Source organism: Brachycentrus maculatus, unplaced genomic scaffold (assembly GCF_059751285.1).
Source record: "Brachycentrus maculatus isolate JH-2025_06_01 unplaced genomic scaffold, ASM5975128v1 h1tg000325l, whole genome shotgun sequence".
NCBI lineage: Eukaryota > Metazoa > Arthropoda > Insecta > Trichoptera > Brachycentridae > Brachycentrus > Brachycentrus maculatus.
Window position 1 is genome coordinate 46,496 of NW_028281074.1, and position 288,358 is coordinate 334,853.

The window sequence follows — 288,358 nt, forward strand, 5'->3', positions numbered from 1 at the left end:
CACCTAAGCCACGAATTCTCCTCAGTTCAAAAAGTTAAATTTTCTATTGTTAAATGAATGCTGTGTGAGAATGAAAGTGGTGTATTCCATACAATCTCTTCATGTAAACTTGTGCAAAATATCAAAATGAAAAAAAATACACAGATTTGAGGTGGAAAAGATTTTAAATTTTCTGGTTACATATAGTGACCTCATGATCAACATGAATTAACACAAAATCATTTTGCAATCTGCTCTGATTCAAATTTATAGTTAATTTAGTGACATGGGTGTCGCTTAACAAGGGCAATGCCCTTACAAAGTGAAATAGCTGTCACAATAATTAAATTTAGTAGAATCATAAAGTACGTCTTAATTTATATTAATCATGATTTTAATTATTGTTATTAAATTAAATTGAGGTTTTGAAAGCTCGTGAGAATCTGAAGACAGAAAACTAATAATAAATTCAAACAGAAATCTACCACCCTGCCAACTGAAAATTTTGGGATCCTAAAAATAATTACTTTTTGGAGCTGACAACTATTTTATAAGGATCTTAGAATGAAAATGAACCATTTTTAATGCAAGTTTCACTTTGTAAATATGTACCACGATTTAAATATCTATTGTGACACGTGTCTCGATGAATTCCGCATTACAATAGATTTTAAGAAATATTCTAATTAGGTATTTACCAAGTAAAACTTCAATTAAAAATGGATAGATATTACCACAAAGTAACTGCCAAATCAAGAAATGAAAATGAACCGATGGGATAACAGGAAAACATGGCACCCTAGGTAAAAAGCACAAATAATACAAATTACTTTGGAAAAGTTTATTAAAATATATGAAAGCAAAAAATGTATAGCATAAGTAAAGCATTAATGCCAACTAAAATTAAAATAAATATAAGTGATTTTTTCACTGTAATATTTATTCAATATTACCATGGACTGGTACCTGAAGCGGAGGGCTGATCACCTTTCCTTCATGTGTAAAAACGATCAAGTTAACACTGCGTTTATATGACACAGTGCCCTATGCACCATTCGGGTGCGGATAAGGGTTTTATTATTATTATTATTAAAAGTAAAACTAAATAAGACTAGCAGCAGTAAATATGTACATAATTACTACTGTATGCAGTCTTAACAAATCAATACGTTTGAGATAATATGTATAGAACTAATCAGAACACTAACCAACTTATCATATATGCATCATTATTACAATATCAAGTTGACATCACATCAAGTAAAACTCTTATACATAAAACTGTGTGCAATCTCTTCTCTCATGTAGGACAATAAATAGACAACACTATTGTTTCCTAGGAAAATGTTTGCGTCAGATAACATTAACGCCACTCGCATAGAAACACAACCAAGATTTACCTGCTGCTTCATGGTTAGTATGGAAACAAAAAGAGAATGAGAATCAAATATTTCAAATGTGATATATAAGTTACTCGGATAGTATGGTTTGACATATTTTTAGAAACAGTTTTAATAAACTGGCCTAGGCTGTTTTCAACTCGGTGAAAAATGAATTGCTGTGATATAAGGTGTCAATGTTATAGATTAATACATACTAAACTAATTATTTTATTCGATTTTTGCAAAGATGAAAAATGACAATAAAGTAAGATCTTTTTCATTTTTATGCAACATTTATTCATCATTTTCAATATAATATGTGTACCTTACAATTACATAAAAGTAATAATGGCACAAAGGTAAAAGCATTTGGTTATTTCAATGTTCATAATCGAAAAAAGATATTGTGAACAACACTTTTCTCCTAATTTTGTTCTGCAACAACAACAAAAAATACTTTTTGAACTCAGTTGAAAAATCGAAATACATTTGTATATGATATAGCATATGAAATAATGTTTCTATTTTATTTTAAAACACATCAATTTCTATAATTAATAATGGTTTGTTGAATATGATCAAATAAACCAAGGTAATTACCACATTTTTTGCCATTTAAGCACAAAATAAATATTTTTATTACATTTCTAAACCACATTTTGTTGGTTTCAAACAATATAAAGTAAAATTACATATATGTATGTTTATTACCTTCCAAATAAAACAAATATTTAAAACACATTTATGTATTAAATTGTAACATATTTTTGAGATAATCAAATACAAAAATTATGGTGTGTAAACTAAACTGATACTGTGCATTATTTAAAAACATAAGTTAGGTTCAAATCCAGGCTAAGCAAACTAACAATATGCACTACATATTTTTCAACAAAAAAAAACTTAAAACGCAGTTTTTAAACGTCTATAGATCAAAGTATAATTTAAACAATAAAAAGGTCAGGAAAATTGTCTGTTAAATTATTAAATAAGCATCATATTAGGCAAATTACATCACAGAATAATGGTAACATCTTTTTTGTTTAGTTTATACAAAATGACAAAAATAGTAAACTTGCTACGTACACACCGTTATAGTTCAAATGAATGTCGGGTTGTGGTCCCGTGGTTAGTGTCGCGGACTCTCAAGTCAGAGTTTCTCGGTTCGAACCCACTCTACCACAATTTGATACTTATTTCTATAATAATGAGCCGCTTAGGCTCACAGAAATAGTATGAAATTGAAATATTTGTGTGTATAATAAAAACACAAATATTTCTTTTCTTTAAAAAAAAATATTTCAATATGTACTGTTATAATAAAGAAGCGCAATATGAATACTGAGCGTTGTGTTAATTTTATTAATGTTAATGTTCTTACATTAATTTTACCATTAAAAATTAGAAACAGTATAGAAACTATAGTGATGGTTATTGATCCCTTTTGTCTTTTATATTTGACATATCTCTCGTTATTAGCCAATCTTTTATAAACCTTGAGAATAAACCCGCAAAAAATATGTTTATGCTAAAATTTAATAATTTTTTTTTGCTATAACATTTCTGTATGTACTTTTATTACAAGATATTTGGGCTATCTCTTTTTTTTCCATTTAACCAGACAAAGCCACAGCAACGCGTAGCCGGGTGCAGCTAGTACAAAATAAAAAGGTATTTAATTGCATCATAACAAGTGATTAAATAAAAAGTACACATCAATTGCAAATGTTTTTTTGTGAATTTTGTGAGAATTTTTAATGAGATGAATTTATCTTTTTAACAAAAATAACATATAAGATTAATAATATCAAATACATACTATATTTCCATAAAAAAATAGGTGAGACATTATATTTCTTTTCCAATTGTTTTTCTTTACAGCCAACATTTAATACTTTCTAACCTTTTCAAATGCACAGCCGTCATATCCACTTTATTTATCAATCACTTTGAATCATCGGAAAATAAAACTTGAACATATCGCTCACTCCTTTCAACAACATCATATATAAAAAATCGTCAATTTTGAGTTATGCATGTTTTCGGAATGTCCAGAAATGTACTATATCCCAGCAAAAGTGGCATATTTTTAACTTAATATTTACCCGCTACAGGGCGGAAATTGTTGTTTTTGCATTTTGAATGAAAGGTATTGTTTAATTATTTTTTTAATGTACTAAATAATTTTTAAATGGAGAAAAAACGTTTAGGTTTTACCTAAAAAGATCTGTTGCACAGTAAAAAGTTCAATAAGTGGCTTGATATTTATTTTTAATACAATTCATTACATTCTTAAACTTTAAAAATGATCTGTGAAAAATCAAATTCTTTGATATATGACGTTGTTGAAAGGGGTGATTGATATGTATATGAAACAGAAACTGAGCATTTAAATGCATTTTGTTCCAATGAACCGTTCATATCACTGAGCATAATATGTATTATATAATGTGAGGATGAAATGTCAAGTGTTATGTATATTGACAGGCTAGGCTCTATCTTTAATATTTCGATAGACCCGCAAATTCAATATTTAATATACCACCAAAATCAACATAGAACAATGTTTAAATGTCAGTCCAAATACGTTATCTATCACCGAGATTCAATATCTATCTTCAAACATTATGTAAACAGTACATGCATGGCCAAATCTTCAATGATCTTATGGAAAATAATTTAAATCAGTCAAAACAAAATTAAAATAAGTCACCATTATTTTTTTTTAACTTCAGATTTTTCTGTAAGCCTTTAATTTTACCAGCATTTAAATAGAATTTGAGAAACCAATCCATAAAACTTGCAGGGTGTTAAGAGATATTTTTCAAACAGAAAAAAGTTGTATTCCTATGATATTGGGATATTTTAAATATTATTAATCGGTATATCTCCCAGCTGAGAATTAAATAATGCAACATATTGACATTGCTGTGACTATTACTAATGACCACATTCAGCCAAAGTACATAGGCAAATATTTGAAAACCAAAAAATATAAATCAGTATATCACATCCATCAGCACCACATCATAAATATTTCCCTCCTGAATTGACCACCATACCTTAATTTAATTAATTATGAAATAAAACCACTTCAATCTGATGCAGTGCCCTATGCACCATTGTGTGTTGATAGGAGTCAGATGAAACACATTTTGTAAATCGTAATACACAATAAATTTGAAGACATAACTCAAATAAAACACATCCTCTACCATCAGATCAAGAGTATACCAATATTTTATATAAAGTATGTTTTATAATTTTATGAAATAAATGTTAATCTAACAGTTTGCAAAATTTGATATTAATACTGCGTACTGTCAATAGAAACTAGTTTGAATGTCAGTCCAAGTGCAATGCTATAAATTTGGATTGCCCTATACATATTATTTTTATACTGAAGCCTGCTTATCATGTATGAGAATGTTTAATTTTTTTTCACCGGATACGTTTGGAGTTCAGACGTTATCCGGACAAAACTCATAAGGTGGAGACTGACCGGAGCATTTCGTCATAATGTAACGCATTACGATGCGAGAATTCGGACAGTCAGTACACCGAGCCGAGCGCTCCATCCATAGTTTCGGATGCTCGCTGATGCTCGCTGCGAGCGATGTTACGACGTTATGTTACGGCAAAATGCTCCGGTCAGTCTCCACCTTTAGATGAGATACCAAATTAAAATACGTTCTAGTAGAACTAGGAAGATTCACGTGAGGGTCTTGTCGCCATCATTTACAGGAGGCAGTGCATTTTTGTTTTCATTGGCCGCCATGAACTTCTCCAGCCTCGTGAGCCAAGCGGCCCAGTGCTGCCTCATCTGGTCCATGGTCAGGTGGAAGGAGTCGGCGGGGGATCCGTCGGTGTACGCGATGACCAGCAAGGCGTCCCGGACGTTGAGCCCCTTGTAATTAGGGTCGTGGCTGATGGCGCCGAAGTACGCAGCCAGTTGGATCGGGTTGTCGTAAGTCGCGGCAAGAGTCTGCTTCGGTTTATCAGATTTCTTCCACTCTATGAGCATTGGTTTATCTCTGTAATTCAAAATAACAGTAATAATAACATATAATATTATCATCTTAAAGATAAAACTCATGCACACAACAGTGGCCTTGATCTTGGTAATTTTTTTTTTTTTAAATATTGTTTTAATATTATTTACTATTTCAGACACAGGTTTATTTTCCCTATGGGCGCTTGTCCACTACCCGGAATTTTACCGTCCGACAGTCTGGTTTTGAAAAATGAAAGCAACTACGACAGTTAAGAGTGATCAAATTTACGTGCAACATGTTCACCCACTGATCAAGAGCTACGATCCGAAGAAAGATGGACAAAAGCACAAGCCAATCTAAGCCAATAGTCATTTTAAAACGCTAACTGACATGCCGGACGGTTAAATTCCGTATAGTGGACAAACGCCCTATGGATGAGATGTCAATTTATAGGTGTCTCAACTTGATATGTAATATCTATCATTCCTCTTATACGAAAGAAGATGGAAGTCTGGTTGCAAGCCCTGGGATGCTCAGATATCCATCTTCATTCATATACAGAGGAACGATAGATGTCTCACGTCAAGTTGAGACACCTACAAAAAACTGATAACTGATTTCCCATTTGTGATTTTGTTTGCTCTCGTTTCAGATTGTAAACATATATTCCATAATTTTTATTTTATTTTTAGTTTTTTTTTTATCTAAAGCGCACACAGAGAATGTGCGCTTTAGATAAAATTCAACCAAAGGAAATAATAATTGGGTAGAAATACATGGTTTGGAATGTGTTGAAACATTTTTTTTATGATAAAATATATTGTGCTCTTATGAAATACATTAATATTTTAATTCAGTAGTATTTTGAAGTCAACCTTAACAGCTAATATTCGAAAACAGGAATCAAATTATAGTAGGGTGAAAGTGGAAGCCTCTGGACAATAACTAAGGGATCAGGACAGGACTAAATTTGATTTACAAAGAGATTTATTCAATAAACTCAAATAACAGTCATTAATATAATGTTTCCAGATTGTAACATGAATACCGAGTAAATGTGGAGGGTTTCAATGTTCAAATTACTAATAAGCCTATAAATTATCAATTATGTTAATGCCAAAAAAAGACACTTTTGAAAGAATGCAATTATTTCAAGAAAACCATTCAAGATATATTAAGCTAATAAATAATATGTGTAATTGGTTATCAAGTAAAATTCTGGTTTAAACCACATTAAGAACATACATTATAAATATAAACAGAGGTAATGATAAGAGTTCATTTTTTTCCAACAACATTCCTTTGTTTATTTATAGAGAACAATAATATCAACAATGAATTTGTGATTGAAGAATTATTGACGCCAGAATAAATGTATGTCCGTAGTTAACAAAAATATAACTATATCAAATACGTCATAGCCAATAATATACGGTAAATGAGTGAACAAATGAATAAACAAATAAGCAATATATCTTTTTAAATTATTATATTTGAAGGGATATGTACTGTATTGAAACACATGGGATCTTCTAAGGCAATAATTGTCAAGGAATTAGAAAACAGTGGCTGGTTGACTGACTTAGGATGAACTCCGCCGATAGGGAATCACTATTCGTCATCCAAATTTAACTACAAAAAAAGATGAACAGCACCTTCTACCTACATATGGATTATCTAAAGGTACATCCAGGATTATCTTTTTGGATAAAAAAACAGCAAAATCCAGGTTCATTCAAGATCCAGGTTTATCCAAAAAGTAAACTTGTGGCATAAATAACAACTTCCGAAATTTAAAGTGGTGAATGTTACACACCGTAAAAAGTGAACACTTAATCCAGCCAAGGACAGGTTGTGAGCCCTGTAATTGCTCAGGCTTCCCATATTCTTTTTTATCTATGTCGAAATATCAATAAAAAAATCTTGTCATCCAAAATACAACCAACATTGAGGAGTCTATCCACAGAGTGTCAAATCCTATTTTTTTTGTATCTGACTAGGTTATTATTTTTACTATTTGATTCAATGAACACACTTAGGACGGGAAAGGTATTTCTACCTGTTCAGTCGATTAATGCTTAAAGACGGGAAGGGTATTTTTACCTTCTGCGCCGGCCTCAGTCCAAAGGCAGAAAAGAAGGAATTATTTAATGTTATATGATAATTATGTACCATCTCTTTAAGGTCTAAACTATATGATGTGATTTTAGTGCGATTAGGACTCGCAGGGTCCGCATTTAACAGTATGAAAGCTCTGTCTGGAGATCGGATTTATTGCTGCATTGCTCCTGTTCTCTTATACGGCTGTGAAACATGGCACCTTACAAGGGCCAGAGTACCCGTGTACTAAGCTTTGAGAATAGGTGTTTGCGGAGAATTTTAGGCGTGCAGTGGTTTGACTTTGTGAGGAATGAAGAGATAAGGCGTAGGACGCAGCAAATCTTGGTCGAAACTGTCGTCAAGAAAAGGTGATTCAGTTGGCTTGGCCATATACTCCGCATGCCTCCCGAGAGCCTTAATCAAGCTTGCCTCTTTTACAAGACATCAGGTTCGCGCCACCTAGGACGAAGACTGCTGACAATTCGTCGGCAGTTCTCGTTAGGACTTCGAGACGCAAATCTGACTTGGGAGAATGCAAAGGAGCTGGCAGCCGACAGAAAAGCCTGGGGACAGTTTGTGGACTCCACTTAAGGAGCGGATATGGTTTAATAATAATAAACTATATGTACACAATTATCAAATCCCGTTGCCAGCGGTCCGCAGGCGTAGAAAACGCCCTTCTGAAATGTGTGAAGGACATGTTAATCACTAATACTCACTGGTGTACAGCAATGCAATCTATTATTCCCTTGTACTTCAGAACAGGATGAACGACGTGAGATTCAACAGCTTTCGGAGACTTTAAATTCTTCAGAACGTGACCAACGGAAGACCACACTCCCTGGATTTGTTTGTCGACAGACATCGATTCATGGGGAGACAGCAAATGTCTGCTGATGTGTTCGTGAAACTTGGAGCCAGTATCGAGTTGGGCTGAAAGATTATCAAATAATTAAAAAAAAAATACATAATACAGCTAATACACAGAAAATCAGAAAGAGAGAAGGTAATAAATATAATATGGCATAATTATTATTGGATTTTTTAAAAGTAGTTTAAAGTGTCATGTATATCTGGTTTTAAAAGTAAATTCAACTTAAGTTTATTAGCGGGTATTTCACTTAGGCTAAAAGCTTTAAATAAGAGGAATTATTCAAACAGGGATTTTAGAGCTATTTTTTTTTGTCCAGTATACTCACGATATAATGTGATTCAGTTATCCACTTGAATGATGATAATATAAAAGATAAGTATTTTGCATTGCGGCTTGAACTCTACAAAATATTTGCAGAGCAGCTGCTAAACAGGCATTTTGTGAAATATTAAACAATTTAGAGTAGATGTTTGAACAATGTTAATATTGATTGTATTCATTCAGTGATGGTATTGAACAGTGATGGAAAATGTACACAGAATGAGGCAAAGAAAAGAAAAATTATTACCTTTATAAAATTTCTCAAATTCCGCAAGGCCAAGTTCAGCGATTTTTTCCTTCTTCCATTTCTCCAAAGCCTCTTTAGATTCCGGAGACAAGGTTTGCTCGAGGATCTTGGTGATGGAAGGAAAATTCCGGTGTTCCTCTTTGGAAGACTTCACTTGAATTATTTTATCTTCGGGAGATTCATCCGAACTTTTGTCGGCAACGTAGGCCTTCTGGTTGCTCATCATAGGAAAGAGTCTCAAATTTCTTGTAATAATCGAAGGCACAGAGAAATTGGAGGCTGACAAAATTCCATTCTTGATGTTCGGAGAAATTATTTCAATTTGATGCATTTTATCGGTCACTTTATTGGTAGAAATATTAAAATTGTTCATATTTAAGGATAAGTTATTATTTGTACTATCTATTAGGACATTCTTTTCAAAAGGAAACATCAATTCTTCATTTGTGAAAACAGTATCTAGCTTTTCCGTTTTCTTTTGCGCTTTCTTTGATTTCTGTGGTGATGCAATAATGACAGTTGATTCATTATTGATAACTACTGAATTTTTAACGCCTGAAAATAAAGTAATACAAATTAGTTACATCAAAAATATAATGCAGTCACGAGATTGATGGTAAACAAGAAAAATTCTTGGGTGGTGTCCAAGTAATTAAATAAGTGGGAACAAAAAACAATTACATACATTATTTTGGTCAGCATACAGAGAAATAATAACCAATAAGTGTTACAAAAACCACACATAATTGAAGGAATTATATGAGTTATAGTATTTCCATAAAAAGATTTAACATATCGCTCACACTTTTCAACAATGTCATATATCAGAAATCATAAATTTTCAGTTGTGCATGTTTTCGGAATGCCCAGAAAATGTACTATATCCCAGCAAAAGCGGCATATTTTTAACTTAATATTTACTCGCTACAGGGCAGAAAGTGTTGTTTTTGCATTTTTAAGAAAAGGTGTTGTTTAATTATTTTTTCAAATATACTAAATATTTTTCAAATGGAGAAAAAACCTTCAGGTTTTACCTAAAAAGATCTGTTGCACAGTAAAAAGTTCATTAAGCGGCTTGATATTTATTTTTAATTCATTGTATTATATTTTTAAACTCTAAAGATGATCTCCTGATAAATCAAGTTTTTTGATTTATGACGTTGTTGAAAGGAGTGAGCGATATGTCTGGTTTGAGAAACAAAATGCATATAAAATAATAATATTATGGCAATTGGCTGATGACTAACTTTTACTTTTTGGGTTGCCCAATTGGGATGGAATTCATTACTTTTTGAAGATTTATAATTCTTTTCAGATTAATATTTATTTTTAATGTCGAATACACATTTCTTCCAACGCTTGTCTGTACAAAACTATGCTAAGGGCACTGCATCGTATAAAAACGGTGTTATCTTGATCATTAAAAACAGGAAGGAAAGGTAATCAGCCTTGCACTTCAGATACAGTCCAGGGTAATATAAAATAAATATTGGAGTGAAATATCACATTTTAAACGTCTTGGGAATCGAATCTGGCACCTCCAACACAGTAGCCTAATGCTAAATATATTAGGAGATACAAATATACAATACACAACCAAATTTGTGTACTGATAAGTACTAAAAAATAAGTTATTTTTAATGGTAAACCACATAAAAGACTATATAATGTAACCAAACCATAACAGTAATATTGACAATTACTGTTAAAAATTGAATAAACAAGCAATAAAAAAAGATTATGTACTTTATTAAAAGGATAATGTTTTTTTTTTTAAACAAATAAATATGAATAATTTAGTTCGAAATATGTCAATGATATTACAGATTCTTACAAATTTCATCATGCATGCAAACCCATGTAAGAAAATCTACATGGTGGTTTATATATCGCTAACTCCTTTCAAGAACGTCATAATTCAAAAAACTTGATTTTTCAGGAAAACGTTTTTAAAGTTTAAAAATATGACACAATGAATTAAAAATAAATATCAAGCCACTTATTGAACTTTTTACTGTGCAACAGATCTTTTTAGGTAAAACCTGAAGGTTTTTTCTCCATTTGAAAAACATTTAATATATTTAAAAAAATAATTAAACAATACCTTTTCTTCAAAATGCAAAAACAACATTTTCTGCCCTGTAGCGGGTAAATATTTAGTTAAAAATATGCCGCTTTTGCTGGGATATAGTACATTTTCTGGGCATTCCAAACACATGCACAACTGAAAATTGACGATTTTTGATTTATGACGTTCTTGAAAGGAGTGAGCGATATGTTCTGTTGACCTCTTGGTTAAATATTTAGATTTAAAAGTATAAGGAAACGCTTAGAATTTTAATGCATTTAAATCAACCGGGCTATGTTACAACAGCATCCTAAAAAAAGTGAAAATAAAAATGATTTTTGAGAAGAAAAATCTACAAAAATTATTCAGTTTTCAATCAGCAGTTCAAACTGCTTCCGTATTGTATTTAAATAGCTCTGTTCTTCGTAAGTGTTACATACAAATTAATATAAAACCATCGATTCCCTGGGAATTTTAACACTATAAAAGAAGTAGGTAGGTTGATATTCATCGAAATAATCATACTGTTGGGTTTAAAATCGTAAATCTTCCAGTAAAGGCAAGTGTAAGTGGTAATATAACAACATATTGTATCATACAATAAGCCGAACCCACATATTATTGTCCTTGATAATTAAAAACCCACATAATTAAAAAAAAAGATCCTTATGGAAATAAAACCATGAGTCATAATGTATTTATAGATTTGGCGTTCAATTTATAACACTGTTTTAATTTATTTATTTAATATTAAAATCAAACACTGAATTTCAGAGTCTACAAATTTGTATGTGTGTATTTAACAAAAAAATTGTGATAATTGTTTCGCCTTGTTATGGCATTTTCAAACTTGTGACAGTAGTTAGAAAATGCTATAACAAGGTGAAACAAATATCACATATTTTTATTTTTATATGAGTAGTCCACTTGCAAACCACATTATGTTAAAAATTAAGTTTTTTAGCCAATGGCGGCAATCGGTAGAAGATCAAATCTTCTACCGATTTGAGCTTTTTTGAGAGATTTTAGAAAGTTAACTTTTGATCAGCAAAGCGAGTTTTGCAAGAGTATTGATTTATTTATTCCATTTTATTCCTAACTTAACGAGTTTTGGCGATTGGCACCATTGGCTAAAAACTAAATTTTTTAACAGAACGTGGTTTGCAAATGGACAACTCATGTGTTTTTAAAAATAATAAAATACAATTTAGTACCTACTCTTAAAATCACGGTTTGATTTTATTATTTAATACATAAATCATAACTTGACTGTTATTTTATTTTACTATTTTACTATAATATGATTATTTGAGTTGTTATACTAACACAAATCCAAAAATACATTGGGTTATTAGACCTTGTTTTCTGAACGCAAGCTTAAATTACGGTGACAGTCTGCAGTTGTATCGGACGCAGTTATTGGTATCGCATACATAATTGTAAGCAATATTTATAAGACTAACTGAATATCCATTCCGCAGAAAGCTTACTAATGAGGCGCAAATGCCTTATCACAACACAACTCAATAAGCATCCTCAGAATCCACAAAGTTATAAAATAACTACTTTGATGGTTTATTGGTAATCTAAACTGGCTATGCTCTTCGGCAAGGACTTCTCTAATTATAGTAAACTTCTCCATGATGATGCTGTTGATCGTGATTTCAACTGATCAAGAAGTAAAATAAATAAGGAAATAAAAGTCATATAGATAATATACTGCTCCTAGCAGCTATAGAATACTCCAATTCCAAGTACACTATGTAGTAGAATACTGTGAGTAATGTTTGTAACATTTAAAACTGGAATATTTGGAAGAATATCGTGAAATAAGACACTACGCATTGCCCCAGTCTATTAATAAAAATAATGGCCTAATAATTTTCAAAATATATATAAAGGAATGAAAAATACGGGTAATTCAACAAATATATAACATTTGGCTGACTGGTAAATAAAAAATAATTATCAGAAAATATACCATTAACAAAATTTTAAAACGTCAAAACTAACAGAAATACCTCGGCATCTTATGACTGAGCTATTATGATTTCGACTGGCGCCATCAAAATTATAACAAAAAAAAGCATATAAAAATAGATTGAATTCAAGGTCCATACGTAGTTGTCATATGAACTTTTGCACGAGGAAGTAAACATAGACGCAATTATTTTAACTCGTGACAGCTAAATATAAACATTAATCCTTGCTTTCCCGACCCATGAAGGCTTCGGTGCAGTGAAACCTTATACTTTACGAATCCAACCTTGATTTACACAAGAAAGGTCGACATACCGGAATCTTGAAATTTACTAAAGTAAATGAACGCATTCAATGCCGCAGGACTCGAATGACAACGATTATGAAATTAATACCTTTTTTACGTTTATCCTTCTGTGATGCCTTTTTCTCCTTGATGAGAGATCCAAAGAGCTGCTTGTTTTCGGCGTGCCATAATTTCATGCGTTCTGCCTTATCCAAAAAAGACTCGGTAAATATTATTTTGGATCGCAGCGGGTTGACTGAAACAATTTTGACTGCATTCCTGCCCAACAGTCTCAACGGACGAAACATTTTCGGAGATTATGTATCACGAATTTTGGAAGATATTTATGGAAAACAATTGAATCTTTTCAATTTTCGAACTACACCATTTTAGCAGCTAACCGACTTGACGCAACAATATGAAAATAAACGAAATCGGTCGGAGAGATCGAGTTTAACAATACTAAAAACACACTGAACACAGAAAACTAATAATCTTTAATAAACGAAAATGTACGATAAGCGAATACAAACACCCGCGAGAGATTACGGTTATAAAATGAATAGGAAATAGGAACTAGGAACAGGAAAATAGACACATTGATTATGCATCAGCGGTAGTTGTTCGCGAACTAGCCAGCTCACGAGTCGAAGAGGACAAACGAATCGGATCGTTCGTTTTGTTTGAACCAGTTCGCAGGAAATAAAATCTGGTACAAAAACCGAACGTCACAATTTTTTTTTACAGAAGATAGTACCATTGTAAAATATTAAAAAAGAGAACAATATTTTCACACCCGATTTAGAGGAGATACAATTTTATACTCCTTTTTTACTTTTAATTGTGTATGGTTGAAAACAGGGAATATAAAAAAGAAATAGAAAAATAATGGTAGTTTGTTGTTTTCCACCCAAAGTCCACATTTAAAATGTATTTTTAACACCTAAAAGACTAATAAGTTCAGTTATAATTATGTGGGTTGCACAGCATATAAACAGCATAGTTATTAAAATCTGTTCAAAGATGCAATCAAGAAAACATTGGTATACAATATAGTTAAAAATGCTGAAAAAAGAGACACGTTTGTAAAATAATTTTGATTTGTTGGTGTTGAAATAACAAGTGGGAAGAAAATAAACATGAAAAAACCACGTTATAATAATTTTAAAAAAAACACCCTCCAAATAACTAATGGTACCGATATAAACACCAAACTTCATGTACCCTCATCTCATAATTTTGTATATTTTTCCCATATGCTGTTAATGTATAAATACACATGGTGGTAGATTCTTGCGCTACCATAAGCAAAAAGTTTATTTCAATAGAGTAACATGCGAGGTACCTACAAGTTAATGAATTGTAATAAATGAGTTGCCTTTAATTGTTAAGTAGTCAAAACACATGAGTTTTGGCCATTGTTTTTTTCTTTCTGGTATCCGAAAGCATGAATCCCGTACAATAAACTCATTTCGGAATATTTTCTCGAGAAATAAAGCGAGAAGTCAGTTGAAACGAGTGGAAATGAAATTGTTATCTTAGATTTAGATTTAATTTCTAAAAAATAAACATTTTTTTCTAGAATCCGGATCCGTTGACTGAACGCATTGATTTGAGTCATCAAAAATCCGGATCACTGAAGGAAGGTGAACGAGATTTTCAAATTAAAATGAGTAAATAAACAGCTGATTTTAATATTCCCTTTGAGTCAATAGGGGAACTAATATCTCACTTTTCTAACTAAGTTTAATTCGACTTCAGCAACAAAGGCACAAGAAGGATTTATCTGATTAGTTTTTCAATATCGTCAATAGATGTCCAAGTATTATCCTGCAAATTAGTTGCCATTGTGTACAATAGATGCTACTAGCTTCCATCAAATTAGTTTTCCAATGTTGACAATAGATGTCAGTATACAGCTTTGTTTGAAACCCGCGCATGCGCAGTAAGAACCTATTTTGAGCGCGGATATTTGTTTTGGTTTTGAACCGATTTCAGTATCCCCTAACATTCGTAGTAGGAAGTATGGAGAGATTTTGGGTCAATTTTGATGCAAACAATACGATTATTCCTTATTAATAAGAAAAATAAAGCGTTGTGAAGTTTGCTGTGGTTGAGAATTAGCATATTAACGTTATTTTTAATAACATTTTTTTTCGTGAAATAAAAGTGAGTAAAAAGTGAAAAACATTTCCCTACACCGGAAACTTTGAGCACGTGACATTTACTTCTTTGTAAGGTAAAAAACATGTTTATAATTATATATATTTTTTTAATATATGAAAGTACCCAAACTATCTTGTCATGTTTTTAGTTCAAATGTGAAATATATTATTTACATAATTGATTAATTTAATACATTAAAAATATATACTTTAAAAAAATATGTGTTGAGTGTTATAACAGAAGTATTTTTTTTATGTGATTACTCATATTTAATTCATTATTTTCCTTAATAACCTAACTACGCACCACAAATATTACATAAAACGTTTAAAAAACAGCAATGGGAAATTAATATATATATATATATATATATATATATATATATATATATATATATATATATATATATATATATATATATATATATATATATATATATATATATATATATATATATATATATATATATATATATATATATATATATATATATATATATATATATATATATATATATATATATATATATATATATATATATATATATATATATATATATATATATATATATATATATATATATATATATATATATATATATATATATATATATATATATATAAATATATAGATTTACATATATATATATATATATATATATATATATATATATATATATATATATATATATATATATATATATATATATATATATATATATATAAATATATATAAATATATAGATTTACATATATATAGTTGATGTAATATATTGATGTAATATATTCTTCTGTAAAGTACGAAGTTCAATAAATAAAATTTGGAAATGATATTTGAATTTATACGAGGTATATCTTCTTATCCAAGAATCTTTTGATCCAAAAATATTTTTATTTTATTTGTCGAATTATAATAATATAACCGATAATCAGGTAAATAGGCAGATGAGGATTTAGTATGTCTCTAATTTGAGTTCATAATCAGTATATTTTTAGTAATAGTACCTACTCAATATTCATTGAACAATATATTTACATAGCGTTTTAATTCAATACGCAATGTACGTAAATCAATTTAAAAATAATAATAAAAAATTTAAAAAAAAGTAGCGTAATTGAGAAGAAGATTTATCAATTCAATTTTTATTTTAATATTTTTCTTTGACTAATATTCGTCTAATTTTCGTTAGTTTATCTAATATTCGTAATTTTTTATTATTTTTAAATACGATAAAAAAGATAATCCTTTCCATTCCAATTTACCCAAACTCCTTTGCGTTATTGATATCGAAGTGCCGGAAAAATAAGAAGGATGTGAAGTAATTAGTAACTGCTGTAATTAGAAAAACAGAAAAACACTTATTTGCTTTCTTGGTTTGTATGTAAGGCATAACCAAAAATGTTTAAAAACCTGATATGTTCATGAATATTATATGTATGTTTCGTAGGCATATGGTTGGTAAAATGCTTTTAATACATAAAAAAAGAATCCACTATCAGCAGGAAGTGAGATTTTTAAAAAAATAAGGCTATTTTAAATAAACAAATCAATAGGAATTTTTTGTATTTTAAATTATAATATTTAAAAAAAAACTTAAATTTTAGGCGATTTTTAAAAATTATTTTATCTAATGTACAATATAATAATATCTACTTACTCATATTTCTTTTAGAGGGGTAGAGTATAAAACTTTTTTGTTTATTTTACCTTTTTTCGACAAATGATTTTTAGCAATAATTTATATAGGTACTGTTGTATTCTTGTTTATATTTGAGTGGGCCACCCAAAAATAACAGGAACTCGAAGATTACAATACTTCTCGAGTACTGACTATAATACACAGGTAATCCAGACCTTAGTTAACCATTTCCTTGGCTTTTAGCAAAGAAATTATACAAAGCCATTTAACCTTCCCGGAATTAAAGGTGAACCACTCTTGGAGAAACAATGTAGAAAGATACGAAGTAGGTACTAAGGTTTTCGTGTAAACGTCTCCAAAGCAATAGGCTTTACCTTCGAATGGGGCTGATCCCAATCTGCCTGAAACCTTTTTGCCCTAAGTGTACTTAAATAATAAACTAGCCTTCCGGTTACAAGTGTACTTTTTTCGGCGCAAGCGTAGTTTTTATTATGTTTATAAACAGGTATGCATTAGTCATCCTTTCGCTCGGAAATTTGCAGCCGAATTTCAGAGCTTTGCGTAAAAGCCTTTGAGAGCTCCGCAATACACCGTGTTTAAATATACATCAAGCGTTTGTGCATGTGAAAATATCCACACATATGATTTCAGTTATTTACACATTTATGGCCGCTTCTGTCGGACTCGACATCTGAATATCACTATTACTAATGCGATATGCATTTTACGCGTATGTTTTATTTTTTTATTATGAGGTCAAGGGATCTTGCATCCCTTATGTCACTGCTATCATATTAGGTATATTATGACCTCCCTCTGTATCATAGCTCACTCTCAAGACTAACGCGAGTCATGTAGCTCACGACCTGTCTTCGTGGTAAGAGCTTCACCTTCTCGGAGTCTAATTGTGGTCCTCCAAGGATGTTAATTCGTTTGCGAGCGAGTGCGTGACAGTTATAGAGAATTTGGATTGATGTTTCGCTATCCTCCATACAAAATCTGCAGACTGGGGAGTGTTCTATGTTAGAAAAGCATATAAGAACAAACCAAAAAGTAAAATCTAGGATCTCCAGCACGATAGCCGAGCGTGCTGACCATTACACTACGAAGGCGGATAAAAATATTAATAGTATGAAAATAATTATTACACATTATTTTCATTTAAAAGAAATGATTGATACATTTGGGACACCATAGTTTTAAAAATTATCTTCATATACTGGGATGATGTAAAAACGTCCAATTAGCTTCGGTATTTTTGTTTAAAAAAATATTTATCCCAACATACGCGTATATGATTGACGCTGTATATTTTGTAGCCGAAATAAATTGAGTTACCTATCCATCTGTCGACATAGCCAAATGCAAGGCAATTTATCGGCCTATTAGTGTGTTGACATGTGCGGTCACTCTGCGGCCGCCACGTTTCTGTGGACTGGACTGAAATTATTCATTTAGCCCAGAGGTCGGCAAACTTATTGCCCAAACAGCCAAATATGCACATGACATCGATTAAAACATTGATTTTCAATTTAAGTTTTAATTGGCAAATACCACTATTTCTTCAAATCTATTGTGACGCCCCTATTGTCTATGTTTCCACTGATAATAAATATAAATAAAAATAAGAAACAGCTCCTGCCCCCTCTTCAACCTTCAAAGTCCTAAGGACTCAATTCTAAAATTTAGAATAAGCTTCTCATACGGTGTTTGAAAACGATGCGGAATGCATCGAAACACGTGTGATAGTAGATTTTAAGAAATAGTGACATTTACTAAGTAAAACATAAATTAAAAATAGATAGATTTTACCACAAAGTGACTGCCGAATCAATTAATGAAACGATTAAAACATTTCTTGAGAGCCAAATTTGCAATCCTAGTAAAATTTATTATAATTTTAGATCTTTGTTGAATTACGGGTACACCCAATAAAACTTGATTTTAAACGGTTTTTATTAATTAATAAAAAAATCTTTTGAAATAAAGTGTCCGTAAGAACACTACTTACTACTAATGTCTTTGCATCTCCTTTGAAAGATTGATCAAGTCAGGTTTGTATGTCGTTATTTTTAGTACGTTTCTAGGTTATCTTTAAGAAGACGATTTCTCAGTTTTCTTTTAATAAGGTTCATGTTTGATTGTTCGCATAAATACGAAGAGTTGAAGAGCCTTCCCGCGGATATTTGTGCCGGAGCCGCACTTAAAAGCCGCTTGTGCACTACACGGATTTTAACCGTCCGCCAGTGAAAAATGAAAGCGACTACGACAGTTTAGCGTGATCGAATTTACGCGCAACGCGTTCACGCACCGATCAAGAGCACCGATCTGAAGAAAGATGGATAAAAGCACATGCCAATCATCCGTTTTAAATGCTAACTGACGTGCCGGACGGTAAAATTCCGTGCAATTTCGTGTAGTGCACAAACGCCCAAAAGGTCAAAGAGCCGCATGCGGCTGCAGAGCTATACTTTGCCGACCCCTGATTTAGGCCCATCCGACCGACCTTCACTGCTGTCCATTTAATTGTTGATGCAATGGTGATTCCTGGCTGATTATAAATAATTGGGCCTTGGTGCAATGAACTGACGCGACGATGCGCCACCTCGACGTTTGTCTATTGGCTCTAATATATTATATTAAGTAAACAACAAATTTTTGATATAACGAAAGATTTATTTATTTACGGTTCACAAGCAATGAAGAACACATACATTATTTATTTTTGTGTATTTTTATGGTGTGTGGTGGTGGTGCTATGGTGGTGAAGGGTGGTATTGTTTGCATGCTGTAGTAGTGATTGTCCTGACGAAGAGACGGGTACGTCTCGAAACCGGTAGACATAAAAATCTCGGTGAGTGGTTATATACTAATATCATCAACATTTTTGTAAAAAAAAGTAAAAATGACTAATCACAAAGTAAATGCTTTATATATTAATAATATTGAGAATAATACATATATTATTAATTTTTAGTTATTTTTATTTTTAAAATTTTTAGTAATATTACATAGTATATAACTACTCACCGAGATTTTTATGTCTACCGGTTTCGAGACGTACTCGTCTCTTCGCTACACGCTTCATGGTATATCATGATCACCATTTTTTTTGCAACTTTTTGTAAATTTACTAACTAACCGTCACGCCGCTTTCCCCATAGGAGTAGGCAGAAAGAATAGAACGCTATATCACTATATCTCTACAAACTTTCTTCGCCTCTTTCAGATTCATGCATCTTCTCATACATTCCCGTATATATTGTATTTTATATAATGCATTTTCCTTATATTTCCTTATAAAGGTAAATAATGAAATAAATAGAATAATTGGAAGAAATAAAAATCATTCAAAATTTCTACTTTCTGTCGTTGGAAATGTCGTAAAACACAACGAAACAGGCTTCGTTTACTTTTTTTTAATGCACATGGCACAGAGAACGACTGAAAAATGTGAAAATTTAAACGTAGTGAGGAAAGGATGCTTATATGTTAATTATGTATTAAATTAACGTATTATCCATTGTGATATTAAGTTTGGGAATTTTGATGCAATCATTTTTAATTTATAATTTTTTAACGAACCGTTACATTTTAATGAAAATCGTTTGAATTAAGATATTAAACAATCGTCTAGAAGTAATCCAAATCGTTTTACTGAAAACTTTTCGAAACCCGAAAATAATTCAGGACTAAAAGTTATCAGAGGTTAAACAAACTTTGTGAGGATTTACAGCTTAAAGCTTTACATAGGCTTTAGCTGAAATTCGGTGCCGTACATTATCGTCGGTCACTCCGGCCATGAAATACCAGAATGGCTATGGGGTCATTTTCAGTATTTCAATTTTTAAGTGTGTTTTGAACATTTACGAGCATTCCGTACCGAACAATACACGCCGCGTACTAATTCACTCCAAACCAGCTTCTATTGGTACAAAATTGATAAAATGTATGAACGTACACTCCTACATAGTATAGAATGTCGATTTACTGGGTTCAACTTACCTGAAACTGTTGAAAATACGAGAAAGGAAATGTTTATTTATGTAACTTCTAATACATTAACACGAAAGAATTTCTTGGCCAACTAAAATCACAATACGGGAGGATAACAAAGTTTTTCAGGAATTGGCACACGTCTTTGTAATCAAGAAGTTAATAAAAATGAAGTTGGTAAAATAAAATATAAGCCTGATTTGTAACGATTATATTTAATAAATAATATTGAATTTTAAGCGTGTCGAAAATTTTAGAAACGTTGTTGTCAATTATGTATAGAATGGTGTATTCACTATTTCTACCATTCATAACTGTGCAACATTTTATACATTGCATACAGTGGTCACTTTAACAAGCTAATGACAGGTTGTAAGCCCAGTAATAAACTAGTCTTCCATATTTCTATCTCGATAGATTTCTTTATAATATTATCTTAAAATATCAAGTTAGTTTAAGCCACTGAAGAAGTCTTTATTATTTTTTTCATTTTCTTCCTGCATACAGACGCCAATCAGATTAGAGAGAGTTCCTTCTGGTAGCTTGTTTATGAAATATCTTTGTTTTTATGTGGACTAAGGAGACACAAGTTTTCAGGATAAGTGTATGCTTTATAGAGGGCGAAAGCTCTAAAATCAACCTTAAACATCACCCGTATTAAAATAACATAATAATGATTTATTAGATATTGATATTTATGATACCTTTATTACCAGTGTTGATGTTTTAAATTAGAATTTCAATAAAAAAATACTTTATTTAAAGTACTGAAGAAACATTGAAGAAAACTACGTCTAGAAGGAATTATTGAACAAAACTGAAATTATTTATTTTTTATTTCTCAGTTAAAAGTAATGTTTTTCCTGGAATAATATTAAAGTATTCATCAAGCGAAATTGCAAATTACAGTTCCACATTTAAATACGTTTTTTGATGTCTCCCTCCTGAAATTTATAACTAAAATTTCATAATGCTTGATGCGAAACGATTTTGGCGATGGTAGATAAAAACTAATTCATCAATATCACGCGAGCTGTAATAATTATTCTAGAACAGAGCCAACGTTCTAATAAACATCTTCGCTTTAGATCACGCACAACTTTTACAAAAGTAAACTTTGCGAATCGTAACCTCCATTATTCTGTTATCTTTACTCCAGTTTCCGTTTCCTTCGCCTGAAAAAAGACGCCATCTCGACCCGCGCGGGAACCTCTTCTCAGACTGAAAATTTAGTTTCAGAAGTCGTAAACGATATGATTTATATGGTTTAGTAAACTTCTTACTAGGAGGCCCGTGCTACCAGGGAACGGTTATTTAATACTTGTCACCGGGGAGGCTTACCTGGAATGGAAAAAAATACTTTAAATTAATGTATGAATTACCGATATATCGCTCACTCCTTTCAAGAACGTCATAAATCAAAATTTGTCAATTTTCAGTTGTGCATGTTTTTGGAATGCCCAGAAAATGTACTATATCCTAGCAAAAGCTTCATATTTTTAACTTAATATTTACTCGCTATAGGGCAGAAAGTGTTGTTTTTGCATTTTGAAGAAATGGTATTGTTTAATCATTTTTTAAATTATACTCAATATGTTTCAAATGGAGAAAAACCTTCAGGTTTTACCTAAAAAGATCTGTTGCACATTAAAAAGTCCAATAAGTGACTTGATATTTATTTTTAATACATTGTATTAGATTTTATATAGGGCAGAAAGTGTTGTTTTTGCATTTTGAAGAAATGGTATTGTTTAATCATTTTTTAAATTATACTTAATATGTTTCAAATGGAGAAAAACCTTCAGGTTTTACCTAAAAGGATCTGTTGCACATTAAAAAGTTCAATAAGTGACTTGATATTTATTTTTAATACATTGTATTAGATTTTAAAACTTAAAAAACGTTCTCCTAAAAAAATTAGTTTTTGATTTATGACGTTATTGAAAGGAGTGAGTGATATGTAAAATGATCCAACATTTTGAGTGTCCAAATACTTCACAAATCTGGATTATCTCCAATTATTGGAGTTATTTCATATTACTTATTGACATCTCAACATAGATTAAGAAGAATATAAGAGTCTGGGCATTAGGGGGCTTGCGACCGTCATAGGCTGATTTAAGTGATCACTTTACACACATGATTATAATTTATTATATTTATATTACATTTGATTATAATCCAGGATTCGGACCTCACATACAAATATAAAAGTTTCAGCTCAGTAAGAAATTGTCCATGCACTATATTCCGAGTTAATTCTCTACTCAGTGGCAAAATAATAAGGGTGCATTATACCTTGGATCGGAAACTGAAGCGGAATACCGATTTCCTTGCGATTTAATTAACGATTAAGTACATGAAACAATCCATTACGATGACCTGTGCATATCTGATTTCAGATAAGGTAAAAAAAGGTTTTCTGTACTTTTTAAAAAAAATCCATGAATTTACTATTGTAGTTCGTATAAAAACAGAAAATGATTGAGGAGTAGGTACCTTATAACTTGTTCATATATTTTTCTAACATTTTACAGTAAGTGCTTAGTTTGTGCTGCTTTTTTGCGTGTATAATTCTTATTTTCGACGAAATAATCGTAATGACATTGCATTTTCTAATACGAACATTAAAGGTTGTGTCGGGTTTATCAATATTATTCAGAATTTTGATAAGGGTACATGTATATTTTATGGTCTTTATTATTTGATCGAATATTTGAAATTGTTATTCAATCTTCAGTGATGTATTATAGTTAACTAACTTACAAACTATCATGCCACTTCCCTACCAGGTTAGGCAGAGAAAACAGAGCGCCACACCACTCTGTTTTTGCAAAATTTCTTCGCCTCTTCAGATTAATGCATCTTCTCATATAAACCCTTCTATTGTTTCAACTCTTTCACCACTTTTCAGTATTTAAAATACTTGATCATGCCACGTTTTCATCAGTCTTCTTCTGCTTTTAATCCAACTACTTTTGCCTCACGTGTTTGTTTTATCGTTATTTTCTCAGTTATTCGTTCCACATGTTCAAACCATCTCAACACACCTTTTTAATTTTATCGATATTGCATATTAGCTGAACGAGACAATACGTCGGTTGTCAGGGTAAAATAACCTTTATCATGTTATAATACTAAGATCTATTTTTATATTTAACCTCTTGATGTTATGTATATTTGGAATAAAAATACCCTGCAATTATTTGTTTACATACTTCTTACTCGTTCGTTTAAATCACTCATAAATGGGTGGAGGCTTATTAAAAATAAAAATAAAAATAAAAACTCGTTCATTTTATCAAGTCGTATTTTTGTACGTTTCTTAATTCATTGTGATCGTGCAAAAATTCTAAGCTCTGTTTTAATCTAAACTATGAAGTAAGTACGTATGTAGATTGTTTCTTTGAGATAGTCAGAAGTTGCATGTAGAAACGATCCTTGTCGCTTTTTAACATCTTTAAATGGTTCTTGCTTCCATTGTAAGCTTCATTATTTCAACAACAAAAAAGGAAAGTCAACAACAATTTATTAAGTCCACGTATTATGTCTGAACACCGCTAAGCCTGATTTGAAAAGGGAAATTTAAACAATAAAATAACAACTTTGTAATTTTTTCCACATATTTTTTTTGACCAGCAACCGGGTTTCGTCTTAACCGACATCATCAGACAGGTGTGAAGTTAGACAGAATTCTATGTTATGTAAACAACAGAGCAGGAGTTGAAAACTGTGTTGATTGAAATTTAAAGATTAAAAAATTATTTCTTGCATGTTTTTCGCAGATACTTTGTGGCACATTAATAAACTTTATAAAATTATAAAAACTTTGTTTTAACCACTTTCAAAAAATGGTTAAAACTAAGTTGTTTAATTTTATAAAGTTTATAACAAATTTACAACACTTTTTCATTATGTTAATACGCAATTCTAAATTTGAGACTTAGCTTCACATAAAGTGTTTGAAAATGATGCGAAATGCATCGAATTACAGTCACAATAGAATTTAAGAAAAATCGGTATTTACCGACTGAAATTTTAATTAAAATAAAAAGGTATTATCACAAAGTGACTACCAAATCAATAAATGAAATAAAAAATATATTTTAATAAATAATACACTAAATATGAGCTCATCTTAGTGAGGGAAAGCATGTTTCTAACTAAAGTACGTATACTCGTATATCTATCATAAAGTAATATGATAGTCTGTTTTCAGAAGTGATAAAATGAAAAACAATGATTAAGGAAACACTTTTTTTATACCACTTGAGTTTTATCAAAGACTGCTTGTTTCGGAAGGTAAACTTCCATCGTCAGGTCTGAGTTATAACTGATTAACTGTTATTATTTATTTGCTCTTGTCTTTAATAAAACTCAAGTGGTATGAAAACAAGTGTTTCCTTAATCATTGTAACATGTTTTAGCACAAAGTTAATGCCAAAACAATAAATAAAATAAAATACAGTTGAAAAACGAGTCAACGAACTTGTTTCGCTACCTATGGTAGTTGGGAGTTAGTTAGGTAATTGGCCGTAGATAGTTGGGTATATTTCGATTCCTGGTTCTATTGCGTAAGTTGTAAGAAGCATAGGCGCCGACGTCACGAAGGCACCGTCGGCGTCTGTGCCATTTGGTAACCCGACGCCTAAGATGGCTTTATCCTTTCCAAACTTTGTGACGCAAAGTCCTTAACAATGTTTGACATGCGTGAATCACCCAGGATTACCCACTTACCTTAAAACGAGTCGAGGGTAATATATTTTCCGGTGGATTTTAGCTAACCTTAATCTGCTGCTATTATATTTCCACACTTGGCAGATAGGATAGTAGGAACTATAATCACTTCCAGACAGTCTAAAATATATTATATCTGCTTCCATTAAACAATAACAAGGAATTTATATATTAAATGTTAATATCAAACACTGATTTTTTGAGTCTACTAAATTGTATTTTTATGTTGGAAAACACATAAAAATAAATTTCGGGACAGTTGTACGCCTTGTCATGGAATTTTCAAAGGATCATTCAAATCAATTGGTTTTTAAGGTAGTCCATTTATAAAATAACATTCATTTTCTAAAAAAATAAAAAATTGACTCTTTGGTATTAGTTTACTAAAAATGATCAAAATATTATATCCTGTAATTAGTAGAGATCGTTCTGATTTATTAACGATAACCTCAATTTTCCTTTAAAGACATTTTCAATAAAGTAATATTAAAAAAATATATATCAGGACCTTACACGATTAACATATTTTCTTCTTTCACAACGATCTGGATGAACGTTTTAGTCCCTTAACTTTGGGCATACACACAAAAACACACACACTCACACATATATATATATATACAATATATATATATATATATATATATATATATATATATATATATATATATATATATATATATATATATATATATATATATATATATATATATATATATATATAAATAAACATAAATATATGATAATCAACAAACTGATGACTTTGTCTTCGTATGATGAAGGATCAAGTTAATATTGCACGTATTGGATTTAATACCCTATGAACCATTTGATGTGGATAATGATAAGAAGATAATTTTTTATATAATATTTCTATAATATACCCTTGACTGGTATTAGAGGTGCAGGAGATGTGACTGCGACTTCATTAAGTCATCCATCATACTGACACCGCATTGATCAAAATCAGTGATTTTTAAAAATCATTTTGTACTATTATTTTATTAGGTGTGGATTAGGATCAGTAGAAGATGGGTACCTAAACATGTATTGTCTTTATATCAACGGCCTGTTATGGATCCTTTAATGCAAATGAAAGCAATATTATTAATCACTTAAGTAACCCAATTTATTTGAGTGTTCCCTAAAGCCATTAATGCCCATTTATGGGGTATCTTGCTCGTGGGATTTTTGTGATGATATTATGTGCTTAACAAAACTCTTCAGCAAGCCGTATTTGATAACCAAGTAGCATGATTTTAACGACCGACCTTAATGTAGTATTACATTGATGACATAAAAACGTCCTTAAATTTCATTTCATGTATGAGGCCCGAAATCGATGGGCCGAAATCACGAGATAAATTTGGACGTGGATCTTTTATTCTTACGCGGCCCGTACTTGAATTATATTATAGAAGAGAAGGAATAAAGCAGTTTTCTTAGGGAAGTTTATTTAACCGTTGGATAGGGTACCATTTGATTTATTTTCTTACAACGATTTGATATTTTGGTGAAAGTCCTATCGAAAATGATTTTAAAAATTGTCAGCGGGAGAATTTCTACTGAATTTTGGATTTACTTATATTTTGTGTTCCTATTCAGACTTTCATTATTATTCAGAGATTCAGTTTAAATTACATTTTCGGGATTATCGTTAGAAAACTTTAATTTTTAAAACCAATTAGATTTTAAACAATAAAATAACAAATCTATAGTCTTTTCCACATTATATTTTATTTTTCCAGTGTCCAGTGTTCGTCGTTACCGATGTCATCAGACTAGTGGGGGGCTAAATAAACTCTTTGTTAAATGCACAAAAAGGAAGGGGTTGAAAACCATGATTTTATATAATTTCTCCTGACGAAATGAATTTAAGTATAAAGGATTAAAAATTAATTGAAGCAAAAAAGTATTAATATAAAATCTTGGTTTTTAACCCCTGCCTGGTTGTGCATATAATAATTTCGTCTAGCCTCCCACCAGTCGGACAATCGGTATTAATGGAACCCGGTCACTGGTAAAATTAAATGAAAAATGTATGAAAAATACTAAATATTACAGTTGTTATTTTATTACATTAAATGCAGTTTCACCAAGAAATATCAGTATAAAACTTAATAATTAGATTTTTAATGAAGGTGACAACACATATTCTCTAATTCCTTAAAACTTTCGTCCAGGGTGGCTTAGTGTTACTTATCTCAAAAAATAATAGAATCACATGGACCCGTGATAAAAGTTACACGTTTTTAACTATAGAATGTAAATATTACATCATTATTGTTTCACAAGGTTACGTACCTTTTTATAAAACTCCCACAAAAATATTCTAACAAATTCGAAAAGATTTTTATCGTAAAATAATCTAAAATTTCAAAATGTAATTATATCCATGGTAACCTTCGTCATCTTTATCAAATTCAGAAGGCATTTTCCGTTTCGGGAATACCATAATAATATTACGTCTAACACGAATGCTTAACCGACAAAAAACTTGGAATATTACTCGATTATTTCAATCTCTGTCTCTCGTTCAACACGAGCCCTAATTTGTGCTGAAAGGAGATGGAGATATTTTATTTATAGCCGTTTTCCCCAACGATTTTGTTACGTGCTTTACTTTTTTACGTTAAATTTAATGGTATTGATGAGAGATCGATCACAAAACCATTTTTGTACCAAAATTTAGCTTTTTGTGAATTTTGGGACAAAACAAAATATTATCAAGAAAAATACAAAGTTTATTATTGATGTTTAAAACTAATATTTTTTAGAAGGTGTACCAGGTTTAACTTTGCTGTGCCTCAGTTTATAGAATGGAAAGTAAAGAAAAGAGAAAAAATACATTTTAATATGTCTAATTTCACATTGTTTGTGAGTACAATATTTCATACGTTGTCAAAAAACGCGCTCTTCACGTTGAGCTATGTTTAGTATTTAATGTGTTGCTTTAAGGTTTAACAGATGGCGCCGCCATTGTATAAAATCTGTTTTAAAAAGCATGTTTTGTCCTGTCCCAGTTATATTAAAAACGCGCGTATTTGAATGCAAAGTTGTAATTCTCAAATAAATCGGTAAATAACATAAACAGATTGATGATTTTGAACAAACGATCATTTACTTTTTTCCCTTCATTTAGATTTTAGATAGATAAAAAATATGCGTACATTTGAACGAAATATTTTGTTGAATTTTTAAAGCAATCGGTGAATAACTTTAGGTACATGTACATCCCCGAAGATGACAAGGTCCTTTTCGAAACCGGTTGGAAAAAAATATCAAAAATAAATGTTGTTAAAAACAAAGTTCTAGTTTTATTTTATTTAACTTCCGGACGTTAAAGATTTAAAACAATCAAACATTTATACATATAAATAATTTTATTTCTAATTCTGATCACGGCTATTCATCGCCCATTTATTATCAAACTCAGTTTACGTTGCGTAGGGGTAGATTAATTGGTCGCATTAAATTTGATTCAACGCTTATATCCAGTGCGTAAAAAACGGCAGTTCAACGACTTTTTGTCACCCTACAAAAGCGAGAAATAGTTCAGTAACTGTATGACAAATGGACTTTAGAGTCTCTAGCGATTACACCAGCGCTAACTTGGAAACGATTCCAACTCAGAGATTGAGTTTTTTACACTTACAGTTAGGTCCAATCGTATGAGTGGTAAGTGCTTCAGAATGTGGTAATCGTTAGTACTGTTAACCCTCTACCGCATAGACATACTTGGCTTTGCAGTAACGATTGTCATTACAGCTGATAGTTTGTTATTTTTAATTTAAGTTTTACTCTATATAATAAAATAACAACCATGTAGATATAAGTTCTTTCCACATACATTTTATTTGACCAACGACCGGGTTTCGTCGTAACCGACATCATCAGACTGGTGTAAGCTAGCCAAAATTCTGTTATATTCTCAACAAGTGATAAATGATTTAAAGTAATAAATAATTCTAGCTTGCAAAATTGTTACGTTTTGGAGCGATTTAACGACTTCATGTTGGTTTAACACAGGATTGGTCACGTTTTGTCACAACTTTAAATAAGATTTCGATAGAATACAGTAAACAGAAAAGATTTGCATTAAAAGGATTTTTTCTGCAATATGTATTGGAAAAGTAACTTTTTGGTGAGGACCTCCACAAAATTTGTTAAGCTATTTGTCGTTTAAAACATACCTTATAGAGTTTGTCAGTTGTACTGAACTTACACTTTTTATAAGGTTTAAGTTTTGTACTGACATTTTTTTAGTGGAACTGCATTTTATACAATGAAATAACAACTTCATAGTTTTTTCCACATAAATTTTATTTGACCAGATACCGGGTTTCATCGTAACCGACTTCATCGAACTAGTGTGAGGCTAGACAAACTAGTTTTACTTGGTAAATACCACTTTTCTTAAAATCTATTGTGACACGTCTTGCGATGCATTCCGCATCATTTTCAAATCGTATGAACGGATCTAGTTGAGCCAGATAGTTATCAATATTTAGTCATCCTGTATTTTTTGATACACCTTGCACTGATTGTCTTTATATAACACATATAAATACTTATATTAGACATCGAAAGTGAATAATTTATTATTAAAATGTATCTGTTTTTTCTTTGCGCTACGTTCATATGCAAGTATGTATTTACAAGGTTCATATTAGCAGCAAAGCGTCACACAGTAAATAACAACTGGTCCAGACTTGTACCAAAAACGTTGCAAAGAATTGTTTGATTCATCAAGCTGAATAGAACTGTGTCAGTTATCAAGCAAGGGGTCTACGGAAAAAATGACAAGTAGTCCACGGAGCAAAAAAGTTTTGGAAACTGTGATATAAACATATAAATCTCACAAGAGATTTTAGACAAAAAATTCATGTTGTATTAAATTTCGTTTCTGACATAATTCGTCTGATAGAGATATTTCACCCTCTGTTTTAACAATATGCTATTTTTACATTTAACGAGCGGTTTTCGGTTAACTTTTAACGGGATAAACAGAGGTAGTTTTGTTCCCAGAGGATCATAATCGGCTATCTGCCATCTACTGGGCTATGTTAGGGATGATTTAAGGAATTCTAACCCTCTAAACCTTGAAATATCCTCGGAATCATAAATAATCCTATCAGGGGAGCATAATAGTAAGCGAGTGGGACGAGAGGGTCTCGCCACTAGTTTTTAATTTAGCCTAAGTCCATTTATGTCATCAAGGAGCACAATGGATCGTGCCACTATGGGGTAATTTATTATTTATCTTAGACTACTGGGCTTTATATTCAAAAGGTTTGGTCCTTTTTCATTGTCCCGGTTGATAGAAAAAGCCGAAGGACTTTTGTATTGTGAAAACTGCTACACAATGATCTATACAAAAAACGGTTGGGTCCAAAATATTTGCGAGAACTTTATGAAACGTTATTAAAAACCTCAAAACTATGTAATTAGAGTTTTTAGAGATAAAAAAGTAAAAGTCATGAATTTTATAATTTATTTATTTTTTCGGCATAAACTTTATGGTAAGACATGTTACAATGATTAAGGAAACACTTGTTTTTATACTCAAGTGGTATAAAAACATGTGTTTCCTTAATTTTATAATTCACTATGAAAATCTGAAAATCGTGACAACTTTTAAATTTATTATTTGTTTTATCAGACACACCTTTCGGATGATACATCGGTGCATAGATATCGTTTTTTATACGAAAAAAATTGAGTTTCCGGAATGAATTCACCCATATCCTATTATAGACAGATATGTACTAAACAAATAAAATTCTCAACTTTTTTAGTTATACTTGGTAAATATCACTATTTACTAAAATCTATAGTGAAACGCTTGTCATAATAAATTATAAGTGAAAGTGGTATTTATAAAATAAAAATTGATTTTAAAATCCATAGATATCACCGAAAAATGACTGCCGAATCAATTTATGAAATTTTCAACTGATAGCAGCACCATCAGACAAAAAACCATATCCAAATTAAAACCAGCATACGAAAGGAATTCTACAACAGTGCATTTATCATTCTTCTTTTCATTTTTATCCACACTCAGTGGTACATAGAGCTCTACATCGTATTGACGCAGTGTTATCTTGATCGTTGCTCAACACGAAATACAGTTGATTTATCCTGAGCTTCAGGAACTGTGACAGGGATACATTAAATAAGTATTAGAGAGAGAAATTACAAATATTTATTTGACTCCTCTTGGGAATTGAGCCCGACAAATAGCTAAATGCGCTAACCATTACACTACGGAGGCGGACATCTTTCATTCATCAATTCAGACATTAATCCAATAAGGATGTCCAATAACGGGGAGAATGGTAAACGTTACACATTAGTATAAAGTGATGACTTAAGCCAGCTACATGCCAGGTCGTAAGCTTTGGAAAGCTTAGACTTCCATCTTCTTTCGTATTTAAAACGACATATTGCTCACTCCTTTCAACAACGTCATGTATAAAAAAAAACTTGATTTTTCAGGAGTTCGTTTTTAAAGTTTAAGAATATAATAAAATGTTTTAAAAATAAATTTCAAGCCACTTATTGAACTTTTTACTGTAAAACAGATCTTTTAAGGTAAAACGTGAATATTTTTTCTCAATTTATTTAGTATTAAAAAAAAAATAATACATTTTCTTCAAAATGCAAAAACACCACTTTCTGGCCTGTAGCGGGTAAATATTATGTTAAAAATATGCCGCTTGTACTGGGATATAGTAAATTTTCTGGGCATTCCGAAAACATGCGAAACTGAAAATTTACGATTTTCGATTTATGACGTTGTTGAAAGGAGTGAGCGATATGAGACACCTTTTACAGATATCGTTATAATTTAAGGATATAATTGAATCGTAAAATTAAAATTTAACAATGTAACAGTAATATCTAGTAAGTATTAAGTAAGTTGTTTTACAAGGGGTTGAATAATGTTTAATAAATATGAATAGTAAATTATGTAAATGACGTTAGTACATTTGATTTTGGTTTGTATAAATCTGTGACGTAGGTACAGATCAGGAGAGAAAGAAAAGAGTCTCATCGAAAATGAAATAAGCAATCCACTCAAATAAATTGGGACATGAATTATTTATATTATTTTTTTAATAGAAAAAGATAACGACGTAGAATTTTAAGTGGCAGTTCTTTTTCTTACTGAGATTTCTCGTAAAACAAAGTATTGTTTTAGTACCTTTAACACTTTATTTTAGGGTAATAGGATTTATTTTGTATTTTTGAGGAAGCGTGTTAAACAATAGGAGACCTTTTAAGAATTATCAGTTAAAATATCCATCGAAACGTTACCTGTTTTAAGCAAGAAATAGATTGCAAAAAAGAATATGTTTAATATTTATAATACATTTGATATCACTTTTTAGTTTGATAATGTAAACACGGCTAATTTCGAGATCATATGTAGTTTTCAAAACTAGTTATATTAATGTAAGATTATTTATCTTAAAAAAAAGTCAAAAACAAGTGTTTTATTTTTATGTATAACAGTAAAAACAGTGAAGGTTTTTATATTTAAAAAATAATCAACCGGATTTTGATCATATAAAAACAATTTATTTAAAATGTATGTCATTATTTGTCATTTTGTAGCTGCGGTTTCGCAAATACAATAAACCCCCTATAACGTCAACATAAGGACCGCGTGATTATAGCGAATGTTATCGGGGGTAAATGTTTGTAAATTGTAATTTAATTTCATAAAGACCCATTTGAGTCATTTCCGCTGAATAAAATGAAAAATGTGTAATACATTACCACGCTATAGCTTTCCCTCTGATAACGCGGTACGTATCTCAATGTTATCATATATTAATAACATTGATATTGATATTATCTATATATTATATCTGAAGTTGTGTTTTTTAGTAACATCAACTAATTCATTCTTTAAATATTTTTTAAATATTTTTAAACATGTAGTTTTCTTGAATTTTGTAATGTTATAGTAAAATTGTCCTGCCAGAACCTAATTGTGTTGTGTGTTCCCACGTACAAGTTTATTTCTTCCCATGGGATTAATCACACTGCTGACATAAATTTACTAACTTCTATAAACTTGATTTCAATCCCCGTGGAATAGTCGCTTTACAAACACTTAACGATTCAGGTGTCAAATTGTGCGCTTCCGAACGTATTCGGAAGTTGTAATATAATAGATAGTTATCTCTAACACTTGTTTAGCTCATAAATCAGGTATCATCAAGAAATATCTTAAATAATATTGCTTTTTTTAGTCAATTCCTAAGCACTTATGATATTCTAATTTTGTGTTAATTTCATCATTTATTTTCATTAATTGATTCGGCAGTCACTTTGTGGTAAAATCTATCCATTTTTAATTAATGTTTTACTTAGTAAATACTACTATTTCTTAAAATCTACTGTGACACGTGTTTCGATGCATTCCACATCATACGGTGTTTGAAAATGATGCGGAATGCATCGAAACACGTGTCACAGTAGATTTTAAGAAATAGTGGTATTTACTAAGTAAAATATTAATTAAAAATTCATCATTTATGACTACTGTCACTATAATATGCATTTTAAAAACTATTATATATGTATTTTATATTATTTATTTATTTTCCGCCTCCATAGTGTAGAAATTAAACGCTTGGCTACTCTTTATTAGTGGTCATAGCATTATAATAAAAATAAACTAGAGAAGATTGTAATTTTTTAGAATTTATTTCTAATGATTCCTTTAAAAAAAGCCTCTGCTCGTTTATGGGTGGTTTTGGTTCTCACAAACAAAATACGTTGTAATAATAATAATTTATTCATTCGAACCCTTATCCGCACCCCAATGGTGCATAGGGAACTGCATCATATAAACGCAGTGTTATCTTGATCGTTTAAACACGAAGGAAAGGTGATCAGCCCTCCGCTTCAGGCACCAGTCCAGGGTAATATTGGAGTGAAAAAATCACTTATGTTTATTAGACCCCCCCTCTGGGAATCGAACCCGGCACCTCCAGAATGGTAACCGAGCGTGCTGACCATTATTACACTACGGAGGCGGACAAAATCACTAATAATAATAAAGGATATAACAGAATATTGCTTCTAGCAACTTTAAGTTGTTGTTTTAAAATTGTTTGAAACAGTTAATTATTGATTGACGTTTCAATTAAGCACTTCCCTACAGTTATTTTGATGTTTCTATCTTATTTAGTACTAAAATAGAAGCTTATGTAATCAATTTTATAAAACAATATTTACGTACATAAAATATCACAGGATATTGAATTTTTTATAGGATGTATCCAAAAACGTTCAAATATATTTAAATTATAACCTTTTCCATGATGTATAACTATAAAGGAATATAAACTACACATGGGCCTTGTATAAAACAATTTTATATAACATGGAATATAAAACAATTTTATATAACATGGAATAACATGGAATTTCAGAAAAATAAATGAATTAAATAATATCTTTGATTTGTGGATTAAACATTTTATTTTATTCGATCATCATCACTCGAATATTCGAGGATATTCGAGGATGAAGAATTAATCGATATTTTGAATGAACCTACCACAATTAATGTCCCAAAAAGTAATTGCAGCGTGGTAGCTACATATTTCACAAAACTAAATCTCGAAAAAGAGTAAAACGTACAGAATTATTCTAAGTGATGGCGATGATGAATTATTGCCACATATTTACTAATTGATATATGGCTTTTTAATCGATAAACTAAAAGAAAAAAGAGTAGACTATACGAAAAAAAGAAAAATAAAGCAGACTATACAAATATCCATACATAAAATACATTATTACGATTAAGAGAAATTATACATATTAAACGTATGTATTATTAAAGTTTTTCTTAAATAAATATGTAAATATATATTTTTATTAAAAAAATAAAGTACATATTGATATAAAATATCTTAGATTTTTTTTAAACGCAAACCCTCATTTAGTTGGTTGGATGATATTGCTTTTTAGCAATAAGCCCGCCAATGTACTTATTTATTTTCTATACATGAAGTTTAAATAAATAAATGAAATAAATAATAAATAATTTTGTATGATCTTTTTACTTACTTATAACCCTTATCCGCACCTAATGGTGCATAGGGCACTGCATCAAATTGACGCAGTGTTATCTTGATCATTACTTACATAAAGGCAAGGCGATCACTCTTGCGCTTCAGGAACCAGTCCAGGGTAATATTAAATAAATATTACAGTGTCAAATCACTAATGTTTATTTTCACGCCCCCCTGGCAATCGAACCCGGGACCTCCAGCACGGTAGCTAAACACGCTGACCATTACACCACGGAGGCATATATATGATACGTATGATCTTCAAACCTCGTATAACACGGGTTTTTGTCGAACCATATAACCGTGTTATACGAGGCCCGAGTGTATGTATATTTATGTATTTATTTGAAAATTTCCTATACCGAGAAATAATCTGGGGTATGACAGAGTGGTTTATTTCTTATTTCATATCTATATCGAATCATGTATCTCCATAGATCGTAGATACAGCATCGTGACTAAGTCGCATAAATATCTCAATATATATCTACCTATAATTCTACGAACCATTGTTAACGCAATGAAGTCATTGACACAATATTATTGTTATTGATTTCAATTGATTGTAATTTTAATAGTGTGAGGACGAAGTTGTGAGAGTTATTTCCTAGTTCTATAAATAGAGGATTACGAGGACAGAAAAGACAATGCGATCCCTCAGATGAACTCGAGAAATACCAGAAATGCAATCCTTCAGACGGATGTGTAACAAAACGATGTATGATAGATGTTCGAATGATGAAATAAGGAAATAATGCAAGGCTGAGAGAAGCATTATTGATAAAATTAAGAAAGGTGTGTTGAGATGCTTTGGGATATGTGGAACGTATGAGTGAGGAAAGAACGGTTAAACAAATTTATGAGGCAAATGTAGTTGGAAAAAGAAGCAGAGGAAGACCAAGGAAAACTTGGGACTATCAGGTATGTCAAATACTTGAAAGCGGCCGGGTCAGAAGTCGAAATAATCGACGGGTATGTATGAGGAGATTCATGAATGTGGAAGAGGCGAAGAATGATTGTAAAGACAGGGTGGTATGGCGTTCTATTCTTTCTGCCTGCCCCTTTGGAACCCCTACATATATTCATATATACCAATTAAATTCGTGTGACCAGTATATAAGTACTAGACTAGGGGAGGCAAACCTGGGGTTTTAAGATCGTATGCGACCTTTTGGCTACTCAGATACGGCCTTTGACAGGCCAGATTTTGATACGGCCAGTGCCAATTAAAAAAAAACAATATCTTTGTATATACAAAAATTACTTCTTTATGTTTGTTTTCATAAAACTAGAAAAAGAGTTGATGGATTGATTTTTTTACGAACGCGGCGTTATGATGAATAAGATACAATGATTAAATAAAACACTTGTTCTTATACCACTTGAGTTTTATTAAAGACTACTAGTTTCAGAAGCTAAACTTCCATCATTCAGGTCTGAATAAAAACTGTTTTTATTAAGACCTGAATGATGGAAGTTTAGCTTATGAAACTAGTAGTCTTTAATAAAACTCAAGGGGTATAAAAATAAGTGTTTTATTTAATCATTATTACATGTCTTACCACAAAGTTAATGCCGAAACAATTAATAAAATAATAATAAGATAAATGAATGTGGCCTTTAGAAATGAAAAGGTTCCCTACCCCTGTATTGGACTAATATTTCTTATGGCTCGGATTTAAAAAATCTTCTTTATTTCGATTGGATTGAATAATGGTTACCTCACCCTTCTTTGTCTGAGCACTTTCTTCAAATAAGTAGTATAATATAAAGGTACAGTCTATCTATCATACCTTCGCATTTCAGGAATAGTAATACTATTGTTTGCCTAGAATTCTCTATGGGTATTAAGGGATTAAAGCTATAAGTACGAAAATGATTCGTTCAAAGGAAATACATGTTAAAAAAAAACCATTGTGTATTTGGAATAATATTGTATGTATTGTAAATAATAAAATATTACTGTACATGATCAATTATTTTTAATCATTGGAAGTGGTCAGGTCAGGAGTCGGAATAATCGGAGGGTATGTATGTGGAAGAAGCGAAGATTGTTTGCAAAGACAAAGGTATACTGTTATCTCTGCCTACTCCTGTGGTGAATTGGCTTGATGGGTTAGGTTAGGTTAGGTAGGTTATTGAGTTAATTATAAAATAAATGCAAATTTTTTATCTTACTTATCAACTCCATGCTCAAATAAATGTAAATGGTATAAAAATATATCAGTGCCTAGTGGATAGTTTGTATTTTAGATGAAATTAAACAGTCATAACCGCTAACACCAAAAATGTTTAAACGTAAAAGTTGTGTAAACGCAGATATGACATTTGCCGAAAGATCGAAATGCAATTTTTCGTTTTAAAAATATATTGGTAATCGCATTTTATCCACAGTTAATTTTTCTAATTAAATAATTCACCCAAATCGTAAATACATATAAGACATTGGTTTCTAAGGTATAGACTAGTCTAAAGAAATACCACTTTTTCTTAAAATCTATTGTGACACGTTTTTCGATGCATTCCGCATCACTTTCAAACACCGTATATAATATAATACACATATAATAAACTTTTTTTGCTGAGACCCACCAAGCCACCTTATGTGACTTGTTCATTTTACATAAGTTTTTTTTAATTAAAAATATTTTTTTATATTTAAACGTACATAATAAAGAAAAAAAAAAGAAAAACTTTTTTTTATGAATGAAACTAAAGAATATATGCATCTTTGTAAACTATTAACATTTAATATTTATTGATTCGGAATTAACTATGTGGAATGACATGTTGATTATTTCAAAAAATTAAACACTTGAATATACCTCTTAATGAGATTTAATTAATATATATGACTGGTTTTGAAAACTTACAGATGTTTTCATGTTCTGGTAAAAAAATTAAAGTAATTAATTTTAATTAATTAGTTTTAATTTTTACCAGAAGATGAAAACATCTGTTAGTTTTCGAAACTATTCGTATATATAAATAAAACTCATTAAGTGGTATATTCAATTGTTTAATAAAAAAAAACTATTAACATACCTAAAAATCACTAAGTAGTATTTAAATAAATATATTATTATAGAATACAGCACACAGTTTTTGGTTTTAGTTAGGTATACTCGAGCAATGATGCATGTTTCTGGGTACTTAGAGCAGTTTAAAAATATCTCGTTCCTCTACAATATGAGTGTCTTCCATACAGGAGGCTATGCATTGCTCAGTTCCTTAAATTTTATAACCCTTCCATTATGAGTTTCGAATGTAGCCCAATCAGCGATTTTCCCGCCATTACAGCCAACCAATCGAAGTGATTTAGGTCAGAGGAATTTATGGCCGGTTATAAATTTGTATTACATTTTGAAACTCTGTTGAAATTTACCGTCCTTCTGGCAACTAAGTGCCCGGTGACATTTTATTTAATTATTTTTCTTGTTAGCCCATTTATTATCCGTCTCTCTTTCAACCGAAATTGGATTAAATCGCTATTAATCTCAAAACCCTGGCTGAAGAAGATGACTTTAAATTGTTGTTAACTGAATATTAACTCAATTTAAATTTAAATAAAGATGAAGTACGAAAAACATTCTTTTTTCGTCGTTAATATTTTTACTCATTTTACATCATATAAACCAAGGGTGGCCTTCCCGCGGCCCGCGGGCCGCATGTGGCCCGTTGGGTGTCTAATTGCGACCCGCGGAGCAAATCATACATTTTTTCCTTTAGTGTACACAAAACCACCAAAAGAGCATTCCATCGTGCGTAGTTCGTATCATATCCCATATATGGGAGTATTTCACTATCCTGACAGATTCAAGACCCATAATGGCGTCAAGTAGTAAAAACGAGAACAGAAGAACTGTAAAGTTTTTAAGACAGGTGGACTTTAAACTATTATTTCGTGGAATTTAAAACAAAGCCAACATGCTTGATGTGCAATGAATCAATCTCTATCTTGAAAAAGTATAGCATTAATCTTGCATTCTTGTACTAATCTTGTACTAATAATATAATAAATTTTGTTTTACGGCCCGGTATAAAACCTCATTTCTTAAATCTGGCCCGGCTACTGAAAATGTTGGCCACCCATGATATAAACTAAAGAAAGTAGCAAGTTTTGAAAATAGGTACCTAAGGCGAATACTCAGTACAAAGTGGTATGACTTTGTCAGGAATGGCGATGTGAGGAGAAGAACTCAACAGCCTCTCATACTGGAAGTCCTGAAGAGGAGAAGGTGGAAATGGTTGGGACATATCCTTAGAATGCCACCTGAGAGCATCAACCTCTCATGTCTCTTCTTCTAAACCCGAGGATTCCGGCACCCCGGAAGGCCGCTGATGACCATTCACCGACTATACTCAGAGGAACTTCGAGACGCCGGACTGACCTGGGAGGAAGCCAAGGAGATGGCGCGTGACAGAGTGACTTGGAGACGTCTCGTGTTGGCCATATGCTCCACCTAGGGAGCGAACATGGAAAGAAGAAGAAGAAAAATATCATGTAGTTTCGGAATATTTCCAACTTAATATTTAATATGGTACATGGAACCTTTTTTTCTCGATTATGGTATTTTAAGACAATGTTATATTGTTTATGTGGCCTGCTTAGGCCTACAAAAAAAAGTGAAATTGAAATATTTGTGCACATTATAAGATCACAAATATTTTTATTATTTTTTATTAAAAAAAAAACAAAAAGAAAGCTCGTTTATGGTAAAATTCATTCGATATCAATCAATGTTATCAGTGCTAATCACTGTATATGTGACTTCATATTGTAATATTGAATTTTAAATAATCATTTATATCACAAAATGTGGCCAACTTCTGAATTACATTTAAAAAATATCAAATAATGTAAATACGCATTCGTATTAACACATTTTATCAAAACCTTTCATTGAATACATGATATATATATTGGGAAACCAATTCTATGTAAATAAAAACATACACAAATTAAAATTTCTGCTTAAAAAATACAAGTGAGGAAAGAAAAGTGAAACATATTTACACACATTCACAGCAGGCGAATGTAGTTTGAAATAAGGGCAGAGGAAGACCGAGGAAAACTTGGCATGATAAAGATTTTCATACATTTGAATTAGGTCATTCAGGAGTCTGAATAATCGGTGGGTATGTATGAGGAGATGCATGAACGTGAAAGAGGCAAGATTTTTTGTAAGGATTAAGGGTTGTGACGTTCTATTCTCTCTGCGTACCCCTGCAGTGAAGCGGCGTTAGTTAAAAAAGAAAGAAACTAAATGCAAATCTCGATAATTTATTCCCATTCAAATGGATTTGTGTTTAAGTCGAGTAAAAAAGGAAAATAAATAATAACGATTAAACGTACTTATCATAACCACAATAATATTATTCATTGATTCGGCATTCACTTTATGGAACATTTTGTAAAACACTTGTATAATCCCACATATTGAGTTTTATTTCATTATACACGACAAGTTTCGAAAACTACAGTTGTTTTCATCGACAGGTTAGTTATACTATTCACTTGTCGATGAAAATAACCGTGGTTTTCGAAACAAAATGGTGTGAAATAAAAAACAAGGTTTTTTTTTATATAACCATTTTATCATTATTATTCCGCGTCAGATAATAATAGGCTGTATTCATTAGGTATAAATAGGGATAAGAATTATTTCCGATCAAGATAATTTCGTGGTTAAAATATTTGCTCATTGAGTTCGTACCTGAAACTTTTTGAATTAAGGCGACCGATTTAAAGTTCCGTAATACTAAAATATCAGATTGTAGCAAAATGAGCAATCTCGGGCATAAAGAACGCTTCATAAGCGGAAAAGCATGCCTGGCAGTCAATTACTGGGGGAATAAACGAAACCGGAGCAGAGGTACGTGATAGGAAATGGAAGATTACAAAGGAGACAGGGGATTGGCTAAAATAATGATTATCTTCTATAAGAACTGCTGAAGAAACTGATATACCGATTAGTTAGCTCTCTGTAACTTTTAAAGGAACAACGCAGATCCATCGGGTAAAACGAAATCATTACTCTGAACAGCGTCTCGGGAAATACTAGTTTTTGTATCCCATAAATTTGGCTAGAACCGACGATAATTCTGGAAGTCTTTCTTAAACTGTTCCAAATCGACATTTTATCAGAGACCAATAGTATGTTTTTTTTTATGCTTTAAATCTTAAATCAAACCATGATTTTTAGAATCTAGTAAATTGTATTTAATTGTTTGAAAAAACACATAAAAAATCACATTCGTTTGAAAATGCCATAACTAGGCGAAGCAATTGTCACAAAATTAATTTTTATGTTTTATTTTTTAACAATAAAGTACAACTTGTAAGACTCGAAAAATTATTGTTTTAGTGTTTAAATTATCATTTAATACATAAATTATGTAAAAATGAAGTTCTACAAACTAAACGCTAAACGCTAAATCTATAAGTGAAACCAATATAGTATGTATTTATTTTATTACATACCGTTCAAAGTAACATAAAAACAGTATTTATTTGTTTAATCTTCTTCTTCTTCTTCTTCTTCTTCTAATTGGGGATTATCCTTTTGCGATATTGAATCCATATGAATCCATCTCTTTGGTGGTCTGTCCGGGAGTCGTCTACCTTGGGGTTGGCCGTACAGTGCAATGTTGGGGAGACTGGATGGTTCCATTCTCCTAACATGCTCAAACCATTGTCCTCTTCGTTGTATTTCCCACCTAATGATGTCTTGGATCTTCTTTAACATGTAGTTACCTAGCCATAAGTAATTAATTACTTTACAGGTGTGTCAACTTGATATGAGACATGTATCATTTTTCCCTTTTTTATGAAAGAAGATAAAAGTCAGAGCATCTCATCCGGAGGGTAAATTATCCAGTATCCAATATAATAAACAAAATTAATATTGTTAATTACTTTACAGTAAAAAAAAATCTTCTTTGTGGGTTACCATCTGTTTGATGATTGCTTTGTTTCTTTCATGGTCAGTCTCCATCTTCTCAGTCTCAGTCTCCATCGTCATCAATCTTTGTCGGAAATAATTTGGTCCATTTATGTTTAGCTGGTCGTCTTCTGTAGTCAGTGCCTTCACACATGCCTTCCACAACCGTTAGAAACTGTCCTGTGTGTGTGTGTTTTTTTTTAAATATTACAGCCTATCCAGACTTTCATACTTCAGCCCTGCATAATACCTCGTTGTTCTCCACATGTTCCAGCCAATGAATCTTCAATATGCACTTGTAACACCACATCCCAAACGCTTCTAGCTGCCCCTTCTGCCTGCCCGATAGTCTATTATATATAGTAAATATTATGAAAATTCACCGATTCCGACAAAATCTCAATTCGCAAAAAATCTGTTTTGGACAGAAATCGCTAAATTATTGTACATTGTATTTTCCCTTCAAAATATCTAAAAAGCCAGTTAAGTAAATCTTTTTGGCTTAATAAATCTGCACAAAAAATATCGTACACTTCGGAGCAATCCTTAGAGTGTTTTTAAATTGCTCCAAAGTGTCTTTCCAGATCGATCTTTATCTGACTGGCCTTTATGATGTTATGTCGGAAAATGGTCGATATAAACGAAACACAGATTTGATTTGAGATTTATATTTTTGGATAGCAACGGAAAACTGGCAACGGCGTAAAAAGTGACAGGTCAGTGGTACACCACGTATCCATTATTTCCATAACTTTTATATTTCATTCTTTATTCTTAGGTAGATTTCGGAATCAACCAAATTTGCTTGGTGATCGACCGGTCAGGCGCCGTTGACCAGTAGGGCATTCTCGATTTTAGCTATGATGATGACAACGATTTCGAAAAACTAATTCACCTATAGAAATAATTGCTACCTATTGATTAAGCATAATAAGTAATACAAACTTAAATCATCGAACTCATTAATAAATGTAAACATCGTTTAAACGCTTATTAAAAATTAAATTTTAAAAACGTAAATTATAAAATACCATTTATAAATGGCATATAAATCGTAAGGTAAAATTCTAGACAAGCAGATGTTTCACACTCTTAAAATTTCTTATTTCACTCGATGTAACTTACTTTGTCTATTTTATTTTATAAATTTATGATATAAAAATATATACATTTACATATATATATATATATATATATATATATATATATATATATATATATATATATATATATATATATATATATATATATATATATATATATATATATATATATATATATATATAGATAGTTATATGCATATATTCCGTGATCGTCAGGTGTAGCGAAATATACAAAATGTTGATGAACTTTACTTCTAAACAACCCGTGGAGTATAATGAAAAGCCTATTAATAGCTTTCGAAAGGAATAAGACGATTTAATTTTAACTTTTGCCAACAACTTAAGTTACATTTATAACATTATTTTACGTTTTCTAGACAAACAAAAAACTCTATAAAACCACTTTTGAATGTGCCCGTTAGTCAAACTCAAAAGCGAGTCATTTATTTCAACATTTTTTGTAGAATGTTGAAAAAGTTTATTCTCATATTTGGTATCAATAGTATTTTTTATTATAAATTAATGGGAAAAGACAAAATAATTTAAATGAAAACTAATAAAACCTAATATAAATTTGTGAACCGTGGGCGTGGGAGTAAATTTTATTGAAATCTAACAGAAAATATATTATGAATATAATTTTAATACTTTGAAAACTATAGCTACATACATTGTTTTCACAAAAAGTATATACTATCTTTTAAATGTATATTATTCGAATATTATGATTTAAAAAAAACCATATATGCATGAGGCGTTTATATTAGATTACAAAATTATAAAATTGTAAAATTGGCACTCTATAAAATATTCACAAATATTATTTTCTTAAGACAAGTAAAAGGTAAAAAAACTTGCATATACTATGTATGAAAATAATAACTTACTGAAGTGTATTTTTCATAAGATATTCTGATGGAGTTGGTAAAAGAATGTTACAAATATTGTAATGCGAGTTTAAGAACATCCCACTCTTTTGTATACCATCACAATATGTTTTTTTATTGATTTTTTTTTTACATAAAACATATTTAAATAATACAAAATAATTTCAAATATAACGTTTCTACATCTCTAATAAAGTAGATACTTGTGTTTAGAGAGGGAGTTCGTTTTACAATTTTTTTAAACAAATTAAATTTAAAAAATAAAATTAGGTATAAAATTAGGTATAAAAAAATAAAATTAGGTACGATATTTTAAGTTTTCCGGAAGTTTATTAAAAAAAATTACTTACGTACGTATACTAGTTTAACGCTGCTGTTGTTCTACATCTGAGCAATACTTGACCCTTCTACTAAATTGGTTGTTTTTTCCTACGACTTTGGTGATCATCTGAATTAAAATGTTTGCTAGAGATTGCGAGACAATTTGGTTAAAGATTTTTAAAATTTGGCCTTAATGCGTTCGATACTTCTTTTGTCCTAGCTGTGCCATTGCTAGTATATCACAGATATTTTGGTAAAATTATATGCGTTGATTTTTTACATACTTGCTCGAGGATCAGTCAACTAGAACATGATCCAATTCAAATTTAACGTATTCGTACATTGTCCAATTTGAGATAAAACAGTTTTTTTTGTCCGATTCTCAGATATATGATTCATATCATGAGTTCAATTCCCATGCCAATCTTAACACGACTTATTCTTCATACCCTTATATTCGAGCAGCTGCGATATTTGGACCGTCAAAATAAAAATGAAGCATATTATAATATTTTTTGGCAGGGGGGTTGTAATCATGCAAAACCATCGCACCGAAAAACAACTTTCTCATTGGTTCACAAGTTTAGTGTTTTATTCTGAAGGGGGCCATAAAAGCGGGTGGAATTACCATACACAAATTTTGACACATTTTCATTTTTGATGTCGCTTACTCCAATCAGTTTTATTTTCCCTTTGTTTTACTATCGAATACGGCGAACTTTTATTTATCACGCACTAAAGTCACGAATTCTATCTCTTGAAACGCAATTTCACTCCGAGTATTTTATGGACGTAATTCCACGTTCTTGTTGTTCGATCTTGACATTGAATCTGAAAGTTGCAAAGAAAATATAAATCTCTGAGCGATATTTATCGATCGGTTTCTTATGATTATTTACGTGACTATAGAAATGAGGAAAATGGATTTTTCGAGTGCTCAGAAGAGGCACGGTTCTGAAAATTGATTTTGTTTAAAATTTGTACTCATATTTCATACTTGAGGATCTCCATTTCAAGTTGAAACCTTACGAAATATTTATAGATTTGGTATTGAATGTAATTATTTAACTTCATTTTAATTTATATATTAAATGCTAAATCAAACACTGATTTTTTAGTCTACTTTTGAGTTATATTTTAATGTTAACAAAATAAATTTTGTGACAATTGTTGTGCCTAATTATGGTAATTTCAATCGATGTTCAATTTAAAAAAATATATTTTTTTAGTAGTAGATTAAAAATCAGTGTTTGATTTAATATTTAACATATAAATGCCATTCATTTTCATATTGTAGATATTGCGAAGTGGTGACATCATTATTGGTATTATTTTTTGCTCCTTTTTTTAGTTTTTCTTATTGAGTGCAACTGAGGATTAAAATAATTGTTATTCTTACATCAATTGTTTCAGCAGACACTGTATAGTAAAATTTATTCATTTTTAATTTAAAGTTTACTTTAAATATTGGTATTAACTTTTTTTTTTCATTCTAAAATTTATTTAATATTACCTTGGACTAGTAGCTGAAGCAGAGGGCTGATAACATTTTCTTCATGTGTTAACGATCAAGATAACGCTGCGTTTGTATGATGCAGTGCCCTATCGGGTTTGGATGAAGGTTCGAAGAAGAAGATTTACTAAGCACAACTTAAATTAATGTTTTTATTTCATTAATTGATTCGGCAGTCACTTTGTGGTAAAATGTATCCATTTTTAATCAAAGTTTTACTTAGGAAATACCAGTATTTCTTGAAATCTACTGTGACACGTGTTTTGATGCATTCCGCATCATACGATGTTTGAAAATGATGCGGAATGGATCGGAACACGTGTCACTGTAGATGTTCAGAAATAGTGGTATTTACTAAGTAAAATATTTATATTTTTTTTATTCTTTAAAAAATCAGACAAAAAACTGTTTAAATATTGCTCCCGTTTGTTTCAGTTACCTACTTTTAGGTCTGCAAAGTATTTGTGTTTAACCTTTTAGATGCTGATTCTGATATCGCAGCAATTAAGATTAAGATTATGATATTCGATTTACTTGTAGGATTAAATGCCATAAAATATATACATTAGCTCGAGGAAAAAACTCTAAGTACGTACTTGGTTTTGTAATTAATTAATCTTGGAATGGGTAGTATAAGCGATTACGTTTATTAACAAAGAGAGTTATTCATGAAATTAATTTTTGATATTGATAGCGTCTTTCTGGGCGGTTGTGTCTCAATAGTGTATTTTTAGATCAGATTACACTTTTTATGAGTTTATTACATTTTATGAATAAAATGTAAATGTAAGTTTGTTAATAATATTAAATATCCTAAATAAATTCACGAATTTTCATGAAATTTCGATGTGTTTTTTTATACTTGTATATATGCATATATATATTTTTTATTATAACGTATTTTTTTATATCCTGTGACTGTGATTTTTTTACCGCGTTTGCAGCGCCATCTGTTGAATGTAACAATAATACACTCAACACTTAACATTGCTAATGGCTGATAGCGTGCTTCTTGACAGGTAGCTGTCACTTATCATTTTCAATGTTTTTTTGCATTGGTGTTTTGTACATTTCACAATATTTTAAATTGTGTATATCAAAAGCATTGTAAACATTGCGGTATGGTAATATAACACTCTCCTTATCATTCATAGTTCGCTTGGAAGGATACCACCTAAAAAGACTCCTTCGTGACTACTTGACCTATTTATATATTTTCATCACACTTCAAACTGATATTTCAACAACCTTCCAATACATATTAAAAAATTAAGACATTAAAATGCTAAAAAATAAATTAAATAAATTATATAATATTTTTCCCAAAAAAAATTAAAATAAAAAATTAAAATAATAATCGCCCACAGACATAAACAATTAATAAGAAGTGAAGGTCCCTCTCCAAGCACAAGAGCTTAGTCTCTTGATTGGAGAGAACTGCGTTATAATTTCAAGATTGTAAAGAAAATTGTCTGGAAAATTAATTTAATTATGAAAAAAACTCTTTTTACTATATCAAATAAATAAAAATAATGCATACATATGGGTACATAAATACATATTCTTGTTTATTAATTAATTATGTGAAATTAATTTTTAATTAATGTTTTACTTAGAAAATACCACTAATTCTTAAAATCTACTCTGACACGTATTTCGATGCATTCCGTATCATTTTCAAATACCGTATGATGCGGAATGTATCAAAACACGTGTCACAGTAGATTTTAAGGAATAGTAATATTTAATAAGTAAAACTTTAATCAAAATTGCATAGATTTTACCACAAAGTGACTGCCGAATCAATTCATGCTAATTCCATCATCAAATCCCGTGAAATATTATTTATCTTAAATATTAAATTTCTGACTTGCTTATTGGCTTCGTTCGGTTTTAATGAACTGTTAAGTGCCATCATTCCACGAGCGAATCAGTTCTCCGTCCCGCTCTCGCGCGGCCGGAGTGAGAGGGAAGAAGATTGATGGACGCTGCCATAAACAATGACTCTAGCAGTCAATTTATTGCTCGCCCTGGCCTCAAAGACCAAAAACAAAATCTTTCACATCACGACTGTACACACTGCGGAGTGTAGAGCAACACGGCTGGCCGCCTCATCCCCCCATCAACGATTGATCCGGGTCGTTACTGGTGATGCTAGACGGTCAAGTTCCACTTATTGGGAAGATTTGCATTGACATGTTTGTTCATATATCGCTCACCTCTTTCAAGAACGTCATAAATCAAAAATCGTCAATTTTCAGTTGTTAATGTTTTCGGAATGCCCAGAATATCCCAGCAAAAGAGGAATATTTTAAACTTAATATTTACCCACTACAGGGCAGAAAGTGTTATTTTTGCATTTTGAAGAAAATGTTCAATTATTTTTTTTTTAAAATACTAAATATTTTTCAAATGCAGAAAAAACCTTTTCAAAAAGGTTTTACCTAAAAAGATCTGTTGCACACTAAAAAGTTCAGTAAGTGGCTTGATATTTATTTTTAATAAATTGTTTTATATTTTTAAACTTAAAAAACGTTCTCCTGAAACAAAAAGTTTTTTGATTTATGACGTTCTTGAAAGAAGTGACCGATATGTAGATTGAACCAAGATGAAATCACTTTTTTTTTCCTGACATCTCATCAAGGATGAAGAAGAATATGGAAGTCTGGGCATTTACGGGGCTGTCTTACGATTTGCTGCTGCTGATTTACGACCGTCATAGGGTAGCAGCTGTTTTTTTTTAATTTTTTTTATTATTTAAATTTAAAATCAAATGGATAGTTATTACCACAAAGTGACTGCCGAATCAATTGATGTAAGAATATTATTTATTTAATATATTTCGCGTCCAATTTTTTTTATCACAAATTCTCAATTTGCTTAATATACTTACATGTTAAGATATATATTTTCTATATTACTTTGGATTTTGCCTTGATACGATCACATTTTGTATGAATAATATCCCGTTTATTTAAAATAAGTAATATACCGTAATATGTAAATGTTTAAGTGAAATATCACGAATCATTTATCTAAACATTTATCCTAATATTGTTGTTAGTACGAAGCGTGATTCGTTCCATAACACACCTATTTATTAACAAAGAAAAATATTTCTTATATGGATAACGTTCTACCAGGGAGGGGCAGTTCTGATGGATTCAATTTCTCGAGAGTGGATATCATTGTGAAACAAAAGTATAATAAATATTTAGTCATTTATTATTGATGTGTACCATTAGAGATAACTCGGTTGTATTATATTTACTCTAAGAGCATCACTGGAATAACAAGGGAAGAGAAGTAACACAAAGAAGAGAGAGAGCTTCCGCTTTATTTATATGAAAATAGTTTAAAGGAGTTCCAGCAAAAAATCCTTCCTTTAGCTTCTCTTTGTAATCTATAGTATAATTTAGAAAGTTTGTTGGTCTGTCCGGCTGTAAAATCCACAAAACTTAATCGTCGAACTAAAACTTGGCATGGTATCTTAAAGGATCAAAGAAAGTGCGTAGTTGAAGTTTTGGGTACTTGACCAATCCTTATAATATAGATGTAGGCATATAAAAGCTTCCTTTTATATATTTTTAGACGGAACTCTATACTTAAGCCAACCACTCAAATTTAATAAAAAATGTAGCTATCAAATTGAACGTAAATATTATTTGAAGCATTAACTTTGGATTTTCCATTTCATATCTTTCTTACAAAATCACTTTATGATATTATAACTTAATAAGAACGTCGACTAGTTTTGAAGTAAATGGTTTTAAGAAAAATCAATTTCGAGAAGCAAAGATTTCTCTTCAAGGCTGCTAAGGTAGAAATTTGTTTGCTTCGAAACCAGTCGATATTAAATTGATTTTATAATAAGATTTACGACACAGAGTAATTTTAGAATCTACTTAGATTTAGATATTTAGTGCTTTTATAACAAACAAAGTATTTAATTTAAATTCAAGATTTATTTATATATCAGAAAGTAAATTAAATTATATGCTTAAACCGATTTGTAATAAACATATATTTATATTATATTTTCAGATAAGAAAAACAACATTCAAGCTGAGAAAGAAAGAAGAAACAAAAGGTGAGTTATTTTTAATAATAGCTTTTTGTCAGTTAAACCAATAACTAAGAGATGTATTCAAGAGAAAGATAAAATAGTAATAAGTATTCATTTTTATTTGAAGTTTTACTAGGTAAATAACATATTTTTTAAAATCTATTGTGACACGTGTTTCAACGCATTCCGCATCATTTTCAAATACCGAAATTGATGCGGAATGCATCAATCATGCCATGTTTTCCTCGGTCTTTCTTTACTCCTGTATCCTACTGCATTCACCTCATAAATTTGTTCTTCACTTATTTGTTTTAAATTGTATATATTGCTTAAACCATCTCAACACACATATTGTTTTTCACAAGAACCATTTAAAAAAAATAAGGATCCCTTTTTCATTTTACTTAGCAAATTTCTTCCTTAGAACAACGGTCACAAAAATATTATTTGCAATTTACCTACACCTTAGAATCGCATATTTTTTTGCAATAAATTTCAAATGCTATTCTTCTCTCTCTATATATATTCTATTTTTCGAGATAAAGTTTTGGCAGTAACGCGAAAACCCCTAAAATATTAACATAAACTGACACGGCGTTTTTGTAAGGCATTGATTACGTGAAATCATAACAATAACACTCCAAGGAATATAAATGATTCGAGATGGTTCCAAGATATTCGTGATCAATGGGATCAGTCCCATAAAAGAAGGCGTCAATTAATCATCCTCGAATCGAGGCTGCCTTATAGGGAAAACAAGCCTTTTGAATTAAAATGTATCTTATGATCTCGTTATTGTCTGATCAACCGACAGAATTGCTCGTAAGAGAGGTGGTGTCGTGATGTCTGTGGCGTTTTACACATTATGGATATAATTGTTTTGTTTGTCACAGATTCCTTGTCACCGGTTATTTTTATTGATATGGGAAAAACACTCGTATACATAATATAATATAAATAAAATTAAATCTTGTTCATACATTTCCCATTCTTTTTGTGTTTTAGTGTTGTATTGACAGAATAAATTCGAATAGAAAGATATATCTCATTTTTAATGCAAAGTAAATTGCATAAACACGATAAAAACATTATTTTTTGTTATCTCATCAAAGAGAATAAGAATATGGAAGGTTAGTATGGAAGGTCATTGGCTGGTTTGAGTAATCACTTTACACACGTGTAACATTCGCCAATTCTACCCATTATTGACAACCACACTACTCAAATTCTTGGAAGTTCTATATATATTAACTAATTTTGAAACATTGTTCTTGAATCACTAGAACTTCACTAGACACATCTATTGGTGAGATGAAAATAAGCTTTTTAATTAGCAGAAACTCTTTTTAAAAACATTGTTTTATTTGTTTTTGAAACTAAGATGTTCAAGATCTTATAACTTAAAAATATATAAACGTGAGACACTAACACGTTAGAGGTGAAATTTTTAAATGTTCTAGAAACATTTGATTACAAATATTGCTCTCATTTGTTGACAATTTTAGAAAATGTTTATGTGTAATTTAATTGAGGAAAATCTCTCTTAATCAAAGGAAATTATTCCTTCTCTCCCAATAGTCCATTAATTCGTACTCCAATGAAGAAATAATTAGTTTATGGTGGTTGAAGTATAATAGAAATAATAAACATTCAAGTTTAACATGAAATTTTCATCCGAAATTTCGTCTGTCTTGAAGTTGATGTTGAAATCACTACTCATAATTATTGGCATGCTGTCCAGTTCCGCACCTTAAATAAGGACAATTTCTAACTAATAAATATGAATATATGTCCAGTATAATATGCGAGCTTCTACTAGTTTTCTATGCTACGTATTGATACAGTACACGCGGTGCATGCGCTTAGACTGTCTATGACGTATGCGACGGAGAGAGTAGAATTCTCCCTCTGTTTTCTTTGAACTGCCGGTTGAATTTGGAGAAGGGGAGGCGTTTTAATTTTGCGTCTGATCCAGGTTAATTTTTCTTTTCAAAAAAAGATTCATTTAAAAAATAAGGTTTTTTGAATGATACAAAACAAAGGCACTCATAGGGTTCAACTCCTTCGTTTTGTACTGTTAATCTTATATGTGCGGAATGCCACAGCTAAATTGCGCCTCAAAGCTCGCAGAGAATTTTCTGTGCGTTTGTACAAAAGATTTAATCTGATGCTTCATCTATCTCATCTTTGTATTTTGGTAAATTTTCCCTAAACCGTCTCGCTGGTTTTCATTTTAATTAAGCCGGGAAGATAGTATCTTCGTTAAACCACGGTTGGTCTATGCTCCGAGCTCCAGATTATGCTTAAAACTCCATCGATCTGTGAATACGCGGATTATGCAGATAGGACCATTAGCACACTTAGCCGCTTGCGAAGTTACCATTATCTGTACGTACCTGCCTTCGACTAACCAGGCTTAGGTACATTTTGCTCAGTACCTACGTGCCAATATTAGAATAACGTGAAAGTACACGTTTCAATATCCGAAAACAATTCATATTAAACGACTGCCTTAGATATGAAACTATTTTGTAGTTATAGGAACAATACTTCATATAACCAAGTTCCGGAAATTCGTTATCTAGTTTTAGATAGGTACCTACATGAGTTGGGTATGTAATGTGGTGTTATTATAATATTTTAAGTCAAATACTACAGGACCGTGAAATCATATTATTTGAAAACTAAAACAAATAATTGAGACATTTAGATAACGTGTATATAAAAAAAATCCGCCTCCGTAGCGTAATGGTTAATACGCTTGGCTACCGTTCTGTAGGTCCCGGGTTCGATTCTCAGGGGGGGTTAAAAAAATATGAGCGATTTTTTTACCCGGGACTGATACCGGATGAGGAGGGCTGATCACCTTTCCTTCATGTTTTAACGATCAAGATAATGTCGCTAGCAGAATAGCAGCGGACAGCAGCATAAGAGGTAGCAGACCCCCAGGAAGACCACCTAAACGATGGAGAGATAGCTGGTCTTCCATCTCCCTGGAGCGGACTGGAGAGTGACAGGACATACTCCAAATAAAGAGCAGGAAGAAGAATAAGGTAGCAGACAATAAATTAACATATTCATAAGTACATAGATCTCGCGGCATTGACTGACTGTGCTTTTTGTCAAAAACAATATTTTGAAACGTTTAACGATTTGAGATTATAAAGATTAAAAAGGAAAAAAAAATACTTGATATTATTTTTAAGATAACAACAAATATGGAGTAAGTAGCTTTTAAAATAATACAGTTTTAAAATTAAAATTCATATACCTCCGGGGATCTCAATCCCCCTGTTAGATCCAGTTAGGTTAATATGCAATGATGTTTTTCATGTCTTTACATATGTATATGCTTGGTTGAATTAGACAAGCTAAATAATAAAATAAAAAAGTGCACAGTTATTCAAAACGTTTGTTGATTGTTTTGTATTCATAATTATACAAAACGTATGCTGATTGTTTTGTTACTATCCAATTTGGTGAGATTAGGTTAGGTTAGACAAGCAAATAAATCAATTAAAAAAAGTGCACAGTTATTCAAAACGTATGTTGATTGTTTTGTATTCATAATTATACAAAACGAATGCTGATTGTTTTGTTACCATCCAATTTGCTGAGATTAGGTTAGGTTAGACAAGCAAATAAATAAAATAAAAAAGTCCACAGTTATTCAAAACGTATGTTGATTGTTTTGTTACCATCCAATTTGGTTAGGTTAGGTTAGGACGTGAATTGTAATGACCTGACACCGCATTCGCGCGCAATTTCGTGGGATTGCACAGAATGCGGAATCCATGGGTAAGAGCTGACATCTGCATCCACCATTCGCACTAACGTAACACTTCAGATGTAATGGGATTCCAGTTTAGTATATTATTATGCTGAACGGCATTCGGATCGGGCGGCCAAACTCGGCGCTGGTATGTGTACAGCCAGGAAAATAAATCAATTTCCAGATACGAGTGAATTGGTGATACTGACTCTGATAAACAAGTACGCTCTTACAAATGATTCTGTGAACCTCCTCTACTGCACAAAGCATCGTAATTTAGGTATGCACGCTGCACACTGAACATTTTGAGTTCATTTATCAATCAAAACATAAATAACCAAAAAATAACAAAAAATTTAAATCAAATTATCTTTGGAATTTTTAATTTAAGTTTTACTTGGTAAACACCATTTGAATGTTTTAAATATTTTTAATGGATAAGCAACTTATATGTATATTTAGTAAAAAACTTAAACAAATTAACCTAACCTTACCTAACCTAACTTATTTTGTAGATTAAAACCATTGTTAATTTTGTGGTATGGTAATATAACACTCTCCTTTTAAAGTGGTATTACACAAGGTATCGTAAAAAATAGTTAATAAAATCAAATATACAATATTTTATATTAAAAGCAATATCTTGTATTTTTGACCTCTCAAAAAAGATGAGGAATAATATGGAAATGGTATTTACTGAGCCTGTCATAGGCTGGTTAAGTGATCACTTTATACCCTTTAACATTCACTATTCTACCCATGATTGAGTTAATTTAGAAAGTTTTTATTTAGCGGACACCCATTTATTTGTTTGCAAGATCCGAACTCAGATCATTTTACATACTAAGAAATATTACACTATCTTGTGATTTTTAATTTTATTATTTTTTTAAAATATATTTTTAATTGTATATCTAATCAGAAATGAAAAAAAATGCATATTGATTTGACTATTTCAAAAAATGTGCGCAAAGGATTTTTGATTATAAAAAGGCACTGTACGATTTCATCCCAGGTAGACTTGAACTCCCAAAGGCGATTAACTGAAACGTTTTCTCATCTTCCATATAAAAAAAAAACATTTTTTTGCCAGTGAAAAATTCGCCATGCATCTCTGTCCGGGATATTATCAACAATCTCTCTGAAGGTGTCTGCATTCACCGTACTTATTACTCGTGGAAAATACTTTCGTCTAGAGTCTAGACCATCCCTTCTCTCTGCCCACCTTATGAATTTCACACCCCCCTTTCTCTGTTTCGCTTCCATATAGTGACGTTCTCCAGTTGTGAGACATATTTATATTTTGAAGTAGGCTTTTTCTTTTGAAGTATGTGTATGTATGTATGTATATATGTATGTAGTTGAATTATCTTCCAATTTCTTGAGTTGTGATCGGATAAATAAATAGGTTTTATCAATTTCGCATTGTCTTCCAACCAACCAAAAGCAGACTATTGATACTGGTAGAACCTTGGAGATTATGCAGCTGGTTGAAATTGGGACAAATCCTGTTTGTATATAATAATAATAACAAAAATAAAACGATGAAAGCGATTAAATAATTACAAAATTGTGTAACTATAAAAGTTTAAACTTATGAAAGCCAAGAAATCAAGAGAGAAAGGCAGAAAGAAATGAATCAGGTAAGAATTGTAGGGGAAGAGATAGAGAAGCCACGAATATGATAATAAGATGGACAGTTAAGGTTCCAAAGAAATATAGTAATGTTTTAAATAGTATAAGAGATATTCGGTAAATTTAATAAAATTTTGTTTATATTATCTTATTTATGTATATCCAGGAAGAAAAAAATCAAATCTTTTGGGTCAACGGAATTTCTTGAGATATTCAGTCAAATTATTTGACCTTTCTATTCGTTATAATTAATAAAGAGACTTGCAGTCGTGATTGACCTTTTACTATTATTCATATAATTGAATTGCATTGTTTTACTGTACCTACTCAAATATCGTGAAAGTTTTTCAGTAAACAAATACTTAACACATTGAAAACCATTAGTAAATTTATTGATCTTATCAAATACAAAAATTTCATCAAGTTATTTGGGGGACCTTTCACATAATGATTTAAAAAATATGTATAATTAATAATTATTGTTTAATTAATAATTTGTTTTAAAATCACTATAAATATTTTATTTTAACTTAATTTTATTGTTTACCAGTTTCGAAGCTAACCGCTTCTTAAATTAAAAAAATATATATAAGTAAAATAATAAAAAATATATGAAAAATAATTCAGTGCAAAATAGTCAACAATTTTTTTTTTCGTTGTAAGTGGTTATACATAAAAAAGTGGTAATTCGATGGAGAATTATTATTTTTCAAAAAAAAAAAATATTTGTGTTCTTATAACATACAAATTTATTTTATTTTCATCCAATTTCGTAAGGTCATATTTAATTTTTTATTTAACTTGGTAAATACCACTTTTTCTTAAAATCTATTGTAATACGTGTTTCAATGAATTCCGCATCATTTTCCGAACTCGTACGATGCGCAATTTATCGAAACGCGTTTCAGATTAGATTTTTTGAAAGACTGGTATTTATCAAATTAAAAACGGCTAGATATTATAACAATGTGACTGACGAATCAATTAATGACAAAACACACTTAAATTGAGTTACTGTGCAGATGGTACTCTACAAAGCTTTAATTTGAGGTTTGTAATTTTCTGCGGATTATGGCGTTCGGATTTAAGTATTTCTCGAAATTCGCACATCTGCTTAATATTCGCTTCTCCGCGTTTCGCGCATAAAGTCTGCGTCCTCAATTAAAGTCGATTCTTATTAACAAATTAAGACCACATGTCTCTCTTTAACGCGAAGGAAGTCATGAATAAAGGACACGCGTAAAATAATAAAGATTTCAAGATAACTTAAGAGGCAAGTTCACAAGTTTTTGTTTCATAATTATTTAATTCCTCCATCCCCTATATTACAATTTCGGTGCACAGAACACTAGCTTACTATTGAATTATTGTAATGTTTTTAATTGATCGTTTATCCGAAGCACACAGTTGATGTTTCATGATCACGAATATCGATCCCGATTGAAATATTTAAAAAAAGGTTGCATTGCTGAGACAAAAATTAATTTCGCCATGTCAGTCAAATGTATTTATCACTTATATTATACAAGCAAATTCTTTAAATCAAAGTGGTAAGTTAGTAAAAAATCTCAAATCTCCTAAAGTTATTCATCGATTGCTATGACATTTTGACCCAACATTCGAATACGCGAAGTCAGAGAAACGCGTGGCCGGATATAAATAGTTGATAAGATATCAAAAAATAATATCGTTTATTTTTGGTACTTGTTATTCTATTCTAGATTTATTAAAACTGAATACACATTTAATATAATTTAAAGCATTAAAATATTGCTTCAAAAGCTTTGATGTAAAATGTATGAGCCAAAAAATTATAAAAGTATAAAAGGAATAATTTATTTATATTATAAAATATTTAATCTTTAAACGAGTATTAGAAATGAGATTGAGAACTGCTCTCTTAAAACCATATCCCTTTGTAAATAAAGCACTATGAACTTTACAACGTCAAGATCAAGCTCCAAGTATTTTCAAAGGCCAAAAGGTTAGTTACGTGACGTCATGGTTAAGATTAAAGTTTAATTATCAAACAACGAAATTAATTAGATTTTATAGTTATTTCTTTCTTTTGTGGTATCAAGTAATCTGATCTTAAATAATTAAGATTATTTAACCTAGTAATAGGTGTAACCTTAAAAATATCGAGCAGTTGAGCGCGAATGGTTGAAAGTTTATTCTTGATTATTGAAAACTTTTTTCTATTAACTAACCGCTTCCCCAAAGAGGTGAGCACTTATTATATTAACTAACTAACTAAATAAGCATTACGCCACGGGGAAAGCAGAGAGATAGTAGAACGCCACACCAATATGTCTTTACAAACAAAAACATTTCGCCTATTACACATTTATACATTTCCTCATACATACCGAAATCTCGAATCATCGAAAGAGTGAAGAAAGTGAAAAAAAAATGAGGTGAATGTAATTGGTAAAAGGAGCAGAGGAAGACCGAGGAAAACTTAGCATAATCAAGTATTACAAAGTGGTCAGGTCAAGAGACGGAATAATCGGCGGGTATGTATTAGGTAATGTATGAATGTGGAAAAAGCGAAGATGGTTTGCAAAGGCAGATTGGTGTGGCATTCTACTCTATCTGCCTACCCCCGCGGAGAAGAGACGTGATGCTTATTTAGTTAGTTAACAAAAAAAATATTTAAAAAAATCAGAAACCTGAAAAACCCTGTAATATAACGTAATACAAGCTAATGTAATACAATTTTCTTTCGTCGGATTTATGTGTGTTGAGACTTAAATTTTCGTAAGTCAAAGAATTTTAGTTACTTCTGAACGGTATAATCAACTCAACGATTTGTCAAACTTGTACATAACTCTTTCCCAACTTTTGTTTTCTTTACATTGTTTCAAAGCAGTCGAGATCTTAAAGAATAATATTATATTTCCGATATACTGGGCATGCGAGGCTACGGATTGACTGACGCGAATTAAGATTTATGGGAAAACTTGGCTGTGATCTGCGGAAGTTGTGTTATTTGTACGCAAGATTCCCGTTATAAACACCACTCAATTTATTCCTTAACTCGTAGGGGAAGTTGGTTTGTCTGATGGATGTATTGTGCGCGAAGGGGGGGAAACAACTTCATACTTCATACGAGGGTAATTAATTGATGTCGGCTCGAGATTTCCCCGGAGCAAATGAGCGATTTACTCATATGCGAGAAAGCGTACCACATTTGAGGATTTTCCAAGGTTTCAATCAAACCATAAGAGCAAAAATTATCATAGGGTTTTTAATTGCCTTTTTTGTGTTACTGTATTTAAAACGAACCAACTATCATGACATTTCTCCAATTCCAATGAAACAAATGTCACACTACTGTCTTTGGAACTAATCTTCACATCACATTCATGCATCTCCTTATTCATACCCCACCAATTATTCCGACCACTTTCAAGTATCTGACCACTGACCACTTTCAAGTATCTGACCACTGACCACTTTCAAGTATCTGACCACTGACCACTTTCAAGTATCTGACTACTGACCACTTTCAAGTATCTGACCACTGACCACTTTCAAGTATTTGACCACTGACCACATTCAAGTATTTGAAATACTTGATCATATCAAGTTTTCTTCGGTCTTTCTCTGGTCCTTTTTTCAAATTCATTAGCCTAGTAAATTTGTTTTTCTATTCCTTCCTCACTTATTTCTTCCCGTGTCCAAACCATCTCAAAACATCTTTCTTTATTTTATCGATAATACTTAGCTCAGTGTTTCATTATTTCCTTATATCACCATTTATCACACAGTTTTTACCGCTCATTCGTCTGCGAAATCGCATTTTGACTGGATTCAGTCTTTCATCATTTTTCGCAAAAGTATGAAACTCAAACTTTGAAAAAAAGTATTGAGTCATAAAAGTTAAATTAATAATACTATTACATCAAGTTATTATACAGACCTGAATGATGGAAGTTTAACTTCTGAAACATGTAGTCGATAATAAAACTCAAGTGGTAAAAAACAAGTGTTTTCTTTAATCATTGTAACATGTCTTACCACAAAGTTAATGCCGAAACAATAAATAAAATACATCAAGGACATTTTATATAAAACTATTTTAGCGTTTAATCACTATCTTATCCACACACATCACAGGAAACACCTTCCCGTCAAGCGAAATACAAATCCATAATCTATAAAGTCATTAAATGACTAAATTATTTATACAAGAGCTATCGATAAATAAATTATTGAGGTAGGTCGAATCGAAATGGATCGAGTCATTCACGCTAACCACGTCATCCATAGTTGTATGACTCGTGACAGACAATAAAGTTATCAATAGTTAATAAAAAACAAGTATTGTAAAATGAGACGGAAAATTCAAGTGAGGAAATTATTTTTAATGTATTCATATTTTTACTTGAATATTTTTCGCAGATAATTTGTGGCATATTTTAGAAACTTTATAAAATAAAACAAATTTCTTTTAACCTCTTTTTATTGGTACACTTTTTCCAACCGGTTTCAACAAGAACCTTGTCATCATCAAGGTTTATGTACTAATTCTAAAACATTGAAATACTCATAGTTTGATTATAGATAATAACCCTTCCCTAATTAAGGAATGATAATTACTTATGGAATTAAATAATAAATAAATAATTAAATAATAAACGAAAACTAATAAATGAATTATTTTTCTAGGAAGTGAATAATGATGGTATCGAGTTTAAAATAAGTGTTTTATCCGTTAAAAAAAAACGGCTAAAACGAAAGCTAAAGAATTTCATGATTTTCTCGATAAAATCTTCGACTCGAATTGTAAATATCAAATATCTTTACTGGCTACAATCTTAATTCTGTTTGCCTTTGAATATCTTTAAAAGTACTGTTTTAACTGGTAAAATATTTCTGAAATATAAGCCGATCCAGCGTTTATATTTCGGGTAAGAAAAACTCCAAAGTATCTTTGACCCGACCGGAGATTGTAAGGATGAAAGATTCGGGTAAATATAGAGCAATGAATTTCTAAGGAGTCCCGGTGGTATTTGTGCGAGGAGACTGAAAAAATAAAGAAAGAAGTAAACTTTGATTCCCATGGGGGTGTTTTTCTGCCGGGAGAATTGGAGGTATCTTGCGTAGCACATATTATGTTTAATTCTCAACGAGTTTTGGATACTCGTTGAGAATTAATAAGTTATTATCCATGCGTTATTTTTCTTCAAAGTATTTTTGTTTGTTTCGAAGAAACCGCACTCCTATAAATAAAACATTTATTCCTTAATAATTAATTTCTGCATTATTTTTGATATCTCAACACAGATGAAGAAGAATATGGAAGTCTCGGCATTTACAGGGCTTACAACCGTGATTGGATGGTTTGTGTGATCACTTTACACACATGTAACCTTAAACAATTCTACCCACGATTAACAATTAAATTAATTATATATATTTTTTTACTTCTTGACATATTGATCAAACTTTTTTTCACCATATTTGAGATAGAAAAAATAATGTGAAAAATAACAACGTATTGGATATAATTCAGGTAGGTTTGTAAACAAGTGTTTGGATACATTCAAAATGTTATTTTTGATTGATTAAAATAAATTATATTATTATATATACTAAAAACAATACATATTTAATATCAACCATCTCGCTCTGAAGTAGTGTCACGGGTTTGATTTCATCGCCAGTTTCTAAATAAATACAATAAATACTTAGTTTGAACTAGCAGTACCCAGCTACGCGTCGATGTCTTATTAATTGAAATAGAAAGTGAGCACACTTTTTAAATATATTTTATTTCACTATGCGTGTGTACATAATATTTATACACAATATCTAAGCAGCTATCAAAAATAACGTTGTCCGACATGAGCAATGTTTATAATTTTTGTATTTCTGTTGTGTTCAATAGATGGAGCTGCTATTGCGTTAAATATGTGTTTAAAAAAATGTTCTGGTAGTTTGTAATGCTTTTTCACATTTACCTTCCCTATCCTACTTGAAGACAAACCTCCTAAATAGAGGCTTTGCAAGTTATATCTTTAAAAAAATATTTATGTATTTTTAATGGTAAGGGTTGGTATGTTTTAATATCTGGAATGTATAAAAAAAATAAAACTTCTTATAAACTATACACTCATGCCTATTGTTTTCTTCCACATTTTAGCATTATGTTCAACTTATGGTGCATGGGCGCTGTTTTGTATAAATGCATTCTCAACTGGATCATTAATTACATGAATGTAAGGCGAAAGTACTGCGCTTGAGTCGATTGAAAAGTTATGAGATACAAAATAAGTGGTTTGAATAAAGATATATTTTTTTTATTTAAAAACAAGTATTTTAAGTTTATATATTGTGTTAGTTACTTCATAAATTATATTACTTTTTTGAATTGAAAAAAAGTTTTGCCATGGAAAAATTGGAGTCTTATTTTACATTAAAATACGATATGATGTCCATTAACGGAATAATGGAAATATGATGAAGTAAAAAGTATTATTAAGACCGTTATCCTAAATTTAATAACACTCTCTGTCACTCAACGCCACCTTTAAAAAGCCTTATTTTTATATTTAAATTGTAGCAGAACGTAGGCGCCTTTTTAACGTAAACCGAGACGTCCGTGTCATAACTGAAAATGAGGATAGTGGATAAAAGCTTATTACACTTAGTGATGCACCAAACCAGCGAAGAAACGACACAGAGCTTAAATTTCGTAGCTAATAAAACTTGATTTTTTCTGAAATTAAAAAAAATATTTCGTGTCACTGTCACTTAAAAAGTAAATGAAAGGAAATATGTAATAAGCAGTAAAAAATATACAGATTGAAGAAATTTTGTGATGTTTTTACCTTTTTTAATAAAGTTTTTTTTTTTTAAATTGAAGAACAATTTTGATTACTACAATATTGATTATTTAAATTATTATTTTTAAACTGTATGGGTAATGTTTTTAATTACATGTTTATGTACAATACTGCGTATAAAAAAGGACACAAATATAAAATGTGTTAACGGGACTTCCGATTTACTAATAATTTTTATTGACATTTTTGATTTGCAAATGTTAAACTTTGTTAGATGAAAAATTTATATTACCATGTTTCGTCGGAACTATAATTCGTGTTTTAAAACAACAACGATTTATCTTGTATTTTTTTCGACCAGTGACCGAGTTTTAGCGTTATCAAACATGATTGGTCTGATGATGTCGGTGATGATGACGTCAGGTCATTGGTCAAATATAACAATGTGATACACAGTCTGTTCACGGTTATTTTACCTCTAGTTTTTAGTTTATTATTTATTTGCCAGTAAAAATAATAATAAAAAAACAAGAGGTAAAATTTTAATTAAATTAAACACTTGAATAATCCACTGAATTGAGTTTTCATTTTATTTTCTGTTATAAATAAAGGTCAAGTCATGAATAATTAAGAAAATTTAGAAATACATAAGAATTTAAATTCAGATAAAACAATAATTAATAATATACTGTTTCAAAATACTTCACCATTATTATCAATGTTTCCTTTTACAAAAAATGTTGTTCCTTAACCTCCCTACGTATATTTATTAACCTATATATACACCTAAATATCTTTTTATTCGTTAGTTTTAATTTGTACCAGAAGATGAAAACAATTGTCGTTTTTGAAACTAGTCGTAGATAAAAATAAAATTCAATTCAGTGGACTATTCAAGTGTCTAATTTAATTAAAATAATCATGTCATTCCACAAAGTTAATGCCGAATCAATAAATAATATAAGAGGTAAAATAACTGTGAACAGACTTTAAATGCTTAATTTATGGTTGCTGTTTTACTAGATAAAGATTATGTTATTTAGAAAAAGACATAATTATACAATTCATAGTTATGCCATTCTTTTAACATAATGGTGTAAACGGCAATACAAAGTATTTGAACAATGTTATCTTGATTGTTAAAAATGTGAAGAAAACCTGTTCAGCCCTGAGCTTAAGATACCAGTCCAGGTTAATATTAATTAAATATAGCATCGAAAAACCACTTATATTAAAACACGAGACCTCTTGCATGATACCCAAACGTGCCGACCATTACACTATGAATGCAGATATATGTAATATAAACATATAGTTATTATTCCTTAAATGACAAGAATCTATGGTATTAATTGTAACATTTTGGTTACAAGTAATGTGAATTAATATAACGAGTACCCATTGAATAGTTTTTCTACTGTAGCAGTTCCGTTATACTAATACTGGGCAAACTTTCAAAAGCTTTCACCAAAGCTTGCTTACAGGAAACGAAACCGCTTCTTTTGACAAATAAAGGGTTGTTGTTTCCCGTTTTCCGGCGCCTTTCCAGATAAAATACCTTTCTTCGTACAAAACCTTCACCTTTGTGCCTAACGGTCCTTGTCTAAAATAATAATACGATAGGTACATAACCCAAGATATTAAAATGCGGAAACCCTTATCAACATTTGAACAAAGAAATTATTTCGTCAAGGCTGTAAAAAATGGTGAAATCTCCATTTCATACCGATATATTATTTTATTTACGCAAAAATTATTATATATTTTTTTCTATTTCCTGGTTAGTTACCGTCCGAAAAAGCTAATCTCGGAAATTCATTAAACGTTTTATACCTTTTATTTGGCTTAATTAATTCAAATGTATTTTTACTATGCATAAATTCATTTCCATATAAGAAACGATTATATTCGAGGAAAACCTGGCATAATCAAGTTCTTATTTTAAATACGCAAAAAATAGTCAAATTAGGAGTCGGAATAATCGGTGGGGATGAATGAGGAGATGCATGAATGTGGAAGAGGCGAAGATTGTTTGAAAAAACAAAGTGTGACGTCCTACTCCTTTTATCTATTCTCCTCTGCGGGAAGCAGAGTGATGGTTAGTTAGTTAGTATATTTTCACTAAATGATGACCAAAATATTTTAGATAGAAGGTTTTTTTTTAAGTAACGTATTTATGTATGTTTTACTTTAATATATATTAATGATCGATGTTTGAAGTGTTTTTGAAATTCGATATAATAACAAATTACAAAATTGCTATTATACATGCAAGAGTTGATCAAAAATTATTTTGTTATATCTTGAAAAGACTTTTGTTTTTCCCCTTTACTTTGGTAGGTAATATCATCATTTAGTGAACATAAATTCTTTTTTGTGTTTTTAATTTTTTTTTGAAATTCAAACATTAAAATAATTTAATGAGAACTCTCAACGAATATTTTTTTTGTAACTAACGGAGAATATAATGTATGTTTTCTGAAGAAGACTTTAAAGTGTATTAGTATGTTATTTGTTGTTGTTTTCGCAATTGAAGAAAACATCGTTTTGCCAAACCACTTTTCTAAGTGATGTGTACTGTATAACAACATTAGATGTTTACAAAATAGAAAAACTCCTACGTGTACGTATCAAAACCGCGTGAGAAACGTATATTTTTATAAAAAAATATTTTATCTTTAGATGAAATATAGTGCGACCGTTTGTTTGTTCTGAAAATATTATTTTTCTTATCCTTTTGGAGGCGAGTTATGAACCGAAAGGTTTTACTTTTCTTACTATAGTTACATTATTATTGCGTTCAACCGCCATATTCGAAACACATAAATAACGCTAAAAACACCTTTGTACATTTGTAAACACATACACAGTATGAGGTTAGTTTGAAAGTTGGATACATTTACGGCTCATGTTTTAAGCTATCAAAGAAAATTTATGAATGTTATGCTTTTAAGCAAAAAAAGAAATGTCTCGAGAGGAAGAAAAATTTAAAGTGTTTATGTCCAAATGAATTATCTTTGTCATAACAAATAATTACATCTTTAAAACACCTATATACTCGTATAAAACATTTGAAAATAAATGTGAAGTAAAATATTTGTTTGCAAGTTGTATATACATATTAACTTCTTACATTTAAAGCTACCAAAGAATGCATGTTATAATGATTAATGAAAACACTTGTTTTATACCACTTGAGTTTAAACTAAAAAATTAAACTCAAGTGGTATAAAACAAGTGTTTTCTTTAATCATTGTAACATGTCTTACCACAAAGTTAATGCCGAAACAATAAATAAAATGTATGTTATGATTCAGATACTGGGGCAGAAAAGGCTAGAATGGAAGAAAAATTTCCAGAATTATATATTTTACAGAAAATATAGAAAGACTTTTTTAATAATCTTCAAAAGTTGTTTTAATAAGACCAAAACCATTTTCCCTAAAACAAATAATAATAGTGACATGTTATTTGTTTTATTTGTGTCATTTATGTATAACATTTCAACATAAGTATGTCTGATTAAAGAGTCTTTTTCAAGACTGATGAATACTTTTAAAAAAGCGGTCAGCTTTGAAACCGGTAGACATTACAATTAAGATATAATAAAATATTTGTAGTGATTTTATATAAAAGTTATATTTTAATTAAAATGTGTATAAGTCTGGTAAATACACCAATTTAAAAAAAATGCCTATTTTTGTATGTATATTATTTATTATTGTGTACAATATTAATTTAATCTCAGTTATGGTATACAAAACTACAGTATGATTTTGACCAGTTCACAACCTAAGTGGAAAAGATTACAAGTAAATAGGGGCACATTTATTCCTACTCCTAACTGAAAAGCTTTCTCTCTCTCTTCCATCTACATCTCTATCAATCTTTCTTCAGAGGTTAGGAGACGAGCCCCTGACCGGCGTTGAATTATTATGACAAGACCGGGGGTTGGGGGATGTTTTTCGCAGCAGGCAGGTAAATACGTAGGTGCTTGAGGACAGCGGTGTTCAAGATTCTGACATACCTTTCCGGAACATTTTTTCAGTGATTAATCGTCCAGCGCTGTTCCCTAAGTGATGTTTATAGTACACTTCCGTTATGCTATATTTATTCGGATACAAAAAGTTTCACGATTAAGGGATGAAATGGGCAAAAGTTTGGTTTGGGGTTGTCCTCATGTAATGTGTATCAAGTAATTATATTTTAACCGGGGTAATATATTTGCAAGATGATTAATGGTATAATTAATCAAAATTTGTTCGTTGTTTGGAGATAAAATATTGTCATTATAAAAGGAAGCAATCGGAATTAATGGCTTCAAATTTTGTTTGTTAAGTCACCGATCGGATTAACTATACGAGCTTAATTATTATATTGAATACTCCAGAGTTGGAAATATATATATATTTATATATATATATATATATATATATATATATATATATATATATATATATATATATATATATATATATATATATATATATATATATATATATATGATATTACATCTTAAAACTAAAAATCTACTATTTTTTATATATATGTAATAAGGAAGATGAAAGTCATTCTAGGGCTCATATCCCGGTATTTGTCTAGCCACTTCATACACTTGTGTAACGTTCATCATTCTACATAAATATTATAGAACATCCCTATTTAATTAATTATAAAAGTTATAAATATGTTATTGATTGTTTCGGCATTAATTTTGTGGTAAGACATGTTACAATGATTAAAGAAAACACTTCGTTTTTTACCACTTGAGTTTTATTATAGACTACATGTTTCAGAAGTTAAACTTCCATCATTCAGGTCTGTATAATAACTGTTATTATACAGACCTGAATGATGGAAGTTTAACTTCTGAAACATGTAGTCTATAATAAAACTCAAGTGGTAAAAAACGAAGTGTTTTCTTTAATCATTGCTATAAATATGCACTGTAGTACGATTTAATTTGTTGATTAAATAAATTAAAGATACGTAAAAATTTATTTTTAACATATGGTAATCCTATCAGTTGAGAATTTGTAAATTTAACAAAAAATAAAAATATCGTTTATTTATTTACTTTTTCGAAGAAACCTTGTTTAAGGAGTCGAAATAATCAGTTGGTGTGTATGTAGAGATGCATGAGTTTGGAAGAGGCGAAGAATGTTTGCAAAGAAAAAGTAGTGTGGTGTTCTATTCTCTCTGCCTACCCTTGGTTAGATTAGGTTAGTTAATTAACTTTGTGAAAAAATAATGATGATTTGAATATTGAAAAAAAAAACAAGTACTGGTTAGACCACTTTTTAGTTTATCAATATAAAAACGATTAGTTTCGTGGTGTTCTTATCAGTTTTTGAAATAACATGTATACCTACGATATAAATAATTCCGACATAATTTTATAAAAAGATATCACAGCCCCTGTTAACTAGCCCTTAATTTTTCATTTCCTGAATGTTTTCAGGCTCTATTCACGAAGTTTACATGGCCATCTCTGGGAGTCCTCTAATTTGTGACAGATCCACCCTTCCTTGAGTGCCCCTCACCTGTGTCTGAGTACCTCACCTTAGTATTCCCTGAGTAATGAGAAATGCCGCAGATGTCCTTTGTACGGCCTAAGCCCGGGGCGGTATCGTCCACTATTTTTTCGCCACCCCCTCACGCTAGGACCATTTGAGACGTAAAAAATGAGAACTGCTGCCCGGAAATATGTGTGCAAGCTGTGAACTGAGACAATATTTATGAACATGGGAAGGTTTTTATACCCGCTACTGTGTTAAATACTTTTTTTACGGTTTATTATAATGAGTGAATTACTACCAAAGAAGCATTTTTGTTGTTGTTAGTTTTACTCAAATGAAAAAAAATGTTGCATTTAAAAAAAAAGTAGTCAATCTATAAAATAAACATTTACATAATCCAGATTTTTATTTATTTGTTTTTGTGTAAAATGATTTATGGCGAAAAACATAAATATTTTTATGGTTTAGGTAACATGTTAATTTTTTTTAATTTCTTCACACATGTGTTCTAAAAAAAATGTATACATTATAAATGCATAATTGAAAATTTCGTAAGATAAATTTTTATTCTCTAGATTCTAAACCAATTAACATATATACACACACATATTTGCCAGTTACAAAATGAATTCAAAATTTTTTTTTTTACAAATGGTCTGGGTGTTTGTGATGTATTTTTCACATTTACATTCCCTATTCTTACTATCCTATTTAAAGACAAGCCTCAAGTTATTCCTTTAACTTTCTTTTATTAACGTTCATAAATATATATAAAATTCGTGTGTATTCATATTGTGTCAAAATTTCAAAGCAATCGGTGAATTGCTTGTGGAAATTTAAGATTTTGACCTTAGACTAACATCGATAAATAAAAAGTACGAAGCACTGATAGTATTTCTATATGGTAATTAAGAACTTTCAAAATTTAATAATGTTCAACAAATACTATAACTTCCAGTTAAGTTCGTTATTATCAGAACTGTTGTGTTATCGATTAATTACTAAAATTGGGCCGTGTGATTTGCTGCCGAGTAAACGAACAAAGCGATAAATTTAAATCAATTTATTTGTAAATTACTAGATTCGCCGATAGAACCGTTCAAAGATACGAAATTGATCACTTAGGTCTCTTGCCCGTGTGCGCCTGTTATCGTGAGAATTATATTGAAAATCAATCTACTTAATTCATCCCGCCACACAATTCGAGTCGAGACGTGTAATGAGATAGATCCTCATCGTATAGCTGAAACTCGTCCGTACGGCTATGTATAATATTCATGAGCAAATTTGAATAAATACAATCTTCATTTAGACAACCTGCAACGGGCTCAAAAATGTTTATGTAAATACACTGTTTACTCAAATAAAAAGAAAAAAAAACGAAGGTATTTTGGTCTAGATTCTCAAAATTAAATTTTGTTGATTTAGGGAATTTTCATCTAGACGAATTCGTGTACTTAGTTCTTCGAACCACAGATTCTCAAACTTTTTTTTGTTCAGCACCCCCTGATAAATTATTTCGTCGATTCAGGAGTCCCGACGTCCCGTTATATAGAGGAGGGAGGAATATAAATATATTGCCCACTTCCCAGCCCTCCTTTATTGTCTCCTAGGGCTCTAGTATCCTGCATAATAAATATGTTTCCAGCACCCACTGTGGGTGCTGGAAACAATATATATATATATATATATATATATATATATATATATATATATATATATATATATATATATATATATATATATATATATATATATATATATAGATATATATATATATATATATATATATATATATATATATATGTATATATATATATATATATATATATATATATATATATATATATATATATATATATATATATATATATATATATATATATATATATATATATATATATATATATATATATATATATATATATATTGTTTAAACAATAATTTTATCAATCAAAATACTTTTAAGCGTGTATGTTTTCTAACATATGTATATACTGTTATTATTGATATCTCAATATAGACTAAGCAGCCTATTTGAGGTGGAAATATGGAAGTCGTGGCATTTACATGGTTGACAACGTGTCATTTGCTGGTTTAAGTGATAACTTTATTTACTAATCATTTAATAAAAATAACTGATCAAATTGTAGGCTGAATTAAAATTGAAATCAAGTTTTCAGGCGTTTCCCAGTATGTAAAAATTACCTGGGGTATCTTGCATTTAACAAAAAAAGAGTGCTAAATAAAAGTTTTCTCAATACAATAAAGATGGCTGTTATGAACTCATATGTACTCAGATATGAGATTCATTATATATCTAGGAGTTTAAAAATTAAAGAAATGTGGTTGTCAATCATGGGTAGAATGGTGAATTTTGCAGATGTGTATTAATTATCTTACTTAAACAGCCTATTAAAGGGCATTAACCCTGTACATACCCAGTACTAGCATATTCTTCTTCATCTATATTAAGATGTTAAAAAAATATCGAAACATTCTGTTTTCAGTTAATGTAACGTATATGGTATTCGTAACAATATTAATATTCCAAAAAGGATTATTTTTCAGTACTTCATAACTGTGTTACGTCACAAATGAATAACTGCAGTTGGCGTATTACGCGCTATCAATTATAACGATCGCGCTGTGTAGTGAAATGTAAAATATAAAATAAACGCCATTTCCCGGCACCGCTGGAACAAGGAGGCACTCCGTTTATTCTCAATTATCTCCCGAAAAAGTGTCACTTTGACCAGAGTGATTTATGGACAATTTCAAACGGAAAAATGTGGCGAAGGTTCAAGCTAACTCAGATTTTTCAATTTAGCAAATTGCGGATCGATAACACTTGTCGCGGAGTGAGAAAAATGTGCATAAAATAAAAGTAAAAATAACCTTCATAAAACATTACTGTACCAAACATGCTTAAAAGTGAAATTTCCCTAAAAATATTATAACATCTGTATGATATAATGACAGATTTTGAGTTTGTATAGTCAGTTTATCTTTCCTTATTTTTTTTTATTCAAAATAAATACGTATGATTCTCAAATCAAATTAAAGTATTGAAGTATTGAATCGAATCAAAGTATCTTTTTCCTGATTGAATGTGAGTTCAAATTGCATTGTTTATTTGTTAGCTACCAGTTTTTAAAAAGTGTATGCAATTCAAACAAATGTAAACATTTATAAGCTTATTTCACAATTCTAAAACGATTAAATATTGAAAATTATTCAGTTTATTTAACAGAATTGGTTATTATTAAAATAAATAAAAAATTGAAAACGAACACAATATTCTGATTTGGAGACACTCAAAATATTGAGAATAAACAACTGGTCAAAATACAAGTCTCCTAAAATGTAAAATAATTGGGAAAAATCTTATATAAGTTTAATAAAGGCCTCTGCTAATATTGAGAAAAAAAATACTGATCAATAGATAGTGTCGAAGAAGTGACATTTGCTAGCAGGTGTCAATTGAAGCATAAATATAATTTCCGAAATATCAGTAGTGTGGTCATATTCTATTATAGATAGTATAGTATAATCGAGACGTGTATAAGGTAATCGTTCACACCAGCTTATGACATGTGAATATATTAAAAGCTGTCCCACCGCATGCCCAGATCTGATACAGAAGCATCTAGGCTGATATGTGAATACCCAGACTTTCATATTTTTTGTCATCTTTACCTTCTAGAAGAAAATGGGATACATTTTTTATAAGTACCTACATAAGGCTATGCGCCGAGAAACTGTGTAGCGAGGAGTCCCTGTTTTCTTTGAAGTGCATTTTAATTTCAATCACAATAAGAGAATGTTCAATATGGCATCATTTCTCGGAAGCTTTTATGAGGCTGCTTCACATAATAGACAAAGCAGTTCCTTCGCAAGGTTGGCAACAACAGAGCTGGTGGCATCCTGCAGCGCAGCCAACGTAATTTACTATTTGGTCCTATTCCAAAAAGTCTTGTTACTTTATGAGGCAAAGAGCTTATTTGCATCATTCGGGGTGAAAATAAGTGTCGGCTATTTTCAAAATGCTTTTAATAATTGGCGAGGTGCTTTGAAAGAAATATTCGACGAGATTTTATCAACATATATCGTTTTCGATTTGAGAAAAAAATACTCTTATGATTCGTAAAAATACAGTTTAAAATATCTTGAATTATTGATTCTCGTGGATAAGAACTTTATTGTTTTTTATATACTTGAATATGTTTTTATTCTGGCAACATCTAAATACATATAAAAGGTACCATCAATATTAAAAGTATTTTATTAATGGTTTTACAAAAAGATTAATGTCTGCTATTACTGTAAAGATTAAAATAAAATAAAAATATTCATAAGTTTTTTTTTCGTAAAACTAATTATAGAACTACGCATATAGGAAAATATGTAATAAAAGGTTAAATTTTGTCAAATTCAAAAAGTCATTTCGATTATATGGATATGTTTCTAGAATATATATATATATATATATATATATATATATATATATATATATATATATATATATATATATATATATATATATATATATATATATATATATATATATATATATATATTATATATATATATATATATATTATATATATATATATATATACATATATATATATATATATATATATATATATATATATATATATATATATATATATATATATATATATATATATATATATATATATATATATATATATATATAAATATAAATGAGCTTTCTTTTGGATTTATGCATCACTTCATTTTCGATAAGAATTTCCATCCTAACAAAGGCGATAAATAAGGGGAAAGGGTCGAGTCATGTGAAAATAATACTGATAAATTTTCGTAAAAAGCCTGTTTATTTTTTGAAATTATCGTAAATTTCGTCAAATAAAGATGTTGGTGGAATATTAATAATATGTTGTTGTAAGTTAGGGTTGCTATCGCTGATCCGCTCCGATAGCGAAATAAAAAAATTCATACAAAATAAAAAGTTTGAATATCGTACATTCAAAAAAGGATTTTTTAATAATTTTGTCAAGTATTTTAAATATATTTAAACAATTTGAAATATCACATCAATTAATTTATGAATAATCAAATATTAAATATTAATATTGATAAAAGCGTATTTTTTTAGCGAAAGTTTTTTAAGTAAAGGCATTTAAAATAAAACAGTAATAATGTATTCTTTTTATCCCTTATATACACTTTATAGAAAACTGTATCATATCGTTTAGTTGTTACTTCAGTCATTAATTACTAATGGGAAGGTGATCATTCTACACTTCAGATAAAAGGGTGATATTAATAAATATATTGTGTATTAGATCACAATATCGCGACCTGCGAATCATACCTTGGACATTCATCACGGTACTTAAATATATAAAATAAAATAATAAAACCCTTATCCGCACCCCAATGATGCATAGCGCACTGTGTCATATAAACGCAGTGTTATCTTGATCGTTTACGCATGAAGAAAAGGTGATCAGGCCTCCGCTTCAGGTACCAGTCCATGGTAGTATTGAATAAATATTACAGTGAATAAATCACTAATATTTATTTTACCCCCTTTGGGAATCGAACCCGGGACCTCCAGAACGGTAGCCGAGTGTGCTGACCATTACACTACGGAGGCGGACACGTGTGCTTCACTTAAATATGTTAACTATTATTTCATATTATTGAGATGGACAAAGCAATGGGATTTTACCACTCTTAAGTGAATTCGCAAAAAATGATTTCATTGTACTATAAATATTTTAGATATTTATTTTTTTACTTTGAAGCAAGTGATTGTAAACTTTGTTTAGTATACAAACATTTTTAAGATACATCTATATCGTACTGCAGCAGCGAAGTGTCGGGTGTTGGGTACAGCGTGGGCCAAATATTGTATTTTCAGGAGGCTTTATTTACTCTCGAGCAAACCATAAATAGCTTCGGAGTCATCGGTAAATCTTACCATTATTTACACACCGTGGTTTGCTTAGGCCTGGCAATTTGTCTTTACAAATATGTACCCCTCTTGATACTACTCCGCATAATTTGTTTATGAATATCGATATCCGATGGATTCATTTTCTCAACGAAATTGACTGTTGACTGTTGAATAACTTTATATTTACTTTCATATTTCAACAGTCTTTTTGGTAAAAATCTAACTGAGCATATCGAGAAATCCTTTTTTTTTAATCTAAATATATTTTTTTAAATATCCTAAAGAACATCACTCTTTCATAGTTTCTAACTGCTATTGGTAGAGCATTTCATGCCGTAAGGACTGAAACAAAAATGGTAAGCTCGCCAAATTTTACCAAACATAGAAATGAAAATAGGTTAAATCGCGATTCACATCAATGAGAAATTTCTCAAGTGTCTCATTGAGAAATCTAATTAAAAAAATATATTTTTAATGTACTCAAAGTTGATTATTCTAAGTACAAATATATTTTATTCAAAGTATTAAAATACCATCACAAAATGGGTCTTCAAATATTTTTTTCTTAGATACGACAAGTCGTAATGCAAAAAGCAAGTAAAAAACAAATCATGTCAAGCAAAAAACAAATCATTTCATTCAAATCTATATTTAGATTGTCTACCTATAGAAAATGAAATCTCTTATATAACGTAAAGTCCCATAAAAAAGCTTTATGCTTCACATCAATATACTTAGGCAAAAACAAGGCTGTTAAATTTGATAGAAATATTAATGCTCGGCGATCATAAATGTATGAAATTTTTCCTCCATACCTGAATACTCGAGGACGTCGTATACATTTTTATGATTTAATATTATCTGGAGGGTACTTCATTTTTTATAACACATATAAATCAAGAATTATAATAAAATTCTCGTTTAATACTGTCACGGATTAAATTATTTTAATGGTGAATAGTCGGAAAATGGGAATAGATTGTTAACTTGGGATTTAAAAAACGCCATTTTTAATTCTTTATTCCGTTGATTTAGGTGAGGATGCTAATAAATTATATTTAAGCTGAAATCAATTTTCATTATATCTGCCTTTTGTTAAGTATTTTGTATCTACAAAATTATTTAAAATAACAACAATTTTAGATAAAAAATATAGCGCAATTTTTATAAAATAATACTACTTCAAGTGGTACATTGTTTACTATTGGACAAAACAATAATAAAAATGTCGAAGATTTACTTTCCTTTGGATACAGCGTAAGATTGCCTTGTCAAATTAGCCGTATATGGAACATCTGGCTTGGGTTGGTAAGGTCGTATAGCCATTCAACGCGCTTTATAAAATATATTATAGTTATGAAGATAGTTCTTATTTTAAGTAATTCTTTAAATATTATTTTAAATTAAGGCATTTACTTTGTGGTAAGCCACTTTTACTTGTGTTTTTAGAAAATAAAATATTGTAATGCTCGTACATAACAACTTTATGAAATTTTTGTCCACCGATTTCGAAACGTACCCATCTCTTAGTCAGGACAATCCCTCCAACAGTATGCATGAAACGGGTACATCTCGAAACCAGCAGTAAAAAAAATGTGTTTTGATTAATAACTAAAAAAAATGTGCAAAATAAAAAGTAAGTATTTTAAAATACACGGCTTAACTGAAAAAATAGATTTTAATTTTTTTTTAGTGAGGCTTAACCTTTTTCAAGAATTTCTTGTTTATTTTTTGCAAAGTGTATAACGCCAACATCTGTAGGTGTTTTTCTTTTATTTTTTAAATTTTATACGTACCTATGTTTTTACTGAATAAGTACTCGAAATCAACACAGGTTAATATATAAACAAATACATAAACTAGTTAAAGAAAAACACTTCTTTTTTACCACTTGCATCTATTTTATTATAGCGACTAGTTTCGGAAGCTATGCTTCCATCTTCAGGTCTAAATAAAAAGTAATAAAGTTTATATTTGTACTTGAAGATGGAAGCATAACTTCCTAAACTAGTCGTTTTAATATTAATAAACTCAAGTGGTGAAAACCCAGTATTTTTCTATAAAAAAATCATAATGTATTACCACATGGTGAATGCCGAAACAATAAATATATCATTAAAGCACTGTTATCTTATTGTGAGCACAAATATTTTAAACATTATTGCAAAATTCAGTCTTTCAGAACTCAATGGGACAGAACGTTTGATAAAAAGCTGCCTTATTACAGTCGTTCGATACATTTCAGCTGCCTTTGTCTGAGATAAATGCCCGGGTCCGTTCTAGCTGTCGCCCGAACCAGATCAACAGAAGTTTCTGGGAAAAAGATGGTTCCAGAATTCATTAGTTGGAAGTACGTCCTCTGTGCACTTTGTTCCAAACTTTTTGTATTCAACGATCGGTTTGGACAACGGAAATTCGGAACGGTTTTCAATAAAACCTACAACGAAAGCTTCGCCTCTAATGACCTAATATCAACCGAGAAACTATTTGCATTGAAAAAAAAAGTTTTATAAGATCACCGTAGATTTTATTTTACGTAACTAATAAGATACTACGTTTTTGACACCTCAATATAGAAGAAGAAAAATATATAAGACATAGTGCGAGTTGTCTTCTACAAGTAATACAAGTGTAAGGTAGATGCGACTATACTGCCGCTTAAATTAATTTTATTTTTTTATTTTTTACAAAACTGTATACGATTATTTAAAATAAATAAATAAACATTTAAAATATTTTTTCACAGAGAACCACTAAGCCACCTTGTGTCTTGTCGGTAGAGTTCTTTTTAAATACGTTTTGTTTGTAGTCTACATCAATTTTAACCTAATATATACAAATAAAAAACGAAAAACATTAAAAATAAAGCTATTATATGATTTTCACAGAATTAACTACATCATGATCATTGCTACAGTAAAATTAATATGAAATCCTGCTTAAAACCCTTTAAACATTTTACATGTAATTATAACATTGAATTAGATTTGAATTCAATCGGTTTGAATTTATCTTAGAAAAAATATATGAAATCAATATTTTCAACCGCTGCCTTACTGCACATATAACAATATATAACGATGTATTGTCTAGCCACCCATTAGTCTGATGATGTCGGTAGCGATGAAAACCAGTAATTAATAAAAATAAAAATTTTGGTTGTTGTTTTATAATATTATACAAAAATTAACGAAGTAAACATTGACTACATTTTTTAAACATGTATTCAATAAACAATTAATTCAAACTGCCGACATAATGTTGCAGAATGTTTCAATTTATTTCGAAGCTGAAATCTCCGTTTCGCTGTTTACCTTTGCCCCCGCGGGACCCTTAACCACATGAATTGTTTATTTCAAGAGCTTTCGCACAAATATCAAGAACAGTAATTACCTAGAGTACCTAATACTCCTATCATTACTATATTAATATAAAGGACGGTGAAAAATATCTTTGACATCGGGTTATTTTGGAAAAAATTTAACACACAATATAAAAGCATCGAAAATAAGAGATGGGCGATTCTATTCGCGGGGTTTGTGTGAGTTAAAGAGTGATCGTTTATTTTTTTGATAATATCGTAAATTTGATAAAAATGTTGGTGGTGGCTCGCTCTAGATTAAGTTAACACCATGTTGATTTAAAGAAGAACAAAAAAATTCGTCATAGTAAGTTAGTAAAAGTTTCATTCATTCAAACCCTTATCCGCACCCGATGGTGCATAGGGCACTGCATCATATAAACGCAGTGTTTATATTGATCGTTAACACATAAAGGAAAGGTGATCAGCCCTCCGCTTGAGGTACCAGTCCAGGATAATATTGAATAAATATTAGAGTGAAAAAATCACTTGTATTTATTTGACCCCCCTGGGAATCGAACCCGGACCCCCAGTGTGGTAGCCGAGCGTGCTGACCATTACACTACGGAGGCGGACAAAAAAGTAGTATGTTTATTTACTCATAACTGTGTGTTTAGTTTGATTATATTATTAATATTATAAAATTCGGTTTAAATCATTATTTAATAGATTAGAACTAATATAAAAAGTTATCAAATCAAACTGATTGAAGAGTAAGTAAAAACAATTGTGGTAAAGTTTTAGAAAAAGCATTAGGTTAAAATAAGCTTTTAATAGCTGTTTCCGGACACGATTTCAGCTTAAGCCAAAATTTGTTTACGAGTTCATTTGCGGGAGCGGATATCCGGAGAATAGCCACGGTGCTTGTACTCGTAGACGGTACACCACTTCCGATACTGGTATTACCATGTCCTCGATAGCCGGCGTCTTCGAATCCCGACTATTTGCATTCCGCGCGGATGCGAATGAGCTAAGCATTAGAATAAATTGCTTATCTCCTCTTCTCTTCTGAAGCCCTGAGCTTTTGAACAAAGCTCCTACCTGTGCTTTGGTACAAAGAAAATTTTAGAATTGAATACATTTTGGACTTAATGATGCAAAAGCGTTTATCAGTATCTGTAACTTCCTGAATTGAGGCTAACCCATTTATTCCTCCTTGAAAAATGTACTCTGGAAAACTTGATGGTTATTTCATTATCGCGCTGTAAATTTATTTTAGGTACACATAAAATAATTGTAAAACAAACTCCCTCTCTAAACACAAGTATCTACTTTATTAGAGAGGTAAAAACGTTATATTTTTAATATTTTGTATATTTATCAACTATTTTGTATATTTAAATATGTATTTTGTAAAAAAATAAAATCAGTAAAAAAAACATGTTTTCAGATAAGTGAGACTTAAACATAGATAGCTCTAGATTCAACTATAAATAAAGCAAAAAAAACGGGATTTATTTTTTTTAAGAAAGTCTAATTCAATTGATTTGTAATAAAATCAATGGCAAACGTTGTTTTTTAAACATTCAACACTTTTTGTTTTTGTAAATAATAATTGGTTCGAATATTTAAAAAAAGGTTTTCCAATCTTATGACAATATCCAAGGGTATAACTGCCGAAATAGCTACTATTTTTATTTTGGTACACAATAAATGTCCTAGTACAATTGTTTTATATGTATAAATATAATAAGACACACACGATTTTTCAACCGAATATATTTTTTTGTGTGGCCATTAATAAACATGTAATAATAATAATAATAATAAACATTAATAAACATAAACATTACTTACATGTATATGTGAATTCATATATAAAAATTGGGTGAATAGTTAAGTTAAAAATCACTTTAATATTTAACGTTAGAATTATCAACCTCACAAATGTGACAATAATACAAAATGAATTGCATTATTATGAAATACGTCACCGAAAAGCTTTGTGGAATGACATGTTGATACTTTAAAAAAATAATTAACTTGTATTTTACCACTTGTTGAATTTTATTTCATTTCACACGACAAGTTAAAACTACACGTATTATTTTGTGTTTTTTTGTAATCGTCTTTATATGAAAACGTCTGTAGTTTTTTAAACTAGTTAGGTGAAATGAAATAAAACTGAAGGGGGTTAAAGAACAAGATTATAATTTTTAATTTTTTAAATAATGTCCCAGTATATGTGACGTTTCGCATTAAAAACTATATAATTTAAGCTTTGCGTTTTGTTGGTTGCATATGCATATTAATTTAAATCCAACAATTAAGTGTTTTTAAATAGTTTTTCATCGTTTTAAATTATGTTTAACACTGAAAAAAGTTTTCAAAATGCAAATGTGGGAAATAAAATAAATCTTAATATTTACTGCGCTCAAGAAAGCGTAGTGGATTTCGATAAGGAAAGTATAGAACTCCAAGAGACGTTTATTTTCCCTGAAACGGACCATTAAGTCCACAATAAATTCAAGTAACAACCATCACACGAGGATGTTATGTTTATTATGCAAGTTACTTGATATTGAGAGCCATGGTACTAAAACTTTTACAATGCATTGATGTGGAAGGTTTTCTTGCAAATTGTGGAATAATCGTCTTTAAAGACTCATATGACATAATGTACATTCATTTTTCATCGAAATAATTGTATTATGTTTACTCGAAAACTTGGTGAATTTTCGAATTCAATATTTTGTGTTAAAATCCAAAAACAACCCTTTTGCTGAAAATGCCAATAACAGAAAATTTAAAAAAAAAGTTTCTTGCTTAAGACGGAAAATGAAAAGTATCTTACTTTACTGTACTATTTGAATATTTTTTTTAAAAAACTAGTCGCATACGGCCACGCGTTGCTGTAGCTTAATCTGGTGAGGAGGAAAATAAAACAAATAAAAAAACACAATTTTTTATGTTCACTTTTAAAATACTTGTGAAGCAATAAAAATATTTAAAATCTATAAAACAAAACATTGAAAACGTTATGTGACAGCAGCTGCTAGAAGCATTTTGTCCACTATGATTTTTTTTAGTACGGCGTGTGTTGCTATTACGTCCAACAGATGACGCTGCCATTGAAGTAAAAAAAAAATGTGTTTAAAGAATCACCCGTCACAGGCCACATATAAAAACACGCGCGTATTTGGTCAATACTTCAAAGTTATCCTTGAATTACGTTAGGAGATTTGAGATTTTTAACAAACGAACATATGGAGACGAAATAAAGGAATGGGTAAATGATCAAGAGTTTATTCTATGACAATTAGAAAAAAGTTCATATTCTTAATTTTCTCTCTCGTTTTTGTGTGTTTATTCGGTTAAAATTGATCAAAACAGTAAAAACGTATGTAAAATGAACTCCACCGACAAGATACGAGGTAGGTTGTTGGGTCTCTGCAAAAGAAAATATTTTTGATATGCTTAAAATTGTTTTTGAAATAAATATAAACTATTAATGTTAATATTTTTATTTTATTTGTAAAGATGTCCGTAGATCCGAGGATATTTTTTTACAGAAATAGTATATTCTTTATGAAATAATACAGTTAAAGCACAATTTTTATTAAAAAATAAGTATATACAATAATAATTAAAACCCTTTGGTAGTAAATCTTGTAATTTTTATATTTTAAATATCAAAACACACGATGCTCTTATTTTAAAGGATACCTACTAAATAACGTAGAATTGTTTTCCTATAGATATGATTCACCATCAAAACCAAGCGGTTGGATTCATTCAAAATAAAATTTCCTCCATGAAATCACAATGTAAGTAAAGTTGTACGTTTCGCATCCATTTTGGAGCGAGGATTTCAGGAATTCTTGTACGCTGGACATATCACGTCCCATATTGCCGAAGCTGGGAACTTTATGGTCTCTCCAGAAACGGGCTAAGTGTGGCCGAACCTTTATACTTCTACTGCGGCCGAACCGTACTACGTATATGTGTACCACTTACGTACTGGCCATATGTGTAGAGGAAAATTTACCCCAGGGTTGTCACAATTGCTCAAATCCAGCTCAATTAAAAATATTTTTTTTTTCATTTAAATAAGAAAATAAAAGATAAGCAAATTTTGAGTGTGTCCAAATACTTGTTTACAAAATCTGGATTATCTCCAATTACAGGAGTTATTTTCATATTATTTTTTGACATCTCATCAAAGATGAAGAAGAATATGGAAGTCTGGGCATTTACGGGGCTGACGACCGTCATAGGCTGGTTTAAGTGATCACTTAACACATGTGTAACATTTACCAATTCTACCCAGTATTGACAACCACACTACTCAAATTTTTGGAAGTTTTATGTACGTGAACCAATTTTGAAACATTATTCTTGAATCACTAGAACTTCACGAGAGACATCTATTGGTGAGATGTAAAGAAGCTTTTTACTGAGCAGAAACTCTTTTATTAGTGTGTGAGGTCCGAATCCTGAAAAAAAATATGATAAGAAAAGATTTTAAATTAAATTAAATGATGAATTAAAAAAAATAGTTTTACGTAATAAGTTCAACTATTTCTTAAACTCTATTGTGACACGTGTTTCGATGCATTTTCGCATCATTTTCAAATACCGTATCGTGTCACAATAGATTTAAGGAAATAATGGTATTCACTCAGTACAACTTAAATTAAACATTGATAGATTTTTCTACAAAGTGACTGCCAAATCAATTAATGAAAAAAAATTGAAAGATGTATTGAGATTATTTGGACATGTGGAACGAATTAGTGAAGATAGAACGGTAAAAAGAAATATGAAGCGAATGTAGAAAGAAGAGCGGAGAAAGACTTAGGAAAACCTGGCATAATCAGGTATCTCAAAAATGTGAAAGCGATCGGATCAGGAGTCGAAATATTTGGCGGGTATGTAAAAGGAGATGCTTGAATGTAGAAGAAAAGAATAAGGTTTTTGAAGACAGAGTGATATGGGATTCTTTTCTCTCTGCCTACCCCTGCGGAGAAGCGGCGTGATGGTTAGTTCATAAGTTAGTTAGAAATGAACTGCCTTCAATTTCAGTTACTGGCCGACTAAACGACTTATTCACTCGCGACAGTATTTTTTTTAAATTTCCTTTTAGGATTGCTCAAAACCAAGATCTGGTTATTACATTGGCCATGTTTTGACTAAATACCAGAACAATTTTTGGAATCGTCCCAAATTGTCGGAATGAATGACAACCCTGGTGCTGTGAGAACAATGCACAACCATTGTTCCTTGAAATGTATTGCGCTGCATTCTTCTCTTATCACGTAATAATACGCTCGTAAAATTTTCAACTTAAAATTGTACAAACAAATTATTGCTCTTGTTTTTGAAACGTTTTACGACTGAAAAAATATCTTTGCGGAGAGTTATATTACAAACGTGCTACTTACTACAGGGTGGCGCAAAATTAATGACCCTATCGGAAGATGTCATTGGTTAACTAGATAACTGCAGTATACAAACAGATTAATAAAACGGAAACAAATATGTATCAACGCTGGTGGCAGCCACTTGACTTAACAGAAATATCATCTTTTCTACTTTACAAAAGAAATAAAAGGTTCAAATAAAGATATCCATTAGGTACTAATTTTTGAAAAAAATTAAATAAAAGCGTTATTTTAAAACAACATCAAATGATTTATTTTTCGCCATCTCAAATTTGTTTTTATAATACAGTTGTCTTATTCATATATATGTTAAATATGATTGAGGTTCGACGCCAATTGCAAAAATTAGAACATTTTCCAAAATGGTGAAAATTTTTGCGCCACCCTTTACTTTTAGTGTTTACTCCAATACCACACCGTAGTATCATGTAACGTTCTTATTTTTGGTCTTAATTGCGTGCGTCCATACACACTATTTCACACAAAAGACTACCAATAATTTTGAAGTATTGTTATTACTTGGAATGCGCTTATTACTAGTTCAGCCGGTTTAGATGACTGTCGATCAATTGCCGAACATTAAAAAAGTCATTTTCACTGAAATATTTATAATGCGAAAAAAGCACACATATTTCAACTAACACACTTTGTGGAAATGTACATAGAACTAAAAGATTCAAAACATAAAAATATATCAAAATAAATTCACACAAATCTTTTTTCGTCACAAGAGCTTTAATAATTATGCAATTAATTAATTAAAAACGAAAACAAAATTTATCAAGTAATATTTAAATTAAATATGAATTAAAAAATACGCCATTTAATGATTATATAGAAAATAAAATCAGAAAAAAACTGTTTCAGGAATTTTTTTTCTCTTCATATAATTTTTTTTTATAATTGAAAAGAGATAATTTTTTGAGTATTTATATAATTATGTAAACAAAAATAAAATCCGTTGCAAAATTTGGCATTTTTTGCACAGTTAAGCTTTATTAAATGCCTTTTATTTTTTTCATCCACATATAAGCCAAATTAAGTAATTACTAGAATATATCACAATATTGACTGTTTGATATGTCAATAATTTAAATACAAAAACAAGAACAATTTTTTTTTAACATCCTGTGAAAAATATAATATAATGAAAAAACGGCATTCTTTTACACAAACATCTTCAGTGTTTATAAATTGATGTATAAAATATTTAAAGGATCTTTTAATCTATTTACTTACCCTACCTATAAAAGTCATTACCATTTATCTTGTTTAGTGATTTAAATTACAATTAGGCACTATTTAAAGGGTAGAAAAATATTTCCTTTTAGTTCGAGAATCATTAAATGCTACGAGCGTAGCACGTGTTCTCCCTAGTTTTATGAGAAGTCGTTACCATTTGTATAATAGGATTTCAATAAATTGGGTTTTATACAGTAGCTGTGAATATAAATTTCAAGGAAATGCGGTTCTTTATCACATATCCAGGAACTGCTCAGTACCTATAAATAAAAATACTATAAAATAAAACATTAAATGATTGCAAAAGTTGAATAATATGTACAGTAATATTTTAAGGGTTAAACCAAAGATAAATTGCTCTCCTTATCATTCATCGTTCACTTTGTGTAATACCTTTTCAATAAACACTAATTCGTGACTACCGGTTTAGGAATAATCATTCTATCATCACGTCATTAAAATAAAATAATTACGGTCTGATATTCATACAAATATATTTTTTTGTCTTCTTCCTCTTACACAAAGTGAACAATAGTATTATATCACCAAACCACAGTAAACAATGCTTTTAATAAACAAAATATAAATATTTGAAAAGGAGAAATATTTTTGATTTTTATTTATTGTTTCGGCATTAACTTTGTGGTAAGACAAGTTACAATGAATAAAGAAAACACTTGTTTTATACCACTTGTTTTTTCAAGTGGTATAAAACAGGTGTCTTCTTTAATCTTTGTGTTTTTTATTATTAAAAAAAATGTTTTTTTACTTAATCTAACATTTTAAACTGATAATTGATGCTTTTCATCTAACAAGTCAAATTCTGTGTGTGTTTATTTCCACAATAATTAATGCATTTTTATCTTTGCATTATTTTTATTATTCATTACAGTACGCAAACATATAATCCACTATAAAAGTTACGGTATTACATCTTATATATTTTCAAGGTGACAACTAATCTTAATTGTTTCATTGGAGCTTCGTGAAATTTTTATGCACATACTTGTTCATATCATTAAAATAATCTTTTAAATTACAACCTTGGAAATGGACCTACATGCACACTTGTAAGTTCTATACAATGGTATTAAAAAAAAACAAAACTTCGGATTACTGTTTTACATTAATTAACATTTCAAAAACTTCTTCTTTTAATAAAATAATTTAACTCTTATCTTACCCATGTGGTGCATAGGTACTGCAAATTATATTATAGAAGTAGTATTATCTTGATCGTCAAATACATGAAAGAAAGTGGATAAAAGCTTAAGGTACCAGTCCAGGGTAATATAAATAAGTTATATTCATTTGAGTACCAAATCACTAGCATTTTTATTTATAAATAAAGAGAATTTCATACTATTTCTGCGAGCCTAAGTGGCTTATAATTAGAAATTTGTATCAAATTGTGGTAGAGTGTGTTCGAGCCGAGAAACTCTGACTTAAGAGTCTGTGATACTAACCACGGGGCCACAACCCGACAATTATTTATTTATTCGAGGATCTTTGAGAATCGAACGTAGAACCTCCAGTAAGATAGACCAACGCGTTAACCACTACACTATAAAGGAGTAAAAAAAACAACGGTAACTGAAAGTCACCTACCTATAGATATTTCATATTTTACATATAACAATCCATTATTATCAGTATTACCAATTGAAGTTCTAGTCAATGACACTGTAAATAAATCAATTAAGAAATTAAGAGCGAATCCAGAATCGCGGATATCATGGATCACGTTACATGACTAAAGCGGTAATGGGCAGGACAGGTTGCAAGACAAGACCCCACAAGATGGACGAATTTTTTTTAAAATAACACCTTGGTATTATAAAAGAGGCGTCGGAAAACCTCAAAAAAGATGGTCCGATGACATAGTCTCTGTGGGGGCAAAAACTGGCTCCAAGCAGCAACAGACCGAAGAAAATGGAAGGATACGGAAGAGGCCTATATCCAGCAGTGAAGTTCAGAGGGCCCAAGAAGAAGAAGAATATAAAATTTATATTTGAAACATTAACTGGGGTTTATTATGTGTCGGGTTGTGGTCCCGTGGTTAGTGCCGCGGACTCTTAAGCCAGAGTTTCTCGGTTCGAACCCACTCTATTGCAATTTGATACCTATTTCTAACAATGAGCCGCTTGGGCTCACAGAAATAGTATGAAATTGAAATATTTGTTTAAATAATGAAAACACAAATATTTCTCTTTTTTTAATAGTGAAAACAACTTTGTGATTTCCCATAATATAATTAAAATGTAACTTTGTTTTTACTTGTAGTGATTTTTAAAACAAAGTAACGTTTTAATTATAAAAAAAGAATATATTAAAAACAATTCTTTTATAATTTTCTTTTTTGATTAATTTAGAATAAATACAAACGTGTGAAATTTATTTTATTTCGAAATAGATGTAAGGATAGTATGAGTAGGATGGGTCATACAAAGACTAAACAAATGATTTTCACGGCTTTCGGCATATACGGTACGACTATTGTAGTCCACAAATATCATTGACACATAGGCCTGAATGATTTAGCGATGTTTGGTTGTCACCGGGCGCAGAGTGGAGATCGTGGACTGATAGTGTTTGACAGTTGTTGACAGGTGAAAGTATCAGACGGTTGACAGTTCGACGGTCATACATTTCCTTAGTCCCCGGAAATCGTCAAGTGTGCTCGTGACAGTCGAAATCAGAGTCCAAAAGGGGAAATTGTGTTCGTACTTTGTAAACATAGGGTAGGCAAACCGTTTTCAGCTGTGTAACTATTGATCACTGGAAACTGTATTTGTTTATTTATTGGAAAATTTATAAAGCGCTGTTTTTGTGAAAAAAAAAACAACTAAAGAACGCTTTACAATATGTGCGGTGATTTTAACATTTAAAAACGATTTATTTTAAAAAATAATTAATAAACTTATTACATGTTTATACATAAACTCATTACTCATTTATTTGTTTATTTTTCTTTCGTATATATTATAATTTTGTTCAATTAATACATAAAAACTTATAAAGTATAGTTTAAATTTCATTACATTTACATACATTAATATATATATATACACATATATATTCATACATGCCTAGTAAATATAAAATTTCTGGAGGAATTTTAGATTCATTTCATAAAATTCTCTGCTAGATAAGAAAACCTACTCAACTTACACATAAATGGAGTAAAAAAACTTCCATATGAAAGAAGGTGGTAATCGAAGGATATAAACATCTTCTAAAATTTGACTATTGTGGTAGTCAAGCATGGGTAGAATGGTGAATGTTATTCGTGTATAAAGTGATCCTTTAATCCAGCTTATGATAGATCGTAAGCCCTTTAAAAACCAAGACTTCCATATTCTTTTTCACCTGTGTTAAGTCACTATTAATAACTCCACAGTGGACAAACCCAGATTTGTGGACTTTGAACTCAGTCAAAATATTTTGAGTGAAAAGTGAAAGGAAATGTAATGTAAAACACTCTTCTTATAATCAATTGTTCACTTTGTGTAACACCACTTTTATTAAAGTGATATTACACAGTGTGAAAGTGAAGTCATGGATGATAAGGAGAGTGTTTTATTACCATTCCACGAAGTTATCAATGCTTTTAATATACGAAATGTAATATGTTCACATACGTTGTTCTCGAAACGCATTGTGTGTATATTAATAAACTCAAAATAGTATTTTAGAAGTGTTTTATATTTTTATTAAAATCACGTTATTCCACAACGCTAATGCCAAATCAGTTGATAATGAAGTTTGTTTTTTTTCTATATTACTCTAAAATTTGGAATTTACAAAATTATATCAATGTTTAACTATTGTACACTTACCCAATTCTAAGTTCCTCTGAGTGACAAAAAAAATGTAGCCATTTCAGCCCGTACATATTTAACTATTGATTCTAAAGACGTAGGGTATTTTTACATTCCCCGAAGTTTGAAACTTTTTATTTAGTTTCCTCAGGGCGGTGAATACTCTTTGGAAGACGTTTGTAGTTGGACGGAGCCAAAAGTTGTGAAAACATTAAAAATTTCGTGTAAACATCAAAGTTTACTGGTTCGACGACATGATTTACGAGGGTTTGGATGGTACATTGATTTATTCAGTAAATAATGCTGCTTTATAAATCTTTATCTCAGGAAAGGCAGAAGAAAGCGGTTGTTTTTCTGTTTAATATTTTACATGAATACGCACTTAGGTATTGATGTAATGGTTTATGGGTGATACCATGTATCAAGTTATCTTTCTTGATGATGTCTGATTTGACCTAACGTACAAATTTACAAAATAAAGTACATTTGGGAATAAATTGTAGTAACAGATAATAAAAAAATTACAAAATAAAAATCTCTACCATTCGATATTGTATATTAACGGAAAAGCTTATTTAATTTATTTAAAAAAATCAAAACTTCATATTTTTTCCACATTTATTTTATATGAAAAGTGACCAGGTTTTGTCGTTATCGACACCATCAGACTAGACTCCAAAACTTTAAGTAAGTTTTCATTACGATTAATTATTTTTTACCTATATTTTATGTTCATGGTTAAAACTTTGTACTAAAAAAATAGTATGACATTATTTTTATGTTTTTAATGTTAAAACTGAATTTAAATTGAATTTAATTTAGTTTTTAAAAAAAATAATTACAGTATTGTAAAAAAATATATGATAAAATATAAATAAAAAAAAACATTGAGATATTTTGAGCATTTGGTTATAAAAAATAATTTGACTAGACGTGGCATCACTGACTCGTTTTAATCCGGAGAAATTCATAAACCCAGAAAGCAAATGTAAAAATTGATTAAGTCCTTCTGTGTGTGCTCAATAGTCCTGTTGCCTTCCCGCCAGGGCCTTAAAAGCTCTGGGAGAACGAAGCTCTTGATCTCTAGTAATTCTGCAGATTACCCCTTGTTTTACATCGCAGTGCTTAAGATACGGCGGTTGTTTCCAAAATCTCTTTACGTCTCGCATGAGATTTTGGGATGGTACATTTAAAACTGCTTTTCATTTATCGTGAGTAGAGATTATATTATACAAACTAAAGCTATATTTAAAAAAAGGAGTAAGCGGCAAAGCATCCATTTTAGATGTTTTTTGGCATAGTTTATTATTTGATAGGTCACAATATTTTGAGTGTGTTCAAATGCTTGCTCACAAATCTAGATTTTCTCTAATAGGGAGTTATTTTTAAAAAAAAGGAGCTATTTTTACGTTTTTGTTAAAATCACCCCTACCATAAGCGTAGAAACCTCAGATTTGTGAATAAGTGTTTGGACACACTCTAAATGTTGTGAGTAACTTATTTACGTGATCAATTTGAAAACGTGAAATATAATTCAATTCGATAAATAACTGGTGACGTTTATATATTTAAGGTAAATTATAAAGTATTTTTCCTCGGTAAATACCTGATTCTTAACTTTTTTTGGATTCATCGTAAATTTATTCGTAAACCTTTTAACAGGAGAAAATATTATGCGTATCGGTGTGTGGATTGTAGGCACACAAAAGGGTGTCAAAATATTTCTTTGACAATATAAATTTCTGCGTGAATTGTACAACACAGATAGGATATTTTCCTTTCTCAAGCAGTTTGTACAAACTACCCTTATCCTAATTTTATCACTATATTTCACTCTCCACTCAACCCTTGTATAAAATCTTTTTTCACACTGTACGATACAGAAATCCCTTATACGTATATGCGAATTTCAAAGGGAAGAATTCGTAATGTTGGATAACTTAAAAAAAAACATTAAATGAATTGGCAGTCATTTTGTGTTAATATTTATGAATTTTAATTTTTAATTTTACGTGGTAAATACCAATATAAAAAAATAAACATTTTAGCATCGTTAAACATGTTTGAGTGTTAACATATAGTAAAATGGTGATGAAGTTATCAATCACATGTCTTAATACATCTTTAGAAATTATTATGGTCCATATTTATTTTCATAATTTTTTTGGAGAAATAAAAAAAAAATATCAAAAGGATTTGAAAACTGTTATCTATTATAGAATTTCAACGGAATCATCATTAAAATATTGTAAAGAAAAGCCATTTTATGGAAATGAAATTGAAGATTCCTGGAGATAAGGTATTCGATAATACCATTTCAAAGGGAAATTTAATAATACGAAAATAATAATTAGATTGATTGTTCAGATATTGATGCGAAGCCTTCAATATCTAATATTGAACAATGCTTTGATATTCATAAAAATAAAATATCATTCGTTTTAATGTACCTACCTATTGATTGACTGTCAATTTTATTTTCTTGTATTAGATTATTCGAGAAATAGTAAATATACAAATGTCATTTTTATTTATTCTATCTTTTAAGGGTTAAACCAAAGATATATTTTTACACTTTGTAACATTTGATAAAAGAAAATATGAATTAATTCGAAATATAATTCCGTAATTTATTTTACATAAAATATAAAAAATCCTATACTGTTATTCATTAAAAAATAATTTTCGATTATCCCGTTACTTCTTCCTTAACAAATGTTTTATACATTACAATGGTGTACAAATGTAAAATTTCACCAGTCATAGGTAGTGTAATGGTAAAAACGTTAAGCTATCTTGCTAGAGGCACCAGGTTTGCTTCCTGGGGGGAGTGAAAAAAAATTATTAGTAATTTTTCTCTATTATATTTATTTGATACTACCTGGGCTGGTACCCGAAGCTCCGTAGTAAGTAATTATTAAAATAACACTGTATCATTACGATGCAGTGCCCTATGCACCATTGGGTGCAGATAAAGATTAAAAGAAGAAGAAAAAAATCATTCATTGAGTCGATCCAAACTTTTTTTAATGCTTTTATACGCCAAAATTATTTAAAATGGTATAATGGACTTACCTCTAAAACGCACGACTTATCACCTCATCTTTCATCAAAATCACCGATTAGGATTGTAATTCATCAATCAATTAAGAATTGTGGATACTGAATATGTTTAAATGACAAAGATATTAAATTGGAAAATAAAAAAATAAAAAATTTAAAAAACAAAAAAATGTAACAGTGAAAGCTTTTCGCTTTAACGAGGTCGATTGAGAATTTTTATTGAAATTGGAAGACTTTGTTCTTGACATTTATTTTAATTTCTAATATAAACCAATTTATCTCCAAATTATAAGAACCATAAAATTTTCTAAATGTCTCTCTTATTTCTCGCCTTTCTTCTCTCGGGTTTTCTCCTCTATGTCTTCCCCTCTCATCTTATCACCTCGAATGGCCGGCGTTATTACTAGCGGTGTCAGAACCAGTGGGGTTTATGGTGATCAAATAGTTTTTACCTCCCGTTGCTATCACTCAAGCCATGTCAAGGGACTTTCCCAACTAAGTGGATTGATTCAGATTTGGGGACAACATTTTGATGAAGGTAAAAAGTTTTCTGTGAACGAGAAAATTTGTTGGGAAAAACATGTGTATAACAGTGCCTATGTATGTTTGTTCACTTACATACTTCATTTCACTTTTACTTTTTGTCGGTTGAGATGAATTTTGTTTTGTATGGCTCCGTAATATATTAGTAAAGAAACTTAATTGAGGCGGTCACGACTTACACTTATGATTGATTCACGAAATTAGTACGAAAGTGGAGTAAGTAAAAAAGTAATAACAATTAGTAAAAATAATTATTTTACAAATAATTATACCCGTCCACGGGTTGTTTTTGTTGTGTTGAATTTACCAACATTGCTTCACAAATGAAAATATTACAAATGTTTGAAACAACAGTGCAATCGAAAACATTGAAATTGCTAAAAATCGGCAGCTGTTAAGAAGCACGTTGTCTGCCATGAGCTATGTATATTTCAGAATGTGCTTGTGTTATATTCAACAGATGGCAATGGTATCGTGGCCAAAATTAGTTTTTTGGTAAAACATGTTTTTATACATTTACAAAAACTTTTTGAAATTTCGAGGCAATTAAAGATTATTAAATTATATTTTGTGTATTTTTAATTTAAGAACTGCAATGAATGCAAATTAACCATATATGAATAGATTTTTATTTCTGTCATTACATTTTGATTTTTTAAAAAAAATTTTGAAAAAAAAACATCATTGCCTTAAAAAAATATTCAATTTGATATATGGTAGAAACATATCTCTTAAGACACTTGAATGATTATTATTTTTACCAATATTTTTTTTTGACGTCTATAGGTTTTGCTTTGTCAGGGCGTTGTAGAAGAAAATATATATTTGTGGTAACTGAAGGAGGTTCAATTAAAACTTATTTAATCATATTTTAAACCAATTAATATATGTAAGGACCTTCAGTCATCATGGTTTCTCACGATTATCGTTTCGATAATATTCTTACAAGGCAAAACAAAAAATTAAACAATGTTAAATAAAATGCCAATAGTTTTAAAAACCCGCATTTGATTTTTATGATTCACGTTTTAAGCAAAAAACTTAAAGAAATTGTTAACTTTAATTTTAATATCGTGTGACTAATTTACTGATGTAAATGACAACGTGTCAGATAAAAAAATGAAATAGGAAGTCCTTTTAGTGACAGTGATTTGACATAATATTCAAACGCAAATTTTACATTAGAGCTCTGAGGACAGGTGTCCAGTAATACGAACGTACTCGCTGTAATTTCCCACGCGAGATGTTATCGAAGACAAAATAATCATAACATTAGCCCTAGTAGCACATTAATGTAATTATGTTGAACGCGGTAATACTTGTCACAAAAGTGCGACCTCTCGAAAAAAAGTGAGAATATCTTTATTTTTCAGTTTAGAGCTTTCGCGAGGAAGGAAATGGAAGCATTCCATTTCGCTTGAAATACGGAAATGCTTTCTCACGAGTATTACAGACATAAAAGTAGAATTATTATTTTTTACTGTTTCATTATTTTTGCATGACTGTGATATGAAAATTTTAATAGCTCCTCTTTCAATTTTCTTACAATATTACAAAAAACTCTCTGGAATTCATTCCTATGATTCCTGGATGACAAGCGGGACACACACAGTCAAATTAGAGCTGCTGTAATGTTCGCAGATTTATTGTTATTCTATAATTATTTTCCAGTAAACAGGATGATATTAACATGTTTTTATTATTTCAAAAGCAGGTAAAGAAAGGTAAATATTTTTTTAATGATATATTTCATCAAACATTAGAATCTTCACTTTACGGATGATTATATAAAATTTTAAAGATGGCTATCTTAACTTGAGATAAAACATCTACCGTTTAAATGCGAAACGTGAACGTTACAAAAGTGCTTTAAGTGATCACTTAAGTCAGCCAAATGCCAGAACGTTAGCCTTGGATGCTTTAGTTTCTATAATAGATTAATGGGATAAAATAACAGAAGGTGAGCTTTTAATCGTTTACATTATTTTTAAAGCTGCTAGGGAAAGGGATCATGTAATTTTATTTACCAATTTTGAAAGCCTTATGGACGTAATACGATCTATTTCACGAAACTAAATTAATTACTTACGGAAAGTAAAACCAATGGGTATTTGGTTTAGACCAACAAAAGGTTCTTTTATCGGTTGAGGAGTATTGATCGAGTCATTAATATCAAGTCCCGAGAGCGAATTCAGTTAACACAGTTACCCAAAATAATCAACAGGAATCGTCAACGCCGACAAATTTTAATTAATGAAGGAGTTGAAATCGAATCCCGTTCTTAATGAATTTAGTACAAAATCCGAGGTGCTTCTCCTCGATGAGTTTGCTGTCAATGTTTTATTTATGTACTGGGTAAATTATTTCCATTGTCTCTTAAAACAAGAACAAGCAGACAAAAACAACAAGACTGAAGTGAAATGTAATAACAAAGTAAATAAGATTTCTTATATAAATTCGATTAAAACAAATTAAATGACAGTCGACATTTAACCAAACTTCCCTAATGGAAGCAGTTAATTCCACAGACTCGAACAAATATTTGGTTTACTTGTGATTCGTTGAATAAGTATTATAATGTCATCATGATAATACATTCACCGAAAGGGTTGTGATGTAATAAATCATTGAGTTTTCGATTATATTCTTCTTGCTTTATTCCCGGAGCCGACCGTCGCGTCGTTAACTCGTAGGCTTAGCTTAACATTTAAATTTAAAATTAATGCAAATGACCATCGCCGAAAACGGAATACTTATTTTAAAAAAGTTTTACGAAAGTTCTTAAGAAAACAAAGTAAGTTTTAAGTTACGGAAGTTTTCATTCGGTAAACAATATTTATAAGGAATAATCGCAAAATAAAACTTTTAACAAAGCTCCAAACGTAAAAATTATGTGGATAATTAACAGTCACTTACTTATAATACGTAAAATAATATGATTTTATATCCTAAACAAAATTATTCGTTTAAATTAAGGAAGTTGTTTCATTTATTGACTTAATAGGTAGTTACAGTTACATGTGGTTATATCTATCCGTTTTCAATTTAAATTTAACTTGAGATATATATGTATAACTTTTTCTAAGAATCTCCTGTGAAATGTGTTTCAATGTAAAGTTGTTTGATAGTGATGTTAAATGCGCATTAATACGTGTCATGATTGATTATGGAAATAGTTGTATTAACAATGTAAAATTTAATATTACGATAATCAAGTAATTCTAAATAAAATCATAAAATTTTAACCTAATATTCGACCCTTGAATAGTAATTTGCTGTGAATTTTATTTTGCTTTTCCTATTTCAAAAAATACTTTATTACATTTAAAATAAATTCAGCAAGGGTGAGGGATTTTGGGCAACTATACAATAAAAATTAGGGGGTGGAAAAAGCTTTCAGGAGCTTAAAGCTAGCACGTTCGTTGTATATTCGTGTATACATACATATACATATGTTATATATGTATGCATGTCCATCCATTTGACCGTTATCTACATAAACATACTCTCTAGATCTGTTCATTGGGCATTAAATCAACCAACCCCAAAACAGCGAGCCGCTGGACTAGAAAAATTCTCATTGACAACATAGAACAAAGGATTTTTGACGTATAAAGTGAAGCTCGGATTGGAAAACAAGGCTTTATTCACACTGAAGGCACTTCCACAAGAGAAACTATGTTGGAACTGAATTATCCTTTGTATGCGAGGTGTGTCTAAAAGACGGGTGAAGTAATGTCATATCGATTTTATATGCCTGCTAAGAATACGTGCGAAACACAATTTTATTTCATTTGCCTGACGCTGCTTTTTGACGTTTTGGCGTAGGAAGTAAAAAGCTTAAGCCCATGTAAATTCCTAAATGTATTTTCCTTAAACACTACCTTTCAATGCTTAACATATCATTAGCTTTTACGTAAGCCTTTGATATTTTAATGAATTTATTATATATGTTGTATGTAGATAGAATTAAACTTTTTTCGTTCTTACGTATCGTTTTTGTATTAATCCTCAATTATTAATTATTTTCTTTTATTTTTATACAAAAAACTGAAGTTTTTTACTTAAACCTCAATTTTCAGCTTACACCATTTTATTTAATTGATGATAATAAATAGCATGAGATGATGTTAAAATTTCAGAACTTTAGTTGTCATGAGATCGTGCTAAAATTGCATTAAGTTATTTTTAATCAAAACATTGCTTTTAATAGAGACGAAATCGAAATTAAGCTTTTCCCATGAATTCATTAAATACATTTTGTTTAATTCATAAACTTATGAATACTTTTTTATTCTTTCAGATTGGAGCTTAAGAAATAACGATCTATTTGAGAGGTAAGTACCTTATATTTTTCAATAATTTCGTATAAACAAATATACCGAATTTTAGTATCAAGATTGAAGTAGAATAAATGTGGTGTGAATAATAGGAAAATTAATCGGCCAAATTCATATCTCTCTTGTTTTGATAATAAATTATCGTTAACGATTCGAAGATCATTACGTTTTTCCAAACCGTATACCAAACAGGTCACGCAATATAATACCTTATTAAGTAGAACGTAAATTATATAAATATTTGTATAAATCTTTTTCGTATAAATTTATTGCACCCTTAAAAAATACAAGCACTTAATACAGAAAAATAATCTTTTGCCTAAAACTATATGTGTTTATTGGAATAATAAAATATAATAAAACAAAGGGTAAACCAAATATGGACGGTGGTATGAAATTAATTTATTAAAACAGTTTATAAAATGCGAAGTTTATATTGGTTTTCTACATCAACTTTTTCTTCAATTGGTGTATTGTACTAACACCTCTAGGTGGAATTGCATTTTATCACAAGTCGATAACGACGAAACCTGGTTACTGGTCAAATATTATAAAAGTCTCAAATACCTAATAGGTATTATTTTATTTTATATACTTAATTATAAAATGCTTTTTTTCATTCTTTTGATTTGTTAATTTATTGAAAAAAAAGTTTTTGGGCTTTATAAACAAAAAAGAAAAGTATCATTTTTAAAACATTTTGATAAAAGCTCTCCTTAATGGTGGTTTTATTTTTGAAGCTTTTTATCGATCAAAATCGTTCGACAATTTAAGATATACATACTATAAAAATAGAAAACTGAGTTATACAAATATCATGATTTTTTCTCGGATGGACAAAAATCTAATTAAAATGAAAATCACTAGACTGATGCCTTCAGACCAATGAGGTAAAACTAAAAAAAAAGTAAGGGTTGTTCGCCACTCTCTTAAGGGTGGCCGTTTAAAAGTTCCGGAAATCGGGTTTGAGGTTACACAAGCTGAATAACCCAGGTCATTATTAAATGTGCTGAAAATTCAGGGAGAATTAATGACGAAAACTCAAAAATTCAATTCTCCGTTATGGAAATGCTCATACAGTCAGCTTAATATTGAAGAAAATCATTGGGCACCACTGGAAGACTCACTCTACAGCTCAGACTCATCCTATTGTGATTATCACATGTTTGAATCGATGAAAGCGGCACTTGGGGGTAAACGATTCAACGACGTCGCTGCTTTTAACGAGTGCTTTGCTTTATATAAAGATACTCCCCTCGTACTTTTTCACATTGGTGGCGTTAAAAAAATGTATTTTTTTGAAAAAACTCTAAAGTATATATTTTTTAAATTATATTTTATTATATGTATACCTTTCAATTAGAATCTTGCTTTGAAAATATATTAATTTGCCATCGCCCTAATTAAACTCTATTAGTTTTGATTGCTTATGTTTCCACCTCCGTAATATAATGATTAACGCATCTGGCTACCGTGCTGGAGGCCTCAGGTTCAATTTCCAGGGGGGTCGAAATAAATATGGGTGGTTTTCACTTTCATTTTTATTGAATGTCACCCTGGACTGGTACTTGAATTGCAAGGCTGGTCACTTTGTATTCTTTCAATTAACGATGACGACAACACTGCGTTGATATGATGTAGTGTCTTATGCACCATTAGGTACATATAAGGGGTTAGAAGAACAACAATAATGTGATTATAGCCATGTTATGAAAATTTCTTGATTTTTATTATGCAATAAAAAAATTCACTTTGGTGATTCAATCTGTTTAAAAAAATACATGCAAACTATACATATTTTTAAAATGAATATCTACGTTAAAATATAGAATCTAATTGGTTGATTTAGGCGCGTTGCGGATTTGTTCGGATTAATAAGAGTTATTTTGGCTTATAATTCATTAAAAACAATCCTGATCGAAATAGTGGTAGCCATTTATCAAAAAAGTGGTGACATTTATAATCATAAGGTAAAGGGAGTTATTATTGTACGAAAACTCGACTCAAATACCTTGAAACTGACTGAAAACTACCATTAATTTTAAGCTTCCTTGATTTCGGCTGGCTATGAATAGGAGTGGTCAAATAATAATTTCACCGAAACGGAAAAGGAATTACCTTAAACTACACCAATTATCTTTGTAAAATGATAACGAATATCATTGTAGACAGTCTTAGCACCATTTATATAAAGTTTTATTTTAGTATTTACTAATATCATTTGACGGTTAAAAAACAGTTGAGTAGGTAATATAAACGGGATAAGATTTCATATAAAGATGAAGAATTTTTTTTTTTGCTAAAGTAAAATGTATTTTTAGCGTATTTGGTAATGTGTACATATTTTTATATTTTTTAACGTTATTTAAAAAAAGTCTTTTTAAAAATAAATATACACACATACACATAAACATAATTTAAAATATTATGTCTCCTTGAGTAATTCACCCATTGCTTTGAAGTATCTAAGCAAGGTTGCAAACTTAGAATGTGATAGCACAACATTTTTTTTTTAATGACACCTTGTTTGACCGTAATGTTCAATATTACAGCAACACAATCAATACTACACATCGCTCAAGCGGAGAGTGTTCTTTTTGATAACTTTTCATTTAGTTTTTTTAATGTTTTCCATCGCATTGATATTTCAAAGATATTTAATATTTTATGATCCTGAGCATTGTGATCTTATTCATATTAAAATGTGTGTCTACTATTTTCATTTTCATTTAACCAAACTGAACCACAGTAACGCATGAATAAATATAATAATTCATAAAATTATTTCCTAATACAGATTTAAAAATAGGAGAGAAGAGATCATCTTGAAATTAAGAAAATAAAATGGATTTTTCTATTTGATTATCTACAATCAAAGGACATAATTGAAAAAAAAATAAATGTAAATAAACAATGCAAGAAAAAGCTTTTTATGAAGCTTTCAAATGTGCATATACGTGAAATGGTATAAAATATTATTACTATTACTTCAGAATATTTGTCACAAAATATAGCATCCCACAATTCTTGATAATTGAGTTACCTTTGAAGTATTATCGAATATAATATAACAGTATAATATCGAATTGAATTCACAGTCAAACAGAAGACGATGACTTCATCAAAAGGATCATTTCGTTGAAATAGAAATGACCAGGCCGTATTGGAAGGATATTTGACTGCAGTTGGACAAAACACGTTCCCGTATTGAAAAGACACACGAGGTCCCGAGGACAATATTAACAAGATATGATAGATATGTGAATATCGAAGGTTTGCAAAAGGGCAGCGAGTGAAAATGGAATGAATGAAAATGAATGGAACGAAGGGAAGAATTTGTCGTATAGAAGGGCACTTAGGAATGAAATGGTTGGAACCAAATTGTTATGTCAATATTACATTAGGTTATATGTTACAGGGTACTAGAAATGTGCGTTCTAATAAAAAACAACTCAATAACGACTTCTTTAAAATAAATCGTTCCACAATAAGGTTTTCAAATTCGATAATTTAAAGCTAATCATGTCAATTAGTGCACAAATTGTTGCATATTGATTTCTAGCTACTTACATATTGGACAATTTTACATCAAGGATGGATACAAATATAAACTGATAAAAGGTAACGAATATTATCCCAGTCGTGTAACCGAAAAAAATAACATATACCCATAAGATATACTTCTTATAGGGAATGTAATACTATAGAATTAAAAAAAAATCCCCAATGATGAGAAAATTAATATTTTTTTTATTTCCGAAACATAAATAAAACCTTATTTATTATAATATTTTTACACATTTATTACTACGAATTAATGGTATCAACCATTATACATAATGTAAAACATAGATTTGTCTTAAGAAGGATGAAAATACACTGAATGCAGTTGAAATGCGACCACTCAGACAGTACCATGAGTTTTTAATCATAAGATTTGTTAGATGTTGGCACTGTAAATTCTACTTTTTTACAAGTATTTATTGAATTTGAGCAATACGATATTAACTTTCACAAATAACTTAAAATGCACAAAAAATCGGATTTTATTCACCCGTTTTGAGAAGTTACCTTTTTCCAGTATATTTAATTTCTTCTCAGCAGAGAAAAATATAGAATGGATTGATCAGAATAAACATAAGTTATGTTAATCAACTTTTCTAAATATTTAGATGGATATTGATGTGGTATTTTAAGGGTTGTAATGTAAAATATCGCCATGCTGATATATTATTTTTAGTCAACATCATAAAGGACAAAATTTTCTATTTATAAATACACTACTCTTACTAGACACGAGGAGAAAATTACTTTCGAAATTGACGGTAAAGCTGACCGTCAAAGCAACCCAAAAAAAAACAGCTTTTTTGAGCGGAGGTTATTCAAAGGTTTTCTGTTGGCTGTAAATAACATGGAAGGTAAAAGCGTAATAAAGACAAAATATTAATTTAATTGAAAAACGTGAACTAAGCGTTTTTAATTAAAATTTCAATATAATGTACTTCTTATACCTTTTAATCATTGAAAATATAATGGAAATTAAATTAAATACTATTATTCGTGCTCGATAAATTTAATTGAAATATATAATAAAAGGTTTTCAAAACAAAACCTAGATATTTTTGATAAAACAGAGTAGAAAATGTGGACATGTGGAGCAAATTAGTGAAGAAAAAAAGGTGAAACAAATTTATGGGGCAAAGTTGAAAAAAGAAGTAAAGGAATAACGAGGAAATATTGGTATCTCATCAAAGATGAAGAAGAATATGGAAGTCTGGGCATTTACGGGGCTTACGACCGTCATAGGCTGTTTTAAGTGATCACTTTACACACGTGTAACATTCACCAATTCTACCCATTATTGACAACCACACTACTCAAATTCTTGAAAGTTCTATATATATGAACCAATTTAGAAACCTTGTTCATGAATCACTAGAACTTCACTAGAGACATCTATTGGTGAGATGTAAAGAAGCTTTTTTTAGACTTCCATATTCTTCTTCATCTTTGATGAGATATCAAAAAATAATATGAAAATAACTCCTGTAATTGGAGATAATCCAGATTTTGTGAACAAGTATTTGGACACACTCGAAATGTTGTAAAGGAAATATTGGCATTATCAGGTATGTCAAATACTTGAAAGCTGCCGAGTCAATAGTCGGAATAAGAGGCAGGTATGAATTAGGAGATGCATGAATGTAAAAGAGGCGAATAATATTTGCAAAGACAGAGTGGTATGGCGTTCTATTCTCTCTGCCTACCTCTGCAAGGAAGTGGCGTGATGGTTGGTTGGTTAGAAATATAAAAAAATATGTTTTAAATTTTTATTTTGTTTTTTTAAATTTCGCACAGTAGAAAACCAATAAAGTTTATTTTTATAAATATACCTGTAACAGAAATTACGGATGATCAATCATATTAAAAAAGGATAGATTTGAATTTAACTTTAACGTTTATCATTTACTAAAATTTGAATTGAAATTTATGGGATTAAAATAACTTCGAATAAAAGCCTCAAATTCACTTAAACTGTACGTTTTATAAACGGTTATTCTACCTGTGAACATATTAAAAAGGAAATCAAATTCCAAGGTGCAATGTTCGCAAAAATGCTCCTGAATATATTGCCAGACTGCAATATTCACAACTCTGTGACCCACATACTCCCAATGTTCCGCAGAAAGGAACAATATTGAACATCCCTCTTACCACTCTACGTACTAGGACATTCGTATTTTTACAGTCCCACCATTTTAATTAATCTGGGCTTGAATTGCAGCGATTTTTGCAAAGCAACCAAAAACTTGGCTGAAAAACTGTGGCTACGTATATTTTACTTTTTACAAGTCGATTTTCTCTAGCCGAAGCAATTAAAAGTGTTAAATAAAGTTTTGTGTTAAACCTATAGCACTTCCATATTGTTTCATAATTCTTACATATTTTACGTAGGAATTCATAAACGAGCATTTAATAATTTAATTAGTATCGTAAGAAAAAATCACCACTAACCCTTTGGTGGGCAAATTTTACTCCCCATAATTACTTCAAATAACTTACGGGTAATAATTAACAAGCCATTTTATAATATAAATGTAAAAAAAATATTTAAAAAATACTCGTGGTAAAAAGATAATCGTGGTGGGAAGCATATATCCCACGGGAAAATCATCATATTTTTTTTACGTATTAATTATGCGTAATATAGAAAATACACAATTATAGTAGGTTAACATTAAATAAACAAAAAGGACAGAATATTTTAATATTTCCATGGAAATTTTTGAAACATGGGTTCACGCAAAGCGGCACCTTGCACCCGCTGCAAATATACGAGTATTTGGTACGTTTTTCGATTGCTTTGGTACTGCAGCCCTGCACCGTCTATAAGTGCCACATTTTTCCATTCCATTTTTTAGCCATCTAAATATAATAATGAACGTAAACAGTACAAAAAAAAACATAGCTTAAAAAAATATACACTAATAATTTTGGTCACATATAGTTCCATGGGATATGAATTTCCCACCAATTTGACAATTGATTATAAATGAACGACGTGCGTGTTTTCAGATATTTATTAATCGCTGTAAACGTGAATACATACCGTGATTGAAATATAATAGTATATGGCTTAGAAAGCACTTAACGCTGAGTAAAACGATTTTTTGGGAAAAAACTCCGAATTTTCGTCAATCTGACACAAAAAATCTCGACTGTGTCCACTCCGAAAGATGTACTGTCGAAAACTGATCGTTAGTTGTAAAATATTTGATTGGAAAAGATTCCAGAATATGTCAGCAGTTGACATTAGTATAATCCAAGTGAAAACACCGCTTCCAAATGACTTTTTTGTGCCATTTTCTAAGGTGGGAATACATCTTCCCACCGCCCACGAAAGGGTTAAATAAATCAAAAAATAAATTCTCAATATTTTGATTGTGTCCCATTCTTTGTTTAGAAATCTAGGTTAATCCGCTTAGGAGTCATTGACATATTAACATAAATGAAGAATATTGTTATATTATTTTTTGATATCTTATCAAAGGTGAAGAAGAATATGGAAATCTGGGCATTTACGGGGCTGACGACCGTAATAGGCTGGTTTGAGTGATCACTTAAACCAATACCTCACATACTAATATAAGAGTTTCTGCTTAATAAAAAAGCTTCTTTACATCTCACCAATAGATGTCTCTAGTGAAGTTCTAGTGATTCAAGAACAAGGTTTCTAAATTGGTTCATATATATGGAACTTCCAAGTATTTGAGTAGTGTGGTTGTCAATAATGGGTAGAATTGGTGAATGTTACAAGAGTGTAAAGGGATCACTTAAACCAGCCTATGACGGTCGTCAGCCCCGTAAATGCCCAGACTTCCATATTCTTCTTCATCTTTGATGAGATGTCAAAAACTAATATGAAAATAACTAATGTAATTGGAGATAATCAGATTTTGTGAACAAGTATTTAGACACACTCAAAATGTTGTAAGAATATTGTTCATATATCTGAGTTTTCCACTTAGGCGTAATTGACATCTCAACATAGATGAAGAATAATATGTAAGTTAGGGTATTTACAGGGTTTATATACTGTCATAGGGTGTTTTAAGTGATCACTTTATACACGTGTAACATTCATTAACCTACACACATACGAGAATATTGTTAACGCAAATATAAAACACTTACTGTAATAACTAACTAACTGACAATCACGTTGCTTTTCATAGGCAGAGATAATGGAACGCCACCAATCTGTATTTGCAAGCAATATTCGCCTCTTCCATATTTATGCATCTCCTCATATATATCAGCCAATTATTCCGACTTCTTGCCTGACCGCTTTCAAGTATTCGAAATACTTGATCATGCTAAATTATCCCGAATTCATATGCAGTTACAGTTACAATTTAGTATGTTATTTTATGAACACGTGAAAATAATAGCTTTTATACAAATGCAACGAGATTATAGTAAACAAATGTTATTTTCTAAAGAAAATGCAAATAAAAGTGTGTTAACACATGAGTGGAAGTTGTTTTCAAACAAATTCAATGGATACATCCAAGAACAAAGTTTTCCCAATATTTATGGGGTGGAAATATCTCCTTTTCATGCGTTATTTCTATTTATATAATACATATATACGTCTGAACATCCATACGTTTTTGCTTTGTATTCATACATGCACGCGTGACTGACACAACTAGTCTCTCGAGAAAAGGCATACTTTTTTCCTTCACAAATGTCGCATATCTATATATTTCCGCAACAAATATAAAAATATGTAGTGCACGTATTTTTACCTAAAATTCGAAATAAACTAGTGTTCATTTTTTATTTATTTATTTCAACGAGCGTGGGCCGAAGGAATATCAACCCTTAACGGTTTTATTTCTACCCTTAAAGGTGTTGACAAATTAAATTTCACTAATAACTTGAAAAATAAATAACGAAGGAAAAGTGAAGAATCAAATAATATAAAACGGAGGTTCTATAAACGGAGGTATATTCACAGTAAAAAAATTGCAAAATTTATTCTATAACCATGACTTCAAAAAAATGTTAATGTTTTTCTTATTGCAAAATATGTTAATTTTTTTTCAAATAATAAAGTAAGTTTTATGAAATAAAATAAAATCTTTGTTTTCAACCACTTTTATTTTCGGCGCTTCTCTCCAACCGGTTTCGGCAAGAACCTTGTCGTATTCAGAGATGGATATGTACCAGAAAAAAAGTGAATATAAACAATGTTTTAGTTTTTTGTTTTTTTTTTTTAAATGTGCCATGAAATTTCTGCAAAAAACATTCAAGAAAAAATAAAGTGATTATTAATTTAAAGAAGGAAGAGAGCTTTTATTTAATTCTCAAGGATTTAGATTTCATGAGGTTACAGATTACTTTGCGACCATTTATTATGACGGGCTGATTAAACGTAATAATTTTCTCAAAACCCAGGTTAAATTTGTCGCAATTGATTTTTTTAATACTTAAAACACCGTTTATGTTTTGAAAAAATAAGCGTTTCTTTGACATACTCGTAATTATATGGTTTTAAAAAGAAAAGAGTAATTGAGGAGTAAAGAGTTAAAAAAAAAGTTTTTTTAATGTATATTCTTTTTAAAAAAATGTTTTCGGAGATACGTCTGGCTCCTCGCGTAGCCGATCGCTTACTGAATTAAATGTTTGCTAGTACCCCCTTAAGTATGAATGGTAAATATAAATTTTTAGCACGTTTTTCGTTTTATTTGATTTAAAACGAGATGAATTCAAACGCCTTGAGGGTATAAACAAACTAAGATGTCGTATATATCGTAATAAAATCCATTTTGTCTCCGTTATTAGCAGAATGTCAGCAAATAAAAATGTAAATTCCCTACCATCTGACAAGACGACAGACAGAGATTTCATCAGATGGAACATTCTCGTAATTCGGAAAGATTGTTAACAATTTGCTCAAGGGGAAAGTGTTGAATATCTTAATTGCTCCTTGTTTTATATTTTGTTTTATCCGGGGTAAGTATCTCGGTTAAACTTTTACGAAACTTCGCATGTTTTTTCACAGGGCTTCCCTTTTGTACGTACGAGACACAAATACATAGGGGTATATATACAAATATTGCAAATATATAAATATATGTATATATATATACAAAGAAAGAAACAATGATAAAACCAACTGCAACAAAAATAAACACATTAAAAATAAATAATAAAATGGAAATACTATTATTTTATTTATAAGTGCATTTATCAGACTTACTCTCATTGTAAACAATTAACAATGAGTGTAAGTCTGTTTCCAAGCACAAGAGCTCTTTATTTGAGAGGAACAACGTAATTAGTATTAAGATATGTTAAAAGTATAAATGGCTGGAAAATGAATTAAATAATAACATTTTTTGTAACTATATAAATTTTAAAAAACTCTTTTGAATCTATTTAAAAAATATCTATTATATAAATTTATATATAAGTACCATTACAGTTATTTTTTTTAAACTTGTGATGGGTAAAAGCTTGTTGTTTTAAATATTTTTTTATCATAATGGCAGTGCTTTCTATTTTCCATAACAGCAAAACACCCAATACTAAATGTTTCTCATAGCATGAAGCTACTTTTACTTACTATACTATTTTAAATATTTTCGATTGCATTGTTATTTTACAGATTTTGTATTAAATATTTCAATTGCTTCAGAATCATTGGTAAATTACGTGTAAAAAAATTGTGAGCTTTCCATGTAAAAAATATCAAAATCTGTAAATATATTACAAATTTATTTCCCTTGTATTCCAAAAATAATAAAAAATATGTAAAAACTTATAAAGGTAGAGATTAAAAATAAAACATGTAGATGTTTTTATTAAAAGAAATCGGGTTAGTATATTTCCGAAAAAAATAAATAAAAATAAAATTCTTATTCTGTGTATTATTTTCAGACGAAACCCATATTCCAAGTCATTTTATGAGCTTCATACATTCCAATAAAGTCTTTTATTTTCGGAGAAAGGTAAAGCGAAATATTTTCTCATCCGTCTTAATAAAATATGCAGAATATTTCCGAAGCTTCTTATTAAAGATGAATGTAAGACAATGTAAGAATTTGAACAAGATAAATTAAGGCATTTTATTCAATAAGTTGATGCGGTAACAAAAGTTAACGTTAACAGCAGAATGTAAATTTCTGTTCCCGGCATTGTTTGATTACTCAATGTTTAAAAATACTCATTTATATGTACGGAAGTTCAAATTTTTGTTGCATTTACAATACATACCAAAGTATGGTATTAACATTTACGCGTATATAGCCAAAAAACTTACATTTTCATGTTGTTTTACTTATATTGATTTTTATAATATGTATGAAGTCTGGGTATTAACAGGGCTTACGGCTTATCAAAGGCTGGTTTGAGTAATCACTTTATACACATGTAACATTCCCAACTCAATAAACTTCAACCATTTTACAATACTTTGAGTGTCCAGATACTTGTTCACAAATTTGGCTTATCTCCGTTTGACATTCTTGACATCTCAACAAAGATGATAATCCACATTTGTGAACAATTTGGACACACTCATCGTAGTTAATAAAAAAAACTGGTCAAATTAAAGCTACAAAAAAAATCAAATAATTTTTCTATTATAGCTCAAGTATGTAAATTTAAGTTTCAGGGGCTCAAGTATGTAAATTTAATCCAAGATACAGACCTTGGATACAAATAAAAAGAGTTTTTGCTTAATACAAGCTTTCTCGTTTCCAACAAAGATGGCTGCTATGAACTCACATGTAGTAGGTCATGATTTTTATCAATATATCTCGAAGTTCCAAAAACTGAGAAGTGTGGTCGTCAATCATAGGTTAAATTGGTAAATGTCACACGTGTATAAAGTGGTCACTTATCCAAGTCTATCTTGACGGTCGTAAGCCTTGTAAAAGTCCAGATTTCTTCTTATTCAATATTCTTCTTCATCTATGTTCAGATGACAAAAACACACTATGTTGAAATGTCAGGTGCTTTAAACATAAATTATATTTGATATTTCATTTTATTTGCCATACAAATGTTTCGTTTAAGACAAAATACACTTAAATATACTTAAATAATGTTTATAAACTTAAGAAAATATTTAAACATTTCTAAGATAACATTTTGAGTGTGCATACAATATAAATACTTGTTCTTACATTATGGTTTCTCAATTGCTGAGTTATGTTTCCATTTTAACCTTTAAATAGACTGAAAAAAATTGACAAAATTATTTGTTGTTTCCAGATAATCTTGAATAGGTACGTATTTCGACTAAAATTTGCGCCAGCAGAGATAAGTATCAGAAATCAGAATATAACAGTCGTAATGAATTACACAAAATTGTATATCTTGAAAGCATCTTAAGATGGTAAGAATACCGTAAATTGTACATACGTATAACAATAATGGGAACAAAAGGCTTCCTTCTGGAACAAGATTTGGAGCTAAATTGTTTAGTTAATCCTTTAAGGGGGGAGACGGGGTGTCACAACAACACCCCTTCTCTCCAGCCTTAACTAATGAGGCTAATGAAAAAGCCCATAAGGAATATATTAGTTTTGTCGGTAAAAGTAATATTGTATATATAATTTCATTAATTGATTCGGCAGTCACTTTCTGGTAAGATCTATGCATTTTTAATTTAAGTAGTACTTAGTAAATACCATTATCTCATAAAATCTATTGTAACAAGTGTTTTGACGCATCCCGCACCGTGTTTGAAACGGTGTTTGAAATGATGAAACACGTGTCACATCACTAGAGACATCTATGACGGTCGTCAGCCCCTTGAATGCCCAGACTTCCATATTCTTCTTCATCTTTGATGAGATGTCAAAAAAATTATATGTTAATAGTACTATAAAAGTTCTTGAGTAGGTGCATTTAAGCTTACTTATACAAAAAATACATCTGCATAATTCTCTGATTTAAGACTCGTGTAAAATTACCCTAATAACAGCATAAAACTCTACATCGTAGGGTGTAATTCATGAAAAATGCATTATATGGGTGCTTGAAGTCCAAATTCAATTTATAACTACGCGATGTTATCTCAGTTTATGTATAATGCAAGTTTACTCGCTTTAGCTTTTAGGACAATAACAATTTATACCGTAAAATGTCTTTTGAAAAAAATCTATTTCTATTATAAATGGATTGTAATTGTATATGTTAAATAAATGATATACACTTGTATTTAATTCAAGCGACTCATACAACATTTAAGCGATACAAGCTACAATGCATCTAAGCGATACAAGCTAGTTCAAGTACGGGTATGCAACTCCGAACGCTCTGGCTATTTATGTTTTTCTCCTTTTACTGCATTCTATTTCTCCGCCATATAGTTTTTAAACATTTATTTTCACCCTTAATTCCTTCATTTATATCTTAAGTATCCTTCAAATGTATTCCAGTTAGTAATCTGGAACGCATGACCGATCACCTTATCTAATGATTGAATTTATACCGAATTTATCGGATGCAATGCCTTTTATATATCGTTTAGGTACAGAGAGCAATCAGGTAACAAAAAAAATATTTTTTACTAAAAATACTTTTTTGTAGAATATCAAGCTTTTTCCTTTTATTAATGGCTGTAGCCAATTTGTACATAATATATTACATGTGTACTTTATGATAAAGTAATATATTTTATCTTTTTACATAAGTATATTATTGGTTCGAAAAGTACTTATCTAAACAAAGATGAACATATAAAAAACAAGGAATTATGCATTAGTCTGAAATATTATAATACTTTTTGCTTTATAGTTACGAAGTGACATATTCCAGATATCGATATGGTCCACGAAATCATTGGCGAGGTTTTGCATTCGGTGTATAGGAGTATTGAATGCAGACACTGTATGGCTGTTATTACAATATAATATATGACAGTTTCTCGTGTTTCTGGTTGGGGCGTATATATTTATAATTTGCTATAACAAGCTATAGTCTAAAATATAAATTTAGGAATTTTAATATACGAGTATTTTAATATGCAGAATAGTAGAATGATTGAATTTGAGTGTTTGACTGCAAATAATTTAATGATTAAAATGGCAATACATGTAAAGATTAGGAATCAGCATTTAAAGAAGAAAAAAAAGGTTTCTAAAGGTAGAATACCAAAGACCTTTTTATTTTACTTTAAATGTACAGTAAGAGTTTCTAAACAAACATTAACTGGCTTTAGACAGCTAGGATTATTGCTTTTAAGAACTTATAAGTAATTCAAACGGAAAATAGGTAATAAAATAAAGAGGATCTTACTTAATCGCTTATCGATTATGCAGGTCCTAAAAGGTAACACCTTTTTCATGGCTGAAAGTGTCCCCGAGAATCCCCTTTAGGTTTGTTTGTGAATATTGTACGACAACCCTAAACATGTCACTCCTATTCTCGGAATGTCAACCCCGGGTTCTAACCCCGAATCCTCCAATAATTGAAATGGGTTTACGCGATCGTGTGTGTTTGGCTTATTGTGACAACAATACCGGCAATATTTTTCCAAGTGGGAGTTTTAGATTACAATCGACTGTTTGCTACAATTTCGTGTGAAATCATACTGTGTTAAACTATTCACTTAGAAACTTGGTAATTTATTTTTTAAGGAATTATAATAAAACCATTTACCATGTAAGAGTATATGTATTTTGATGTGTGTGTTATGAAATAAAACTTGTTATAAAATATTTTAAATACATGTTTTCATCGGTATATAACATGTGTTTATAGGATGAAACCAGCATAAATTAATTTATATTTATACATAATAAATCGCTCACTCCTTTCAAGAACGTCATAAATAAAAAAACTTGATTTTCCAGGAGAACGTTTTTAAAGTTTAAAAATATAATACAATGTATTAAAAATAAATATCAAGCTTCTTATTGAACTTTTTAGTATGCAACAGATCTTTTTAGGTAAAACCTGAATGTTTTTTCTCTATTTGAAAAATATTTCGTATATTTAGAAAAATAAATAAACAATACATTTTCTTCAAAATGCAAAAACAACACTTTCTGCCCTGTAGCGGGTAAATATTAGGATAAAAATATGCCTCTTTTTCTGGGATATAGTGCATTTTCTGGGCATTCCGAAAACATGCACAACTGAAAATTGACGATTTTTGATTTATGACGTTCTTGAAAGGAGTAAGCGAAATGTATAATAGCGTTTTTAATGTTTAGAAGCAATATCATCCAAATGACCAAACCATTGATGTTCGGTGAGAATGATATTTCACTTCATTTTACTTTATGTTATCTCTTATTTATTTTAATAATTTATGGAATGTTTTATTTTTTATTTTATTGTTCGTATTTGTTAAATTTATATTAAACCATTTGCTATGTGAACTCAAGAGGTGTGTGCACTTAACCTCAAGATTTGAAATAAAGATAAATAAATAATTAAATACTATCGAATTTTAAACCCTCTGAATAATAACATATGTAGATAAATCCCATATCATTGACTTAAATGATAAAGTTACTCATCAACAAAAAAAGAACACCGAATTTGGTGCTCAATAATGGTGCAAAATGCATCAAAACATGTGTCATAAAAGATTATAATAAAAAGTATTATTTGCTAAGTAAAATTTAAATTAAATGGATTGAATTTAAAATAACCATTATGTTTTGAATATTGAAAGCATTAACTTTGTGGATCATATTGATATATTATTTCGAGAAATAAAAATACTTTGTGTTCTGATCCACTCACATTTTTATTAACCAACTAGTTTCGGCAACAACCTGTTGCCCTCTTAAGGGTTTATTTTATTACCTTTTAGTAATAAAATAAACCATGAAGAGGGCCTCAGGTTGTTGCCGAAACCAGTTGGTTAGTAAAAATGTGAGTGGATCAGAACACAAAGTATTTTTATTTTTCGAAATAATATATAAATTTAGTGTCAATTTGATTAAGGAAACACTTGTTTTTATACCACTATACTCAAGTGGTATAAAAACAAGTGTTTCCTTAATCATTTTAACATGTCTTACCACAAAGTAAATGCTGAAACAATAAATAAAATAGTGTTAATTAAATATTTTATTCATGCCTAATATAAAAACGTGAATAACATCAAAAGGTAGTAAACTAAACTGTTCTTGTTGAAGATACAAATACAAGTAGCATTTTCCAAAACAAAACTCGATAAATTGTACTGGAATAAGTTCTACAAACTCAAGTCCAGAAAAACACATGTCTTTGATATCAGTAGTTTATCCTCTTAACGTTTTCAAAGCTCTCTCTTTTTATTAAGCTTTTTTGTCGCAAGAAATAAGGGGACGGGACAAGCAAATAATGCACTGCCGAGCAGTGGAATAGACATCTTGGAAGCTTTTCTCCTTCAAACTGTAAACAGAACAGCTCTCTAATCTGTCAATTCTCTCGGCGTATATAACAGTCGCACACGTTATTTCCTTTGTAGTCCGAATGGTACTGTCAGCAGCGCAGGTGGAATTAGACGCTGTTCCCTATAACGTTATAAAGTTATATATTTCCACCATATTCCAAGCCAGAGACGGCCAACTCACGAAAACGTCGGATTTATGCCACAAAGTAGATTACATAAAGTCGAATACGTATAAAATGAAATTTTAAAAATGTGGCAACATTTCAATATTAATGTACATTTTTTATTGTTTATTTTAAATTCTTTTGCATTACACAATATAATTTACATAAAAAGATTTTTTTATAAATAATATAAATACAAAAAAGATCCCACAAAGGCATGGCCTGTGTGTGAGCAAGAACACAATAGATATTATAAGAAGTAACACTAGAATATTTTTTTTAATATAAAAAAAACACAACTAACAGAAAAAAAATAATTTAATAAAAAACTTAAAAAAATAGATTAGATTAATAATATTGAGTACATGTTTTCTATTTACCCTTATCATCACCCGATGGTGCATAGGACACTACATTGTATAGAAACAGTGTTCTACGAGTATATATACACTAAGGAAATGTGATTAACCCTGCGCTTTTCGTACCAGTCCCAGGTAATATGAAATAAATATGAGCGGAAAATCAACACCTAGTCACTAATTCCACTAGTCGATAATGCCCGCCTCCGTGGTGTAATGGTTAGCGTGTTTAGCTACTGTGCTGGAGGTCCCAGGTTCGATTACCAGGGGGGTGATAGTAAATAATATTGGTTTTAAACTCCAATATTTATTTAATATTACCCTGGACTGGTCGCTGAAGCGCAACCTTGCGTTGCGTTTCAGCGCTGCGTCAATATAATGTAGTGCCCTATGCACCATTGGTTCAGATAAGGATATGAAGTCACTAATTATTTAGGCTGAGTTTAACTGTGGTTATTTAAGTCAAAAATTGAACTGTAAACCTACTGGTTCATATATTCGGTGATTTACTGTTTCATTAATCTATTTTCGGTTGTCGGGTGCTTGGTTGTCGTTAAGATATAATAAAAAAATTCTCTCCTGTTACGGGCGTGATTTTTCAAAAGAAACATCCATTATCCAAGTATTCCGGTCTTAGTGAACTGATTACATAAGTAACAGTTCCATTGAGTTGGGTCTTCAGATTCTTAACGGATCTTACCAACTTAAGTGTATTTGCTGGGGACTCAAAGAAATTTATTTAAAGCAATGCGTTCTCCAACACACATTTCGTATATCATTCCATTGATTTACATGAAATATGTTCCTCCTTGTTGAAGAGTAATTGACACGGATAATTGGAATCAAAGGTTTGCAGTTTGCTGTATGATGCCAACGCAACTCAAAATTAATGTATCACGAGCCTATATTGTCGACTTATTTCAACAGTAAGCGAAAAGTACGCTTAATGTAAGTACGAAAATGGCGTATTAACGTTTACCGTACTTTGCGTTTACTGAGGGGGACTCGAAGACAGTATTTCCTGACGTTTTTCAAACTTTTCCAAATACGTAGGGGGTAGTGTGAAGGGTAAGACGTTTCCACATCAACAAACAAAATATGACCACGATGACAACTCATCTAATATCTAAGTATTATGCGTTGACACACATGAACCAAATGTTCTCAATCCCTATTTAGGGTGCTGTCTGGGCTGTCAGTAAAGCGCATATATGATATGTAACAAAAATGGAGTGACAAATAATAATATAGATATTATAAAATCTGAGTGACAATGGGTAAGAAACCTTTATTTGTAAATGGAAATACTACTTACAACATTTTCAGTGTGTCCAAATACTTGTTCACAAAATCTGGATTATCTCCAATTACAGGAGTTATTTTCATATTGATATGAAAATAACTCCCGTAATTGGAGATAATCTAAATTTTGTGAACAAGTATTTGGACACACTCAAAATGTTGTAAATAAATTATCTGGTCAAATTATTAGCTTAAATAATAAAAATGTTAAAGATATTTTCTGGCGTTTCTCATGTGTGTGATTATAATCCAGGATTCGGACTTCACATACTAAAAAAAGATTTTCTGCTTAGTAAAAAGCTTATTTTCATCTCACCAATAGATGTTTCCAGTGAAGTTCTGGTGATTCAAGAACAATGTTTCAAAATTGATTCATATTATAGAACTTCCAAGAATTTGAGAAGTGTGGTTGTCAATAATGGGTAGAATTTGTGAACGTTACACGTGTGTAAAGTGATCACTTAAACCAGCCTATGACGGTCGTCAGCCCTGTAAATGCCCAGACTTCCATATTCTTCTTCATCTTTGATGAGATGTCAAAAAATAATTTGGATATACTACAATATAACAAAGAAAATTTTTATGTTTGAAATTACAATTAAGTATGTACATTTTATTTATTGTTTCGGCATTCAAATTGTGGTAAGACATGGTGAAATTGTAAATGAAAGCATTTGTTTTTTTACCAATCGAGTTATATTTATTTCAACGACTAGTTTCGAAAGCTAAAAATGCTTCCATCTTCGGGTCTGAATATAAGCTCAAGATTCTTAATTAGACTTGAAACACGGCTGTCCAAACTCAAAACACAGAAGGGGACATTTTTTTAAAGTACTTTTTTTGCATTTTTGGACTAAGTAGATTCTACTTAGTTCAAAACTGCAAAAAAAAACGTACCTAAAAAAAATGTCCCTTACTGTGTTTTAAGTTTGGACAGCCGAGCATCTGTAGCTTCCGAAACTAGAATTCCACCTTCTTTTAGATAAAGAGAAACAATTGATGTTTCATATCAAGTTGAAACAGCTTTAAATTGATTCTTCTATGCGCGTCATGTCAGGTCCCCTTGATGTCGACTATCACTTGAAAATAATTGTCATTGTCTTGGGCAACTCTAAATAGCACCTTAACCGTCCTGATCTTCGTCTTATCTCGTCCGTTCCGGAGCAGGAGAGGTGTCTTCTGCCCACACCTCGCCGACCCTCTATTTTGAGTTTTATAATTAGGTGCAATAGACTTGACATCTTCCGGACCTTGATATCAGTCGGCAACTGTCTCCCTGCTCTTGCTTTTTGGAGTACATATGAGTTGCTGGAGAGGTGTCTTCTGCTCATACCTCGTCAATCCTCTATTTTGCCTTTTATGATTAGGTGCAATAGACTAGATTGGACAAGACACCTTTCGGACCTTGATATCAGTCGGCAATTGTATCCCTTCTCTTGCTCTTTGGAGTACATGCGAGTTGCTGGAGAGGTGTTTTCTGCTCACACCTCGTCGATCCTCTATTTTGCCTTTATGATTAGGTGCAATAGACTAGATAGGACACCTTCCGGACCTTGATATCAGTCGGCAACTGTATCCCTTCTCTTACTCTTTGGAGTATATATGAGTTGCTGGAGAGGTGTCTTCTGCTCACACCTCGTCGACCCTTTATTTCGCGTTTTATAATAAGGTGCAATAGACTAGATAGGACAAGACACCTTCCAGACCTTGATATCAGTCGGCAACTGTATCCCTTCCCTTGCTCTTTGCCTCTAATCCTTTCATAGTGATGATATTGAGGGTCTACAATTCAACTCTGAATAGAAGTAGGTACGTACCAAACATAACACCTATAATCTCAAATAATATTTATTTAAAAAAAGAAATTATTGTAAGATAATTATATACACTGTTAAAAAACTAAATAATTTCCCGTCGTTACTTTAAAGTGGCATTCTAATTTCATTGTGTTACACAATTAGAAGGTAAATTTACTCGGAAAACACTGGCCTTGCCTTTGTAGGGAAAACATATAAATCCTAATGATTCATTTGGAAAATTCGGACTTTCGTTATTAACTGAGATAACGTTTTATTTGAAAGAACAATTTGTCTACTTTATTTGATCGCACAAAGCTTTCGGATACAATTTATGTTTCCCTTTTATAATAATATCAAGCGGTAATAAAGTAGCTCAATGTACTTAACGTATATTGAAGTCTCAATTTTTATTATTTACACCTTTGTATTTTTGTATCGTATTTTCGCTGGTTGTGATAATAAATAAAAATTATTACTATATTTATAATCTTATTTATAGTTTCGGCATTAACTTTACGGTAAGACATGATTAAATTTTAAATAAAACACTTGTTTTTACCACTTCAGTATTGTATTGTTACGACTTTTTTCAGAAGCTATAGATGCTTCCATCTACGTGTTTAAATATAAAACAGATTTATTAAATATTACTTTACTTGTTAAAATGTTCAAGGCAATACAATAAGTCTTGTTCTTTTGATAGTAGTGTAATGAAGGCATCATATCGCAAAGTAAAAAAAATGTTTATTGGTTCAGTCGAAAATCAATCTCGGTGAATTTCCCACGGATTTTATAAAGGAATGTTGAATTTTTTTCGCAAAAAGGGTTGAAAGCGAATATTCTATCCGATATTTCTACAAGATGAAGGATTCTCGATGAGTGATTGTTCTACATTTCCGCACGATCGAGAGACGCACGTGCCTCGGTTTTGCATAAAGTCTACATCCCATAAAAACGTTTTCCGTGTTTCCGCAAATTGAATGTTATTCCATCAGCAAACAGGAACACATAACGTACACCGAATTTCGCAATGCTACATAACTAGCGCAAGACTAACCTGTCAAATTATCACTCTAAACGGAAAATTTCGCGTACTTTATTTAAAATTTCCCTCCTACGGCATCCTTTTGACTTTGAAATATTACTTATCATCTCACCCAGCCTGTATTAGCGCTCCCTTGCTTGTCAATCCGGAATTCTAGCAATACCGATTCCCTTTGTATTTCCTTTGAAATATTTCCTTACAATTGACGCAGGTACGAGGATCTCCCCTTATCCACCATTTATGGAAGGATTTACAGTATCACCATATGAATTTCGTGACACGGAAAAAGCTTAAGGTTTCCGCAAAGTATGGAAGCTATAGAATAAACGAAACATTCGGTAGGTACTCGCACATGGTTATCTCTGCAGTTGTTTCAATACCGTATCGCCTCGGAAGCTTTACAAAAATATGAAATATAAAACACTTATTCGAGCTGTTCATATTCTTCATTCGCGGGAAATCATTGTTCCGTATGGGCTTCCCATTTTTTCCAATATCCTAATTCACAATTTCTAGAGAAGAATTTAAAAAAAAATCAAGGAAAGATATTAATTTAGATATGTGAAGTCATACATTCAACGTACACAGAAGATATTAATATCAAATTTAGAATACATTATATGTATTCTCAAACACATTGTATGTACTCATACATAGAGGCAGGTTTTGATTCATATTTCAACGGGATCTCTAATCGGGATCTTGAAAAATAAAAATATTGAAAATAATAATAAAATTTATCCTCTTATCCAAGCCTTAAAAAACTTGAAAATGTGGAAATATGCTCATGAATAACATAATGTGAAATACTTGCGAAATATTTTATAGAATAATCCAAATCAATATGTTTGTAAGCTCTTTACCAAATTCTCTCATAAATCTTCATTGTAAGAATATGTTGGTACTTAATAATTGATTTTGAAAGTGTTTTTTTTGTACTCCTCCATGATTATGAGTATAACCTTAAACACCCCATACATTTTTCTCAAAATCGTTACGAGAAAGTAATGTCTGTGTTGGAAAAATGTAATTAATCTCATTCAATAAAAACATAAATAAAAAACATGAAACATATAAGATGAATAAATGTCTTGTTATATTTCGTAGTTTTCCTTGTAAAATGTTTACATGTTTAATAAAAAAAGACAAAACACATCTCATGCATTACGTCTTTTATCTTCAAAAGTTTTACTGTGTAAATAAATATCCATTTATACATATATTATTTTTATTTTCTTTTATTTTGGTAGCATTGTCTCTCGTCGATATATTTCATATAAATTTGAATACAAATATTGTGACAAATAATATGACAAATATTGTGCTCAGTCCGTCACCATTTATCATTCTTTCATCAATATTCATTTCTTTCTGTGAAGTTTTGACATAATTCTATATACTTATTAAGTATTCATCCTATCTATATTATTGTACTCGTATGTACAGTCGCTGAAACACACCCAGTATCCAAATTAATCTAAATCGCCAATATTACTGAGTAAAATATTGTACATTTTACATTCTTATGTTATTTTGTAGCAATAAACTACACACAATAACATATATCTACTTTATTGTCTTTAATAAGTAATTAAATATAGTATTAGGCATTTTTTTTACCCAAATGCTTTCAAATTCATTTTTAAAATATACAAAACAAAAAGAAAACAAATTACGCATTTTAAAAACCTTATTATTCTTAAGTATAAGTATAAAATTATGCTTTTAAGGAATATTTTGTACGGTTTTTATAATTTTAATAAATAATTATAAAAAAAAATATCCAAATTGCTGACAGAAAGCAATTGTATCCTACATTTTTTATTTTATATCGGTAAAGGACATACTGAAATAGAATTTGAATGTCTAAAAAGTACAAAGAAATTGAGAATTTATTAGGATATGAATATAAATAAAGTTTTTTTTAACTAAAATTTTGAACAGTTTTTATAACTTAAGCATATGTGAACTGGAAAAGTTAACTTTTCATATTTTTTAAATATATACAACACACTAACATATAATTTAAAATTCATAAAAAATGCGAATTAGAGTTGAAGAACAAGTATAATTTATATTCATATATTAACATTAAAGTACGTGTAATTTTAAAAAGTCTTTTGCGGAAAATTAAACTATGTACTTGTTATTAAATGGTTAGTAGTAACATTCTATGTAGGATATCTATGAAATTTTTTCTAACAAATAAGTGAATTCAATAAAATTGTCTTCGTTCTAAGAAGCTCCATATTTTTTTTATTATTCCATCATTTAATTCGACATTCAATTCAATAATTTTTTTTAAATTCTACATGCTTGCTAAATAACAAACCACTTAAATATTAATAATATTGTAACGCGTGTTTCACGTACAAACTTTTTTGATAATTATTTTCAGTGCATTGAAACATACCACAGCAAATAAAAAAAAATAGTTGAGTTTACAAAATAAATTTTACATTTACGTCAAAACCAAAAGAAATAACTCACCGTATTGTTTTAATAGTTTCTAAAGCAAACATGATTTGTCTAAGGTTGAGAACAATTATAACGATTGAAACTATATCAAGAATTTTAGCCTGAATCATGAAATATAGGTAGAGATGAAGAAAAAGAAATGATTTTATTACATATTTAGAATTCCAAAAGTAATCTCTAATATTTTTTCAAAAATCAAAAATTCTCGTCAAATTTTATTCCAATTAATATTGAAAATTATCTACGAGTATATACATGTATATATTTATGCTAAATATAAATATCAAGTATTCGGATTTGTGTACGTTATATTTCGTTTTCAGATTTTGCGAGGCTGAAATAATACGCGAGGGTGGAAATATGAATATATCTACGGATTCTCAATTCTGTCCCGTGTATATTTAATAAAGTTTTGTTTTTCTAAAACTTATGGATGGCATCGTTTTTATAATTTTACGATAAAAGGTTTGAGAATTATTTTGTCGTCGACAAATCCAGAATATCAAAACACCATGTTTCAATATAACAATACACCTCTTATAAACATTTCCTGTATACTGTTCGGGGCGTGTGGGTAGGATTTGATATTTAATATACTGTTTCCGTAATAAATTACTGACGTTCCTAGAAATTTGTTCTCTTTCAATAAAGGTAACATGATTACAATGTTTCGAAATATGATATTTATACGTTACTACCTGCATAATATTGTTGTGATAATTGAACAATACACATCCTACAATATATAATATTTCTGAGATGTTTTTATCGATGCTTTTTTGGTGAAACTTCATAATAAGATGCTAGATAATCGATGTACGAGTACCTCATATTGAATCATTGTTTTTTTTTAATGAAAAGTCGATCGCTACAAAATATTCAGTGTATACTTAATCTGTTAAAACATATTTTGACTTATATTTTATCTTGTACAGTTTTTTTTCTTATTTAAGATTTATTGTTTTATTTGAGCCAGAGTTTATTTGAGAAATTAGTGACTAAAAACTTTTGACATTACTTTCCGAAAACAATTAAATTAGATTTTCTTACATTTGTCCATAACATGTATAATATTGAGCTAATCTTAAATGTTTTCAAAGGCAGTTCATCTAAATATTGAATACAGATTTTTTTTTTGCAAAACATGTATAAAAAACTTAAATATTACTTTTAAACACTTCAGATTGCTGTCGAAAATCATTTGACTTATATTTCTCAATTTAATTATGTAACACATTCTTATTTACAAAATATGTACATATAATATTTAGTTCATTATATGAGTATACAAAGGCGACTTATCTGTACATGTTTTTAGTATGTATATTTTTTTAATCAAGATTAAAACTTAATTATTACTATAATACACCTAAAAATACAGTAGAAAAATAGTGGGTTTACATTATTTAACTCACTTACTTACTATCCCACAGGAATAAGCACATAATCTGTATTTGAAAATATACTTCGCCTCTTTCACATTCATGCACATCCTCATATATACCCGCTGATTATTACGACTCCTGTCCTCACCACTTTCCGGTATTTGAAGTAGGTACTTGATAATGCCCAGTTTTCCTCGGTCTTATACTCGTATCCAATAATAATAAGAATGGTAGTTGAACCGTTTTTTTAAATGATCTAAAGCCAAAAGATGGTTTGATTAATATCAAGGTTTGTTTAATTACGTAGTCAGTAACTATTTAGATACTAAAATTAGTTATTTTACGAGCGTAGCTGGAGTAACTAAAGAGACTCATTTAAAAAAAACTTTAGAGATATTAAATTTTATGTTGACAGTATAATCTATTTTTGAATTTAATCATCACCCTCTATCTGACCACCCCATCGCTTAGTATATGAAAACTAGGCTTAATAATAATCAAACTAATTGATTAACATGCAGATCTGGCTCAGAAGACTTATTTACGACAAACTAGTAAAATAATAAAATACCCCTCATTTTTATGACGCGTACATTAAGGGTATAATATTCTGATTACCAAATAACACAGATGTTAAGGTGTGGAATTAATAAATGGTAAATGACGCTTTTATTTATTGTGTGGCTCGTGTTGCAATGCCATGAATTTTTTTACTTTTTACCGGTGATAATGATAAAATGGTGGGTCTATATTTCACGGTCGGGGCATATGTAGACACGGACCCTTAATATTAAAAATACGGTAATTAAAATGCTTTTATATCCCGACGCTAGGCGATAAGGTTCTTGGGCAAACCAAATAGCGCATGGTACATGGTGGGTGACTAAACACATTTTGATTTTAACTGCTTTTAATCATGGCAACAGTTTCATTATTTCAGTTTTTGGTCTCTAAACACCCGACAAATTAGTCAACGTGTACATTAGTCTCGACTTTGTGCAAAAGCTTTACCTAAAAGTCGATAATTTGTATATAAAAAAATCACGTATATAAAAAAAAATTATAAATAACTAACTAACTAGTTTATCATCAAATTATTTATTGATTTTGCATTAACTTCGTGGAAGATTATTTAAAGAAAATAACATTTGTATCATACCATTTATTCAGATTTATTCGATGAAAACAACTGCAGTTTTTGAAACTAGTCGTCTATTATACAAATAAACTCAAGAAGTGGTATTATTAATTCAAGTGTTTTTTTTAATCTTACTCATTCATTACATCTCCTCATTCATACCCGCCGATAATTCCGACTCGTGTCCTTGCCAATTTCATATTTTTTTGCATATTAAAAAAAAAGTTTAAACAAAAATGTTTTTTTCATATTAGCTGTACCTAGCCAGTGTTACTTTGGCTCAGTCTGATTAAATGGGAAAGTAAGAAAATAGCAACAACAAAAAAAATACGCGTGTTCGATTGCAAACGTCGTGACAACATTTTAAACAATTTTTGAATAGCTTTTAGAACAAACAAACGCTTACATTTTATTTATACATTGTGAAAACATTTCAAAACTACCGGTGAATAACTTGACAGGATTGAAGATTTTGAACGAACTGACATTATTTAATTTTCATATTATTTTTTGAAATCTCATAAAAGATGAAGAAGAATATGGAAGTCTGGGCATTTACGGGGCTACCACACTACTCAAATTCTTGGAAGTTCTATATATATGAACCAATTCAGAAACCTTGTTCTTGAATCACTAGAACTTCACTAGAGACATCTATTGGTGAGATGTAAAGAAGCTTTCTATTAAGCAGAAACTATAATATATTCATATCCTGACTTCCATATTCTTCTTCATCTTTGATGAGATGTCAGAAAATAATATGAAAATAACTCCTGTAATTGGAGATTATCCAGATTTTGTGAACAAGTATTTGGACACACCCAAAATGTAATTTAATTTTTATTCATAAAGTATAGATATCTGAAGAACATTATTCTCATTTCAGAAGCCATCCTTAAGCTCAGTGATAAAAGTAGCAAGTCAATCATCTGAAAGCGGTGTGTTCTGCCACTCACAATTTTTACGATCCTCCGTACATTAGACTTAGCTCATTTGACTAAAACACCCTTCCGTAAGGGTAAGTGATTCGGTAAATTATTTTATACTACCGTCGAGTAATAGAGGACATTTAAACTTTCATTAGTTATGGCGAGTGTCGTCTGGCGCTAGTGTCGTGACAGGTGTGCATTAGGCGGCCATTTTAACATGTATTGGGAATCCCACGAGTTTTATAACGCTCATATTTTACGCGGCCTTTTTCACGCGAATAAAAAAATACCAAGTGTGTTTTTAACTGAAATACTCGTTTCGCGTTTCAGTTCGCGATTTCCATTCACTTGTTTCAACTACAGCGGACTTTTGCGTTCGACAGCGAAACACTATGTATTTTACCAGTAAAATATTTGTTTGATGAATGTTGACTTTGTGTTTTGAGATAGTAATACTGAAATTTAATAAATGCTAACGAGTCTCTTTCAACTGTTACTAGATAAACGATCTTTGTACTTGCTTTTCAGGTATCTACACTAAATTTTAACTTTAATTTTAAATTCAAATAGAATTAGTTTGTATAGACTCAAATGCTTATGATAATTTCTTAATTCACTAGCAATCAACATAGTTTAAATATATTTCTTTAAATTACATTATCCCATACAAATAGTAAATTATTTATATTTACATACCTACTTTAATATATAGAGATTTGGCGTTTAATTTGTACAGCTGTATTTAAATTTTTATATTAAATGTAAAAATCAAATACTGACTTTTTGAGTCTACTAAATTGTTATATTATTGTCGGTACAGATATTACTTTGCGAAGAGCAATAATTCAAATTTCTGTGAAGAATTCATACGCCCAAATATAATTTTCTAAATAAGTATAAAGGATTTTTATTTTGTATTAACGAATTTGAGATACTTACTTATTTGTACTTTTTAAGAATATAGATATGATGGTTCTTTTATACATCCTTGAAAATATATAACTACAAAGTAAATAATGACTCTCTATTCCTGTCACTTCTTTAGTTCATATTTAAAAAAAAATCTGTGTGTGTATATCTCTGCCTACTCTTGTGGTGAAGTGGCGTGATGGTTAGTTAGTTGGTTTATTTATTACTTTGGATATTTATAAATATAAAATTACTTTTAAAATTGATATTTCTTAACTGTTGAAAGCACAAAAATAATGAAGCTTCAAATTTAAATACAATATTACTTATATTATTTTTTGACATCTCATCAAAGATGAAGAAAAATATGGAAGTCTGGGCATTTACGGGGCTGGTGACCGTCATAGGCTGGTTTAAATGACACTTAAACCAGTCTGTAACGGTCGTCAGCCCCGTAAATGATCAGACTTCTATATTCTTCGTCATCTTTGATGAGATGTCAATGCATAATATGTAAAATAACTCCTTTAATTAGAGATAATCCAGATTTGTGAACTAGTTTTCGGACATACTCAAAGTGTTGTAAATAAAACTAATGTTTTTCCAAAAATAAATTTATATTTGGAAAAATTGAGATAAGATTCGAAAGCTTTAAAGTTTGAAAAGGAGCAGTAACTGCTGAATTTACGTTTAACATGTTCCCAGGCGGAGAGCAGTTAACTTTTTACTGGAACTTCGATCGAAAAAGCAAATTTAACACAACTAGTGGAATAGTATCGGCTGTAAGCAATTTGGCCCCACTCCCGTTTTATCGGCAATTTTCACACCCATTGACGCAAATGAGATTTCGAAACGAACCTACATAAAATTACCGAAATTGTGTTGTATCAAGGAAGTATCAAAACCATTATCGTGCAGAACTGTCTCAATAAAAAGCGAATTATTTATTTATTCCAAATAACAATCGATTTTTAGGAAACAAGATTTGAAATATAATTGATATTTTTTAAAAATATTTTATAGGCCCTAATATTTATTTTAAAATGAGATCGGTGTATTAAAATTCTGTTTGAAAGCTAGAAAATAAATAAACGCTTGTGTAACTTTACGAAATTAATATTTCTAAAATTTATATTTGAAGCACTAACTTCGTGATTTTCCATTTTATAATTGAAATGAAACATTGTTTTAAAATTACTATAAATATTTTATTATCACTTAATTATAATGTCTACCGGTTTCGAATGTAATTAATTATAATAAAATATTTATAGTATATTCGAAACCGGCAGACATTATAATTAAGTTATAATGATTTTAAAACAAAATTACATTTTAATTATTAATAATTCTGATAAAATTTTATTATGCTAACGAGTACGAGTATAAATATATAGTATATAATTTTTTGGATAAATTACATTGATTATATAATTTATACTCTAAGACCCGCTTAACGCAAGGTTTTCAATGTATTTTTAAAAATATAATAGAATATTTCTGCAAGTATTAAGTCAAATATTTTTTATTTACAAACAAAATAACAGTAAAAAAAAAAAAAAGATATTCAAGACATATGTTTTAGCGTTAAACGAGGCTATTATAACATGTAACTATTTAAATCTTAACACGTGCTCATACTAATGTACACGTACTAATGATATCTCAAACACGCCTTGAGATTGCATGACAGTGTCAAAGCAACCAATCGTGCGAGATGTCGGGGAATACAAATACCACGTGAATCCCGATTTTCAATATTACTGTGTAATAGTGAAACAGTGTTAAACGATGTCATCTTAAAATATGTACAAGTGTTAGTCTCAGCGTATTACCTAAAATACAGATGTTATAACACATCCCTTAAAAATATTAAGGTTTAAAACTAATTGAATTCATTTCATATTTTACATTTCATTTCATACTACAGTAAAACCTTAATTAGCACAGCATGTATCAAGGCAATCTTCTTCTTCCTGTCTCCATCCTAACTTATCGTCATTGTAGACTGTTGGGGTCAGCTCTCCTTGTCTATAGATTGTAGGTCCTTCTATCATATACAAGGTCACCGAGGCCATGCTTTCAAATCAAGTTTTCTTTCTGTAGCATCCATGAATTTTTTGGTCTTCCTTTAGGTGTTTTTCAAGGAAGATCCATGGCGATCGCCTGTTTAAAAATTCATGTTCTAGAGTTTTTTGTGCCTTTACCATCTTATTTTTGAAGTCAAATGATATGTAAGTTAAATAATGCTATTTTTTGTCAAATTATTAATTGACAATGTTTAAAAAAATCTTTCATTTAAAATGTGTTTCCATAAAAAAAAATTGAAAAAAAAATATTCGGAAAGTCAAAAAATAAAAATTACAAACATTTTCTCGCTGTGTTTTTACGATATTAAAAGTTTCCAGTCTCAATATCTTCTTTAATGCACTTCCCTACTTCGATATTACGGTTCCATAACGCTTAAATGCATGTAGTAGTCTATGGTATTATGCACAGGGCAACTAAAAAATCATTAGCCACCGTTGACGAATATAATCACTTGATGCACCTGCTGCATACAGAAATTGAATGCAATTGTCATTATCCCATTATTGCAGTGTTATTATGAAGCAGTAACGCGTGTTAGCTTCATACGTTAGCAAACGACCGGCAGCTTTTATCTAACCAGTATAACTTGTTATATGGAAGCTTTATCCGTGTGCTTTTACCACATAAGAGCGAAACAAAGGTGTTCAACTAAACCATGTACATATGAAAATAATTATTGAACATAATATTTATTTTATTCCAAAAGGTTTCATTATTTCTAAGAAAAAACCTTACATACAAATAATAAAAACAAATATTTATTATTATTTGTTCTGATTTGATAATGTAAAGGAGTTTGATTATGTTGTTGAATGCATCAAAACACATGTTATAAGAGAAAATAGTACATATTTACCTTGTGTAATTTAAATAATAAATATTATATTTTCTATGAAATCAATAAATAAAACAATTACTTCAATTATTGTTTTTAGACGACCTTTTTCGAAAATAAGAATTCAGTTGCACGAGCTTTTTAAAAACATTATCATTAAACGCCTCCATTTGCTTACCAAGCGTGATTTTGGAGGGTCTTGTAAACAATAAAAATATAATGGAATTCTGAAATAGAGACTAATTGTATTATTTACTGATTTAAAACATTATAGAATAATATGATAATTTAAATATTAAGGAAATACTAATACAATACCACTTTTTTTGAGTTTATTGATGTAAAGAAGCCTAGTTTCGAGAAGTCCGATTGTTCTAAAAACTAGTCGCATTTACATTAATAAACTCAAAAGAGTGCTCTTATAGAGACTAATAATTTCTTGTTATCCAATTATTTTATATTACACCTATTTCAATTATAACAATAATGTTGCTCAGTAAAAATATGTAAACTTTTATTATTTTAATTTAAGAGAAACTACAAAAAATGTTTGATATCGTATTATGCTTTAAAACAACACACAAAAAAAACTGTAGACTTAATTTATTCGTCTGAAAAATCTTCGATTTGAATACCTCCCGTAAACAGAATTGTTTTCAACATAATTAGAAACTATAAAGAATGTAAAACATTGTATTTTATTTGAAAATAACTCATCGTTTTAGAATTGGTATATGTAAAAATATAACAAAATCTAGACTTATTTAATTCGTCTGAAAAATCTTCTATTCTTAAATCTCACTTTCAAAGAATTGTATCCAACACAATAAGATAATAAAAATAACTTTTAATATCCAAGTACATAAAAAGTGATTATTTCACAAACCTTTTAGATAACATAAAATTTTGATTTTTTTACTTTCTTTTTTTTTTCAATTATCGTTTCAATTGCCGTTTAACATTGAAATTCAATCGTGGAAATGGTCGCAAAGAATCATGTGATTTTTTCATCCCTATAGCCAACCCTGAACTATTTTGTGGTCAGCCATAATGTTATAATGATGTAATTTGATGTAATTACTTCCGAAAGCAATTTCAGTAAGAACATACGGCGTATAATGATGTATGGTTATATCTTGATTATAAACAATGAAATTATCCCCTATTAAGCGCGTTGAACTCAATCTGAATAAAATCGTATTTTATTTAAGAATTACGCAGTTTTTATAAAGATTATAATACGGATTTGACACATAAAATTACACATGTATCATACAAATTACAAAACGTAATTAAACTACCCATCAAGTTGCTTCCCGCAGGGGTAGGCAATGATACTAAAACTCTTCACCACTCCGTTTTTGCGAGAATTCTTCGCCTCCGTATCTCATCCATACTAGCGGATAAAACGTTCCTCTATCTTCCTCGGATTCTATTTACAACTACTTTTGCTTCAAATATTTTTTCCTTACTTATTCGATCCACGATTACATTTTTTTTACCACACCTTTTATTTTTTTAACGATAATACTTTTCTCACTTGCATTATTTCACTATTTCTCCATTCGAGCATCTATCACACATCGTTTTCCCGCAAATTTATCTGAGAGATCGCATTTTGACTGTCTTCAGTCTACTTTCACACTTCTTTTGGCAACTTCATGCTCTCGAACATATATTATTTTTAGAACCAGAACTCCGTTGTGTACAACATGTTTATCTTCCGCTGATAGACTTTTATTTGCTTCAACTGATTTCAATGTACCATTCACTCTCGTGTTATCAATGTTTCTACGACTAGAAAATAATTTAAATATACCTTATAATCTAATTGTCCGCCTCCGTAGTGTAATGGTCAGCACGCTCGGCTACCGTTCTGGAGGACCCGGGTTCGATTCCCAGGGGGGGTAAGAATAAATATGAGTGATTTTTTCACTGTAATATTTATTCAATATTACCCTGGACTGGTACTTGAAGCGGAGGGCTGATCACCTTTCCTTTATGTGTAAACGATCAAGATAACACTGCGTTTATATGACGCAGTGCCCTTTGCACCATTGGGGTGCGGATAAGGGTTTTATTATTTATTATTATATAATCTACATTTTCCAAAATTTTCCCGTTTATTGCTATTTTACCCGCAGATCTTTATTGATTTTATAAAAAAAACCATATTCTTTCATATTCATACACATTGTCACCTGGTTTTATACAAAATAAAAAAAAAGTTAATTGAAATTCGAGGAAGACTAAACGAAACGAACTTCAACAAAACGAAATAAAATATGTCACAAATTAAATCTATGCTAACTTCATTAATTTATTTTTATTTTCACCAATTCTTCTATTTTTTAAGTGCTTTTACTCACAAATCATAAATAAATTAACGTAGAGTGATTTTTATCATCTGTATGTATAATAAAAATCACTTGATTTTTCTTGTTTATTGATTAGGCGTTTAATTTGTAGAACTCCATTTTAATTAATGTATTAATTTTAAATCAAACGCAGATAGCGCCTAACAAGGCGAAACAATTGTCACAATATTATTTTTTATGTGTTTTTGATAATGATATTTGATAATGATATATGATATATGATATTAATGAAGTTGTTTTTTTTTCAGAACCAACAAACAAGTTTCTGAAGGAGGATTCAAGTTTTTAGGTAAGACAAGTAAAATTTGTTTTCATTTATAATAATTGAATGATTTTCCAAGCTTTTTGCAAAAAACGTAAATCTTATTTTATTGTATTTCTTGATCTTGACAAAAAAAAATAAGTAAGAATTGAATTAAGTTAGTTTATTTTAACCTTTTGTTTCCATAATGTCTTGAAACTAGTTTACTTATTTTTCGTTTGATTTATTTATTTATTTTAATAGTAAGCCTTGAGGTAAAGCAAGGCTCTAAGGTTTTAAATGGCAAATATGAACCTTAGAGCCTATATGGCAAAAAAATTGTGTAAAATATAAAGAAAAATGTATTTAAATAAGGAAGTAACACACATGATTAAAATAAACAATAAATAACAGTAAGTATACAATGTAAAAATAAAATGTAGTAAAATTAAAGATTATATAAATACACACATATTTTCATATACACATCCACATAAATATACAAAAAAGGGATTAAAAAAAAAACAGTAAAAGACAGCAAGTCATGGGTATTTTAATGATCTCGTCCTCTGGGTCGTCGGAAACTGCATCCATTCTGATTTGGTTCTAACGTCTGGTTTTTTTTTTAATTTCGGATGCACTGCCGAAGGCTCTATTATTGATGGTGTTCTAATTTATATACAACCTGTTAATAACTATAACAGTTAATTTAAAAAAACAATCAAGCTTTCTTTTTGATTTTTGATGCTAAAAATCAAATCCTTGAGTAAAGCGCCCATTTAAGTGAAAATATTTCTTAAGTTCTGAAAACTTAAGCATTTCTGAAAATGCAAAGAAAATTATTTCTCCCAGTTCGTAATGCTTGGATTATTCCAGATATTGCATGAATTCAATTTGAGATCGTGCGATCTAATTATTGAGATTTGAGATTAATAGAGTTTATGGGTGGTATTATACAAAGTGAATCATAAATTATAAGGAGAGTGTTAAGATATTTTTATATTATACTAACCATTCCCGACCACGCGTTGCTGTGGCTCAGTCTGGTGAAATGGAGAGGAAATAAAATAGAATTGAGTGTCTTTATTAATTGCTTTACTTATTTCATATTTTTCAAAATTATCTAAACGAAGACAAGTTTTATTTAGAAGTAAAATTTCTAATATTGATTTATTAAAAGTTTGGTCTTCAAATACAAGATGATTGGCGAATTCCTAAAAAAATATTATTATTTGGTCACCTTATGTGGTATTACTCAATGTTGACGATGAATGATAAGTAGAGTATTATACTACCATACCACCAAGTTAGCATTGCTTTTAATAAAAAAATATGGATATTTTAGATTTGGAACTAATGAACAATAACGATTTTTTAGTGAAGATTTTTAAATATTTTCACAAACGTTTGTAATCTGAAAACTATTTTTTATTATTAAGGAGAAACAATAAAAACGTCATTTGTGATGAAATGTATGGGACTGTATATTAAATTTAAAAAAATCATTTTGACATTGTCACAAATTATTTGTAGATCACGCTACACAGTTATTTATTCGCCGATTTGTATAACCGAAAGCAGTAGGGTAGACTGGGTACGGTTGAAACAATTTTGCTTATATTGTCCATAGAATTGTTCTTAACAAGTCAAGCGATGATGAAGATGCATTAAATACAAGAGTGTGTTTCTGTCTACTAATGGGAAGTATTATTTCAGTACCCGGTGTGTTATTTTTAGTGGCAGATCAAATTTAAAAAATATATCCGATTTGTTTCAACCGTCCCCATACCAGGGGCAGTTGAAACAGTGATTGGGGTCAGTTGAAACACACGCAAATAAATCAATATTTAACATTGTAAGACGTTTTATTCATTATTTATGTTTGTTTTATAAATAATTATGGCACCGCATGACAATATTAATCAGTCTACAGATATGTAATGAACAAAAACAACTAAAAACAATGGCATTTAAAAAAAAAAACAAATCGAACGAAAATAATCAGTGAATAAACTAAAAGGAAACACTTCTTTCATTTTGATTAGTCATAAATCAAGCGAAAATCTAGCTTTGGGATCATTCCGAGTCGCAATTGTGGCAAACATAGCTAAGACCACCTTTTGTGCAGTCTTCTTGAGTCCACAGTTTACAAGTGGTGCACTGTATCCACTTTTCACTGGATTTGCTCTCTGAATACAGTGACAGACAAACAAGACAATAGCACTCGTCCTCTTCTGATAATGATTCCTGTTGCGTATTATGATTATATTTCCTTTAACGATCCTTCTACTTTTTCCTCCATCCAATCTTTTCTTGACTTACTTAGTTTTCATCCGTTTCAACCTTTTTTCATGTTCCTTTCTTATCTCTTCTTTCTCTGTTTTTTTTAGTAGCAAGTATTTTGCAAGCTCCTGCTCCTGCTCTTTATTAAAAACTTCGTTGTGGGGTTCATATCCCATTTTCTTCTTCACCAGATGCATCTCGCTTTCGTATATATATAATGAGCGAACAGTGGTTTAATCCATGCTTCTCCGCCGCTTTTCGCAGTGAATCTCCTGCTTTAACCTCCTCATAAGCGAATGTATACCTCGACAAGTCGACCTCCCCTCTCGAAGTCTTTCTTGCGCGTACTCTCGGCATCTAGAAAACAGGAAAACTGAAAAAATATGTTGTTTCAACCGTACCCACAAAAAATGTTTCAACCGTCCCCAACCCCTCCTTTAGGTGGAAAACAGAAAATAGTAATGTTAACAATAATGGCACATTAAAACTAATCACTATATCGTGTTCTACAAGCTTCATTTCAAACACGAAATCATGCTCAATAATATCGTTTCAATAGAAACCGTAATAAAAGGAAAATTTTCAGAACAAAAATACTTACTTTTGGTTATCAAAATACAATAAGACCTCCTACAAGCAACTGCACCGTGCGGCGAGCGATGCAACACTGATATTCGTGTTTAAACTTGTTTTCCGCTTTGTTCGTCCCTTGGACCCTTCACCCTACCGCATACGGTTTGCAAGATATTTGCTCTGTTTCAACCGTCCTTTGTTTCAACCGTACCCAGTCTACCCTACACAATCTTCTGGGTAATAAAAATGGTTAGATATTTGGTATATTTCTGTCGTATAACTACAATAAATGGCGTAATAAACATGTTGGCAAATGATCGGGTGAGCACACAACCCAATAGCATAGCCTCCGTTACGGTCGGATCGAGCATCAAACTCGAATAACAATTTTGATTATGTTATTTTTGAACAAACGGATCAATGAGTTCAGCTGCATAACAGCAAAAGTTTTGGAAAAGGTAAAATAAAATAATCATACCTCATAGTTTCTTTCAGTAAAATTGTATAATTAATTTGAACCGTAGAGATGCGGATTAAAAATATCAAACAAATTGATATTGATATCACAAATTCTTAAAATGTATTGTGTGTTTAAAATCATTTTCAAACATTGTGTGAAAAAAATAATGCGAAATGCATCGACAACGAAACACAATTGCTTTAAAAAAAGTGGCATTTACCAAGCAAAACTTAAATTAAAAATGAGTTTATATTACCTCAAAGTGACTCCCGAATGAAGTAATGAAAATTGAAATAATGCTTTCAGTGTGTATCTCAAAAGTGGCCTTTCTTTCTAATGTTTGATCGAATAACTACGCATATGATATTTTGAATAGCAGTGTGTAATTCTCTACAAAAAAACATGGATCACATGCTTCGCTCATATTTTAATTGATGGCGCCACAATAAGTAGCACTTCTAAAATCTATAAAATAAGACATTTCAACTGGTTTTGATTGATAGATGCCCACTAATTAATAATGTAATCAGAAAATAGGAAACGAATCGTGATCGAAAAAACTTACCGAGGATTAGTAAAGATAATGAGAGACATTATATTAACGCATAACGATTTATTCTATTCAGGATTCTCTGATAAAAACAAATATAAAAAAAAAATATATTGTGATACTCTTTTGTGGGAATAATGGGATAATTATGGACATTTGGTGTAACAACTTTTACCATATTCTAGCTTAAACCATTTAATTTATTGTATATATATATATATATATATATATATATATATATATATATATATATATATATATATATATATATATACACACGAGTATACACGTTAAATTATTAATTATACTTTTCATTTTTGGTAACTGTCTTGAAACGCTTTTTTGTGGTGTCCTTCAACTAGACAGTTGGGATAAGTGAGTGCGTTGGGAGGTGAATACTTTGAATAAGACCAAGACACCTAACTTTTAAATGAAGTACAAACATTTTATTTTATGTTGTCATTCTACGTACCTTTTAACTGAATAACCCACGTGTATTAACTTTTTTTTTACAAATTTTATAACGACATGTTTAAAATAAAAGGATAATATGATTGTGTATATTTGTTTTATGTGCGGACAGCAATAGTCAAACACTCACTGAACTTTTTTTGTATTGTGTAGTTTGTGGGAACGACTACAGTTTAATGTGTCGTCTCGTTTTATGACTCGGGCAATAATGAGACAGCGACAAAGCGGCGCTTCGCACGAATTGAATTCAAACCAAAATGCAAATAAGTAAATTAAGCCCCCAAAGATTGGTAGGTATAGCGCTAACTTAGTTTTAATAACGCCTCAATATTATTTGAAGTATGGTGAATGTTACACATCATTGTATAAAGTGATCACTTTTACGGTGTCAGTCTGCGGTCCCGCAATCACTCTACCATACTTTGATTCTGTTTAGGCTCACAAAAAATATGGAATGGAAATATTTGAAATAAAAACAAAAACAAAACAACTAAAATTAGCCAATGATAGAACTTAAGACTGATAAATGTTTAGACTCTCATTTTCCCATCTAAATAGACTTTTGTATCTACATATGTTGAGAATCGTTTTTTTTTTTCAATTTATTAATATTGACCAGAATTCATCGATTTACAAATATTCAATTTTATTAGGTAATATTTCACACTTATCCACCATATATTTATGTCACTTAACTTTGTACATTGTATGTTTCAAAGTCTCAGTCGGCAAAAACTACTAAGTGTCTCACTAACGATAGTTTGTCAGAAAATGTATAAGTCACAATGAGATGATTTGAATTCCATGCTTGAAAAATGTTAACAAACATTACGATATTTTACCCAGAAAGAGTCGGAATATTATAAAGCTTCGTGTTTATTTAAAGTGGTGAAAAGAACGGGGTATAACTGTTCTCGTTGAAAGTTCTTCACAAAGCCCCGCTGATGCCATTTTTGTGTGTGTACACATTTTTCTTAATCTAGATTAAGTGAAATAACTGAAATTTTCTTTTTGTACGGCGCAAATGTCAGTTTTACACGCCACCGCGTGTCGTGGAACCGACTATTACAGGCGTCGGCAACCTATTGGACCAAAAGAGCCGAACGTTAGTAGCAAAAAGGTTTGGAAATTTTTGGGGAGCCAATTTTTAATGTAATCAATAAGACATTGAATGTTTAAAGGAACCTACAAATATTTTTATGTAACAGTTTTTTAATCATATGTCCTTTTTTTCGCTGATTTATACATCTATAATATATGTATAAATCAGTTCAAAAAAGATTTCAATAACTCCTTTTTGTATTAAAATAAACATTTTTTTTGGTAGGTATCTCTATTACTCAAAAAATATTTAAAGGTACCTTTTAACATTCAACGATTCAGGATTGTATTTCACTATGCATTTTCAATTTACTAAGTAAAAAAGACAGAATTTAACTTAAGTACAAATTTAAAAGTCGTAATTTTTTTATGCACAGAATAACAAAAACAATATCTAATTCGTTTTTTCGAAAAGTGTCATTTTGAATTTGACAAAGAAAGAGCCACACAATTTGTTTAAAGAGCCACACGTGGCTCGCGAGCCACTCGTTACCGACCCCTGGACTATTACACACCTACGTACCAAATGATCGTCGAAAAAAAGACTCGAATATAAATTTTCACATTCAAACGAAGGGCTTTTCATTTTTTTCACACACCAGATTGCTGTAGCAAATTTCAAATATGGAAATGATTTTTATATCCCGTCACTTAAGCTCGCTACATGCTTTTTGACTTAAAAAGCTCCGGTTATTATTTCAAATTGTTTTCGCTTTGTCACGTTAGTTAGCGCTTAGTTATCATTTACGTTGACCGAAAATATACCTCTTAACTAACTAATGTTTTTGAGCTTTCAAATTCTCTTGTAACTATTTTACTTTTTTAAAAGCGATTTACATTATGATGCCGAATCATTATTTTGTAGCCGATTAATTAAAGAGAGTAGATTTTTGAAAGCGCAAAACGCCGGCTGTATTCCTTACAAAATTTTGATTAATAGAAATTTTCTTCAAAGCCGGATGCCTTTTAACAATCAATGCCAAATTAAGCTACATTTCACAAAGCTGACGTTAAAATGCTAAATATTTCATCATATTTTACTGTACATCGCTTTACACATTTATTCAAATACTAACTATACCTACCCATGCGTTGCTGTAATTAATCTGGTGATATGAAAAAAATGTAAAGCACTTTTTTCTAATACATTTCATTAAACAATGTTTTTAACTAATGAAAATATCAAAAATCTATGAAACAACAATAAAATTGAAAACATTAACGGACCATGAGATAGTTGTTGTCAAGAAGCACGCTATCTGCCATGAGAAATATTTAGTTTTGCGTGTGTTGCGGTTGTTTTGCGGTCAAAAAACTTATTTTTAATAAACATTGAATGATAATTCTTATACTCGAATGTATATTTAATTTTAAAATGGTTACACGATATATATGAGTACACGATATTTAGCGCTGTCAAGAAGCACGTCCTTGCTATAAGTTTAAGTATGCCTGTTCAATTCAACAGATGGCGCTGCCATCGCGATAAAAAAGTTTTAAAAGTATTTTTTTACCTGTAACTGATTTTTATAAAAATTCAACGTCAAACACCCATGTAAAGCAAAGTCGAAATTTTAGTATTATGTCCTAATGATGTTGAAGGATGAAGAGGGGGTAGGAGCTTTTTCATATAATTATTTATTTATTTTTATCAATGGAAACACAGAAAATAGGAAAGAGCTTTAGTCATTATCATATTGTTTTTATGGGTTTATTTTTTTGTATTTTTTAATTTCTATGTGGGGACGAATGTGCGGCAAAACGATGTTTGATAGATATCCGAATAGTGAAATAAGGAAATAATGCATAGTTGAGATAATGAGAAAAAAATGCTTAGTTCGGTAAAATTAAAAAAGGTGTGTTGAGAGGGTTTGGACATATGGAACGAATGAGAGAAGAAGGAACGGGGAAACAAATCTATGAGGCGAATGTAGGAAAAAGAAGCAGAGGAAAATCGAGGAAAGCTTGGCATAGTCAAGTATGTCAATTACTAGTTTGGTTGGAAGGTTTGGAGTCGAAATTGTTTGTGGGTATGTATGAAGAGATGCTGAAATGTAAAAAAGGCAGACAGAGTAGTATGGCGTTCTGTCATTTCTGCCTACCCATGCAGAGAAGCGGCGTGATGAATAGTTAGTTTGAACTTTGAAAATGTTGAAATACATGTATGTTACATTTTTATATAAACAGATGATATTGTTGCCGTCATAGTGTAAGGACGAACAACAAAGCCGCTTTGATTTTTTTATCGACGTAATGAAAATGTTTGAGGGAAATAAGAGCACAGAGTTGAGACGCCGACATGGTAATGCCATTAAGCCTACAGCCCTGCGTGTAGCAGCGCTACCGGAATATGGCGTGACCAGCTCGAATAAAAATGTCGGCCATTTTTCCCCCCGGCCCGTGATGTTACAAGTCTCTTAATAATGAAAGCGCATGTAATTATACCGAATAGAGTGCCACTGTTAGTGTGTTCCTGCGGAACGGATGTGTTTAATTTAATTTGAACAATCCCTTTCTCACTTTATAACAACCAACCACTAAACTCGGCTTATTGTATTGAACGCTGAAAGAATTATTGTCTCTCAAGTTTTATGTGGGTTTGACTGTTCATTTTATGCGTAATGATTCTTTAAATTGATTACAGTGAATATAATACAATGAAGTGAGAGCATGTTTAATTGAAGAAAAGAGTAGAAAATTTCCGTTTTCGTAAAAAAAATCAATGACTTGTTCACTTTTCTCATATTTCTCATATGTACATATTATATAAATTAGGTTGCACGAATTCTTTTTTCAAAACCTTAAATCTTTTTAAGGCTAGCTAAAATTTGAAATTTGGAAACCGCTAAAAAATATTTATCCTTCTTATGAACTAACCCGAAATTTCAATAAATTTACAATTGAAAAAACATGTTTCAAAAATAAATACATACTAACAATTTTTTTCAAAATCAAAATGTACAACAATTTATCATACATGGTTTTGAAGAAGATCAAATAAAAGAAGACATCTTTTGCATCTTTATAAATAAAATTTTGAATGTTCGTTTATTCAAAAACTGAAATTTTCTTAAGTTATGCACCGATCGCTTTAAAATGTTCTCAAACCATTAAAATACGCGTGTGTTTTTATAAACATCGGTAGCGAGAAAAATATGTTTTTACTAAACATATTTTTAAAAGGAATGGCAGCGCCATCTATTGAACAGAAATACACGCAATACTGATCATTGCTCAGAGCGGAGAGCGTGCTTCTTGTCCAAGTTTTTCACTGGTTGCTTTGCTATTTTGACACAACGCTGGGTTCAAATGCCCGCGTGTTTTAGAATATATATTCATAATTTTAAATCTCCACATGTTATTCACATAATAAACAGCCTTACAAAAGAGTTAGAAATAACGATTCAGATTTCTCTGACTAGAAACCATTTATTATACCTACATAAACAATAGACTAATGCGTGCTTTTATTGATTATTTCATAAATTATTTACTAGAATTTCAATGAAACCACCATTATCATTAAGTAAGCACTATCGATAAAATTAGAATGGGTGTGTTACGACAGTTGGGATATGTGCAACGAATGAGTGAGGAAATAACCTTACAATAAATAAAATTAAATGCCGAGGAAGACTGAGAAACACTTGGTCTGATCTCACAAACATGAAAGTGAAAAAATCAAGAACATGAATAATTGGCAGGTATTTATCAAGATAATAATGAATGTGGAAGACGGGAAAAATGGGTTAAAAAATTACTGGTGTGGCATTCTATCATCTCTGCTTACTCCGCAGATACGCGATGTGATGATAAGTATGTTGGTAACAATATATTTTTAAGTACGTACTTAAATTAAAGTAAAATCTTATAAAAAATAGTTGAGGCATAAATAATATAACCTATCATCAAAGAAAAAAAAATTTATACATTTTAATATTTAAATTATTATTTTTTGATATATTTTTATTAACCTTTTCATGGCCGCAAATAAATTACGCCGCAGTGCTCAACAGGCCAAGTATTTTTTTGAAAAAAAAAAGTTGTCTAAAGATTTTTTTTTTTGTTGTTTTTATTGAATTATAATTTACTTACCAAATATTATATTCCGCATCGATTGTTAGAGTTTTATTCTTGAAGTTAAACCAGTTTCAAATTTTCAGGGTTGTCACACTAAGTCGCACACGCAAGTTTTTATTAAATTTAATATTAACACACAACTATTATTTATCAATGGAATATTTTAAAATAATAAGAAAAACACAAAAAAACTGAGCAAAATAAAAACCCCTGGCGTTCAAAACAATCGATTAAAATAATCAATATTTCAAGTGGTTTGAGTGGTAGCCCTAATGACATCTGTCAACTGTCAGCTGAAAGTGTACCGATAAATCACTTAAAAGTATTTAAAAACTTTATAAAATATTTTGTGACAACTTCAACTGATGGCAATGTATGTTCCGTTTTTGACAGATTGTCAATATGAGTTAAAACTGCGGAGTAATACGTCATCAAAAGTACTGACGAGATATCTCGTCTCTGGCCATACGGGCACTCCGCCATTTGCCGAGATATCTCGTCTCTGGCAACCATCGGGTTAAGACTCTTTTGGAGTTTTATATATTCAGGCAATAATATTTCTCACGTTTGTGAAGGTTGCTGGTACTAAAAACGTACTAATTTTAACCAAAATTGTCGTCGAATATGTACCATCCGCGATCTTCTAAAGTGAAGTTATCAAACACGATTATAGTGATTAATATTATACAGCGTATAAAGTGATTACTTAAACCAGTCAGTGATAATTCGTTAGACCCGTAAATGCCCAGACTTCTGTATATGTACTTCTTCATCTGCGTTGAGATATCTCGACATAAAATGAATATTAAACAAAATTATTTAAAATACGTCATTTGAAACCTTTAAAGCTTTAAATATAAAATGTTAATTTCATAATTACTTACACAAAAAAATATCAATTTAAGTATCAATAATTATTATTAATAAACTTTAAGTTGCGACCATTAAATAAATATTATGTTTTGTAATTGAATAAATGATAAGTAATACTCGTACTTTATTACTCAACAAAAAATATTAAATTACCGAGTTCAAGTAGTGTTACATTCGTCGTTATGTTTCGTTAAAAGCACAGAGAACGTTAAATTTAAAGGCTTTCCTTTTACAAGACATTACAGTTTTTACGGTCGGATTTTTAAGTGTAAAATTATATGGCGAGTTGCCGTTCATTTTCGATATGCCTCTAGCTTTAATTTTTTTTGTGCATTTATTTTACTATCTGTATTATTTTAAGGAACAAACCAATCATATTTATGAGTTGTCTTAATTATTTCACGTTTTTTAAATTATTATTTATCCAAAAGTAGTAGTTTTTTTACAAAACTAGAAAATAAAACAATAATTTCAATTGCAGGCGAAGCCGAGTTATTTGCTAATAAAAGAATTCAACATGGTCCAAAAACTCTCCCATAGTTAAAAATTATTTTTAAATTATTTGATATTTCTATTGATTTTTAAATTGAAATAAACCCACGACTAACAATATGACAACGGCTAAAGTTTCCCCCTATTTTCTATGTTTACACTTATGAAAAAAAATCATAATAAAAAAGCTCTTTCCTCTTCTTCATCCTTGTCCCAAGACACGACTTTTAAATTTAGACTTAGCTTTATACTCGGTGTTTGAAAATGATGCGGAATGCATCGAAACGCGTGTCGCAATAGATTTTACTAAATAGGGATATTAACGAAGAAAAATTTAAATTTGAAATATATTATACTACCACAAAATAACTGCCGAATCAAATAAATTAAATAATATTCATAGATTACTCGTTTATTTATATATTTTTTAAATACATAAATAAAACAAATATTGATTAAAACAGAAGAAGTCTTTTGCCTTCAAAACTTCTAACGCTCAATGTTTCAGCTACGAGCAAGAATAGAAACCGTTTAAATTAAATTTGAGTGACAGCAAAACTTTTTAGAGCAAATGTTGCTTAAACTTCTAAGGAATTTTGTCGCTTGAAAACGACCAGAAAATGTAAATCTATCTAATAAAGCTTCCCAAAATGTGAATGAATTTTACAATTTTAATCCTTATATATAAATAAAATGTCCAGCAAATATATTAAAAATACGTATTTGCTACGCATGTTTATACTATAAATTTTAAATAATTATTAGTACGTTATGTATATTCATTTCATAGTTAACAATTCTCTTTTAAATTTCTTCGTATAAATTCTAAAAATTTAGTAAATTTAAGAATATTTTATAAGCTTTCAAAGCATCCATATTAATGTTTGAATAAGAAACTTTCAAAATATTAAAGATTATGTAATTATAAGAACATTTATAAAATAATTAAACATAAGAAATATTGTGTAAGTCAGCAATATTATAAATGAATGAAGGTTGTAAAGAAAGAATGTGTCTTATAAATAACCATATAGCAATCTTGAGGTTGTCCAAGCTTAGAAAGCTTTTCTTGGTATAGAGATATTTTATGAAAAGAATATAAAATTTTGGGAGAAAAGAGTGCAGAGCGGTAAAATACGTATTTAAGGAATTTGAATATATAAAAAAGCACTCCCAGAAAGATTTTTTGTATTTTTTAAGAACTTATAAAATAAACATAATATCTAGAATATTTAATACGTTTCACAACATTTTTAGTAGGATTACCGTATTTTTGACGAGGATATTGTAAGGGTTCATTCTTCACTGAGAAAGATTCCAAAGTAGTTAGTTAAGCTATTTATTTTAGTTTTTAATAACGTAACTTGAAAGAACGATTTCTGAACACACAAGGAATCCTCACTGAAAAAACTATGATCGTTCAAATTAATATTTTATGGAAAAATAATTATTGTGGACATAATCCCATAAAACTACACGGAATTTTCAGTGCAAAACCTGTAATGAAAAATAAACTTTCTTCGTATATTTCACTAAAAACTATACAACTACACTCTAGTATGTTAATGATAGTTTGCATTTTATATATTTTCCACGGTGTATGAAAACATGATAATGGTGAGAGAAACTTAACAACGAAAGTTATTTATTACTCAGCTGCAACGATTTGTTTAAAAACACGGTATAATATACCTAAAAACTGTACCAGGGCTTTAAATATTTTCTCCGCTAAGGCAAATTACTGGACTTTGAACAAAGCTATCGCATGTAAAGTGTTTCTGAGAAAACGGTGTTAAAAATCTTATTTATGTTCCTAAATATGATGTTCATTCTGCGAGGTAATAACAGTTTTATTAAACGTTTATAAATGTTGAAAATAATAATCTCTCTCAACATTTTCACAATGTTATATCATTACCTTGTTCTATTATTAAAACGTAATTTTCTAGGAAAATAATTTGGATGTCGAGTCTTCCTAAAAAAAGGATTGTTTCCGTAAAAAAATAACATCGTTATTTTTTTACGGAATTTTTACGAGTGATTAAGAAAGTAATTTATAAAACTTAAAATACACGTACACGCATAAATGCACTGTATTATATCGATGCATTGCTATATCATAAAAAAAATAGCACATATCTTTGATATAAATTCTATGTAACAATTTTGCTCCTATTATAAAAAAAAACTAAAACACTTGCATAACATGTCACTCGATATAGTTAATGCCGAATCAATAAGTAATATAATTTTGCTCTCAATGAATTTCTATACATCTTTTACTTTTTAATTGAATATTATGAAGTCATAAAAAATAATTTTTTATGACATTCGTCCTTACAAAACTTAAAAAAAAAAGTATATATAACGTTGACCAGTTTGAAATAGGGTAAAGGCATGTTTCATAATTGTTTGCATGCTGTGGTAGTGATTACCCTAATAAAGAGACGGGTACATCTCGAAACTGTTAGACATAGAAATCTCGGTGAGTGGTTATTTAATAATATTATTAACATTTTTTTAAAAACAATGAGTAGGGTGAAAGCGTTCGTTGGTCAAAAATTTAAATTTCTCGATATGCATGGATTTTTTTATTGTACACTAATAAATATCAATGCTATCAATGTCTTTTAAGACTCACTCCTACCTCTCCTCAATACGAAAGAATATTTTTAATTTTTTTTGTTTGTTTATAATTTTAAATTTAATTTACTTTGTTAAAAAAACAATTGTAAAACGAACTCCCTCTCTAAACACAAGTATCTACTTTATTAGAGAGGTAGAAACGTTATATTTGAAATGTATTGTATATTAACCAACTATTTAGTATTATTTAAATATATATTTTGAAAACAAATACATATATTTCAATAAAAAAAAGAAATTCTAATAATAATTTAAATTAATCTTTGATAAATATTTTTTGTGGAAAAACTAATGAAATAATATCTAAGTTCTTAATACCTATCGATAAAGCTGTTTTTGCGCCTTAGGATTAATCTGTGTGTTTTCAATTGTAATAGGATTCCCTGTAATGTAGCTAAGGGAAGGGCTTCGTATTATTGGGTGAGTAAACATTAGCACTGGAGTGTAAAGGTCAAGAAAACGTTTGGGTAAACAGTAAGACAGGGAAATGATTTAGGAGTTCAGTGGCTTTAGCCGGAGCTGAAATTAATAAGAGGCAAAGGAAAACAGGGAAAACAAATAAAGCTTTGAGCAAAAAATCAGTTTTAATGAATGAATTCCTTTTGGTTTTAAATCTGACTATCAATTTAATTTTACAATAATTTTCTATCATTTTTTTTTATCTTTTTCACTTCAACTTAATAAAATGATATTAAATAAATATTACTATTATATTATAGATTTTTCGTAAGCGACACATCTGTACACAAAATACTTTTGCTAATCATCTTTCTCATCACATGTTTTATAACTCTTTTTCACAAATACCACTTAACAGGGAGTCAGAAGTGAAAATATTGCACACACTTTCTCACAATTCAAGGAAAAAAATAAGAAAATGAAAAGGTAATAAAGATGTATGATAGATGTGCGAATAGGGAAATAAGTAAGGAATGCAAAACTGAGATAAGCACTATCGATAAAATTAAGAAAGGTGTGTTGACACAGTTTGGACATGTTGAACGAATGAGTGAGGAAAGAAGGGTAAAACTAATTTATGAGGCGACTGTAAGTGGAAAAAGGAGCAGAGAAAGACCAAGAAAAATATGGCACGATCAGGTATGCCAAATACTTGAAAGTGGTCAGGTTAGGAGTCGTAACGATCGGCGGGTATGTATGAGGAGATGCATAAACGTGGAAGAGACGAAGAATGTTTGCAAGGACAGAGTGGTGTGGCATTCTATTCTCTCTGCCCACCCCTGCGGGAAAGCGGCGTAAGGTTATAAAAAACATGTTTTTACGTAGGTTGATAAAAATCCGTATATAAAATACAATTTAAAATAAATTTTAAAAAATCCTCTATTTTAGAATACTACATATGTTGCTGCAATTTTTTCTCTGTAGTGTAATGAAGCGTGTTAGTTTGTAAGCGGGTTAGTTTGCCATATTTGTGGTCCCGGGTTTGATTCCTAGGAAGATCAAAATAAATATCTGTTATTTTTTACAATTCTACTTATTTAATATTACCCTAGACTAGTATCTGAAACGCAGGGCTGATCACAATTCTTTGTTTGTATTTAACGAACAAGATAACACTGCTTCTGTATAATGCAGTGCCTTATGCACCATTTGGTTCAGATATGGTTTAGAAGAAGAAATTGAAAAAACAGATTTGTTTTGGTAACAGTTACTTATATTTATTACAGTTTTTGAGGAAAACTCGATGTTTGCATGGTATCCATATTGAAGAAATGGAAGGAATCAATAACAATATAACGATTGATTGTTAGTCACTGCAGTGCGCATGCATCTCTGACGTTGCAACTCCAAATTGCATTTTTAACTTAACGCTCATGATTGATGATAAAAGTGATGTAGCGCCACGTTACTGAACGAATTTCTACCAAACCATGTCTCGCTTTTTTTTGATAAATTGCTTTGGTATTCAACTAGAATTTATTGTAAATTTCATCACTGGAATTTTCCAATACTGTAGTTTATATAACGACCGTTGATAAATGATTCCAATGAGTTCTGTGTTCCTTCGCATTTTGGCGTTATGTAGATCGATTAAACAAAATATAACCAAGATTTTTTATTATTTTCGTTAGTGATTTTGGCTAATATTTAAGCAACGGGTATTTAAATTCAGATTGAATCTAATGAAAAAGCGGTTAAAAAAAATACAAATACATAAATTTAGATAAAATAAATAGTAAAAATGATTTTAAAAAAGTGCGAACGTAGTAAGTTAATACTTTTAAATATTAGTGTAATGTTAATAAGTTAGCGTGCTGAAGAACCAGGTTTGATTCCCAAGAGTTTCAAAATAATTATAATTAATTCCAAAATAATAAAAAAATAAATCTTTTAAAAATATATTTTATATGGACGTTCAATAAAGTAGCCAAATGCCAGGGTATTATGTAGATCTGAAATGCTCAAACTTAAAACGACCTTTAATATAGATTTTAACATTCTTATACGGCAGTCGTGTTTTTCACCATTAAATCCTTTATATAAATCATTTGTACCACACCTGTTATAATACCTAAATATAACTTCTTTTTAAAACGAATTGTATAAATCTTACCTTCAATGACAATGTAATGGAATCAATCACCGTTAGATTAATCTTCTTTTTAATACGAATTGTATAAATCTTACCTTCAATGGCAATGTAATGGAATCCATCACCGTTAGATTAATCAATACGAATTGTATAAATCTTACCTTCAATGACTATGTAATGGAATCAATCACCGTTAGATTCATTTTCTTTTTGCTAGTCATATTAGACGGGAAAAAGGAAAAATTAATACGAAGCGCATAAAGATGCCACGAAAAATTCCAGTAATAAAAATAAATTAGATGTTTTTATTCGGAGCCGAATTCAATCGTGAATCCGACCGCCGCTGGACCATGGACCATGGCGAACGGTAAACAGGGGTCGTAAATTATTATCGGGGTCACGTTATTACCGGGCTGTGACGTCACACCCGATCGGGACGGGGCGCGGTGGACCGAAGTCGCCAGAATTATATTAATGTTTAATGAACAGCCGCTCTGGGAGTTCGATAAATTGTCGGTAAAGAGTCGATAAATAAAGCAATTTCCGAGACAAAACGAAATCCAGAAATACGCAATATTCGAATGCTTAAAATAACATATACCCCGTAATTTCCCTCCCAGACAATATTCAGGATATACTCATACATGACATTTGTTTTTTAACTGTGCATATTTTAAGGGTGTCCGAATCATTGTTCACAAATCTAGGTTTTTCTACTTAAAAGATATGTTAATTATTGTTTCCGCTTTCACTGATAAGACATGATTAATTTATAAATGATACACTTGTGTTTTATCTCAAAATATGTTTACAACTTAACTGTGAAGGTTTACAGATTCTATTTTGATGATTAAATGATTATACTAATGAAGATAACAAATTAAAAATTCAAATTATTTTTTTTAAATAAAAAAAGTTCTTCTTTGTGAAAACAGTCTATTACGCTTTTTACGGAATTCGTAGCGGTCGTGGAAACAGCCTTTTGTTTTCGTTGTCAGAAAATACCTCGAATTAACAATCCCGGATCAGAAGTTATCCGAGCGATATTTTCAAATCCTGAGTTACTGAGCTTAAAGCTTTTCAATTCAGTAGGCAAGAAATATATTACGAACATACACGTCAATTCATTACAGTACGGGGATTTTACGTATTCCAAATATTTTTTTATGTTTTTTTTTTATCTATTTCGATATTTGCAATTTACCCCAAAGATGTTCCTTGAATACGCATGAACATTTAAATTAAAACAACTATTTATACAAATTTACTTTATTTTAAAGATTTTTGAGGTAGAGTAAATACTTAAAAATTGTACATTTTATACTCAGTACATGTTTAACACTGATGATGACACGATTCTTTTCGAAACCGTTTAGAAAAAATGTACCAGTAAAAAAGTGATTAAAAACAAAAAAAAAATTATAAAGTTTATAAAATGTGCCACAGTGTGTATGAAAAACATTCAAGAAAAAGTTTAAAACTACTTTAAAAACGTTTTAAAGGAGTTAATCTTACTAATTAATTAAATAAAATTAATGACTTGAATGTTTTTTAAATAAACAACATACTTCAGTATTTTCTTTATAACTTTCATTAAAAAATATACAATTTAAAAATGAATTCAAAAAGTATTTAAAGTTACCACCGAATTTGTTCAGTTGCATTGTTCTTACATACATAGTTTAAAAATTGTAACGTTTACTGCCACCATTTCATTGACAGAACGCAGAAACCGCAGATAAAAGCGTTTTCTGGAAACTTTTAAAAAGGTAGAATGAGCAGTAACTCTTACTACCATTGATACTATGAAGGAATTTGAAAGTTGGAATGAAAACGTATGGAATACGTATGTTACGTCCCAGATACGTGATGTGAATCCATATATTGGATCTACTATTGTTACACCACGCTCCGAGCTACGGAGCAGATAAATTAGATTACTTATAGAGCTATTCTTTTTTACCTTGCTTTTTATTCGTAAGGAAATCTCGCTTCAAAGTGTATGTAGTTTTACCTGATATGACATCCTTACTTCTAAGTCTTCTTGTTTAATGCTGAGCGTTGCGGTCAGATGTTAGGGATTTGGTGCACGATTCATCTCCAATCCTCTCGGTCCTCATAAAATTTGAGGACAGCGTTAAGTGAAGACCTGTTAACTTGAAATCCTTATTAAAAAAATGAAGGCGGGTTTACGTTGAGTCAGTAACTGACGCAATCAGAATCTAAACGATATACTATTTGAATCACATTCTTTTTACAGCTGTTTTTATCTATTACAAGTAAAACCATACAGTTTATTTATTTATTTATTTATTTTATTTATTTATTTATTTATTTTCATAATACATAGATACATTCAATATACATATTCATTTCATATACACATTTATTATACGTATTACGGCTCTTTAGGCATGGCCTGTGTTGAGCCGAATACTAACATGGTAATACAAAGTTTATATATATATTTTTTAATTTTTAATATACTTATACATATATTTTTTTTAATGATTAGATTTTAAACATAACATACAGGAGATACAAAAATAATTTATGTTTTAAGGTTTTTCAATGTGATCATTACACCTGGACTTTAATTAATTCACTTTCCACCTTGTCCCTTCCAATGTTAAGTAACCATCGACGGACACTGTTCTTAAAGACCTGATCACTCCTGGAAATCTTAATGGTTTCGGGCAGCAAATTAAATATTTTTGGAGCGAGGAATTAGTTAAAAATTTAATTAAAGAAAAAAGGGGGTTAAGGAGTCTAATCGGCGGATATGTATAAATAGATACATGCGTGCGAAACAGGCATTTTTTTTTCAAAACAGATTGGCGTGGCATTCTTCTCTCTCTGCCTACCCCTGAGAAGAAGCGGTGTGATATTTAATTATTTAAAAAAATAGTTTTACCTTCTTTACCGCAATGGCAGTGCCATCTGTTGAATAATACAGAAACACAAGCAATACTAAATAGCTTATGGTGAATACTGTTTCTTGACAAATGCTTTATTACTGTTGGCCGAAATACATCGTATAGTAAAAATTAATATAAATGTGTCCAACATTTTGAGTGTGGCCAAATAATTGCTCACAAATCTGGATTATCTCCATTAAAGGAGTTATTTTTCATATTATTTTTTGACTACTCAACATGAAAACCAAACCAGCCTGTGACGGTCGTAAGCCCCGTAAACGCCCAGACTTTCATATTCTTCTTCAATTATATTGAGATGTCAAAAAATAATATAAATGTGTTCTATCTATTTTCTTAATATTTATGTCTGATCAACAAAAACGCTTGTTGGGTACAGCTAGAATTTCATAAATAAAGATAATTCGTTTATGGTTTTAATTAATAATTATTAAATAGGGCTTTATTCATAATGAATCGCAGAATAAATTCAATTCCTAATCCATGAATAAAGTGAATATTAAAAATACAGTATTTCGGGGAAATTAAAATTAGCTTAATTTTTAGATGAAAATTCCTTTATAAAATGTTTGCTTTGGTGCGTAAAAGTGCTGATTGAATTTTTTCCACGTTTCACAAAATTCATTGAGATAAATATTTGTTGATTGGATCAGGTTGGAAGCACCTTACTAATTGAAAAAAGCCTTTTTTAGTTTCCCATTTAAAAAAAGTTTATTGAATATATTCACTCGGTTAACTTTTTTTTATTAATTTAATTTATCGGAAGGTTTTCAATCGGATAGAACATAACCGTTTTCATTTATAGATTGAATAATTGGGACATTATAATGTTTATTCTTATTGTCAATCTAAAATGAAAATGAAAATATTATTTTAAATATAATTAAAATGTAACTGTTTTAGAATCACTACAAATATTTAATAATAACTTAATTATAATGTCTACCGGTTAGCTTCGAAAGCGGTAGACATTATAATTAAGTCACAAAAAATATTTATAGTGATTCTAAAACAAAGTAACATTTTAATTATAAAATTGAAAATCACAAAGTAAGTGCTTCAAATATCGATTATATTGAAAATAATTTTTCTTTAAATGAAAAGGATAAATAATAGAAGCACAACATTTTAGGTCTGTCCAAATCCTTGTTCCCAAATCTAAATATTTTTTAAAAACTTTTCGACATCTTTATATTAATGAAAAAGAATATATTTACAAGTCTTAGTATACAAATACCCAGACGAGAATATTCTTCTCCATCTACGTACAGATGTCAAAATATAAAAACAACTGTTATGTGGAAAAACCTAATTTTTATGAACTATTGTAATGCACTCCAAATGCTGCAATCAAAATAACTGACTAAATTAAAAGCTGCATAAAAATTTATAATCATTTTTTAAGACTTTTCCCAGAATGTAAAATAATCCGGTTAGGATTTTATATATTTTAAAAAAAAATGGGCCTCTGCTAAATATGAGGCCTGCTCAAATCCACCAATGACGGCTTCAGGGAATTCGCATGCATATACAGCATCATGTGATTTATGATATATATAGGAGTAGTGTGGAAGTCATTCATGGGTAGAATGGTGAATATAATTGCTTGCGTGTAATATGATTACTTAACCACCCGATGACAAGCCATAAGCTCTGTAAATACCCAGACTTCCATATTTTTCTCCATTTTTGGATATTGAGATATCAAGATGTAAAAATAATAAATGTTTTTTAGCCAACAATGTTCTGTGTAAGTAGCCAGTAAATGTTCAAAGAAGCCTACGTACAAGGCGAGGGTGGATAAACTAAACTTTTAGGCACCGCGGGCGATTTTTGAACAAGTCGGGGAAGACGGTTTACTCAGGCTTAATGCTGCGAAGAGAATTTGGGAATTTATAGGCCTCAGTCCACAGGATAGTCCATTAATATTTTGTTTGTTTTTTTTCTCCCGTAAAGGATACTTATATAGTATTCACCAAATAAAAGGATATGATAAAAAATAAAAATACTTTATAAAAATGTTTTTAGGTTTCTTTTGAAGATACCCACTCGACGCTTGTTCTATTATGTGTATGTATGTATCCATAAACGTTATATATGCAAACATATATTTTACACATTATTCACTTTAAATGAAAGTGTTATGTGATTTGCAGTTTTAATTTTATTTCTCTTTCTAACAACTAGTTATATATGAAAATGTTTATGTGTGTATGTATATACAAGTTAATAAAATGTGCCACAAAGTATCTGCCAAAAACATTCAAGAAATTTCATAATTTGGTTTGTGATTTTTTATACATATAAGAAAAAACAATTTGTAACTATGTACATTCTTTTTGTTATTGAAAGACTTTTATTGAATATTATACTAACCCGATGACAAACTGTTTGAAAGGCATTTTATTAGGATTTCACAATTTCGTTTTTGATTTTTATGATATAAAAATAATAATAAAAAACAATGTGCAACTACGTACATCCTTTGTTCAGGTCTATGATCCTGTTAAAGATGATCCCATTCCAATCGAAGCTGGGTACGCAGGAATAAAAGCATGGCAGTTAACCGATATAATGTCAAGGCGGGAAAATGCAGCCAGGATAGACAAAGGCATCTCAGAGAATGCATGTTGCGAGCTCGTCGAAGGGAATATAATTTGACAGCTTAACGATATCGAGAGCAAAGTGCCTAGCAACTTTGAAATTCTCGAATGATATCTTTATACTAGTGATCAACTTACGAAACAATAACATTAAGAAGAGTGATATACTCGTTTAAAACGATTAATAAAGCTTGCATTTTTTTGGTCATAAAACCAATATTATACCTAACGTAATAAGTATGAGTCTATAGAAATATATCGTGTTTTGATTGAACGTTTTACTTAGTAAATACCGCAATTTCTTATAATCTACTGTGTATTCCGCATCATTTTCAAACACCGTATTAAATTTTAAGAAATAGTGGTATTTACTAAGTAAATTATTAATAAAAAATATACATATATATATAAATTTTACCACAAAGTGACTGCCGAATCAATTAATGAAAATAAAACGTGGTTAGAATATTCTCTTTCCGATGTATTTTTTAAAAAATCTTTAAATAACACACAAAGCTTCTATTTTTAGAAATACAGAAATGCGTTGGTTTTTTCTGTCGTTATTATTTTAAATCAACCGTTTTTCGATAAGTATGGCAAAGTGATCAGTCTTCGCGAATATTAGTGTCAAAGTCTGCAAAATGCATACATTTTCTTCTTCTTCTCATGCCACTTCTATCAGAGGTTGGCGACCATCTCCTAAACTCCACACGTTCCTGGGCCGGCCTGATGAGGGTTGCTGTCGAATATTTATATATATGTATATAAATATATTATATATATACATATATATATATATATATATATATATATATATATATATATATATATATATATATATATATATATATATATATATATATATATATATATATATATATATATATATAAATATATATAAGTGTGTATGTGTGTGTGTATACATACACACATAAACATTTTCATATACAACTGGTTGTAAGAAAGATAAATAAAATTAAAACCTAATATAACACTTTTATTTAAAGTGAATAATATGTTACGAACTAACTGAGAGAGAGTTACGTACGCATTACGTTTGCTTTATTTCAATTCCACAACATATTAGTTGATGGACCGTAAAACATAATTTCCACAAACTGCACTCATGTCGCAACAGATGTGGACAGCGCGCCATATTTTAGGTGTAAAGCACTAGCTATAAACATTTCAGCTCGCTATACAATGGGGTAGTATGGGATCGTGTACGATTTCCAGTGTGGCTGCGATCGGATTGGGGAAGTTTTACTCCGCCCTCTGGCAATACACGTAGAACTGAGTATCCGGGTCCAGCGCTGTTCGGCGCTGTGAACAATGTTCTTCTTTCATTATTGACATTAACTAAACGATAAAATAACTCTTATAATTGGAGATAATTCAGATTTGTTAACAAGTATTTTTACATTAAAAATGTTGATGTGATGAAGAAGAATATGGTAATCTGGGCATTTCCGTAAATGCCCAGAATTCCAAATTCTTCTTCATCTTTGATGAGATGTCAAAAAAATAATATGATAATGACTCCTATAATTGAAGGTAATCCAGATTTTGTTAACAAGTATTTGTACATTAAAAATGTTGTAAATAAATTAAGTGGTCAAATTTTAAGCTAAAATAAAAAAATGAAAATGATATTTTTTGGCGTTTCTCATGTATGTGATTATAATCCAAGATTTGGACCTCACATACTAATAAAAGAGTTTCTGCTCAAAAGCTTCTTTTCATCTCACAGATAGATGTCCCTAGTGAAATTCTAGTGATTCAAGAACAGTGTCTTGAAATGGGTTAATGTAAATAAAACCAAGAATTTGAGTAGCGTGGTTGTCAATAATGGCTAGAATTGGTGAATGTTACACGTGTATAAAGTGATCATTTAAACCAGCCTATGACGGTCGTTTGCCCCGTAAATGCCTAGACTTCCATATTCTTCTTCATCTTTGATGAGATGTCAAAAAATAATATGAAACAAAACGATTATTTAAAGCGGTAACGAAATTCGGTTTTTTAATTCGATAACTATACGATCACTATTTTATACAATTGTTTGGGTACCATGAGTTCTTTTTCTTCCTGGCTACATCCCAACTTATCGTCTTTGTAGACTACTGGGGTCAACTCTCCTCGTCCTTAGGTTGTAGGTCATTTTGCCCTTGACAACGTGACCTAGGCTATGCCTTCGAATCGTGTTACATTTCTTTTTCCTCTTGGGTGCCATGAGTTGTTAAACATTTAGTATTGCCTGTATAGGATCATTATTTGTATGCTATTGATCTATTCAGGGATTTTTGAAACAACAAAGAATTAAAATTAATTGTATTTAAAAAAAGTATTCAGGTTGTTCGCATTCTAATTGCAGATTCATTATATCACGTTCCAATTAAATTAAGATAAGTCTCAGGAGTAGTAAGGTATTAAGGCGGGATAATCAATAACCCGCAACTTAATTTTCTTTAATCTCAGGTAACATTTAACGCCTCCGTAGTGTACTGTAGGTCCCGGGTTCGATTCCCAGAGAGGGTCAAATAAATATAAGTGATTTTTTCACCCTAATATTCATTCAATATTACCCTGGACTGGTACCTGAAGCAGAGGGCTGATCACCTTTCCTTCATGTATTAATGATCAAGATAACACTGCGTTTATATGATGCAGTGCCCTATGCACCATTAGGGTGCGGATAAGGGTTTGAATGAATGAAAAACTTTTAACGCAATTGCATTTTTTGCTTGAATTACCGTATAATTAAAAAAAAAATTCTTCGAGACAATTATATGGTTTTCAAAAGAGTTCAAAAGAGTTATTGAAAGGTAAAAAGTTTTAAAAAAATATGTGAAAAATATGAAATACTATAAATTCCAACATAAAATATTATCTGAACTAAAAATAACCGCAGGCAACAGATGGAATAAAAAGAATTAAAATCTGGAATAAAGTTTCAGTTTTTGTATTTTTAAGGTACATTTTTTTACATCATATCCTAATGTAAGTTAAATTTTTATACCTTAGTTTAACATTTTTTTTAAATAATTGTTTTTTTAACGTAAATCTTATTTTGTAAGTAGAGAACCAGCGCTGGGTGAAAAACGCTTTTGCTGTGTATATCACTTTAAAAGCTAACTGTTTTCGAATTTTGTGCGAGAGATGTTGGAACTATTGTAAACTTGTTTGTTTAACTCTAATGGGCGATTTTTCTTTTTTAATGGATTCTCAGAATCGAGCACGCACCTCGTATATTCAAATTATTTTTGATAAATGTCGCACACAGATGCACTATGATAATTTTTCCATTTCTAGTTACAAACACCTACTTTTGATCCATATTCCCACCTGATGGTGCATAGAGCACTGCATCGTATCGCATTACCGTTACCTTTATCATTATTAACGTGAAGGTGGTGAAAGGCCCGCGAATATTTATTAATTATGTAATTACCTTTTTTATTGCATTTTTTTATATTTCTCGTTTAATTTCACATGGTATATGATTAATAGTATGTGTATTTATGTACCATACATAAACATATTGATTAACTAATTAACTAACCATCACGCCGCTTCCCCGCAGGGGTAGGCAGAGAGAATCGAACGCCACACCACTCTGTCTTTGCAAACATTCTTCATGCATCATGCATCTCCTCATACATACCCGACGATTATAACGACTCCTGACCCGGCCGTTTTCAAGTATTTGACATACCTGATTGTGTATTGTGTATTGTTTATATCTGTATCGATGTATATATGAAAATTTAGAGCATGATGTATATATTTGATTTTGTTGTTTATACTTCGATTGAACTATTAATTTGGTATCTTAATGACAAACTGCTTCATTAGCATTGAAAAGGTTTTTATCTTTATTGATATAATAAAGAAAAAGAAACGTGTTACGAACTACTGGTGCAAAAATGTTTATTTTTTTATATATTAACAGTTGTTTTTTTTTTAATTCCAGGTTCCAACATACAATAAGCTCCAATTCGAAAATGGTGGTGAGATGGCCAAAAGCTGTCTTTCTGTTAATATGCATTCAATTGATCATATTAGATACGGCAGTCCAATGTAGACACACAGAGAGAAGGCGCAAAGAAAAATCAGCGGGAGCATCAGTTCACACACACAGGCCAAACATCTGTGACATCACTGACAGGGAATCCAAAATTCACTGCTACTGCGAAGAAAATCAAGCGGCACAAAATGCGAGCAAAGCGGAATGTTGGGTGTTTAACGGCGGGATCCCAAATGAAGATCCCATTTGGGCCGCCTTTGGTTCTCAGACTAATCTCGTTGAACTCAATTTCAACGTCAGGGCGGATGGCGGGCTGGGCTTCGTACCCACGAGAGCACTAAGACCTTTGAGGTACCTGAGAATGCTGACCATACAATACGCTAATATCGACGAGGTATCCCCGTATGCCTTCGCCAACCTGACGTCTTTGAAGGAAATATCGATGAAACGCAACAAAATAGTCAGTCTTCAGGAAAACGCCTTTGCCAGCTTGTACAATTTGACAACCATTAATTTGGACGAGAACAGGATTACTGAGATCAAACGAGATTCTTTCTTCGACCTTCCGCAACTGCAAAAGCTCTATATTACTAATAACAACATAAGCGTTCTCCACGACGGAGCGTTTAAACATCTGACGCAAATGTCTGATTTGGAATTGGACAAGAATAGCATATCAATTCTGACTAGAGAATCTTTTGACGGCCTTGCAAATTTAAAACGTCTCGACTTGAAGAACAACAGAATGAGCATGATCGGAGATTTGACTTTCGCTGAACTCTGGAACTTGCAAGAGCTTTTATTGGATAGAAACGTGCTGCAATTCATATCGGAACGAGCCTTCGACGGACTATCTCAGTTGAAGAGACTGTCTTTAAGTGAAAATCGGCTGTCTTCTCTTACTGGAGGGCTCTTCGAAGGAGTTAGAGGACTCGTGTTCTTGGATCTACGCAGCAACAGCCTCGAAACTCTTACTTTTGAGAACATTCGTCCAATAATCGACAATCTGAAAAACATATCCAGCTACATTTACTTAGATGGTGAGTTTATTTTAATTATTATTTATTTATGTTTCCGTATACATCATTATAATTTTATATTATTTTTTGACATCTCATCAAAGATGAAGAAGAATATGGAAGTCTGGGCATTTACGGGGCTGACGACCGTCATAGGCTGGTTTAAGTGATCACTTTACACACGTGTAACATTCACCAATTCTACCCATTATTGACGACCACACTACTCAAATTCTTGGAAAATGTTGTAAATTATAATTTTAATTTTATATTTATATGTCCTCACTGAATTTCCCCAAACATTTAACAATATACTTATTATGTATGTTTACTACTGCTGAACCTTATCTACATCCAATGGTGTATAAGGCACTCTGCCAAATTGATAAAATTTTAATCGATCGTTTTTTTTTATATATTAAAAGTAGGCAATATCATAAGTCCTGCGCTTCAGGTACCAGGCAAGGGTAATTCTTAAAAAATAAATTGAAGTAAAAAAACATATTTTTAACCCCTTTGTAATAGAACCCAGAATTTTTAGCAATGTAGCCAAATGTGCTAACCCCTACACTAAAGAGGCGGACAAATGTCTGTCCAATGACCGTTTACTGAATATTTATTAGCCATGAGTCATCATGGATAATATGACCAAATGACACGATCTCTTTCATATATACCCATCTTTATTATCAAATTTAAAAAAAAACTCTTTTTAAATAATTCAGTTATTTAATTAATTGATGAATAATAGTAATAAGTTATGGAGGTTTTTTTTTAATGGGAATTACTTTATCTTTGACCTCTCATGGTAGATGTATGTTCAATTTTTTTTTTAATGTATCTACGTTTAAAGTCTTGTGGCTCTTTGCATTTGATATAAATGATAATGTTTTATTTATGGAGCCAGTAATCGTATGACGATGTCGATCGTATTTATTTTCGTTTACAATCCAGGTTGATCCCAGTACACAAGTATGTATGAGATAACAATGGTTGAAACCGCTTTGTTTGCAAAGGGCATAATAAAATTTAGTTGTTTACGGTCGGATAAGTAGATAGTTACGCTAGAAAAATCTATTGTGACCGTAAAACGACTTAATCTCCCCGCGATGGCAATTCTTTTGATCACCCTTAAATTGAAGGAATGCCAAATGGCACCCTTTGAAAAAAATGTAATCTGATGCGCAAGTAACTTTTATGAAAAGCACTTACCTTTTTGAATCAGATGTTTGATAAAATACATTTTCATTACAATTTTTTTTATAAATAATCTTAAATTTTGACACAAATGATAAGTAAAGAGCATTTAAATATTTTTTGTCAACTTTTCCTGTTTTTATTTATTACTTTTATCATAGTTTAAAAGAATAACACAACAGAGCTGTTTTATGTAAATATAAAAAAAAACTATACTGTAAAACTACAAGATTTTAATAACTTCTTCTTCTTTACCTTATCAGCACATAATAGTGCATAGGATACAAAAGTGTACTAGAAGTGTTGAGAGTTATGAAAATTTAATATACGAGAATTAAAATTAACGACAGAAAATATATTTAAATTAAAATCAACTATTTATCACATATAGAATATTTTTTTTATATTTGGTAAGAAATGCTTAAATATTTTTTTTAATAATTGTTAAAAACAAACGTAATTCCTGATAATTCACAATTAATATAAAAAATTAATAAGTATGAAAATGTTTGATAAAAATATGTTAATATATAATAAGTAACTTTTTTATGTATTCTTTTCATAAAATGGAGCTTTATTGTGTTAGTATTTTTTATGTTGACTATGTTAGTCGTATCAGCTCCCTTCAAATAATGTAATTCTTTATAATGTATTATTGTAAATACCCTAACGTACGTTTGTGAATATGACACCATTATTCCTACCCCATGAATGCGAAAGCAAACATAAATAAAACACGTATTTATTCTTCATTACTCTATAACATTGGCGTATCAAGTTTCTTTGTGACTTTTCTTAAGCTTTTATTTAATGTAAACATTGCGTATGTATTTTATTTCTCTCCGAAATAGTACACGGCATAAATAAGGGTAGCTTTAATAAGCATTTTATTTAATGAATACGATTTCAATAATAAAAAAATCTCATATTTTTAGTTCTCTTTTTGCACAATGACATGTTTCTCAAGGTTAGTATGATAAATTCCCTGCTGAAATATGTTATAAAGTTACTAACAGGAAAATTATGCATAATTTATTGGTGAAGTATTCTTCTTATTTACGTGTTGTATTGGGTCCCCTCCGACATGACTATCACTTGTGAGAATGTGTCCCTATTATGGACAGTCCGAAATATTTCCTGGACGCTTCGTACTCTTGTCCACTAGTTTATATAAAAGAGCTGGAGATCTGCCTTCTTTTGACACCTCTTCGACCCTCGACCTTGCCTTCGATGATCAGTTGCGGTAGCTTGTACTTTTCTCCTCCGAAATATGTCCCAAATATGATACATTCCGTGTTTTGATATTTGAAATTAGTTCTCTATTCACTCTGGCTCCTTGTAGAACATTTGGATTACTGATCATGTCCGTCCAGGGTTTTCTAATCATTCTTCGATGCATCCAAATCTTAAATTAAGTATAACTTCGTGGAATAACAGGATGATATAAATATTAAAATTAAATACTCTTTTTAGACCACTTTTAAGTGTTTTAATATAAACAACCTTAGTTTCTAAAACATTTCGTTTTTATGCCTTTTAAATTAACGAAGTTTGTTATTTGATAACGTGATATAGTTCAAACAACGTCCGCGGAAAAAAAACACTTGTTAACATCTTCAAACAATGTAAGAAGCATCTTAACAAAATGATAAACATCTTTGTTCCTTTGTATTAAAAACTCTTCAAGGTATTCCGCTCGATTGAACAATGTGCACCCTTAGAATTTATTTAATATTTTTTGGGAGATAAAAGCTACGATTGTTGAATCAAGTGATATTTCTAGGGGATGGGGTGGGTTGAAATTGTAAATTGTGCGTATCATGTTCAGAGGCATCCTTTTATATCCGGTTTCGTACAAAATTAATATAACTTTTTACTTTATCTTCATGTTTTATTGTATTTGAAATACAGAAATCGGAGCTTCAAGCATCCCCTCAGCAAATCTAAATTCACTAAACACGTATTCGTGATTCAATATGTTTTGCAAAATCCTCGGAATGAAATAACGTACTTAACAATATAAACATACATAAATGCTAACATATTTCTCTCTGTAAGACTACGAAGGATTAACGTATAAACCCACGTAGGTAGAAAAAATAAATGTATTACTGTTCTTATATTCCTTAGGAAAAAGTAGATTCATAAAATCGATATAAATAAAAATCTAATTGTTCGTTTACCGAATACTTTATAATTTTGAAACCGGGGTAGTGGTTCCGTGGTTAGTCACGCTGACTCTTAATTCAGAGAATTTGGTTTCAATCCCACTCTTGATTTTTATTTTTGATAACTAACCGCTTAAACATATAAAAATAGTTGAAAAAATGTCAATAAATTAAACACAATGTTTTTACATTAAAAAAAAAAAACAGAAAACTATCACTAATTTTGAAAACCACTTTTAAGGCGGAAAAAATCACTTCAATATATATTTATTACATCTTTAAGCAGTATACACTTGAACGCATTGTAAAATTGAACTCTTAGCAATTAATCAAATAAACATGTATCGTTAAAATTAAGAAAGTAGTGTTAAGATAGTTCGGGTACGTGGCACGAATGAGTAAATAAAGAATACATTTATATGGAGAATGTAGTTGTAAATAAGAGCAGAAGAAGACTGAAGATAACTTGGCATGATCAAGTAATTCAAATACTTTAGATTAGTCAGACCAAGGAGTTGGAATAATCGGCGGGTTTGTATGATGAGATGCATGAATGTGGAAGAGCTAAAGATTGTTTCCAAAGACCGATCGGTGTGGCATTCCATGCTCTCTGAATGGTGATGGTTATTTAGTTAGTTTTAACAAACAATTAACATACAAAAAAAATCTTTTTTTTCTAATATTACTGAACATATACTGCAAATAAATATTGAGTCAATAAACAATTATTGTTATTAAGCGAACATATTGTCAAAGCGTCTGATCTATTTCATTGAATACAGAGGATGCTGGGAAACCAAACATGAAATAGTAATTTAAAGCGTCTCCTTTGGTGATTTCTCATCTTCCTGGTATCAATCAGTCGACGGAATACGGAACATTATTCTACGGGAAATATCCAACAGACGAATTTGCCAATTTTCCAATATAAGGTATCGGATCCAATTACCGCTTTGCCCGGCTATTCCATGTTCCATTACATATAATTTTTCTTTACAGGTATACTATTTCTGAAATATACAGAACTTTTATTTAGAAAAACATATGTTGTAAAATTAATGTGATGTTTATAGATATGTTTCTAAGAATACTATTTTATTTGGCGGGAGTAATAACAATTTATTATCTCAAAATATTTTCATTGTGTTCCAATTTGTATTTTAATATATTTGGTTTGCTCTATTTTGGAGTTATTTGTTGTATCAATAGTTTTATAACGAAAAAGCGCCCAATAAAATTATGATTTAAAATTAAAATATAACTTTGCTTTTAAATCACCTTAAATATTTTATGGTAACTTAATTATAATGTATACCGGTTTCAAAGCTAACTGCTTCTTTTTCAAGACTGACTAATACTAGTAGTATTAATTTTTATTTTTTAATATTCTTACGGTAACTTTATGGTAACTTAATTATATTGTATACCGGTTTCAAAGCTAACTGCTTCTTTTTCAAGACTGACTAATACTAGTAGTATTAATTTTTATTTTTTAATATTCTTACTAATGACTTCAAATGTATTATTTTAAAAGAGAACCGGATAGCTCTGAAACCGGTATACATTATTATAAAATATTTATAGTGATTTTAAAACAAAGTTTAATTTTAAGTTTAAAATAAAAAAACATACAGTTATTACTTCATATACAAATTATAAAATATTGATTATTGTAGTAAAACTTCTAGGTCAAGTAAGAAGTCGAAATAATTGGCGAGTATGCACGATAAAATTCATGCATGAAAAGGCCAAGAATGTTTCGGACAGAGCGTTATGGTGTTCTATTCTCTCTGGCTATTCCTGCAGGGAAGTGGCATGAGGGTTTGTTAGTAAGTTAGTTAAAACTTTTGTCGTGGTGATTCGAAAATCGATAATTGGACTAGAATCGAGAGTGAAATCTCAAAGACGCATCACGTTTATTAGGCACATTTCATTACATGAAAGAGAAAAGAGAAAGAGAAAGATAGCTATAAATCCTAAAGCCACGGAAGTAGAGCAAAGAGAGCGATTTATCCCTAACAATACAAAGCGATAGATTAAGACGGTGTTACTCATGCGTGCGTTATAGATGTGCACGTTAGACGCCATAGATTATAGATGAACAAAGATACCAAGTGTTGTGTTAAAAATATTAATGTTTGTATTTTGTCATTATTTAAGTTTTTTCTCGTCATCTCGAAAATATCGGATCGCAAACTTTAAGTTCACAAACTATTGATATAAGTATAACGATATTATTTTTTGACATCTCATCAAAGATGAAGAAGAATATGGAAGTCTGGGCATTTACGGGGCTGACGACCGTCATAGGCTGGTTTAAGTGATCACTTTACACACGTGTAACATTCACCAATTCTATCCATTATTGACAACCACACTACTCAAATTCTTGGAAGTTCTATATATATGAACCAATTTAGAAACCTTGTTCATGAATCACTAGAACTTCACTAGAGACATCTATTGGTGAGATGTAAAGAAGCTTTTTATTTTTTTTTTCTTTACATCTCACCAATAGATGATAAATAATTATTTTAATTAAATAAAATATTTTAAACACTCTCCTTTTCATTCATCGTTAATTTTGTGTAATAGCACTTTTTTAATGATAAAGAGAGTGTTATATTACCATACCATAAAGTTATCAATGCTTTTAATTTACAAAAAATGAAATATTTTTAGTTCATTTTTCGATTGTCGTAATTCTTTTGATATGCTTCATCTCTCAAAATCTATTAATCTCTATTATTCTTTATTTTTCGCTTCTATAACGTGTACTATGCTGCAATTTTGATTAGAATTACGGTTATGGGGAAAAACGTGAGAAAAAAGCAAGTACCCACACTTTGGTAATTGATTTTAGCATTTCGCACTTGATTGAAGCTGTCAGGGTGAAGTATTGGAAAGCTCACCTCGTCCGGGCGACGCGGGCGCGCATGTTGAAAATTCAGAAAAACTTATTCTTCCTCCTCATTCCGAAGGGGAGGCGCATTATTTCGGGACACCAATTAGAGTGAAGATGATTTATTGTCTTCGACGAATCTTAATTCAATCACGAAACTCTGGAAAAATGTCGCCAGAGAATATTTTATGACGCAATCCCCATAAATCCCGACCAAAAATGCGTCGAAGTTTGGATTTGTAACGCCTGTTAAATCGTCACGGAGGAATGAACTACGTAATGGGCGATAATTGTAACGTTTTGAACTCTTTTTGATTGCCTGAACTGTTGATGTGCGACTGTGTGCTGTACGTTTATTTATGTAGTGTTGATTACAGAACGGACTTCGTACCCAAGGTCCATCGTTTAACCGAATCATTTTGTACTAACTGTAGGAGATGACGACAAGTATCACAAATTTTGGTTTCCGGCTTTGTGATATAAATTTTTGTTTTTTATTTGGTAGTGCTGTGGTTATTATTTCTCATTGTTTAAAACATTGCATACACATTCAGTATAAAAATAATAATATAGAGGTTGTAGGGAAAACAGTTAATTTATTGGTCACTTAAAGAAGTTCATATCGTACATTTTAAGTGTTTCAATTTGAGACAAACCATCTATTGATATTTTAAAATGGAAGATGTAAGACGGATACGTTTCAAAACTGGTAGACGAAAATGAGAATGGTTAAATACTAACATTTTAAAAATATGTATGTGTAAAAAAAATGTAAAAACGTAAAAAAATATTTTTTTTTTTATTAAACGTGGTAATAAAAATAAACTATAAACTAACTTACTAACTAACCATCACGCCGCTTCACACGTAGACAGAGAGAATAGAACGTCACACCACTCTGACTTTGCAAACATTCCTCGCCTCTTCCACGTTCATGCATCTCCTTATACACACCCGCCGATTGTTTCGACTCCTAACCAGACCGCTTTATATTTTGGCAAACCTGATCGTGCCAAGTTTTTCTCAGTCTTCCTCTGCTCTTTTTTTCAATTACATTCGCTTCATAAATTTGTTTATAAATTAAACTAGTATTTTAATAAATGCGGTAGAATAAATAAAAAATTTAATAATAATAAATACTAAATTAAAGTTCAGAGATAATCTGCTGAAGAATATTTACATGTGAATAAAAAAAAACATACCTGAAGTATATTCTTCAATAGATAATAATTTAGAATGCTAAGTTTTATGTTTAACATAAAGTTTACAAGTAAAAAGCTCGAATCAGCGTCTCCCGGGAGCCGGCATAAGTTTTTGAGTAAGCCATATTTTCAGCACAATATATGACCCACAATCGATCTATGGCTTAATGTAGCGGAATTTATAAAACTTTTTTCTCATAAATCTTCCGATACAAAAAGGGTTATTAGGACCTGTGTATGTAGAAATCCGTTTAATGTTTCCCGATTCAAACGTTACCCACCGCTTGAGATAGGTGAAATTGCTAAGGGGTGAAATAAATCTTTACATTTGTCTAAAGTTTTCTATACCTACATAATGGAGATAAAAATTCGTATATGCGCTCAGGGTCTGCAATATTTTTTTTGTCAAAGACACGATAAAAGGAAAACCTTTTTTGCAATAAAATACGCATATATTTGTCACCCTTTAAAGATTAAATAAATAAATGTTCCCGATTCTTTTTTGTTAAATTTTACCCAACGATATTAAATAAATATAATTGTATTTATTTAATATTAAAACATATAAGGTTAGACAAAGTTATGCAAGGAACATTAAAAAATTAAATAAAATTTTAACAACTATTGTTCAAAAACTAAATTCTATGTGCTCGTAAACTGTCAATCGCTGTATTTGACATCTCAATTCTCAAAACAAATGGAGAAGAATATTGTTGGAATAAAGTTTAGTATAAATTATTCAATTGACACCTTCATTCATATTTAAGATTTCAGCAGCATTTAAGATTGCTTTGAGTAAGCTTTTTATTAAGTAGATACTCTTATTTTGTAATGCACGCGAGATTCTTTCTGAATTATTTCATATACTTGGAGACACCTGAAAACATGATTTTCAATTTATATGAAGCTTATGATGTGACGATTAAATTAATATGAAGCTCATAATGTAACAATTTAATTATTTGAAGTTAATAATTTGACCATTTTATTTTAATGAAGCTTAGAATATGACCATTAAATTTTGATGAAACTTGTAATGCGACCGTTAAATTTTTATGGAGATTGTAATGTGATCATTCAATATTTAATATTTAATATAATTTTTTATGAAGCACATAATAGGCCAATTCGATAATTTCTATTTATTGATTCCAAAGTATATTTATTTGTACGAAATAAAAAATAATAGTAAAATGTAGGTTGACTACGGGTATCCTCCTTTCCCTTCATAATGTAACAATTTAATTATATGAAGCTACAAATTTGAACATTTAATTTTTATGAAGCTTACAATTTGACCATTTAATTTTTATAAAGCTTAGAATTTGACCATTCAATTTTGATGAAACTTGTAATGTGACCATTGAATTTTTATAGAGCTTATAATGTGCCCATTCAATATTCACAGAACTTATAATTTGATCATATTTTTTTATGAAGCTCATAAGTGGCCAATTTGATAATGACTATTTATTGATTCCTGAGTATATGTATTTGTACGAAATAAAAAAAAAATAGCAAAATGTAGGTTGACTAGGGGCAACCTCCTTTCCCCTACATAGAATATGTATCATGTCGATGTTTAGTTCTCGAGATAGCAACACAACAAATGTACGTGAGGCTGAGAACTTGGCGTATGCATGCAAATGAGTGGAGTTACGTAAACATCGGAGAGGTAATCTGCTCGAAGTTTGGCTCTTGGCGCCCTAATAAGCTAGAGCGCCAGGCTAGAACATATGGCGAAGGGGATGACTAGGCCGTTACTGAACTGGAAAAGCTTTTCGCTTAGATGATATTAGAAGCGCTCTTTGAACATTACTTCCGCGATACCGTTAGCAGAACGGCAACAGCTCCCGTACCCAGCTGATCCCGCCCATAAATGAACTGAAATGATACAAAAAATCAGCCGATTACCTCAATATGCGTGTAAGAGACGATTTGTTTTTATTAAATTAGATAGTTACGGTTTTTTATCATTAGCCATCTGGATTTCATTGTTGAAATAGCTTAATTCTGTATTCCGTTTTATTATCAAGAGATGTAATAATAAATATATATATATATATATATATATATATATATATATATATATATATATATATATATATATATATATATATATATATATATATATATATATATATATATATATATATATATATATATATATATATATATATATATATATATATATATATATATATATATATATATATATATATATATATATATATATATATATATATATATATATATATGTATATATATATATATATATATATATATATATATATATATATATATATATATATAGTATAAATAATATCATTATTTTAAATTGACAAAATAAGCGATTGGAAAAAAAATATTCCTGGAATGTATATTGAATTCACAATATTTTGTGTGAATCAAAATCATTGTTCGCAAATCTGAGTTTTTCTTCTTCTTCCATCATCAAACCCTTATCCCCACCCTAATGGTGCATATGGCACTGCATCATATAAACACAGTGTTATCTTGATCGTTAACACATGAAGGAAAGGTGATCAGCCCTCCGCTTCAGGTACCAGTCCAGGGTAATATTGAATAAATATTGGAGTGAAAAAATCACTAATATTTATTTGACCCTCCCTGGGAATCGAACCCGGGACCTCCAGTACGGTAGCCGAGAATGCTTACCATTTCACTACGGAGGCGGACTACTTAGGAGTTATTTTAAGTCGCTAATAATCTTCTTCTTCGTGAGTTACAATCTGTGCGCTGGTTTGCTTCTTCCGTGGTCAGTCTCCACCCGTCTCTATCCTCCGATCGTCCTTTTAACTGAGCGTATCTGCTACAACGCATGTTAGAGAAAATTTCGATCATTTATTTCAAGCGGGGTCATCCATTGTAGTTGGTGCCTTCGCACATGCCTTCCGTAATCCTAAGGAGCATGCCTGGGTAAAAAATACTCGTTTCAACCATTGGTAATGCCGAGAACTCGTACGCGAATGAAGGTGTTAATTTAAGGATAAATACAACTTTCGAAATTTGAGTAGTGTGGTTCTCAATCATGGGTAGATTGGTGAATGTTGAAAGTAATCACTTTAACCAGCCATGGCAGATCTTGAGCCCTGTAAATATCCAGACTTTGAGTTAAGTATCAAAATGTATTGAAATTTATAAAAATGTGGAATTAATTTTAACAGTCGTTTAGGATTTAACGGTGTCATTTAGAGCTAAGATAGTATTAAAACATTCGAGAACGTTTTGAGAAAAAAAACTCTCTTTGCCAAGATTAAAGTAGTTATATGGAGTGTTTTATTTACCAATATGTATACATCTGTAACTTTAAGATACAAAAAAACACAATAAACGACAGAAATAAGAAAAAATCTATAATATCCTGAATTAAGTAATATACAATCAATAAATATTGACTGTAAATCTCTCTCCAAGCACAAGAACTTAGTTTTTTTTTGCGTTACTTCAAAAATATATTTTGCAAGTATAAATATCTAGATAATAAATAAAAATGTTTTATTTTTTTCCAAAATGAAATAAATTTTAAAAAATCAAGTTTTACAACAAAAATATGGTAACGTACGTTAATATTAAAGACTAGAAAATAAACCCTTTTATATTGATCCTTAAAAAAACATTTAAATAAACAAAAAATACAGAACAAGTTTTAGAAATATCATTTATTAGACTATTTTATCAACATGTGAATTTATTACGTGTGTCAGTCAAAAAATAGTAAACGAACAGGTTTGGGAATGAAATACCGCTGATGTAGAAAAATATATTTAAATAAGAGCACCCGTAAAAGTCACACATGTTTGTCATATGTTATGATTATTTCTATACGGGAGCCGCCCCAGTCATAAGTTTCTACCCTTCAAAGGGTCCGAGGAGTTCTAATGGCCCCAAACCCCTCAGAGAGGGAGATAAAAGATCGCCCGTTTGATACTTTTGTTAACAATTACGGGAGATATATCTTAATAAGACGGCTCTAAGGTAAATTTATCGGGCAATTCGTAAAAAGACAAAATGCTTTTTAATGGCGTTTTTTTTTACACTGACCCAAAATAAAATAGCTGTTTTTTTGTGTTGCGAAAATGCTTGGAATTCCCTCATTGGCGTTTTATCTATATTTTAATGTTGGTTTTATTGCTTTTTATCCAAATAGAGATTTCAAAATTATACGATTAAATTTTTGGGATAAATGTTTCCATTTAATCAGAACTATTACTTTCACTATCGCAGTGAAGTTTTTTTTATTAATTTTAATGAATAAATAATAAAACTTTCGGTGATCATATAAGTTACGAATTTGACAGTATAGAGTGGATAATGAATTTTTAACAAATTAAAAAAAAATATATGCATATGTTTTTTAAAATATTTTTTTCTTTCTTTTAAACACTTTTTTTTCCTTGCAAATATGTATTAAAGGTTTGCCAAGTACCTAAGTGCAATTATAGAAAACTATAAAAACGCTTTCTCAACTGATGTCGGTACCATCTGTAAAAAATTCACATCTATTTTAATTACAACCAACATTCGATAGGAATCCTATAAGAGTGCGGATATACATATGTACCACATCAATAAAAGTAAAACGCAAAATGGATGTTAAATAATGGGCAGAATGGTGAACGTCGTTTAAGCCAGCCATTTGCTAAGTCGTACGCCCTGAAATGGTCAGACTTCAACCTTGCTACGTATATAAAAATGGTAGATGCTTTGTGTCAGTTGGAACACCAATAATATAAATTAACAACATATTGTATGATGTGTTACAAAGAATTAAAATCACACAAGATAATTAATGCTGTCTTCAAACCAAATTAAAACAATCAAGACAGTTATGACGCAAGTGATGGTTGACATTAAAGTGTTGATTTTTTTTATCAACTCATCCAAGAAAAGACTTTTCTATTTGCAATTATATTAAACATTCATAGTATTTTTTGAAATCTCAACAAAGATGAAGAAAAAAATGGAAGTTTGGGCATTTACGGGGCTTAAGACCGTCAAAGGCTAGTTTAAATGATCACTTTCACTAATTCTACCAATGATTTACAACCACACTACTGAAATTCTTGGAAGTTCTATATATATAATCCAATTTCGAAACATTGTGCTTGAGTCACTGAAATTTCACTAGGGATGCGATAAAAGGAGCTTTTTATTGAGCAACAACTATTTAATGTCAAAATATAATATGAATAATAACTCCTATAATTAGATTTAATCCAGATTTGTGAACAAGTATTTGGATACACACAAAATATTGTGTGCTTTCATTCTGGTAGTTTCATGTTCATTACTACAAGGTCTAAGTGTTCGCGCTTGAAGAATTAAAAAAAACTTTGTGTATATGCCAAAAATAAATCAGTTAGCTGTTTTCTTTTTATAAAGTCCCCCATAACGCTACCCTTTGACTCTAATACAACTTTGCACCCTTGCATCCTTTGAGCGGAGGTGCATAAATTTCAAATCAGATAAAGGTATACGTAGGGCTAAATTAATGTAGGTTGTACGTTCTGCCCTACTGACTTGGTATTTTTAATTGGCGCCCTGCTCTGCGTTTAAAATCCAAAATTTTAATCACCCATGGTTAAAAAATTAAGGGCTGTATTTGTGGAATGTTCTACTGAATATTTCAATGCCTTTGATAAAAATCGACATTAAACTCACCCTGCTGTTACTGCTCGTTAAACATGAGTACACTCATTATTTTGTCACCATTATCATTTTATAGGACACAAAGGTACCCAATGTAACATGTAAATTGAATTAAAAATATTTTTAATGAAAAAAAAAATACTGTCTGTTTCTGTTTTTTTTTGTATATTTATTATTATTAATATTGAGGTGTATCTCGTTTTAACCTAATTAAATTGGCTGAATGATTCTACTTATTGTTAATTCCCTATCGCTTGTATTATCGGGAGCATTTTTCACATTTGTGTGATATTTTTTTCTAATTTATTTTTGTCCGCCTCCGTGGTGTAATGGTCAGCGTGTTAAGCTACCGTGCTGGAGGTCCCGGGTTCAATTCCCAGAGGGGGTGAAAATAAATATTAGTGATTTTACACTGTAATGTTTATTTAATATTATCCTGGACTGGTTCCTGAAGCGCAAGAGTGATCACCTTGCCTTCATGTAAGTAATGATCAAGAAAACACTGCGTCAATTTGATGCAGTGCCCTATGCACCATTGGGTGCGGATAAGGGTTATAAGTAAGTAAGTAGTTTATTCTGATATCATCAAATACTCCAATTGATAATTAACAAATAAAAATACTTTATTACAGGTGTCTAAACTTGATATGAAATATCTATCGTTGTTTTTCAATGAAAGAAGATGAATTAACAAATAAAAATACTTTATTACAGGTGTCTAAACTTGATATGAAATATCTATCGTTGTTTTTCAATGAAAGAAGATGAATGTCTGAGTAAACTAGGGCTTACGACCTAGGATCTGGTTGGCTTAGCGCTGTTTTGTTAACCCTACGAGTAAAGATTATAAATGTTTATAATTATAAATTTAAGGTTTTTCATGTACCTGAGTCCAATTTGAGAAAGCTATAAAAACAATGTCAAAACCATCTGCAAAAAAATGCAATCTATCTTAATCACTACTAACATTCAAAAGGAATCCTATAACAGTGCGTATATGCAAAAATGAAAAAAATAATAAGGCAAAATCAATGTTTAAAAATGGACAGAATAGTGTCAATTTCATAAATTTCTCAACGGATGGCGCCACAATCAGCCTTACTTATAAATCTATTAAAAATGCTACCTGCATGCAAAAGGTACCGGTGACTACTGCATATATGCAGATTTAAAAAATGAATACAAAATGGATGTTCAATAATAAGCAGAATGGTGAATGTTGCACAAGTGTATAAAATGATCGCTTAAGCCAGCCAAAGCTAGGTTGTAAGACCAAGGATACTCAGAATTCCATCTTCTTTTATATGGAAAAAAAGATGTTTCATATGACGTTCAGACACCTATAATATAGACATGTCATCCAAAGGTTTAATATAATCCAGTGTTTGATACAATAAATTAAAATAGTAATAAAAATAATAAAAGTTTAAGTATTGAAAAAAGCTTTGATATACTCATTAAAATAATTTTTCACTCTTCTTCAATTTTCTTTCATTGTATGTCTTTATTTTCATAAATTAAAAGAAAAACGCGAAAAACTTCGCAAAAGTATTATTTTCGTTGAACAATTCAGTGCATAAAACTGTATGCTTAAAAACGCGCGCACATTTTGCGTTTTCATTGATATTTCCAAATGGAGAAAATCCTCATCAAGCAGTAAAATCCAGTCTGGTATTATTGAATATCAAAGGCTTGCATTGATCAGACAGGAAAATATTTGAGCTGCATCAAGCACTGAATCATAAAGGATTTACATTTACAAATTCAACAACGAAATCTGAAATTCCGTTTATTTGTTCAACAATTTTTTAGCTGAAAATTAACCAAAGCTAAAAACATTTAAATAAATATTCTACATATTTGACTTTCTAGTAAAATGTTTTATCGATTTTATTTACGTTTTATATATATATACATATATATACACATATATATATATATATATATATATATATATATATATATATATATATATATATATATATATATATATATATATATATATATATATATATATATATATATATATACATATATATATATATATATATATAAATATATATATATATATATATATATATATATATATATATATATATATATATATATATATATATATATATATATATATATATATATATATATATATATATATATATATATATATATATATATATATATATATATATATATATATATATATATATATATATATATATATATATATATATATATATATATATATATATATATATATATATATATATATTTATATATATATATAAATATAAATCTATTTATATATATATATATATATATATATATATATATATATATATATATATATATATATATATATATATATATATATATATATATATATATATATATATATATATATATATACATATATATAAATATTAGAATTTTTTTTTATTATAAATATAAATGTATAATATATGAGTTATAATTATGTTTATTTCAAAATAATACGAGCGAAAAAAGTTAATTTGAAAACCTAGGGTGTTTAATTACAAAGTTGTTATTATAAGGGAAAGCACTGTAATTTACAGAAAATACTTTATTTAAAAGGAGCTTCCCTTAAAGTTTCACAATCGTATCTTGAAAGCAGTACCATTTTATTATCATATCCACATTATCTCTCTATATACTATTTGCTCGAAACAAAGCGACCAAAAACAATGCCATGCTACATATATATAAATTGAATTAAGCTCTCAACGTATTATCTGATAAGGCTCTTATTTATTAAACCAAACATGAAAGCTTTCCATCTGATGTGTATCTTAGAGTACTGCGCTTAAATATTCATCAAAATCTTATTATTTTGAAACTCAAATATAAATGTCAACTTGTAATAATTAACGATCTTGCTTTAATTAATACTACCACGGAACTTTGTATTTAACTTTATTCGTTAGATAATAAAATTTATTTTATGTTTTTGTGTAACATATCGCGTGAAAATATTAAACCTACAATGCGTGCTTAAACGAATTCGGACAATATATTCCATGTTTTGTTTATAATGTTCCTCTTTGTTATTTTTAATTAAAAATAAATACTCATACTTCTCTTCAGAATGAAAATAAACATAATTAACCAAAGAAATCCTTTTTTGAATTTTGCTCTCGGAGTAAAAGTATCTAACGTTTTACGTATTTGTTTATATTTTGAAGGATTTTTAAAGTATTTAAATTTAAAAATTTATTATTCGGTTTATTAATTGAAGATTTCTACATTTTTTAAAATTTTAAATCCGTTGTTTTTGAGTTACTAGTCTGAAATCTTTATTGTTTTTCTTATAACCTTTATTTACACCCAATAATGCATAGGACACTGCGTCATACTGATGCAGTATTATCTTGATAGTTTCTTACATAAAGGTAAGGTTATCATTCTCGCTCTTCAGGTACCTACCTGTCTAGGATATATTTTAAATATGACAATATTTTATTTATTTTCAAATAAAAAAAAATCATAATTTATTCTTTACAGAAAAGTAAAGCATTTTTGTTGTTTAAATAGCTGCTTTGATGATGCGAAAATCTTTTTGTTGTTATTTTTATGATATCAAAATATATATGAAGAAAGCATGGTTCGAAACAAACCCGTCTCGCATATTGCAAACATTAAAGAAAATTTATATACAAAATGTCAAATCAAACACTGTTTTTTTTAGTCTACTTAAGTTGTATTTTTTTCTTAATAAAACAAATAACATAAGTAGGCAATACAATTGTCACGAAATTGATTTTTAAGTATTATTTTAACAATAATATACGACTTGTATAATGTAGACTCGAAAATTTAATATAAAAATATATTAAATGTAGTTCTACAAATTAAACGCCAAATATATAAATAAGTAAAAGAAAATCACGATTCTTTCGGTCGATGAATCTTAACGACTACTTCATGATTGATATCCTGATTTTTAGCAACAAATCCTACCTTGCGTAAATTAATCAACAGGTTTTAATTTATAAAAAAAGCCTCTTTAAAAATGTTAATTTTCGTCCCGAGAATGATAGTAGCATTATGTAAATTCATGAGCTTTTTCCGTTCACTGGTTTTACTTTCAGACATTGTTTTGTTTCGTTTAGAAGCCGTCGGATGTGTAAGACTTGTACAAATTGACTTACGCGTCTAAACTGTTTATGTTGGTCGGCCGTCAACCCAGTTATTTAAAAATAACAGCTTAGCCTCCGTAATGCCAGCCAATTACACGCTTGTGTGACGGCGACTAGATCGACATAAAATAAAAAGGAGCGCGGATAATCCTAAATTAAACATTTTGGATCTTACAAGGATCGGACTTAAGTACTAAAATAAATTACGTAAATAGTGATGGGAGTAGCAATATATTTTTTTATGAGCGAATTTCATCACCCGTAAAAGTTTATTTATTTTTTTGCCAGGAGGGTATTTTTTTCCGCCTATAAGAAATGTTGATTTAATACATCAATAAAATAGAGTGGAAAACTTTTGTACGAACAAGTTATTTGGTAAAAATCTGATATCAATAAACATTACCTTTGAATGTTAAAAATGATGACAAAGATGTAAAAATTTTTTTTTTTACATATGTATGTATAAACATTTGTGACATACTCGTAAGAGTAGATTAACCTTTTTGAGTGTGCATCAATTCTTAATATGAGAGCAATTCAATTATACAACAGTTAAACCAAAACACCGAAACCAGAGTACAAATAAAAATACGTTTCACCACATTTTACAATAAGTTTGATACATTTCACCACATAAAAACAGTGAAATAATAGTGAATTGAAAAAGTAAAGTTGTACTTCATTATGCCAAATAAATATTTCAATATATTTATATATCTTATAAGTAAAATATTTTTAAAAAAGCAAAAATATTTTTCGAATGTATATTTTTTACGTTGTCTTACGCGATAGCTTGACAATTATTTTTATTTATTTATTAATTATTTATAACATTACTTGTCTTTTGATGAATTCCTCACTAAGCGGAGCCTGTGACGAGACGTTCATTTAGATGGTTAAAATATACTAAAAATATAATAAATGACTTCTCTGGCCGAATACAGTTGACATTTTCAAAATAACCTCACAAAGTTTTTATTTTTGAAAATGGCTTGTATTTTTCTGTAAATCAGTATATTCACAAAATTTATGAATGTGCTCGAGAAGTACAGGAGAATTACGAGAAGTAATGAGTTGTCTTAACGTGACATTCGTAGAATTAAATATGGCCACGTAAGTGCTTATGCTTTTGATAATTGTGTACATATAGTTAGGACCATAACATTATATTCATATAAAAACATAATAGTATTATTTCTTATTTTTTGCTTTTGAAATGAGGCCGGCGCAGAAGGTAAAAATACCCTTCCCGTCCTTACGCATCAATCGACCGAACGGGTAGAAATACCTTTCCCGTCCGAAGTGTGTTAAAACGATGTTAATCACAAATTAAAATAAAAAATAACAACATAACAAAATAAATCAAAATAACAATAATAAATTGATATGAAATTGAAAATATACAATTTAAATAAGAAAAAACCTTAATATTTTGTAAAACTTTATTCCAATCTAAAATGTATAAATAAGACTTCAAGTTCGTAAATGTTTTTTCGTTCTGGCAATAACTCAACAAGCGAAATACTGTATACATATTTTTTTCTGACATTGTGATGGATCTGTTATTGTTGCTATTAAACATTCTAAGGACGTCGTGATGTTTCAATCGAGGCGCCAAAACCCATCCATAATGACCATCGACTACCAACTGTCAAATGGTTGAAATAACTCACAATTTACTGCCGTGCCTACAATACATCTTTTCAATCCCGACTCATTTATGTTTACTTAACAATAACTTTACCTGAATCCACCCTTGGGATTCCTTTGAAATTGTTGCATTCCACCCATTCGAGACTGGGATTATAATAAACCTAGGGCTCTTACACAAATGGCCGCATTCTCTGAGGATTCGGGATAGGATGAAGAATGCTGCGAGAGACTTACACAATTGCTCCATTTAACGAGTGTGATTGCACAGCAAATGGGACTAAGCCAGGGGTCGGAAACGTGTGGCTTGCGAGCCACACGTGTCTCTTTACTTGTGTAGCTCTTGCTTTGTCAAATTGAAAATGTCATTTTTTTACAGAATTTTTTTATTAAAAAAAAATATTCTGTGCATGAAAGAAACTATAACATTTAATTATGTGCTTCAGTTTTTAGTTATTCTATCTTCTTTATATTATAAATTGAAGATGCATAATAATATACATAAATCGTTGAATGTTAAAAGGTAACTTTAAATATTTTTTGAGTAACAGAGATACTTAAAAAAATGTTTATTTTAATAGAAAAATGTGTTATCATAATATTTTATGCGCTGATTTGTACATTTATGACAAATATACAAATCTGCGCCAAAAAGTATCTCTGATAAAAATCTGTCACTTTAAAATTAAACCAGTCAATAAATTAAATTAAATGAATGTATTATTTTTTAACATCTCATCAAAGATGAAGAAGAATATGGAAGTCTGGGCATTTACGGGGCTGACGACCGTCATAGGCTGGTTAAGTGATCACTTTACACACGTGTTACACTCACCTTTTATTGGAGATGATCCAGATTTGTGAACAAATGTTTGGACACACTCGAAATGTTGTAAATAAATTAACGTAAATTTAAAAAAAGGTTGCCGTACAATTTCCAAACTGTTTTGCTTCTCACGTTTGGTTCTTTTGGTCCAAGAGGTTGCCGACCCCTACACTAAGCGCATAAGCGTGTTTTGTCAATGGACCAGAAGTCGCGCAGTTTGTCACAACTTAATATGTACCGTGTTTTACATTGAGTCTGGTCTGACGTAATTGGTTTAGTTATAAATAGACGCAGTTTAGGGCATGCACCCACTAACTTGTTTCGAGTAATGTTCAGACCTTTGGGGAGTATGAAGAATGAAATATTACTACCGTATTAATTACAATTAAAACCTCCTCAGGTGTTATAATATAAATTTATTGGTTTATTACAGGGATTGTCCTTATAGTTCTCCTAAGTTTGAGTAAAATTATTGAACATCGCAGAGGCATATATGTATGTACATATCACATACCTACAATGTAATGTTACCTGAAACTAGACTAGCACCTGAAAACAATATTGATTTCTTCACTATCGCAAATTGTGTGATAAGTTTGCATGTGTTTTGCTTAAAATTAGGAAGGGACTTATACTTAGTATTTATGGTTTATGTTTCTGGGTGAAATAATTAATTTTTGTATTTTTGTTTATTTATGGTGTTTAATTTAAAAATATGTATATATATATATATATATGTTCTTCGATTAAAATGTAGGTACATATAATATTTATTTTATTAATTTTTTACCATTTTAATATTTTCCATATTTTAATATCTGTAAGAAGGTTATTGAAGTATTTGGTTCCCAAATATTTTAAGTTTTGTAGGAATTGTTTGTTATTGTATTCGTTATTGGTAAATAAAATAATAGTATTAATGACTTTGGACATAAATAGTTAACCCACTCACAAGTAGGAATAGGCTTTGAAACTTACATATAAGATTGGAGTCTAATTAAGGCCAAGACATGCGGTGTTGCGAAAACTGTACATATATTTCAGTCACTTGGACATAAGGTTAAACAAAAATTCATAATTTTTCGGTATTATTGGATAAGTGTTATTTTAACTACACGGTGTTAAAAAGAAAAGTAAAACAACCCCTAATTGTTACGTCATATGATTTGTAATTAATTCGCGTCTTGTGGAATATGTGAGATGCAAAATGGCTCCAAAGGGCTCAAATTGACTAGGCCAAGTTCACTGCACGACTGGCGCGGTGAGTTTAATCAGCGTACGCGAGGGCTGTCATTACTCAAACTTAGAGTCGAGTATTTGAGAGATCTGACGCGACATGTAAGTAACTATTAAGGGATCTGGTATTTCTTATCAACAAAAGTGCCTCTACACAATGGTCCAAGAAGAAAGAAAGACAATATGATCGATCTACATATTATACACGAGAATCCTTCATGGTAAATCCTCCCAGGATCAGTATGAAAACACACCTTTCACTATAAATTCGATTTCGGCTTAGAATTGCGGCTCTAAGCTACGACTTGAATTTTTTTCCTTTAACAATATTCAATTTTCTCTTGGGGGAATCTTTTCTTTCGCTTTATTATGCCCGCCATCTCTGTCATCTTTTTTGCCATCTCACTCGCCCATTCGTTCCTACAGCTCTAGGCTATAATCAATCATTATCAAACTGTCAAAAGTACATCACATATGCCGTACCATAGATACATTTCGCGAGATAAAAAAACTTCAGCCTCGACGAACGTTTTATTGAACCGAGCTTTGAATTTGCGTCTGACGAGTTTGCAGATTTCGCAGACGATAATTCAAATTGACATTTCAACGCATTTTGAGTTTTATTCATGAACAAAACAAATAGAAACCCTAAATTAGCCAGTGAACGCGAGATTCTCCAATTTTGTGTTCTTCGTATTTGTTAGTACGAAATTCAAAGCCGCTTGGTTTTCTTTAAATATAATAGATGAAGGAGGGTAAGTAAGGCGGTGAAAAATAGTAAAAAAGAAATACATATTTAACTTTTCAAGAAAAAAATTGATGAGCGTATCAGACGACTGAAAAATATTGATATTTCAACATAGATGAATTTATTATTTACATTGAGAAATAATCATAGATAAATACGAGATGTCATCATAGATGAATACATATACGAAAGTCTGGTATTTAAAGAGTTAATGATCTGTCATAAGCTGGTTAAAATGATCACTTTGTACGCGTGTAACATTCACCATTCTACTAATGATTGACAACCACACTACTAAAATTTCAGAAGTTATATATTTTCTTTAATTGCCACGTTCTTTCACATGTGAGTTCTCGGCACCGTAAATGGACTTTTTTGTTCTTCACCCATGTTCAGATATCAAAATGCGCATGTGTTTATATGCTCTTTTATTTCATTTCCATTTAATCAAGCTGAACCGCAGCAGCGCGTGGCCGGGAATAGCTAGTATGATATTTTATATTTTAGTTATTATACAGACCTGAATGATGGAAGTTTAACTTCTGAAACATGTAGTCAATAATAAAACTCAAGTGGTAAAAAACAAGTGTTTTCTTTAATCATTGTTTGATATTTAAGCATATCAAAAAACATATCCATTTAAAATTTATTTCATTTGTTAAAACAGCAGATAATAATGTTCGTTTCTGAATATATTCTACTACTTCTCACTTCTCTCTTAGTTGGGAATACTTCTTACTTTCACCATAATACAATACATCATTCTCCTTATGTAATACGTTTTCTCTTCAAGCTGCTCGACTTCGGAGTGAAAGATGCACCCTCTTTAATAACTTCCAAGAAACATCAGAAACATTACCATGTTTCTATTGGATTCTAGCTGTCTATTTACATTCTTCTTTCTTTGATCTCACGTTATTTCCCACAACTTCACACCAGACATTTTCCTTGGCTTCTGCTATTTTCTCCAAATATCCAAAACTCTTTCGAATATGGACTTATTCCATCAAAAACGTTTTAAAAAATTGACCCAAATTTTAACCAAGTTTCTAATAAGATATTGTAGTTGTTTTCTACTCGGAATTATTTATTTCGTGTTTGAGATGGTTTGGACGTGTGGAACAAAAAAGTAAGAGTTAAACAGTTAATTAACTGGTCAAATTATAAGTCAAAATAACAAAAATGAAAATATGTTTTCTGGTGTTTCTCATGTATGTGATTATAATCCAGAATTCGGATCTCGCATATAATATAAATAAAAGAGTTTCTGCTCAATAAAAAAGCTTCTTTTCATCTTATCAACAGATGTCATTAGTGAAATTCTAGTGATCCAAGAACAATGTTTCGGAATCGGATCATATATATAGTACTTCCAAGAATTTGAGTAGTGTGGTTGTCATAATGGGAAGAATTGGTTAATGTAATTGTAACTTTAATCAAAATTGGTTTTACAATAGTTTGTAAAAACATTTGTTCTGACAAAAATATGATTTTTTAAATGAATTTTTATTTTTATTTAGCATTGTGAAATAAAATAAACTGCAAAATGTAGGTACAGGTGAGAATATGTGCTTTTTATTTTTTATACAACCTGACTAAGCTTTAGCAATGCTTATCAATGTACAGTTAGTATAACGGTACACTTTCAATGATTTTATTAGGTTTTATCAACGTTTTTCACAACTTACATACATTTTCTATGTATTTTTCCATCCCAACATCCCTGAAGTTCAAGGCACAGTGAATCTCATTGGAAATTAATTATTATTGAAACGTTGTAAGCTCAAAGGTTTTATGTAATATTCACGACTGTATCTGAAACTTGTTAGGGAGTCGGTATGTGCCTACAACTTGGTTTGTAATTCTATCTCCGTTATTTTATGCTGCTTGTTCTCTTCCGAATAGCCCTCAGCGTTGGTCTCTAACTTTACCCTTAAACTTATCTAATGAATCACCACGTTTAAGGAAGGTCGCCTAAGATTCGCAACTGTATTTATTGTGAAATGTTACCAAAGGTTTTGCGTTAATTGTTGTTCATTGTGACCCGCATCGGGAAGCTATGGTGAATCGGTAAATGAAATATGAGAATTGATTGTCACGCGCTTAAAACCATATTTATATTATATATAATTTAACACTCTCCTTATCATTCATCATTCACTTTTATAAGCACTTACTCGTTACTTTTTGCACAAATTTCAAGGCGTAATAATTTTATTTTAAAAACCTGATGATGGAATGATTATTCTAAAACCGGTAGTCACGAATAAGAGTTTATGAAAAGTTGATAAAGTTAATAAAGTTAAATAACACAAAGTGAACGATGAATTGTAAGGAGGATGTTATATTACTCTACAAAATAGATATAATTTTTTTAGTGATATATCTTGGTGGAACTGCATTTTTTATAATTAAATAACAACCAGTGTTGTCCGAAATTCAGAAAAAATATAAATATTTTTATTTTTACTGTGTACAAAAATACTTCGATTTCATACTATTTCTGTGAGCAAATGTGGCTAATTATTTAAAATAGGTATGAAATTGTAGTAGAGTTAATTCGAACCCAGAAATTCTGTCTCGAGAGTCCGCGACAATAACCACGGGACCACAACCCGACACTAAATATATGGTATTTTATTTGACCAGTGACCGAGTTTCGTCTTTACTAAAATCACCAAACTGGTGGAAGGTTAAACAAAATTCTGTGTTATATGCACAACAAGGCAGGTTATGATTATATATTAATTTTAATTCGTCTCTTGGCAAAAAAAAACAAATTTCTACTCTGCTTTGCGTGATAAGCTTGAAATGATCGAAGTGTTAAAAATATTTATATTTTACGATTTTTTAAGAAGTAATCATTTATTTGTCCGCCTCCGTAGTGTAATGGTCAGCACGCTCGGCTACCGTTCTGGAGGTCCCGGGTTCGATTCCCAACGGGGGTAAAATAAATATAAGTGATTTTTTCACTGTCATATTTATTCAATATTACCCTGGACTGGTACCTGAAGCGGAGGGCTGATCACCTTTCCTTAATGTGTAAACGATCAAGATAACACTGCGTTTATATGACGCAGTGCCCTGTGCACCATTGGGGTGCGGATAAGGGTTTTATTATTATTATTATTATTAATCACTTATTTTAATTTCTCGATGTCTCATTAATAGATGCCATGAAAAATAAAATAATATTTTTTGTTGGTTTTTATCTAAAAATATATAGGTTTACGAGGATATGTTATGCCAAAAGAAACTGGAATGAAGAGAAATCATAAGAACATGGAGCTATTCGTAACGTGTAAAATAATGTTGCGGTAAATTCCTTCAAATCTACGAAATTTTTCATTTTTATTCAAGAAAATACGTCCTCAGGAGTCTCGTCCTAAAGCTCTTTTGTGAATCGAAATCCAATTTCCAAAATCCTCTTTTCATTGGAATATTTTAGATATCGAGGCGCTTCGCCTTACAAAACCTACTTATTTTATCAAAGTTGATAAAAAAAAAATTTTCAAAGCATATCGAAATCAAAATTAACCATACATAATTCAATGTGATTCAATTTTAAATACTATTAACTACGACGAAGCAATTTTTATGATCCGTCGCTAGCAGAAAATGTTTAAACTGATCGTTGAATGTATGAAGAATGAAAAGAGTTGAATGAATTTAAAAATAAATTGTATGTATATTGTAAGAAGATGCAAATACACATGATATTAAATTAAGTGTAAATATTAGTTTATATACTAAACATAGTGTGAGCAAACCTAAGAATAAATAATTAAATAAATAATACGAGTATGTAGTGGCATTAGATATTTGTATTATAAAAATGTTAAATTAATTACTACTAATAGTCAAAGGACAAATAAAAATTAAATCGTAAATATTGTAAATAAATTTTTATCAAGAGTGATTGGTGCTATTCTAGTTGACGTTAATGTTTTGATTCACAGGCATAAAATAAAAATAAAAAAATTACTAAATATTTATTTAAAATAACTCTACATTTTTACATCTCAATAACCATGAAAGAGAATATGGAAGTCGGTGTATTTAGAGGGCTAACGACCTATAATAGGCTATTTTAAACGATCACTTTATACACGTGTAACATATCGCTCACTCCTTTCAAGAACGTCATAAATCAAAAATCGTCAATTTTCAGTTAAGCATGTTTTCGGAATGTCCAGGGAACGTACTATATCCCAGCAAAAGAGGCATATTTTTAACTTAAAATTTACCCTCTACAGGGCAGAAAGTATTGTTTTTGCATTTTGAGAAAAAGGTATTGTTTAATTATTTTTTTAAATATTCTAAATATTTTTAAAATGCAGAAAAAATCTTCAGGTTTTACCTTAAATGATTTGTTGCACAGCAAAAAGTTCAATAAGTGGCTTGATATATATTTTTAATAAATATTATATTTTTAAACTTTAAAAACGTTCTCCTGAAAAATCAAGTTTTTTGATTTATGACGTTCTTGAAAGGAGTGAGCGATATATCATATAAATATTAAGTCGTTTCATGTATGAATGAGTTCAAGACAGTATCTATGGTTGATTTGAGAAAGCTTTTATTAAGCAAAAACCATTATTTTTAATGTATGCAAGATCATAACTGAATTATTTTACAAGCTGGAAAACTCCTGAAACTTTGATAAAAAAAAAATACGCAGGCTATAATTTGAACGATTATTTTATTTACAACATTATGTACAAATAATTCTTAAGTGTAGGAAACAAACAAGCATTTTAACACTCCCAAAATATCGTGAAAAATTTTTTTTTCATACTAAAATCCCGTGTTTTTAAATAATTACTAAAATTTGTACAAATTTTTTACGTATCTATGTATATATTTTTTAAATGATGGCTATACGACCAAACGGACAAATTTGACCAGGAAGTCTGAAGCTTTACTCTGTCTAAAGTAGTTTTTATTACCAAATGTAATTATTCTAATAAATCGAACATATCACACGTACTTACAGGAAATACGTAGTTACATAAAGCTGATTAAAAGCTCGTTTGCTGAAGACAAAAGTTTTAAGGGAGCTTTGATAAAAATTACAACGTTTTTCCGTTCTTTCTGACAAAACCTACCACCGTAACAAATCTATGCATTGTTCTACTAACTACGGAAACATTAAAATTTAATTGGATGATTTAAGCCCTATAATTAATTTTACGAGGATGCCTTCCTCAAGTGATAAATTGCGAGAAAAATGGTGTCGAAAATATTTTTGAATGAATCACAAATTTAACGGATTTTCGGTCCGCAGAGTTATAAAGAATAACTACGTAATTATTGATAGCTTTCACATTTCCGGAAAAAGCTTTCTAAATTCAAATATGTAAATAACTTTATTGTGTTATTGTAATAACATATATACTTTAGTTCTCTTAAAACATGAATTATATTTAATCCAAGATGTTGTATTAGTGAATGATAAATTGATATACGTACCTGTTGATAATTTCGTTATCATTTCTCGATATCTTTCCAAAAATACTTCAGCGCGTTTTCACTTACTTCAGTTTTTAAAATTATGCTCAGGGTTTTGAAGGAGATAAGGAGATTTTAAAAATGAAATAGTTTTTAAAATTATACATATAAAATGATATACTAATAATTATATTTTGATTCACGATATGAATATGCACAGAAAACGTTTTTTTTTTAAAATTAAAAAGTGATTAAACTAATTTACCATCACAAATAAATCACCTATACTTTCAACCTTCCTCTACTGTGCAGGGGTAGGCAAAAATAATAGAAAGCCACACCAATATATCTTTGCAAACAATCTCGATAAGATTACAAAAAGTATGAAAAATATTTCTTGAATAATTACAAGTAAACGAATGAAATGTGGTTAAGGGGGATTTAGAATTTCTTTCTAATGCCCTTCTTCATCTTCTTCTTCTTCTTGTCGTAGGCCTTGTGGCCTGTTTTTAAGAGGGATTAGCCTACTGCTATTTCGATTCTCAGCTATCGAACCATCTCTTTAGTAGTCTGCCCGGGAGTCGTCTACAATGGGGTTGGCCGTACAGTGCGATGTGAGGGAGTTTGGATGGTTCCGTTCTCCTCACATGCGCATACCATTGTCTCCCTCGTTGCCTACCCCACCTAACGACATCTTCGATCTCGCATATTTCCCGGATCCTGGCGTTTCTTATTCTATCTCGAAGACTCTTGCCCGATATACTTCTTAGAGTCTTCATTTCTGACATTCTAAGCGCATTTTCTTAGGTCCAGATAGGTTTCATTAAAATTATTAAATATGCGACTGTACAACTTTTTTCTTAACAGTATTTGAATCTACATATTTATAGCTGCAAATGCTGAGACCAATAAAGCATTATGAAAATATCACGTTTAATTTAGTTTAAACTCTGGTAAAGATGAAATTTTTGCTGACGGTTGATATCAGAGGTTAAGAGCTGAAAATGTTCAAACAAAGTTCCATTAATATTTAATATTAATAACCTTTTAGAAAGTTATAGAATGAAATTATTAAATAAAATTATTAAAATTATTATATTCGATTATACAAATTTTTTTCTTAGTAGTATTTGAATCTACATATGTATGTATTTATAACTGCAAATGCCGAGACCAATAAAGTATTAAGAAAATATCACATTTAATTTAGTGTAAACACTGGTAAAGATGAAATTTTGTTGACGATTAATATCAGAGGTTAAGAGCTGAAAATCTTCAAACAAGGTTCCATTAACATTAAATATGAATAACCTTTTAGAAAGTTGAAAGTATAAATTATTTACGTCTGAGATTTGCGTTCTCATGATTAATGTCAACCCGCATAGTTAAGGCCCACACCGACTCCGGTGACGAGCGCGAGGAGCGGGTGGGGGCATTAGATGGCGTCTCCAGAACCGATGGTGTATCGTTGACATATTTTATTACGTCTATCAATTTTGTACAGAATCTGTTGATGGATTATTTTTTGGGAGAGGCAGACAATGCCAGCATTAGGCCCATTAGAGTAATGTAAATAGAAATATGTTTGTGTACTTAAGATTGAAATGATAATTTTAAATTGCGCTTTACAACGAATTACTTTTAAGCCCAAATGGTTGGAGCTTTTATTTATTTTATGTCTTTTTTATTATACTACTTCATTTTGGCTACAAAAGTTTAGAGACTAGAAGGAATGTGTATTTGATTACGCATTTGTTTCAATTGTTGCGCGGTATGATCGATAATCCTGAAATTATCCGGAGCATTGGTCTGTATGTTCCCGATAGTTACCTAAGACAGCGTCGGCATAGATTGTTTCACATTCGTGTACACAGGACCAACCTGCCGATGGTTATGCCCGTAGGAAGAGCTACCGCTATGTTGAACAATATCACATTAGATATTGATCTGTTCCATGTGTCCGAAGGAGTTTTCCGAAGCGGGACTCTTGTACACATTTAACAAGTGTCTTCTTGCTTATTTATTAATTTGTTTTTTCAATGTATACGCCTTAAATGTTAGTTTGTAATGTAAATATCAATTATTGAATAAATTGAATTGAATTCAATTGAATACGTACTTACAAGAATCGAAAGATTGAATTATTTATTTTATATAAACACATTTGCGAAACAATGAGAACTTATGAACATTTGGTAATGTGAATGCCAATCAAGGATAGAATGTCTTATGTTACATAGTGTGTAATGTGGCCACTCAAATCAGCCAATGTCATGTCGTTGGCCTTTTCAATAGGCTAACTTATAGATCAATGTGTAATAAAACGACAACTAAATAGTTTTTTATGATTTTAATTTATTTAACCAGTAACGGGGTTTCGTCGTTACCGACATCGCTTATCTGATGATGTCATTAACGGCGAAATCCAGTCGCTAGTCAAATTAAAACAAATGTGAAAAAATGATTCTATGTTATTTTATTTTATGTATTGTTTCGGCATTCACTTTGTGGCAAGACAAGATAAAATTTTAAATGAAAAACACCTGTTTTTTTTACGAAAAAATAAACTCAAGAGTTAAAAAAACAAGTGTTTTTCATCTAAAAAGTTATTTTATTTTATAAAGTGCACTTCCACCAAAATTTTTCGTACAAAACATTTTATTCGAAGATATCAATATAAAAATCTTGCAGCAAACAAGTTTTTTATGGATGGATGGTAACCTTACACGAATTCGCGGAATTAGTCATATTTATCTAGTCTTTTGGCCGATGTGCTCATGCGAAGACACACAAATGTCACGTATGCGATGCTGTATTAAATTTATTCAATTTGCTAGTAATTTAAACCTCAGCAAGCCTTTCACACCTCCTTTCCTCCGGTTTAAATTCCTATTTCCCCCTTTCCGAACGCCCCGGGCGCCTCACTCATATTTTGACTACAAAAGCTCCCTCTCCCCAGACGAGATATACTCAAGCATAATGTACAATATCGCCTGGATCCCATATCCTTGTCTGGTGGTTATATAAAATTGGAGGAATTTAGGAAATGTGAGAAGGAACATTTTGTCGGTGAGACGTCCCGAGAGCGTTTGGTATCAGTGTGAAAAAATCGTACAAATTTCCTGTCAGCTTTTAAAAATTGTTAGGCAGTACTTTTATAGCGCTCCAAAAGATGTTCCCTACGTATAAGTCGTGTAATGTTCAAGTTAAGATATTTTTGCCATTTAAAATAAATATGGTATTTTATGTTATACTTTTGTGTTTCTGTATGCTAGCGGTATATGTTTTCTTTTCTTTAGTTTTATTTCATACTTATTTCAAAATATGTGCATACATTCTCATTCCTTTACCATTTATCTTGGATATGTTAAGTATTAAATACAATTACCCCTTCTTTTATTCAAATTTAAAAAAAGGATAATCCTTTTTTTTAAATTTAATCGTAGGTAAATAAACATAAGTTCAATTTTCAGTGTTTATATTTTATAAGGGAAAAAAACCTCTCCCAGATTTCAAACAATATTTATTGTTATTCTTCGAACCTTTATACCCCGTGTGGTTCAAATTCAAATTCATTTGGTTAAGTACATATATAACTAATATTATACTAAGAGAATAGCTGCACTTTCTTAATGCTATCATTTATTTTAGAAGAATCACAAATTTTTTAATCATTTTTAAAATATTTTGTTCGTGAAACTAATACAATTAATCGAAGGATGTATTAAACTTTTTAATAATTTTCAATCAATACGATTTGATGTAAAATTAATCATGTTTTTTTATAAAAAAATATCATACAAAAAAACATATTGAGTAATGGCACATCGAAGATATGTGACCTAACAGGGAATTTTTTTAAGTAAAATGTATTTTTTATATTTAATATTATTCGTTTATCATTTTGCGGAGACGACTCATGTATGAGTTTCAATATTCAATAACAGTACCAAAAATATATATTTGTGTTTAAGAAATGTAGAGCAATGTATAGCAAATGCAATTATTTTCAACATTATACAATAAAACAACTTTGTTTTAACCACATTTTATTGGTACACTTTATCCAACCGGTTTCGACAAGAACCCTGTAATCATCAGGGTTTATGTACTAAATTCTAAAACATTGAAATACTCATAGTAAATTCCCCTTCCCTTACCAAAAACTTCCACGCACTCCGTACACCATATGAAAATATGATTTCAAATATGATTTAAAAAAAAAACTACAAAATATTGTTTTTATTGTGCATTGCGTAGCGAATGCGTCAACTCCGAATGACTACTTATGAGCTAACTTATGCTATAAACCCTGATGATGACAAGGTTCTTGCCGAAACCGGTTGGATAAAGTGTACCAATAAAAAGTGGTTAAAAAATTGTTTTATTTTATAAAGTTTATAAAATGTCCCACAAAGTATCTGCGAAATACATACAAGCAATTATTATCGTAATTGCATTTAATTGCATGAAAATGGAATAGTTCATAACTTGACTATTGTAAACTTATTTTAACCATATGTAAAATATTATAATTGTTTAATAATGTTCTTAGTAAACACCAGCTTCATGCATAGGATCACAAATTGAAACAATAATATTATGCAAACTGCAACATACATTCTGACTGCACGCCATATGCACCTACGTAATGCGCACACATAGGTATCCATATTATGTGCGACGGAGTCTGCCATGTAGATAAGAGGATGTCTATGAACCTACTTACATATGTATGAACCTACTTTGTATTTACGTGAGAGCTTTAATAAGATTTATAGCACATAATTTACAATTAACACTCCAAACGTACATTATTGTAAAATATTGTTCACAATATGTAAATATTATTAATGAAATATGAAACTAAAATTTAATACTATTGTAACTAACTAACTAACCATCAAGTTGCTTCACTACACGGTTAGGCAGAGAGAATAGAACGCCAAACCAATCTGTCATAGCACACAATCTTCGTCCCTTTCACATTCACACATCTTCTCATACATGCACGCGTGCATGCATTATTCCGACTCCTGACCCCACCGTTTTCATGTATTTTAAATACTTTGTCATGCCGAGTTTTCTTCGGTCTTACTCTGCTTCTTTTACCAACCACATTCGCCTCTTAAATTTATTGAACTATCCTTTCTTCATTCATTCGATTCACACTCCCAAACCATGTTGACACACCTTTCTTGTTTTTATCGATAATGCTTATCTCAGCCTAGTATTATTTCTTAGAATAAAATAACAACTACGTAATTTTATTAGATTTAAGTTTTGTACTGACATTTCTTGGTAGAACTGCATTTTATAGAAAAAATAATTAATATGTAATTTTTTCCACATTAAATTTATTTGACCAGCAACCGGGTTTTGTCGTAACCAACACCATCAGACTATTCGATGTGGGTTACGACGAAACCCGGTTGCTGTTCAAATAAAATTCATGTTTTAAAATTACTGTAAACATTTTATTTTAACCTAATTATAATGTCTACTGGTTTCTAAGCTAACCGATTATTTTTCAAAAATTATTCATACTACAATGATTAAAGAAAACATTTGTTTTATACCACTTGAGTTTTATTAAAGACTACATGTATCAGAAGTTAAACTTCCATCATTCATTAACAGTAAATAAAATATGATTAATACTAATGATAACTATTAATCAGTCATGAAAAAAAAGCGGTTATCTTCGAAACCGGTAGACATTATAGTTAAGTTATAATGAAATATTTATAGTGATTTTAAAACAAAGTTATATTTCAATTATAAAATAGAAAATCACAAAGTTATTGCTTGAAATATCTAAAGTATCTATAATGTACTTGAAAAAAAAAGATAACACATTTTTTCACTCTCATTAAAAACAGATTTTTATACATGCGAAAGAAATTTGTAATAATAATGTTTGCAACTTCGGTGTATTTCGTCGCCGGCGGCTAAATTGTGTTATTTTTTCATATCAGAATTCTGTATTACACAAAGCAGAAGGCACGCAAAACACTTTCAATTCTCATTACTAAAATCTTGAAAAATGGAAACACGCAAGTAGCAAATTTCCTTCAGACATGGCCAAATTTAAGACCGCGTCTATCCTACCTGAAAAAATTGAGAATTATTATACGTCATTTTAGTTTCTTGCGCAACGCATAAACACATTTTCTGGTAATAAATTTCCATCTCCCTTATCTGAAGATAGTTATGAAATTTATTACAAAATAGAAGTTTTAATTTATTATTTCAATAAATTTTATGATATGTTATATTCCGCTTTAAGAAGCGGGTATTTTGGGAAACTATTTATGAGGCATAATAATATTTTTTTTAAAACATTGGATTAAAAAAATATATTTTCTTGAGTCTAATTTTATACGTACACTGCAACAATTATCTTTTAATACCAAGTTTAAAAAAATATGTTTATTGCAAATAGATCGACGTGCCCTACGTAAAGTGCTCTGACTACATTTTTGACAATTTCGAGATATTGGGTGTATGTTATCAACTGACCGTTATCTACAAATATAAACAAACAAAAAAAATGAATTACGCCTAGTCTTCAGGCGTATAAGACGCTATCTACATCGAATTTTCTAAATGAACTGAACTCCTAAAACGCCAACTACTTAATTTTGACAAGGCATACAGTTTTAAAACGATTTAATACATTATTTTATATGTTTTTGAATAAATAATACAAGTTTAGAATTTCAGATAAAACCGTTAATTGATAAAAAAATAAACGCTGAAAAAATCTTCTAAGTTCTCTCCTGTAAAGTAACAGATTTGCAGATATAATACTTTACGTAGGGGCTGTCGAGATCATAAGAACAATTGTTTTGGGAACTCTTTTTAAATTTCAATAAATGAGACTAGCCACAGCAGGGTAGACACGGTCCTCTATGTGACTAAGATACTCTTGACTTGCTGTCTTTATTTCTATTTTATAAAGTTTTATATATATGTATGTGTAAATGCATGTATGGATGTATTTATATACTCGTACGTTATTTCAATTATTTCATACGTTTATTCATTTTAATATGATGCATATACTTTATGAATCTTAGGCCTGAACATATCGCGTCAATGCTTAAAATAACCGAAATTGGCACCGTAGCGTAGTTGCGTGGACACTTGACTGCGAACTAACTTCGCAAGTTCGATTCACGCCAATTGCAAAGTGAATTCAAGAAAAAAATGCAATAAGTCTCGGTGTTTGTGATGTCTTTTACATCTACCTTTCGTATCTTTACTATTAGACTTACGGACAAGAAAAGTCAATCCTAAAAAAACAACTTCGAAAGTAGAGCCTATGAACATTATAAAATAAAACCAATTCTTTGTTTTTAACAACATAATTTTTCAACCGGTTTCGACAAGCATCTCATCCATTCCTGAAGTACATAAAGTACATATCCATCCATGAAGATGATAAGGTACTTGTCAAAACCTATTGGATAAAAAGTAAAAAACAAAGTTTGATTTTTGTTTTACAAAGTCTATAAAATGTGTCACAAAGTATCGAAAATGTAAAACACATTGAGGGAAATGGATCAATCAATTGAAAAAATAGTTATAAGAGTCAGGTGTCAATTGTTTTTTCTTTTTTTTTGTTTGAACTTTTATCCACTTTTAATTACTCTTATATAACACAAAAAAGCAAATTCGGGCGAAGCACACATCACAATTAACACACTTTATAGTAACGTTCTAACAACTGCAGGATAAAAAAACACAGAAATACATCAAACAAAACCTCTTTTGGGCAAACTTTGATTACTATGCAATAAAGTTGTAAAATATTCATAAAATCAATGAACTACGAAGCTAATTTAAAAGAGCTGTGTCTTACCGCTAACGTATCAATTTTTCATTTATTTTAAAAATCTTCCATCGATCTTTTCACCAGACGTCATTTGTTTTCGTTGGTTTAAGAAACATCTGCATTTGAGAAATTCGATGCCATCAATTACGTTCTCAGCTCACAGTAGGTATCCCTTACGTTAGTTGACCCCTTAAAAAGCTAGAATGTCGCCTGAAAGAAATATTTCTCCTCGCGACGTGAATCATAGGAATATGCGCCAGTTAACACCATATGCCCCGGCAATAAAGGATGATAAAAATTCTTATGAATTAGTTGACGTCACAATAGCTTAGCGCGCAGCAGGATTCAACCGTTCATTTAATAGACATATATATTTTTAAAACGTATTTATAGAAAGTTTACAACAGGTACACACTCGTTTGTTTCATAGCGTGTACCAACTGTAAATGAAGGATATATTTTGCTCCTTTTTATTCGAAATCTTTACATCCTTTGATGTCAAGTTCATGTCAGTGCCTAGTTGTTGACTGGTAATGTATGTTCATACAAAAAGTGATTTAAAAACGATACATTAAGCTAGTAAAATTTTATATTCGAAATTTTACATGAAAATTGTGTATTGTAATTTAAATTTCAACGCGTAAATCTATCTTTATGATGTTGTTGTACATTTGTTCTGAATCTGAAATCTCCTTTAGTAAATCATAGATAAAAACACCTTCATATGATAGGTGAATTTTTTTTTTCTTTCAAAAATAGTTTTTGTATCATCTGCTGAAAGTAATACATGTAATACTAAATATCGCTCATGGCAGAAAGCGTGCTTATTGTTAACAGCTCTTTTTTCCATTTAAATATTTTCGATCGCATTGTAGTTTGTTTGATTATAATATTATTTTATTTTGTCCGCCTCCGTGGTGAAATGGTTAGGGTGTTTAGCTACCGTGCTGGAGATCCCGGATTCGATTCCCAGGGAGGGTTAAAGAATATAAGTGATTAATGTTTATTTAATATTACACGCTAATATTTATTTTATACTAACCTGGGCTGGTTCCTGAAGCGCAGGAATGATCACCTTGCCTTCATGTAAGTCACGATCAAGACAACACTGCATCAATACGATGCAGTGCCCTATGCACCGTTGGATGTGGATAAGGGTTAGAAGAAGAATTTAATATTTTTATTGCTTAAAAAGCATTGTGATTTCATAGCAAATAGCATAAATTGATGTACTACAGTCAAGAATAAATGTAATTGCACCTACCTACACATTTTAACAGTTTGATAAAAAACATTAAAATCATTTATATAAGCCAAGGTCTTATAACATATCGCGGATGTATCGGTTAAATGTATAAATATATCATGGATAATGGTTGTTGATCAAATATCAGTATATCAGTCTGATTAAAGATACAGTAACGCGATATTTTGCTGGAAATGCTTCTAAACAATATTAATATATTCTAACGGAAATGAAATCGATTTTCATGCACTAAAATTCTATGTTAAGTTACACAAGTTTTCGGGGAATCGTAAATTATGCTGTAAAACTATCAACATATACATACAATATACAGGGTGGTATGTTTCAGAAGTTGCCAGGGCATAAAACGGACGATTTTCAATATTAATTTAAAAATGCATATTTTATATTAAAATTTTAAAGTTGTCTTCAGAAACTTGGACCTTATACGTAGTTTCAAATATTTTAAGAATATGTTAGCAAAGTGCATGAATGCATATGTCAGTATAAGATGTAGATAAATTCAAATTTAACTAACTGACCATCACACATTGTACCTAGTAAGTAGAGAAAATAGAATGCCAAACCACTCTGTCTTCGCAATATTTTTTTTTGACTTTATAAAATAAACAACTTTGTTTTTAACCACTTTTTCTCCAACCAGTTTCGACAAGAACCTTGTCATCATCAGGGTTCAACATGTACTAATTTTAAAACATTGAAATACTCATAGTTAGGTGAGTTGGCGGGTTTAACCCTTCCCTTACGATCCACCCGCCTTAAACCCGCCCACTCACCTAACCACGAGTATTTCAATGCTTTAGAATTAGTACATGTTTAAACCCTGATGATGACAAGGTTTTTGTCAAAACCGGTTGGAGAAAAAGTGGACCAATAAAAAAGTGGTAAAAAATGAATTTGTTTATTTTATAAAGTTTATAAAATGTACAAAATGTTAAAAGTTTATAAAAGTATCTGCGACAAAACATTCAAGATTTTATTTTACTCTTTCTCCTTCACCCATCTCCTTATTATTCATCTGCCGATTATTCCGACTCCTGACCTTACCACTTTCAAATATTTGAAATATTTGATCGTGCCAATTTGTCCTTGGTCTTATTCTTCTCTTATTTCCTACATCTCAATATAACTTACAAAATTGTATCGATATTTGCATTTTTCCTTAATTCACCATTAAACGTGTTTTGTTTCACATTCATCTGTGAGATCCTATTTAAAATGCATTAAGTCTCTTTGCATCCTTCTATTAGAAACTGCTTTTTTTAATTCTTTACATAAGGGTTGCTACTAGGACTCTATAATGTACTCACAGTTTTGCCTTCACTGTTAGAGTTTCATATGAAATACAGAATTATATACGTAAAGAGAAAAATTCGTATAACAAAATATATACCTTCAAAAAATTATTGATGCAACCATGATAAATAAAACAGCAAAAGCACACTTGATTCTTTTTAAAATGTCTCTTTCGATTTTTCCATAAATTGTATTCACCCACAAACTGGATTTACAGGTAAAATAGTTATAAAATCAAAATAATTTGTAAATATCACTTAAATATGATAATGTCTTTATTATGAAAATGGAACCTGTCGTATATCGAAGTCACCATGGCTTGTATCGGATTTCCGTGCTCGACTACACAGCCTCAAACTTTTCCGACATAATATATAACAGTTTACTATCATCCTGTATAATCCACAGGACCTTAAAGCACCTCTATAATACGGTTCGCATTTTGGAAACCATATTCTTGATAGGGCCTTCGACGACTATTCGGAGTTTTCTGTACTCGAGTGGAGGAGGTACTTAAGCGGTTATGGCGGAACTTTTGTTATTCTTGGGTCTGTGCCCATTTTCGGTATATTTGTCACGGTTATTGCTCTATTAAGGCATTTGTTATGATTTCCCGAAATAAAGAAATTCCCCGCGTGTAAATACGGAAGACGGGATAAGGTCTAATGTGTATCTTGAGCTAACGTGATGAATTGGATTAGGTCAAGCGGCTATAATACATTATGGAGATAGAATGTTCCGGGAGATCTAATCAAACATTACTGTTATTATACTCCTGATAGAGGAAACCGATATCGACGCCTTTCTTTCTTTTTTGGTGTCAGGCTTTGTTTATTTAAGGTTTTTGAAACCAAAATGGTAACAAATAAAATATATTATTTTTTGACATCTCATCAAAGATTAAGAAGAATAAGTCTGGGCATTATTGGGGCTGACGACCGTCATAGGCTGGTTTGAGTGATCACTTTATTTTCGATGTCAAAAACAAATATGAAAAATAACTCTCATAATTGGAGACAATCCAGATTTGTGAACAAGTATTTGGACACGCTCAAAATGTTGTAAGTAAAATATGTCCAAATCAAATGGCGTATATAGCACTTTATTGGATATATGCAGATCTATCTCAGGATTTTTCAAATAAATATTTTATGGCATGACAAGGAATAGATTTATAAGCTTTTTATTCCATGCAGTCAATTATATATATTTATTTATTGTTTCAATATTCACTTTGTGGTAAGACATGATGAGATTGTAAAAGAAAAACATGTTTTTTTTCCCTTTTGAGTTTATTTTATTATGACGACTAGTTTCAGAAGCTATGCTTACATCTTGAGGTCTAAATATAAACTTAATATAAATTTCAGTTTATATTTAGACTTAAAGATGGAAGCACAGTTCCCGAAACTATTCATCATAATAAAATAAACTCAAGTGTTAAAAAAATTGTGTTTTTCTTTTATAATATATATTTATATTTATATACAAATAAAATAGTTTCTGCTTAATGAATGCTTTCTAAATCCAATCATAGAAAGCTTTGGTGAACTCAATCATGGAACGTCATGAGATTAATTATAAATAACTTTGAAATAAAACGATTATAACTGAAATTTAAATAATGTGGTTGTCAATCATAGGTGAATGTGATACGTGTGTAAAGTGATCACTTAACCAGCCTATGATAGGCTGTAAGCCTTTATACTATTTGAGACTGCCTTCTTCATCTTTGTTGAGATGTCGAAAAAGTGTATGATAGATAACTTAATTTTAAAAATAAAATTTGTATTCGAGCAAAGTTAACGAATCCTCGAGAATCATAACTTCGTTTCGATGTTTATTTTTGGGTCAATGTGGCGCGCGTCGTCGCAATTATTCGTAGCACAAATAAAGTTCACGGTACCGTGAATGTACCAAATCTCGGAGCCAGTTTGCTCCAGAATGCGCACAGCCCCAATAACGTATAACGTTTCATGGATACAGCGCAAATGTGTGAGAATTTCTAGGAGCTCGAAGCTGCCACGTCGGCAAAGTGAGCTTGAAACGCAATTACAATTCAATGCTGACCACACAACTGGTGAAATATTCCTTGCACTTAGTCCGAATCTGGATGCATTAGTAGCCTGCAGTAGGAATGCATTTCAAATCAACGTCAAAAAAGTTGCTCAACGCTAATGCCTCGAGAAACTATCTGTTCGGATAAAAGAACTAATGTACAAAACCGTAAAAAGAATCGTATATTCGCTATTTAAAGTTTAGTTTAGATTTTGAAAAAAAAAAACAAATTTTTTCACTTAAAAGTAATCTAAAAAAAACATTATGTCATATGCATAAGTATAAATATATAATATTATAACTTACATTTCTTTATCAAATAATAAAGAAACCAAATAGACATTAACAATTTTTCTCTTAAAAGTTTTAAAAGAAACATTATCGACTTCTATTTTATTAAGCATTACATTGTACGTATTGCTCACTCCTTTCAACAACGTCATTTATCAAAAAACTTGATTTGTCAGGAGATCGTTTTTAAATTTTAAGAATAAAATAAAATGTTTAAAAAATAAATCTCAAGTGACTTGTTACTATGCAACATATCTTTTTAGATTAAACCTGAAGGTTTTTTCTCCATTTGAAAAATATTTAGTGTATTTAAAAAAAATAATTATACAAAACCTTTTCTTCAGAATGCAAAAACAACACTTTCTGCCCTGTAGCGGGTAAATATTAAGTTGAAATTATGCCGCTTTTACTGGGAAACAGTACATTTTCTAGGCATTCCGAACATGCAAAAACACGCACAACTGAAAATTTACGATTTTTGATACATAACGTTGTTGAAATGAGTGAGCGATATCGCAGGCTCGATTTAAAAATTAAACGTGCAAAAAATGCATTTATCACAGCACTTGCATTATTTAATAAACAATCAAGTTGCACTACATACGTCCATCCATCTGACGTTAAAAAATAAATCATAAATTTTAGCTGCATATTTATTTCAACACGTGAGCTTTTCTGTCAGCATTTTTTGTGCGATTCCCCGTCAACATTCACATCTATTTGATTACCACGCCCGCTCAGTCGTGAAATGTTTAGCTATCATGTCAGACCCAATGGACTAGTAGACGTTTGATATCTCTGTTAAACCATGTCATGTAAAATTCAAACCCGGCCCAATGGCTGCAATGTGAAAGCTCTGAGGAAAAAGAGGCATTTTAGATCGATATATTGAATTATATTGCCCTATTTGAGAAACTCCCTTCGTAATGTAATGGTCAGCACGCTTGGCTACCGTACCCGGGTTCGATTCCCAAGGGGGTCAATTAAATAAAAGTGATTTTTTCACTCCAATATTTATTCAATATTATACTACCCCGGACTGGTACCTGAAGCGGAGGGCTGATCACTTTTCCTTCATGTGTTAACGAACACTGCATTTATATGATGCAGTGCTCTATGCACCATTAGTGTGCGGATAAGGGTTTGATGTGATGATTTTTGAGGATACTACACTTTTAAACCGTGTTTAAACTCTAATATTTATTCAATAGTGTCTTGGACTAGTCCTTGAAGTGAAGAAGTGATCACCTTGTCTTCATAGTAGTTACCGTCTGAAGGTAAGCGCTGTCTGAGTTGCACAAACTAGTACTTGTACTGACATGAAACCCCGAGTGCCCTAGCCATTACTGCTATTCTCTATTTCCCAATATATGTTTTCTCATCTTATTTTTTGACCTATCATCAAAGATGAAGAAGAATATGGAAGTCTGGGCATTTACGGGGCTGACGACCGTCATAGGCTGGTTGAAGTGATCACTTTACACACGTGTAACATTCACCAAGTCTACCCATTATTGATAACACCACTATTCAAATGGTTCTATATATGTATATGAACCAATTTAGAAACCTTGTTCTTGAATCATTAGAACTTCACTTAAGACATATATTGGTGAGATGTAAAGAAGCTTTTTACCAAGCAGAAACTCTTATATTAATATGTGAGGTCCGAATCCTGGATTACAATCACACACATGAGATTTTGTGAACAAGTATTTGGACACTCTCAAAATGTTGTAAATATGATTTCTCCTCCACTTCTGTTCCCATAACAGATAGGTACTTCACCCTTTGCTTCTTTCCTTTCTTCATTACGTTTTTTTTAACGCAATACAAAAAACCACCAAAATGTCTTTTCCATTTATTTATTCACTTCTTTTAGTCCGCTTGTTTTTTTTTTCGATACATATTTAAAAAAAAAATTGTATCGAAATTGTAAATGCTGTGTAGACGGTTTCAAATTTCCTCTGAAATAAAATTTCTTTTACGCTCTGTATTTTTAAGAAAAGAAAGTGATACTCTGAAAGCGTGCGTAGCAAAGGAAATAAACATTCACGTTTCTACTTTTGCTTGTTTGAAATGTAAATACATATGTGTTTGTCGACATGCGTATGTATGTATTGCATGTGAAATGTATAAGAGTAATGCCGAAGATGAAAAATTTAGCTGTTAAATACTATTTGAAAAAATATATATTTACTTTTTTTTTACAAAAATGTTAGTAATATTAGTATATAACCACTCACCGAGATTTCTTTGTTTACCGGTTTCGAAAATTAAATTTGCATGGTAGTGAATGGTAGTATTGTTTGCATGCTGTGGTAGTGATTGTCCTGACGAAGAGACGGGTACGTTTTGAAACCGGTAGACATAAAAATCTCGGTGAGTGGTTATATACTAATATTACTAACATAATTGTAAAAAAAAATAAGTAAAAATGACTAACCACAAAGTAAATGCTGTAAATATTAATAATATTGAGAATAATATATTTACTATCCTTGGCTGTTTTTCTGGCGACTAAAAATTAAAAATTAAAAAAATAAATGTTTAATTTAATTATACTTTATCCTCTTGTCTTGTAAGTGGGTCCAAAGAACCCGTTTCGAAGTTTGTGTATGGGTTTATCGAAACTCATATGAATATTAGCTGTTACAGGTAAAAACATGAACAATTTATTTGCTTATTTAAAAAAAATATTACATACATGAGAGTGACATATATTTTATAATATTCCCGAAGAGTAATTTCCATCATACATTTTTGGATTAAGGTTAACAAAGTACCTACAAAAACAGCAAAATAATAAAAATATACCTAAAAAAAGTGAATGATTCTTTAATGCGATGGCAGAGCCATCTGCTGATCGTAACATCAATTAGCGAAATACTTAACGTTGCTAATGGCGAACAGGGTGCTTCTTGACAACATTTGAAATAAAAATAAATTGTATCGTTGTTTTATGTGCAGCTAGTTAATAAAACAGTAAAATCGACGCTTGACATAGACCGTGGCGTATTGCTTCATTCATTTGCTTAAAAAAATCAAATGTATGCTTTTATTTTATTTTCTTTTCTTTTTTTCACTTGATTTGGCTGAAGCACAGCAACACATGGTAGGGAACAACCAGTTAATAATACAGTCAAATCAACGCTCGACTACGGAACGCGGCTTATTGCTTCATTCATTTGTTAAAAAATCATATTAATTTAAAGTTCTCAATAAGTGTTGTGTTTATTATCTGTGTGCGGGTACGCCCGGGTAATTTCAGATTTACGACCCGGGCTCGGAATAAAGAGTTGGAATATAATAAAACGTCGTGGGGTGTGTGGGGTAATGTTAATTTATGATCATTGTAAGCGAGGCGTTCCCGGCCGTGTTAATTTTAGTTATAGTTGCCGCCGCGACCGCTAGATGGCGCAACTTTATCACCGGTTGCACAACTTCATGTCGCCCTATACCCACCCGACAACCTGCTATTTCGTTAGCAAATTTAATAAATAATAATTATTCTGTATCAGATGATAAAGTTTGAAAAACATATGACATCAATATTCTGCAGTATTACTTTTAAAAACGATGTATTCCTACTAGCCTGACAACCTGTTTATTTCATTAACAAATTTAATACACTATAATTATTCCGTATTAGATGATGAACTTTTAAAAATATATAATATCAATATTCTGCAGTATAACTTTAAAAAAACGATGTATTTCTTCTAGCCTGACAACCGGTTTTTTCCTTAACAAATGTAATATACTATAATTATTCTGTATTAGATGATAAAGTTTGAAAAGCATATAACATCAATATTCTGCAGTATTACTTTAAAAAAAACGATGTATTCCTACTAGCCTGACAATCTGCTATTTCGTTAACAAATTTAATAAACAATAATTATTCTGTATTAGATGATAAAGTTTGGAAAACATATAACATCAATATTCTGCAGTATTGCGTTTAAAAAAACGATATATTCCTACTAGCCTGACAACCTGTTTTTTCGTTAACAAATTTAATAAACAATAATTATTCTGGAATAGATGATAAAGTTTGAAAGACATATAACATCAATATTCTGCAGTATTACTTAAAAAAACATGTATTCCAACTAGTCTGACAACCTGTTTTTTCGTTAACAAATTTAATTTACAATAATTATTCTCCATTAGATGATAAAGTTTTAAAAGCATATGACATCAATATTCTGCAGTATTACTTTTAAAAAAACGATGTATTCCTACTAGCCTGACAACCTGTTTTTTCGTTAACAAATTTAATATACTATAATTATTCTGTATTAGATGATAAAGTTTGAAAAACATATGACATCAATATTCCTCAGTATTACTTTAAAAAAAACGATGTATTCTACTAGCCTGACAATATGCTTGTTGGTTGACAAATTTAATATACTGTAATTATTCCGTATTAGATGATAAACTTTGAAAAATATATAATATCAATATTCTGTAGTGTTACTTTAAAAAAAGAACATTGTTTTCCTAGCCCGACAGCCTGATTTTTCGTTTACAAATTTAATAAACAATAAATCCTCTGCATTAAGGTGGAGACTGACCGGAGCATTTTGTCGTAACATAACGTCGTAGCATCGCTCGCGACGAGCATCACCGAGCATCCGAAACTATGGATGGAGCGCTCGGCTCGCTGTACTGACTGCCTGAATGCTCGCATCGTAACGTGTTACGTTACGACGAAATGCTCCGGTCAGTCTCCACCTTAAGATGATAAAGTTTGAAAAACATATACTTAACATCAATATTCTGAAATATTACTTTTAAAAAAACATACTTAAAAAAATATATATATTCCTAGCTCGACAACCTGGTTTTTCATAGCAAATTGAAAACACAATAATAATTTATTCTTATGGATGAACCACTTATTCATATGGATGATACACTTTTGTCATCAACGCAAGTGTTGTTGATGTGTGCAAGGAAAGTGGTTTACTGATGATTGTTAGTAATTCAATATTATGATTTTTCAATGAAAAGTAGAACTCGGTGTGAAATATTAGTAAATGGAGAAATTAAAGAACAGTTTGATGGTTTCGGATATTTGTAAAGTACGTTTTCTTGTGATGGAAAGGCTGACAAAGATTATGAAAGGAGTGAGAATGCTGGGAATAGAGTGAATGGTGCACTGACATCAGTTAGAGCAAGTAAAAAACTATCAGCGAAAGATAAAATGGTAGTAGACAACGGATTTGGTAAAAGAAGGAAAGATTGTAGACTGAATGCAGTCAAAGTGCGATCCATCAGACGAGTGTGCGGCAAAACGATGGATGATAGATATTCGAACGGTGAAATAAAGAAATTAAGCAAAGCTGAGATACGGTTAGTAAGTTAGTTTTTATAGATGAGCCATTTATCATTTATTACAATTGGCCTGAAAATATAAATAAAATAGAATATATTATAACTTTAAAAAATAATCGGTTCTACTTTCATCTAAATAATTTATTACCAGTCACATGCTCTGATTTTCATGACTTTTCTATCACTTGCATACAATATGTAATTAATGCCGATGAATCTATTTTCATAGTAATTATTCATGTTATTATTTTCGTTTTTGCATCAGTAACGTGTGTTAAATATTAATCACAAAATAATTTATTAATTTATGAGCAGTGCCATTAAAAACAATTCAAATTTCTAGTAATTGTGATTTAAAATTCGTTTTGAAATATTTTAATAATATTTTATGTGGTTCAAAACAATTCATAGCTTATATTTCAGATATTGTTCTAGTTGCTTTTTAGTTATCTATTGTTTAATTTGAAGAGGTTTGTATTTTTTAGACACTGAATATTTTGTTAAGGAAGCAATCGTATTTCATTTTGATAATCTTTAATTGATGTTATACAAAGCTTCAGATTTTTTACAAAATTTTAATCATATTTTGTTTTTATTTTTTTTATAGTTCTTTATTCAAATATGCTTTTCGCGTATAACCTCTTTATAAATGTTTGTTACTTTAAAAAAATGATAAATTAAGTAATTACTGTTTCATCTGTGTTAAATGAAAAATATCTTAAAAAGGTTATCAGTCATAAGGCAAAATAAATTTTTGAGAAACCTTAATAAATTCTCGTTTTAACAACATTTTTTGAGTAAATATATTTACTCAATATATTATTGAGTTTGTATATTATTAAAGTTATATTTTTTTATATTTGAAAAAAAATATTTTTTGAATTATTATTTGTTAAAACATTTTTTTTAAATACCTCAAATACTTTTTACATCCCTTGTTTCAAATATTATTATTATTTCAACATGACAGATTGGGTATTCAAAAAAATAATTTTAATTTTTTCAAACGATCTTAAAAATTAATGAAATATATATGTAAAATAATAATCATTGTACATTAAAAACAAAAAAAATCAGAAACCTAATTTTATTCTCGTTTTAACAGATTTAGGTATCTTAATAAAGTTTATTTTATGTAAGCTTATACGTTTATGTAAACACTTTTTGGCCACCTGTGCATATACTCGCATATGCTTTTCAGAATTATTAATTTCTACTTTTCTTCTTTGCAGGTAACAACTTCAACTGTGACTGCCGTCTGTCATGGATGCACATGCTGAGGAACGACACCAAGAGTGACAAGATCAGATCTTCGCTGGAGCAGGTCACATGTCATCTGGAGCCGGAGCTACTCAGTCAACTCGACACCGATTCAACCGCTGCCAAAAACTCGATAAAACACTCCGTCAAGAAACAAATCACCCACCAACATGAAAACCACCTGCAAGACAAAACCCAGCAGCCTAAAATTCAAGACGATCACTACGAGTCCGAATCTATGTACGAAGATCAAAGGGTTGATGAAAATTACGATGATACACAGCAAGATGGGACCAACGACGTAGAATTGAACGCAAACTTCAATGATAAACAGGATCAGAAACACCTGTTTCAAATACCGATCAATATGCTCCCTTGTCCGGAAGAACTTAAGGACACCACGGACTCTCCAAGCCCTAGTCAAGGCGAAGTCAAGGATTACAGAAACAACACTACCATCAAAACCCCATCAGAAATTGCATTAATTCTTATGCTATTCTTCTTGGTTGTGCGATGCTTGCAAATATAAGTTTTTCTTTATAAAATTACCATATAATGACAATGCATTTAAAGACTTTCTCTTAACGAGGATAAGTTATTAGTTCTTATTATTTTTTTTAAAATCATTTTAAAGTGAGATTGAATTGACATTATTTTCAAAACGTTTGTATCTTAATTTCTTATGTATCTATTCATATTTTGATAAATTATTGATGTAGTGTGATTATTTATCTTATAACACTTTTGATTGGAGGATTCGCACATTGTAAATAGTTATTTTTAATGCATTGTATTTAAAGCAATGTATTTAATCATCATATCATCACATTTAAAATATGTTTATTCGTTAGTCAATAATTTATTGTAAGATTAATTCAAATAGATATCAAATTCATTGCTCATCAAGCTACCGTCTATTTTGTTTAATAATATAAAATCATAGATATCTCAAAATACTTGTACGTAGGAAAAAACTGATTTTAATTTTGAAAAACTTAAAGTGTACACTCGTATAAAAATTTGAGTAGTTTGTGAACATTTCCATTAGATTTCTTTACTTAATTGCATTTTCTGTAATGTATTATACTTATTTATATGGCTTCATAAAAATTTTAATTACATTTTATTGTAATGTAGGGTTACCAATACGCTATGTAAGAATTTCTAAATATTTTTAAATAAAGTTAAGAAGAGTGCTGTGAAAGTTTTGCTTGTTTTATTTTGTGTTTTGAAAAAAAAACAACTAATTGAAGTTAATTTGAGGTCAAAAAAGACAGAATGCTCGAATATATTGTATATAAATTATCCGCATATGGTTCAATGTTTTGACGTGAAAATAATTGTCCATTATAATAATAGCATTATTTGTACATTCGTACATAAAGTAGCTATGAGAAAACGCGATTGCTCGTGTCACTCATCTGTAAAATTGAACTGCATGTAATTTAAAGTGTATTTAATTATTTATGTACCACTTTTCAACGTTTATAATATAGATAAACATAGATAACCTAACTGACCGCAAATTATCGCTAGTTTAGTTTTGTGTTCAGCGTTGAAAATGGCAACAAGCATGAACATTTAGTTTATATATATATATATATATATATATATATATATATATATATATATATATATATATATATGTATAGATATATATATATATATATATATATATATATATATATATATATATATATATATATATATATAAATTATATTATGTTTATATAAATAACTATTTGTATGAGGCCTGAGTCTGGCAATGGAGGACAGAAATCTAAATAAGAAGAAGAAGAAGAAGAAGGAGAATATTTTTTATCATAAATTTGTACACATCTTATAAAAACTCAATTGAAGTCGATCGACATTTAAAAAAAAGTAATTGATATAATAATTATAATAATGATGGATGTTTTAGATCTCTCTATTCAGATGCTCATAAAAATCAAATTTTTGGTTTTAGGCTGTGATAAACCTTATCGATAAAATTGAGAAAGGTGTGTTGAGAGGGTTTGGAAATGTGGACCGAAAGAGCGAAGAAAGGTAAGTAAAACGAATTTATTAGGCAAATGTGGTTGGTTATAGAAGCAGAGGAACACCGGAGAAAATGTATTGACATGATCAAATACTTTAAATACTTGATAGAGGTCAGGCCGAGAGTCAGTATAATCGGCGGGCATTTATAAGGAGTTACATGAATGTTAAAGAGCTGAAGATTGTTTGTAAAGACGGATTGGTGTAGCATTCTATTCTCTCAGCTTACTCATGCGGAGAATCGGTGTGATGGTTTGTTCAATTGATGGTTGGTACCAAAGAATTTATTTTAACAAAAAAACTAGTTATATGAATTCTTCTGTTTTTTTCCAGTAAAAATGGATTCTCTTAATATTTGTAAAAATAAAAGGATGATAACGAAGATAAAAATAATAAATATGAACATCAAAATTCTACAAAAAATCCAATGTAAACTAATGAATTTTTTGATTCGGCAGCCACTTTGTGGTAAAATCTATCCATTAATCTTTTACTTAGTAAATACCACTATTTTTAAAATCTACTATGACACGTGTTTTGAGGCATTCCGCGTAACGGTTTACACTAAGTAAAACATTTATTTAAAAAAAGTAAATTATTGCGTTTAAAATATTGCTGAAATTCAGTAGGTAAGAATAATCGTACAACCGAATGAAAATACCCTTGCTGCTTGAAAAGTAAGTTTTCTTATCGCCACTTGGCGAGGTGCAGTGAATTCAATACTGCCTGGAAATATCAGATAGTTCAGCAGACATCTTGCAGCTCATTGGGACTCCCCCAGGGAAACATACCTCCCGACATAATCCAACTAGGAGCGGTACAATTAGGTCTTGGAGCGTGGACCCGGGAGTGAACGAAATCTCACGTCGAAATTTATGTGGCGGAGTTTGCTAGGGTTGGAAACTTAAACCAATAAGGGTTTTTAGTACTTACATGCCCTTATTAGTACTAAATAATGCATAGAGCTCTGCATCAGATGAAATCATAGGTTGATCGAAAATAATACGAGTATGTTTATAAATATAATTTATGTTTAAAAATGTTAAATTTAACTTCGAGTCGACTTTTAAAAATATTCCCACGTAGTTCATTTGTTTTCCTTCTCTCTTTCAAAATTTTATTTTAAACAATTTTCAAACTTTAATGACCTGATAATGGAATGATTTTCTGAAAACGGAAGTCACGAAAACGTGTTTATAAAATTGGTATTACGCAAAGTGAACAATGGATAATAAGGAAATTGTTTTATTACCATACCACAAAATTATCAATGCTTTTCATGTATATATATATATATATATATATATATATATATATATATATATATATATATATATATATATATATATATATATATATATATATATATATATATATATAAATATATATATATATATATATATATATATATATATATATATATATATATATATATATATATATATATATATATATATATATATATATATATATATTTAAATGTTTATTTGTTAAAAATTTCAAAGCTTCTTAAGGTATCCAATATTGCTTTGAAATTTGACACAATGCTGCATTTGATGACGTGTACCTGTGATTAGCGTACCTCAAATTTTATCTCAAAATTGATCTTCTGGATAATAATATTTCAATAAAAAAATAACACCAAAGTCAAAAAGCTCATCCATTTGTACCCTCGACACATTATATGAACTAACTTACCTAATAAAAATCAACATAAAAAGGAATTTCTTAAGTTGTATATACGTAATAAGCGTTTCAATACAACCGATAACATTTATATTGACAGTCACTATTTGTCCTGCCCAACGCTGGTCCGAATTGTCAATAATACAAATAGAGGTTTTACTGTCCGACGCAATATGACCGGGGGCTGTACCCTTACAATCCAATACATTAGGACCAATATTGTTAATAACCAACCTTTTGTGGACACAATTCTGAAGTAGCTACATCGAAAGGCGACTGCAGCAATCAATGGGTTACTCAGTACTATGGGCTTGTAAGCTTGTTCGTATTATGTCCTAACATGATAATATTATAAAATGTTGAACATCGGATATCAAACGGTCATGTACTATTACTAACACTTCTACAAACACGACGTTTCTCTGAAGGGGTGGGCAGCGATGATTTAGTTTCCTTCAAATTCATAAATCATGCAGTTACGTATTATTACACGATTGCACTTATTACACGATCAGATTTTTAGTTCTGATTGATTAGGTCGTGTCAAGTCATTTGTGGCCATACTCTGCACTGTTCTCGCGTTCACATTTCGCTCACTCCTTTCAAATCGAAAATCGTAAAATTTCAGCTATGCATGTTTTCGGAATGACCAGAAAATGTTCTACATCCAAGCAAAAGTGACATATTTTTAACTTAATATTTACCCGATACAGGGCAAAAGGTGTTGTTTTTGCATTTTGAAGAAAAGTTATGGTTTAATTATTTTTTTAAAAATAATAAAAATTTTTCAAATGGAGAAAAAAACCTTCAGGTTTTACCTTAAAAGATCTGTTGCACAGTAAAAAATTCAATGAGTGGCTTGATATTTGTTTTTAAAAGATTGAATTATATTTTTAAACTTTAAAAACGTTCTCCTGAAAAATCAAGTTTTTTGATTTATTACGTTCTTGAAAGGAATGAGCCATTTGCTAAATATTCTTTCTAAGTCATTCTCATGTTATCCATTTGCTCTACATGTCATCCCAACTTAAATATTTTTTCTTAATCTTTTCAATTATCCCTAGTTTGGCCTTGCATTCCTTACCAATATCATCATATCAACTTCAATCATACATCGATTTTTCTACACATTCGTTTGGACAAATGTATTTAAATGGCGTTCACTCTGCTTTCATCCTTCATGTACTAATTTGTTGTTTCGCTTCCATACATTAGTGTCGGTACTAGCAAGTCGTAAATTGCTAGTTAAGCTTCCATGGACAAATATTGATTTGCAACCACTCTTTTCAAAGCCCTATTTATCAATTATCTTCATCCACTTTTCCGTCCTTTGAGAACATGCTTCCTGGATAAACAAATTCTTACACTTGTCCATGACATTCATCATACACGTTAATATTGCATAATGTTACATCTTTCTCTTTTTCCATTACTATGACCTTTGAGTTACTTTTTCTCATTGGATAAAAGACAATTTTTTATATGATTGTTCAATAATTTCTACGCAATTTTTGTTTTAACTAATATTGCATTTTGAGTGTGTCCAAATCCTTGTTCACCAATTTGTCAATACTTATTCATATTGAATATTCTTGTTCCTATTTGAAATAAAATTAAAAATCATGTTTTGAGTGATTTTGTGTGAAATTATTCAGGAAGAATTTTAAATACATTTAAATAAGAGACTCTGCTAAATAATAAGCTTACTCGACTCAACTCAAAATAACATATTCTTAGTTCCAAAATTTGTGTGGTGTAGTTGTCAACCATGGGTTGAAAACGTGAATATTCACTCAAACCAGCCTATGACTTGAAGTGAGCTCTGTATTTTTTTAAAGGAATAACCCGCAAAGCGTCTATTTTAGATGCTTGTCTGCAGGTAGGATAGTAAGGATAGGGAAGGTAAATGTGAAAAATACCACAAACACCCAGAAAATTTTTAAATAAAACTTTCTTGAATTCATTTTGCAATTGGCAGGAATCGAACCCGCGACTCCAGTTTCCCAGTCGAACGTGTACCCAACTACGCCACGGCGCTTTTCCAATAGTGCCTAATGCTTTAAATGTCCAAACTTCTATTTTCTGGTTCAACTACGTTGATTTGATACTATGAATACCGTATAATTTCATAAGTAAAAATTTATTTAATTTAATGATGAAATACCATTTTAACGATAAGAAATAAAATTCCAATGGGACCAAAGCTTGATCAATGACTTTAATTTGGCTGTTTAAGTTTGATCGACAAATTCTTATTACCTTACTGTATATAATTCTGACCATATTAATGACATATTAATAATGACGTCAGTTGCATGCTTTATTTATTCCAACCAAAATTCTGGATTGGGTACTGACTTCAACAAATAAACAAAAACAGAACAATCCCGTTTTATAACTACGTTTGGATGCAAATTAAATAATTCAATTTGCTTTTCCACAATACGTACAATGCATTCAATCATGTGAATATCGAACCAACTCTTTTTTTGTTTTTGGTAAACATATTATTGTTTGTTTAAAGTATTAAAAATAACTAACAGTAAGGCGGTTGATTGATATCCGAAAAAAAGTAGTTTTTTTAACGAAATACTTTCAATTTGCTTATCAAAATAAACAAATTATTATAAATCGCTCACTCCTTTCAACAACGTCACATATAAAAAATCGTCAATTTTCAGTTGTGCATGTTTTCGGAATGACCCGAAAATGTACTAAATCCTAGCAAAATGGGCATATTTTGAACTTAATATTTACCCAATACAGGGCAAATAGTGCTGTTTTTTGCATTTTGAAGAAAGGGTATTGTTTAATTATTTTTTTAAATATAGTAAATATTTTTCAAATGGAGAAAAAACATTCAGGTTTTACCTAAAAATATCTGTTGCACAGTAAAAAGTTCAATAAGCGGCATGATATTTATTTTTCATCCATTACATTATATTTTCAAACATTAAAATGATCTGAAAAATCAAATTTTTTATATACTTGTGACGTTGTTAAAAGAAGTGAGCGATATGTCAAATGTTATATTATTAAAAAATGTTAAATCTCTTCATATTATTCACTTTAAAATTTCAACACAATCAATATAAATTAAATCATATTATTTTTTGACATCTCATCAAAGATGAAGAAGAATATGGAAGTCTGGGCATTTACGGGGCTTACGACCGTCATAGGCTGGTTTAAGTGATCACTTTACACACGTGTAACATTCACCAATTCTACCCATTATTGACAACCACACTACTCAAATTCTTGGACACACTCAAAATGTTGTAAATAAATTAAATCGTTAAATTTCGTAAATTCAAAATCATAAATTTTGTGCCCGTGTCAGGTGTACTGTTACTTGTAACAGTTGAAAAAATTATTCAATTTTTTTCAAATACAATAGTAACGCCATCTGTTGAATGTTAAAGTAACACACACATCTGTTGATGAGAACATCTGTAGATCTCAAAACTAGTCATAATTACATTGAATAAACTCAAAAGTCTTATACGAGTGATTTTTTTTATACATATGTAGTTAACGAATGTTCTAGAAAGTGTATTTTATTTATTGTTTCGGCATTAACTTTGTGGTAAGACATGTTACAATAATTAAAGAAAACACTTGTTTTATACCACTTGAGTTTTTATTAAAGACTACATGTTTCAGAAGTTAAACATCCATAATTCTCTCCTTATTTATAGAACAATTTTATATTTTATATTTAAGTTATTATACAGACCTGAATGATGGAAGTTTAACTTCTGAAACATGTAGTCTTTAATAAAAACTCAAGTGGTATAAAACAAGTGTTTTCTTTAATCGTTCTAAAAGTGTATTATATCTTTAGTAAAAAGGTTTGGATATGATTTAAAATATAACGAAATAGAAACTAATAAAGATTTTACTTTTTTTTTTTTAATTTTTTTTTTGTTACATATATATATATACGTGCATATATAAAAATACATTCGTACATACTTTTATAAATACATTAAAATATATATTTTTTGCAAAGATCCATCAAACTACTTGTATGTATCTTGGCGGTCAAATATTTCTTAACATACTTTTGATCCTGCTTTAAATTTAAACATTACATATACACAGCAGAATAAGATAAAAGAAAACTTAACATGTATGTATAGAAGATATATTTATTTTATAATTGAATATAAAATTTATATTTATGGGGGTTAATATGTTAATTATTTAATACTTCTTGTAGAATTTAATACTTATTGTTAAAAATAATAATATTACATATTTTATGTATTAAAAGCATTGTTCACTTTATGTAATACCACGTCAATAAAAACTAATCCAGTAGTCACGAACTTATGTTTATTCAGGTGGTATTACACAATGTGAACGATGAATGAGAAGGATGTGTTTAATTTTATTACAGTACATTTTTTGAATATTGTTATATTTACAACATTTTGAGTGTGTCCAAATACTTGTTCACAAAATCTGAATTATCTCCAATTACAGGAGTTATTTTCAAATAATTTTTTGACATCTCATCAATGATGAAGAATAATATGGAAGATAATCCAGATTTGCGAACAAGTATTTGGACACACTCAAAATGCTGGACACAAGGAAAGTGTTTAATTTTATTACAGTTTAACATATTTTGAATATTGTTTTATAAAATATTAATTAAATATTCTAACATGGTGTATTCTTCTTCAAACCCTTATCCGCACCCCAATGGTGCATAGGGCACTGCATAATATAAACGCAGTGTAATCTTGATCGTTAACACATGAAGGAAAGGTGATCAGCCTTCCGCTTCAGGTCCCAGTCCAGGGTAATATTGAATAAATACTAGAGTGAAAAAATCACTTATATTTATTTTAACCCCCCCTGGGAATCGAACCCGGGACCTCCTGTACGGTAGTCCAGCGTGCTGACCATTACACTACGGAGGCAGACAATATTGTGTATTCTTAATTTTACCTAATTGATACCTCTAATTTCCCATAGCCGATTCTCCCTAGGTCGCTGTGATTCTCTCTACATCCAGGCTGTTTCCGAGCACAACCCTGGTCAGCTCGACCGCTAGCACTGCCTCCCCATTGCAACAAAGCGGCCACCCTCTGAGCGGGAACAATAGCTCCCCCTGGCGAGACCGCATCAGAGAGCTATGGACAAAGTGAGATGAGTTAAGTTTCAAATTGTATCGTTAGGACCCTCTACTATTTCAAACGGACGATTGTAAAGTTTGCGATAAAAGCCTTGTCACGTATGTAGGCCGTATGTCGTGTTTTTAATGCTTCTTTGCAAATTATACGTAGAGTGACTGAGGGGTGACCATTACGTATTACGTGACAATTCACGGGAACCTGAGGTAGTAATTTGGTAAGTGGTCAGGTGACTGGATATTTATACTGAAAGGACACGTCCGTAGAGAGGTGATATTCGAGTAATAAAGGTACTTAATTGAAATTAAAGTACTTTACTTGAATCAAGTTGTTTCCTTTAAAATCAATAAATATAAAATGGTCTAAAAAAATACTATTTATTGATAATTTTGTAGAAAAACGTGTTGATAAAAATATAAAAATAAATACTTGAGGAAGATTACTTTTTAATGAAAGTGCTATAAACGAATAAATTTTAAATTAACATATGTTACTTATTATTATTTAATGCTTATTATTTTTATCTTAAAAATTAATAAATAAAAAATGGTATTAAAGAATTTGACTTTTCATTGATAACTTGTGGAATAACGTGTTGATAAAAATATAAAAATTAATACTTGTTAAAGATTACTTTTTAATGAAGGTGCTAAAATCTAATAAATTTTAAAAATATTTTTGCTACTTCAATCAAATTATTACCTAAAAATTAATTGAAAATGGTATTGAAGAAATTTACTGTTTTTTAATTAATTGAAATGTACAAATAAACACTTCTTAAAGACCACTTTTAAAAATACTGATTTAAAAAAAAAATTGTCAAGTAAAATACGAGGTGAGTTTATTAGCGTAAACGCAAAATTAGTTCGCATTTTCACCTGCTGTTAAGAATATCTGCAGTTCTCGAAACTATAAAAATGTTTATATCATCCATGAAGGATCCCCACAAGGAGTTTGTAACAAACCATTTGGCAAAAAGTACCAAACACAAATAAAAGAAAAACAAAGTTTGAGTTTTGCGTTGTTAATATGATTATTTTTTTTTATTTTCATTTTTGATAATCAGCACCGCTAAGTAGTAATACATAATTGAAAAGAGGTATATTGTATCAGTTACAACTTAAAACTAATGAAAACCGTTTTAATTAAAGTAAAAGCAATTAATCATCACTTAATTATGAAGTAAATTATCTAATGGGGTGAGTTATGAGTTTGGTACAGGTCGATTTCTGAAAACATACTAAGTACCCACTTTTATAAATAATTATTCCTTGGTAACACGGCTTGCGATAAAACTTGATAAATTGAATTTCTAAAATGATTATAACTCCGTTATTGCCATCATCAGACAAATGATATTACACAAAATTGTTTGATATGATAGCCTCATAAATTTAAGTAACTGTCAAAAATTACGGTCTGAAATTTCAGTACATTATTTTCAGGCGTTTCTGGCAGACATGAAATAAAAAAAGCTTCTTCAGCGATATTTCAGGAAAGTGTTATCGTTTATAAGAAAGTGCAAACGGTTGCTGAAAAAAAGCAATATATTACAACATCGAAAATATTTTTAAAACGCAATTATTTTGCGTGGATATTTAGGGACGTTAGTAAAACAAAATATTTTTGAAGTGTTTCTACAAAATATAATGTATTTCTATATTTTTTATTCATTTAATAAAGGTACATTTTGAATATAATTTAATACAATTTTTGTACATTTCTACTTAAAAGACAATAAAAGCGTTAGTTGAGCGTAATCAAAAGAGAGACTGATCTCTTGTGCTTGGAGAGGGTATTTTTTTGTATTTTTTTTGTTAGTGACATACTATTAATATATACATTAAAAAATATTACAAAGTAACATTACATAACTTTTAAAATGTTCTTGCAGCTTAACAATTATTTTATCATTCCTACATACATCTCATAAACTAGTCAATCACAAATTGAAAGGCCTTTCAATACCCAGACATCCATATTCCCATCTCAATAACTTCTTCATCATTATTAAGTCACCATGAAAAATCTTCATTCTGTTTTTTTCCTCTTGAAAAACGATGCATAACGTAAATACAATCACATTTTTTGGAATGAATATTGACTATTTGATTTTATCGATTTGAAATATAAAAATACACACATCAAATACAAATATACCCTTCGCTACACATCCAATTACTAACGATTTAAAAGTAGAAGCAATAAATTGTGTGTATCCTGTATTGATGGCCAATTATTTTTCGGAATACATATCAATATGTAAATCAGATTTTTGTCCCGAGCTTCATAACTACACTGCACTATCAAGTGTATATTTATTTTCAAATTTATCGTTCGTCTATAATTGAATTATTTATCGCGATTCGCAGCTGGGAGATTGGTCAATAAAAATGATAAATTCTCATTTTTCAAAGCCCCAATGAAATTTTATTTTGATATTTCTGTTTACTTTGTCGTTTATCCTAGATTGTCGCATATTATAACATGTTCAATCGTCAAATTTTTGTTTGCGTTACAGTTTGAAAAGGCCCAAAGGGCACCCCTCGGATAAAGAAGCACGTGACCTCGGCCATAAAAAAAACCAAATTTAATCATATTTAACTAAATATTGAGCGCGATAAAAGTGATTTATTCAAGTTTCTTTTCATATTTATTGGAATATACGTAGCCTTTTTTTTTCTTTTTCATTTATTGACATTTGATTTATCGATGTAGCTTATAGCTGCTAGGACCCCAATGCTCAAACTCATTCGGTAATATTTTTTGGTTAAAATGAAGAGTGAACTCGGTTCTAAAAAAAAAAAATAAGCATAAGTACATAAATTCGTGTACAAAAAGTTTTCTGAATAATTACGTAAAATTTACTTAATTGAAATTGAACAATAACAATATTTTTTTAATACTTTATTTGGTTCTTTTCAGCCAATCCTCTTTAAAAAAACTTGTTTTCGTCAATGGAGGAATAATATCAGAAAATAACAGTATTTTCATTAAATTTTATGTTATTTATTTAATCAATAAAAGTTATGTAATGTAACATTTGTATTATACTCGTATATTCAAAAAAAATCTCAATAAAACCACCTCAAAAATATTGGATCTTTTCAGTCTCAGGTCAGCATAAATGACTCACTCTGTAGTTAACAACAAGGATGACTGGCAGGAAAAATAACAATACTCCAGAGTGATTATATAGTGTGATTAAGATAAAACAAATTGTATGGTATATTAACCCTTAAAGGTGTTTATTTAATATTCACAGGTTTAATTAATTTGAAATAATATGTTCATAACAAGTGATGTTTAGATAACAGATAACAATTTATGACATATAAGGTTAAATGGGTCAAAGGGTGGATATAAGCAAAGGTTAAAGTTAATTTTTTGATATTTTAAGTAATTTGAAATAAATGATTCTCGTTCCTCTCGTACACTGAATACATTCTGAACAAAATCAAGAAATTATTTAGATTAGATATCCTTAATATAAAAAAAATCGTGGATTTTACTTTTAAGTCCAGCATATTCAAGACTTAGAACTACGAATATTAATCCTTCATTTTGTAAATGTACTAGTCACTTCAGATTATAATTATTATCGAAAGGCAAAAACAACCGATGTAATTCGAGCATGGGAGATTGGAAATAATTTTAAATATTTATTCGTAGTAAAAATTGGTTCGTTGAGCTTAATGCTTTATAAAAAACAGTTGTGCGGTACCAAATAAAAATTGTTAAAATTTATATGTTTGAATAATCAGTCTTTATAAGATACTGTAAAATAAATGGGGAATGTAGATATTGAAGACAATAATATTTCAAAGAGATGAAAGGATTTTTAGGAAACGGAACCATTGGGAAAAATAATATGAAAGAAAAATTAAATTGAATAAAAAGTTTATTTCGCAATAATTATTATTTCCATTCTTTTAAATCTGCATTAGCAATCATGTTTTTAAATAAAACAAAAACTAATTAGCAAACTATTCAACCGTTTGTTCAAGTACATAATTCTATATTACAATATTTTATTCATAAAAAATCTCTACCATCCGGAACCTGAACTATAAGATTGATAAAAAAGCTTTTGTTTATATCGTTTACCGATATTATGTATAAAATTTCAAAAAGTTAAATATAGTGCTTTACGTATCATTTGGTCTCAAAAATCATATATTTATTTTTTAGAATAAAATGTTCTACAGAAATAAAAACCATTGATCTCTTTTGATGATATGATTGATAAAATATACGTCTTAAACGGCTTTAAATTATTAAAATTATTTGAAAACCATTTATTTACACATTTTGTGATTTGTTAAATATTTAAATTTATTTGACTTCTTCCTTCAAACCCTGCATCATATAAACGTAGTATTACCTTGATCGTTAATGTATGAAGGAAGGGTGATCAGCCCTCCGATCCAGGTACCAGTCAAGGGTAATATTCAATATAAGTTTTTAAAGAACCTTTTTTAAAGTGAAACTTCTTAAGAAGCGATCGACAGTTGGACGAAAATGGAGAATGGAATTTCAAACGTGCATCTCGTTTTAGAGACATTTCGTTACATAGAGTGAAAAGTGAGTAGTCAGCGTGAAAACAGAATATTTTTAATGCAAATTTTGTATTGAATTTCGTTTAATATGCTCTCTCTCTCTCTCTCTCTCTCTTTCTCTCTCTTTGTCTCTCGCATTTAATCTCTCTTATAATTAATTTTCTAAGAAATTCATTTTTTTATTTTATTTTATGTATTCCTTTGAGAATTATATTGTAGCCGTAGTTTTTATATATGAGATGGTGAGCTAGTATTGATTTCTTCCAAAAAAAATAATACTTATAAATATCAGGAATAAAAATGGTTTATAAGGCGGTTTCGTTTGATTTCTCTTAGGAATGAAATCAAATAATAAATCATTTTGGTACTCGCAGTATCTATATTACATTATTCAAACAATTTGAGTTTACATTATTCGGAATGTTGCCTTAAGCTCCGTAATATTGGTGTCTTCTCAAACCATGACAAAGTACACATAAAGTTTTGATTGAATATCTGTTGGCTTACAATTCCACCTAAAACAAGGGGGTAGGTAATCTGTGACATGGATATTAAAATAAAACTCCCAAAACACATATCGAATATATTGTACTTTTTTAATTAGGTCTATGTACACATTCAAAAACCTTATTTCATATTTTTTTAAAGCAAGAATACCTGACAAAATATTGATTGGATTTGACATACAACTCATATTTTTTTTGTATATTAAAAGCATTATTTTTTTTTTTTAAAACTATTTAATTCCTTTAAAATTTTGGAATGATTATAATAACAATAGTTTTTTTATTACTCTGTCTTAAATTTGATTCTAGAACGACTGTAATTTTGAAAAAATATAGTTTGTCTTTCGAAAATTAGTAACAAATTAAAGAATAAGCTTTTCAGTTCATATATATATATATATATATATATATATATATATATATATATATATATATATATATATATATATATATATATATATATATATATATATATATATATATATATATATATATATATATATATATATATATATATATATATATATATATATATATATATATATATATATATATATATTTATATATATATATACATATAAATACATATATATATGTATATATATATATATATATATATATATATATATATATATATATATATATATATATATATATATACATATATATATATATATATAAATATAAATATATATATATATATATACATATATATATATATATATATATATATATATATATATATATATATATATATATATATATATATATATATATATATATATATATATATATATATATATATATATATATATATATATATATTTATATATATATATATATATATATATATATAAATATATATATATATATATATATAAATATATATATATATATATATATATATATATATATATATATATATATATATATATATATATATATATATATATATATATATATATATATATATATATATATATATATATATATATATATATATATATATATATATATATATATATACATGTATCATCGGGCTGCTGGGAGGCAGGACAACATTTATGTAGATAACAAGGCTTCTTCTAACCCTTATCCGCACCCAATGGAACATAGGGCATCGCATCATATCGACGCAGTATTATCTTGATCATTTACACATGAAGAAACGGTGATCAGCCCTCCACTTCAGGTACCAGTCTAGGGTAATATTGAATAAATATTAAAATATTAGAGTGAAACAAAACTTTTTTTACTCGATTTTATGATAGCCGAGCGTGATGACCATCAGTTTTTTCTCTTTTAACTTTTATTAGAAACCGGGGGAGCGGATAAATTCATATACTATGAGATGACATAACTTATTTAGAAAATTCTAAAGATCCTGATTGTTTTCAAAAGTCTTTTCGTATTATTTGTGCTGTCACATAAAATATTTAAAAAAAGATTTCTTCCAAACAAAAAAAGGTTTTTCTAAAGGATTATATTCTTTGAAATGTTCAGAACAAGGACGTTATTAAGGTTGCCAAGTTAAGACCATTTCTCCGGGGATGATATAATATTCTTTGGCTTCAGAAAAGAAAGAGATATAGAAGTGAAAGAAAGGTTAGAAATGAGAATGAAATAAAATAAGACGGAAAGTAAAATTATATAAAATTCTATGATGTTAACATTTATTAGCTTTGGCAACTGGTTTTTGTTTTTTTTACATGTAAGGGTACCATGACGCATTATTACCAGATTAAATACAAATACGATATTGTATAGGTATATTAGAATGTGGTTAGTTATAAAAGCAGAGGAACACCTAGGAAAACTTGGCATTGACAAGTATTTCAAAAACTTGTGAGTGGTCAGGTCAGGAGTCTGAATATTTAGTTGGTATGTACTCTTATGAGGAGATGCATGAATAATTAAGAGGCGAAGATTGTTTGTCAAAACAGATGAGTGTGGCGTTTTATTATGTTTGTCTACCTCTGCGAAGAAGCGGCGTGATGGTTAGTTAGGTTTTTTCTTAATATTTGAATGAGAATACTATTAAGTGATTCAGAAAACTAACCATCAATCGTTTAATTGAAAATTTCCTTACACAGGTGGCGCAAAATTAATCACCCTATCGGAAGATATTATAATTTTTGCAAATCACGTTGTACGTCAATAATATTTAACAGGTTTGTTAAATATAGAAAAAGTAAAATTAAATAAAATGGTCAAAAATGTGCATCAACACGGGCGGGAGTCACTTGACGGATATCATCTTTTCCACTTAACAAAAAAATAAGGCTCCCTTTACTCAAAATCTGTTTTTTTTTTATTTAGTAAAATGTTATTCAAAAATAAATTTGGATGATTAATTTTGCTCCACCTTAATTTTTTTAAAATGATGAAGCTATCTAGTTCTCAATAGTTTTAAATGTGATTGACGGACATTTGCAAAAATTATATTATCTTCCGAAAGAGTGATCAATTTTGCGCCACATGTACTTAATCTGTTTATTTCATATATATTTCATGCACATATATATGTTTATTTCATATAATTTATGAGGCGAATGTTAGCGGGAAAAGAAGCAGAGGAAGACCGAGAAAAACATACCACGATCAGGTATGCCAAATACTTGAAAGTGGTCAGGTTAGGAGTCGTAACAATCGGCGGGCATGTATGAGGAGATGCATGAACGTGGAAGAGGCGAAGAATGTTTGCAAGGACAGAGTGGTGTGGCGCTCTATTCTCTCTGCCTACCCCTGCGGCGAATCGGCGTGATGGTTAGTTGGTTTTTTTTCCATGCACATATGCTGTCCAAAAAAGACCGAACTTCAAAAAAAAAATTCAATAAGTATGTATTTTTTTTACTTCAATATATTTAATGTCGAAGGCCAAACTAATAAAGTGAGCCATAGAAGTAAGTTATATATATTTTATTACACAGGTTATTTAAAATACCTTTGGGTATACCTTTTTTATGATTTGTACGCGATGGGTTTGTATAAGACTGGATTAACCATTGGTAACTGGAGAGTGTGAATAATTTTTCCTTACAAAAAATTATATGTTAAAAAATCAATATTTTTTAACCTAATATTTATGCCATGAAACTGAACTGATCTTTCAAATCAATTCTTGAAATTAGGAAAAGGCACGAGTTAAGTTATTATTATTATTTTATCTAAAATTAAGATGAAATATCTATATTTTCTTATAATTTTTTTTTCATTAAACAAAATGAGATGGAAGTCTGAGCATCCCAGACCCGGCATTTGACTGGCTTAAGTGATCACTTTATACACTCGCCTAACTTTCACCACTCTGCCCAGTTTTGAACATCCATTTTACATTAATTTTTGGTGGTCGCATAAGTGGCATTTATGCAATATTTGTGGATTCTTTTCACATGCAAGATATTATTTCTATCGATTTGGAAGTATGAATTTAAGTAGCGATATTATTTGCAAATTTTGTGATAAATAGAAAGCTTACTCCGATTCAATCTGAAGAGAAGACACATATATACAACCTGTAGGGTAAATAATCCAGTGTGTAAAAAACATTTTTTCAAAAAATGAAATTTTATTTGTGAACTAGTACTTATTTTTTTGTATAAAACCAAACTATTTGGTCGATACTCCATAAAAATTGCAATTAATATTGTATAAATCTTTATTCTTAGAACGAACTGAAGGATTATCAAAGTATTTAGTAAATTTTGATATTTACTATAGATAGAATTTTTATTTTATCATACAAATATGTACGAGAGTTAGGTTAGAGCTAAGAATATCTGATAACTTATTAAAATACTTCATCCATTTTTTTTCGAAATTAAAACAAATTAATATCATTTTTAATTAAATATGAAAAAAAGTATTAGAAATTTAAAAGAAATCACAACTTCTCTACCTTAATTAATTCGTAAAAATAATGTATAAAACTATTAGTTTCTTTTGGAAAACTAATACGAAAAATGCGAAAAATAAGAGAAGGTTGCGATTTTTTTTTTAATACACCAAATTTTAATTCAATCTAATTTATCGTTGTTAAATATTTACGAATAAGATCTTTTGAAAATTTTGTATATAATATACCATAATTATACAATTAAACAAATTCAATTCCTTACCTTGGTAAAAAGATCTGTAGTATTTATTTCAACTAGAGGCATACTTTTTAAGGGGTTTTTTTTAAACACAAATAAATTACAACAGAATCAATTATCCCAATCTTCAAATAATGTAAACTATATACTTATTAATAATGTTTATAATGACATTTTTTCATAAATATCCTTAGTATCCTGTTCATGAAAATTTTTAAAACGTGTGAAAATGTGGGAATTGGATCCTGCCTTCAGAGTCCACGGGTCTAACGGTACCACAGTAGGATTCAAGTATTAATTTTGAATATCCCAGAAGTTGCATTTCTGTTAAAGCACGGTTCCTGAGTTTAGCGATATTTACGTCTTCTGTGCAAAATGCAAAGTGAATTTTCCCAAAAGCAACGTTACTTGGTCCGAGCCCCAACAGGAAGTGGTCGCGTGAGGGAAGTTTCCGCTTCCTTCTCGCCACCGGAAGTAGCGTCATATCGCAATTCCTTCCGCATGATCAAAATCTTTCAATGATATAAGACTGCTATCGGTACGTTTTGAGAAATTCTGGATTGTAATTTTTTAAACATACCTTTAATATTATTTTCATTGACAAAAGAGATAAATCGTTGATTTATAAAAGAAATTGGTAAAATTAAAAAAAAAAACACTTGAATATGTTATTTTTCATGATTTTTATTTGGTTACCTAATGACTTTAAAATAATTTATTCTTAATTATTCACCATATGGATAATATGTAAAATTTAAAGATGTATCAAATTGAGATGAAATATATTATTTTATAAATAAATAAAGGAAGATGAATATGCATTAAAGAGATTGCCTTGGCCACCTAAATACAAGGTTTTAAGTCCTGGGTTACTTCATAATTATTTATAAAAAAAAGTTGAAAGATGTTTCATTTCATCACCTACAAGTTTTCATATTATATTGATAAAGTCTATATCAGATAGCACAGAACATTATTTCAATACAATTTAAATTTGTGTTTTGTTTTCAAACATCACCATGATGTAGGCAGAGAGAATAGAACGCCACACTCTTCTGTATTTGTAAACATTTTTCTCTTCTTCCACATGCATGCATCTCCTCATACATACTCACCGATTATTTTATTTTCTGCTTTAATAACGACTGAAGAATAAAGTAATATTTTTTGATAATTGGATACATAATTTGTTATAAGTTTATGTTTATGTTTATTACATTAATCAAGCGAGAAATTAATATGTATTACAAAAATATGGCTTTTGATATGGAAATTATTTTTTACTAATACATCATTTCACTCACTCCTTTCAAGAACGTCATAAATCAAAAATCGTCAATTTTCAGTTTTGCATGTTTTCGGAATGCCCAGAAAATATACTATATCCCAGCAAAAGCAGCATATTTTAAACTTAATATTTACCCGCTACAGGACAGAAAGTGTTGTTTTTTTTATTTTGAAGAAAAGGTATTGTTTAATTATTTTTTAAATATACTTAATATTTTTCAAATGGAGAAAAAACCTTTGTGTTTTACCTAAAAAGATCTGTTGCACAGTAAAAAGTTCAATAAATGGCTTGATATTTATTTTTAAAACATTGTATTATATTTTTAAACATTAAAAACGTTATCCTGAAAAATCAAGTTTTTTGATTTATGACGTTCTTGAAAGGAGTGAGCAATTTGTGCTTATTTTTGGAATAGTATTAAAAAAATATTGTTACATTTTTGTGAATCATGGTTTCATTTAGAACTAACTTAAATTTATCTATTAAATAGGGCAGATAATTGATCTAAAATGTTTGAATAATTAATGCGGAAAGTTAGTTAAATATTAATTAATACAGCGGATTTAATGATAGAGGATAAAAAAGGCTTAGAACTTTCTAGGCTATATATAATACACATTCCCTGTTTTGAAAATTCACTTTATAATTTAAGCGTCCATTTATCAAATTATTTTCGTTAACGACCACATTCAAAATACCTCCCCGCTACGCCATGTGCCAAAAATGTAATTCGTTTATATCTGAAGCGGTATTCCAACTGTATACAAAGATTGGGTTTTATTTTACAGCTCACCCATTACCTCGTTACTGTTTTGGTTTAATTTTTTCTCTAATGTTTCTGGAAGCTCGCTGGATTTTTACCGGAAAATGGGATAAAACACACGTTTTAATTATTCTCCACCGCGCCGTCGTTAATGAAGATAATTATCGAAACCACTCCCCTCCTTTCCTTCTTGCTTTGTAAGCGAGACATAATATTTGAAAACATTTTATAAAAACAAGCTCATAAACCTGTAATCTAAATAAATATATACAACATTTTGAGTGATTCCATACTTGTTCACAGATCTGAATTATCACCAATTAGAGGAGTTATTTTTCATATTATTTTTAACAACTCAACAAAGATGAAGAAGAATTTTATAAAAACAAGCTTTTAAATCTGTAATCTAAATAAATATATTTAACATTTTGAGTGATTCCATACTTGTTCACAAATCTGGATTATCACCAATTATAGAAGTTATATTTCTCATCAAAGATGAAGAAGAATTGAATGTTTGGGCATTTAGGGGCAATTACGGGTTTTTCAAAAAAAAACTTATATCTTCTGAAGTTATTAATCGATTGTTTTTTTTATTTTCCATTAAACCCGACTGAGTCACATCAGCGCGTGTCCTGGTTGAGCTGATAGACAGGTACAGACGGCAGCGCCATCTGTTGAACTCAAATATTGCTCATGATAGACAACATGTTGTCAAGTGCTGTTAAAAACATTTTTAATGGTTTTTGATAGCAGTTTTGTTACGTAGACAATTATTGATCAAAAACAATTGTACAATTTAAACACAGTGCCTTCTAATTTCTTTTTTTCCCGTTATTCGGACTGAGCAGATGCAACTCGTGGTTGAATACTAATTAGCAATAAATAAATTTGAGGCAAACATATATTTTTTTTCTGATAACATTCAAATGAAGAAAAACATGGAGGTCTTGGGGTTTACAGGGTGTACAAACTGTCATAGGCTGGTTTAAGTGACCACTTTATATATACTTGTCAAACTCACTATCCCTACCCATGATTAAAGAAAACACTTGTTTTTTACCACTTGAGTTTTATTATAGACTACATGTTTCAGAAACTAAACTTCCATCATTCAGGTCTGTATAATAATACAGACATATAGTTATTATACAGACCTGAATGATGGAAGTTTAACTTCTGAAACATGTAGTCTATAATAAAACTCAAGTGGTAAAAAACAAGTGTTTTCTTTAATCATTGTAACATGTCTTACCACAAAGTTAATGCCGAAACAATAAATAAAATATCCCTACCCAAGTTTGACAACCATACTACTCAAAATTTCGGAACCTATATATCTATGCTGTAATTGACACGTCTTTTCATAAGTGAGTTTTGATAACATCTATAGTTGATTTAAGTTGTAAACTGACATTCATTAGTGGAACTGCATTTTCTATAATAATACTAAATGCGGAAAAAAACTTAATTTATTATATATACGAGTATATGGTTGAGTTTAGTTGAGTTTATTTTTTATTTTGAAGAAAAACTTTTTTCCTTCTTCTGTAATTGTTATTTTTTCGAAAATGCTGTACCCTAGATGAAAAATACAATGACCTGGCAAAAAAAGAGTGAACCGAACGACTTATTATATGAAACCTTAATTAAAACGATAAAATCGTCACATTCATGGGAGACTTATGTGTTCCCAAGAGACTTGTTCCAGAATTAAGTAGACTTAGGATGGAATCCCTTGGAGTTAACCTGATTAAACCGGGTATTAGTAACGAATCTAATTACCAAAACCTTTCTTACGGCCATTTATAAGGTAAATTTAAAAAGGGTATCCACAAAAGAAAACAATATTTTAATAATAAATTATTCATATTATTTTGAGTATGTTTATGTTTACAACATTTTGAGTGTGTCCAAATACTTGTTCACAAAATCTGGATTATCTCCAATTACAGGAGTTATTTTCATATTATTTTTTGACATTTCATCAAAGATGAAGAAGAATATGGAAGTCTGGGCATTTACGGGGCTTACGACCGTCATAGGCTGGTTTGAGTGATCACTTTACACACGTGTAACATTCACCAATTCTACCCATTATTGACAACCACACTACTCAAATTCTTCGAAGTTCTATATATATGAACCAATTTAGAAACTTTGTTCTTGAATCACTAGAACTTCACTAGAGACATCTATTGGTGAGATGTAAAGAAGCTTTTTTATTAAGCAGAAACTCTTATATTAGTATGTGAGATCCGAATCCCGGATTATAATCACACGAAATGCCCAGACTTCCATATTCTTCTTCATCTTTGATGAAATGTCAAAAAATAATATGTTTATGTTTGATATCTTAAAATAAATAAAAAAGAATGTAAAAGTCTTGGCATTAACAAGGATTATGAAGTGTGATAGGCTGGTTAAATGATCACTTTACACACGTGTAACATTCGCTATTCTACCCATTGACGCCTTGTAAATCGAATTGGACGTTTTAAAAACGAAATTGAACGTTATATTGTATTGTACAAAAAAAAGTTACACTAAAAAATGTGTAAAAACGTCCGCCTCCGTAGTGTAATGGTCAGCATGCTCGCCTACCGTTCTGGAGGTCCCGGGTTCGATTCGAAGGGGGGTTTAATAAAAAAATATAAGTGATTTTTTCACTCTTATATTTATTCAATATTACACTGGACTGGTACCTGAAGTGGAGGGCTGATCACCTTTCCTTCATGTGTAATCGATCGAGATAACACTGCGTTTATATGAAGCAGTGCCCTATGCACCATTGGGGTGCGGTAAGGGATTTATTATAAAATGTGTTTAAAGTATTATCATGATTCAAAGTAATTTTAAATATCTTGTCTGAAAACTTCAGTACACATCGCTCGCACAGACTATGACAGCGCGCCGCACGGGCTTGTCAAGTTGATGAACGTACTTGCTAATCTTAAGAATAAAAGATGTGGGTAGGTTTTCACACTGGCAGTATTTGTATAAAAAATATCACGTCCAATTTGTTTTGTAGGAGCCCAATTTGGTTTGTGAAGTGTCCAGTTTGAAGTAAAAACCCTGTTTTTAAAAATTATCTTAACCATTCAGAAAACAACTAAATGGAGCATGTTTCCTTCTAATTTTGAAGTTATTAATAGCTGTAAATGGGGATAAGTTTGGAAAGCACGTGATCTGTAATTCGTGGCACGCTATCAGTGTAACGTGTTAAACCCAAAACGAAATTTAATTTACCTGCCTTACACTGTATGAATCAGGTCATCAGTCTCATCACCCTAAAAAAACTAAATATTATGTATAAATTTTAAATCAAACACAGATTTTTTGAGTCTACTAAGTTGTATGTTATTAACAAAAACACATAAAAAATTATATTGTGACAATTGTTTCGCCTTGTTAGGGCATTATCAAACGAATGACATTGTGTGTGAAGCTCTCTCATTAGTGAAGCTCTATAAGGTAGCTTTATACGAAATTAGCACTTTATAAATTATCTTAAATTATTATTTTTATAATAACTTGATTTTAAACTTTTAATAAATCCAACTTCCGTTATTTAATTCACAATTTTGCTCCAAGAAAAACATTATCCATAAATTTTCTTCTTTAACATGATATGCGTTAGGTAACGAGGTTCTATTCCCATAATGGATCAGCGATATTATCATTAACGTGTTAATTTAAGGGCTACCTGCGATAATACGAGCGTATTCGCCTTTCTTATCCAAGCGCCATCTTTAGCGGAAGGGTCGATTTTAATACAGGCACAATATAGTTTGGATATGATGTACAATTAATGGCCTCAACGGTATTCTTATCAAGACTAATATGTTATTATATACGGTATTCTCAAATTATTTGATTTATATTAAAATCTAAACTCATAACCTTGATATTTACTCATGTATCTGTGTTCGCAAAAATAAATTCGAATATTTTTGCGAACAAAAATTAATATAAAAAAAAATATATATATTTTCAATATATTCATCTCACCAACAGATGTCTCTTGTGAAATTATAGTGATTCAAGAACAATTTTTCGAAATTGGATCATTTATAAATAGTATTTTCAAGAATATGAGTTGTGTGGTTGTCAATAATGGGTAGAAGAAGAAGAACATGGAAATGTGCGCATTTACAGAATTTATTACCTGTCTTAGGCTAGTTAAGTGATAATTTTACATACCTGAAACATTGGATGTTGCCAAATGTAGGCATACATTGCAGGTTTTTGTTTCGGAAATATCAGAAAACACATTTTTTCCATATCTTTCATTTACTAGAGGTTTCAGTCGTCTTTGATCCAAAGTAATCAAATTTAAATCTACAAATAACTTATCCATCACTTTTTCACGTCATAAACCATACAGGTTTTTATCCCTGTAAATACCATGACTTCCATATTCTTCGTGTATTATATTGAGAAGTCAAATTGTTAAAATCACTCCCTAGTGGAGAAACCCAAAATTGTGAAAATATTTATTTTGAAATAATTTTTGATACTTTTATGACATACGTTTTCATACTTTTAGCCGCCGTTTTAGCCAAAGCAACATTTTAAGAGCAATAATCAAAGTAAAGGGTTACAGAATTTTATGACTATGTAAATGATGGTAGCTTTATTTGTATCGATAGAAAACAGTTATCCTAAAAATAATGTTCTTTTATGAATATTTAATTTTAAAAAAATCAAACGTTCTGACTGATTATTCAATAGATAATTCAATTGTAAAGTGCAATGAGCTTCACAGATTAAAATATAAATCAAAAAGAGTTGTAAATAAATACATGAGTACAATGATTAAATATTTTAAAAATTAAAATACCGTATCGTTTCGCAAACCCTTATGGGCGACGTTTCAGACGCTATGTAAGGGCGTATTATCAAGGCGATAAATCAAAATCAATGGACTGTCATTAAAGCATATAAAATGAAAGAATAATTATTTTTAAAATGACTTTGTTATAAAGACAGCTCTTTTATCATGTAATTTCTATAAAAATAAGATTTTTAATGTTTTATATTTTTGCATAGCTTATTATAAAGTTCGAAATTTTCGTAAGATGTATAACGCTATGGTAAATGATTCTGATACACGTCAAGTTAAATGAAAACTTCAACTCTTATATATGATTTGACAGAAACACTAACTTTTCCAGACGGCTCAGAGTAATGTGAACGATGGTAGCAGGGTTGTGCTGTGAGAATCAACTGCATAGTTTCAAACAAAAATAACATCCTTAAAATAAATAAAAAACAATGTTTATCAACAACTTAAATGAAAATAATCTTTATGCTGTGTTCTTGACAAATAACAGTATAACCTCTCAAGTCCTACTAATGGGTTTTATGGATACCATATAAGGACAAACGACGCTTACAATTGTGTGTGAAGTGTAAATCGTTCAAAAATAAATCATTTAATATACTTACATGTTCCGAAATTCTCGTTAAAAAAAGGTAAAATGGTAAATGATACACAGTACCTACATAAAATGATCACTTAAAATTGCCAATGACATGTTGTAAACCTGCAATTATATATAATCTCAATATTTCCCTCACTTGAGATATCTTAAACAATTGCGAATTCTAACAAAGTTTATTTAAAAAAAGACAAATGAACAATTTCATTCATTTTCTTCCAAAAAATGCGATTAAAATTAAGGTTTCAATCAAATACAATTATTTTTCGTGATTGAAGAATACATTTATGAATTGATCGTTCTCAACTGATACCTAGCCGACAAGTTGCATTGAGAAGGCAATGAATAATTAGAGATTTTTCATAACTGTAAAATAATACCAATCCTTTTAAAAAATCTTCAAAATATAAAATATCTAGTCTGAGTACTGTGCATCATAAATGAAAGATACATTTTACTATTCGTATTAAAAAAAATGCACATAAAATAGTCATAACATTAATATTATTTTATTTACAACATTTTCAGTGTGTCTTCTCATCTTTGATGAGATATCAAAAAATAATATGGAAAATAATTCCTATGATTGGAGATAATCTAGATTTATAAACAAGTATTTGGACACACTCAAAATTTTGTAAATAAATTAACTGGTCAAATTATAAGCTAAAATAATAAAAATGAAAATGATATTTCCTGGCGATTCTCATGTATGTGATTATAATCCAGGATTCGGATCTCACATACTAATATAAGAGTTTCTGCTTAGTAAAAAGCTTCTTTACATCTCACCAATAGATGTCTCTAGTGAAATTCTAGTGATTCAAGAACAAGGTTTCTAAATTGGTTCATATATATATTGAACTTCCAAGAATTTAAGTAGTGTGGTTGTCAATAATGGGTAGAATTTGTAAATATAACACTTGTATAAAGTGATCACTTAAACCAGCCTATGACGTTCGTCAGCCCCGTAAATGCCCAGACTTTCTTCATCTTTGATGATATGTCAAAACATAATATGGATATTATTTACATCGGTAAGGGGTATTAAATGTTTAGAACGTTGATGTCAATTTAAAAAAAATATATCGGGATTTTTTTGCAAGCCCTGTCTTCAATATACAATATTCTCTCTTGTAACCGATAGCTCGGAAGGATTTCCCTATTCGCTCGAATGAATTAATACTGTAGAAGTTTTCTAATTAGCCAATAAACTTTGAACTTGCACAAACCAGAGTGGTTTCGTGGTAGTAGAACAAAAAGTTCTCAAAAGGCGCCATAGCTATTCCAACTTTACGGATAATGGCCATAACCGCATGAAGTGGATAAAGCTCATACAAAAACTATTACACTTACGAAACTATGCATATAACGAGTTATTTTTTTTCTCATGCCTGGGTTTTCCATTCCAGTACAGTTGAAGTATCTCAATCGTTGAAAAAAACACTTTCAGTAAGCTAAATACCTAAATCGCGATATTTAAGTTAGGCTTAAGTCTTTAAAGATGTCTCAATAAAGACAAAAAGGATATTTTTGAGAAGAGCAAATAGAAGTCTGGGTATTTACAAATTGAATGATTTTTCATTATTTGATTAAATTGTATTCACAACATTTTGAGTGTGTCCAAATACTTCTTGTTCAAAAATCTGTGCTTTCTCTACTTTAAATATATTTTTACATTTCGATATCACAGCACAGATATATAGAGATTACGTTGTAAAAAAAATATGGTGTTTTTTAAGCTCACATTACAGATCAGGCGTATAAAAATATCTTCTTTAATGTTTTTCGCAGATACTTTGTGGCACATTTTATAAGCTTTATAAAATTAAATAACTTAGTTTTAACCTCTTTTTTATTAGTAGTACACTTTAACCTACCGGTTTCAACAAGAACCTTGTCATCATCAGGGTTTATTAAATTCTAAAACATTAAAAAAATTTTGGCAACGGAATGTTATTAATTATTTCAATGTTTATAATGTTTTAGAATTTAATAAACCCTGATGATGATAAGGTTCTTGTCGAAACCGGTAGGTTAAAGTGTACTTATAATAAAAAAAGTGATTAAAACAAGGTTGTTTAATTTTATAAAGTTTATTATAATAAATTCCCAGTCACTTATATTTATACCTCAATATCAAAACATAAAAATTTAAAAGAAAAATATTATTACAATATTTAAATTAAACACAGCAATTTACTGTGTTTTAAAACAAATAAATCTATATTTCTACAGAGGTTTTCACAATAGTTTTATGAGTGGTCACTGAAGTGTCATTATAACATTGTGTTTAACGTATTATACGGATATCTAATAGTATTACATAATTGTTATACAAACTGTAATCACCACAACAGTAATCAATATCTACATACATCTAAGACCAAATGATAACAATTGTGGTATTACTGGAAACCGCATTACCGATCACACGATTATCATTCCAGAACTCATCTGCTAAATCCACATATCGTCTTCTTACCAATTCATTACTTAAATTGAATCTGTTCAATTTTACTATCAGTAATTGCAGCTTAATTAGAAACGTACCGATGAGGTTCTATTGACCAGTATAGGTGCTTACTGTACTCAACAACACTATTGTTTAGAGTTTGTAGCTTTAAATGGTCAACTTTTAGCTTAGTGTTTTGGTGAAACGAAGCTTTGGAATTACTTGCTTTCTAATTAATTGGCACTGATTGCAATTCACAATACACATTGGTAAAGAAAGGCTTTTATTTGAAGTTCAGAGAATTTCGATGCCTTTTAGGATTACAAAAAAATAAATATTTGGAAGGACAAGAAATATATTATATTTTTATTTTATTGTTTAAAGAACGTTTAAAAAAACACAAAAAATTCAAAGTAGTAAAATAAATATACAAGCTAAAACGTTTGTAATACAGTGAAAATAAGTGCGATTCTCGTATTATAAAAAAATATTGATTTAAAAAAGTAATATTTATATATTCTACTAACGTTTTAACTAAATATTTATATTTTTCTTTTTTTTTAACCGGTATAACATAAACATTTTAAACAAAATTTCAAACCCTTGCGAAATAGCCTAAGTAACCACTTACAAAACAAAATATTTTTATTCACTCCTTTTTTTAAAGTCTGGGATTCAGCCAACGCACTAACGGGTATTTAGATAATCTAGCCGGACAAAAGTGAATTTGAAAAAAAAATCATAGCCGGTAGAAAAAAAACTATTTTTTACTAAGTTAAATAAATAGAGAACTATAGGAAACCTATCTCCACCTTTTATGCGCGCCCTCGATGCCGGTTTAGTCTTGATTACTCTTGGTAACTTGACTGTAGCGGCAAGTGCAAGTATTTTTCTTAGCAAGTATCATCGTGTCGAGTTAAGTTTAAAAAGTTTTTTTTAATGTTCAGTGTTACTCTTCAAAAATAAAGTTATACTTGCTTATTAAAATTATAAATTGAACCCTTATTACAACAAAGTTCATACAAATGGAATACTCAGTTACAACGAGTGTGTTCAAATACTTGTTTACATCTTAGCAATAGATGTCTCTAGTGAAGTTCTAGTGATTTAAGAACAATGTTTCGAAATTGGTTCATGTATTTAGAACATCCAAGAATTTGAGTAGTGTGGTTGTCAATAATGTGTAGAATTGGTGAATGTTACACGTGTGTAAAGTGATCACTTAAACCAGCCTATGACGGTCGTCAGCCCCATAAATGCCCAGACTTCCATATTCTTCTTCTTCTTTGATGAGATGTCAAAAAATAATATGGAATACTTAGTCATTTTACAGTGGAAGAAAAGAAAATACACATTTTCATTTAAAATATTTCAGATAATTTTTTTTCAATGGATTCAAATTTTATTTGCAGGTTTTTATTTACCATTCATTTTGTTCGAATACAAAAATTGCACAGAGCACAATATATTAATGAAGAGTAAATTTTGGTCAGCTGAAAGTTTAATTAGCATTTCTCCCATCTATTGTCGGAACAAATTAGGCATAGCGTAAGTAAGAATAAGGCCACAGACCGCGATTAACGCAAGAAGTACGGTTGGAAAAATAATTCACCCTCATACCACTCTATTCCATATGGGGTATATTCTCTACACTTCCCGGGGTCGGGGTCTAAGTTTGTTTAGGGACGGGTAATCCTTAGACTAATGCCTCGGATCCCGAAACCTCTAGACCCGGACTTTGGACCTCGGTGGTCAAGATCTAACCTAAATACTCGATGATATGAAATAAAATGGTTTTAAGCGAGAGATTAAATTTCCTTGCGAGCGGATTTCAAAGGTCTACGTTTTGAATACTATTAAGCGATATTTAGTTCTTGGGAGCTTCACGATACAAGACAACTTAGTCGGTGTAAAGCTAGACAATTTTTTTAAGCCCTCATTGTCACCCAATGGTGCATAGGGCACTGAATTTAAAAAATAAAATAAAAGAGAACTATTTGTGTTTTAATTTTTTTAACAAAAATACATCGATTTCATACTATTTCTGTGAGCCTAAGCGGCTCATTATTAGAAATAGGTATCATATTGTGGTATAGTGGGTTCGAGTCCAGAAACTCTGAGTCAAGGTTCCGCGACACTAACCGCGGGGCCACAACCCGACACTTATAAACGCAGTATAATATTGATAGATAACACATGAAAGAAAGGTGATCAGTACCTCTGCTTCAGGTACCAGTACAGTGTTATATGGAATAAATATAGGAAAAATCACTTATATTTATTTGAGCTCCTCCTGGGAGTCGACCACAGAACCACCAGTACAGTAGCCGAGCGTGCTGACTATTACAGTCTTAAATTAAGATGAAATATGTATGAAGATGGAAGTCTGAGCATCCCAGGGTTTACGACTTGGCATTGGCTGACTTCCATCTTCCTTTATATAAAAATGATAGATGTTTCATATTAAGTTGAGACACCTATAATATTGATATATCATCCATAGGATGTCTGATAGAATAAATAATAATAAATTGATAAAGTAATGGTTAGTGAAAAAGGTAAGCTGGGTAGAAGTTTGAACTATTGAAGGGTGACGAAAAGGGAAGAACTTGCAATTTTGCAGTCCAATTTAAACGTCAATTTAGACTTGAATTGAATTATTTAATATAACTGTATTTAAAATGTTTATTGAACATTTTGATTTTATTTATTTATTTCATAGATACATGCATTTTTTACTATATCGCTCACTCCTTTCAACAACGTCTCATATCAAAACGTCAATTTTCACTTGTTCATGTTTTCGGAATGCCCAAAAAATGTACTATATCCCAGCTAAAGCGGAATATTTTTAACTTAATATTTACCCGCTACAGGGCAGAAGGTGATGTTTAAGCATTTTGAAGAAACGGTATTGTTTTGTAATTTTTTTTAAATAAACTAAATATTTTTCAAATGGAGAAAAAACTTTCAAGTTTTATCCAAAAATATCAGTTGCACAGTGAAAAGTTCAATAAGTGGCTTGATAGTTATTTTTAATACATTTCATTATATTTTTAAACTTTAAAAACGAACTCCTGAAATTCGAGTTTATTTTTATTTATGACGTTTATGAAAGGAGTGAACGATATGTATTACGGCTCTTTAGGCATGGCCTGTGTTGAGCCAAAATACTTACATGTTAATACATATTTTTTTATTATTATTATTATATTTTCATTATTTATCATTAGATCATAAACATTATATACAATAGATACAATAACAATTTACAGCATAAAGGTTTTAAAATAAAATAATTACACCTGGACTTTAATTAAAACACAGTCTACCTTATCCCTTCCAACGAGAAGCAACCATCGACGGACACTGTTCTTAAAGACATGATCACCACTGGATTTTTTTCGTTTCATTGCATTAAAAAATATTAACAGTGAAAATATATCAAGTGATAATTGTTTCACGTATGCGCGTGTGAGGAGAATGAAACCATCCAGGCTCCCCCACATCGCACTTCACGGCCAACCCCGTGGTAGACAACTCCCGGACAGACCACCAAAGAGATGGATCGATAGCTAGGAATTGACAAAGCAGGCTTATCCCTCTTAAAAACAGGCCACAAGGCCTATACCAAGAAGAAGAAGAAGAAAAAGAAGAAGATGAAGTATTTATTATCTATCGTGTTATATATTTTGATGTAACCCTGATAATAATTTTGAATGCACGCAAATGCGAGTTACAACTTTAAATTTTTATTTTTAAAAGTAGTTTTGACAATTATATAAATTATGTATATTATCGCAAAATTATTGTAAATGTATACTATCGCAAAATTATTGCGCGAATGGACAAATGAAAGATAAAATAAAACTGAGACCTCTTATAATTAGAAAAAGAAGTTTTGTTAGTTTTATAGATAGGTAACATTTCTTATAATAAAATGAGAATTATGTCATAAAATTTCAGATAAATAAATTTTTATTGATTTTGTTTTTATACGTAGTTATAAAACTAAACTCAGCTACTGCAAAGTATTACGATAAAAATATAGTTCTTTTCACAAAAAAACATAAGCTATTTACTTTGTTAATAATTTAAAATGTCTTTAATGTTTTCTGAGACGTTGAATCACTTCCCAAAAAAAAATGATTCAACGTTTTATCTGATGATTTTTTTTAAAGGTATTGAATTAAATTCTCTTCAACCTTTTTTACGAATGTTTTTTAATATTTTACGACATTCAAGACCATAATATAGCCAGCGACTTTCGGGGAAGTTTATTTAATTTAATATTAATAAATCTCAAAGTTTCCAGGTCTTTTGAATAAATACGCTTAATGAAAGATCAAAAGGATTAAAAAATGAATATTGGCGAGGCGTAAAATCCAAGTATTTGAAGGGATTAATTAAAAACTTCATGGTTTCGGCCAAAAGACTGAGAGATTCTAGCTTTTCAGAATTTCCCAAATCTCCAGGAAAACGGTCCCGGAAAAAATATGTATTTTCTGAATGTAGAATTACGAGTTTATTCATTAATTTCCATTGAATAAATATAAATTATTATTTTGCCGCTGAGAAAAGCGTCTTTACAACCCCAAAAATAATTGATGAAAAATGTTTTAATCTAAGATAAATATGTTATAAATAAGTATGTGTTTTCATTCTTTTTTTACATCTAAAAGACTGGATTTCAAAAATAAGCTTTTAAATTTGTATTTTAATTCATATTTCAATACAAAATATCATGTTGGGAAAAATACAAAAAATTGTTGACACTCCCTTTTTACTTAATTTCAGTCAAGATAAAAATCATTTTTTAAGGACATATCTTTTACGCTCTTAATTGTTACATCAATTTAATTTATAAAAAATACAATACAAAATCTTGCAGGAGAGGAAGGCAGAGAGGATCGAACTCCACACTCTTCTGTGCTGACATACACTCCTAGCCTCCTTCACATCGATATGTGTAGTCACCACCAAAATTATGTTATGATAAAACTAATTATTACTAAGTATTTGACCAGAAAGTTTTTGTAATTTTGTGATGTTATTTGTGTAATGGCGACTTAATAAAACTTGCAAGAAGTGAAACGAGAACACTGCTTAAACTATGCGAAATTTCGTAATAGTTTGCAAAACACATCATGTAAAGTTGTTTCATTTGCATGCCAGTCAGTTATATTGCGTGATAGTACCATAAATAAACTTAATAAAAATGTTGAAACCTTAACAGAAACAAGCAAATAGCGCACCGCAAACAACGCTACGTGTCCATTAAACTTTATATTGCCTATTTACATACACTTAAGTGGTTTTTAACTTGTCTGTCTAGGGAGGGCGGTTATATTGGAGGGGCATAAATTTAATATAAAACTTTATCCCATTGCTTCACAAAAGGTGTGACCCTAGCCGAAAAATCCGATATGCATTGAAATATGAATCTAATTATGATAATTCCGAATGTTATTCACACTCTTTCTTTGAAAAATATTTCTAAAACATCATTCACAAAGGCCCCCAAGATTTTTTATGCCTTTGGTATGCTCTGAAATATGATTTTATATAGAGCGGGCTGTAGCGAGCACCTGTGTTTGCATAATATTTGTGTTTTAAAGGGTGGTTTGTTTATTGTGCATAATTTCATTTAAAGCTACGGTACCCTTTGTTCAATTTTCATGAATTCTATAATTTTGGAGAATCACTTATTAGAAATAAAAATATACATATATATTGATTTAAAAAATATACGCATTTGAGAAAAGCTTTTCCAGACCATTCTTGGGGCTTAGTCAAATGAAAAATAATCAAAATATTAAACAAACATTTCTCACGTCATCATTATCAAAATACTCTTGAATCAATGAAAATATTAAGAATCTATGAAACAACAATGGAATCAAATAAAAATTTAATTTTATATCATGGCAACATTCAAGAATCACGCTTTACGTCATAAGCGATATTAGTATTGGTGCGTTGTTTTAACATTTAATAGATGGCGCTGTATTGTGGTCATAAATACAGTTTAAAAGAAACATAATTTTATCTGTCGCGGGTAAGAAAGCATTATTTCATTCATTTACATGTGTGTATTGACTTAATGAAAAAAATATAGAAAAAATTATAACCTAAACTGGTAAAATAAACACCCATAACCCAATTAATAAAATTAAAAAAATATATCATCGAGATTCTCAAACGATTTTTCTACTCCAAAATACAACACCAAGTAATTTCAGCAAAACTTCAAATATTTGGATATCAAACATTTCAATAAACTCCCTAAAGAAATAAAAAAAATAGATGATATAAAAATACTTGAGAAAAAAAATTAAAGCTCATTACATTTAAATCTTGAAAAAATATACAAAAAAAAGACTATCAAAAATTTTATTATATGACATTAAACCACGAGTTTAAGTCCCTCTCTAAGCACAAGAGCACAGTCTCTCTTATGGAGAGGCACAGCGAATCGAAATATAAAAGTTTTCCATATGTATAAATAATTCAAATGTATTATGTTATAAATAAAAATGTCAATATATTAAATAAATAAAAAAATAAAAATAACTGTTAAAATTGTCAGTTATCAATACCCGGAAACGGAAGAGAAATTGCTTTCAAATTTCATTAAAATATTTCCACTTGCCTAACAAAGGGTCACTCAATATTTTGACAATGATTTCAATTAAATTCACACGATAAATTGTTATAAAACGTTACGCAACTGTTAGTTAACAGGTTCGTAAAATATTTTTCCAATTTAATCAATCGCCATTTTTTTCTCATAATAGTTTCACAATGGCATTGAACACTCTTTGATAAAAATTAATAAACTACGATATTACCGTTCTGGTTTTCAGATTTAAATAATGGTTCTGGTATTATATTCTGGGTAAGTCATATTTTTATTCATCCCAAATGTCCAACGTGGGGTGAATCCAGCATACGTCAACAATTTGGACACACTCAAAACATTATAAAGTTTTTTGATATTTCAACATAGATAGAAGAGTGATCACTTTAAACATATATAACATTTACCAATTCCACCCATTATTGACAACCACACTACTCAAATTCTTGGAAGTTCTATATAAATGAACCGATTTCGAAAAAATCTTCTTTTCATCTCACCAATAGATGTCTCTAGTGAGATTCTAAGGATTCAAGAAGCAAAGAAAGAAAGAAATGGCAACCACTACTCAAATTCTGGAAGCTTCTAAGTATTGTATAAAAGATTTTATTAAGGCTACGACGGTCGTAGGCTCTGTTAATGCCCAGACTTCCATATCCTTCACAACTGTCATCTGTGTTGGAATAAGGAAAGCTTTTATTAAGCAAGACTCTTTCTATTTGTTTACTTGGATCAAAATTACATACTTGAGACCCGCCATAAAACTTGATTCTTATTTTTTTAAGTGCCTTATAATTTGACCAGTTATTTTGTACAGTTAAATATGTACTTGTTAACAAATCTAGATTATCTCCACTTATGTAGGAGTTTTATTTTATAAATGTAATTGGAGATAACCAGATTCGTCATCATATGAACAGATTTGTGAAGTACACACTCGAAATGTTGAAAATATTTCAAAGTATTTTACTATGTGATTTTTGGTAATATTCTTTGAAAACATATGACGCTTCTTATGTCGTCAAAGGTGTGTGTTTCTATCCAATGCATATTTTTGTACACATTGTAGAGCTTACAATACTTCCTTTGACGATCCATTATGGCTGATTGTAACCATTACAAAGGATATGAGGGTTTTAATATCCTCAATACCGATAGTAGAGATCGGTTTATGTTTCCATTCGGAACAGAATATCTCCTTGCTTCGAAGTACACACGAGTTCCTAAAACATGGATTTAGAATTTATAATTTTTTTTAATCCTTTAAAATATTCATTACAACAAATTTCGTCAATTGCGATATTTTTTATCGTGAACACATCTCAGTGATATTTCGGAAAGCATTGTAGCATTATCTTTCCTGATATATAATTAATAATTTGACCGCACTGTACATAAAATGACTTACGGCATGAACAAAATGTGTAATATTTAGCTTAAAAAATATCTATGTACTGTGTGTTATTTCTTATATACATCGCTCTAGGCATTATTAGTAACGAAGGCTCCAGAATATGCAAAAATATTAAACGTTATTTAAAATACATATAATTAAAAAAGTCTTCGGTGTTATGCATTATTTAAGATAATAAGTGAGTAATATAATAATCCCATTTCATTATCAATTGAATTTATGTATGTATGTACCATTGAAATGCTATATTCATATTTATATCAAATTTAATGACCCCCTGTACAGCCAAATGTAACTATAAAATCACAATCATTCGAAGCAAAATATTGCCTATCTGTTCTACTATTATTTCTTATAAATACGGTAGTAAAACCAAATTTCCAAGCGAATTAGTATTTTATTAGATTTTTGCTGAATATATGCGAATATACTCGTACACGTGTATCAAAGGCACATGCATTAAGAATGTTGGAAATAAATTTTATGACCGCATACACAGTTTTCTTCCAACTGTAAATTTAAAACCTATTTAAAGGTATTTTTAAAATTTATAATGGATGTGTTAAATTCATTTTGATGTGCTATTTCTTAATGTGTAGAATGGTTTTTTTATAACTGAAACATCAAGGTGAGAGCTGTATGTAAAAATTCTAAATTCCAATATAATACCTTAAGGTCAGAAAATAAAGTATTATTTATAAATATTTTATTAAATAAATGAAGATTCCTCTACTGTTCATTTTTTAACGCTACGTCCTAAATTGAAAAAAATATATATTGAACCACTTTTTTACAGGCGAAATCGAAAATGTTTGTGGATAGAACCAATATCCATTGTCTGAATCAGATTTTGTATACAATTTCTCTCTCGCACCTCTGTTCTATGAAACAATCATGAGAATCACTTTAATATTAAGAAATTTAAAAGTATATGACAAAGAGGTTCATGCTAAAATAGACTAACTATGTGTAGATAACCAATGAGTCGTGTGTGCGAGTATTATTAAATAACGAAACTTTTAATGGTTTTTGTCATGTTTTCATCAATTGAACTGAGTATCTCCGATAGAATTTAGGGCTACCAATCCATCAGGGCACGTGTTAACAATAAACTAGTTAGCTTATTATAAATTGACAATTGATTGATGGATTGTCAATATCTATTATTGGTAGTGATTAATTATTGTATTTTTAAATTCCAAAATCAGGCACAGTCACAAACGATGAATAAAAAAAGGGCTTTTAGTTTTTAATTGTTATTTTTCTTACATTCACTTAAAATTAAAACTTTAACGGAAAAACGGTTAAGTCAATCAGCTGACAAATGTCAAATGATCGACTTAATGACGAACTGTGTTTTTATTTATTTATATATATATATATATATATATATATATATATATATATATATATATATATATATATATATATATATATATATATATGTATATATATATATATATATATATATATATATATATATATATATATATATATATATATATATATACATATACATATTATATATATATATATATATATATATATATATATATATATATATATATATATATATATATATATATATATATATATATATATATATATATAAATATATATATATTTATATATATATATATATATATATATATATATATATATATATATATATATATATATATATATAAATATATATATATTTATATATATATATATATATATATATATATATATATATATATTTATATATATATATATATATATATATATATATATATATATATATATATATATATATTTATAAAAATATATATATATATATATAAATATATATATATATATATATATATATATATATATATATATATATATATATATATATATATATATATATATATATATATATATATATATATATATATATATATATATATATATATATATATATATATATATATATATATATATATATATTTATATATATATATATATATATATATATATATATATATATATATATATATATATATATATATATATATATATATATATATATATATATATATATATATATATATATATATATATATATATATATATATATATATATATATATATATTTATATATATATTTATATATATATATATATATATATATAACTATATATTTATATTTATATATACATTAAATTAAAATTCCAATTAAAAGTTTTCACTTCAATTTAATATTTAAAAAAATCTGTGTTGTATCTAAGTATATCTGTATAATTTTAAAATATTTCTTAATCAAATAGACACAAAAATATTTATTTTTAAATATTTTAAAATAATCATTTTTGTTGTCTATTTGATTAAACATTTAACTGCACATATTGCAGTCTCTATTTAAACATGATTTTTTGTAGGACTTTGAATGCACAATAAAAGCATTGTTAACTTTGTGGTATGGTAATATAAATTATTTTGAGTAGAGTTTTGTTTCTGTTCTATGCTATTGGAACTCTAAAAGGTATTTATCAAATAGAATTTGAATTAAAAATATGAATTCCTCATAAAATATCCCTCGTTACTTCGATTACAACCCACCGTTACAAAGCGCCGAAACCAGATGCGACAAATCTGTGTGGATTTTGCAGAACCATTCGGATCGCAATCACTCTGTCGAATCTGAAGAGATTCGCTTTGACCGGGTTCATTAACTTAAATCCAATTAAACCATTAACACCGGTGACATCCGCATCCATGTTGCATAAGCCTCTCGTGTCTGCCGGGGTGCATGATGACCCCAAACTGCCTGCATAGGCTACTATTTCACATATAACCTAACCCCTACACCCTGGCTACAGATGACAGACACCTGTACGTGATTTTCAGGAGAGACTACCAATTTCAGTGGCTGATTAATCTGACGTTTCTGACATAGTTCACTTGTAAGTGCTTTCATCGAAACATGTCTGATATCCATATGATACGTACAATATACTTGCCATATAGTTCGTAGTAAAGTGACATAATTAATAATAATATTACATAAAATAAATCAATTCGGTGAAACAGATAAGGGTCTAAAGAAGTATTTTTAAAGTAAAAAACTAGTCTCGCTGTATCAGGGATTTTTCAGCTACTTTATACAATATTTTATGTATTATTTTTTCACATCTCAATAAAGATGAGAAGAATATGGAAATCTGGGCATTTACGAAGAGTACGGCCGTCACAGGATGGTTAAAGTGATCACTTATACACACGTGTAACATTCACACACTGATACACACGTGATCACTGATACACACGTGTAACATTCACTAATTCTACCCATGATTGACGACCACACTACTCAAATTCTTGGAACTTCTATACACATTCTTTTTCATCTCTGTTGATATGTCAAAAAATAATACAAACAATAGCTCCTTTAATTGGAGGTAATTTAGATTTGTGAACTAGTATTTAGACACTCAATATGTTGTCAATATTTCATCTATTTACCATAAATGATTTTTTCCACTTGGTTTTACGAATGGGGAATATTTACCAAGTAAAATTTTAATCCAAAATAAAAAGACATCACAAAACGACTCCCAAATCAATCGATGAAATGATAAAATAAAATTTTAGCTTATTCATATCCTTGGTATGGATAACGCAGAAAAGCGTTATCAGAATCTGAACGGCCGTACAGTCTAAGAAATTTAAAATATTGTTGTGTCCAAATCACTACCGTAAGATTTAAAAGCGTGTTTTAAGCAATAAATATGAGTTTCATTAAGCCCTCCGGTACCATTATTTTCCAAATAGCGGTTTTTCGCGCAGCCCGTTACACTATTTCATACAGCAGAGGGATTGAAATTTATTTTTTAATCTAAAAAGGAAAATTTTCTACCCTTTCCCTTCATGATACATACTAAAGGATGTTGTATACATATATATATATATATATATATATATATATATATATATATATATATATATATATATATATATATATATATATATATATATATATATATATATATATATATATATATATATATATATATATATATATATATATATATATATATATATATATATATATATATATATATATATATATATATATATATATATATATATATATATATATATATATATATATAAATTATGAAAAATAAACATATTTTTAACTGGTAGAATCAAAGAAATAACAACAACGTGAAAAATATAAATTCAATGATATGGTAACGGAATGAATTACCTACATCTTTATGTAAAAAAGGAACCATTTTTAATGTATTATTTTTTGACATCTCATCAAAGATGAAGAAGAATATCGAAGTCTGGGCACTTACGGGACTGACGACCGTCATAGACTGGTTTAAGTGATCACTTGTAACATTAACCGTGTAACATTAACCGTGTAACATTAACCATTTCTACCCATTATCGACAACCACACTAATCAAATTCTTGGAAGTTCCATATATATGAACCAACTTTGAAACATTATTCTTGAATCACTTGAACTTCACTAGAGACATCTATCGGTGAAATGAATATAACCTTTTTATTGAGCAAAAACCTTTTTTATTAGTATGTGAGGTCCGAATCCTGGATGAATCACACACATGAGAAAATGCCGGAAAATACCATTTTCATTTTTATTATTAAACTTACCAATTATGATGGCTTAAGACACGCCTTATTCATAATAATTAAATTTTGGAAACCTAACTGCAATCATTTAACTTTTTATTTTATTTATTTTACCTCTCCCCTTCAACTTTTTACCTGATTCTACAACTAGCTAACCTTATTACTATATACGAGTATATATTAGTGTAGTTGTCAATCATGGGCAGAATGGGGAATATTACACGTGTATAAAGTGATTACGCAAACCAGCCTACGACAGACCGTAAGCCTTGTAAATTTTCAGACTTCTATATTACTCTTCATATATGTTGAGATACCACAAAAAATCTTGGTTAAATAATTAAAAAATTGTTTTTAAATTACTAGACGATTTGTATTTAGATTTTTTTCTATTTTATATACTTTGTAATATACAAACACTATTTGACTTTCATTTTAATTTAAGGATCAAGTTTTAATCAGTATTACTAGTGTATATTTAGTTGGTTAGAATATGTTACTCCTTAACAACAAATCCGCCACTGTATGAACATAATCTGTACAAAAAGTTAAATAATAAAATAACTGATATGAAGTATGTCAGAGACTTATATTATCCACTGACACTTCGTGATGGAATTGCATTTTTAATTTATTATTAGATTAAAACCAATATTTTTAGCTTTTCCACTTTTTTTATTTGACCAGCGACCGGGTTTCGTCGTTACCGACATCATCAGACTGGTGATGTCGTTACCGTTACCGACATCATCAGACTGGTGACATCACCAGTCTGATGATGTCGGTAACGACGAAACCCGGTCGCTGGTCAAATAAAAAAGTGGAAAAGCTAAAAATATTGGTTTTAATCTAATAATAAAAAAAATATGTCAAAGACATTTAGACAACTAATGTTTAAAATTATTGAAGATGTTATATGATGGGTTTTGCATTAAGAGGTAAAATAATGAAGCTTTTTATTATGCACAATAGAACCAACTTGTGTACATTTCAGTTGAGAAAAGCCCCATTCACACGAGGTGCGTCGTAAAACTGTACTTGTCGTAAAGATATACCGCCCTTATGTTCCAAATCCACAAAACTCACGCCATTTTGGCGATAAAACAAGCATTCTTCACATACTACACAGTAAAGGGAAGGGCTTCATTCCGAAATCTCCTTAAAGGAAATGGAAAATTGAATCGAACGGTTTACGATACATTGTCTAGGCTGTTTGGGTTGGTTAGCGTCATGTTCGCAAGGGGTCTACAAGGTCGTGAAAAAACCATTCACGAAGATTCCCTCATATAACCGAAGAAACGGTCAAAGGCTCTGAAATTCCAACATAAAAAAATAAATCACAATATTTTCTGAGTGATCGAATCGTTGCACACAAATACTAGTTTCACCCCACAATGCGTTATTTTTTAAGATTTTTATTATTATTTTTTTAATCTTTTCGTTTCAGTCACTGAATTTTTTAAATTGTTTACTTCATCCGAAATTAAGTAACACACGAAAGCAATTGAATAACAGTACATTTGTACCTATATCTAAAAAATCAATGCAATTGAATAAGCCACTTCTATCCATATATCCGCCTCCGTAGTGTAATGGTCAGCGCGCTCGGCTACCGTTCTGAAGGTCCCGGGTTCGATTCCTAGAGGGGGGTCTAATAAATATAAGTGATTTTTTTCATTCATATGTTTATTTAATATTACCCTGGACTGGTACCTGAAGCGGAGGGTTGATCACCTTTCCTTCGTATGTTAACGATCAAGATATCACTGCCTTTATATGATGCAGTGCCCTGTGCACCATTGGGGTGCGCATAAAGGTTCGAATGAAATGAATGAGTCCATATTTAATTAAAAATTCACTTGGTAAATACCACAATTTCTTCAAATATATCGTTACATATGTTCCGATGCATTTAGCATCATTGTCTTAAAAAAGTAAAGCTTAAGTTAAAAATGGATAGATATTACCACAAAGTGACTACCGAATCGATTGATGAAAATAATATCTGCTTTCCTTGGCATCGGTAAAGAACATAACTAATATATGTAAGACGACAAGTTGTTTTTGTATTATCCAAGAAATCGGTGGTTTAAAAAATCAAGGCAAAATTTCAGACTTGGAAGATTTTAAAACCTTTTTATTGTTGAAAATACGGACACTAAAAATTGATGTAGGCCTAGTAAAAACAGTATTTAAACAAAATAATACCTTAATCTATTAAAAATGTGACCCGTATGATTAAAACAAAAAAATACTTGTACATGCTTTGATGAATTACATTTTTAATTTTTGTAATTTTGGCATCAGTAAAGACCATAACGAATATAAAATACTGAATTATTTTTAATGAAGGAATCGGTAGTCCTAGACACAGAAAAGCAACACTTTATACTACTATTATTTAAATTTTTAGGAAAGAAACACAGTGTCGAAATAAACCCAAATTATTAAGTAAAAAATAACCGATGCTAACCGATAAACTTGCGTATATTTTTTAATAAGCCACCCCTTTATCCAAGAGAAAACATATGAGAATTCTCTTGACATATTCTAAAAGTCCAATTTAAGTACATAAGCTCCAGGCCCTAAAACTTGACGATGTTTGCCTACCCCAAATATTTGTCCCTTAATGTTGGCATAATATTCACGGTGCTCTTATTCGCATGTTTATATTATATACTTAAATATTCAGAAATAGCAAAATACACCATCAATTTGAGCTGATGTTTATATAAAACCTTATTTTAGCTTTTTGAATTACATCAAATGAAATATTTCCTTTTATTTCATATAAACTCAGATTCTTTTTGTTTTATGTTGTATTACTCGTATTTACTTATACACATTCAGAAATAGACGCGAAATGAATTTTTAATGTAGATATTAAGGAAAATGGAAGTGATATCGAAAGCTAAAGTTCTTCATAAGTCTGTCCTTGAAGAGAATTGCTGATTAATTATTCAGTCACATGACAAGTACGGTGACAAGTATTCCTAATACCATCTGAGTTGAAATTACAAGCAAATTCTAAGGGTATATAGGAACTTAAGGTTTTAACCTTGCATTGAAATAATTATCCGTCTCCATAGTGTAGTGATTACCGCTGTTTACTGCCACGTTAGATATCTTGAGTTCTATTTCCAAGGGGGTTAAAAAAATATTAGTGTTTTTTCCACATGTTTATTATCAACCTGGACTGGTACCCGAATCATTAGACTGATAACTTTGCCTTCATATAATTAATGATCAACTTAAAATAGACCAATTTGATGCAGTGTCTCATTCAACATTCCATAGGGTATACGCATAGATGTTGGCAAAAATATGTTGATGTTGATATTTGGCAAAAAACTAATGTTCATGAATTCGCTTTTCAGTATCATTGATTTCCTTATAATTCTGATTGACAATCCGTTCCGAAATGCCATAATCGTTAGGAATTATTTTCTTACATATTAAAAGAAAGATGTTTCATCTCAAGTTGAGACACCTATAAGAAAGAGAATACCTTGAAAAAATGTATACGATGGGGCTGTAACTGAATCTTCCGAGTTGTTAAGAATTATTGCAAGGAGGAAGGCTTCACTATGGTGATCTTCAACACTCGAGGCACTCGAGAAAGCGCTTTAAATAAAAGGTGTTCAAATAATAATACAATTATAAAATTAGCTTGCTGCAATATATATTGTGCATGCTACAGGTCATATATTGTTCCTCGAAACTTTTGGAAATGGGTAAATAATTTGAATGGTATGCAACAGGTCCTGCTTCGTTTTCCGGTGAGGTCAATTTCAAAATACATTTCATTGATATGTTATCCTGTGACAATTTTTTACATGTTTTTTCAAAATTGATATTCAGAAAAATATTTTTTACCTACAAAAAAATAATGAAATAGAAATAATCTTAAAGAACTATATACTGAGTTTATTCAGATGAAAAGAATCATTTTTATTTCATTATGTTTTATATAATAAATATACCACATGAACGTTGCGGACATGCATTGCATATCAAGGTTTGGAATAAAGACAAATAAATAAGTTATAAAAAAATACTTTTTAAAAATTTAAATGGATATTGAATTTATTACACTTAAGTTTATTAATTTGTTATAAAATGAACATTTATTTTCAAACATACGTTGTATTAGCATTTGCATTTTTTTCCTTTTTTTATTATGTCTTGTTTTGCGGAGACTAACCAAGCTACCTTATAAACACAATTAGATCGTTATGCCTGATATTGTTTTAAATTGCATATGAATTTTTTGTCAGATAGTCAGGCAGACGATTTAATCATTTTTTTTAAAATAATAACAGTTTCAAGATAAAGAAAACACTTTTTTGTTTTTTGTTAAAAAAATAAATCGCTGCAGCGATTTCAAACTAATGGAATTGTAAAAAATGTCGTTGTGTAAAATGTGAAATATATTTATGATATTACAGTATAAGCTTTATCGTATTAACTAAGGAAAGGATAAATACTCATTTCGCAAGCAGGGCGAGCCCCTTAAAATATTATGACCTTTTGAATTATTGGTAGAAATTACTTTTTGCCCATTTTTATTATTTTTGAAACTTACCTTAAGCGTGAATAATAATGAAAAAACTATTTTATTTATTTAAGAGTAAAATATTTAAAAAAAAGCAGGAATTCTACAAATTAGGCAGTTTTTGTATAAGCGCATGTAAATAATCCAAAAAGCATATTAACGTTTCTTCACGTTTACAAGATAAATAATCACAAAGTAAAAAAAAAAGACTTTGAACATCCAAAGAGAGGGCAACTCAAACGTACAACCAATATTTGCATTTCGTCTGGCTTTAAAATCATTTGTTGTTGATTTAGATATTTAGATCCATGTCCATAATTTTAAAAAATAAAATTATGTAATAAAAAAAATATATTTACTAAAATTTTACGAGTCGAGACGTAAATTAAATTCTCTATGGCATTGTTTATTTAAAAAATAAAAATGAGAGAGTATTAAATAACGAAAATTCAGAAAAAAGTCCGTAAAAATAAAAACAAACTACAATCAACATTATTCAAATTTTTCGTCTCAGTATCCTAAGTAACTGTGGGACTATAATGTTTACAGTCATTGCGTACAGAGCATGGTCTCAACATCTTCTTGGTGGACTTGCTATCATTCAGTTTGTTATGTTTTCTTTAAAAAAAAAAACAAAATATACGAACGTTTTAAAATGAAAACAATTGTTTGTTACACATTCAGAATAAAAATATAAGTCACATTTCAAAATGCTGTTGTAAAAATAAAACAAACAGAAAAATACAAAAAAGATATTAGTTTTTCGTCTATATATGAAAAACTCATTTATTGAGTAATTCTATACATCTATCAACTATACTTTCAACTTTCCGCTTCCCGGAAATGAGCGAGAATAGAATGCCACACCAATCTATCTTTGCAAATAATCTTTGCTTCTTCCACATTCATGCATCTTCTCATACACACCCGCCGATTATTCCGACTCCCGACCTGACAATAAAAAAAAAATTTTTGCAGGTTATATTTTAAATATTTAAAGCAATTACTTTCTGGATCATTGTAATATAATATTTGGTGAAATAAAAATATATTGTTTTTTGATCCAATAACTTTTTTATTGAAAACTAACTCGTTTCGGCAACAACCTGTTGTCCTCTTTAGGGTTTGTTTTATAACTATAATATAGTTATAAAACAAACCCTAAGGAGGGCAACAGGTTGTTGCCGAATCTAGTTGGTTTTTGATGAAAAAAAAAGTGAGTGGATGAAAAAACAAAGTCCCTTTATTTCTCCAAATAATCGAATCGGTTAGCTTCCGCCGTGCGTCAATACGGCATGTCCTCTGGAATAACTGCAAATGGCACGCAGGCGTAATGTTGGCACTCCTGGCGGCTATTCCATTTTATTGTCAGCACTAATGGCGCATTTGCAAGAGGACATTCGATTTTATTTCATTAAGTTTTGGTACCTTTGTAGAGGCGGCAACAAAAATATCGGCGGGCTTGTTTGAATTAAACGCAATATCGGGAATCAGCAGTACAAAATTATGACAATAATTAAAATAATTTGGCGCACCCTTGTTCGGTATTATTGTTTGATGAAGCTTATTTCACATTTCCATCTAAATAGTTTAAAAACTTTATTTGGCAGAGTGAATTCTTATTGAAATGTAATATTTACACGAAGTGAATTTTTTAACGTCCTAGTGACTCAAAAATCTAGCTATGGCTTATGCAACACTGCTTTTAAAGGCCAGATTTATACAAACTTGTGGATTTACTATGTACGTTTAAAGTTTTATGATTACGTGTAATTCAAGATTTTTTTTTTAATTAATGTTTTACTTAGTAAATACCACTATTTCTTAAAATCTACTGTGACACGTGTTTCGATGCATTCCGCATCTTTTTCGGTGTTTGAAAATGATGCGGAATGGATCGAAACACGTGTCACAGTAGATTTTAAGAAATTGTGGTATTAACTAAGTAAAACAATAATTAAAAATGGATATATTTTACCACAAAGTGACTGCCGAATCAATTAATGAAATCAAGTTTTTTTTTGGTGAAAGCTCTCGCTTATTTCGACGACCATACACCATTAATAAAACATTTATTAATGTTGTATAGTTTTAAAGCAGTATGTATTATTTTTATTAAATTTGTTGTTAAGGAAAAATTCAAATATCACATGATCCATTGGAGTTCTTTATAAACAAAAAACCAAAATATTTGTACTGAAAAATTAATCTGTCTTGGAATAATATATAACTCTCAAATGACAAGTTTTTGATACATTTTACATTACAACAACTGTCCTTCTTTGTGTGTAAAATCCACGTTTTGGATCATAAATATTTAATAATTCTAAAATATTTATTGATAATTTAATCAAACGATGGTTTTATCATGGTTCATTTGCATGCAATGGGTATTTAATTAAAAAAAAATATTTTATTTGATCTTACTTTTTTTCTACCTTTTCAATAATATATTTTTCTAAATGTTTTATACATCGATCAGGGAAAGAATATGGTTATGCTTTGGAATAAAAAGAACGGCAGTTGGTGTCATATATGATATGAATTTTCATGTTTTTTGTCCCACGATGATAGCGCATCAAGCTTCAATGATTCCAATTTGATGTAAATAACTGATAAAGTATGCAGAGGTATTTTAACGATCAGTCATACCACACAGACAAATTCATTATATTGTCATATAATGTCATTCATAAGACACGATTTGGTCATGGACGATAAATTTAGATTGACTCAAAAAGATTTATTGCACCTCATAGTCCTTAACTATTAGGTACCTACCCATTTAATATATCTTGAAATAAGGAATAATAAAGCAACTTATAAAAACTGGTTATTATTACAAATCCTTGATTAAGTAGCCTAAATAATTATTTAGTGTAAGTCCCTCTCCAAGGACAAGAGCAATTCCCTTTTTTGGAGAGGCACAGCGTCAATTGTTTAAAATATTTTATCAAACATTTAATACAAGAAGCGGTGTTTAACGATTATATATAGTTTTAAATGTTAAAGAATATTGGTATACCAGGTTAAATAAACAATAAAAAATGAAAATGCATTATCACAAAGTTACTGTCGAATAAATTGTAGTAACATTATTTTATCAGAATTTTGATTTGAAAAATATCTTTAAAGAAATAACGAAAAATGAAGGATCAAACATCAAGTATTTAAAACGAGTGAAAAAAACAGGCAATGCATGACGTCAAAACATGCCTCAACCTGATAATTAACTATTGTTTAACCTACTCTTCTGTTACCATTGAATTTTCAACAAGCATTTCGTATTAGACGAAAAGGAGTAGAAACATCAAAACGCTGATTTTAATGCCATATGTACTAAATTTCAAAAGGTTTCGATAAACATTATGCAAATTGCTATTTTTTTTATTTAAATTTTTAATAAACAAATTTATCAAATGAAAACACGGAATTTAAATTGATTTTATTTGTAATTTTTATACATTCAAAGAATGTAACAAAATCGAAATAAAAACATTTCGAGTATCCAAGTGTTTTTTCTAATACTTCTATATAGCGAATGCTTTTAGTATCTGAGTGCTTTTACCAGCAACGACTACGTAGGTATTGAAACACAACAAATTTCATATTAAAAATGCTGACTTAAAAAGGGTTTGTAAATAGTTACACTATTTTTTCCCTAATCGAAACATGGCTTTGGTCTAATCCGCCCCAAAGTTTAATCGATCTTCGCTGATTCTCTCATTCTTGGATATAAGAATCCATAATTTCTGGCAACGAGTGGCTAAACTTGGAGGTCGTATTTTGTAAGCTAAGCGATGTCTATTTGTCAGCGGTTGGGGGGTAATCCGCCTAATTAGTCGGCCTACGGACCTTTGATGAAGGTCTCACCCGAACTGTGATTTCCTACTCGTAAATAATTTAAGTCTATCGGCCCGAGTTTAATTGGCACCCTTAACTCTAAGGGTGAAACAGATAAGGCTAAATAATGGTGTCCGATTTCAATCAAAGGCGTTAAACGGACGGAATTGGCACAGAGAAAAGTAGTAATTTATTCGCGTTATAATTGAATTTTCAGAATGTAGAACGAAAGCTAAGGGAGAAATTTTATGTGCCAAGTACACACGACCTCTTTTAACCCTTTACGAACGGATTCCCAGAGCGGGGATAAAGACGTGCCTATGCAAACAAAGGTAATCAAAATTGAATGTTTCTTATCAGAACATAATAAGGTCACATATCTTCATGATCTGTGTTTCAATTCCTGTTATTTCCTTACAAATTCGCTTACCAATAGTAAAAGGGTTCCTTTTTAAGAAAATATCTTGTAAATCGTGGTATTTTTTCATACTATTATATTCACAATTTACATAATGGTATTGATAAATTTCTATTATCATATTTTTTATTAATTTTAATCTTAATATATAAAAATGAGATTTTTTTTAAGATCTCCTACTCATTCTTTGATTGCTTTGAAATTTTGAAGTAAATTTGCATTTAAATACGCGCATATTTTTGCCAAAATATAAAAATGTGACAAAATGGCATTGTGTTAAAAAACAGCTTTAACAAACGCAAGGACAGCGCCACCCATTGAACGTAATACAACACACGCGAAACATAAAATTTCTCGTGGCGGATAGCGTGCTTCTCGATAGATGGTGTCACTTTAGTAGTTCTAGATTTCACTATAGTTTCAAATATTCGAAATATGTTCTTGATATTTTCATTATTTTTCTTTAAACTCGACTGATATATGGCAAGGCGTGGCCGGGTAAAGCTCTTATAATATTTAATAACTCTGTGAATATAGTTGTGAAATATAATTCAGTGATGAGCACATTCTAGTTTTCGTCACAATTATTAAAAGAGTTCCATGATTTTACCACTAAAACTCGACGACCGTAAAAAAAAGGTTTCATAAAAAAACAAACGAACAAAAGCAAAATAATTGTTAGAGCCTTTTTGGCATCAAACCAAGTATTCTAAAGTGTATTTAAAAACATCCCAATTTTCTTTATATAAAATTTAATACTCAGAATAAAAATGGGGTAACTATTTAACTTGATAAATCATTGAGGGTAGCCGTTTCTTTGGGGAAATGGCGTTTAGGGTCGCATATATTAAACATTCAAACTTTTTAATAGCTGGGCGGTAATGCAAATCTGACGGGATTTCAGAAACCATGAAATTTTCAAGTTTTCCCATAAAATGTTGCAGCCCTTAGATATGATCCGATTATCACGTAATAAATGGATAAATTAAGCAATTAATTGATCAGTTTTAAAGATCAATTTACTTTACATATATTTTGCCAAGTAATAATTTTTTTAACCATAGACATCAAAACATATATAAATAATTAGTATTTTTTTTATAAGTTAGAAAAAGAAAGGAAGTATATACCGTAGATTAATTTTAATACATTTTTACTGATAAAAATCACATAAAAATAATACTTAAAATAGGAGTAAAAAAAATCCTTTATTTTGCACACATATTTCTGCGTTTAGTCAGTGATATTTGACGTTTGTGTAATAGTATTATTGAGCATAACTTTAAATATTTTAAATCATTACACATAATTTTTATTTTAGTTTTATTATGAACCTAGATATATACTATTTAAAACCCTTATGCATTTTTTGTTAAAATTAAACGAAGACATACAATTCAATACGTTTTATTAAGTTTTGTATAAGTTCTTACTTTAATTGTGTTGTATAAATGTAAGCTACCGGAAATGTATGAATAAAAGCTTTGAGGAGATTAACACTGAAATAAGAATTTTATATGACGGAACACAAAGCTGGTGGTTAGTAAAACCATGGATTGATTAAAATTAAACCACAAAATTAATCATAGAATTAAAAGTGGTTTATAACTAAAATTTTAAAGGTACTACGTGTAAGATTTATAAAGTAGTTCATGAAAGAAAATTTTCAGTATTTTATAATTTAAAATAAACATTTGCTTATAATTAATGTGAAATTTTAATGAAATGGTTTTTAAAGAAGTTGTCCAACTTAAAATAAGTTGTTTTAAAAATTACTTTCCTCCGTCATATCTTCAATGAATAATGATTTTAATCTCCCAACCTCTGGTTTAAAAACACACACACACATACACACACACAAATACAAACACATACACACACACACACACACACACACACACAAACACACATACACACACATATACACACACATACACACATCTTCTTTGCCTATGTTTTTTTCGCTTTTTATCAGCCTTCGTGATATGGTAGTCAGAACGTTTAACTACCCGAGGTCCCGGCTTCGATTCCCAGGGGGGTATTAAAAAATGTTATTTTACACCCTAATATTCGTTTATTAATATCCTGGATCGGTTGGTACCTGAAGCGCAGGGTTGATCACCTTTCCTTAATGTATTTAACGATCAAGATAATACTGCTCAATACGATGTAGTGCCCTATGCACTTTTGGGTGTGGATTAGGGTTAAATGAAAAAATTGGTGGTTTCAGTTGTTAGGACATACTGACTTATTTACTTAGACAGATGAATTAACTTTTTGAAGTATTTGTGGAGTAAAATAAAATACAATAAGAATTTGCTCATTTATAAAAGGAACAAGTACAGTTTTGGGTTAAAATATTTTTCTTTACCTTTATCTTAACATATCTTTTACTCCTTTCAACAACGTCATATATCAAAAAACCTCATTTTTCAGTAGATCGTTTTTTAAGATTATAATAAAATGTATTCAAAATAAATATCAAGCTACTTATTGCACTTTTTAGTGTGCAACAGATCTATTTAGGTGAAACCTGAAGGTTTTCGCTTCATTCGAAAAATATTTAGTGTATTTCAAAAAATAATTAAACAATACCTTTTCTTCAAAATGCAAAAACAACACTTTCTGCCTTGTAGCGGATAAATATTAAGTTAAAAATATGCCGCTTTTGCTAGGATATAGTACATTTTCTGGGCATTTTGAAAACGTGCACAACTGAAAATTGTCGATTTTTGATATATGACATTGTTGAAAGGAGTGAACGATATTTTATATTTCGTTTGCAATCAAACTCGGTGAGGTAAATAAAAGGAATAGGGGAAAAACGTTTGGAAAAATATCCGTTAATATTTTATTCATAGAAGTTAAGTACGATTCGGAACCAATCTAGTAGAAAGATGTAGGCGCCATCTATCGGTAGGTTAAGCTATATCTCGGAACTTTGAGAGACCTAAAAAATTGAGCGGAGAGCATTTAAGAAACGACGTCACTTTTTCATCCTTTAATGCGTATCCCTTCCTTCTAATGCTTCTTCCGGAGTTACCCCTATTGTTTACTTGTACCATGATAAATTGACCGATTAACCCCATCGGACCATTCAAAAACGCCCCTCTCGGGCCTGTGCGATTCGCAAATGTGTCAAAAAGACTTATTCTGTAATATAATAATATGAATCCGTATTATATCACACACAATCCGTATTTAAACATAAACGGGTGTTTAAAGATTTGGGGTTTAATATGTAGAACTCCATTTTAATTCATATATTAAATGTTAAAATCAAGCACGGATTTTTTGAGTCTGCTAAGTTGTATTTTTTTGTCAAAAAACACATGGAAATACATTTTGTGACAATTGTTTCGCCTAGTTATGGCATTTTAAACTAATGTAATTTGTTTGAAAATGCCATAACTAGGCGTAACAATTTTCACAAAATTATTTTTTATGTGTTTTTTAACAATAAAACACAATTTAGTAGGCTCAAAAAATCGGTATTTTGAATATTTAAAGCATTAACTTTGAGGATCATTGTAATATATTTTGGAGAAATTAAATGACTTTGTTTTTTTATTCACTCACATGTGAGTGGAGCAAAAAAGTCATTTTATTTCTCTATAGTACAAAAAATCCGTGTTTGATTTTAACATTTAATATATAAATATACGGGTGTAATACTAAATATATAGAAATAAATACTAAACTTACCAACTAACTAACCGTCACGCTGTTTTCTATAGGTTAAGTTGAGAGAATAGAACGCCACCCTATCTGTCTTTGCAAACATTTTGCATTCTCTCTGCCTGCGTTAAAGTGGCGTGATGGTTGCTTACTTAAATAAATCAATATTCGTATTTTTTTATCGATAATTCAACATATTTTATATGAAGAAACATATGGAAGTCTGGACATTTAAGTAAGTCATCGATTGGTTTAGGTGATCACTTTTTACACTATAACATTGACTATTCTACCCATGATTGACAACCACTTTACTCAAACTTCGGTTTTGTTGTGTTTTATTTTAAAGTTGTTTTGATGATAATTCATCATTTTATTGATATTCACACACAAACAAAATAAATAGTCTAAAATAAAAAAAATACGTTTATATAATATGATTCATAATAATAAACAATAAACTATGAGTGTAAGTCCATCTCCAAGCACAATAGCTTAGTGTCTTTATTGGAGAGGAAAAGCGTAACTAATGTAAAGATATGATAAAATTAAAAATGTTTAGCGTATAAATGATTTATATTATAATATTTTTTGTAACATTTTTTTTCAATTATTCAATTTAAAACACGTTCCGTTTGCTACTTTTTCAATGTATTCAGAAAAGGTCCGAAATCCAGAAGAAGTTAACAACAATTTTGACACCCTTTAAATATTTTTTTGTTTTATTATATTTGGTATATTAGAAATTCCAGAATGGTGAGAAATACAAGTATTAAATGACGTTCGTTAGAATTAAAAAAATCCAAAATAAATGATCTGAAAAAATACTTTATGGAAAGATATATATGTAGTTATTTGTTATATTTTCTTATTTTGTTTTAACCTTATGTTTTTTATATTTTCTCATTTGTAATAGTTTCTCATTGGTTTATTTTAAATATGCTTCTTACCTTATGTTTTTCTCATTTATTTCTTTTACATATGCTTCTTATGCCTATTTGTTAAACCTGTTTATTATTTTTATATTTTGCTATGTATTAGTTTTGGTTATTTAAAAAAAATCCTTTATTATTTGTGTTCAGTCTTGTTAACCTTAATCCCATGTCCCAAAATGAGAAATAAAAATTACTTATTGCGAACATTATGTATATGACTTAGGTAATATATTTTGAAAAAATAAATATGTGTAATTTACCTTATTTTTCAAATTTTAAGTAGGTTTCCTTTTAAAAATACAAGTAAAATACGCCTTTTATTACTAATGGTGTAATTATTTATCGTAAATTCTATTCGTGTTCCGTCTATCACATTACATTAGGGCTTTGGAAAGAATTGTAATAAAGTAGTCTAACGTGTACAAAATAAAGATATTTCCCGTTTATTGGTTTTGTCTGGCATACAGCGTGACATAAGAATACAATAACTTCCATATTGTGTCGGCGTTAAGCAGAAGCGAGCTAATCCGCGATTGAGATGTTTGAGTCATATAAGACATATTACATTATCAGACATGAGATGAGGTTTGTCAATAAAATTGTTTTTATAATTAAGTTGTAAATTGTATTTTTAAGAAAATGTCTCCGCTTTTAAAATACACATTTACATTACACGTAAGTACAACCAAACGTCGAAAATACATTTTTCTCATTTAAAAAAAATGTGTATGAAATTAAAATAAAAAATAAATTTATTCGGCAATCACTAACACGTTTTTTCAAATTTAAATTAACAAAGAAAGCTTCTTGTATTTCTGATAATACAAGAAACTTTTTTTGTGAATTTTTATTTGACATAGAATGTTTTTACTGATATATTACTGGCAAAGTTTGAAAACTTTATAAAATAAATCTCAAACTTTGTTCTTAAACACTTTTACTTACGATTTAATTTTTCTAACCGGTTTCGACAAGCACCTTGCCATCTTCAGGAATAGATATGTACTGGAGATAACAAGGTGCCTGTCGGAACCGGTCGGTAAAAAGGACCTAAAATAATGGAGTTTTTTTTAAGTATGTATAATTATTTAAACAAATTTAATTTTAAATGATATTAAAAAAATAAACTTTAACGCGTGTTTTTTTAATCATGTCAACTTTTCTTTATTTTGCAACTAGTACAAAAAACATAATTATTCGTATTAATAAGTAGGTTTATATTATATGTATTTTTTTATTATCACCTAGGACTGTCACCTTATTTTCATATAATTAAAAACCGAGATAACATAAGTCACTGCAAATCAATGCCATAAGGGTTAGAAAAAGAAATAAATATTTTAATGTATATTACAGGTAATTGGACTTGTTCTGCTTAATGGGGAACATTTCAGTGCCACGTACAAAATGTCAGGCAAAGAGTTTTATACAAGTTGTCATTGTAAGTACGTGACAACACAACTTTCGGTTATTGCAAAGACTCATTATTTGATAACCTTGTGTTCACTTATATAACACGTAAATGTTGGAAAATTTGATTGTAATGTTTGTCAGAATAAAAAAGTAAGAATAATAGATTACGTAAAAGATATGAAAAATAAGCTGATCTTATTTTAATCAATAAGTTTTAAACTTGCACAGAACTTGCCAGCAATCCTCTACTTCCAAAAATTTAATATATATTACAAAATTTGGAAATTGAATAAATTAATATATTCGTCGTAACATGGTGATTTTTTTATTCAATTTAATTTTGTAAATACCAATTTTTCTTAAAATGTATTGTGACATGTCGCTCACTCCTTTCAAAAACGTCATAAATAAAAAAAACGACAATTTTTAGTTGCGTATGTTTTCGGAATGCCCAGAAAATGTACTGTATCCCAGCAAAAGAGGCATATTTTTAACTAAATATTTACCCGCTACATGGCAAAAAGTGTTGTTTCTGCATTTTGAAGAAAAGGTATTGGTTTTTTATTTTTTTAAATATACTAAATATTTTTCAAATGGAGAGAAAACCTTCAGGTTTTACCTAAAAAATCTGTTGCACAGAAAAAAGTTCAAAAAGTGGCTTGATATTTATTTTTAATACATTGTGTTATATTTTTAAACATTAAAAACGTTCTCCTGCGAAATCAAGTTTTTTGATTTATGACGTTCTTGAAAGGAGTGAGCGATGTGTTTTGTGGTATCAGCATCATGATCAATTAAGCATGTGAACATAAATTGTATTTGATCTATCACAATAGATTTTCTATAGTGGTATTTTCCAAGTATTTCCAAGTAAAAGTGGTATTTTTCAAAATTACCATTTAATACTTATTTATAAAGTGATAACAAAATAAAATAAAGTAATAATGGTATTTTCAAAGTAATAACCGAATGAATTAATGGAAAAAATGTAAACCCTCAAAAAACAATAATGAAGTATGTAATCATGATTGTACCAACAAAATAAATTAATCACTTCAATAAAAAAATTAATGTTTCCAACCAATCCTTGCGATAGTATAGCAATTTAAACCATAAGTCTCGTTTTATATCCCTTTATTTCGAAATAAGCCAAATATGTGTCTGCATTCATAGTGCAGTGGTTAGCGCGTTAGTCTATCGTGATGGAGATCCAGAGAAATGATGATTCAGAGGAAGGTCGAAATAAATGTTAATTTTTTACTATTATAATTAATTAACATTACCTTGGACTTATACCTGAAGCGCTGAGCTGATCACCATTATTTCATCTATTTAACAATCAATATTATAGTATTTATTGATTTGGCGTTTAATTTGTAGAACTCCATTTTAATTTTTGTACTAATTTTAAATCAAACACAGATTTTTGAGTCTACTAAGTTGTATTTTTTTTAACAAGAACACATAAAAATTATATTGTGACAATTGTTTGATAATGCCCTAACAAGGCGAAACAATTGTCACAATATAATTTTTTATGTGTTTTTGTTAATAAAATACAACTTAGTAGACTCAAAAAATCTGTGTTTGATTTAAAATTAATACAATATTATACTGTTTCTGTTTGATGCAGTGGCTTATGGGTCATTGAGTCCAGATGGGGGTAAGAATTTAATTTCAAAATATGTTTCAAAATAAAGTAGAGTGTACCTGCTCAGTTAAATTTTAATCGGATGTAATATGTCCACTCTATAAAAGAGGGTCTACAGAGAAAGGTCAACCAAGATGGGTCGAGCATACCCCACATGGAAATCAGATGCAAAAAATAATTTATTTTAGCGTCCATTTCAAATGTCGGTATGTCTGTGTTATACAGAGGCAGTGTGGCTACTTTGATTTTTTGAAACTCAATTTTATTTTTCAAGATTCTTAATGGCCGTCCATAATCATATTATAATAAAGGATTAGATATCTTATAATATTTTTGATATATCGAATGCTTAGAAAACCCCTTTTAAAAACTTAAATTTAATTTATATTTTTTAAGTGCTATTTAAGAAGAAATTGTCATAATTTTCAAGTATTTGTTACATTGTTCTACGTTTAAATTGCTTTCTAGCTTATGATTTTTATGTCAAAGGGTCAAAAATGGATATCAGAAAATCTAGAAAAACGCAATACGCAACTAAATTTGTGCAGTGAGCTTTAAATGATTGAATCCAAAAAGCGAATCAAGTAACGACTTATTTTAACGATGTCGTTACTTAATTTGGGTTCTCTCAACTTTATCTAATAGATATATGTATAATATCACATCCTAACTTCTTTGTCTTCTTTTTCATTCATTACCGTCTATCTAAATCCTGTACTGAAACCCATCCAGTTTTCGACATCTTTCTTCTTCATCCTCGCCTTTCTTCTACTCTTTTTTTTCTTAGGTTAAGTTTTGGAGAAAGCAACATTATGTATCCATAATATGAAGTTTTCCATTCTTAGATGGATGACATGTGCATTTAGTCTAACAATGAGCCGATTAAAAAGTATCAAGGTTTTGCAATAACGCTAAATAAAACCGCTTTCAAAATGATAAAAAAAGGTTTTGGTGAAAAAATATTCAAGAAAAATAAACAAGAAGATAAAATTTTAGAAGATTTTTAGAATATGTTAGAAGCTCTTTAATAAATATGGTTATCCATATATGCCTACCCCGTTTAGTAATTTACTAGTCACATTAGTGGAGTAGTTTTTTTTTCGAACGAAAAATGGGATTTTTGTTCAACCCCTAAATGAAAATAACAAGACAATCAGATTTGTAAATGAGAAATAAAGTTAGCCTTTTTATCTCCTGTAGTATGCCAGGGGCTGAAATTTGAATATGAAAGTAGTTGTGCGAATATGTTTTACATTTAGGTCACCGGATTTGTAAAATTTGAAGTACAGACGTACTCGTAACGAGGTAAATATAAAACATAATTTTATATGATATATGTATAATATTTTAAGTAACGAAAACAGTGTATTGTATACTTTGAACTAACTAACTAATCGTCACTTTACTTTCCCGCAGGTGTTGTCGAGATTGTTGAACCAATAAAAGAAAATTGTCACTTTAAATATAAAAGTTTGTGACGACTTTGTCATATTGAAATAGGTTAGTAGGTAGATTATTAGTGTTACCTAAAAAAATGGTGGTTTGACTATGTGAAGAATGAAGAGATAAGGCGTAGGACGCAGAAAATATTGGTCACATCTCGCTCACCCCTTTCAACAACGTCATATATCAAATTAACTTGATTTTTCAGGAGATCGTTTTAAATGTTTAAGAATAAAATGAAATGTCTTAAAAATAAATATCAAGCCACTTTTTGAACTTTTCACTGTGCAACAGATCTTTTTAGGTAAAACCTGAATGTTTTTTCACCATTTGAAAAATATTAAGTTCCTAAATTTTGAAGATAATAAAACGATACCTTTTCTTCAAAATGCAAAAACAACACTTTCTGCCCTATAACGAGTAAATATTAAGTTGAAAATATGCCGCTTTTGCTGGAATACAGTATATTTTCTGGGTATTCCGAAAACATGCACAACTGAAAATTGACGATTTTTGATATATGAAGTTGTTGAAAGGAGTGAGCGCACTGTCTTCAAGAAAAGGCGATTCAGTTGGCTAGGCCATGTACTTCGAATGCCTCCTGAGAGCCTTAATCAAGTTTGCCTCTTTTACAAGGCATCAGGTTCGCGCCGACCAGGACGACCACTGTTGACAATTCGTCGGCAGTTTTCGTCAGAACTTTGGGACGCGGACCTCACTTAGGAAGATGCAAAGGGGCTGGTGGGTGACAGAAAAGCCTGGAGAGTATGTGGACTCCATTTGCTCCACATAGGGAGGTATGGGAAAAGAAAGAAGAATATTTTTTTGAAGTTTTTCTTACATACGCTACATAGTTAACGCGTTATTTTTCAGATTTGTTTTCTTAGTACAATTTTAAAAAAATAAACACATTTAAAATCAATATAATATTTTTACTCAACTAAATCAGGTAGATTTTATTTTGATATCAACCCGTTCATATCCCTCTTTATCTAGAATTTCAATTATTTTATAATAACGTAATTTAAAATGTAGATAATACAAAGTAATGAAGTACGAAAACAACATTTTCGATTTAATTTACTTTTAATTACGTACTTTGGTAATACTCAGGATTTCAAAATATTTTGCGGAAATATTGATATTATTTATGTATGAAACAGCTCAAAATCCCCACATTAAGCTTAGGTAATGGATGATAATTTGGGCAGTGAGATAACAAATTTAATACCATATGCGAGTACGGATTTATTATATTCAAATTTGTGTTTTCGGTTTTCATATTACGTGGATAATATTGATGAACAAAATATTTTTCAACCAATAATTCTTCTTCTGTGGTCTCAATCTTGTGGATAGGTTTGCAGCAACAAATGACACATACTTTGCCATTCCGGTTTATTATGCATCACTCTCTCAGCTCCTCATATATTAAACAGCTTATATGTAATATGTACAAATCGCAAAGAACTCTGACTCAAGAGTCCGCGACACCACGGGACCACAACCTGGTACACACGTTATATAATGTTTGTACTGATCATCTAAATTCAGAACATTTTGAGTGTGTCCAAACACTTGTTCACAAAATCTGGATAATCTCCAATTACAGGAGTTATTTTCTTTACATCTCACCAATAGATGTCTCTAGTAAAGTTCTAGTGATTCAAGAACAAGGTTTCTAAATTGGTTCATATATATAGAACTTCCAAGAATTTTAATGGTGTGGTTGTCAATAATGGGTAGAATTGGTGAATGCTACACGTGTGTTAAGTGATTACTTAAACCAGCCTATGACGGTCGTCAGCCCCGTAAATGCCCAGACTTCCATATTCTTCTTCATCTTTGATGAGATGTCAAAAATAATATCTAAATTCAGCACCAAAAAAATCGAAATCGGATCATATATAAATAGAACTTCAAAAAATGTTAGTATTGTGAATTGCTGAATGTTACACGTGTGTAAATTGGTCACTCAAACTTGCCCATGATGGTAATACCCAGACTTCCATATTTTTTTTCATCTTTTTTGAGATGTTAAAAAATAATACCAATTAAACCATGAAACTCATTATAAAGATAAGTAATCCTTTGCACAGAATTAATTGACACTGTTTTTAAGGGAGATCGTCAAGAAAAAAATGATAAAGTTAAATTAAAAGAACTTTTTAATAGACCCCACTTGAAATCGATTTTTAATCAATAGATGAAAAAAGCTCGCGAAAATATTCACGGTTAATGCGAGAGTTCTCGAATTACGATAGGTAGGAATTCTGAAGGGATGAAATAAAGAGGGGAATTTTTATTAATGTAGTACTCCCCCTGTGCATAATTAAAATGCAATCTAATTATGGCGGAGTTTTTATGATTCTTTTATTAGAAAACTTTCGGGCAGGCTCTCGGCAGATGGGGGACATTAATTTCAATGTAAAATAATTTTAACGTAACAAAAAGGTACGTTTTTGCTTAATTGCGAAATTATTGGTATACGTGTTCATTGTTAATTCTTTATCCCCGGGAATTTCCCAGTAAGTGAGAATTAATACAGTACATAGAATTTTATTATTTTTATTTTAAGTTTTACTCGGAAATACCATTATTACACAGATAAGGAAAGTGTTATATAACTATACCACAAAAATACCAATGCTTTTAATATACAAAATATAAAATAACACGATAACTTTAAATCAAAAATGGTATTTTATCATGACAATTCCACAGAAAAGAAGCCATAGAGAAAAGAAAGCCACATCAATTTGTCTTTTCTACATTCATGTACTCCTAAATACATACACGCCGGTTATTCCGACTCCTGATCTGAGCACTTTCAAGTATTTCAAATACTTGATCATGCCAAGTTTTCCTCGGTTTTTTAATGCTTCTATTACTAACCACATAGGCTTAATAAATTTGTTAAACTATCCTTTCTTCGCTTATTAGTTTCACATGCCTAAACCGTCTCAATACACATTTCTTAATTTTATCGATAATGCTTATTTTAGCCTTGCATTTTTTCCTTATATCACCATTGGACCATGTATCATACAGGGTTTTTTAGAACATTCATCGTAAAACGTAATTTGCTTGTATTCAGTCAGCTATGATGATACCGAAATTTTATTTTATACTAGGAAAACAGGATTGATTTATAATCTAGATTTACCCAGCCTCGTGTTTCTGAAGTTCGGTCTGGTCAAATGGAAAATAAATATTTTCATATTATTTTTTAACATCTCATCAAAGATGAAGAAGAATATGGAAGTCTGGGCATTTACGGGAATAATATGAAAATAACTCCTGTAATTGGAGATAATCCAGATTTTGCGAACAAGTATTTGGACACACTCAAAATGTTGAAAATAAATATGTTGAAAAGCACTACTTCGACAAATTTTAAATATTACAATGTTTTTGAGTACTTTTTGGTACATTTCAGCAATTGTTAAGGAAGTCGTTTGCCATGCGCAGGGCATGTATCATGTAATAAAAATAAAGAAAATCAGGAAGTTTGTGAAGCATTTTAGAGTTCAAGGTTCAACAGTTATTTTACTTTCATCCCTTTTTTTCATAAAACCTTTTTGTTTTTATGCTCGAAGAGTTCCAAATATGCGTATTTTTTAGTAGAATTATTAATTAATATAAAATTCTTATTCAATATTTTTATATTTAAATATAAAAAAACGCGGAAATTCCCCTTTTTGTAATTGTTTCGAAGACTAGAATGTGCTCGCAATTGAATTATATTTCATAATTTTAATCACAGATTTATCAAGTACTGTACCCGGCTACGAAATACTGTGGACTAGTTGAATACAATGGAAAAGAAAGAAAATAGCATCCACATATTACATTTTATAACGCGATGTATCAAAATACTAAAATCAATGAAACAGGCAGTCGAAAAAATCGTTATTTCTAAGTGACAGTCGCAGTCAAGAAGCACTATTATCGCCGTGAACGATGTTTGATATTCCATGTGATTCTGTTCCTTTCAACGGATAGCGCTGCCAATTTGGTGATTTAATTTTATTTTATAACATGTTTTTTCCTGTCATTGGTAAAAACACAAACGTTATGTTTAAATATCAAAGCAATCGGTTTCAACGCAAAGTAACTTCACTTTTTTTACTATTCCTTATTTTTCGACCATCAGCATCACATGGTGCATAAGGTGAGTAGTATTGTTTGATCATTAATAACATGATGGCAAGGTGTAAAAAATGTACAAAGTAAAAAGTCACAAAAAACTTACCCCTAAGAACCGAACTTGGGATGTGCTTACCTTTTTAAATTTGATTAATTGCTAAGAAAAAAAAAATGCTTGACAGGTTATCTTGTCTCACTTCAAATTTGAATTGAAAAAATAAATGCACTTAAAATTTTAATTTAAATATTTAAGACATTTTTGTATTCAGCATCGTTGTGTTTGAAAATCTTAGTTTTTTAATGATGCTTAAGGCACAGAAAAAGTGTATAATTTTAAGAACTACTGATATTTATCATGCAAAATTATTATGCATAGATATTGCCACAAAGTGACTGCCGAATCAATAAATTGTAAATATATATAGTCACTTTTTAGTGCAAAAAAGCTCTATTCTGTCTGTTTAATATAGATTAATGTTTTGTTAAATGTCTTTGCTAACAAGTATTGTTGAACATTATTTTACACGGAGCTTCGAACAAATTTCTCTCACTAATCGAAATACGAGTACACAAATTATTCAATCTGTCCTTCCGCTCGTTTTGCAATTAAAAGTAAACGATTTAGATTGTTAAACGGAACGCCAACTGAACTCACTCTCAACTCGACGAATTGGAAATCGAAGCAATAGATGTTTTTTTTTCAAAAAATAATACACACATATTTTTTTTTAATTAAAAAAAGACAAATATTTGTGTTTTTAATTATTTGACACAAATTCTCCAACATTTTGAGTGTGTCCAAATACTTGTTTACAAATCAGGATTATATCCAATTATGGATGTTATTTTTCATTATATACCTATTTCTAATTATGAGACGCTTAGGCTCACAGATAAAGTATGAAATTAAAGTATTTTTTAAATATTTTTTTTGACATCTTATCAAAGATGAAGAAGAATATGGAAGTCTGGGCATTTATTTACGGGCCTTGCATTATGGAGCAAGGCTGCTTCTTTCAGTGACTGAGATGATAAATAACGAGAAGTAGCACCCAATTCTACTGGAAAAGATACTACCAGAGATCCAAAAACAAAGGTCAAATGGTAATGGAATATTTCAACAATTTTTTATAAATCCAAAAAAAAATGAATTTTTTTACACAGAATCACTGAACTGTATTGGACTTATCAAGAATTTTGCCAGACAAAAACCAAATTGAAAATATATCGGCAATCTGTAAGAATTGGCTCTCCAAAATTGATTGCACTACGGTGGAAAAGCTAATTTTGTCCATATTTAAGGAATGGTTTCAAGACGAAAAACCTCGTATTATAGACGGCAAGAAGAGTAAAATCTTTGATTGAGTCCAAATGAGATCATACTAAATATTAATTTGTGACATAACTAATAAACAAATGATACTACAAAACTGAATACGAATATACAACAAAAAAAAGTTTCTGTTCAATACTGTATTTTTGTGAATATTTCAGTGACATTTCCTCGAACTTTTGAACTAATCAGTCAGCATTGTAAATCTTGATAAATAAAGCAGTGTAAATCGTAAAGCGAATAATTTAGAAGGTGCTTTCTTGAATCAGTTGATTCGACAATCGCTGCTGTTAGGATTCGGCACTTGAATGGAAAATTGGTAATTACTTGAAACAAAGGTTAATAAAATCATGGTTTTGACAAACAGAATTCCAAGTCGGCCTTAAGATTTGAGTTGAATATCCTCGAAAACGGGAAACTTTCCTCATCACGTCTAGACTGTTTAACTTAATGCAAATTAAGCCGCCTAATACAGGGGTCGGCAACCCATAGCTCGCGAGCCACATATTGCTCTTTCAATAATTTATGTGGCTCTTTTTTTCTTTTCTTTTCTCAAAAATTATTCTGTGCGTAAAATAAATTAGAACTTTTAGTTATATACATACTTAAAAATTACTCTGTCTTCTTTACTTTAAATATGCATAATAAAATACAGAAAACGCTGAATGTTCATAAGTGCCAATAAATATTTTTGGAGTAACAGAGGTACTTACAAAAGGTGTTTATACATAAATAGAAAAAAAAACGGTTTTATTTTTTTTGGGCTGATTTATACATCTATGATGTATAAATCTGCGCAAAAAAGTATCTCTGATTAAAAATCCTTTACCCCTAATAATACTCGTAGGTTCCTTTAAACTAATTTGGAAATCATATGATAGAAACTCATTTTAATCACACACACTTAAATGATTACACTCAGTTAAAAATAAAAGCCAAGTCTTGAACAATTTAGAAAATTTAGAATTACATAAAAATTTAAATTGTGATAAAACGTTTTTAAAAAATATGCTGTTTCAAAATACGTCACCATTATAATCTATGTTTCCTTTTACAAAAAGTCCCGTTCCTTAACACCCCCCCCTCCATTTATTACCTTATCTACCTCTATATATACACCTAAATATTTTTTGCTCGTTAGTTTTACTTTTCACCTGTTGATAAAAACATCTGCTAGTTTTCAAAACTAGTCGTGTGTAATGAAATAAAACTCATTTACTGGTTAAACAGGTGTTTAATTAATAAAAATAATTCAATAATTTCAATTTAATAATTGTTACTCACGTTTGGATCTTTGGGTCTAAGAGGTTTTCAACCCCTGGCCTTATAGAATCGCTTTGATAACGATTCGCATAAAAATAACTAGCCTTATCGACCAAGTTATTTTCATTATTTAATTTCTGCCGAGTCGTGGATTGGGTTGATAATGTCGTATTTTTCAAGGATTTCCATAATTTTACCTTTTAAATGGATATTCCTATGTTAAATGTCCTCTAAAATATTTACGTTTTTCTTAAAGATTACTTAACTTTTAAAATACGTTTTCGAAGTTCAAACTTCATTTAATCGTCGCGATAAGTAAGCTTGGTAATATTTACAAATGGTATATAAAATTTACTGTTTTACTGTACATACAAAGAAGTATTCATAGAATGACCTAATAAAGAAGACTTAAGGGGATGCTCGCAAACATACAAATCAATAAGCTACCGGCTGCGCGAGGAGCTAGACGTGTCTGGGTATATGTTTTGTTTAGAATATATATTGGAAAAAAAAATCTACTGAATGTTCACTTCAAACCCTTATCCGCACCCCAATGGTGAATAGGGCACTGCATTATACAAACACAGTGTTATCTTGATCGTTAACATACGAAGGAAAGGTGATCAGCCCTCCGCTTAAAATGTATAATAAAATGTATAAAATGTATCTGTTAAAATATTATAGACGTTTTTTTTTGTAAATCCTTCAATTATGATTATTCTTTTCTTTTCAAAACCGTATATTTATTTCGAATAAAAACATATTTTTCAAAACCATGTTTCAAAAACGGTGTTTTAAGCAAAAAATTCAATTGCTTTAAATATTGCTTAATATATACACAAATTATATTGAGGTGTGTGAATCTGTAGTTTAAAATAATAATTATAAAATTGAAGCTGAATGTCCAAGCAACTTCAATACACACATATACATGTGTTCTTTGACGTAAAATAAATTTCGATCAATACCGATTTAATATAGAAATTGGTCCAATTTTGCAATGAAGACGGAAAGTCACGTGTGCAAGTAGTTTTCTGTAGATAAATCTTAGATTTCTTTCTTTGATTTAGATAGCACAATTCTAGGTGAGTTTCATTCGGTAATGGTATTGCATCGTAACGTTGTTGGGGCTAAGGCAATTACGTTATCACCCCTTTGACGGTTAACTGGGGTAGAATCTGTAACGAGGTGGTTAGTCTGCAGAAATCCTTTTAATATTGTCGGAAGGGTTGCACTCGCAGATTCATCAGGTCACCCAGAAGGTAATGGGAAACTGTGGTGGACCATGCGATTTCCTCTTGGATGTGGAACCTAATTGTATCATCTTGATCCAATAATGGTATTACTTACCTAGCTCTTAATTATTTATTACTATGATTTTTGAACGATTTAATATACCCAGAGTAAAACATTGTCCAACAGTTTTATAAATTTAAAAATTAAAATTTGAACCTATGGACCATAAATTTTTATAATTTATATTTGAAACAAAAACTTTGTGATTTTCCATTTTAAAATTAAAATGTTACTTTGTTTTAAAATTACTATAAATATTTTATTATAACTTTATTAAAATGTCTACCGGTAGACATTATAATTAAGTTAAAATAAAATGTGGAGAGGAATTTTAAAACAAAGTTACATTTTAATCATAAAATTTTATTTTATATAAAATAAAATATTGATGAATTCATGATAAAATTGTAATAGAAAAACACCTGTTTTTTACCACTTGAGTTTTTTTTATTATGACGACTAGTTTCGGATACTTCGCTTCCATCTTCAGGTCTAAATATGATGAAAGCATAGCTTCCGAAACTAGTCGTTTTAATAAAATAAATTCCAGTGGTAAAAAGCAAGTGTTTTTCTTTTACAATTTCATCATGTCTTACCACAAAGTGAATGCCGAAACAATAAATAAAATTCATGATAATATTTTTCTTATTATGAATAAAATTAAACACTGAATTATTGACACATAGAAACATATTATTGGTATCTCAAGTTAAAATAAATCATACATCATTTTTTCCATAAAAGAAATGGAATAGGAACTATAATTCATAGCATTATTATTTGATAAATTTTATCGATAAACATAATTTTTAGTTTAATTAAAAGGGATTACAACATTTGGAGGTTATCCAAATACTTGTTCAGAAATCTGGATTACCTCTATTTACAGGAGCTATTTTATATATTATATGCTGACATCTCAACAAAGATCAAGAAGAAAATGGAAATCTGGTAATTTACAGAGCTATGTGAGTGTTACACGTGTGTAAAGAGATCGATTAAACCAGCTTATAACGGTCGTAAGCCCCGTAATGCCCAGACTCCCATATTCTTCATCATCTTTTTTAAAATTTTTATTTTTATTTTTTTTTATATCAATCGACTTTTTTATGTTGTATTGCTTGCATTATCGAGATAAAAATGTCTTATATTTTATTAAATGATGTAAATTAACGTCTCGTCACGGACGATGCTAAGTGAGGCGTTCATGAAAAAATATATTGTAAAAAAAAATATTACAGTATTGTATAAAGTTTTAATGTATATAGTATAAAGTATGTAATGTTGTTTATTTTTGTTAATATAACTATTTTTGCTAATGTAATATTTATTTTTGTTAATGTTACAATCAATTTTATTGCTGTACAATTTTCGAACAAAAAAAATTAAAAAAAAATAAATACACAGAGAGGAGAAATTCTTTGCAATTATTTGCGTTGCTTTTAATCCTTAGGATTAAGATTTACAAGAATTTATAATGTAGAATTAGACAAGATAAACCTGATGTGAATGTACAAGTAACGTTTCACGATTTACCGAATTTTAAAAGACTGAAGAATAGCCGTAAATCAGTGAGAGTGATGATATATTATCAAGATTTCTCAAGTCAGGGAACTTATTACGTCGGAGTAGAATTTATACCAGAACTTTAAGGAAGCTTTTCTGAGACACAAATAAAGTGTTAAGATACATATTCAATTTTGAAAACCATTAAAATTAATCTTAATGAATAAATAACATTTAGTATTTAAAAATATTATTAAAAATCTTAAAAAATAACAGTTATTGTGTGGTTTTATGCAATGTTTCAATTTAGGGAACAATACATAAGTATGATTTTATTTAGTAAAGAGATTGTTTTGCTTACTGTAAATTGACGAATTGACTGTTGAATCAATTAATTAAATTCATTAAAATTATTTGTTCAATAGCAACTAGAACTGGGAACAAAGTGAATGGTGCACTGAAATCAGTTATAGCAAATAAAAACCTATCAGCGGAAGTTAAACTGGCAGTGCACAACGGAGTCCTGGTTCCAACTCTAATATATGGAAGTGAAACATGGAGTTGGCAAAAGAAGGATGAAAGTAGACTAAATGCAGTCGAAATGCGATCTCTCAGAAGAATGTGCGACAAAACGATGTATGATAGATGTACGAATAGTGAAATAAGGAAGGAATGCAAAGCTGAGATAAGCATTATCGATAAAATTAAGAAAGGTGTGTTGAGATGGTTTGGACATGTGGAACGAATGAGTGACGAAAGAACGGTAAAACAAATTTATGAGGCGAATGTTAGTGGGTAAAGAAGCTGAGGAAGACCGAGAAAAACATGGCACGATCAGGTATGCCAAATACTTGAAAGTGGTCAGGTTAGGAGTCGTAACAATCGGCGGGTATGTATGAGGAGATGCATGAACGTGGAAGAGGCGAAGAATGTTTGCAAGGACAGAGTGGTATGGCGCTCTATTCTCTCTGCCTACTCCTGCGGGGAAGCGGCGTGATGGTTAGTTAGTTAGTTTTAACTAGATTTTCTTTAAACCCAATTTGACCTAATTGTTTTTTTAAAACACTGCTGTTATACTGAAAAAAAAAATTCTTCGAAATAAATATGTGGTTTTGAAAAGAAAAGAGTTATTGAAAAAAATGAGAAAAAAATTCAATTCCTACTCTTAACAACAATAAAAATCCAATCAATATTCTAAAAAAGGGCCGGATCCCTAAAATCTGTTTGTAAATTTAATCTGTATTAATACTAACCTCAGTATAACGTTTGTCAAAATAAAAGGAGTACTTAGTGCTAGTACTATAATTTTTAGTTTTTTTTTTGTATTTGAAGTGAATGTACGGTATTATGCAGCGTTTAAAGAATGAAAATGTTTTGCAAAGACAGCATCCTATATGATTGACAAACACGTGACTTGAAAACTATGGAAAAATCTAATCAAATCAACATGGTATCGTTCACAGCTGGCCAATACGTGGAATACCACAGATTATAGTGTGAATACAGATTGGTCAGCTAGAACATTTTTGCTTGACCGAGCAATCCCAGGAAAAGGGATATTTGCTTGGATTTTTTTTTCATTTCAGTATGCAACATGCTGAATTGTGTTTTCGATTATTACTTTATTTATTAAAAATCAAAGAAGTTTATTTTTTATGTACGTCTGGGTGCTAATAGAGCTTTTGACCTGTCATAGGCTGATTTAAGTGATTACTTTATGAACTTGTAACATTTGCCATTCAAAAAAGGAATAACCCGCAAAATCTCTATTAGAGACTTGTCTGCAGGTAATAAACTAAGGATTGGTAAGGTAAATGTAAAAAATACGTCATAAATACTCAGACCAATTGAAAATAAATCTTTCTTGAAGTTATCTTGCACATGGCAGGAATCGAACCCGTGAGGTCAGTTTCGCAGTCAAGCATCTATCCAATAACGCCACGACGCCTGACTACCATTATTCTACCCATGATCAACAAACAAAGTACTATTTTTTAAATGTAAAATATGTATGTGTAGCTAGGTGTCTTCTAGTATATAAATAAATTCGGGGAGAATCTTACATTCATTTAATGAGTGTCTAAATAAAATGCCTTGGTATCACCCAAAATTGGGTGCTTTGCTAATAAAAAATAAATAAATAAAAATAAAATGCCTTCTCAACTCAACCATAGATAATGCCGAGAACTCACATTATACGAAGGAACGTTTCAATTAAAGGATATATGAACATATACATTTTTTTCTGTTTTATGTGTTCACTGTTTTTTTTTGCTGTTGCCTTATAGCGCTTATTTTTACTTTATTGCTCTTCTCAACTTGTACATCTTATAACTATTTATGTTTTTTTTTGTTATTTTTTTTACTTTAGCTCTAAATTAAGTCTGCCTATTAATCTCCTTAACTTTTGCAATATATTATTCTTGCTGTTAACTTTTAACTCATTTAACATAAGTGAAATTTTGTATTTGAAATGTCACAATTACCTGTTTTATTTGTTATTCATTATTGTAAATGTAATTATGTTAATGTTCTGTTAAATTTCTAAATAAATGAAATAAAATAAAATATTCAATTTTCAAAATTGAGAAACGTCTATGATAAGTAAATACCTAGACTTTCGTACTCTTTTTCATCAATTTCGAGATATCAATAATATTTATTTGAAAATATAACTTTTATTTTTATTTTTATACATAGTAATGAATTTATTTTAAAGTTAATGACGTCTTTTTAAGGGGGCATTATTCTGCAAGAGAGATTCCAAAATGAATTCAGCTTACGTTCATGATGTTTCATTTAAAAAATAGCACTTATACGTCTGAAGAATTTCTGTGAGCACGTTTTTCAATTTCACTCTACATTATCATCGCATCCCGAAAATGCTCGACTCCTCATGAAATATTTAAACTCAGTACAGGGAGCTTAAAGCTCGTTAAAGGAGCTTACTGCCCGACCACATATGGAATCTTTTTCAGCACAACTGACAGAAAAAAACAAGATCGTTTCGTTGTACGGATTTATTTCTTAATATTATTCATCGACCATGATGTATGTTGTATTAAGGATAAAAGTTTTTTTAACGACTTATTTTTCTCTAATGATGTAAAAATATCTCTTTGTTATATTCATTCCAAATTAAGTATAGCTTTATTATAAAAAGGTGAGTTATTGAAAATGAATTCTATTTATTCTATCTATCTTGTTATTGAAAATTTAAGTTTCACCACAACAATCTAAAATGAAAAATAGTTTGTTTTATACAGAACATCGTTACGATAATTTTCATTTACGTATTTTTTTATTACAAAAATGTTAGTTAAATTAGTATTTTGCCATTCACCGAGATTTTTGTCTGTACCGGTTTCGAGACGTACCTGTCTCTTCGTCAGGACAATCACTACCACAGCATGAAAATAATACTACCCTTCACTACCATAGCACTATTTACACACAAAACTACACAAAATGTTTAACACGTGCGATTTTGGTCGACTCTAAGACCAACATGCACTATGGGTTGCAGCACAAATATGCATTAAGAAGCAAAGTCTAACATGCACTAATAATTTTCTGTTAAAATTTGTTTATTTTTTTGTTCGTTAGTTTTTCTAATTACCCGTTAATGAAAATATCTGTAGTTCTATTGTAGAAACAAGTCGTGCGCATTGACTTAAAACTCATGAAGTGGAATTTCAAAAAAAATCTTTTCATAACGTTTTATAAGTGAGTATTTTAAAATGTGCCCCGGTAAGAAAAACCCCAATGAAAGTACATTATTATGAATTGATATTTTTGTAAATATATTTTTTTTAAATAAAAAATTAATGATTAATAAAAATTTGTTCATAAAAGTAATTTATTATATTAATATGTACAAGTTAATAAAATAAAATATTGTAATTGAAAATCAATTCCAACATGTCAGGTACAAAATGAATACTTACTATGGCAAAATGGAATGTCTTTCAATGAATTGAGTGGCATATGAAGAAATTGCTTTTCCTGAAGCTGTCGAGAGCTCACGTTTAAGGAACGTGTGCATTTTCTTTTACAAACAAACTTCGATGTAAAAAATTATACTCAAAAAAAAAAAAAAAAAAGAATGGGTTCGGTGTAGTGTTAATAATATGATCATTTCAATAAAAAAGGGAAAAATCTTGATCTTTTCTCAATAATTATTTTTAAAAATCGTCCACGTATCACATGAGGATGCTGAACATAAAATTAAGAATTCTTATTTTAGATAAAATATTAAGATAAATATATAAATACTAAAATAAACCGATAAATATGAGTTTTAAACAAGTAATAGCTCAAGATCTAGAAGTATAATGCTTATGCGAAAACAACAACACAGCGCTAAAACAATATAAGTTTGTTGGAAAAACGGAATTCAATTCATTACTAGGAAAATCGAAGATGCAGAAAGTTGACAACAATTTCAAAAGAAAATTTTAAAATATTTTAATAATTTTATCAGTATTACTGTTTTATCGCTTTACAAGTTATGTGAAATTATACATATTTGATGACTATTTTCTACCTTTTATTTAAACAGACAGCATGACCAGGTACAGTTAATAAAATGATATACCTTTATGATAAAAATAAAAAAATGACAGGATAACATAAAATTAAGGAGGTGAATCAAGATAGCAAAAACAATATTTAAGGTAGTTTAATTGTTTTTTTTTGAGTTAGACAATCTAAAGATTGCTACTGAATACCTAATGTGTACGAGTCTTTTGAGGTAAAATAAAGAAACATTTATTATGAGTGTGTGTGATTAATATATTTGACAGATCGAATCTATTGCGGGATATCAATATCCAATATGTTATTCATTGATATTACTGTCTCACCATAAGAACAAACATATACACAACTACATTTTATATAACATAAATACGCACATTCAATTATTCAATGTTAAGCATATAAGGGATTGATGAGTTGCGAGAGATATGTTTGCCCGATATTATTATCTGTGTGCATTGAGGAGCGAGGCTAATATTATTTGCTAACCACTGCAAATAGGTAATTTAATTACATTACACGTTCAAATGTATAAATAACTGTGTACATTCAATGTTGATCTCAGAATTTAATGTAAACAATAAAATGGATCTCTCTGCTCCTGATATTTCAAGTAAAGTGACAATTTATAATCAAAGTAGGCTTTTATTTTCTATTACTGATTTTAGTACATTTTTCACTCTATTTGCGGAATTGATTCTTGTATCTTTATATTTTTCAAATAACATTTTTTTGCTAAGTTTAATTACATGATCAGACTCTAAAAAAATCTCGACATATTACGAAGTATTGTTATATGAAAGAAGTATTTAAATTCATGAAATTTTTTATATAGGTTTCGCTGTTGAAAAAGGTTCCACTGCGTCGCAATTCGCATATAATTTTCATACCTTCAATAAAATTTCTGATCAATTCCTTTCATTAGTATCGATTGATAACCAATGAAAGATATCAGAATGGGATGGGGCAAAGAATCGGAATATTCCTGAAATTCTACCTTTTGAAAGACAGCCTACTGTCATTGAAAACGGAGAATACCTTAATTTAACTATTCAAGGGGTGGATAATTGAATTTCCCTGATGACTTGTATTGTGTGCGACAGGGGAGGGTAAACCTTTTCGGTTTCAAAGCTCTTAATACAGCTTTTATTCCAGGAGGCGTGGAATACCCTTGTTCCGGATGTAGAGCAAAGTTTTTAAGAACGAAAGAAATAATTCATTCCAATTTCAAGAAGCAAATGTCTTGTTTTCGTGTAATACGCCTGTCGAGTCTTAGAATATTCGATCTGAGAAATATTGTAAATTAAACCTGCTTACTTATTTTTTCCAGGAAACCTTCATTTTTTCTCATTCGTCAACATTTTTTCGTCGTTCACTGCTACCAATTTCATACATTCATTATCATTTAGGCTTCGGGAGTTTAAAAAAATATATTTCCAGGTTTTTTTTTAGATTTTACTGGAAATTTTGAGTAATTGTTAATATTTTTTTAAATCTCAACAGTTGTCTTTCACTCACCTCTACTTTGACTATTTTTTAACAGTTTACAACGGTGTTTTGGTTCCAACCCTAATGTTTAGAAGTGAAGCATAGATTTGGCAAAAGACAGTATGAAAGTAGACCGAATGCAGTTGAAATGTAATCTCTCAGACAAATGTGCGGTAAAACGGTATACGATGGATGTTTGAATATTGATATAAAAAATAATGTAATTCTGAGAAAAGGATTATCATTAAAACTAGTGAAGGTATGTATGTTTAGACGATTTGGGCATTGGGATCGAATGAGTGAAAAAAGAACAATAAAATCAATTTATATGGTAAATGTTGCTGAAAATAATAGAGAAATACGAGAAAAACTTGGTTTCATTAACTATTTCAATTGCTGTCATGTAATATTGAAATCCTTTTTTTGAATTTTAAATGCACCGACAGTATTTTCATTATCATATCGTAAAGAATATTTTTTCCACCAAAAAAAGGCTTAAAAATGTCATTTTATAATTGCCGCATTCGATAGATAATCTTAGAACGAAAAGTTTACAAATACATTTTTAATGTTAGAATAGGTTAGGATATAGAGTATTTCTTGTTACCTTCTCAATAACTGACTTGCACTTAAAAGTTTAATACTATATTTCAGCGATCGCCAAGTTTTAGATCATACGAGGAAAGCTAAATTCCGCTGACAGTTTTCCAATACTTTGATTTACCGTGTTTGTATCAATAACTCTACTTAACCTACTAAAACTTAGGTTATTCGGTATTTTTTTATGGTCACTAAACAATATTGTTCAGAACCTTGAAAGTTTGTCGATAACATTAATTAAATAATATCAGCAATAGCTTCAACTGTTTATGAATTGATAATTTCGCGTCAACTAAACCACTCGTACAAGCTTTTTTTTTCTTCTCTGACCCTCATTTACACCCAACGATACAAAAAGCGTGGCGTTAGATTTGACCCATACAAATTATGTACAATATTTTGAGTGTATTCAAATACTTATTCACAAATCTGGGTTTCTTCACTTAGGAGTTATTTTAACATTTTTGACATCTCAACATAGACGAAGAATAATATAAAAATCTTGGCTTATGACCTAAAAATTATATTTATACGTATCATCATTGGCTGGTTAAGTGATCACTTGACACAAGTGCAACATTAACCATTCTACCGACGATTGATAACCACACTACTCAATTTTTTGAACTCCTACATATATCATTAAACTCATGACACTGTAGATGTGAGTTCACCAACGCCATCTATGGTTGGGTTAAAAAGGTTTTTTTTGTATTTTTACTAAAAAGATACCTTTTAATATGATTAAGTTTCTTTTACCGACCACATTCACCTTATAAATTTATCTTTTCTCACACTTTCGATTCATATATAATATCTTTATTGTAATAAAATAACAAATTTATAGTTTGTTCCATATTTATTCAGATATTGTTTTGTCGTTACCGATATCACTAGACTGGCAAGATTTTTTGTTGTTGCTAGTAACGCAATAAAGTAGGTGTAGAAAACCATGATTTATGTAATTTTTCTTACAAAATAATTTTTTATTGAATAACTGTAGTGAATTATAAAAATAATTGCACTTAAGTTATGGTAAGGGTTTAAAACACGATTTTCTATAATTTTAATATTAAAATAGATTTTTGTATGTAAAGAAATTTTTTAATTTTTTCTTTATTGAAATGGCATTAAATGTGTAATTACAATACATCATTATTTTAATACATAGCTTTATGCAAGATCGTAACCAAAATATTTTACATACTGGGAAACGCCTGAAAACATGATTGTCAACTTTTTATGTGGCATACAATTTGACCCGTCTCAACTGTAAAATTTTATATTTTGTCCATATTTTATTCACAGTATTTTGTTTCGTTTATTGTTTCAGCATTCACTTTGTAGTAACACATAATGATATTGTAAAAGAAAAGCACTTGTTTTATACCACTTGAATTTATTTTATTATAACGACTAGTTTTGGAAGCTTTGCATCCATCTTCAGGTCTTAATATAAACTCAAGTAAATAAATGTTTATATTAAGACCTAAAGATGGAAGCTAAGCTTTCTAAACTATTCCTTATAATAAAATAAACTCAAGTGGTAAAAAACAAGTGATTTTCTTATACATTTCACAATATTTTGAGTATAGCTTCGTCATAAAAAGGTGAGTTATTGAAAATGAATTTTATTTAAAAATGAAGATAACAAAATATTTAAAAAATAAAGTTTCACCAAAACAATCTAAAATGAATAATGTTAAAGTTTGTTTTATACAGCACATCGTTACAATAATTTTCTTTTACGTATTTTATTATCACGAAACCACAGTGTCTGTCTTTACACTATCTGCAATTACTTAATTCAGCCAGTATTTTGGTAAAGATGCCATCTCTGAAATTTAATTTTCGCTCACCTTAACTCGTGGAAGCAACTAGGAGTGGATAGTTAGTGCCCACCACAAATTCTCACACGTAAATATCTCCCCCCATGTAAACTGAATATTTGCACACAAATTTAACTAACCACAGAATGCAATATAATGAACTTCTAAGCATTTGGAACGACTATTTGTGGTGGAAAGTTTGCGCTAAAGGAACGTCTTGGATATGAATGATGGAATGGTGAGATATATCGATTGAAAATGCTTATATAATAGCGTGCTTATTTGAAAGCATATTCCTTCCTAAATATATATATATTTATACATATATATATATATATATATATATATATATATATATATATATATATATATATATATATATATATATTTATATATATATATATATAAATATATATATATATATATATATATATGTATATATATATATATATATATATATATATATATATATATATATATATATATATATATATATATATATATATATATATATATATATATATATATATATATATATATATATATATATATATATATATATATATATTTATTTATATATATATATATATATATGTGTGTGTATATATACATATATGTGTATATATACATATATTAAAATGACGAAAAATAATTTAAGTATAAAATATAAAATAAATGTGTCCGTCTAAATAAATCAGTAAATTAAAAATTATTTCAAATAACTTTTTGCCTTTTTATTAATGTGAAAAAAGCAATAAAAAATATATTCTTATTGTGATCAAAGATCTAAAAGAGTATGAAAAAATGTTTGTTTATAAAATAATATAACGATTTTTTTATGTGAAATTATTTTCAAGGGATGTTTTTCACTAAATATCATTAAAGTTTGCTTCTTCTTGTTCAGTAATATAATTATGTGAAGGCACCTGGACAGTATTAGGTGAGCACAAACGAAATAAGTGTTATTCGAGATGAAAACTAGAAAAATGCTGCAAATGAAACTGGAAACTTGGACACTTACGGATATTCTCGTTTTTATACAAACGTATATCCTTATATTTTTATGTAGGTGAATGGCGTCTTCGTAGTACGAATACTAGCTTATTTTGCAGTACCGTGTGAAATGCAAAAGTTTTTTTCTAGTACGCCATAGGATGGTGTTATATTTGTTTAGGATGTTAATTTCTTTTTCTTTAGTGATCAGTCATATATTTTTCACAAAATTTTGCGGAATATTCAGCAAATTTTAAATTTATCAAATAATAATTTACAGGAACATTCAAAGGTTATCATAGACACATAAAATGTTTTTGTTTTAAAAAAGTATTTATTTGAAATAGTTAAATTAAAATATTACAGTTAAATCCATTTGTTCGATATTTCTATTATTACCATATCTTAATACTACTCACGCTCAAAAATGGACAAATCACATGGGGTTGGGACTTAAACTCATTATTTAATGTTTATACTTTTGAATGATATAAAATTATTAATTATAAAATCATTTTTAATTATTATACAGTTTATGTATGTTTAATATTGTTTTGGGTCAGGAATCTTAATAATCGTCGGGTATGTATGAGGAGATGCATGAATGTAGAAGAGGCAAAGAATGTTTGCAAAGACAGAGTGGTGTGGCGTTCGATTCTCTTTGCCTACTCCTGCGGGAAGCAGCGTGATGGTTAGTTAGTTTGTTTTTTAATATTGTTTTCCATTTATATAAGGTAGTTATACTAAAAATTGTAAGGGAATAAATTCTGTATAACTTAAAATTTGTTAATATGAGGACGGAAGTAAAAATTTCCATATTTTTCGCAACCCTGAATCGAAGGCGCTAAGATTAATAAGTCGCCTACCACCCCCGATATGCCGAGTCGATTGTCTGCCAGGGTTAGCAATATTTCCGTCTAATCCATTGTTCTCATGATTGATATTCCGACAGTGGTTGTCAACCCCGAACTGGCTCCGAATGTAGTGACAAATAGGTGGTAACGAATCTGGTGACAAATGTGTACACAGTGTTCCGCAATTCACAAAGATTAGGAGTCAGGTGTTTGCATATACAAATAAGATGAGTATAATAACGTTAAAGAGTTTGGATTTTTGTCCGCCTCTGAGTCAGCACGCTCGGCTACCGTTCTGGAGGTCCCGGGTTCGATTCCCAAGGGGTGTAAAATAAATATAATTAATTTTTTCACTGTAAAATTTATTCAATATTATCATGGACTGGTACCTGAAGCGGAGGGCTCATCACCTTTCCTTCATATGTAAACGATCAAGATAACACTGCGTTTATATGAAGCAATGCCTTATGCAGCATCGGGGTGCGGATAATGGTTTTATTATTTTATTTTATTAATAAATCTCATTATTGACTCCGCAGTCACTTTGTGGTAAAATCATCTATTTTGAATTAAAGTTTGATGCGGAATACATCGATACACGTGTCAAAACTGATTTTCAAGAAAAAGTGGTATTTACTCAGTAAAACTTTAATTAAAAAAATATATTTGTATTAAAAACATAGTTGTATTCAGATGGTTCAGATCATGTGGAACGAATGAGTAAGGGTCAAACAAAATCATGAGGCAAATGTTATTGGAAATAGAAACAGATGTAGATCGAGGATTTTTTTTTCAAATTTTCGTTTTACTTAGTAAATACTACTTCTTATTAAAATCTACTTGTATTTCGATGCATTTTGCATCATTTGTAATTACTGAAAATGTCGCAGAATTCATTAAAATATGTCTCACGATAGATTTTAAGAAATTGTGGTATTTAATACGTAAAACTAAATAAAAAATTGATAGATTTTATTACAAAATGACTGCCGAATCAATTAATGAACATCGAGGAAAACATGACATGATCAGCTGTTTCAAATGCAAAAGTGGACAAGACTGGAGTTAAATATTAATATTGAAATATTTTAATTTTACAAACACTTACAGTATTTGCATTATGCACAGTATAACATCAGCAAAAAACTTTCCTATAAAAAAATAACAGTTTTTAAAAAATAATCTTAAAAGTTAGAGTTGGCACACATACGAGTATACTAAAGTTATCGAGCTTTTTACCCACCTTGTATATTGGCTGTAACGACTACCCGACTGTGGCTGTCAGGGCCTTGTGTCTCGTCAACTGCTTGAGTTATTCGACAACATTACCCCCTATTCCTTGTGTCTTGCGGGTTATGTAGGTCGTCTTCAGCGATACACATGTTCACACTTTGACTTGGGAAGTCTGAAATAATATTTTATAGCGGAAAAGAGATACGGAAGCGATACGTAGAAATGAGTCAGAGAGCTTTATAAAGTAATTTTGTGCTTGAAAGTGTGTGTTTTATTTCATAATATTTTTAGAGCTTTTGATATATTTTTTAAAATAAAAATAAACAAAATGTTCATACAGCTCAATTTGAATAATATTTCATTTTATCTTCTACGGGTCTTAAGGCAAAAAATACCTTTCATCTCGTTATTTAAATACTGTTTACTAAACGAAGGGTTGAACATTTTCGCCTTTCATCATCCTTGTGATCGTTGGAAGTTTGATATTCTTCTCCATTTTACCCGTTTCTGTGAAATGTTAAGGTAAACGTTTAAAGTGTATCCTGTCAACACTTTTATGTTGTTTGCTTATTTTGTAAGGTATAGTCTTCTCATTCGCTTTCTCTCAACTATCTACATGAACAATTTAAAAATAAAACAACTACAAAAAAGTTTCTAAGATGTGTTATTTTCATCATACAACACATATTTGCAATTTATATTTATAATAATGTGTCTTCAATAGGTTTTCCTATATCAAGAGCATATTACAATACTAGTTTATAATGTTATTTATCACTTATTTGGCTATCATGTGTTATGCAATCGTGGATGACCTGGCTCAACGATGTGATCTTTTTCAAATCCACCGACCTCCGTTTTCTAATTATTTAAAGCCCTTTCATACAAAGTTTCTTTATAAAAAGACTTTAGGGATAATGAAAACAGGTTATTTGGCTTAATAAAGTTAGTTGGTATTTGTTCAACCTCGTATATGTTCAATTTTGTTTTTATGTGTTTGAAATCTTGCGGTTTTTAAAGTCTGTAATTGGTGATATGTATGCCATTTTGCTGGGAGGTGCTTTCTTTTATTTGTGCAAGTATTTTTTGTGGATATTTAAGGATGATTTTAGCGTATAGTTGTTTGACTGTAATGGGTTGTAATTTCAATATTTTTTTCTGTACAAGTCTTTCTAGGAATCTGAAGTATTTGTCAGTCTTAATTTTTGTTTGATATTAACACTAATAGTGCGTTACTTGTACCACCTTATCTAATAATTTTATACTGTAGAATATACTAATGTAGCTACAGTTTTGATACTGATAGCTTTTAGTTAATATTATATGTTTCCTAGGCATTATTTGATAATGCGATGCGTTTCGAATTGCATTGCAACGTCCACCATCAAAGCTGATGTTTGTGTTTTATGGTTTAAGGGCATGAGACTCCACTCTTTCTTTAACCTCTATTCGCATAAAAATTGTGAATAGGGCGCCGCATCGGAGAGGAGAATAATTTATCTGATGGGATGCAGACGACATGAACGAAGTTACTTAGATAAAAGGATATACATGCTATGTGGTAAAGGAAATGAAAAAATACAGGATAGGGAAAGTAAAAAAGAAGTTATGATTTAGATTTAATGATCACACTTTTTTTACTCAAACCCTTATCCGCACCTCAATTGTGCATAGGGCACTGCATCATATAAACTGTTTTAGTATTTCTTGGTCAAATTATTTTTTATTTTATTTTTAACATTTTTTATCAACGTTATATTATCTCCATTATTTATGGCTATTTGTTAAATTAAGTTAAAATCAATATGTATTACCCTATCAACCTCTATATCTACCCCTAAATATTTTGTTGCTCGTTAGTTTTGATTTTCACATGTAGATGAAAACATCTGTAAGTTTTCAAAACTAGTCGTATATAATAAAAATAAAACTCATTAAGTGGTTTATTACATGTGTTTAATTTTTGAAAAACACGGACACTTAACAAGTCTACAGCGGATCATGGTATCACGTTAATTTTTATTTTTTAAAACTTATTTTGCAGTTAAATATCTAAAAATACAGGTAAAATATTTCACTATAAAAATTAAACAATTGTGTATAAGACAATTTTTTGACTTTATCTATGTAAACATGACTTGTTTTGAGAACTACATATTCTGATCAACGAATGAAAATTTAAACTAAGTTCAGTTTGTATTAGCTTGAATTTTCACATGTAAATGACATCTATAGTTTTTAGAACTTGACGTGTTTACATTAATAAGCTCAAAATGTGGTCTCGAAATGCGGTTCAGCAAAGAGTTAATGCTTAATCAATAAACAAATAGAATATGTTAATTTTAAATTGTATACCGGCTTTCGAAATCAATTTTAACTAAGGGTTTTATAATTTGTGTATTAAAATTTAATGTGATACTCAATTCTAAAACATATTGCATTACAGAGGGAGGGTGTAAAATAAGGATTGGATATATAATAAGAGGACTACGGGCTTGTACTTAACTCCAGGTATAGGAATTTGTTGGTATCATGGATGGAATCATGTACTGTATATTGATTTATATAGGAATAGCAAAAAATACCTTTGTTCAAAATAATTTATTGATATCCTAATATAAATGAACAAGAATATGGAAATTTGGTTACCTTATATATGCAGATCATGATGGAATGATTTTCCGAAACCGATAGTTACGAATAAGTGTTTATAAAAGTGGTATTACACAATGTGAACAATGGATGATAAGGAGAGTGTTTAAGTACCATACCACAAAGTTATCAATGCCTTTAATTTACAAAATACTTTATATATTTGTAATCCTCGTATTCACTATTCTATCCTTCTTTGACGTGACAACCACACTTGTATAATTTCAAAAGGTATAATTGTGCTTCATTTAATCCGTTTTTACATACTACTTATTCGGCACCATCTACGGTTGTAATAAGTAAATTGTGAACCAACTTTCGATGTATGAAACTCGCTGGAAAATGGACATGAATATGGTTTATTTATAACCAAAAAAAATATTTGGAGTATATGTTCAAACAGATGGCAAAATTGTAGATTAAATTATCAGTTAATACAAAAACAGTTCCCAGAAAATTTATCCTCTTTTGTGAGACGTCTTATGTAAAACCTTAGACTTTTTAATCCGTTTTTATCTTTTTAAGCATTTTTTTAAATTTTGATTTTTTGTTAGATAATTTGTTTCTAAAAGTTGTAACATAAAAAAAAATACTAATTATTTATGCTTTTTAGAGTAATTGTCTGAGTCATTGACTCGTCCGCTGTACGTAATTAAGTTAAAATTAAAACCACTTAAACCCCATTTGTCGACTATTGAAAATGCCTAAACGGACGAGCGGGTCAGTAATCGAATTTTTCGAAGCCCTCGGAAAACGCTCGAATTTGAAATGCGAAATTTCATATTTCAAATAACCAAAACCACTCTTGCCGCAAACGATTTCAGGCCCGCACTTGCAAATACATATATTTCAGTTTTCAGCATCGCTCTAATTGGGAGTAATATTGTGTATACAATATCCACGGTTTTATTCTTAATCAAATTACAATGATTGATCGGGACAACTTGTTTGCGTTGAAATTGTTCAGGGAGGTATGTGTGCGCTGGAATCTAGGTACTAGATACACAAGTATACCTAACATTTACCCTCCGGGTATAAATTGGAAACACTAATTTTGATTTTCATAGCGCTAAGGGTGATTACGTATCAGGTTGCAACAAAATATGAGCACCACCCTAATAAGGTATTTGCGCATTTGTGAATTACCTTTCACCCAACGTAATCAATGTGTGAAAATAAATTTGTATAAATACATATATATATATATTTATATATATATATATATATATATATATATATATATATATATATATATATATATATATATATATATATATATATATATATATATATATATATATATATATATATATATATATATATATATATATATATATATATATATATATATATATATATATATATATTTATATATATTTATATATACATATATATATTTATATATATAAATATATGTATTTATATATATATATATATATATATATATATATATATATATATATATATATATATATATATAATATATATATATATATATATATATATATATATATATATATATATATATATATATATATATATATATATATATATATATATATATATATATATATATATATATATATATATATATATATATATATATATATATATATATGTATATATATATATTATTAAATTGATAAAAATCAACATTTGCAATGAAATTACCAAATAATTTAATTTAATTTAATATGTTGATAATAAACTACATACTATTACTTACCCTTCTTTGCATCCATTAGTTGCATAGAGCACTGCGTTTAATTGCTTTGTACATTTAATGCTATGTACATTTGAACGGTAATTTTATGAAGACAGTCATGTGCTCCACTTACCAGTCCAGTAAAATAATTCAAATCGAATTTTCCGACATCATTGTGTCACCGCATATGGCTACCATACTTGAGGTTATGATTTTGATTCCCAGAGGGTCAAAGTTAATAAAAGAGTTTTTTCATTCTAATATTTATTCAACAATTTATTTATTTACTGACAGTAAAAGGCAACGCCACACTTCTTAAATGCATTTGGCACACAGTGAAATAATATATTTTGATAATTCACAGATGATGTGAAGTGAAAGATCTAAATGACAAATATATTATTGCTCTATGTAAACAAAAAATGGATGGAGAATAGAATGTGGGTAAAGAAAAACAGCAGCATTGGATCGAAAAACATGAGTTTCAAATCAATTTAAAAACAAACTTTAAAATTTAAAAAAAGCTTGATGATGTATTTTCCAGGGATCGACAAAACAAAACATGTTTTTACTTTGACCCGTCATATATAAAATGTTTGATGAGAATAAACGAGCTTTTATACAATTATAAAGAGTCTTCGAGCTCATTTTTCAAGTAAAATTGTTTCGGATATTGCAATCATCTTACCAGTTATACTCTGACCTACTTTGAGGACTAATTGAAGCGTTTTCATATTTGGTGAAAGGAAAGAAGAAAATTGCAAAAAAATACTAGACTTTAAATGGTTTAGCATGTATCGTCAGCACTTCATTTTAAATTATTGAGTTGGCTTTTGAAAACTGACTAGTTATAATATTTCAACCAGATTTTAACACTTACTCGATTTTAACACCTTACGACACTGATGAGGATTTCTTAGAACATATAGTGCTTGCGTATCTAAAAATTTATACAATTTTCGATCAACACGCAGATAATCGCCTACACACATACAAATACAAAGTAAAACTCATATTCTTCTCTCAGACTCCCTAACTAGACTTAATACAACAGTTCTGAAACCATTAAAAATATATTAAAATTAAATAAGGTATATATTTTATTATTAAATATTGTATCGTTAAGAACTGCCCAAGACAGGAACACATACTTTCAAATGATAGTTGACGTCGGGGGGACCTGACATGATATATCGCTCACTCCTTTCAAGAACGTCATAAATCAAAAAACATGATTTTTCAGGACAACGTTTTTAAAGTTTAAAAATGTAACACAATGTATTAAAAATAAATGTGAAGCCACTTATTGAACTTTTTACTGTGCAACACATCCTTTTAGGTAAAACCTGAAGGTTTTTTCTCCATTTGAAAAATATTTAATATATTTTTTTTTAAAAATTCAACAAAACCCTTTCTTCAAAATGCAAAAAGAACATTTTCTGCCCTGTAGCGGGTAAATATTATGTTAAAAATATGCCTCTTTTGCTAGGATCTAGTACATTTTTTGGGCATTCCGAAAACATACATAACTGAAAATTTACAATTTTTGATTTATGACGTTCTTGAAAGGAGTGAGCGATATGAAAAAGAAGAAAAAATGAAGATATAAATTTATTACATTAAATAGATAAGATTTACATTTAACTTTGTAACAATGAAACTCTGTCACTGGTCAAATAAAATGAAAGAAAAAAAAGTTGTTGTTTTGTATACAAGTAACGTGTGAGATAAATGTTGGATGAAGTGTATGTTGTAAATTTGAGCACTAAATAAAAACTTCAATGTGAACATAAATTGAAGCAATTTTTGAAATAGTAAAACAAAAAGCCAGTGTTTGATAATACCATGACTCAAAATAGTGAACTAAGAAAAATTCATTTATAAATATAATGAAATAAGATTTAATTTTTCTCTTTTATTATTTTTATTAATTAATGATGTACGAAAAAAAAGTTTTAAAACATCAGTAAATAATGATTCATTTTTC

General features: G+C 29.9%; 2 protein-coding genes across 2 annotated transcripts; one reads left to right on the forward strand and one right to left on the reverse strand.

Moving 5' to 3' along the window:
* Positions 1-4,937: 4,937 nt before the first annotated feature.
* Positions 4,938-13,865, reverse strand: LOC148304325 (uncharacterized). The gene is made up of 4 exons (XM_088268499.1): positions 13,342-13,865; positions 8,899-9,453; positions 8,176-8,389; positions 4,938-5,395 (listed from the first exon to the last, which is right to left on the reverse strand). The coding sequence occupies exons 1-4, from the start codon at positions 13,538-13,540 to the stop codon at positions 5,074-5,076; spliced, it is 1,290 nt and encodes a 429-aa protein (XP_088124625.1). The 5' UTR covers positions 13,541-13,865; the 3' UTR covers positions 4,938-5,073.
* A 1,363-nt stretch (positions 13,866-15,228) lies between these two features.
* Positions 15,229-203,531, forward strand: LOC148304326 (connectin-like). Its single transcript, XM_088268498.1, has 6 exons — positions 15,229-15,471; positions 50,686-50,731; positions 96,095-96,128; positions 129,105-129,145; positions 154,690-155,783; positions 202,300-203,531. Exons 5-6 carry the CDS (start codon positions 154,721-154,723, stop codon positions 202,854-202,856), a joined length of 1,620 nt encoding a protein of 539 aa, XP_088124624.1. The 5' UTR covers positions 15,229-15,471; positions 50,686-50,731; positions 96,095-96,128; positions 129,105-129,145; positions 154,690-154,720; the 3' UTR covers positions 202,857-203,531.
* Positions 203,532-288,358: the final 84,827 nt, after the last annotated feature.

Excerpts from the sequence above, each read along its gene's own strand:
- LOC148304326 (XM_088268498.1), top strand. The coding sequence starts at position 154,721 with ATGGTGGTGAGATGGCCAAAAGCTGTCTTTCTGTTAATATGCATTCAA. Across the intron at positions 155,784-202,299 it reads CAGCTACATTTACTTAGATG|GTAACAACTTCAACTGTGAC; the intron begins GTGAGTTTATTT and ends TCTTCTTTGCAG.
- LOC148304325 (XM_088268499.1), bottom strand. The coding sequence starts at position 13,540 with ATGTTTCGTCCGTTGAGACTGTTGGGCAGGAATGCAGTCAAAATTGTT. Across the intron at positions 9,454-13,341 it reads GAAGGATAAACGTAAAAAAG|GCGTTAAAAATTCAGTAGTT; the intron begins GTATTAATTTCA and ends CTTTATTTTCAG. Across the intron at positions 5,396-8,175 it reads GATTGCATTGCTGTACACCA|AGATAAACCAATGCTCATAG; the intron begins GTGAGTATTAGT and ends TTTGAATTACAG.